Here is a 288358-nt window from a genome sequence, read left to right on the forward strand (position 1 = left end):
AATTTTTGGTAATTTTTTTTTGTCAAAAATAAAAAACCCACCAGTAATTAAATACCACCAAAAGAAAGCTCTATTTGTGTGAAGAAAATTATAAAAAATGTGTTTGGGTACAGTGTAGCATGACCACGCAATTGTCATTCAAAGTGCGACATCGCTGAAAGCTAAAAAATGGCTTTGGTGTAAGTGCCTGGTAGGTAAGTGGTTAAAAAAGTTTCAAAAAACAATATACAAATACTCAAAGGTTTCCCCAAGAGATATCTGTTGATGGAGTTTTTCATAGATTAACATGCAAATATGCAAATAATAATAATAATAATATGCAAATGAAAATATGCAAATATTGCATGTACGGAATGCTCCGCACTAGTGGACATGGGGGTGGGCACTAGACCCGTGAAGAAGCGTATTACCAGCTGTTGGTTTGCAGAACAAGTCTGTGCCTATTGTACGTCCTGTTGTTTGACAAGAGAGAGATCCAAAAAGGGATCTGACTATTGTCAAATCTAAATGTAAATTTGAGGGTAAAACTATTGTTGTTCAAGGTCTGAATAAACTCCAACAGTTTATCTCTTGTACCGGTCCATACTATGAACAGGTCATCTATGTACCTCTACCAAAACAGGGCATATTCAAGGAAATGTGTTTAACGAGCGTCAGAATCTATATGTCTCACCCATCTGCCCAGATACAAATTAGCATATGCCGGGGCACAAAAAGTCCCCATAGGGACTCACTGAATCTGTACATACAGTTGATAATTGAAAGTCAATTTTAGTCAAAATTAAATGTAGTACTCTCAAAATGAATTGGTTCAGGAGCCAAGAGGTCTGTTCTTGTTCTCTGAGGAAGGAGCCAGCCACCTATTGCCCCTGCCCTCATCTCTACCTTTGCCTCAGAACTCTAGGATCTTTGCACTGGGGCCTTCTATCCCTTCCCTCCTATAACATTTAGATACAGTCAATAACTTTTTCCTTCTTGTTTGTTTTAAATTGTTTAAATCATACCGGATCTTGGAAGCAGGCAGGGTCCATTGTGGTTATGGGCATTTCTGGGATTTCGGTGCAGCTGGCTATTCTGCATGCACCTACCGATCTTACGCCAGTGCAGTAATGTCACTGTGAAGAGCTGATTACAGTAATAGGCAACTCCCATTGACATCTGGGATAGATGACACTGATATCCCAGGAGTCCATGTGAATCCCCTTGTGATGAAATTTCCTAGGCGGCCGGACCAGAAGGGCTGCAAGAAGAAAAGGAAAAAGGGTATTTAGAAAAACAAAATAATAATAATTTTGTCCATTTACAATAGCATTGTGCATGGGAATGGGAATGCTTGCAGGTTAAAAAAATGGGTGGAACTCTGCTTTAATGCATACTAGTGAAAATAAAATCCTATGAAAGCTGTGTTGTTGGAGATTTGTGCAGAGTTGTGATCCATTTTCTGGTAAATAATTCACTAAGGATGGTCAATTCAATACAATTAATTTTTAATGTTTTGTTTCCTGAAAGGAAGAAGAAAAAAAAGCATGCAAAGTATACCTTTGTCAAATACCTTACACCTTTCCTTAGACTTGTAAATGCATACTTTGTAATGGGGCATTGCCCATTATCTCAGTGACAGAAGTTCTAACTTGGCTGCAGTTGAGTTTTAAAACATGGAAAATGCTTGTTACAAACTTTTTGTAATGTGGTGGCTGAAACTGTGTCATTATCTAAAGTGGATGTGAACAGTAACCACAGTATAATATAAGAAAATTCAGCCTGTCTATTCCTGAACACAATCGTTGTTTGTTTAAAGCTCACCTTCATGTGACATGTCATGTACCAGACCAACTTTATTCTGATTTCTAGTGTGGGAGGGTCCAGTCTGCAGTGCCCATGTCCTTTCCTAATTTTAATGGCGCTACAAGTTTACATCACTGGGTTCTTACAGTAGTTTTAACAAAGTCCTGAAACAAAGTCCTGAAACATTCTATGAGGTCACAATAAAGTGATGTACAATGTGATGTAATGAATGTACAAGTACAAACCAACGCTTCATGAAGGACCCCAAGCTTCTCTTTCTGTCTGAGTTGCACTTTGTAAACAAAGTATAACTTGGTGTCCACAGGAAGTGAGAGAAAACATCCTCTCCCCAATAAGAATACAGATGGCAACAAAACCTGACAATACAAAGTGTTTATCTTTCCTTGAAGCTGCATTAGTAGATGCAATGCCAGGACCACCTTCGCACTACTAGATGCTGTGTTACCTGGTTGAACCTCTGTAAGTGTCAACACTCCAAATACTTTTCCAGTAGCAAGCTGTTTGCAGGCAGTGAGAATTAGGTGAACAACACCAGAATCCCCCTCCCTAATCCCCATGTGTGATCAGGCAAAGGTCAGTTTTCACTATCTGGCATTCCTGAGGTTGGTGCAGACTTTATTCCCTTGAGTTAACTTTTCGTCTTAAAAGACCTTTTGGAAGATGGTGAAAGACCCCATCCTTACTTCAGTGCATGTGACAGCAATGCTACCATTATTGGCCAATCTCTGCCCTCAGTCTGTCACTTGCACTAGGACTGAGGGCAAAAAAAACATGTGCTGTTATATGATTATCATTGAAAGAATCTGTAGCTGGGCAGAAACAGTTATTATGAGGATGGACAGCTTTTTTTATCAAAAGAATCCAAAAAGATTTGATTTTTTGGGACCCTTTATTTATGGTTGTATTGTTTTACTGAGTAGCAGCAGAGACTGAATTTCAAAAAAGATAGCTGTAACTATAACATCTTCATTATTGCCAGTCTTCTAGAAGCCCATGTGTTCTGCTTTAGTTTTCAGACCAAAAGTAGAAGGTCTGTTTAATTGTGCATTCTTTAGTTATAAAATGAAAGGCCAATAAACATTACTTACAAGCAGGTTTATGTAGGGGGTCATAAACATCAGCATTAAATGTTTTCATTCCCTTTAAACATGATGCACTCATGTGTTTTACAGTCATGTTTTCCAAGCATTTACATGCTTTCATGCAAGTAAAACCTCATAACAGCTTTCAAAGAAAATTGCAGATTATATATTCTAAACAACAAACACCACCACAAAAATGCAGTGTTGTGGTGGAAAATCTGCATTAGTGTTTCCTATTTGTTAAAGAGAAAAAAAAAAGAAAACTGACCAAAGTTTGAGTAATTTAGAAGCAACAAGGGCAAGCTTTGGCAGATGACTTCAAAAGTTTTAAAGAGAGATCGATTTTTCCGGAGTGCAGTAACATCTCTGCAAACTGTAGACTTTTGACCCAAGGACCAAATAGAGCAGCTAAAAATGAAAGAAATACAGGCTGTGTTTCTAAGGAAATTAGATTTTCAAGGTAGTGCAGTAGCTCCACAGCAAAACATCATCATGGACTTTTGAACTGTGGCCCAGACAGGGCAGTAACAATAAATAGAATAGTTTATTATAATTTTTTTCATAAAAGTCGTTTTTCTTCCAGAGTACAGTAGCCCAACATGAGAGCACAGGCCAATCAACAATAAAAGAGTCCATGCATCTATTTTTATTATTTTTATTTATTTCTGGTACTTATATAGCACCATCAATTTATGCAGCACTTTACATATACATTGTACATTCACATCAGTCCCTACCCTCAAGGCGCTTACAATCTAAGGTCCCTAACTCACATTCATACATACTAGGGACAATTTAGACAGGATCCAGTTAACCTACCAGCATGTCTTTGGAGTGTGGAAGGAAACTGGAGTACCCGGAGGAAACCCAAGCATGCACAGGGAGAACATGCAAACTCCAGGCAGGTAGTGTTGTGGTTGGGATTTGAACCAGTGACCCTTCTTACTGCTAGGTGAAAGTGCTACCCACTACACCACTGTGCCGCCCATTATTTAAAAAAAAAATAGATTTTCTGGGATGTGTAGACTGACAGCAAAACATTGTGGGTTCTGGGTAGGGGGACTAATGATTAAAAATAAGATTTATTTTGTATTTTTTTATTTTATTTAGGACAACAGATCCAGGAAGCATTTAAAAACATATGGACCATAAAGTTGTTGGCAAACAATTAAAAGTAGGTTACCTTACAGGCAGGGGCGTAACTAGAAATCACAGGGCCCCATAGCAAAATGTTGTATGGGCCCCCCCCCCCCACAAAAAAATAATTAACTAATGCCATTGAACAACAGACTACCACATCCATGTGGCACACTACCCAGGCAATGGCTTATATTAATTTTTAACAACAAAGTATGCAGTATACTCTATGCAGCCCCTGAAGGGAACACATTGCTGACCTCCATGCCTTCTAACCAATTTCTGTTCTGTTATATAAAACAAAATAGTTCAACTCACCATAATGCAAAATCAGTGGGATCCCTGAGCGTGTCACTTGCCATCATCGCCTGCCACCAGATGCAGATTTTAACTTGTCACACGTTGCAGAATGTCACATGCCACATGTTGCGGATTGTCCTCTTGCCACATCCCAGATTGTCACTTGCCACGTCACTTGCCACGCATTATGGATTGTCACTTGCCACGTCCTGAATTGTCACTTCCCACACATTAAGGATTGTCACTTGTCACATCACCTGCCACACTTTGCGGATTGTCCACTTGCCACGTCGCCTGCCACCAGGTGCAGATTGTCACACGTTGCAAAATGTCACCTGCCACATGTTGCGGATTGTCCTCTTGCCACATCCCAGATTGTCACTTGCCACGCATTATGGATTGTCACTTGTCACATCACCTGCCACATGTTGCGGATTGTCCACTTGCCACGTCCCAGATTGTCACTCGCCACACATAACGGATTGTCCCTTGCCACGTCCTAGATTGCCACTTGCCACACATTACAGATTGTCACTTGCCACGTCCTAGATTGCCACTCGCCACACATTATGGATTGTCACTTGCCATGTCCTAGATTGTCCCTTGCCACACATTATGAATTGTCACTTGCCACATCCCGGGTTGTCACTTGCCACGTCACCTGCCACACATTACGGATTGTCACTTGCCACGTCACAGATTTTCACTTGCCACGTTACCTGCCACACATTACAGATTGTCACTTGCCATGTCCCGGTTGTCACTTGCCACGTCGCCTGCCACACGTTATGGATTGTCACTTGCTCTGTCACTTTCCTGCTGTGTCACAGAGTCAGGCAGCAGATAGTCAGGCAGCAGAGAGATAATGTCATCTCTCTGCTTCCTGGCTGCCTGCACAGTGAGGGGGAAACTGCACTGCAGGGATGCAGGGCGGGTGCCGGGCAGTGAGAGATGATGTCATCTCTATGGTTCCCCCACCCCTCAGCTCCCTGATTGGCCAGCCCGCTCACGCCCACTCTCTCACCCGCGGAGCCGCCCGCTCTCGCCCGCGGAGCCGCCCGCTCTCGCCCGCTGACCACCCGCTCTCACCCGCGGACCACCCGCGGAGCCGCGAACCACCCGCGGAGCCGCGGGCCACCCGCTCTCACCCACGGAGCCACCCGCTCTAGCCCGCGGACCACCCGCGGAGCTGCGAACCACCCGCGGAGCCGCGGGCCGCCCGCTATCACCCACGGAGCCGCGCCACCTGTCCTCACCGGGCCCCACTTGACTGCGGGCCCCATAGCGCCCGCATGTGTTGCTATGGTGGTAGTTCCGCCACTGCTTACAGGACATTTTTGCCCCTTCTGACTGTGAATGCATAAACATTATGGATTTTGACCTATAAACCATGCAGGGTAGCTGTAATGTGTTATATATGATGGTTCGGCAGGGTAACCATTAAACAAATAATAGAAATATCATTTTTCAGGTATGTAGTAGCAAGACATCAGATCCATGTCCTTCCACTGTGGTGCAGTTTTGCGAGCAAACTGAGCTGAGGGCCCAGCTTCAGTTGTTGCTCCAATTGTCAGTAGTGACATGCACCTAACTAAAACAAAATAAGTCCTGATAGCTTATGGCATTATTGATAACATCAATTTATATCACAGGGATAAAATAGCATCTAAAAAAAAAGCTTTTCAAAAGGAGCTTAAATGTTATGGATGTAGTATAAATATTCTTACCACATCAGTGTTTATTGCTGGAACAAGTGGATAACTGAGAACATATTTCTATTTTATGTGCAGATACCCCATGGTAGATGACTAGCATTTTTTAGAGGGAAGGAAGTCAAGAGGGAAAAATTGTGTGTTTTTTGCTGCTGGTAGGTGTATGCAGCCCAAGTATAGTAAATGATCTACTGTGTTTAGCTGGTGTTTCTTACTTCCCATTGTGGTAGGTTCGGGGGGCCAAACAAATGGTCGAACCCGTTTGTTCAGCTGTTCGCCGGACAACCAAACAAAGAAAATTCGGCCCGAACTTATACTCGGACTGAACCGTTGTCTAAATTTTCAATTTGCACTGCAAGTTATACATATGCCTCTGAAGGATGGGACTGAGCTTAGTTTCTAAAAAATGCCTCATTTACATCGTAAATAAATAATACTGTTAATTAATAGCATTAAAAAATAAAGGGTTAATTAATATGCTTTTCTTGATGTCAAGTGGCTGCTGCTGATTGTCTTTTGATCCCCTTATAACTGAAAAGTGTGTGATTATTCAATTATCACCCTTCACTTCTTCTGGAAATCAATATGCTACTCAGATTGGATAACTTCCTTTATTACATATTATTCATTATAGATTATTCTTTTAATACAGTATTTTTTTGGGAATGCCTGCTAATTTGCACAGGCTTATAACACCTCGCGAAACTGGTGTTATAATGAAATTAATTATTTTATCCTTTTTTGTTTTTTCGTTTTTTTTTTTGTTAACACAAAAACATGTCACTTTGTAGCTTCTAATAATAACACATGCGGCTGCACATTCATGCAGCAGTTGTGTGTGAGCTAAGCTCTGGAAAGATAACAAAGTAATCTCTTCTTGACTGAACTTCCTAAACCATTTAACATGTCTAAACTTTGTGGGCAAGTAAAACAGTGAATGGTTTCCGCAGCCCAAATGCTTTGTTTAGCTAATAAAATGGTACTTTAGGATATAATATGACAGTTTTATGCACGAATACAAAAGCAAATGTACGCTTTCTGCATGATGGCATGGAATGAGAGAAACATAATTTTAGGTAAACAGTAGCCTGACATCAAAGAGTCACTCACAAAAAACTATGTTCCCAACAAGTCACAGTAATTGAAGTGCAATTGTTATCCTCACAATTCCTCTCCAAAAGGATGCAAAATATCTCTTCTGTGGTCCAACAAGTTACACAATATCTCTAAAAGTTTGTAGCAAAGTTTGCTTAACGTCTTCAGATGCGACCTCAACAGAGTGATCTCAGTGTCCTACAGCTCTTCCCCAAGACTTGAGGATGTCGGGTACTGACATTTATAGGTAAAGTTGATCCAGGGAAAATCTGATTGCCTCTCGGGAGATCGGGAAGGAATTTTTTCCCCTGCATGCTTTGCTGGGGTTTTTTGCCTTCCTCTGAATCAACTGTGGGTGAAGGATTTTGTATAAGGGATTGTATGATTTTATTTATTTATTTTTTATTTTTATTGTTTGGACTAGATGGACTTGTGTCTTTTTTCAACCTGACTAACTATGTAACTATGAAAAAAGCCTTAGGTTTACCTCTAACCAATGACACTCACAGCCCCTTCATCTCCACAGCCATGTAGCCAAATAGACACTTCTCCTTGTGTGATATTAAAAACGCCTTTATTGTATGAAAAAACAGCCTTTCTACTTACAGGTTACAAGGCACACTAAGCATTGCAACAACAGTCTCCCATTCAGTAGTTATTCGCTCAAGGCCAGCACTGGTCAGCGGTATACAATGCTGCCCGCCCACGTCCTATTAACTGATAACATCATCAGTTGCAAAGGACATATTGCACACCTGAACAGCTTTCTGGGTTGCTGGCAGGAGAAGTGACAACAGCAAAGAAGAGGAGAGAGCTAGGAGAAGGTGCAGGTTGCACTCTCTCCCTCCTGACTGTACACAGGAGTTAACACAAGATTGCGCTCAGATTGGACTATACAGGCTTTCATTACCAACCCCAATCTCCTCCCCACACTGCTCCTATTCTGGCAGTAGAAATTGTGGATAGGGGCAGTAATCAAATACTGCACAGTCCCAATGTGAGAGCATTCTGTGTTATCTCCTGAGCACAGCCCACACCTCCTCCTGGCTCTCTCCTCCTCTCTGCTGCTGTCACTGGTTCTGTAGTGATGAGAAGGATGTGGTGGAATGAGAGGTTTTCTGCTAGAAGAGGGGATTTGGAGGAGGAAGGAGGAACTAAGAGTGGGGATTTGTGGAGGGGAGGTTTTGGAGGGGTGAATTTGTACTAGGAGGGGGGGATTTGTGTTAGAAGGGGGATTTGGGGTAGAGGATTTAGAACCTACAGTCCACTAAGTTCCCCCTCATGAGCAACATTTTAGGGCTTGTTTTCACCAGGTGCAGTGAGGTAATGTGCGCAAAATCATGTTTTTTTTCAACAAAATGTGCTATCTTTTACAAATGCATGTGCTTGCCTTTCATTTTTAATGACAACCCCACACATCTAGCAAATGCACATGCAGTCACACCTGCTAAAATGCATGGTACTACAATACCATGCGTTGTGGTGCATCGGTTTAAAAAACAAGAACACACGGAACATGCAAAAAAGCACACTTGCCCCGACGCAAATTCTGTTGTGGACGACCCCTCAGACTGGTGTGCCCTGAGATTGTGCACAATTTTAAAGGCTACCTTGACGGAACTAAGGTTGATAAACAGTTTATTTACTAAATTTGAAAATTGCAAAATCTCCTTCAACGCTGCAAAAAAAAAAAAGCAATTCGCTTCCAGGTGTTATTGCCAAAGCTTAACTGAACAAGCTTAACCACTTTCAGACCGGACCATTTTGCTGGTAAATGACCAGAGGTCTTTTTACAATTTGGCACTGCGCTGCTTTAACTGGTAATTGCGCGGTCATGCAATGTTGTACCCAAACAAAATTTGCGTCCTTTTCTTCCCACAAATAGAGCTTTCTTTTGATGGTATTTGATTGCCTCTGCAATTTTTATTTTTTGCGATATAAACGTAAAAAGACCGCAAATTTTGAAAAAAAATTATATTTTCTACTTTTTGTTATTAGAAAAATCCAATAAACTCAATTTTAGTCATACATTTAGGCCAAAATGTATTCAGCCACATGTCTTTGGTAAAAAAAAAGTCAATAATTGTATATTTATTGGTTTGCGCAAAAGTTGTCACATCTACAAACTAAGGTACGTTTTCTGGAATTTACGCAGCTTTTAGTTTACGACTGCCTATCTCATTTCTTGAGGTGCTAAAATGGCAGGGCAGTACAAAACCCCCCCAAATGACCCCATTTTGGAAAGTAGACACCCTAAGGAAATTGATAAGTGGCATGTTGAGCCCATTGAATATTTACAAAGTTGTCACTAAATGATATATTGCTCACACATGCTATGGGCATATGTGAAATGACACCCCAAAATAAATTCTGCTGCTTCTCCTGAGTACGGGGATACCACATATGTGGGACTTTTTGGGAGCCTAGCCGCGTACGGGGCCCCGAAAACCAAGCACCGCCTTCAGGCTTTCTAAGGGCGTACATTTTTGATTTCACTTCTCACTACCTATTACAGTTTTGAAGGCCATAAAATGCCAAGATGGCACAAAACCCCCACAAATGACCCCATTTTAGAAAGTAGACACCCCAAGCTATTTGCTGAGAGGCATTTTGAGTCCATGGAATATTTTATATTTTGCCACAAGTTGCGGGAAAATTACAAACTTTAATTTTTTTTTATTTTTTTTTCACAAAGTTGTCACTAAATGATATATTGCTCACACATGCTATGGGCATATGTGAAATGACACCCCAAAATAAATTCTGCTGCTTCTCCTGAGTATGGGGATACCACATATGTGGGACTTTTTGGGAGCCTAGCCGCGTACGGGGCCCCGAAAACCAAGAACCGCCTTCAGGTTTTCTAAGGGCGTAAATATTTGACTTCACTCCTCACTACCTATTACAGTTTTGAAGGCCATAAAATGCCAAGATGGCACAAAACCCCCACAAATGACCCCATTTTAGAAAGTAGACACCCCAAGCTATTTGCTGAGAGGCATTTTGAGTCCATGGAATATTTTATATTTTGCCACAAGTTGCGGGAAAATTACAAACTTTAATTTTTTTTTTTTTTTTTTCACAAAGTTGTCACTAAATGATATATTGCTCACGCATGCCATGGGCATATGTGAAATGACACCCCAAAATAAATTCTGCTGCTTCTCCTGAGTACGGGGATACCACATATGTGGGACTTTTTGGGAGCCTAGCCGCGTACGGGGCCCCGAAAACCAAGAACCGCCTTCAGGTTTTCTAAGGGCGTAAATATTTGACTTCACTCCTCACTACCTATTACAGTTTTGAAGGTCATAAAATGCCAAGATGGCACAAAACCCCCACAAATGACCCCATTTTACAAAGTAGACACCCCAAGCTATTTGCTGAGAGGCATTTTGAGTCCATGGAATATTTTATATTTTGCCACAAGTTGCGGGAAAATTACAAACTTTAATTTTTTTTTTTTTTCACAAAGTTGTCACTAAATGATATATTGCTCACGCATGCCATGGGCATATGTGAAATGACACCCCAAAATAAATTCTGCTGCTTCTCCTGAGTACGGGGATACCACATATGTGGGACTTTTTGGGAGCCTAGCCGCGTACGGGGCCCTGGAAACCAAGCACCGCCTTCAGGCTTTCTAAGGGCGTTACAGTTTTGAAGGCCATAAAATGCCAAGATGGCACAAACCCCCCCCCAAATGACCCCATTTTGGAAAGTAGACACCCCTAAATTTAGGGGTACACTAGTGAGACTAGGTAATAAATGGCGGGTGCCCTGAAACTATAAAAAAATAACTAACCAACCAGCGTCACCTGTAACAGTTATATGGTGATCACTGGTGAAAGGGTTAACTAGGGGGCAATCAGGGGGCTTTATGCGGTAGTATATGGGGGTCCCTGGCGCTATAAAAAGCTGCGGCGAACCTAAATACCTACCTGCCTAACTAGCGTCACCTGTGACACTAATACAGCGATCAGAAAAACGATCGCTTATTAGGCTGGGTTCACACTGGAGCGATGCGGGAACGCCACAAATCCGCGGCGGGTTCCCGCATCACATGCCTCCCGGCGGAAGTTCACACTGCCCTATGCGAACTGCTGGGAGTGTCAGTGAAATGTTAATGACACCCCCAGATCAGTTCGCATATCGCAGTGCGATCTGCAAACTCGGATCGCATGGTGTGAACACCCATGCGATCCGATTCTGCTGCGGACCAAAAAAAGGGTCCCGTGCGAGTTTGCGGCGGGTGCGGCGGGTGCGACACGAATTCAGCCATACTATCTGTATGGCTGAACTCGAATCGCACAGAGATCGGATGTGATTTGCACTGCAGTGCGGTGCGAATCACATCCGTTCTCATAAACCGCTGCAATGTGAACCCAGCCTTAGTGACACTGGCGACGGGGGGTGATCACGGGGTTAAACCTTTATTGGGGGGGTTAGGGGGGTACCTTAGAACTAAAGGGGGCTAACCCGAACTGCCCTAACAGTTATTACAGTCACAAATGACACCCGCCGGGTGATCAGGGGGTTAAACCTTTATTAGGTAATAAATGGCGGGTGCCCTGAAACTATAAAAAAATAACTAACCAACCAGCGTCACCTGTAACAGTTATATGGTGATCACTGGTGAAAGGGTTAACTAGGGGGCAATCAGGGGGCTTTATGCGGTAGTATATGGGGGTCCCTGGCACTATAAAAAGCTGTGGCGAACCTAAATACCTACCTGCCTAACTAGCGTCACCTGTGACACTAATACAGCGATCAGAAAAACGATCGCTTATTAGGCTGGGTTCACACTGGAGCGATGCGGGAACGCCACGAATCCGCGGCGGGTTCCCGCATCGCATGCCTCCCGGCGGCAGTTCACACTGCCCTATGCGAACTGCTGGGAGTGTCAGTGAAATGTTAATGACACCCCCAGATCAGTTCGCATATCGCAGTGCGATCTGCAGACTCGGATCGCATGGTGTGAACACCCATGCGATCCGATTCTGCTGCGGGCCAAAAAAAGGGTCCCGTGCGAATTTGCGGCGGGTGCGATGCGAATTCAGCCATACTATCTGTATGGCTGAACTCGAATCGCACAGAGATCGGATGTGATTTGCACTGCAGTGCGGTGCGAATCACATTCGTTCTCATAAACCGCTGCAATGTGAACCCAGCCTTAGTGACACTGGCGACGGGGGGTGATCACGGGGTTAAACCTTTATTGGGGGGGTTAGGGGGGTACATTAGAACTAAAGGGGGCTAACCCTAACTGCCCTAACAGTTATTACAGTCACAAATGACACCAATGCAAAAAAAAAAAAAAAAATGACATTGGTGTCACTGTGACTGGGGGGCAGGGGTAATTGGGGGGGTGATCGGGGGGGTGTGAGTGTGCCTGGCATGTTCTACTGTGTAGTGTCGTGTTGGTGCAACTCACCGATCCTCTCTTCTCGGTGTCGGAATGAAAAATACCGACACGGAGGAGAGATTACATCACTTCCTCTCCTGTGTTTACATTACAGGAGAGGAAGTGATGTGACGAAGGATTTCTATTCGTCGGGAGCGATCGCGAGGGGGTGGCCATGAATGAATGGCCGCCCCCTCATCCCGGATCGCTCCCGAACGAATACCGACCGCCGCCCGATCGGGCCCCCGACCCGCGGGAAGGCAAGGACGTACATGTAAGCCCTTATGCCTGCCCGTGCCATTCTGTCGACGTACATCGTCGTGCGGCGGTCGGGAAGTGGTTAAGTTAGAAGCTGATTGGCTACCATGCACAGGTGCATCAGATTCTGAGTGCACCCGTTTTAGTAAATCTACCCCTTAGTGTTTCTGGTCTAACCTCAACCTGGTGAGAAGCTGTACATTTCAGCTTACTGGGAACATGATTGTGGCAATGTCTAAAGTGATCCAGAACACTGTGATCTCTCTTTCATTTTTTCATTTCCAATGTATTTCAAATGTCTAACCTAAATGCGTTTAGTGGATTCTACATATTACAATCCACAGCCACATTCTAGGAGGTAAACCACATTTTTTGTATCACATGTTTATATCAAATAAATTCCCAGTGACATTAGATTGGAAGGTATTAATGCTTTTCCTGCACATTTCTGTATGTCTACATATAAAACACTTACAGAATAGTCTAAACTCTTTTTCTCAGAAAGACCCACTCATTACCATTAGTCATCATTTCCTAGTTGTCTGCTGAAGTGTGGGAGATATGAACAATTTTCTTGGGTAGCTTTGTTAGAATATTGATATGACTGTATAAAAGAAAATGAAGTAAGTATAGTTAAAACAACTGTTGTTTAAAAAATAAATCCAGTTAAACTTTCAGCTTAATTCAGGTGTGTCAAAATAAAAGGTGTGCAAAGGCCTTACCGTTGGTTTTCTTTTGAAAACTGCCACAGATTACTAGAAGTCTGTCCCCTGCCAGCATGTTGCAGAGTGGGGCCTTTGCCCTTTGTGTCGAAGCAATAGTTTTGTTGCAGGTCCCAACATGCACCCTACAGAGTTAGACCTATAGCATTGAAATGTACAAAGCCTTTGCTCCTAGTTGATTAGAGAGCTCTAGCCATAACTCAGTGTTGGGCATGAAAAACACCTTCAGAAAGACTACTGCTTCCGCGCAGAAAGCAATGGTCTGTCTGTGCAGTATGCAGGCAGGGAACCGGATTTTTTTACCTTGCCAGCACCTCTGCGACAAAAAAACACTGCTGTGGGCTGTGGGTTCTCCAACCAGCCCCTATGTCACTACAGTGTCCTGTAATGACCTAGGGACTGGCAGATCGAACCACAGCACACAGTGTGGTGCCATGCACCTGGCACAATTGAAAATGTCAGATGTTAAGAATCCTGTGGACTGTAATTTTTGAAAAGAGCAAAGTAAGGACTCACTACCAGTTGTGTACCTAGCACATCTGACACATGGGACTAACCAAGTTTTTGGCACCGCTTTCTCCCAAGTAGAGGCCTCTCTACAGACATAACCCATTCCCCACCCCCCCCCCCCCTGTACAGACCCCATCAGTAGTAGAAACCCGCCTCCCTCCACTCAGTACAGACAACCCCCCTCCCCAATACTGGCATCTAAGTATAGACCTCCCTTACTTCTCAGTATAAGAACTCCCCCAGTAAAGATCTCTCAGTAGTATGACTACCTCCAGTACAGACCCCTTAGTAGTACTAAACTACTACTAGTAGCAGCCCAGACATCAGGCCAATCTATCTGCTCTGAAGAGATTCCAAGGTCTCACTCCCAATGAGCAGTATAAGTGGGCAGATGAGAGCCGGGCTTGTCTAGCAGTTGACGATAAAGCTGAGAGATTAGGCCTAGGGTGTGGGAAGGTTTCATGTGCACCATACTTCTCTATGTGGTCACATTCCTCTAAATTGTCCCTGCACGTCCTCCTGTATCCTGTACCACCCTCAGCAAGTGTGCACCCAGTGGAGACCGCTTTCCCCTTGGTATACCACTGCTCACCATCACCAAGGAGGTATTAAGTGTCTTCATTTGCAGGGTAACCTTTTTGTATTTTTTTTTATGACAGTCACTAACAAAATATATTTTTACTGTAAATTGACAGAGGGCAGGGAATTATTTTCTCGCTATTTTATGAGTAAGATGAAAACGTTCTAATAGGGACACAGACAGCAACAAGCTGTTAACCAAAGTTCTAACCTTTACATACTATATCTAAAAAAAATGCCTGGAGCTGGGCTTTAATTGTATCATAATATCAGTGGTCACAAAGTTAATCTAAGCCCCTGTACACATGGTCGGAGATTTCCACAACCAAATCCGTCGGATTTTGCCCGTCGGATTTCGTCAGTCGGCTCTTGTCCGAAACTGTTGCATACACACGGTCGGACAAAGTTGGTGAAAAATCTGATCTTTCAGAACGTGATGACGTAATTTCGTTACGATGGGACTACATTCCGGCTAGTAGCCAATAGCTTTGATGTAGGAATTTTATCTGAGCATGCGTGGCACTTGGTCCGATCAAAATTCTCTACACATAATCGGAGTACGTCCGATCGGCCCAGTTGGTCTGGAAATATTTCCAACATGTTGGAAAATTGTGTCCGACGGATATTCCGACGGAATCAGTCTGATGCATACCACACACAGTCAGATTATCCGACGACACGGTCCGATAGGACACGTTCCGACAGATTCTCCGACCGTGTGTACAAGGGCTAAAGGAAAAGCTCTACAGAAAATCTAAAAACTTGGGAAAGGGTATTGTAGTCGGTATTATTAAAGTGCATTTACTTCCAATATATAACCGACAGAGCAGTTCTTATCTTTATTTTTTTAATTTCTGCATTGTGATAGATGTGGGGACTATTACTGCTACCGCAAGCTGGATAATGCCTGAACAACATGGTTACATCATTCTGGCGACAAGATCAGACTAGGGAATGGCGACACCTAAAACAAGTTTTTTTTTTTTTTGTGAGTTTCCCTAAAGCTTCCATCATTTCCATCCCTGGTGTGTATGATTGGATAAATTAAGCAACTTGTAATTTGTGATGAGTGGAACAATCTGAAGAGGAATTTTACATGGATTTGACTGATTCATAGGAAATGGTTACTGACCTTAGAGGAGCACTTTGAATCCTTTAGGAGTTTACTGAGTGAGCCCAAAAGCTAACTGAACAAGGCAAATAGCAGTATATTAACAATAGTTAGCCGATAAGCTTCAATATCCACAGTAATAGTTAGCCAATAAGCTTCAATATCCCACAGTAATGGTTCTGCAACCAGGCATGTACTGGCCATTGGGACTACAGGGAGTTTCCCGGTGGGCCGATGGCTCAGTGGGCCGGTTTCAGTGACAAAGTAATGGCTGTGCGGCTTGCCCTCAACTTCACGCAGTGATGTGAGAAAGATGAGAAAAATACAGAGGAGAATACAGAGGAGAATAAGTGAAATAATAAAAGAGGTTAGTGAGGACTCCTTATGTTATGCTACTTATGTTTTTTTGCCCAATTACGTATAGTTTTATATACTGTTTTTGTGCTTGTTTGCAAAATTAAAGTGGACTGGTCTGGATGAAGTCCAGGGCCAATTTTTTGTCCCAGTCCAGCCCTGTCTGCAACCCAATGCCACCGGCCTCTTGAGCGGTCCTGCTCTCTTTCATCCATGAGAGAGCAGGGACCACTTGGCACCTGGCTTATATTAACTGTCACAATATGCAGCAGGTTGTAGGGCATGTGTCCTTACCCCCTTTGATGTCATTGCCTTAATGAAAGGTGCAATACATCTATGTAAGTGTAGTACACCATTAGACCCTGCTCACTGCCTGACTTCCAGTTAAAGTGTGAGCTGTAAAAAGTTTGCACAAACTATTAAGGTTTTCAAAGAACTGGCTTACTATGTGCTGACAAAGCAAGCATGAGTTTTGCTGACATTTTCCTACCACCACAGGTAATCAATTAGCCTTCATTATAAGTAAAGCCAAATTGGTGAATATTGAAGCTTATTGGCGAACTATTGTCAGATACTGCTCTTTGCCTTGTTCAGTTAGCCTAAACAACTTTGTATTTTGGAAAGAAAAAAAAAACTTTGTAAATCCTTTGACATTTGTATTTTACTATTCTTCTGACCTATTACTCTATGACAGGCAGTAGCATTATCATGTATTCAACTAAATGGGAGGCTGAGTCTGACTTCCACTGGATGGCCCAGCCTTTGTTTGTAATAACACAAAGCTGAGTGATTAACTTGAATTGTAGTATGCTGAAAAAATGTTGCAACCTGAGCTAGTGTCGTCATATTCGAACCCCTTTTAGCCATTGTCTAAGAAGTGTGGAATGTGATTTTGTTGCTTATGATGAAGGGTGTGTGAAAAAAAATACTGGAAACAAGCTACTTTCCAACAAAGCTACATTGATGAGTGTTTGTATGACTGCATATTACCTTCATGCTTCATGTGTGACTATTTATATTTTTGCTTTAGGTGTCTCTTAAGGAACAGCTTACAGTAAATGAGTGCCTTAAATCTGAAAATATAATCGAGGGGGGGTGTTTGGGACTTTAAATGAGGCACATTATATGTACCTCCACCCCAGGAGTACGCAAAAAGAAAAGGGAATGTGGGACTTTAAATGAGGCAATTGACTTGTGGAGGTAGAGTGGTTGGTAAACCTTATTTATTTGTAACAATAATATAAAAGAGGTAAAAAAAAAGTATTTTAATGTATCTGCACATACACATGACATAAACGTAATAGATACATATATGTCAACTTGGCAGCACATAGGAGATAGTAAATATTAATAAAGCATAATACAAGGTATATCCTATTAGCAGCCATTGGTAACCCACATGCAAAAGAGCTGCTGTAAGATAGATGCACATACACATGAGTGGTTACATACTACTCAATGAATTTTGAATGCATAAAAGATATATATGGGCCAGTGGATAGGTAGTGAAAATATAGCTTTTTTAACTCTGGGGTAGCTAGTGATAAGACACAGCACTGGCCACTTAAAGTGGTAGTAAACTCAAGATTTCTACTTTCCACCATTGAAATTGTTAATAAATAATATACATGGTGTTGTCTTTAGAACATGTCTATCCCATTCAGTTCTCCAGAAATAAAGCGACCATTAATCCACTGACATCACCAGAGCATGTGCATTATAGCGGGGTGCCATCAGTCCTTTCCGTAGAATGCCATGCCCATGTCATCCAGTCTCAACAACTTTGAAATTCAAATCCCGCAAGAGTACATCCCCACACCCCATGTGACTTGGCTTGACTAATTCTGCGCATGCGTGAGATTACGGCCGTCGTCATAGAGAAGGCGAGAAATCTGGATACGGAATAGGAGACCCAAGATTGTGCAGGCTTTGACTGAGATATGCAGATATGAACGTAAGGCAAAAAATACTTATTTTCCGAGATTTTTAAGCAAAGAATATAGAGATTTACCATGTCATCACTTAACCTACTGCCCTTAAGTTTCTTTCAATTGTTGCCACCTGAGTTTACTACCACTTTAAAAGGATGTTGCTTAAATACCTTTCTGGTCAGGGGAAATGCCCAGTATAATTTTAGAGAATTCTGGAAGTCCTGGAGGTAGTGTAGCTCCTAGGGATCGTGAAAATTCTGGAGGGCCCAACAGGGATCCTGTAAATATTGGTGGTCCTAGACATCCTAGAAATCCTAAAAGACCCAGCAGAATTCCTCTATTATAACAGTTACAAATTAATGCTACTGATGTCCTGACACCTCTTTACAACCTGTTCACATGCAATGTGCAATGATAACATTCTGCATGTGTTTTTGTTGGCTCATTCATTTTTTTCACAGTAGGAAACAGAGGCAGAGCCTTGTCACCCCACAGAAAGTGGCCAAACAAGAACCTATATGAGTGTCACCAGCTGTTATTTTTGTGAAAGATAACCATTAAAATAAAAATATTATTTTGATATTTAAGTGATATTATCATATTAACCACTTGCTGACCGCTGCACACATGTATGCATCGCGGAATGGCACAGGCAGGCAAATGGGCATACCATTACATCCCTATAAATTTGCCGCCTACCGTGAACCCTGGAAGCATGTCTGTGGGTCCCGCAAACTCCATGTTTGCTGGTGGCCCGCGATTGTGGCGAGAAAAGGCAGAATGGGGAGATTCCTATGTAAACAAGGCATTTCCCTGTTCTGCCTAGCAACATGACAGGGATCTACTGCTCCCTGTCATCAGGAGCAGTGATCTCTGTCATGTTGTAGTGAGCCCATCCCCCACACAGTTAGAATCACTCCCCAGGACACACTTAACCCCTTGATCGTCTAGTCCCTTCCCGGCCAGTGTCATTTATACAGTAATCAGTGGCTGATATACTGCAATGCACATCAGTGAAGAATAAAAATTACCTATTTGCAAAACTTTACAACAGAAACTAAGGAGACAATTTTTTTTCAAAAATGTTGGTCTTTTAAAAAAAAATTTATTTAGCAAAAGAAAAAACAGGTGATTAAATACCACAAAAAGAAAACCCTATCTGTGTAAAAAAAAAAAGATAAAAATTACATTTATGTACAGTGTTGCATGACTGTGCAATTGTCATTCAAACTGTAACAGCACTGAAATCTTAAAATTGGCTTGGACAGGAAGAGAGTGAAAGTGTCCGGCATTAAAGTGGTTTGAAAAACATAAGAATAAGAAATGGCAGGAGTCTGCATTCTGCACCAGTTTTTGACTCTCAGCATTATCACAGGTAAGCTTTGTGCCATTTTTATCTTGTTAAAGAAACTGTTAACCTCTCACTCCTTTACTAAGACACGGGGGGGGGTCCACTTTGCACTGGAAGTGCACTTGGAAGTAAAGTCGCTGTGGAAATAAAAAACACCATTTTAGCTTGCAAATGATTGGATGATGAAATCAGCAGAGCTTCCACTTATTTTAGGTCTACCCCTTAGATTTAGAGCGACTGCACTTCCAAGTGCACTTGCAGTGCAAAGTGGATTTGCCTTTCTTAAATAACCCCCAGGGAGCCTTCCATTTAGCTCCCTTGTTCATCATCCCTAATAACTGGTTCTCTCTGCACTTTCTTTTTCTAATTTCACCTACAAGGTATTTTGCTTGCACCCATTACCTCTGCATGGTGTGTGTGCGCTGATGGGCTTAGATTGCAAGGAACCCTTGTTTATTTGTGCATATGTAGCGTTACCCAAGTAGGGGCTGCTGGAAATTGCCCAGGTTCCTTTTCCCAGTAATTGCACAGCAGTCAGGCACACATTCATAGTTACTCTTTGGCTCAGTGACAAGTTCAGGGGTGTTATTTTTAGTATTTTTACTTTTGGATATGGTTGGGGAATTTGAGTAGGATACTCCAAAAAGAACTCTGTACAAGATGAGTACAGTAAACTACCTTCTGTAGACTGATGTAAAAGTTCTTGCAAAAGCAAACTGTGGACTTGGCTTTATATTAGAAGCAGTTAAAAGCACAAAAGCTTCTTCTTGAGAGCATTCAGAGCAGATTCCCTTCACAATGAATTAGATAGACTGAGCTCTTCATGAGACCAGTCAATGTCCCCTTTACACACACAGCTGACTGTCCAGCACAAGAGGAGTAATAGCAGCCCAAAAGTCTCTAAGATCTCTCACAACAGTCTGCACTTACAACATTTCCTTGGAAAATTGGTTGCCTCCTTCCAATATCACCTTTCTGCTGTAATACCAGACTGAATTTTCAGACAACAGCCCCTCAGTCAGCTCTCTGTAACTTCAACATCCAGGCCCCTCAGTTAGTCCAGCTGAGACCTCACGGACAGCAAGCACGTGGCAGGGCTGCCCAGAAGGCAGCAGGCCCTCTAGGCTGGACTTCTCCTCTCCAGGACAAGAACAGGACAAGACTTGGAAGATCTGTGTCTCAGAGTATTTATACAGACTCCCAGCAGCCTTCAGTTACCAGTATAGTCACTAGTCAGTGTTTATCTGGCACTCCAAATGAAGTAATCCTTAGAGGTATATTCTGTGGCTGTAATAGCTGGATGGTGATGTATCCATATGTTGAGTTGCTGGAAAAAAAAGGGGTATTAAGGGTTAAAAAGGAAGACAGCCATCCTTCAGAGTGTGTCCAGAACTCTGCAAGACATGTAAGGAAAAAACAGGGAGGGGGAGGCACCGACCTGAGTATAGTATTAAAATGATGACTTTAATAGGATAAGATTAAAAACACTAATGCTGTGTACACACAATCGGAAAGGCCAATGAGAACTTTTCATTGGAAAATGCGACCATGTGTATGCTCCATCAGAATTTAGCTGTCCAAATTTCCGCCAGGCAAAAATTTATAGCATGTTCTCAATTTTCCTGACGGAAAAACTTTCTATCGGAAATTCCGATCGTGTGTATGCAATTCCGACATTCCAAAAATCACCCATGCTCAGATTCAACTACGAGACGGAAGCTATTGGCTACTGGCTATTGAACTTCCTTTTTCTAGTCCCGTCATACATGTTGTACATCACCGCTTTCTAAACGATCGGAATTTGGTGTGACAATGTGTAGGCAAGACAACTTGAGTGGAATTCCGTTGGAAATCCATCGGGAAAACCATCAGAGCTTTTTCCGATGAGAATTCAGATCGTGTTTACCTGGCATTACAAGATGATAGAAGATGCATGCTTGTCAAAGTAAAGTGCAGTCTGGGCATTCCACATGGCTCTGTGTGTCCCACCGCTGTTCCAAAAAGCTGGAAATGATTGAGCAGCTGGATGGAATGGATCACAGTGTTTCCAGGAGCAAGGGACCTTGGAAGCTCCACACTGACCAGCATGGACCATGGAACAGGAAGTGGTGTCATCGGCGTCTGATTGGACCAAGGCAGGGATGGAATCTTGTCAATCAGGGCTGCAATGGTGAAAGGCTACGCGCTCAGAGCTGGCTGCTCCTTCTATTGGCCTGCTGCCCTCTAGAGGAAGACAGCTATATATACACAACCAGCAGGCCAATCAGTAAACAATTTAGGGATAAATAAATTATAGCAAGGGGCAGGTGAAGTAGGGGTTAACAGTCTCGGATTGGCTAAAAAAATTATTAATTAAACGGATACACATGGAAAAGCATTTGAAGCATAATTCTCTTCTATATGTATAGAAACCTATTGAAGAGGTTAACAATGTTAAACCATTTCTGGTTTATTTCTCCCCCCTTCCTCCCTTCCCCTTCCCCCTGTCCCCCCCCCCCCCCCCCAACCAGGTCTGTCGCTGCTCTACCGGTCGGGATTGGTATAGTAAATACATTATATATATATATATATATATATATATATATATAGATATATATATATATATTAAAACATATTAATATATATATATATATATATATATATATATATATACCGTATTTATCAGCGTATAACACACACTTTTCCCCCCCTTAAAATCAGGGGGTGTGTGTTATATGCCGATCCCCCGCTGATTGTGAGCTTCTCGGCAGATTTCGGCCACTCTCGCCGGCTTTCGGCTGTTCTCGGCAGCTTTCAGAAAGCCGCCAAGAATGGCCAAAAGCCACCGAGAACAGCCAAGAGCTACCAAGCACCGCAGAGAGGCACAGGACTTCCGCTCTGTATCTCAGAGGTGCCATTTTTATATGGTAAGGCTACAATGCAAGCCTGCAACGCCACTGGCAAGGCTGCAATGCAAGGCTGCAAATGACACCGACAAGGCTGCAATGCAACCCTGCAACAACACTGACAAGGCTGCAATGACAAGGCTGCAAATGACACTGACAAGGCTGCAAATGACACTGACAAGGCTGCAATGACAAGGCTGCAAATGACACTGACAAGGCTGCAAATGACACTGACAAGGCTACATGACAAGGCTGCAAATGACACTGACAAGGCTGCAAATGACACTGACAAGGCTGCAGATGGACACTGATGAGGCTGCATTGATGGGCATTTAAATGCAAGTTTTTTCCTTAAAATTCCTAAACTTGGGGTGCGTGTTATACGCCAGCATGTGTTATACACAGATAAATACAGTATATAAATATACCCCACCTTGAAGTAGAACAAACAGAGGTAGCTTCTTGCACAGTCTAAGATGGCTTAAGTGTAGAATTCCAGATTTGAGATCTGCAGAATTTACATCCAGACCCCAGCCACAAACAAACCATACTTGATCCTCATGTGCAACTTTCCTGAGGACCATGGGATCATGATGAATGAACCGTCCTTCATTCCACTTAGTTTTAAGGCTCCTGGGAACCTTTCCCAGAAGGAGGCATACTCAGGGCTATAGCAGGGTTTTGGCACATGTAGGATATCCCATACATATTCACCCCATTACTCTCTTAGTACCCCCACCTCCCACATCACATGATCAGGCACATAAGGGTAATCATACCCATACTCAATTGCTACCTTCGTCTGTAGTATGCATTGAAGTCATGAATTCCAGTCGGTTGCCCCTCCCCTGGAAGACACAAGAATCAGTGGCCTTTCTGATAAGCTCCTTCTAAGCCAGACTGTATGCAAGAACATGAGCCCTAAACATATTCATGCTTCCCTGGATGAGTGAGTCTTTGTTATACATAGAAGCAAGATGGTGTTGAGACCATTACTTCCCTCAAAATAAAAGTTTTGTAAATCTATAAATAGATAAATGTGTAAACAAAAATATTCCCCCTGGCTATAGAATTCCCCTCTCAATTTTCTGTTGCCTGTCCTTCCCCCTGTGTCGTGGAAGGATGAGCAGGCTATGGTTGTAGGTTTCCTTTTAATGCCACATTAAAGTCTGATTGGAGACAGGTGGGGTTTGCCCACATATGAGAAGAGTTTCCAATCAGCTAGAGCTCACTTTGGAGACAGGTTATGGTGAGGCAGTGTGTGTCCAGGCCTGTCTGGCCCTTTATACAGGCATAAAAATCATATCAACCTCTGAAGACACCTAAAGACATTTAGTTCTTGGGTCACATTGTGTTTTTGAGGGTGCCCTGAGGTCATATCTTTAATTGTGTTCTCGATCTAGTCTCTTCTGAGATGATTCTACTTTCTGCAGGTCCACCATGCTTTCCAGGCTCAGTTTCACAATCATGGTATTGTTGTTAAAGAATATGACTTGTGCCCTATACACACGGTCGGGCTTTCCGACGGAAAATGTACGATCGGAATGTGTTGTCAGAAATTCCGATCGTGTGTGGGCTCCATCTGACTTTTTTCATCAGAATTTCCAACACACAAAGTTTGAGATCTGGATCTAAAATTTTCTGACAACAAAATGTGATTGTTTAAATTCCGATTGTGTGTATACAATTCTGACGCACAAAGTGTCACGCATGGTATAATAATAAATAAATTAAGAGACGAAAGCTATTGGCTACTGGCTTCTTTATAGTCCCGTCGTACGTGTTGTATCTCACCTCATTCTGAACGATCGGATTTTCCGACAGCATTGTGCGACCGTGTGTATGCAAGATGAGTTTGGGCCAAAATCCATTGGAAAAAATCAGACGGATTTTGTCGGCGGAATGTGCGACCATGTGTACAGGGCATTAGTATTGACAATACAGGAATAGTATAGGTAATTATAATGTGCAGAAATTTTATGAGACTTGGCTTAGTGACATTTGGGGAAGAGAGTGGATTGGGAGGACTGCCTAGAAGCCCCCACCAAGGTGTCCTTATGTGCAAAGGAACATTATATTCAAGCCTACATTATTCATCAAGTGTCAAGTGTGCCTTACTCCACACAGAAATATTTTCTGACTTGTCCTCCACTACCTGCCCTTAATGCCATCTGCCACAAGCCCACTGTAAATACATTTTGGGTACACATTCTTAAACGTATCCATGATTTTATAAAAATTGACTGCCTGTGACACTTTTAAATTTCACTAACATCCACAGTCAGGACAAGCTTTTGGGGTGTATCCCCTTCTTCAAAGTCCAAATAGTGCTCAGTGAGTTTCATACCCCTTCTTGTCCAGCGATGTACCTGTACATTGCTGGATAGGAAGGGTTATATATTGGTCATCTCTGCATCTGCACCTATTTTGAATAATTTGAGATGACTCCTGTGTTTTTTATGCCTTGGGTTAATGAAAAGGTGGGTATAAAGCACCTAACCTTTTTTTTCTTCAAGTGAACTGGCTCATTAGAAGCTCTCCATTGAACTGGACAGTAGTAATGGCAACTATTAATGTACTGCCTGTGTTCAAGGAAAGTTGTAACAAAAAATAGGTAGGCTGCATTTGCTGACATCTTTGTGAAAAGTCTGGTCCTTTGGGTTTAATACTTTTTGTGTCATTGAACCAAGATGACTATGTAAATCTGTAATTGTGATAATACACTGGCTTTAATTGCCATTGACTTGTTCTGGGTCTATGAAAGTAGTCATAAAAACCCTTCAGTAACTTTACAAGTGTACATGACTAAATTGTTGACTAACCTGCTCTGGCCAAAATAAACCATTTCCTCAGTCTTTCTTTACATGGTGTTCAGTGTAGACAGGTCATAGGATATGAGGCAGTAGGGATGGTGCTGACCTGTATGAGGTTGCAATGTATTTTAACAACAGAAGGTCACAGGGAGAGGGGCAGCGAAGAAACGAAGCTTTGATAGTGTGGAGGATATTAACATTGACAAAGACAGAAAATTGGTACAAATATGGGGGATTGGCAGAATGTCCATGAATAGGAGAAATCCATATGTAGAGAGGCTTGCTGTCATGGAAGCTCAGTCTGGGAGCAAAAACAGCTCAGAAAGGGTACAAGGAGAGAGACACAAGTGCCTGCTAATTGTAGTAATGTAGTAATTTTAATAGAGATAAAAGAATATTACTTACAAAAAGAGCAAAAACTCAAGCATGTAGCACTGTTAAAAGAAGCGTCGGAGGCTCTCAGGGCTTCCTGGATCCAAGGAATGCAGAGCCCGGTGGAATCTATGTCACAACCGGGCATGATGCAAGGGTTTGGCTAAACATTTGCGGAGCATTCGCGCCTTCTTTAGGTCATATGGGGCACCAAGAGTACAACTTTTATGGGCAATCAAGGCAGTGGTGGACTACAAGGCCTAGCAGCAGACGAATGATCATTAATTAAAACAATAATAAATAAATACAGGAGTAATAAAAAAATTAAGCAAATGTAAGAATAATGAAAATAAAAATAAATATGGTTAAAGAATATAAAAAAAAAAGGAAAAAAAAAAGAAAAGAAAATTACAAGTGGCTGATGCATATATACATACTCAAGATATAAGTCAATAATGAATTTGAAAATTATGAAGCAACTACATATATAAAATTAATAATTATGTATACACCCTCATAGGAACAAATTGACATATATATATATATATATATATATATATATATATATATATATATATATATATATATATATATAAATAGAGAGAGAGAGAGAGAGAGAGAGAGAGAGAAACATATATCAAAAGAAATATATATAAAAGAGTTATTTATAATATATGAGTGGAACATGTCTTGTTAAACCGCTGTATCTTCGTGCCCACCGTGCTGCAGCTCAGTTTCAGGGTCTTGGCAATCTTCTTATAGTCTAGGCCAGTGATGGCGAACCTTGGCACCCCAGATGTTTTGGAACTACATTTCCCATGATGCTCTTGCACGCTGAAGTGTAGTGGAGCATCATGGGAAATGTAGTTTCAAAACATCTGGAGTACCAAGGTTCGCCATCACTGGCCTAGGCCATCTTTATGTAGAGCAACAAGTATTTTTTTCAGATCCTCAGAGAGTTCTTTGCGATAACACCAAATGTAAAACACCTGCTGCTCATTCATACCTGAGACCTTGTAACACTAACGAGTCACATGACACTGGGAGGGAAAATGGCGAATTGGGCCCAATATGGACATTTTCACTTAGGGGTGTACTAACTTTTGTTGCCAGTGGTATAGACATTAACCACTTACAGACCGGACCATTTTGCTGGTCAAAGACCAGACCACTTTTTGCGATTCGTCGCTTTAACTGACCATTGCGCGGACGTGCGACATGGCTCCCAAACAAAATTGACATCCTTTTTTCCCCACAAATAGAACTTTCTTTTGGTGGTATTTGATCACCCCTGCGGTTTTTATTTTTTGCGCTATAAACAAAAATAGAGCGACAATTTTGAAAAAAACACATTATTTTTTACTTTTTGTTATAATAAATATCCCCCAAAAATATATAAAGAAAAAATTTTTCCCTCAGTTTAGGCCGATACGTATTCTTCCACATATTTTTGGTAAAAAAAAATCGCAAATACGCGATTATTGATTGGTTTGCGCAAAAGTTATAGCGTTTACAAAATAGGGATAGTTTTATGGCATTTTTAGTAATGATTTTTTATTATTTTATTTTTTTTACTAGTAATGGCGGTGATCAGTGATTTTTATTGTGACTGCGACATTACGGCGGACACATCGGACATTTTTGACACATTTTTGGGTCCATTGTCAGTTATACAGCAATCACTGCTATATAAATGCAGTGATTCCTGTGTAAATGACACTGGCAGTGAAGGGGTTAACCAGTGGGTGGCAGTGTAGAGGTTAAGTGTTCCTAGGGGTGTGTTACTAACTGTGGGGGGTTGGGCTTTCATTTAGTGAACACTGATCTCTGCTCCAATCACATGGAGCAGAGATCAGCGTTGCTAGTTGCTAGGCAGAATGGAGAAATGCTGTTTACAACGGCACTTCTCCAATCAGCTGTCCCGTGAGACGATCGCGGGTATGCCCGAGCTATTTTACAATGTTATACAAGCTGTACACTTACTGCTTTACTTTGTACATTGTTACAGTGTTTTCACTTGAAAAAATATATTAAAATATTTACAAAAAATGTGAGGGGTGTACTCACTTTTGTGAGATACTGTATGCATATATATATATATATATATATATATATATATATATATGAAAAGGGGCAAGCATACATTTAACTCAAAGGCTCATTACACCAAGGGTGACATAAATGTTATATAATACTGCTAAAATGGTACTTACATTGAGAAAATCTGGCTACAGACATTAAGGGCCCCATGCAAAGTAAAATGAAGGCAGTTTGAAAGGCAAATGAAGGATATTCATTGTGGATGATTTACTAAAATACTAAAGCCTGTTCATGTTTCAAAGTGAATTTTCACTTTGTTAGGCAATTATTACTTACTTTAGAGAACATGCTAAAAACGTACTTTGCAAAGACTATGCAATCCTATGTAAGGAATATTAAAAACGGAATTTTTCTTGTACAATGGGCATAGAGAAGAATCACACCCTTTAAAATAATCACATTTTGTTGCTTTGCAGCCTGAAATTAAGACAGACACAGTTTTTGTTTTATTCAGCTGTGTTTACTTATAACATCCAAGTGAAAGATATAACACCCATATCATAAAAAAAATAAAAATAAATAGAATTACTGAGTTGGAAAAGGGATCACCCCCTAAAAATGACTAATAAACTCAACCAGGTGTAGCTTATCACCTTCTCAATGTCACACAAAGTCATTTGACTTAGAACTGTGATCAGTTTTGGTCATTTTGATTAGCTTAGCATGAAAATAGCTATCCTAAAGCATTAGTCCCTGGTAGTGCAACTGAAGCAAATAATCAACTATGGGTGGCAAGGCACTGTCACTGGGATTTCCAGGATAAAGTTATGGACAGGCACAAGTCAGGAGTTGGATACAAAAAAAGGCTTTATCAATGCCTAAAATCACATTGAAGTCTATTATTAAGAAGTGGAAGGTATTTGGTAGAACACAGACCCTCCCTGGATCAGGACATCACTCCAAACTGGATGAAAGAGTCAGGAGGAAACTGGTCAGAGAGGCTACCAAGAGGCCACTGAAGCAGTTGCAGTAATTTATGACAAAGAGTGGTCATTGTGTGCATGTGACAACAATATCACAAATTCTCCAATTCTCCAATTCTCAAATGTGGCTTATATGGGAAGGTTGCAAGAAGAAAGCTACTCCTCAAGAAAGGCCACATGCAGTCACGACTGAGCTTTGTCAAAACACACCTTGAAGATTCTGAGGTCACATGGAAAAAGATGTTATGTTCAGATAATACTGACAATACAGCTCACCATCCATATAACACCCTTCCTACAGTAAAGCATGGAGGTGGTAATATCCTGTCATGGGGGTGTTTGCCTGCAGCAGGGACTGGAGCACTTATCAGGATAGAAGAAAAATGGATGGGGATAAATACCATCAAATTCTTGAGGAAAATCGGCTGCCCTCTGCCAGAAAGTTGTCAATGGGAAGAAGGTTTACCTTCCAACATGACAATGACCCAAAGCACACAACAAAAATGACCACACAGTGGTTGAAAGAAAAAAGGGTGAATGTCCTAGCATGGCCTAGTCAGAGCCCAGACGTAAAGTGTTTGCTACCCCAGCAATTCATATTCCTGATATGTGCCTGTTGTACCCTGTACTTGTATGAAAAAGCATCCAATTCTCTTTGTATTGTTTCCATTATGTGAAATCCCTGGCAGTCCCTCTGCTTTCCTATTAAAATCTGACCACACTAAGCAGGAGAATAAACCGTGGTCAATTCTCCTCCAATTATTAGACTTATCCTGACACATCTTACGTGCACAGCCATTCACTGGGAAGCTCAGTGTACTGTTGCCCCCCCCCCCCACCATTATGCAGCTGAGAACAGAGGGAGCAAAGGAAATGTGATCACTGTACATGTGAGTACCCTAATTCTCTAAGCTAAGAGAAAATCCCCCTGCAAAGTGAAAATTCACATTGTGAATAGGCTGCATGCCTTTAGTAAATCAGTCACATTGCATGTGCAATGAAACAAATTCCATTTGATATATGTATATTTAAAGGATCACAATATTTTGTGCGCAGCAATATCCCACTTATGTACAGCATTACGATATTTTAATTTCACAAGCAGACCTATATCACTGTCTACATTTTTCCATGATTTCATACAACATGTTTAACTCTGACACTAGTAACAAAAGCTTATTGTAAAATCTGCTTTGCCTTTTCACTCTTACTGAAGCGTGAAGGTACAACTTAATGTACATGTCCAAAAATTGGTAAACTTTTTTTTTTTTTATTAAACACCTTTGGTTCTTGCACAAACTTGCACTAAATTTTCAACCAGCACATAGCATTTGAAGTGCTCATAGAAACACATCAACAGATGACCTTCTTTATCATCATTTTTGCCTTGAGGCTCTTTAACAGAGGATAATCCACTAGATTAAATATATGTCATTCCTGTATATTCAGATAATGGTAGGAAAAACAAGGATTTTATTTCTAACCTCAACATTTTACTTAGGCATTAAATTACATTTCTTCTATCTAGTACAGATGGTCTCTAAGTTCAGTTTGTTTAGCTAATTTCAGCGTTAACTGAGTAAGTTTAATGATAATGATGAGTGATATCTGACAATATAGCCTCATTATGTTTATCTAATTGAAAAGCCAGGAAGTACTAAACATTCTATATGGGTGAATATTGCTAAATAGTAGTGTAGGCTGGAACAAAAGAAAATGGAGCTGTTGATAAACAAAAAGAAAAAAATAGAACTGGTCCAAATATGTAACATTTAGAAAATATTATAAACAAAAGAATCTCTACATACTGTAATTACATTGTTAGGGTAACCATTTGACCTCCGGAAGGTTTTGCCCCCTTCCTGAGCGGGGTATGTTTTGCTATTTAGCACTGTGCTACTTTAAAGCGGGATTCCACTCTTTTTTTATTTTTTTCTTACCTGTCTTACTGGTGGGCGAGTGCTACTTTCGATTGGCATCCACGTCCGGCGTTTATTTGACCCCCGGCGCGACAAATCTTTTCCTCAGGATGACTTATAAAAACCTGCTCTGGCGTTTTCCATTTTAACTGTGGGCGTCTGAAGCCCACAGGCATTTACTTCCTGGTATATGATGACGTCTAGCTCCCAACATGCTCCGCTCCATCTTGCACATGCTCAGTGAGAGCAGAGACAAGGAAAGAAAAACTTTCATTGTCCCCCATGGATTCTTGGGAAATTTCCCAGGGACCATTGCGAGGACGATAGCCACGCCTACTCCCACGGGAGGACAACCCGGAAGTCAGCTGAAACATCAGAAATAAAAGGTAAGTAAATAATATATTTTTTTTTTCAGGGTTCGTTTAGGTAAGTATGCTATCTGTTGATTTTAATAACATGAACTTTCATTTTTAGGTACCAAACCACTTTAACTGGCAATTGCACAGTCATACATCACTGTACCCAAATTAAATTTATTTTAAAAAAAATTCACACAAATAGAGCTTTCTTTTGGTGTTATTTGATCACCACTGGGTGTTTTATTTTTTGCTATATAAGCAATGCAGTACAGTATCATCATATGACTGGTGTGACAGTGATCAGGAATACTGTCTGGTAACAGTATTTAAAAAAGAAAAAAACATTTAATTTTTTTTTAAATTATGTTCTTTTTTTTCTCTTTTTTTTCTCTTTTTTTATTTTTATTTTTACATACATTCATCACCATTACAATAGTGACACTATACTACTCGGGGGGGGGGGGGGGGGGGGTGATCAGGGATTTTTTTTTTTTACACTGTGATTGCTTGTTACGGTGGTGATCACTATTAGCCCTTGTACACACGGTCGGACATTCCGACAACAAGATCCATCTGATTTTTTTCTGACGGATTTTGTCCGAAACTGGTGTTGCATACACCAGACAAAGTTGTCGGGAAATCTGATCGTTTACATCTGGTCCGCCGGAAATCTCTATGGTCACCATCCGGGAACGGCAGATCCATTCACCGACTCACCGATGGAAGTGGTGAGTCGGTAGAAGCACTGGAGGGTGGCCGGGGGGGGGGGGGGGGAATCGACTCTCACTGCACGTAAGAATGATCAAGCAGTGGAACAGGCTCTATGATCATTCTTAAGGTGTAGGGAATCACCAGTTGAAAAAGCCGATATCCGAATGATGCCTGTAGCTGCAGGCATCATTCAGATATACCCACTAAAAGTCAAGAACATCCTGGGATGTACCTTGGGTGGGAAGTGGTTAAAAATAGGTATGTCAAATGTATCTATGACTATAAAAAAGGAGGACAGGAATATTATAAAAAAGTGAAAGAAGTGGTGACAATCCACTTTAAATATGTTCACCTTGCATCCTCAGCATCCTAATCTCACAGTTGATCTGTAAGTCAGTGTTATTTATTATAACTATTATTCTGACTTTTTTTTAGTTTTATTGAGTTAACATAAATCAGCTTCTGTGGAAGAAAATTCAAAATTTTCACAGCTATTTTTGTAAGCGAGCAGAGGCCCTAATGTAAGAAGGTAATCTTTATGTAAAAGGAGATTGTGATATAAAAGGGGGCTCTGATGTAAAAGGAGACTCCTGACATAATAGGAGACTCTAACGTGGGGTGGGGGGGCTTTGATATAAGACGAAGCACCTCATGTAAGGCGAGAGTCTGATGTGAGAGGAGACTGTAATGTAAGAGGAGACACCTAATGTAAGAGGAGACACCTGATTTAAGAGGGGACACCTGCTGTACAAAGAGACCCTGAAGTAAGAGTGGACTCCTGATGTAGAGGGGGACTTTGATGTGAGAGGGGACTCTGATGTAAGAGGAGACTCAAATGTAAGGAGGGACTCCTGATGTAAGAAGAGGCTCTGATGTAAGGAGACGCTCTGATGTAAGAGGGGACTCCTGCTCTATGAGGAGACCCTGAAGTAAGAGTAGAATCCTGATGTAAAGGGGGACTTTGATTTAAGAGGGGACTCTAATGTAAGGAGAGACTCTGATATAAGGGGGTGCTCTGATGTAAGAGGAAACTGTGATGTAAGGATGGACTCCTGATGTAAGAAGAGACTCTAATGTAAGGGGAGAATCATGATGTAAGAGGAGACTCTAATGTAAGGGGATAATCATGATGTAAGCAGAAGCTCTGATATAAGGGGATGCATTGATGTAAGAGTAAACTGTGATGTAAGGCTGGACTCGTGATGTAAGAGGAGAGTCCAATGTAAAGGAAAACTCATGATGTAAGGAGAGACTCTGATATAAGGGAATGCTCTGATGTAAGAGGAAACTGTGATGTAAGGAGGGACTCCTGGTGTAAGAGGAGACTCCTGGTGTAAGAGGAGACTCCAATGTAAAGGAAAACTCATGATGTAAGGTGAGACTCTGATATAAGAGAATGCTCTGATGTAAGAGAAAACTGTGATGTAAGGAGGGACTCCTGGTGTAAGAGGAGACTCCCGGTGTAAGAGGAGACTCCAATGTAAAGGAAAATTCATGATGTAAGGTGAGACTCTGATATAAGGGGTTGCTCTGATGCAAGAGGAAACTGTGATGTAAGGAGGGGCTCCTGATGTAAGAGGATACCCCAATGTAAAGGAAAACTCATGATGTAAGGAGAGACTCTGCTATAAGGGGACACTCTGATGTAAGAGGAAACTGTGATGTAAGTGGGGGGCTCCTGATGTAAGGGGACACACAGATGTAAGAGGAGACTCCTGATGTAAGGGGGACTCTGATGTAAGAGTAGATTCTAATGTAACGGGAGACATCTGGTGTAAGGAGGGGGCTCTGATGTAAGTGGGAGCTCCTGTTCATGAGATCTGCTGAAGTAAAGGTTTCAAAGTTGTCCAGATGTAAGAGCATACTCTAATGTAAGGGGAAGGGGGGTCATCATTTAATGTAAGGCGAGGCTCTGATGTAAAAATGGTGTGAATGGGAGGGCTGCTGATCTAAAGGCTGCTAAGTTGTCACTGCCTTGCTGCATGGTTGCTAACTAATCACTGGCAATTTTATGAAGGTCTTCCGTAAATAGTAAAGTTTAATTTTCTTCAATGATTGTGCTGGGGTTTGGACTTCATATAACCTTGGGAACCAACACAGCAATATAATCCTGACAATGATTCCAATCCATCCCCATTGTGTTCCAAGCTAAATAAATAGTTTAGGCTAGAGTTTGGTATTCAGTTTTCAGGTACTCAATGCCAGGAGCCTCACAGGAAAAAAAAAACGACCTACGCCAGTCTTACTTTCCTCAGTCTAAGCATCTAAGCATGATTTCCTTTTTTAAAATACAAATTTGGTATATTTGCATTTGAAACACTCCTTAAGGTGTTTGAATGCATTTCAGTTTTTGAGAGAATAGTTGCTCCTGTCTGCACTTTTTAAAAAGGTTTAAATACCTATTGAGAGTACGATAAATATACAAATAAAATAATATTCATTTTGGGGGTCATTTTGTTGCTAAGCCCCTGTCAGTATTAAAGAATTATGTCAATTGTGCCACTCAGTTTATTATTTTGGTACATTGAAAGTTTACTTTTTTTTTTGCAAAACTCAAATTGTACGGCTATACAAGTTAATCTTATAATGACAGAAAGGCATTCATAAACCCTAAGGTCATATTGTGCAAAATTACTTAGAATAAAAATGAAGATGTAAACGTGGTATCCGGAGGGTGATGATTACCACCAATCCCAAAGCTGTTATCAAAACAAAACAGTCAGTCTAAAATGATTTATAAATGCTGCTGTAAATACTAGACATATTACACCTCAGACTTTTGAGATTCATTACTATATTCTAAAAAAAAAAAAAAAAAAAAACCTGTGCATGCAATCTCTACAGGGATAGCCAACTATAAATTCACTAGTGGTATGAGACTTCATGGACCTATCATTAAAATAGTTACTGTAACCACCTCAATACCATAGGACATATTGTACATGGACATCCTTAGATTGAGGTGATTCGAATTTTCAGCCAATGATTTCCTCTTCAGTAGAAGTGATTAGCCACTTTATCACTTCTGCAGGTGTTGGGTGGGGGTTCCCCCCTCCAGCCTCCGCTAATGCCTTTCTTGGGCTTTGCCATCCAATTGCTGAGCCCGGGAGCTATGCAACTGGCAGCAACAGTAGCGCTACACAGAGAGAAAGGAACTGACATTGTTCCTCCCTCTCTGTGACCCCAGAAGAACTGAGGATTTTGTCACTTCCAGTTTTGACTCTTTGCTTACCTAGTGGTTAGTGACCAGAAAAGGCATCCAATCAGCCTAATCTGTGTCTGATCAGCTGCGTGGGAGGCCAGAGGAGAGATTTGGGGTCTAATAATAGACCCCAGACCTCTTCATAAAGAGGACCTGTTATGGCCCATGCTGCCACAAGGGATGTTGTTCATCCTTTGTGATAGTAATAAAGTTAATGCAAAATCTACACAGGCCTCCTGGGTCTCAAGACATCAACCTCAGCACTCCATCTTCCACCCGACTCCCCTTGATGACCAGGCTCCACGATATTTAAGGGCTGATCCAACCACCCTAACAAGTACAGCCGACAACTTGACAGCTTATCCATAGAAAATGTTATTGTAGCTTTATAGCAGTAACATCATCCAAAATGCTGAGGCGTTTTGGCCTAAGTCTTCATCAAAGGCCACATATTTTGGATGCTATTACTGCTATAGTGTTACAATAAAATTTTCTATGGATAAGCTGTCGAGTTTCCGGCTTGTACTTGTTAAGGATTCACTGTGAACTCAATTAGTCAGAGCAACAACCACTCTCCATATTAACCACATTATACAGCGGTAGAGTTTGGGTGAGTTTTCTTTTGCTACTTTGATCCACCAACACTGCCAGGGCCTTCTGCCTGGAGATTGACCAGATTCCCTCAAGTATGCAGATCAGGGCCTCCTGCCCTCCATCCACTAGCTTCAAGATGTTTCTTCAAGCTTCTAGAACCAGGGGGTGGTACCAAAGATCTGTCATATAGAGTCCTCCAGCCTGACCTAGAGTAAACAACCTAATTACAGACTCACACAACTACCACGAGTTAGCAAAATTATTTACCTACACTAGTTACACACTAGAGAGTGCTACACAAATGTTTAACCTATAAAGAAAAGGTCTGTTGGACTCAACGGATTAGTTACATGAACAAGTCCAGAGAGTATTGATATTGTAAATTACACATTTTCTGAATGGTCTAAATTTGTGAGTGGTGTGCCCAAGGGTTCTGTCTTGGGACCAATGCTGTTCAATTTGTTTAATAAAGGTATAGGGGTTGAAGTCTGGAGCTCATTTTCAACATTTACAGGTGATACCAAATTAAACAGGGAAATAACTATGCCACAGTATCTAGGATTACATGATTAAAGGAAAACTTTGACAAAATAGATGGTTGGCAGCTACATGGCAAACGAGGTGCAATATTGAGAAATGTAAACTTACACACTTGGATGCCAAAAATACACATGCAATTACACATTAGGAAGGGCCCCCCTGGGATAATCAGTGATGGAAAAGGATCTGGGGATGCTTGGAGATCACAGACTTAGCAATAGCATGCAATGCCAATCGGCAGCTAACAAAGTTAGCAAAATAAACTCATGCCTTAAAAAGGACATACATTTGTCTGTCAGGAGGCGTCTAATTTTACTAATTTAAACTGGTTGGCAAACAGGTTAACCTAGCCTCAGCAAATGACCAATTATTTACTAATATTCCTGAATTTCCATATTTTTTGGAAATTCTCATTCACGCGATTTGTGTTGCCATGCAATAGGCTGTTGCATTCAACTGGAAATCCGCAGAGGTCACTTTTCTGCAAGTAATTTCTAGAGTAGATGCTTTAATGTTTTTAAGGGAAAATATTTAATAATACCCATGACTCTATACCACACTTTGATTATAAATGAGACCTCTGGTTCTTATATTGTCTTTCCGCTACAGAGTAACCATTATTGTTTATGATTTGCTCTGTCTCATTTATATCAAGTATTTATTTTTATTATATGCCATCTTGCTTGTGTGCAAATTGGGTAACTATATGACTATTTTCACCGCACTTTATGTTATAGTCTTCTTTGGAATTGTATCACTCTTGTCTTTATCACAGCCATTATATACTGTATGGGACTTTTTGTAGTACTATTTTTGTATACATTCACTGTACTCTATGTCATTTCTTTGTCATGTCTTTATTTAATATAAGTTTGCAAACAAAAAGAGATAAGGTAATAATTCCACCACTTTACATAACACTGGTTCAACCTTATCTTGAATATGCAATTTACTTTTGATTACCAATTCCCAGGAAGAAGTTGTTAAAATAGAAAGAGTTCAGTTAAGGGGACAAAATGAATAAAGGGGATAGAGGAACTCAGCTATGATGATCAGTTGCGTAAATTATAGTTATTTTCTTTGGGGAAGAGGTGCTTAAGAAAGTATATGTTTATAATGTTCAAATACATCAAAGGTGACTTCAGTAACTGTAATAAACTATTTAATCTAATGCCTTGTACACACGGTCGGACATTCCGACAACAAAATCCGTCAGATTTTTTCTGACGGATTTTGTCCTAAACTGGTGTTGCATACACACGGTCGGACAAATTTGTTAGAAAATCCGATCGTTAGGAACGTGATGACGTTTTTTCGTTATGACTGGACTACTTTGAGGCTAGTAGCCAATAGCTTTGGTCTCGTAATTTTATCTGAGCATACGCGGCACTTTGTCCAATCGGAATTCTCTACAAACCATCGGAAAAGGTCAGATTGGATTTTTTTGCCAGAAAATTTGAGATCCTGCTCCCAAATTTTTTCCGTCAGAATTTCCGACGGAAAAAGTCAGATAGAGCCCACACACGATCAGATTTTCTGACAATATAATCCGATCGGACCTTTTCCGTCTGAATTTCCGACCGTGTGTACAAGGCATAAGGTCTACACAGTCATGATTTGAAGTTATATGAAAGGAGGGTTAACCTAGGAAAAGGGTTCTTTACTGTTACAGCAGGTAAACTGTAAAGCTTCCTTCCCCAGGCAGCTGAGAGTGTCTTGGGGGATTTGGGGAACAATGCCACGTTAATGGTTTTAGAATAGGATATCCAGCAAGGTAATTTGGGTGTGATGGTCAGGTGTCCACAAACTTTTGGTCATGTGTGGTTTTTAGACCTTAACAAAAATTGAGGTATATTTTACAAACAAGAATGGGAACCAAAGCATGGTGGTTTGTCTATATTGAGGCTGTTTCTAAAAGCTAAGTCAAGCAAAGTAAAACTTAAAACAAGCTTTAGTTTGGTGACACATTTATGAAAAACACCAGTTTCATAACAATGCAATTCCATGCCAGCGTCTCTAAAGATATCAAGGTCAAGCGAAAAGGAACACTAATCGGAAACAAAATTCACTCTTACTGGAAAAACTAAGAATATTCTTCATGAAGGCAAAATAAGAATATTTAAGATCATAGCAAAAACCACCCTATAATAATTACTTTACAATAATGCAATCATTTGTAAATAATTACATCTAAAATCATTATCTGAATGACTGATTTCTGCTCTTGCTTGACAGCAGCAGGCAAGTGAAGTGAAACCATGATCTGATAAGTCTCACACTTAACGTGATACTGAAGAAAAGCCTTGACCTGTCAGCGTGTCAACACTGGGGCTCCTAATCTGATTTCGTGTTGGGGAAAGCCAACAGCCTAAAAATAATTGCAGGAGTCTCATGCTTGTGTTCTGGCAGAAAGATGCTGCTGATGATCTATGGTGACACTAAGGGAGTCAGGAAAACCCTGCCTTGTCTAACCAGCCACTAAGTAGCTAGTAACTCTTCTACCCAACAAATAGAAAAGTCTCAAAGGGAGGTCAGCAGCTGTGCTGTAACTTATCCCTTTCCTTTATAGATTACAAAAAATTACATTGACATAGGATGCCGTTGAAATTAAATATTATTAAAGTGGATTAGTGGATGTTATTAAAGTGAAGTAAACTCCAAAGGTGCAGATTTGCTGTCTTATAGAGAATAGATAGAAAATGAATTGTGCCTAAGCGATACCCTAAAAAATCTTTCCTCTGCTCACAGCTGTGTATCTGCAGTATGGGATCATCTAAGGCAGTGCTGGTCTCACATAGTTTTGAAGTGAGGTTTGGTGATGTCACTTCAGTGCTAATAACAGTATGTGCCCAAAGACCTGCAGTGCAAGGATGTTATTTGGGGAACTTGAAGAAGCAAAGCCTTGTTCCTCTATCAATGGGCTTCCCCCACACAGAAAGACATCATAGAACAAGGCATGTTAAAGTGGTTCTAAAACCTCAAGATTTTTTTCCTTAATGCATATGCATTAAGGCATTCAGGGAAAAAATCTTCTCTGCTGCAGGACCCCCCCCCCCCCTTTATTCTTGCCTGAGTTGCTTGACAGGAGTGGGGGCCAATGACTCCTGCATGAGACCCTTGTTGCTGTCTCCCTCCTCATCATGCAGATTCATAGCCATTGGCTCCTGCTCTGTCAATCAACTCCAGGTGCTCAAAGGAACCCGCATGAGTACACTCAAAATCGGTTTCCTATTGGTTGCACTAGCAAGAGAAGAAAAGCCAGGAGCGGTGGCAGGGGCCCAGAGAAGAGGATGATCACGGCAGCTCTGTGCAATTCTATTGCACAGAGCAGATAGGTATAGACATGTTTGTTATTTTTGAAAAAAAATATTTTACAACCACTTTAAGTCAGTAATGAGGAAAAGATGAGCTACATCAAGTCTAAAGGTTAGTTTTGGTGACGTTATGAAGTTTGGTGAAGTTATTTGCACACAGCCCAGGTGCTCCTTAAATTACAAGTTGAAACTTTTTTCATTAAAACCATGTTATGAAGAATGATGACATGTAAAGAGTAGGGATGAGCATCGTGTTCGAGTCGAACCATGTTTAACCAAATTTGAACGGCGCATCACGGCCCATAATTCACTGCAGCATTGCAGTGCATTGCTGGCTGATGATTGGCCAAGCATGCACTGTGACCCGAATGCTTGGCCAATCAAAGCCCCATCTGTCTAGCGAGCTGTAATTGGCCAAAGCCAAGGTGGCTTTGGAAATGTGCCAATTGGGCCAATTTGTCATCTGCACAGTGTGCACATAAAGCTATCCCAATTGCTGGTGTTCTGCTGATCCTATACCGCAGGCAGCTGCAGTAATTACAGCTAGTGTATTGTGTCATCTGCACAGTGTGCACCTAAAGCTACCCCAATTGCTGATGTTCTTCGGATCCTATCCGCAGGCAGCTGTAGCAATTACAGCTGGTGTATTGTGCCATCTGCACAATGTGCACCTAAAGCTACCCCAATTGCTGGTGTTCTGCTGATCCTATACCGCAGGCATCTGCAGTAATTACAGTCGGTGTACTGTGTCATCTGCACAGTGTGCACTTAAAGCTACCTCAATTGCTGGTGTTCTTCTCATTCTATACCGCAGGCAGGCAGCTGCAGTAATTACAGTCTGTGTATTGTGTCATCTGCACAGTGTGCACCTAAAGCTACCCCAATTGCTGGTGTTCTTCTCATCCTATACCACAGGCAGGAAGCTGCAGTAATTACAGTCGGTGTATTGTGTAATCTGCACAGTGTGTGCCTAAAGCTACACCAATTGCTGGTGTTCTGCTGATCCTATACTGCAGGCAGCTGCAGTAATTACAGTCGGTGTACTGTGTCCTCTGCACAGTGTGCACATAAAGCTACCCCAATTTCTGGTGTTCTCATACTAATAATACTACAGGCAGGCAGTTGATTCTGCTAGCTGCGGTATATCAGTATATACATGCCATCTTTTTGCAGCTACATCTCCCTGCAGGCCATTAGTATGTCTGGAAGGCCAACAAGGAGAGGCAGACAGTTACGAGCCAATAAAAGAGGGCAAGCAGGCTCTGTGTCTAGAGGCAACAGTGCTGGTAGTGGATGCGGTGCATCCTCATCAGCATGTGGCCATGGGACATGCTTGTCCTTATTTTAGGCAGCTGGACGTGTTGAGCCACAACATGCCGAAGACTTAGTAGAGTGGATGACCAAGCTGTCCTCATCCTCTCTCACCCAGGCTCAGGGTACTGGCAAAGTAGCTGCCAATGCAGCCTCTTCCCTCGGCTGAATGGCATCAGTCACTCCTTCCCTAGCCCCACCATGTACACAGAGTCCCCCGAACTGTTTGAGCACAGTGTTGGGTACATGCTCCATGAGGGTGCGCAGCGTTTTGAAGGCTCTGATGATGGTACCCAGCTAGAGGAAGGCAGTAACGTGAGCCCAGAGAGAGGGGATGCCCAAGAAGCAATCTGGCAGTCATGTTCCCCCAGCTGCCGCATACTGCCAGGTTTGCTCCAGTGATGAGGAGGGAGGGGATGGTGAGGTCACTGACTCCACATGGGTGCCTGATAGGAGAGAGGAGGAAGAGGAGGCACATCTCCAACAAGGCAGGATTCCCTCTAGGGGCCAGCTTAAGGGCAGCACACTGACTGCATCACAACGCAGAGCTCTGCATGTGCCTCTGCGCGTTATTCCAAAAGTTCTTTGGTGTGGGCCTTTTTTGAGATGAGTGCATCAGATCACACCACTGCTATTTGTAACATATGTCTCAAGCGTATCTCACATGGCCAAAACATTAGCCGCTTGGGCACCACATGTCTGACCAGACATATGACAACGTACCATGCAGTTTGTTGGCAAGCGTACCTAAAAGACCCACACCAAAGAACAAAGCGGACCTCTCCTTGCTCCTCATCATCTGGGATCTCCAACCCCACTATACCTTCAGTCCTCTCTAAAACCTGCACTGAGAGAAATGAAGGTGTAGAATTAGGTGTGTCACAGCCAAGTACTTGCGGGCTATCGGTACACCGACGTCTGATTGTACCAGGCAAATTTCCCTGCCCCAGCTGCTGCACCATCGAAAGAAGTTCACTCCCAGCCATCCACATGCCCAGCGGTTGAATGGTAGCTTGGCTAAATTGCTAGCACTTCAACTGCTGCCTTTTAAGTTTGTAGACTCTGCCCCCTTCCATGATTTTGTGCAATTTGTGGTTCTTCAGTGGCAGGTTCCCAAATGCCACTTTTTCTCACAGAAGGCGATCTACTGGCATGAGGAAGGCAATGTCTTGGCCTTGCTCGACAGGGCGGTCAGTGGTAAGGTGCATATTACTGCTGACTCATGGTACAGCAGGCATGGACAGGGATGTTACCTATTTTTCACCGAGCATTGGGTGACTCTTCTGGCAGCTGGGAAGGGTGCAGGACAAGGTGCAGTAGTGTTGGAGGTTGTTCCACCACCACGCCTCCAAAATGCTACTACTGGTGATTCTGACACACCTCTCTCCTCCACCCCCTCCTCTTCTTCTTCCTCCATGTCCTCTTCCTGTGCTTTGTCCTCAGAACCAGCGGTGCTCGGTAGGCATTCAAGGGGCTACCAAGTATGCAGGCAAAAAGATGCCATGCCGTGCTTGCGCTGGTGTGCTTGGGGGACAGGACCCACACTGGGGAAGATATTCTGTTAGCTCTGCAGGGGCAGGCTGAGAGGTGGTTGACACCATGCCAGCTTAAGCCAGGAATGGTGGTTTGTTACAATGGCACCAACCGCCTCTCCGCCCTCCGACAGGGACAACTGACCCAATTGCCCTGTGTGGCTCACATCCTTAACTTGGTGGTGCAGCGGTTCTTGGGCAGGTACTCGGGCTTACAGGATGTCCTGAGGCAGGCCAGGAAAGTCTGTGTGCATTTCCGCCGGTCATATCATGCCAGTGCATGGCTGGATGATCTACAAAAGGAATTTAACCTGCCCAAGAACCGCCTAAAGGGCAATCAATGAGTACCTGTGCAACTACGGCACCAGGACAGGGTCAGAGGAGCTTGTTTTTCTTTCCCCACGTCAATGGGCCATGATAAGGGATGCATGCACTGTCCTGTCACCATTTGAGGAGGCCATGAGGATGGTGAGCAGGGACAGTGCATGCATCAGTGACACTGTCCCTCTTGTCCACCTGTTGGAGCACACGCTGCATGGAATAATAGACAGGGCACTTGAAGCAGAATAGAGGCAGGAAGAGGAGGACTTCCTTACCTCTCAAGGCGCCCTTTATCCAGACAGTGTTCCTGCTGGCCCACCGATCACACAGGAAGAGGACGAGGAGGAGGAGGAGGATTGTGTCAGCATGGAGGTGGAGTCTGGCACTCAGCATCAGCAGCAGTCTTTTAGGGATCATTTACAGTCCTAAGAAACCCGTGGACTTGTACGTGGCTGGGAGCAGGTGGCTGTGGATCATGTCATCCTTAGTGACCCAGAGGACTCCAGACCAAATGCCTCAGCTATCCTACACTGCATGGCCTCCCTGATCCTGCAAAGCCTGCAGAAGGATCCTTGTATTTGTCGGATCAAGGAGAGGGATCATTACTGGCTGGCAACCCTCCTTGATCCACGTTACAAGGGTATGGTTGCGGACCTTATCTTGCCGTCGCAGAAAGAGCAGAGGATGAAACATCTTCGGGAGGCCTTGCAGAAAGGTCTGTGCAATGCGTTCCCAGAGACTGGGAGGTTACCAATTCCTGGTCCTGGACAACGTGTTGCTGAGGCTTCGGTCAGTCACAGAAGGAGCGGTGGAGAAGGTGCGTTCAGATGATTTTTTAGTCTGCAGCCCCAAGGTATGATCGGTTACAGCAACCGTGTTGGATCACCACCAGCTACCAAGAACCTGATGCTGATGTAACCGAATAATTTTTTTTGAAATGTCAGATGCCTTCAAGACTTCCTATGCTGAGTGACTATCCTGTTATGCTGAGTGACTATCCTCTTCCTCCTCAATGATCATGCCGATAGCGTGTAAGAACATTTTTGGTTCTGGGCGCCGCCACCAGTGGCTAAGGCCCAATTTTTCAGCCCCTGTTTAACAAGGGCGTGTATTTACAATTTTTAATGCAATACTTTGCAGCAGGGCTCAATCCTGCGCTCCAACTAGAGTATCTGTGAGGGGTTGAAGTGTTGTGGCACCAGCACCAGTGCCTAAGTCACAATTTTTCAGCCCCTGTTTAACAGGGGTGTGTAATTACAATTTTTGATGCAATATTTTGCAGGAGGGATCGTTGCTGCGCTCAACTACAATATCTGTGAGGGGTTGCAGTGTTGTGGCACCAGCACCAGTGCCTAAGGCCCAATTTTTCATCTCCTGTTTAACAGGGGCATGTAATTAAAATTTTTGATGCAATACTTTGCAGCAGGGCTCATTCATGCACTCCAACTAGAGTATCTGTGAAGGGTTGCAGTGTTGTGGCGCCAGCACCAGTGCCTAAGTCCCAATTTTTCAGCCCCTGTTTAACAGGGGCGTGTAATTACAATTTTTGATCCAATACTTTGCAGCAGGGCTCATTCCTGCTCTCCAATTAGAGTTTCTGTGAGGTGTTTCAGTATGGTGGCACCAGTGCCCAAGGCCCAATTTTTTTGCCCCTGTTCAACAGGTGCATGTAATTACAATTCTTGATATAATATTTCACAGCAGGGCCCGTTCCAGCGCCCACCAAGAGTAACTGTGAGGACTTACAGTGTTATGGCACCAGCACCAGCACCACCAAAGGCCCAATTTTTCTACCACTGTTCAACACTGGCATGTAATTACAATTCTTGATATAATAGTTCACAGCAGGGTTCCTGCGCCCACCAAGAGTCACTTTGAGGGTTTACAGTGTTTGTGGCAACACCTACACCTTGTCCCGCCATTTCTGCAGAGCATATAGGGCAGGCCCCTACTTTCAAACATCCAACTTACAAACATCTCCTACTTGTAAACGGAAGGAGACAACAGGAAGTGAGATGAAATATACCGCTAGGAAGGGAAATTCTCTCCTGTAAGCCCTTGTACACACGGTCGGACATTCCGACAATTCCGACAACAAAATCCGTCGGCTTTTGTCCGAAACTGGTGTTGCATACATACGGTCGGACAAAGTTGCCGGAAAATCTGATCGTTAACAACGTGATGACATTATTTCGTTACGACGGGACTATGTTCAGGCTAGTAGCCAATAGCTTTGGTCTAGGAATTTGATCTGAGCATGCGTGGCACTTTGTCCGATCAGACTTCTCTACAAATGATCGGACAAAGTCCGATCGGATCATGTTGTCGCAAAATTTTATAGCCCAGCTCTAAAACTTTGTCGGTCGGATATTCCGACGGAAACAGTCCGATGGAGCGCAAACATGGTCAGATTATCCAATAACAGGGTCCGATTGGACATTCTCCTTCGGAATGTCCGACCGTGTGTACAAGGGCTAAGAGTTGATATGGGAAAAAATGTGTCCGCTCCACTGATGCTTTATCCCAATCCTTGTTTTACTAAAATCCCCAAATTTTCAAAAAACAGTTGTCATTGGGACAGAAAGTGAGGTGAAATCTTCTGAAGAAGTGCACAGACAGCAAAAAAAAATGTTACAGGGGTGATAACCCTTCCATATGTTTTCCAAAAAGCTTAAAAATAGATTTTTTGACTGGAGCTACACTTTAAAAATGCACCAGTTCAAAATTACAAACAGATTCTACTTAACAACAAACCTACAGAGTCCCTGTCTTGTTTGCACCACCTGTATACTGCTATTCTGAGTATATAGGGCCTGGGGGGCCCATGCCTTTCCTTTTTTTAATTTGGGTAGGGGGTTCCCCTTAATATCCATAGAAGACCCAAAGGGGCTGGTAATGGGCAAGGGGGTACCCATGCCATTTTTCTCAATGATTTTCATCCATATTGCCGGGACCACACATTACATTAAAACCGCAAGCAGTTTTAAATGACTTTTTTTCTGTTAGAAATGACTTTTTGTGCAGGGACTGTTCTAAACACGGAAAACACGTGCAACTTCACGGGCATACTATAGACACCCCCAGGCCAGATATTTAAAGGAATATTTCACTTTTTTTCACTTTAAGCATCATTAAATCCTATAATAAGGCTTACCTGTAGGTAAAATTAATATGAATAAAGGTTATATAATCACACACATAGGTTGGACTTGATGGACTTGTGTCTTTTACCAACCGTACCTACGATGTAATTATCTTATAAACCTGTACGGCTTAGGAGATACTCACCTTTCATGCATCCACTGACGTCAGCGGAGCATGCGCATTGAAGGTCTGGCTGATGTTGCCGGAAAATCAGAGCTACTTGTCAGAAGCCACGAACCCGGAAGAAACGCAGAGGGAACATATCAGCTCCCTCAGCGGTGACCGGGAGGCGATGCCAGCACTTTGTGTTAAGGTAAGTATTTTTATAATGCGCTAGTATGCAGTGCATACTAGCTTATTATGCCTTTGTCTTAAAGGTTTTTTTGTTTGTTTGTTTTTTTAAGGGCATACAACCGCTGTAATCCAACAATGAAAAATTATCATTCTCACTGCCTGGCTGCAGTAAACTAAAATCTTGTTGCTATTGTTATACATCTGTGTTGCCTTATTGAGAAAGACAAATTGTAATATGCAAGCTTAATCTTGTAATAGTCAGACGAATCTCAATGGTCAGTAGTAGATTAGCTAATCCTCAAAACAATCATCAAGCCCTGAGTTCCCAACACTTGCTGGCATTAGGTTTGCAGCATGTAGCGTAAAACAGAATAACTGAGACTTTTCTAAAGGTATTTCCCACTATTGAGAACATTGCCATCTGTTAAACAAACCAGTATGTCAAATATGTTCTCTACATGGCTTTGTTGACCAATTCCAGCTAAAATAGTTTTTCAGAACAGAGTAGGGAAGGATTATAATTTCTTTTGGTGAGAGGTTCAACATAACAGTAGTGATGGTACTGGGAAAGGAAACAGCCACCAAACATTTTTATTTGGTAAATGTATTTCACATCACAACATGCTGTGCTGAAATACATGCATTTTCATTGAGGCATGTTGGTCCTGTATGACTTTTCTAAATGCAGTGGTCCCCAAAACAAAGCACAGAGCATTTGCATTGGTGCTTTGAATTGCCCTATAGCATATGTTTGTTGCAGCTCACTGTAAATGTGTGCTTGAGGGGCAAATGACACTGAATGGAAACACACTGAAACATGTATGCAGTGCATTACTGTGTCAATGTATTATAGCATGCGTTATGGTGTGCCCTTGCAATGTGGAGGAAACCTGACCCTAATTAGTTCCTTAAAAGATTTTTTACAAAATATTAGTTAATACTTTTATGGCATTTCATGGCAAAATGCATTCAAGAATACAGTTTATCATGAAGAAACCAGCTAGTATACATAATTTAGGTCCTATGATAGAACTACTTGTGGAACCTGAACAGCCTGGTCTGACACAGACTTTATATCTTTTAAGTTGAAGTATCCTGTGTACACAGTTCTCAGTTGTATGTTTTATGACTTAACCTCATGTAAAAAAGGAAGAAAAATAAACAGATAAAAGGTAAAAGGTTGCCTATAATCCTGAAAACTTTGTAAAAACCTGCAATAACAAATTACCGCTGTACTGCTGGACTCTGCACAGTTGCTGTGGGCAAAGTGGGCGCCTTTCTTTCGGCTAAGCACATACACATAGGGCTAATGTTTTATACAGTAAATTTTCTATTTCCCCAAATTACAGCAATGATTATGCAATATATTCATTGTAGGCTTTTCCGCTTTTCCAAATGCTTGACAGTATGGTTTAAAAAGCTTTGTAAAAGGGTGGCCTTGCATATATAAAGTTGTTAAATGAGAAATAATGTTTTGTTGGCATGAGTAATGTGAAATATTGAATATTTAATTCATTTAATGTTAAATGCAGCTTAATCATCGTTCTGGGGAAAGTTGAAACTCCCATAGAGTGCATTAGGGAAAAAGAAAATTCTTAAGACAAGACCACCCAGGAAAATGGCAAATAAGGCCCTAACATAAAATGGCTAATTTTACAGAAATGAATGGGCTAGACATAGAATTTTACAGAATAACAAGCTCAATAAGAACTCGCAGACTGCTTTTTTTCCCTAAGAAACTCAATAGATCCAGCTAAAAAAGATCTCCTATAGCCTTTGTCTAATCCAAGTGTTGCATTATACCATCCACCTCAAATGCTCCCACTCCCACTCTAATTATCTTTAATGTTATTTATTGTATGGTTTTGTTTCAGACTTTTATTTAAGCCAAATCCATGTCTGATTATAAAACAGGAAAAACTACTTAGTTACAGTACATTCTGCATAGCAATATTGTATAAAAATTCATAGTAAGAGAAAGAAGCAGAACTCGTGAAGGAAAAAGTTACAGTATTGGTGCTGTGGCTATATGCATATATGCAGACCCATTAGTCTGCAATTTTTTCAAAAAAATAAAAAGCAAAAGTAAATATACTGGTTTGTGTTTTTAAAGTAACCTGCAATCAGAGTATGGGGATTGCAATCTACTTCTGAAAATATACATTGCAGTAGTTCTTTTTTTCTGGCTTCATGTACGTGTCATGTATCTAGTTACTGTCCTGGAACATGAATGCAAAATAGAAAGTTGGGGTGAAGTCTGAACTCTTGATCTGCAAACTTGTTTCAGGACAATGCTTTAGAAAGGGTTGAAGTATCAAAGCCAGTTCATCAGCATAAGTTAGATAGAAGTGGCAGGAGGAGAAGAGAATGGTAATGAAAGCATCCCAAATTCTCTCAGCACAGGTTTATTTTAAAGCTCTATTAAACCTTTACCATTCATTACTGTAATGCACCTTTTTTTCTTTTTTACATACCTTTTGTTGCAATAAGGGTTTAAAAGCTGTAAGCTGCAGCACTCTGGAGAGTTAAGCCTTGTACACACTATTGGATTGTTGGCCAACAAAATCGTGGACTTTTGTCTGAAGGGCATTGGCCCACACTTGTCTTGCATAGAAACAGCACACAATTGTTGACCAACAATCACAAACATACTGATGTACTAGACATACTCCGAGCCGATAAAAAGGAAGTTCAATTGTCATGCACAATCCTTCTGCTAATCTCGTGTTAGTAGAAGTATGGTGAGTGTCGATTTGTACTTTTCAGTTCGTGTTTCTCAGTTCGTTTATGATTTTCAGTGTGTGTTTGTCAGTTAGTTTTTGATTTTCAGAGTGTGCTTGTCAGTTCATTTCTGAACGGCCATTCGTCTACTAGCCATGTGGCGTTCTCTTCGGTGAGATCGTGCTATCATTGGGCTTGGAGTTATTGTTGGACCCAAATCCAGTCCAAGGACCAAGAATTGGTTGCTTAATCGTGACCAATTCTCTCATATGCCTTTGCTGTAGGAGCTCCAGGAGAATAATCCTGATGATTTTAGGTAATTATCGCCGGATGACGGACCCCTGCTTTCACCGTCTCTTGGCATTGCTGACCCCCTATATTGGGAAGCAGGACACATGCATGTGGCTTGCCATTACTCCCGAGCAAAGGCTCATAGCCACCTTGCGGTACTCTGCAACGGGGAGAAGTCTCCAGGACCTGAAGTTTACAACTGGTATGTCCCCCCAGGCTCTGGGACTCATTATTCCAGAGACTTGTTCTGCCATTATCCAAGTCCTGCAGAAGGACTATATTCGGGTAAGTTTTAGCCTTTAACATCATATTCTATGTATTTAATGTTTGCTAATGTATTGTATTAATTTCTTCATTCCGTAATTACCATTTTTGTAATATGCTGTGATTGTCCTCTTTGTCCTCATGCTTGCTGTAAGCTTTTAATGCTCCTTTTTTGTCCTTCATGCATATTTTCCTTCACTAATCTCCCCAGTATGCTATCCTAGGCCCATACACACCTAGCCTAGTAACTTAACAATGTATTTTGTCGGCTACATTTTTGTGCTTACCCTAAACAACCACTTATATGTGTACAAATGTTATTGTTAGGGGGCTTGTCCAGGATGGCGGAGTGAAAGGACGTGCATTTCAGAGCTCTGCTGCTTCCTTTATCCTGAACCCTACTATACCAGCTCAATTGCCACTATATATCAGCACCATCGACGGTGATTGCCTTCTAGACTACCCAGATGAGGCAAAGGGGGTAAGAAACTTAAATTTCCCCCCGATATACCACCGGAGACTAGTCCCGCTCTGCAGAGGCCTAGGGAACTGCTGCCTCGAGTCAACATGACGTCACAAACAGACACACAGGAAGGTTCGGCCGCACCCGCTCCAGGGATACCCAAAGTCATGGCCGCGATAGCCACATGCCAGACGGCCATCACGTCTTGCGAGGCGGCCCTGACTAACAAGATAGAAGAGGTACCGATGGATGTTGGTCTTCTCCGGCAGGAGCTGTATAAGGTTCGCTCATGGATGTCCGCAGCAGAGAACCATGTGGGACTAGTGGAAGATGTGACGGGAGAGAACACAATTGCTATTTGCTCACTACAAGCCAGAGTCAAACTGCTGGAACATAGGGCCGAAGACTCTGAGAATAGATGCCGCCGGAAAAACATCTGCATTGTGGGCCTGGTGCAGGGCATGGAGGGTAAGAACCCCACTGTATTTTCAGAGGAGCTGCTCAGATCTCTGCTCCCCGCAGCCCACTTGTCCCCCTATTTTACGATGGAGAGAGCCCACAGGATACCACCACAGCCTGGCCCACAGGGCTCCCCTCCCCGTACGTTCATTATGCGTCTCCTGAACTTTAGGGACTGGGACAGGGCGGCTAGAGCGGCAGGGGAGCTGACTTATAAAAATAACCGCCTGTTGTTGTTCCCAGATTTCTCCCTTGAGACACAAAAGCTCGGGCGCTACTTTGATGCAGTGAAGGTGGGTCTCCGTGCTAAGGGCATTAAATATAGTGTACTTTTCCCTGCTAAGCTCCGGGTGATCGATGGGGAAACAACCCGCTTTTTCACGTCCCTGAAGTGGGTTGGAAACCACCCCCCCCCCGAGGATGAGGATATGCTGATCATCTACACTGGCATTGTCTCCTTTCCTCGGCTGGCTGTGAGTGAGGAAGTGTACTGAACATGTCCCCTTTTTGTCTGCATAACTGATCAATCATGTTTTCCTGGGTTGGGGTCAGCTGACTCCACCCATGTTCAGCTAAGTGTTAAGAATTGGCCACAAGACAAAGGTGGGAGATGGGGTCTGGGGTCACCACATGCCTCCCGCTGGAACATTTAGCTTCCCTATAATTACTTTATGTCTTTCCAACCTGAACTGTCTGAAGCAACGTGACCCACGGTGCGGGTGACCTATTGCCCCCACCCACCGCATCGGCAGCTGCTTTCTTTGTGCTGGTGCTGGATATGCTTCTATCCTTGAACTATGGCCACTGGACTTCGACAACAGGGTCAGTCCTACCCTTATCACTTCCAAAGACACAGGTACTGTAAGTTTGAGCCCCTGGCATAGTCCAGGTGATTTCCACAAACCGGTTAGGTTGTTATAGCAGCATCTCTTGGTTCTATGTTGCTCCTCTAGCTCAGCAAAGGCATGTGATGAACATAGTTTTATAGTTTATAGGTTGTTGCTGGAGCACAGTCGCTGCACACCACTGACTCTTGGGAATAAGGCACACCTTCCAGAAGTCGGTTGCCTTAGGGCAAGTTCATAGGGCAATATGCAGACTTACATTGGGTGAGATCTGCGGGGTGGGGGGAGGGGAAGGTTGGCCGTTGCTGACCAAGTTCTGCTCACATGGTGGGTCATAGTTTACAGTTTTAAGGTTTATTTTACACTGTTTGGTTTTATGTATGTTCCTTTAAGGCATGATCATACATCTAGCATTTCTGGATACAGGGCTGGGGGAGCGGGGGTGGCTGGATGACCTCCTGGAGTGGGGGGGGGGGGGGCACTGCCACACACAGCTCCCATCAAGTCCCGAAATATTTTTCCCACAACACAATGACTCCGATTTCGGTGATTTATTGGAATGTGCAGGATCTGAATTCTGCGAAGAAGAGGTCATTGGTCTTCAACTATATTAGGAGATATTCTCCCCATATCTGTGTATTGCAAGAGACCCACCTGTTGGGTTCCCGAATACAGAGCTTGAAGAGGGCTTGGGTGGGCTCCCACTATCACACCACATACTCCACCTATTCCAAGGGGGTCAGCGTTCTGATACACAAGCAGCTGCCTTTCCAGCTCTTGGATATCAAAACTGATCCTGGGGGCAGATATGTTGTTCTCCATGCAATGCTTGCTAATAATCCCTGTGTTCTGGTGGAGTTGTACCTCCCTCCCCCAGCTGATACGGCCCTGCTTTATAAGATAATGCAGATGGTGATTGCCTATGGGGTGGACGATGTTCTGGTGATGGGGGATTTCAATATGACCCCTACTCCAGACATGGACAGACTTTGTACCATGGACTAGATGGGTGCCTGGCCTGGCCGAATCGGCTAGTAACTTCGCCCTAACCGACGTCTGGCGTAAATTTAATCCCACTTCCAAACGGTTTACATGTCATTCCAATACGTTTAGAACTTTATCTCACATTGACATGGTATATGCCTCACACTCATTACTTAGGAGGATTTTAGATGTGGATATCCTATCCAGGGGGATCTCGGACCACACCCCACTACTCCTTAAACTATCCTATGGGACCCCTGGGGAGCGGTTATGGAGGTTGTCCCGATATTGGATTGAGGATGAGGAGGTTCAGGAGGCGGTACAGGAGGGGATGTGCCACTACTGGTTGGAGAACGCTGACAGTGCATCCCCTTTGGTCATGTGGGATGCCTTTAAGGCCTGGACCTAGAGGAAAACATTTCTTTATATGCTGACAATACACTACTATATCTGCAGTGTGCGAGTGACTCATTGGCAGCAGCTCTGGAGATATTTAATACATTTGGTAAATTCTCAGGCATACGTATCAACTGGTCCAAGTCCAATATATTTCCTCTTGACCCCCAGGCTCGGGATCTTAGCAAAGACACATCCCTTCTTTGGGTCAACCAATTTAAGTATTTGGGCATCCAGGTCAGGAAGGCATTGGCAAGCTTCGGGGAGCTTAATCTGCAACTGTTTATGACCCAGCTTCGGACCAGGTGTGCCTCATGGGCCTCCATGCCTCTGAACCTTATGGGCGGCATTAATCTACTGAAGATGATATTCCTTCCCAAATTTCTATATGTGTTCCGCAACAGCCCTACCTGGATACCCAATTCCATTTTTGCAAAGGTGGACAGGTGTGTGGGCTCCTTCATTTGGGGGGGAGCAACACCCAGATTGGCCAGATCAACCCTAATGCTTCCTGTCTGCTGCGGGGGTCTAGCACTACCGAACTATCGAGCCTACTTCTGGGCAGCGGTGTTGGTTATGGTTCGGTGGTGGTTTGTCCTCTCCAGGGGTAACGCCGCTGTATGTTTGGAGGCGGCTGTCCTTGGTTTGCTCCGGGATCTGGGTAACCTGGTATATAGGGGACAGCGGGCGTACAACAACCTCCCGACGCCTACTAAGAAGACACTTAGGGTCTGGACGGTGGCCAGGCGGGGGCTTGTGGGCCCCCAAAACTGGTCCCCCTTCTGTCCTCTCTGGGGGAATCCCAGTCTTCCACATATTAAGATGATACCGGACCCGCTGATCTGGGCCAGATATGGGGTTAAGACTCTGGGGGACATAATTGAGGCTGGGGCCATGGTTTCATTCACGACTCTCCAAACTAAACACCATCTGCCAGGTTGGACGTTCTATCGATACCACCAGCTGCACCACTCTACCAGGGCCCAATTCCCAACACCAACTTAGAATGGACCCCATTGAGGAGGTAGTAGCTCAGGAGAAGATAGAAAAAAACCCTATCTGCCCTGTATCTGAACCTCCTGAGGACTGACTCCACTAAAATAGACAAACTTTGGGACCAGTGGAAGGCCGACATACCTGACTTAGATAAAGAGGACTGGGAGGACTGCCTAGCAGATAGCCCTGCCATTTTGATATCCTTCAGAGAAAGGTTGATTCAGGTCAAATTCTTACATAGGGTCTACTACACTCCCCAGAGACTCCACAAAGTTTACCCGAAGTGATCACAGGACTGCCCCGGTGTAAAAATAATATAGGCACGTACTTACACATGTTCTGGAGCTGTCCAGAAATCGCTAAATATTGGGCTGCAATAGTGGATTCTGTTAATGGTTGCCTCCAGCTGGAACTCCCCCTATCCCCAGAGCTGGTTCTATTAGGGATTCAAGACGATGATCAAAGACCCAGACACAGAAAATTACTACTGACTTACCTCCTTTTCTACACAAAAAGAGAGATTGTATTACGGTGGAATGCCTCCTCCTGCCCCACGGTTGGATTGTGGGAAAAGTCAATCAACGCCGTGCTCCCACTATACAAACTAACATATTTAAATAGAAATTGCCCGAAAAAATTCCACAAAGTATGGCAGCCATGGACAGCGTAGAGGGGAGTATTCATGAAGGGGGGGAATAAAATAATATTAAAGGAGGAAAAAGTAGGCACATGGGGGAAGTGTACCTTGGCCACTCTTGACTGTGTGGTATGGATAGAACCCTGCTATATAGATAAGAAATATTGTTAAATGATGTACATTTCCTTGGTCTCTTCAACAAAATTTACCTGTACTGTGTATTTGATTTGGTCCATGTTGGACGCCTGCTGTATTGGGCCTTGATTGTTTTGAAATAAAGAAACATTTAAAAAAAAAAAAAACAAATGTTATTGTTGTCCTCAAATTTAGGCAGAGTGCAAGAAGCCATTTTTTTGGGGCAAAAACTGATTTGTAACCCTCCCCCCCAAATGCTAAGTCAACCGACACCAATACTCTGCCGACTTAGCAAAACCCATACACACCATATCACTTTTGTGGTCACATTTCTGTATGAATTCGCCAAAGCATGTAGTACAAGGGTCTGCCTGAATACCTTCACATTGTACTGTTGAAAGTTTTTATCTCCTATTATCTTGATAGGTAATTTATGAATGTAAAAATGTGTTTCAATTAGGACAGTGTGTATCCATTTTTTTTGGGATTATTACACTTCTTACCAGCCCAGTGGGCTGCCAATAGTGTAAGTAAGGAGGGGCTGGCCAAAGTATCAAACACTATTTATGCATTCAGCTCTCATGGAAGTGGAGAGGGTTACCTGTCCAAAACATCAACACATTGCCCCCCCACCATAACATTTTTAGAATGGGCCACCAGAGGGGATGAGGAATCTGATAAGTTGACCTTATACTTTTGTCTTTTAATACTCATTTAACTGTTATACTTATTTTGGCCAAGAATGTTTGTGTCAAATCTGTTTTCAATGTTATGTGCAAAAGTAGTATTTTTTTTCTTTTTTGACGCCACAGTTTCCTTCCAACCAACAGCAATGGCAGGATTTTGCAGCCCAGTCCCAGCATCAGTGGGATTTTCCCAACTGCAGTGGGGTGACTGATGGCAAGCGTGTCATAATTGTCCCACCACCCAACTCCGGCTCCTATTATTTTAACTATAAGGGCTTTTGCAGCATAGTCATGCTAGCAGTAGTGTCTGCCAACTATGAGTTCCTATACCTGGATGTTGGGAAGAACATCCTCAACTCTGATGGAAGAGTGATTATGCAGACCAAATTCTTTTTTTTTTTTTTTTTCAATATATATTTATTAAGAAATTAGAACATTAACAAGTGTAATATAAAAACAAAAGGAAAAGGACAGGTACAATGTCATGCTCTGTAAAAGATAATGGTCATCCATATCCCCAGAACAAAAAAAAAAAGAAACCTCTATAATCCCCTGGAGGAAAAACAAAAAAAAAGTCAATAAATTGCTCCATATATAGAGGTTATAATTACTTTTTGTAAGATGAATCTGAATATACATTGCACTGAAGGGAGACAGCAAAAGCGTACTTTAAGCGAGCAAGATTATACATGAGCCCAAATCATTGGACCAACAGTAGATCACTACCTTACTGAATAACGTAGGGTATTAGCAACAGTAATCACAGTAAAGTATTTAGTACGACATTGTAGGTTTAAGTCCAACGGGATAAACCCGATTCCTGAGTCCCAGGGCAAGCCCCGGAGCAAAGTACTTAGAAAAAAAAGAGAAGAAGAGAAAGGTAGAAAAAATATAGAGAGGAAAAGAAAGAGAAAGAAAAAAAAAAAAAAAAGGAAGAAGTAGGAAAAGGGGGGAGGGGGTAGAGGGTAGGGGAGGGGGGGACAATTTTGGACCGGGGTCCAAAGCAGGCAACCCAACACAACTCTGTTAAGAATCTGTTGTAGCCAGCTCCTCCAGACACCACAGAGCGAACCTCAACCAGTTGTCAATTCGTCATACGCACCAGAGAATTTAAACTGGATCCAGGGTGCCCAAGTGCTATGAAACCCATCAGCTGACTCCTTAGCTATGGCCAGAGTCTCCTCAATTTTAAAAATTTGGTTCACTGTACATAGCCACTCTCCGATCGAAGGGGGCAAAGTACACTTCCAGTACTTGGGGATTAGCAATTTAGCGGCCAGAAGAAGATGTTTGGTTAGGGATTTCCGGTACTTAGCCAGAGATAGGTCTGAAATTTGCAGGAGACAACACTCAGGCGTTAGCTCTAGATCAGTGTCTGTAATTTGTCGGATAATAAACCTAACCTTGTCCCAGTAATTACCTATTTGGGGGCAACTCCACCAGATATGTAACATATCCTCTACGGCTTCACTACACCTCCAGCAAGTGTCCGACATCTCTGGGAACCACTTTTTCAGCTTAGCTGGGGTAGCATACCAGCTTGTAAGAAGCTTGTATGAGTTCTCCTGAATTCTCGTACTAATGGAGCTTTTATGCGCCAAGATACAGGCATGCTGCCATTGCAAGTCTGTAAATTGGGTCTGCAAGGCCGTTTCCCATAGCTTCCTAAATCTGACCGAGTCCGTCAAGGGCCCATGCTGGAGGTGTGCATACAGGAATGAAGTAGTTTTCCCAAAAGGTTCACCCTTTAGGCAAATGGCCTCAAACACTGTAGGTTTCCTAAGCACCTCTGAGCGTTTATTCGGGGAGGTTAGGAAGTGATGTGCCTGTCTGTAGTTCCAGAATGGGAGCACGTTAGGCGAGAGTTTTTCCAACAACTTGGGGTAGGTAACAAACTGGCCTTTGTCTGTAAAATGAGCCACGAGATACGGGGTACCGTCATTTAATCTGAAAGTCTGGGAGTGCATTCCTGGGGGAAAATCCGGATTGTCCGCTAGTGACGTGAGTGGGCCGGGAATGGAAGCTAATTGGTGTTGGGCGACTACTCTATGGAAGACCCTAATAGAAGCCCCGATGACCGGGTGATGTAAAACCTCTGAAGGGCACTTTGACTGGGTTATCCAGGGAGTATATTGCAGTGGCAGGTCAAAGCATGTTTTCTCTAGTGTCACCCAATCTTTCTGAGAAGCATGGCAATGCCAGTCAACTATTCTAGTCATGTGCGTAGCGTAGTAGTAAAGTTTAAAATCCGGTAACCCAAGACCCCCTCTATCTTTGGGTAATCTCAAGATGCGAAAGTTTATACGTGGTTTCTTACATGCCCACACAAATTTTCCAACCATGGACTGCAGTAGTTTGAAAAAACTTGTCGGTATAAGGACCGGCAATGTGTAAAACAAATAGAGCAGTCTCGGGAGGACCACCATCTTGATCACCGCCGACCTACCAAACCAAGAAAAGGGCCTAAGGGCCCATCTATCGAGGTCAGCTCCTATTTGGCGTAAGATGGGTGTAAAATTCTTGGAGAAAATAGAGTCCAGAGAGGGAGTCAAGTTAACGCCTAAATACTTGAGTGCCTCTGGAACCCACTTAAAGGGGTAATTCTGCTGTGCAAGGGCCATCACAGAGGACGGTAGGGTAAGATTCAGGGCCTCAGATTTATCGTAATTAATCTTCAGTTGGGACACATAGCCATACTCCGTAAATGCCTGAAGCAGATTCGGGATGGATGTGTGGGGTTGGGTAAGAAAAAACAATAAATCGTCCGCATATGCGGCTATTTTGTAAATCTTTTGGCCAACTTTAAACCCTGAGATGGAGGACGCGTTATTAACCGTACGGATGAAAGGTTCCAAGGAAAGGATAAATAGAAGGGGTGATAACGGGCAACCTTGTCTAGTGCCGTTTCTAACTTGGACCTTATCTGACAGAGAACCGTTAATCTTAAGTTTCATCGTTGGGTTTTGGTACATGGAAGAGACCCAGGAAAACATATGCGATTTAAGCCCTATGTGTGAACAGGTGGCCAGAAGGAAATCCCACGAGACTCTGTCGAAGGCCTTCTCCGCATCCGTAGACAGGAGAAGGCCCTCGACACCCGCCCCCCTGCAATGAAATATCAGGTCCAGCGCCTTAGTCACATTATCCCTAGCTTCCCTGCCAGGCACGAACCCCACCTGCTCCAACCCAATCAATTTAGGGAGAAAAACACTCAAACGATTTGCCACCACTTTGGCCAAAATCTTTAAATCGAGGTTCAACAAAGAAATTGGCCTGTAGTTAGCACAGTTAGTGGGGTCCTTTCCCGGCTTGGGAATCACCGTCACGTGGGCTTCAAAGAATGTCTCTGGTAATTTTGACGGTTCTCTGAGGGAATTCAACATGTCTAATAAAGGCTTATTCAAAATGTCTTCAAAGGTCTTGTAATAGATGGCCGAAAAGTCGTCTGGCCCGGGACTCTTACACGGCTTAAGCTGTTTAATAACCGTGGCCAATTCCTCCTGAGAAATAGGTCTCTCCATGGACTCAGCTTCCTCTACAGAAAGAGTGGGCATTCCACTCTGGGATAAATAATTTGCAATTATATGGCACCTATCTCCCTGTAACTCCGGGGATCTATGAGGAAGAGGAATATTATACAATTTAGAGTAAAATTGTTGGAAGTGTGTGGCAATTTCATCCGTACGGTTAGTTAATTTGCCCTGTGCGTTTTTGATCGACAAAATGTTGTTCGTCAGGGAGGCCTCCTTCAGTGCCCTCGCAAGCAGCCTACCCCCCTTGTCTCCACATTCATAATAAACCTTCTTCCTTAAAAAAAGGGCCCTCTTACTCTGTGAATCAAAGATAGTCTGTAGTTCCTGTCTAAGGAGAAGGAGTTTCTCCTCCACCGCTTCACTAGCAGATTGTTTATGTTGACACTCTAGACTGTTGATCCTATTAACCAGGAGCCTGACCTCCTGGTCAGCAGCCCTTTTACGGGATGCCCCCAAGGATATCAATTCCCCCCTGATGACACACTTGTGTGCTTCCCAAAGGGGTGAGGTCATCCGAACTATTTTCCAAAAAATAATTACATATAACTTCCGTCAACTTGGATTTCATACCTATGTCAGTGATAAGGGCCGGGTTCAGTCTCCAAGTACTCGGTCTAGAACAGGGATTCAACTGTTTTATAGTCAGGGCAACTGGAGCGTGATCCGAAAGGGACTTAATGCCAATGTGCGCTTCCATTACATCCGCCAAATCTCTTTGTGACAAGAACACATAATCTATCCGCGAGTGCTTCTTATGGGGTGCTGAGTAAAATGTAAAGTCCTTGTCGCTAGGGTGCGTAGCCCTCCATGTATCAATTAAGGTAAGGGAATGTAAGGAAAGTTTAATTTGTTTAAGGGCACGGTAAGTGATATTGGATTTCCCAGAGGACGTGTCCAGTAGTGGGTGTAAAGGAACGTTAAAGTCCCCCCCCAGTATAACCTTCCCCGTAGCGAACCCCATCAACTCCTCCACAACCTGTCTGCAAAAGGAAACGTGGGCCTTATTGGGGAAATATACGTTGGCCAGTGTCAATGGAGAGGCGCCCCAAGTCCCTTTCAGAAATAAGAATCGTCCCCCCGGGTCGGACAATTGCTGGGACACCTCAAAGCCCGCCAGCTTGTGTACCAAAATAGAGACTCCCTTAGTCTTACCCTCTGAATTAGTAGCATGGTAAATCTTAGGGAAATTTTTGTGTGTTAAATTAGGTATTTTTGATGTCTGAAAGTGTGTCTCCTGCAAAAACACGAAAAAAGGCTTTACCTTATTAAGCTCTCTGAGACGACCTTTTCTCCGGTGAATTTAGGCCTTGGACATTATGGGAGATCAAAGTCGGAGAACGGCCCAAAGATGAGTACGCCATCTTACAGCTTCCCTGGATCCGGACGTGAAGGGTTACCTGCCTTAGTAGGGAGAGGAAAAAAAAAAAAATATAAAAAAAAAAAAAAAAAAAAAAAAAAGGGGGGGGGGGGGGATAGGGAGGGGAAGGAGAAGTAGGAAAAAGAGGATAGAAGAACCAGAATAGTAGAGGAGAAAATCAAAGAAAGCCCTAAATAGCAAAACCAATTATCAAAGAAAAAACAACCGTCTACAGTCAAACAACTGTAAACGCACAATTGCCTCGTAGGAACTGACTGTGCACAAGTCAACAGAACAGTGCCTACTTGTGGGGTGGCGTGGGAGGTGCGACTCCCTGAATTCTCATCAACTTGCAAACTAAGTAAGCAATTAAACAACAACACCTATTAGAAAAAGCAACCCATTAAATGGCTGGGGACCCGCAGCCCTGATTGCAGCAAGATATTAATATGTCGGGGAACATTTCACAGCAAAAAAAAATAAAAAATTGAAGAAAAAAAGGAATCCGTCCCATTATCAATCCACTGTCCAAGAAACCTGAATGCAGTCCACAGATCAGAAACTCGAACTTCAGCAAGGACGCAGCAACTGATATGAAAAAAAAAAAAAAAAAAAGAAAAAGAATTATGATGATTTTGTTTAGTCATCACCGCTGTTATGGATTAATAGCACAACCAAAAGGAGGTGTAGACGGTAGCATCAACTATAACATCAGGTAGGATTCCGTTGTTTGGACTGTCTAGGAGTGAATGGAGTGCGGCCAACGCTGGAAGACCTTTGCTTATTGAACTTGCCCTTCTTGAAAGGTGGTTTAGTAGGAGTAGTAGTAGGCGAGTTGGGTGGGCTGTTCTCCAAGGAGGGATTCCTAAAGTCCGCATACCACTCTGGCAGGTCCACCAATGGGATATTCAAATTGGCGCAAAAGTCAGGGAGATCATTCGGCATCCGCAGAATAAATTGTTTACCGCCAGTTGAAACCTGCAGTGCAAACGGAAAGCGCCATTTATACATGATCCCTCTCTCCCTCATCGCTTCCAGCAGTGGGCGCAGTGCCCTTCTGTTCTGCAACGTGATCGGCGATAAATCCTGAAACAGAGCTAGGGCACAGTCATTGAATAATATCTGGTCATTTTTCCGAGCGTGTGACAGAATATCCTCCTTTAAGGGGAAGCTCTGCAGGCAGCACACCACATCTCTAGGAGGCGCCTCGTCTGGTGGTTTCAGCCGCAATGCCCTGTGCGCCCGTACAAATTCAATATGAGTGTCCAAAGGCCTCTCCAGCAGATTATTAAAGATTGACTGTAGGGCTTGGGTTAATTGGTCTGGGTTAATGCTTTCTGGGATCCCCCGTACCCTGATATTCTGTCGTCTGCCCCTGTTGTCGAGATCTTCGAGGTGGCGATTGATCTCAATTAGGTGTTCAGAATGTGCAACAGTGGTGGCTTCTAGTCTGCGGACGGCCCTGTCCCTCTTGTCCTCAGCCCTTTCCAGCACTGCCATTTTTTCATTTAAGGAGAGGAGGTCAGCTTTCAGGTCCGTGATGGCAGAAAACAAAGTGGTCTTAATGTCATTTGCTATTGCGGTCATGTCTCCCAGCGTAAGTGGGTGAGTCAGCTCAGCTCCGCTTACCATATCCTCGTTGGCGGATTGGGATCCCTCACTAAGATCATCCTCCTCACCACGAGGCAGCGCCATCTTGTGCGGTGTCCCGCGGCTGGAACGGGGTCTATTACGGAAGATTTCCGGGATACTGCGAACTTGGGAAGCCGCCATCGAGCGGCGGGCAGAACTCCCGGTATTGCGCTTGCCGGTTCCGCTCATTGTGGAACGAATTGTCCGCCGACAGAAGGCTCAAAAGCTGCGGGTCTCACAGAGCTCCTTGTTCAGGCGTCCATGCTCTCCGCGTGCCAGGCCACGCCCCTACGCAGACCAAATTCTACCATCAGCTCCATTTGACACCTGCTGAGGACAATATTGAGGGCCTCAATTGTGTGTTTGTGGCAGATGAGGCCTTTGCTCTGAGGGAACACCTTATGAAGCCCTTTCCTATGAGGAACCTCACCCCGGAGCAGAGAATCTACAATTACATGCTCTCTTGTGCCAGAAGGGTTGTGGAAAATGCCTTTGGTATACTCTCCAGTAGGTTCAGGCTGTTTCTAACCTCGATTAACCTGTCCAAATATAGAATCAACCATATTGCATTGTGCTGCTGCATCCTCCACAATTATTTACAGAGGAATGCAAGCAGCTACCTTGCCTCCGTGCAAAGTGAGGTTCACCTTGCAGTGTCAGGCCCAGCTGATCCGTCTGTGGGCATGATGATGGCTCTTGAAACTGGCTGTGCTGGGTTGCCCTCCCAAACTGCCCGAGATGTCTGGCAACAATACATAGACTATTTTGTGGCTAGAGGGGCAGTGGCTTGGCGGCAAACTGTAGCTGATCAATAATAAATGTTTGATTTGATCCTAGACTCCAATTTCATTTGAAATACAGTTTGTGTTTATTATCTGTCTCCTAGTTTCTCAAATAGCCTTAATTTTGGCCATTTCCTACACTAGTGCAAACATACCTTATTTGCTACATGAGGTGACAATCTCTTCTTCAGCTAACTATTATCTTGTGCTGTGGGTCTGCTACACACACACACAATGTTTTTGTTGTTAATGTATCTGATGCATTAATGTTAAAAATAGTAGGTCTTTTTAACTCATTTACAGTTGCAAAAAAAGTATGCAAACCCTTTTGGAATGATATGGATTTCTGCACAAATTGGTCATGAAATGTGATCTGATCTTCATCTAAGTCACAACAATAGACAATCACTGTCTGCTTAAACTAATAATACACAAAGAATTCAATGTTACCATGTTTTTATTGAACACACCATGTAAACATTCACAGTGCAGGTGGAAAAAGTATGTGAACCTCTAGACTAATGAGATCTCCAAGAGCTAATTGGAGTGAGGTGTCAGCCAACTGGAGTCCAATCAATGAGATGAGATTGGAGGTGTTGGTTACAGCTGCCCTGCCCTATAAAAACACACACCAGTTTTGGGTTTGCTTTTCACAAGAAGCATTGCCTGATGTGAATGATACCTCGCACAAAAGAGCTCTCAGAAGACCTACGATTAAGAATTGTTGACTTGCATAAAGCTGGAAAGGGTTATAAAAGTATCTCCAAAAGCCTTGCTGTTCAACAGTCCATGGTAAGACAAATTGTCCATAAATGGAGAAAATTCAGCACTGCTGCTACTCTCCTTAGTTTACAAAATACAATGTCAAATTAATAAAGGACACCAACATAGTTGTATCTTTGAGCTTACAAAATATGAGATGATGGTGTTGTGGTAACTTGACCCAAAATAAAAAAAAAACATTATTATTATGGATATCATAGAAAAAAAAGCCTTTTTAAATACGTTTGGCAGAACTCTGTCAATAGCACCAGCAAAGCAGTTTGATTATTATCCCATTATAAAGAAGAAGAGACTGTACGCTGCATTTTGAGATTTCATAAGTTGATGCGTCACAAATGTAATATCGCCATTACGAACACTAGTTTTACAAGACTGACCGCTTCCTGCTCATCCTTGCTTCCGAGCATGCGTGTTTGTAGTTTGGACTTTTGTCCGATGGACTTGTGTGCCCATGCTCGGAAAATCCGACAACAGACATTTGTCCGTGGAAAATTTTAAAACCTGCTAACCAACATTTGTCCGTGGAAAATCTGACAATTGTCTGATGAAGCATACAAACGGTCGGATTTTCTGCCAACAGCCTGTCATCACACAATTCCCGTTGGAAAATCCGATCGTGATTATGAGGCTTTAGACTGCCGCAGTGACTATGTCTGCAGCAGTTGACTGCTGTAAGCCTGGCCACCGCTTTGTGTGTGAAAGTAATAGTTTGACTCTCCAGAGTGCTGCAGCAAAGAGTATTTTAGTTTATAAAGAAATAAAAGAAGCACAAACATACTGTATTGAGTATTTTATTGCAGACTGACTGCATTACAGTAATAAATGAAGAAAGTTTACCCAGCTTTACTGCCATGATTCTAAATTTTCTCCTACTGTAAACACAGTTAAAAATTCAAAAAAAAAACAATGGCTTGTGTGATCTTGATATCTATCTGTGATCACCAGCTTTAACTGGGAAAAAGTCAATAAATGCAAAATTGGGGCAGAAGTAGCACATGACGAAGATGCCTCACGTGTCGGCTCCCGTGCGCATGCGCGGGAGTGATGTCATCGTGGCTTCGCCGAATGACAGCGGCGGAACTGCAAGACCCCACGAGAAGATGGATGCGCCGGACTACAGGGGACATCGATGACTTCGCTGGCTCCTGTGTCAGGTAAGTGACACATAATGGACTACTATGCGATGCATAATAGTCCATTATGCTTTGCCTTTGCAGGGAATGAAAGAGGAAGTAAACCCATCAGGGTTTGCTTCCTCTTTAATATGGTGCATGTCTTTAATGTTGCTTGCACTTGAGGTTTGCAACCACTTTAACAAGAATTGATGCAGTTAGCCCAAGCACATTGATTTGGGCTACTGACTTCTGATTATTATTAGCCTAAAATTTTGTGTTTATTTTACTAGTTGTCTCAATAGCCAGACACTAGTTCAACACGCATGTCAAACAAACTACTAAGTGCTAGTCCATTTCGATGATGTATACATGCTGTCTGTATCCTATTTTATTCTCAATTGAGCAAAAAGTTCCTGCTTATTGTATACCATCTGATCAAGCAGTGATCACCACTCCCCTCTTAACATATAGCAAAAAATAGGCAGAAAAATAAATAAATAAATAAAAGATACACCAGGTTTAAGCATACTAATGCTTGCAACATATTGTAAAAAAAAGAACATCAGACATATCTAACATGCATGTGAGTTCTAAGACAGTTGTTTAGGTCACATTCGAGTTGCTCTAAATGTAAGGCACGTTGAAATGCAAGAATATTTGCCATGTGTGCTAACGACTTTTAAAATTGGCCCATTAAATCTACACTGAACATGTACCTTATTATTACCCCGTTTATTCCATATATATTACTAGCATCCAAGTAGCTTAACGATTTGGGAAAAAAAGCCCTTTTAATTGTTTCAGACTCCTAAATCACTGGTTCATTCATAGTATTTCATTACAGTTACTTAGTTACATCATTACTTCCGAAGATTTTAATTACACTCATCAGGCTTCTGAGGTCATTATTTACACTGTAACATTTTATTAGAGTAACCAGGTTGATGAGTACTTTATTACTGCACAGCATGCTATTAAAATAGCTTCACTTCCTGTTAATATTCAGCCTGGGATATTTTCTCTTCTTTTATCAAATTCTGGGCTTATTATTGCAAGGTACTTACACATTGATTTTACATAGTAGATAGGAAAATTTAAATACGGTTGGAATATTTAAATGTCCACTGTAAAAAAGGTAAACTGAAAAGAAACATTCTATATTGGTTATGTATTGTTCATATATGCAAACAAAACTATGCTGGAAAAATCTGCTAATGACATTTTTGGATTATTAATTACATATATGAGACTCACAAATACCCCATACAAACCTACAAATGCGTGAGCATGTAAGCTGCTTCATCATTTCCATTCTTTATATGGTGTAATTAGAAGGAAGAGACATGCATTTTTTTAAACCAGAGATGAGCATTCAGGGGTCACGGGTCCAGTATTGATTCTCACCTACTATTTTAGTGGCTGGTTTTAGAGTAAAATGGACTTGCTGTGAATCCACGGGACTTGTGAAGCTTGCAAATTGTACACTTTTGGCTCAAAACTTTGGTCCCAAAATGAAGAAACACCTATAATGCATTCATAGCCTTTCTCTATGGTCAGATAAGACACAAAACCCAATACTTTGTAGCAATGTATAATAAAGCCTCCTTTCTATAAAAGGGTGGGCTTGCTACAGCCATGTTGTCAGTATGTGTTGGAGCTGTTATGAAGCATTGACAGTTCTTTGAAGGCATAGATATTGTTCTTTATTTTTTAATTTGAGCATTGGTGCATATCATCCATAGCAGTGCATGGCTTCTAATGCCCTTTGAAAATAGCTTGTCTTTTTAGTCCTGCAAATGACCAGAAGTAAATAAAAAAGATTCAATTACTATGGACTTCAGTTGGGTTTTTCACAAAGTTTGCAAACTTCAAATTTCAAGCAAGTTTTTAGTTACAGTTCATATACATAACATCGTCAGATTTGCTCATCCCTACCATTATTAAAGATTGAAAACTAAAAAAACTGAAGGGAAAGACTTGAGTTTCTTATTTTAAATTATTGTAAAATTACTAGCTTAGGTAATTGGAAACTAAAGTGTGTTTTCAGCAAGGACCTATTATTGTGAGTAAACAGGTTTGTAGATTGTCCCTCTGTATACAATACAATGCCTTTACTAACCATGTTAATAGATAAATGTTATACATTTTAACAGAATGAAGATGTTATTATATTAGATCTAATGGCAGCAAATAAACCATGTTCTGGCAGCAAAATTACTAGAATATAAGGTATCAATCTCCACAACAGGATCATGGGTATATGTGTCCTTTGTCATGCCCTCACAAAGCCCCACTGAATTAACCTCCCTGGCGGTATGATTATTTCAGATTTTTGATGCTCAAAGTGGTACACTTGTTTTGCATGGAAATTTGGTGTTTTATATTGTAGGCCTGTAATTCCTATGCTGCGTACACACGGTCATAATTTTGGGCAGAAAAAGACTGATGAGAGCTTTTCGTCTGAATTTTGCTGGCCGAATTTCCGCCAGCAAAAGATTGAGAGCATGTTCTCAATTTTTCAGATGGAAATTCCAATCATGTTAAAAAACCACACATGCTCAGAATCAAGTACGAGACAGAACTGTAAAACTAGCGTTCGTAAATGAGATAGCAGATTCTTTGCGCTGCAAATTTTTAAATCTTTAATGCCGCGCATTCTCTTCTTCTTTATAATGCTAGAAGAATGAAGTTGTTTTGCTGCTCATATTCACACAGAGTTCTCACATATTTTTTTTTAAATCAAGATTTCCTGTATTTTTTTTTTATTATTATTTCCTCGTGATCTTATTTTTATTTTTTTATGTCACGTTTCCACAACACCATTATTATCTTGTATTTGTAAACCTCAAGGAGGTTGCTTGGTGTTGGTGTTCCTTCTTAATTTGACATTGTTTTTATGAAATGTACCTGCCTACTCACAAACAAAATTTGCTGTTTGAACAAAAACACATAGGCAAGTATTTTGAGAAACAAAAATCTCAATTTATTTTCCCTCATAATAACAAAAGAAAGATGAAGGCAATGCTGGAGAAACTGCTGGAATTTGCGAAGCCTTTGGCCCCCAAGGTGGACATCAACTTTGTGGCTAAAAAAACTTGGTAGCTTGAGAAGGCCATATAGAAGGGAGGTCAATCTTGTCCAGGAGTCCCAGAGAACAGGAACATCAGCAGATGACATATTTGTCTTCAGGCTGTGGTACTACAACAAGCTACGTGTTCTGTCAGACCAGACTGAAGCCAGGCAATCACTTTTGACTCTTTCGTGCAAACTTCCCTCCATGCTGCCCTGCAGCCTTCCCTGCAGCCTTCTCTGGAGGCTGTGGCTCCTGTGGCTCTGGAGGTGGACTTGTGGCAGGAGGAGCAGGATGGGGGACCGCACACAGGTGGACATCATCTGTCATTTGGCCCCTCAACCCCTTGTGGATGGCCTCAAAAAATATTTTTTCACAGTTGAGACATTGGTCCTCCTCCATTTTCTGTAAATTAGAGGCTTCATAGGCCTCTACAGCATCAAGGGGGGATTTCAGGGCCGCATTAGCCTCCTTAATGAGAGCCAGTGCTGCCTCCTCCCTTTTACTCCCCTTCCTGGGCCTTTTGGTTGGAAGGTGGAGGGGAGGCACCTGGGATTGGGTGTGACTGTGCCCTGCCACCTCCTGGCTGACACTTACCCCTGCCTCCACCTGTGTGCCACATTCCAGAGGCTCATCTTGGCTGAGGTCTTCCTGTGTATGAAAAAGGGATATAGGGGGTTATTTACGAAAGGCAAATCCACTTTGCACTGCAAGTGCACTTGGAAGTGCAATCGCTCTAAATATGAGGGGTAGAAATGAAATGAGGGGAAGCTCTGCTGATTTTATTATCCAATCATGTGCAAGCTAAAATGCTGTTTTTTATTTTCCTTGAATGTCCCCCTCGGATCTACAGCAACTTTACTTCCAAATGCACATTCAGTGCAAAGTGGATTTTCCTAGTAAATAACCCCCAGAGTTTTCGTTTTTGGTTCATTAATCACACACAATTTTCAGCTCATGACTGTTGCAAATTGAATGTTAATACATAGATTAATAAATAGAAAAAGACTATCATTCTGAGCCCAGAATTTTTCATTCTTGTCACAATCTTTTTTGGCCCCTACTGTCTATTGACAGTATGTCAAACACTTTTTGATAAATCATTCATTTATTATCAATAATAACATCTAGTTACCAACAATCATTTTCCCACAAAAAATATGTTTCAAAATACTATACCTGGCTCCATCTGGGCTCCTCAATTTCTTCCTGGATGGAAGGCCCAGGTTGGTCCACGGAAGCCTCATCTGGGGTTGAGGGAAGGGTGGCAGAAGGGTAGATGGAAGGCTGGATGGAAGAGGGGCCGGAAGAGTCGAAAGTGATTCCCTAGCTTCAATCTGGTCATCCAGAAAATGAATCCTGTTGTAGTACCCCAGACTGGGTACATAGACATCATCTGCTGCTGCTCCTGATCTCAGGGACTTCTGGACCTTCAGATACTCCTTCCTATATGTGCTTCTCAAGCTACCAAGTTTCCACAAACCTGATGTCTGCATTGGGGGCCTGAGTCTTTACAAATTCAAGCAGTGCCCCCATGCCTTCCTACATGCTTTATTGTGATATAAGGAGTTTTTCACCTCCCATAAATTTCTCATATCTCGGTATTTATCCAGGAATTCGCTCAGGGATTCTCGATCTTTAAATGGATACATTATTTCTGCAAGACCAAACAAAAGACAAAAACACTCATCTCAGGCTAATCTTATCCAAATACAGGCCTCAATCTAGATTCAGTATAGACCACTCATGTCCCAAATTAAAATCTTACCTTCGTTATAACGTTTGTCGCTTCCATTCCTCCTTCCTCCGCACACAGAACATAGTTACAACACACGTGTATTAGCTTTATATACACTGCACATGTGTGAAACTCCACCTGCGTCGCCCGCCCCCGACGTTCTTTCTAGAATATTCCCTGTCCCGTCTCTTTCATTGCAGTGGAAGAGGAACATGGCCGAGACACAGCAGGTGCATAATAGCAGTAACGAGAAGGAGCAAAGCCCGGAGCCAGAAATGTCATGATCCAGGAGGAGATTTAAGGCCTCCAATATGTCCTTTGGTGAAATGTTGGAGAAAGTCGACATCTTGAGGAGGAACGACTATGATGGTGGTGATTATGGACCGTACCCAAACCCAAATATGAGAAAGTCCAAGATCATGACTAAAGTTGTGAAGAGTCTGCATCGGAATTTTGGGGTATGACGATCCAAGGATCAATTGAGGAAACGCTGGTCAGACCTCAAATTGAGGGAGCAGGATCAATACAGAAGGGTCAAGAATGTTCTTCAAAAAAGTAAGTAGTTGTTATGTGTCCCTATTATTAATATTACTTGCATGCTGCGCCATGTGCTTTTCTTTACTGTTGGACATTTTAAAATAGCTACTTTCATGTTCGTGGGCACAGTATTAAGTCGTAAGTAAACATAGTTTGTTTGCCAACTAAATACATTATTTTTCCCAGATACAGGGTTAAATACATTTTACATGATAATTTGTATTTAAAAAAAGTTTAGGACATTGTTGTTTAGATGTGTTTGAAACTAGAAGGAATTTCAAACTAGATTCAGTGGACTGTAAGGAGAGGACACTCAGCAGCTGTTTACACATCTGTACTCAGGAGCACTAGTGTGGGACACCAGAGCACATTTTTTATGGTGTTCCACACAGGTGTGTACATGTGTGAAACTTGTCCAAAAAAGGTAAGTATTCCAGCTTGGTTAAGGGAATTAATCATGTCTTCAACTTGGAACTCTGCCCAAACAGACAACTGTACCCCACTTCCCAGCAATGTTTCATATTTCTATTTCAAATATTTGTGTGCTAAGTATACCTTTTGTTTAATTCTCATAGGGGAGTAAAGACTTGGGACGTCTGAGCACACCAGGGACCCCCCCCCCACCTCCTAAAGAGGGGGAACAGAGGTCACAACCAGAGGATGTGTAGGAAGGAGGGGTGGCGGAGATTGTCACCACAACAGGTGAGTGTCTGTCACCCCAGATTCAGGTAATAGAGTTTATGCATACATATTTATAATACATGGTGTGTATTTAATTTTTTAGGTGATGTACAGGTTGTAGAAGAACAATCTCATCTTATTTCACTAGTGACAGTGCCCAAAGGCTAATCCAAGAGATAATGTCTTGTAGTCTGGATTTAGACTGTATACAGTAAAAAACAATTGAGATTGAACAAAAACTGAAGAACATGATTGATGTCCTAGGAAGAATCTAAATACACAAAAAATGTCACCATTTTTCTATACCACAAATTTTTTGGACATTGTAAAAGCCACATTTTGACGATGCACACAGTGTATCAACATGTGCTATCTGCCATCAGTATATATATCAGTCAATATACGGGTTTTGTGGCTGCAACCCCTTCCTTCCAAACTCAAGTGGGAGAGAGGAAGTGGTTGCATCCCCAAAACCTGTCCATTGATCCCCCATGATGGGAGATAGCACATGTTGACATTAGGCATGAGATCAGGAGGGAAATCCCCAGTTTGGCTCCCAAATTGTGTGCATCTTCAAAATTTGGCTTTTAGAGGGGTCACTTCACCCCATCTGACGAAGGTAATATCAAGACATTTTGAACACTATAATGTCTGGTATTGCCTTAAGTGTTTAAACTTTGAACTTTGTAAGTTCCAGAGTTGTGTATGTTATGTTTTGAAACATGCCTGTCTATGTAGCCTAAATTTTTTTTAAAAAAAGAAACCAAAAATGTGTGTTTTTACCAAAAATATGTTTTACAACGCACATGTACATGTGCACAAAATAAAAGATTTTATACACAAAAATGTGTGGCTTCTTCTTTCAATGATCAATACCAGTTTTTGTATTTGTATTAAGTTTGTGTTTACATTGACAATGGGTGTTATTTAATAATGGAAAAACCACTTGGCACTACAAGTGCAATAGGAGAACCTAGGAGGCAGCAAAAATAAACCCAAGCAGTAAATGAAAACCCAGATTTTATCTGATAAAAAATAAAATGTATTCTAAATTGGGTGGCAAAGCAATGGCCCCCCTACCCGTAAAATATTCTAAATATTTTTGCCGCACTTCAAGGGTGCTTTGGGGGGCAATCCAGGTTGGCCTGCTTCCAGGGCCGTCAGTGTATCATTACTATGTCTGGCCCCAGGCACAACTGTTGCAACATAATTAGCATGGTTTCAAAAAAGTTGTGCAGGATGCAGAAGCTCAAAATTATATAGGTTAGTTTGTATTCCACCATATTGATGGCCGCTTGAAACAGGTGAAAATGGCTGGCCAGGATCCCAAATGCTTTCTCCACAACTCTTCTGGCTCTGGCCAGCCGGTAATTAAAAACCCTCTTCTCCGGGGTGTGGGTCCTCTGGGGGAATGGCCTCATCGTGTGGTCACCCAGACTGAATGCCTCATCTGCAACGAACACAAATGGCAGTCCTTCCACGTTCTCTTCAAGAGGTGGCAATCCCAAGCCACCACTCTCGAGATGTCAGTAGAACCCGGTCCGGGCAAATACTTCTCCATCAGACATCCAGCCATTCCTCCCCACGTCCACACACAGAAACTCGTATGTTGCCGACACCACTGCCATCAACACAATACTATGAAACCCCTTATGATTAAAATAGTATGACCCCGAATGGGGTGGTGGGACAATGTGTACCTGTTTGCCATTGATTGCCCCTCTGCAGTTAGGAAAATCCCACCGCTGGGCAAATTGGGAAGCCACAGTCTGCCATTCCTATGACGTTGAAGGAAACTGTGGAGTCAGACAAGAAATATTAGTAATTTTGCACATAAACATTGCAAGCAGATTAGACACAAACATTCTTGGCCAACATCAATAAAACATTTTTTGTAAGGAGTATTTAAAGGCAAAAATATAAGGCCCACTTATCAGATTTCTCACCCCCTCTGATGGCCCCTTGGAAATATTTTAGGGGGGGGGGGATGTTTTGGACAGGTAACCCTCTCCACTAAGTAATGGAGTAACAACCTAATGTGTGTTACTTTGGCCAGTCCCTCCTTAATTACACTATTGACAGCCCACTGGACAGGTAAGAAGTGGCGTAATGCAAAAAAAAATGTAAACACATTTTTAGATTCTGCAATTACCTATCAAGATAAAAAGAGAACAAAACTTTAAACAGTACCATTTGAAGTATTCAGGCAGGCCCTTGCACTAAATGCTTTGGTGAATTAATCCATAAATACGAACACAAGAGGTCGGTATAGTGTGTATGGGTATGGCAAAGTCAGCACATAGAGGATTGGTATCCATTGACTTAGCGGTTGGGGGGGGGGGGGTCCAAATGATTTTGGGTCCCCAAAAAAAAAACCTTGGGCACTCTGCCTGAATTTAAGGACACAAATAACATTTGTACACATTTTAGGGGGTGTTTAGGGTAAATTACTACAATTAAGCTGACTAAATAAATTGTTAAGTGACCAGACTAGGTGTGTATGGGCCTAGGATAGCATGCTGGGGAGGTTAGTGAAGGCAAATATGCATGAAGGACAAAAAAGGAACTTTAAAAGCTTCCAGCATGCATGAGGACAAAGGGGGCATTCACAGCATATTCCAATCATAGTAATTAGGGAAGGATGAAAGAAATACAATACATTGTCAAACATTAAATACATAGAATGTGATGTTAAAGGATAAAACTTACCCTAATATAGTCCTTATGCAGGACCTGAATGATGGCAGAACAGGTCTCTGGAATAATGGTCCCCAGAGCCTGGGGGGAGATGCCTGTCAAGACCTTGAGGTCCTGCAGGCTTCTCCCAGTCCCCAAGTACCGCAACGTGGCGACTAGCCTCTGCTCTGGAGTGATGGCTTGCTGCATGCAGGTATCCTGCTTGCTGATATAAGGGGTGAGCAAAGCCAACAGACAGTGAAAAATGGGATCTGTCATCCTGAGATAATTCCTGAAATCATCAGGGTTATTCTCACGGATCTCATGAAACCAGCGTAACCAATTCTTCATCCATGAACTCTTCTCCACCCTGTTCATTGACTGGGCTTGTGTCAAAGTAAAAACCCCAACACCAAGCCCCTGCACAGCACGAACTCTACGACGAGCACGTACCCGCAACATGGCTTCCACCCGGTTGGCTAGTTAGATCGAACTAAACAGAAAGCACTGAAAAACAGCAAGGCCTGAAAGAATGAGCTGAAAATCAGAAATGAGCAGACCAGAGCACAATGAAAATCAAATACGGTACTACTATAAATAGCACGACTAACAAACAAATGAGAACTGACTACACGCACTGAAGAACAAATCAGCAACGATCTGAAAAGCACGAGGCTAAAAAGCACGAATCATCTCACACCAAACTTCTACCGACACGAGATAAATGCAAGATTAGCAGAAGGAGCCCAAAGGGTGGTGCACTGGCTATTGAACTTACCTTTTCTAGTCCCATCGTATGTGGTGTACGTAACCATGTTCTTGGTGGTCGGAATTTGGTGTGATCGTGTGTAGGCAAGACACACAAGCGGAAAAATCGGTTGTGTGTACGCGGCATCAGGAATTACACACTTAAATCTGTTTGATAAAGTTTGAAACACAAAATCATAAATTATAATATAATAAATAACTATAAATAATTATAACAAATAATAATATAATAATAATACAAATTATTCAATAATGTAATCAAATCAAAAACACTGAAATTTGCTCAGTTGCAGAATTGTCGCTGTCATTACTTCGTCAGTGTTTGATGACGAATTTCCCCAGGAATCACTATCGCTCAATTCTGCAAGTGATTCTAATTTATTATCGCTGTTTTCTAGCTGGTCTAAAGCCCCTTTCGATGTAAAGGAATGGGTTTTGGTTGCTATGGATAATCTCCAGTTTCCAGGCAGAAAGAACAGTATTTATAATATAAAACTACATGCAGGGCACTGGACAAACCACTAGGGACAAAAGGGATGTGAAATATTTTGATACCGTAATGTAATCTGTAAGATTACAGTGTATTATATGTATTGTGTGTTTTTAACTTTTTGGATTTGGCACCATGCTCCATCCCCATGCATCGCCGCGCTCACAGGGAATGGAGCTCGGCACTGTGATAGATCCAGCAGAGTACACGGCTCGCACACACAGTGGGGAGAGATTGCAAGATCCTGGTAAATTACTTTGCCTGGATCCTGGATTACAGCTTTTGGTACTGAAAATTCACCCAGAGCCACACTCGGAAATACCACTAAGTAGGTTAAGATCTTCTGCTCCCCCAAAATTCGATTGGGTGGGGAGGGTCTGAATCCAACATTCCAGTGCTTCATATTCCATAGATGACATTCCAGTGCTATGATGAATCACTGACTAGACTGAACTGAACATTTTCTCCTGGGCTCCTAGCACCACGATGTATGTGCAGGAGAAAATAAATAGCATAACTCTAATCCCACACAGGCTTTTATGATATTTTTAAACCTAGTGTATTTTAGTAGATAAAGTGGAGATGATGAAGAAATAAAGTGGAGAGCTACAATGGTATCCTTTTCCCTTCTAATAAACTTTAAGAGATGTCACTGTTTCCCAGTGGGGTTTGCTATGGAGTTCAGTTTAGTCAGTGATCTATAGTGCCTTGAAAAAGTATTCACACCCCTTGAAATTTTCCAAATTTTGCCATATTAGAACCAAAAATTTATTTTAATGGGATTTTATGTGATAGACCAACACAAAGTGGCACATAATTGAGAAGTGGAATGAAAATGATAAAGGGTTTTCAACATTTCTTACAAATAAATATACGAAAACGGTGGCATACATTTGTATTCAGACCCCTTTACTCTGATACCCCTAACTAAAATCTAGTGGAACCAATTGCCTTCAGAAGTCACCTACAGTGCCTTGCAAAAGTATTCACCCCCCCCCCCCCCCCCTTGGCCTTTTACCTATATTGTTACATTACAGCCCAAAACAAAAATGTTTTTTTTTTTAAATCTGAATTATATGTGATGGATCAGAACACAATAGTCTAAGTTGGTGAAGTAAAATGAGAAAAGTATATACATAAAACTATTTTTCAGAAATAAAAAACTGATAATTGGCATGTGCATATGTATTCACCCCCTTTGTTATGAAGCCCATAAAAAGCTCTAGTGCAACCAATTACCTTCAGAAGTCACAAAATTAGTGAAATGATGTCCACCTGTGTGCAATCTAAGTGTCGCATGATCTGTCATTACATATGAACACCTTTTTGAAAGGCCCCAGAGGCTGCAACACCTAAGCAAGAGGCACCACTAACCAAACACTGCCACGAAGACCAAGGAAATCTCCAAACAAGTAAGGGACAATGTTGTTGAGAAGTACAAGTCAGGGTTAGATTATAAAAAAAATCCAAATCTTTGATGATCCCTAGGAGCACCATGAAATATATCATAACCAAATGGAAAGAACATGGCACAACAGTAAACCTGCCAAGAGGCGGCCACACACTAAAACTCATGGACCGGGCAATGAGGGCATTAATCAGAGAGGCAGTACAGAGACTTAAGGTAACCCTGGAGTAGCTGCAGAGTTCCACAGCAGAGACTGGAGTATCTGTATATAGGGAAACAATAAGCCGTATGCTCCATAGAGTTCGGCTTTATGGCAGAGTGGCCAGAAGAAAGCAATTACTTTCAGCAAAAAACAAAATGGCACATTTTGAGTTTGCAAAAAGGCATGTGGTAGACTCCCAAAATGTATGGAGGAAGGTGCTCTGGTCTGATGAGACTTAAATTAAACTTTTTGGCCATCAAAGAAAACGCTATGTCTGGCGCAAATCCAGCACATCACATCGCCCAAAGAACACCATCCCCACAGTGAAACATGGCGTTGATAGCATCCCGCTGTGGGGATGTTTTTCAGCAGTCAGGACTGGCAAACTGGTCAGTTTGAGGGAAAGATGGATGGTACTATATACAGGAATATTCTTTAGCAAAACCTGTACCACTCTGTGTGTGATTTGAGGCTAGGATGGAGGTTCCCCTTCCAGCAGGACAATGACCCCAAACACACTGCTAAAGCAACACTTAAGTGGTTCAAGGGGAAACATGTAAATGTGTTGGAATAGCCTAGTCAAAGCCCAGACCTCAATCCAATAGAAAATTTGAGGTCAGACTTAAAGATTGCTGTTCACAATCGCAAAACAGCTAACTTGAAGGAGCTGGAGAAGTTTTGCAAGGAGGAATGGCCAAAAAACCCAGTGGTAAGATGTGGCAAGCTCATAAAGATGTATCCAAAGCGACTTGGAGCTGTGATAGTGGCAAAAGGTGGCTCTACAAAGTATTGACTTTAGGGGGGTGAATAGTTATGCACATTGACTTTTTCTGTTATTTTGTCCTATTTGTTGTTTGCTTTACAATAATAAAAAAAAAAACATCTTCAAAGTTGTGGGCATGTTCTGTAAATTAAATGATGCAAATCCTCAAACAATCCATGTTAATTCCAGGTTGTGAGGCAACAAAACACGAAAAATGCCAAGTGGGGTAAATACTTTTGCAAGACACTGTAATTAGTAAATAAAGTCCACCTGTGTGTAATCTCAGTATAAATACAGCTGTTCTGTGAAGCCCTCAAATGTTTGTTATAGAATCTTAGTGAACAATTAGCCTTATGAAGGCCAAGGAACACACCAGACAGGTCAGGGATAAAGTTGTGAAGTTTAACCACTTCCATAGTGGTTACTCCTCTTCTACACGTAAAAATATTTTTTTTTTGCTAGAAAATTACTCAGAGCCCCAAAACCTTATATATGTTTGTTTAGCAGAGACCCTAGGGAATAAAATGGCGGTTGTTGCAACTTTTTATGTGTATTTGTGCACCAATTTTTCAATTGTTTTATGTTGAACTGTAAGCATGAGGTGTTTGATTTTATTTATGTCTTCTACCCTGTTAAGCCAAAGGCCAATCGTTGGTGGCTGCAGGCTCTTCCATAGAGGGATACAGGTAGAGATGAGCTGAACACCACCCAGTTCGGTTCACACCAAAACGTGAACAGGCAAAAAATTGAACACGTGAACACCGTGGCATCACTCAAGTCTATGGGACGCGAACATGCATGTTATTGCCATAAAAAAGTGTTTGGGGACCCGGGTCCTGCCCTAGGGGACATGTATCAATGCAAAAAATATTTTTAAAAATTACCGTGTTTTTGGAAGCAGTGATTTTAATAATGCTTAAAGTGAAACAATAGAAATGAAATATTCCTTTAATAATCTTGCCTGGGGGGGGGGGTCTAATAGTCTGCCTGTAAAGTAGCGAATCTTTTCCATGTTTACAACAGTACCACGGTAAAATCACATTTTTAAAAGAAAAAATGTAATTTAAAACTGCTTGCGGCTGTAATATATTGTCGGCTCCCGGCAATATATAAAAAAATCATTGAAAAAAACAGTGTGGATTCCCCCCAGTCCATTACCAGGCCCTTTAGGTCTGATATGAATATTAAGGGGAACCCCGTGCCAAAAATAAATAAAAAAATGATGTGGTTGCCCCCCCCCCCCCCCTCAAATTCATACCAGGCCCTTCAGGTCTGGTATGGATATTAAGTGGAACTCTGCGCTGAAATTTTAAAAAAAATGGCTTCGGGGTCTCCCAGGCACTATATACTCTGAACAGCATTGTATATACTATACGGCCTGCCCTATATACTCTGCAGAAAAATTGGGCCTTAGGTGTTGGTGGTGGTGCCCTGCTGTAAAATATTAGATCAAAAATTTTAATTACATGCCACTGTTAAACAGGGGCAGAACCAGAACACTGTAAACCGTCACAGTTACTCTTGTTGGGTGCAGTATTGGACCCTGCTGAGAAATACTATATCAAAAATTTTAATTACAAGCCTCTGTTAAACAGGGGCAGAAAAATTAGGCCTTGGATGATGATGGTGGTGCCACAACACTGTAAGCCCTCACAGTTACTCTTGTTGGGTGCAGAAATGGGCCCTGCTGTGAAATGTTATATAAAAATGTGTAATTACATCCCCCAGTTAAACAGGGGGAGAAAAACTGAGCCTTTGGTTTTGGTGGTGCCAGAACACTGTAAGCCCTTACAGTTACTCTTGTTGGGCGCAGGAACAGACACTACTGTGAAATATTATATCAAAAATTGTAATTACATACCCCTGTTGAACAGGGGAAGAAAAAATTGGCCTTGGGTGATGGTGGTGGTGCCACAATACTGTAACCCCTCACAGTTACTCTTGTTGGGCACAGGAATGGGCCCCGCTTAACTATTATTTAAAAAATTGTAATTACATGCCCGTGTTAAACAGGTGCAGAAAAATTGAGCCTTTGGTTTTGGTGGTGCCAGAATACTGTAAGCCCTCACAGTTACTCCTGTTGGGCGCAGGAATGGGCCCTGCTAAGAAATATTATATCAAAAATTGTAATTAAATGCCCCTGTAAAACAGGGGCAAAACAATTGGGCCTTGGGAGGTGGTGGTGGTGCCACAACACTGTAACCCCTCACAGATACTCAAGGAATGCGTCCCACTTAACTATTATTTCAAAAACTGGAATTACATGCCCCTGTTAAACAGTGGCAGAAAAATTGGGCCTTAGGTTTTGATGGTGCCAGAACACTGTAAGCCCTTACAGTTGCTCTTGTTGGGCGCAGGAATGGGCTGTGCTGTGAAATATTATATCACAAATGTTAATTACATGTCCCTGTTAAAAAGGGGGCAGAAAAATTGAGCCTTGGTTGGTGATGGTGGTGACACAACACTGTAACCCCTCACAGACACTCTTGTTGGGTGCAGGAACGGGCCCTGCTTAACTATTATTTAAAAAATTGTGATTACATGACCTCATTAAACAGGGGCAGAAAAACTGGGCCTTTGGTTTTGGTGGTGCCAAAAGCCTGTAAGCCCTCACAGTTACTCTTGTTGGCCGCAGGAACAGGCCCTGCTGTGAAATCATATATCAAAAATTGAAATTACATGCCCCTGTTAAACAGGGGCAGAAAAATTGGGCCTTGGGTGGTGGTGGTGCCACAACACTATAACCCCACACAGTTACTCTTGTTGGGTGTGGAAACAGACCCTGCTGTGAAATATTATATCAAAAATTGTAATTACATACCCCTCTGCCCCTTGGGTGGTGGTGGTGCCCTATACCAAAATTAATGTTGCAAGATAGCATCATCAAGATTGAGGAGTAATAGGATAATCAGCATAGCCAGTCTTCAAGGGATTCAAGGTTCATAGCAAATTCAATCAGTTACATCAACATCAGGTGCTTGATAACTGCTGATCCAAGACTGATTCATTTTTCTGAATGTGAGCCTATCAACAGAGTCTGTGGATAGGCACACTCTTTGATCCATTACACACCCTCCAGCAGCACAGAATGTGCATTAAGAAAGCACACTGGATGCAGACCAGGCCAGTAGCTCAATTGCAAATTCAGCAAGTTCTGGTCAGTGGTCCATCCTCAGAACCCAGTAACCCAGTGGATGCTCTGTTGGAATGATCTCCAAGTCTGCTCTTGCCCCTAGATATTCCTGCACCAGATTATGCAGACGCTGGCGATGGTTGCTTGAACCGATCAGACATTGGTGCTGAGGACTGAAAAATTGCTTAAAGGCATCGGTCAGCCGGCCACCTTCTCCACTGCTCTTCCTCTGACTAAAGGAAGCCTCAGCAACACGTTGTCCAGCACCAGGAAATGGTAACCTCCCAGAATCTGTAAACGTGTTACACAAAAGTTTCTTCAAGGCCTCCTGAAGATGTTTCATCCTCTCCTCCCTCTGCGAAGGCAGGATGAGTTCTGCAACTTTACCCTTGTAAAGTGGATCATTAAGGGTTGCCATCCAGTAATGATCCCTCTCCTTGATACCACGAATCCTAGGGTCCTTTTGCATGCTTTTCAGAATCAAGGAGGCCATGCAGAATAATATTTCAAAGGCATTTGATTCTGAGTCCTCTGGGTCACTAAGAATTACATTATCTGTAACTACCTCCTCCCAGCCACATACAACTCCTTGGGTTTCTGGGAACTCAAAAAAACATCCCTTGAAAACTGCTGCTGAGTGTTATCCTCTACATCCGTGCTAACACAATCCTCCTCCTCTTCCTCCTGTGTGTTTGTCCAGCATGCAGGAATGGTATCTGGATGTAAAGGGGGCCTTGAGAGTAAAGGAAGTCCTCCTCTTCCTCCCACTGTTCTGCCTCAAGTGCCCTGTTCATGATTCCAGGAAGGAAGGGTAGAGGCACAGTGTCACTGATGCATACATTGTTTCTGCTTACCATCTTTGTGGCCTCCTCAAATGGTGACAGGACAGTACATGAATCCTTGATCAGTAGCCACTGGCGTGGTGAAAAGAATCTAAGCTCCCCTGACCCTGTCCTGGTGCCATACTTGGTGCCATACTCGCATAGGTACTCATTGATGGCCCTCTGCTGTGTGTGCAGCCACTGCAGCATTGCCCACATTTAGTTCCACCTGGTGGGCACAAATGTGGCGGTTGGTGGGCAGGTGGCATTCCCTTTGAATGTCAGCCAGCCGAGCACTGGTATTGTATGACCGGCAAAAATGAACACAGACCTTTGTGGCCTGCCTCAGGAGATCTTGTAAGCCTAGGTACCTGGTCAAGAACCACTGCACTGCCAAATTCAGGATGTGTGCCAAACATGGAACATGGGTCAAGTGTCCCTGTCAAAGGGCGGAGAGAAGGTTGGTGCCATTGTCGCATACAACCATTCCTGGCTGAAGCTGGCATGGTGTCAACCACCACTGAGCCTGTCCCTGCACAGCTGACAGAATCCCTGTCGCAGTGTGGCTCCTGTCTCCTAGGCAGACCAAATTAAATATTCAAAAGACTCCTTCCTTATAGCTCTTAAAAAATACTTTGGGGTGTTTTTCTTTTCAAAATGTAATCAGTGTGTGGGTGTTTCTACTGTCCTAGTGCTCTAGAACCTCCAAAATATTTGAGATGTGTAGAAAATAGATGTGTAATTGATGCCCCTTTCAAGCCTGAAGGTGTTCCTTGGATTTTGGGCTCCTCTATCCAGCTAAGCTCTGAAAAAGTCTCACATACGTATTATCCCCGTACTCAGGAGGAATAGCAGAATGTATTTTGGAATTTAATTTGTCCATGCTGTTTGTTAGAAATATTCTATTAATTTACAACTTTGTTTTAAAAAAAAAATGATAATTTTGTTTCTGCATTTTCCAAAAACTTGTGGCAAACATAAGGAAACCTTTAAAAGGCTTACCATGCCTGCTTTCAAAAATGCGGTCAGCAAGATCCAACAGATTTTGATTAGCTGCTTCCCCAGCTTCGCTTGCCAGGGCATAACAGCTCTAAACTTAAAAGGGATGAAATCCTCATTGCCAGGGTGAGGATGCTAAACTCCGCCCACTCCCCTTCAGCAAGATGTATAAGTGTTATGTGTTAGCAAAAATCCACTCCCCCCCCCCAGAATTTGAGCACTATCCTGATGCTTACCCCCTAAGTGTAAATTCCCTTTAGGCCAAAATTCTCCCCAAAAAAAAATTACAACTTCCAACACAAATCACCCCACTGATTAAATCCCACACCCCCCCCCCTCCCATATTTCACCTCCTAGCATAAAATTCCCCCTCCTAGCACAAATCCTCCCCTGTATCAAAACACCCATTTTTGCACAAGCCCGTCTAATTCTCCCTCCTAGCACAAATCCTTTTCCCCATCCCCTCTCCCATCACAAATCACCCCACAATACACCACTCCTAGAACATCTGCTCCCCCAAAATTCCCCTTCTAAAACAAACCCCCCTTCCTGCATAAATCCCCCCAATCCCTCCGAGTACAAAATCCTCTTTCCCCATTCCTTGTCCCAGCTCCCCCAAATTTTCTCTCCTAGAACAATTCCTGCCCCCTGCCGGCCACCCAAATTCTCCCTTCCAATGCAAATTCCCACTTCTCCATCTTCCAGCACAACACCCCCCTTACTCTCTTCCAGTATGAATTGCCCCTTCTAGCACATCCCCCTCAAATTTTCCACTCCTAAAACATTTCTTACCCCCTTCTGTCCCCCAAATTTCACCTCCAAGGACAAATCCCCTTCATCCCTTTTCCAGCAACTCCCCTCGCCCCAACTTACCCAGCACACATCATCCCCCAAATCACCCTCTCCTAACGCCAATCCTCTTCTCCCTTCTCCTCCTAGCACAAATATGCTAACCCCCAGCACTTATGTTTGTTACTCTGAGCCCCCCCATATCCCCAGTGCAATTTCCCCCACCTTCTAACACAAAGACCTTAGATGCAGTGCAGCAGATGGCTGTGGGATGTCCTTCCTCCCAGGCTCCTCCACATCTTGACACTCCAGAGTCTAGCAGAAGCTGACATTGTCACAACTCCTGTCAGCTTGTAGCAGCAGGAGCTCTCCTAGTTGTACCCCCACACCTCACAGTATACCACCACACCCGGGGCAGACGCCCCTCCACTCTTCCCCTCCCCCTTGTCCCACCATTGCTCATCACTTCTGGGATGATTAGTTACAGAGAAGATTAGGCCACTATTGCATTTGTCTTCAGACAGAAACACATTAACATTAATAAAACCACAGTGAAAATTCTTACTGTTGCACATCCCACTGAGTACACCTGCAACCTGCTTTATATTCTACATACTTTTTTCAAGGACTTAACCAGACCAATATCTCTACAAATGTGTGCAGTGCCTCACTTCTACACAACCTATTACTGTATTTACTGTATTAATATATTTGGATTGCAGTTTATATTGTTTTTTGTCTTTATCTATAGAGCAGTAGCATACATACTTTTCTATATTAGTATGCAACAACATAAAACAATAACAGGTAAGTAACTGTAGTAAATTGAATTCATTTTCAACTGAAGGTATGTGTCATTCCATTTGTTTCTAAGACCTGTCATCACTGGTGTTTCCCCTTAATGCTAATTATTTATTCTCTGTCTGGAAATCACAAGGATCAATATTCCAATATTTTTTGATCAATTGACTGTCTTTTCTGGAGCAGCCTATGTCAGCTTATTATTGATTTTTTTTTAAAGCACAAAGATATAAAAGGCAAAAAATCTGAGTTCAAGACACATTTAAACAAAATAACCACTGCTGCTAGTTTACCTGTTTTCCATCCAACTGGTAACCAAGATTAACAATTCCAAAGCACATGACATTTCACAAATACTTTTTACTATTTATTTTCTGTATGAGGTGTTGAAATCCCTTCTGGCACAGAAACTGCATGAGAAAGCAAAACAAACTGTAAACAATGAAAGTAAGCCTTTACGAAAAGATCTCCGTATTACAGTGGCAACTGAAGATGTCACACAAATGTCAGTTTAATGAAGAAAAACATATTTTGAACATTTTGTAAAATGTTTCCTATGATGAGTAAAAAGATAAAAAAAAATCAAATTTTTTTGTAATATATATAGTTTCTCCTCGAATTGATGCTATACTCTGATTAAAAATTGTAAATAATTTTTCTGAGCAGTATGTGTAAATATATATATATATTTTTTTTGAGCAGTGTGCATATCTCTCTCTCTCTCTCTCTCTCTCTCTCTCTCTCTCTCTCTCTCTCTCTCTATATATATATATATATATATATATATATATATATATATATATATATATATATATATATATATATATATATATATACTGCTCAAAAAAATGAAAGGAACACCTTTTAATCAGAGTACAGCATCAAGTCACTTAAACTCCTGAGATATTGATCTGGTCAGTTAAGTAGAAGAGGGGGTTGTTAATCAGTTTCTGATGCTTTGATGTTAATGAAATTGACAATAAGTGCACTAGATGGGCAACAATGAGACAACCTCCAAAACAGGAATAGTTTTACAAGTGGAGGCCACTGAAATTTTATTTTTTTCCCCTGCTCATCTTTTCTGACTGTTTTTTACTAGTTTTGCATTTGGCTAGGGTCAGTGTCACTACTGGTAGCATGAGGCTATACCCTATAGAGGTTGCACAGGCAGTCCAACTCCTCCAGGATGGCACATCAATGCATGCCATTGCCAGAAAGTTTGTGTCTCCCAGCACAGTTTCAAGAGCATGGAGGGGATTCCAGGAGATAGGCAGTTACTCTAGGAGAGTTGGACAGGACCAGAGAGGGCCCTTAACCCATCAGCAGGACCGGCATCTGCTCCTTTATGCAAGGAGGAACAGGAGCCCTACAAAATGACCTCCAACAGGCCACTGTTGTGAATGTCTCTGACCAAACGAACAGAACAGACTTCATGAGGGTGGCCTGAGGGCAAAACGTCCTCTAGTGGGCCCTATGCTCACTACTCAGGACCAGGGAGCTTGATTGGCATTTGCCATTGAACACCAGAATTGGCAGGTCTGCCACTGGTGCCCTGTGCTTTTCACAGATAAGAGCAGGTTCACCCTGAGCACATGTGAGAGACGTAATGGATTTGAAGAAGTCATGGAGAACGTTATGCTGCCTGTAAATTTTTCAGCATGACTGAATGTTTTGTAACTGTACTGTCCACCTTAATTTGTAAAGAGCTGTGCACGTTTTTGGTGCTATACTAGGCCTATATACTACTAATAATAACATATATATATATATATATATATATATATTACTATTTCGTCAAGCTAATGAATAGGTAAAGACATATAGTAGAGTACCACTATAACATAATATACCATAACAGAAATTAAGGATTCCAAACTAGTAACAGATGCTACTTGAAGTTTATTGAAGTTTAAGTAAGCTTTAACAGCTCTAGTTTACCTTTTCTGCCTGTTCCCAAATTGCTATGCAATCTATAGTTTATCTGTTATAGTTAAAGTATATATAAACCCAATTTCTAAAATTGTTCTATAAGTTTTAACTATTCCCTCTGGATAAATATTGTATGTTTTAATTTAACAAACATTGTTGCAGAATCCTACCTGGTTCTGCTCTGAAGAAATAGCTGTTTGCTTCACTTTTCTCTTTGGAGATTAAGTCTGAAGGGAAGTGCTCATTATAACCATCTTGTGAAATCTCTGTATTCTGATGAGAAAAGTTGCAGTGTTGGCATCTCTTTAGAAATATTTAACCTTTAGAGAGTATCTTAACAAATTTGAAATCTCTGTTGCAGGGAATGTCTAACATTTAATTAGTTTCTTAGTGCAGACTGAGACTACTAGGAAAATCAGTGGCCAATCACACAAGCAGGAAAGTACATTTATGGGGGCCTTCTGTAAACCAACGGTGTACAAAACACCTCCAAGTTACCATATTGCATTGAATGTTACAGAACATTACTGTGGCTACAGATTGAAATAGGAAGATAATTTGTGTAGCAATTGATATATTTTTTTATTTGAAATATTTTTTCCACAAAGGTGGAGTCATTCTTTCAAACCGTTTTAACATATATTGTGAATATTTTTACATCTGCAGATTTTAATTAAAATAATTCCTGGTGATCCTGCCATGAGCATTCTTGTTCAGGCACTTTCAAGTGACAACGCATTGTCCATGTCACCCAGTTGTGCGCCCGCATTGTCATTTTGTAAGGGCTTCCAGTTAAGACTACAAGTGGCATTTTAAACACATATTAACTCCCTCCCGTCTATTGTAATATGATGGATGAGCAAGAGCCCTATTATCCTTTGAGGATGCCATATGACGTCCTTCCAGGATCAAGCCTCCAACATGATCTGTCACCCACCACTAGACACAGCCGAAGACAGATTACTGTACTGCCCACTGCCATGTGATTGCTGTGGCCAATCACAGCAGATCACATGACAATTGTACACAATAAAAGGTTTTGATTCATGCCTTTCATTGTGTTTTATTATGATGAGCTCTGTGATTGGTCACAGTGATCACATGGTACAGACAGGGCCAATCACAGCCCATCTATACCATGTACATAGCTGTGGCTAGTCACAGCTAATCACATTAGTAAACACTGAATTAATAGTTTTCATTCAGAAAAAAATGGATGCTTATAACTTTAAAATTCACAGTTCTAAGCAATCATCGTGTGTGGAAAAAAAAATCCTGCTCACCTCCCCAGTGTAGTACAGTATGAAAAAATTGTAAAAAAAAAAAAAGAAATACTGTAACCAGTCAGTGTCCCTAATCACTGCCACACCAGTTATATGATGATGCTGTACTGCACTGTTGACTGTAGATAACAAATTGTGGGAAAAAAAATGTTTCCATTTTCCAAAAAATGTGACAAAAAAATATACAACTTCAAAAAATGATCAATGCCTCTTACTAAATACCTTGGCCTGTCTATTTTCCAAAAAGGGGTCATTTGGGAGTATTTGTACTGTCCTGCCATTTTCGGGCCTCAAGCAATGAGATGGGCCATTAGTACATCAGGACTGATCGATTTTCAGATATATATATACCATAGTTTGTAGACTCTATACCTTTCCTATAGACTAAATAATATACACTGATTAGGGTTATTTTCACCAAAGGAATGCAAAAAATAGAAAAACCCAGCAAAAGAAAGCTCGTGTTGCATGACTGCGCAGTTGTAATTCAGATTGCAACAGTGCTGAAAGCAAAAAATTGGCCTGGACAGGAAGGGTACTGAAGTGGTTAAGCAGATATGGTCCACTTTTTTCACCCTCAAGGAACCTGGCATGCAGATAGCAGGCCACAATTAAAACTTGACAGAGTGTCTAACACCTCCCTGCTCTATCAAAAGCTAAAAAGAACAGTTTGTCTACTGGTACACTTTAATAATCAATCTAACATGGTAACTTCCAGACATGATCAGTGAAGTTGTAACTGAACAGAAGTCTCTAATGTGTAGTCTCACAACTATATTAGAAATTAATCATATTTCCTAATTAAATATATCAGCGCATGTATATATAATTTAGTTTTTTGATTGCAAATGTAAACTTACACTGCAATAACTAAGAGAATAACAATAAGAACAATAACCCTATTATATTCCAGGAGGTCCATTTTAAAACCACTGTTCCTGAAGCTCCACTCATTACCCAGATACATTTCCATTTTGGACCAATTACGATCTCTGAATTTTTACACCTGTACTTGTGATTTACTGCTAATGATACTGTAGAATCCCCCCTGGAAATAGTGTAACCACATGTCTAACATGCCTAAATTAGCTAATGCTCAGTAAAGTTATTAAGCAGCAGAAGTTGGTAATTTCCTTAAGTACACTTTGAATAATATGTTTACCTGTCAATATTGTCAGAGGGATAGCTCTGTCAAACCATGCACTAAAAGCAGTGCCGTCTTAGTGGTTAATATGCAGACGGAGATTATGTTGGCAAAGCACTAGTGGGAGATGTGTGGGCTTCTCCTGGCAAACCTCCAGTGATTGCATATAAATATGACAAGCCAGTGCATCAATGGGGAATTTTTTAATATCTCCCAGTCCTTAAATAATTAATTATAATATTCTTAGACACATTTATATGCATATCCTATTTGTGGGATATGCAGATTCGAATAGATTTTTTTTTAAGTATAAATAGGGAATTCTCAAAGGTTTCATCCATAGATGTATACATGTTCTACACATTTTCAAAACAATAATTACCCATGCAAGGTACTGTAACTAGTAGTTTATTTTGAAATTCCTAATAATAAGCTAAAATATGACATGCAGGTTAAAGTATGCCTAAAACTCACACATAAATGAGTTGGAAGGAATCTAATAAATAAAACGTATTCACTTACTGCTAAACCATCATTTCAGTCATATGGACGTATTGAACATATGAAAGAGCAATGTGTGATGTTCAGTAATCTACAACAATGAACTGAAAGTCACCTTTCACTTATCTTCCTGTGAGGAAGTGCAGGTCATGATTGGTTGTTCTCGGTATAAAAGAAAGAAGAAAGATTTAGCAGCACACCACGGGCACAGTAGTGCATTACCGAGCATTATGGTGCACTGGAAGTCAGGAGCTTTCAAGATGTGTTGGTTAAGTGTGTTGGGGCGCCATTTGCAATAAATGGCACCCAGCTATGTGCATTGCCATGCATTGTAGTAACTTGTGTAAATGTTATGTCAAACTAGCGATCCTCTGATTGGTGGCTACTGGACAGCAATGTGATTTCAAGGAGGGCAGTGAGAGATTATTTACGTGTTAAACAACAATCATTTCTATCTGGCTGAGACAGGAAGGTAAGAGATACAAAAGTAAACATATCCGCAAGGGTAAAGCTGTGTATACACAATAGAAAACAGAAAGAAAGAGTTGAATGGACTTTATAGGTTGCCACCTGGTAACCCCAAATATAGGAAATGAGTACTCAGAAATTATATAAAAATACAAGTTTATTAAAAATGTGAATCAGTTAAAAAAAATTCATGACATAAAAACACCTAAATCTCAAATCCATCAGACATTGCGCTTCCCAAAAGGCATGGGGACAATGGTCTAAATGTGCTAAAACCCATATTATATGACCCAGTGAATTTAAGTGTATAAGGTTGATATAAACTCTTCCATGTATGGGGCCAAAATACAAGGTTCACCGATGTGGATCTCTATGCGTTTTGCCAAAAGGCTTCCTCAGGATATCCTATGAATACTGAGAAGTATATCACAATTAATAACATAATTTATGCAAAAGTCATAAAGAAACAAGGGTATACATCAAAGCACTGAGTACTCACATGAAAAGAGTTAGAGCCAGAGCCTATAAAGTGTCCAGTCCCCTAAGGTATGAGGGGAAGGGGACCCCCAGAGCAACCCACAGACATGGAGGCGACACAATAGGGTCAAGTGTTAAATGAATTGGGTCATTGTCAGAGAAAAGCCTGCAGAAGAACTGGCACATCTGCTAATTCCCAGCAGAATCAAAGATTGGCACATAAAAATTCACCATTGGCACATAGAAATTTGCCAATGCTAATACGCATGCACAATCGAGCACGAATGGCCACGAAGATTAATGTGCCAGTGCACTCCAAAAGTTTTAGTCCCATTTTAGCCTTTTGCAAGTGTTTTAGTTTTAGGTATAGTCTTTGACTAAAATGCCATTTTAGTTTTAGTCCGATTTTAGTCAATGTATTTTAGTTGAATAAAATAATTTTAGTCAACTAAAATTGAATGTGCACAGTACCCAGCCCCCTACCCTTTGCACAATACACTGCCCCCCACCCTCTGCACAATACACAGCCCCCCACAGTACACAGCACACCCCTCCCCCCACAGTACACAGCACAGAGCCCTTCACCCTCTGCACAATACACAGACCTCCACAGTACACAGTATACAGCACACAGCCCCCCACCCTCTGCACAATACACAGCCCCCATCCTCTGCACAATACACAGCCCCCCTGCATTCCCAGGAGACCTCCAGTCTCCTGGCACAGAACTGCCAGTGTACTCTACAGTTAAGAATAAATCACTGCCAGCCCTTTCTCATACACAGCTCCTCCTGTGTCACTCTCATTGTGTCAGGAACGGTGTCATTACTGGTTTCACCTGCTGGTGGCACTGTTACGCTCAACACCAAAGGGTGTATTTCTGGTGGCCACCAGCTGGTGTCTCCCTTCCAGGACTACCAACCAGCTATCAAGCATGCATATAGTCCAGCAAACCCCAACAGGTGTGCTTGATAGCTAGTTGGTAGTCCTGGCAGGGAGACCCACTGGTGGCCACCAAAATTACACCCTGGTGCTGAGCTTAACAGTGCCGTCATCAGGTAAAACCAGTAATGACACCATTCCTGACAAATCAAAGTCTCTAAATATACCTCAATAGTTTCGTTCTTGCATGGACCCAGTCACATGACTGCTCTCCTCTGACGTTTCATGTATGGTCATGTGACTGCTCTCCTCTTCCAATCTAAAGCAACACTTGAAAGGAGAGGAGGAGTGGGAGGAGGAGAGCGGCCACTGCAAACAAAGGTATTTAGGTATTTAGAAGCTTCAGAGAGTAACACAGGAGGAGGAGCGGTGTAGGAGAAGGGGCTGGTAGTGATTTTTATCTAACTTTAGACTGCTGGCAGTGCTGTCTAAGGGCCAGGAGAGGCAGGGAAGCCAGCTTGACCACCCCCCCAATGTATGGCACCCGGGGCGGACCACCCGATCCCTGCCCCCTGTTGGTAAAAAACAGATATTGCCGTATAACACGCATGCACTGTGTTATACGCCAATAAATACAGTAGTTCATGAGGATAAATAGCTTGCTCTTCTGGACTCCTTTGCTGCCTGATTATCAGTGTATGACCCTGGCTTACTGCTGACTAGGGATGAGCTTCGTGTTCGAGTCGAACGTACGTTCGACTCGAACATTGGCTGTTCGTGCGTTCGGCGAATTCCGAACGTTTTGGCCGTTCGCGTCAAAATTCGAGTGACGCGCGCGCGGACCACAATGCACTGCGTTGGCGCAGTGCATTGCTGCCCGATGATTGGCCAAGCATGCACTGTGACCCCGCATGCTTGGCCAATCGCAGCGCCGGCAGCGAGGAGAGCCATGATTGGCCACAGGCATCCTGCCTGTGGCCAATCATAGCTCAGGCTGTGTAGTGCACGCCCCACACTATATAAGGCCGCCTTTAAGGCGGCCTCCTGTAGTGTGTTACTTTGCATCTGAAGCAGTGGGTGTTCTGTGTACCTTCAACACAGTACACACCAATCGTTTTTGGCTGATTTCCTATCTTGCTGCTGTGTAGTGGTTGTTGTCTGAGCCCTGACTGCAGTATACACCACTATATTCACCTCACCTATATAGCTAGTGATCTAGCTTTCACCACGTAACAACTGTCCATTGCCGATTAACGGCTTCAGGGCGGTTGTTTAACTCAGAGAGGCCGTTAATTAACGGCCTCCCAGAATTCTGCTCTCGCGTGCCCCGAGGTGTGCGCACTCGAGGGCATCCGTGACCGCCGGGTCCATAGGACCCGGCGCATCACGGTAAACGGCCGCTCATAGCGGCCGTTTACCACGTGATTGCTCCGTCAAATGACGGAGTGATCACTTGGAAACAAACCGGCGTCATGTTATGACGCCTGTTCCTCCCTCCCCTTTCTGTACCGATCGGTACAGCGGAGGGGAAAGAGATCGGTGTCAGCAGCGATGTGGGCTGCATCTGCAGTGCCCACATCGCTGCTCACCGAATTTAACCCCTCAATTCCCTGCCAATACTCTGCAATACCAGTGCATACTCTGCAGTACCCTGCCATTACTCTGCAGTACCCCGCCATTACTCTGCAGTACCCCGCCATTACTCTGCAGTGCAGTACCCCGCCATTACTCTGCAGTGCAGTACCCTGCCATTACTCTGCAGTGCAGTACCCTGCCATTACTCTGCAGTACCCCGCCATTACTCTGCAGTACCCCGCCATTACTCTGCAGTGCAGTACCCCGCCATTACTCTGCAGTGCAGTACCCTGCCATTACTCTGCAGTGCAGTACCCTGCCATTACTCTGCAGTACCCCGCCATTACTCTGCAGTACCCCGCCATTACTCTGCAGTGCAGTACCCCGCCATTACTCTGCAGTGCAGTACCCTGCCATTACTCTGCAGTACCCTGCCATTACTCTGCAGTACCCCGCCATTACTCTGCAGTGCAGTACCCCGCCATTACTCTGCAGTGCAGTACCCTGCCATTACTCTGCAGTACCCCCCATTACTCTGCAGTAACCCCCATTACTCTGCAGTACCCCCCAATACTCTGCAGTACCCGCCATTACTCTGCAGTACCCCCAATACTCTGCAGTACCCTGCTATTACTCTGTAGTACCCCGCCAATACCCCGCCAATACTCTGTAATACCCTGCCATAAATTGCCATACCCAGCCATACTCAGAGATACCCAGCCATACTCGGTGATACCCTGAAATACCCAGCCATAGACGCCCCCCACCCCTCACCGCCCTCCGGTGCTTCTACCAACTCGCCAGTACGATCAAAGCCAGAATCTTTTTTTTATTTTTTATTTCAGGCTTCCCAGCCTAGAGGTGAGATGTGGGGTCATATTGACCCCCCAGATTTCACTGTAAAGAGGACCTGTCACCCCATATTCCTATTACAAGGGATGTTTACATTTCTTGTAATAGGAATAAAAGTGATCAAAAATATATTTTTGGGAAAAAAAATTTCAAACTAAAATAAATAAAGTAAAATGAACAATAAAAAAATAAAATAAAAATTAAAGCGCCCATGTCCCCATGTGCTCGCATGTGCCACACATGTGAGGTATCGCCGAGAATGTTAGAGCGAGAGCAATAATTCTAGTCCTAGACCTCCTCTGCAACTCAAAACATATAACCAGTAAAAAAATATTTAAAGCGTCGCCTATGGGGATTTTTTAAGTAGCAACGTTTGGCGCCATTCCACGGGCATGTGCAATTTTGAAGAGTGACATGTTTGATATCTATTTACTCAGCATAACTTCATCTTTCACTTTATGCAAACATTGGGCTAACAAGTGGTTAATAATAGAGCTTGCAGTCAGTAGTGTTAGGAGATAGTGCGTGCTGTCTGCGTGCTCTGTACCCAGTACATACCGCTATAATATAGGGCACGCCCCTACTTTCAAACATCCAACTTACAAACATCTCCTACTTGCAAAAGCAAGGAGACAGCAGCAAGTGAGATGAAAAAAGATGGACGACAAAACAAATTATACAGGGGTGATAACCCTTCCCTATGTTTTCCAAAAAGCTTAAAGATAGTTTTTTTGACTGGAGCTACACTTTAAAAATGTACCGGTTGAAAATGACAAACAGATTCAACTTAACACAACAAACCTACACAGTCCCTGTCTTGTTTGCACCGCCTGTATACTGCTGTTCTGAGTATATAGGGCCTGGGTGCCACACGCATTTCCTTTTTTTAATATGGGTACGGGGTTCCCCTTAATATGCGTACAAGACCCAAATAGGCTGGTAATGGGCAGGGAGGGCTACCCATGCCATGTTTCTCAATGATTTTCAACCATATTGCAGGAACCAGATATAACATTAAAACCGCAAGCAGTTTTAAATGGTGTTATTTCCGTTTAATGTCATTTTGTGCAGGGACTGTTCTAAACACGGGAAACACGTGGCACTTCACAGGCATACTACAGACACCCCGCAGGCACCATATTTAAAGGAATATTTCACTTTTTTTTTTCACTTTAATCGTCATTAAAATCAGTGCTCCCGCCAAAACGGTAGTTTTTAAAACTTTTTTTTGCAGTGACCCATGTCCCCTGAGGCAGGAGGCAGGTCGCCAAACCCTTTTTAGGACACTATCTTGCATATTAGCCGTTAAAATTAGCACTTTCCAATTCGAACGTTCGAGTCCCATAGACTTCAATGGGGTTCTAACGTTCGTACCGAACGCGGGGGTCGTTCGCAAGTTCTGGTGCGAACCGAACCGGGGGGTGTTCGGCTCATCCCTACTGCTGACCTTGTTTGCTGCCTTACCCCTGGCTGATACTCTGTGTATGACTACTGGCCTGGCTCCTGACCCTGCTCCTGGCTCTCCCTTCGGCCAAGTCTCATCTGGTACATCTGAGGGACCCCTGCCCAGCCGTGCATCCTGCTCATCCAGCCACCATCCAGCAGACATCTCATCATCATTCTTTTGCAGCTGGCAAACCCTGCTTCTTTGGACATAGCACTCCCTGTCACCACCTTCAGGGTTGCCCTGCAATCAGCTACAAGTGAAGCCCTCTCAGCATCTAGGCCTCCAACCAGGTACTTGACAGTCATATAATATGAGTTTCAGCACATTTAGGCCTTTTCGGGATTGAAATGTCTGATGGATTTGAGATTTAGGTGTTTTTATGTCATACATATTTTTAACTGATTCATATTGTTAATTAACTGTATTTTTATACAATTTATGAGTACTTATTTCCTATATTTGGTGTTAAAGGTGGCAACCTATACAGTCCATTCAACTATTTCTATCTGTTTTCTATATGTATTTTTGGATGTGGTGCCACATTGAACAAAGAGTGTCTCGCTTGTTACTGGATATACACAATAGTAAATTTTGTTTGTGTCTGTCTTCATTTCAGGCTGAAAAGCAATAAAATGTGATTATTTTGTGTTTCAATAGTTTATTGAAAGGTTTGTAATACAACACATAAAATGTATAAACAGTAGAATACAGCATTAAACAATCTCAGAAACATAAAATTGCTATTGCAGTTCTGAGGTGAAACAGACTTGTACAAAATAGACCTGTGTTGAGCATTGGATTGGTTGCAATTGCAGAATAGAACATCATTTTAAACGTTAATAATGATAGGAAAAGTACCCTAGGGTACTGCACTAGAAAGAAAAGAAAACATTGTTAACAGTGTTGCATCAAGTCTCTTTCATAGCCATCCACCCCTGATGGGAGTTAGCTGTGGACGGAGGAGAACAGCCGGTTAAAGAACCGAGGGGCTCATGAGGAGACTTGATGCGGTCTAACATAACCAAATCGAGTAATTATTGTTAATGAACAATGATCTGTGTATCGATGTGGACATTGAATCGTTACATTGTGAAACATAGAAATGAGGAAAGGAGGAGGGTGATTGCCAACAAAAATGTAGGTGCATAAATGGTATAAGAGGGCATAGAGAGGGGGTAAAAAGGAGAGCTACCTGTAAGCTTCCCGTAAGGTAAAAAGAGCGAGGATGGTGGTGGGGAAAGGAGGAATAGGGGTGACGGTCCCTAGACTAGGCATTATAATTAAAATCTCCTTGTCAGCTCAGGTTAAGGATGAGGGTAACAAAGGATTAGAGGAATGGGTATTGGAGGATCTAAATTGTATCCAGCATGCCCAGGTGTGAGTGAATTTGGAGTGTTGATCGTGAGCTTGATGGATAAGTCTTTCCATTTCTTCAAATTTATCAATCTGTCTGAACCATTCACCCACAGTAGGGGGTCTATTGGTTTTCCAATGTCTGAGGATGCATTGTGTAGCGGCATTAATCATATGTAAGGTAAGTGATTTTTTGTAGAGGCGGTGAGGAATCGGAGTATGGTGTAGCAAATATTGGGCTGGAGAGTATTCCGGAGTGTAAGTTGTGATCTGTACAATATGGTCATGGACTTCTTTTTAAAAGGACTGGATTAGTGGGCAGTCCCACCAAACATGCAAGAATGAACCCACTTCTGCGTTGCATCTCCAGCAAGTTGGGGGAACATCAGGAAATAATCTGTGTACAAAATGTGATTATTTAAAAGGGAAGTGTTTCTTTACAAAACCTTTACAGAACATTACGAAAAAAATGTTCTTCTAACAGTATGTGTGGTTTTTGTTCAGGAAATTATAATCATTCCAAAATGGAATTTTAAAAGCATGTATGTACTGATAATTTTCTTATGAAAATTAAAAAAAAAAAAATTTCATTTGAAAATCTACTAGTGTAGCCCCAGCTTAATTCAGAAGCAAAAATAAATCAGGGAAAAGAAATTCCTTAATTTAGGTGTCGGTGATGGGACCCAGTTTCTGTATCTTGATATATGATTGTGCACTAAAGATTTTTCTTATTTTTCTTATTTAAGCTGCTTGGTCTGCCTGTGACTTCCTTTTTTCAGGGATTTCTTGTCTCTGATTTCTTTTTTTTTTCTTTTTTTGCATTTACATTTTCAGTCACAGAGACCGCACCTAATTGGTGAGTCAGCAATATTAGAGATACTGCATCCACATATGCACTATTAATCCGTGGTACAGTGTTTACACTCTAGTGAGCATATGGTATTTCCTCCCTTTATTTCTATATTAATTCAAAAGGAAACTATTACGTATCTTCAGTGAGTACACATTTTTATTTTTATTTAAATGTTTGACTACAAATCATTTGGAAGGGTACATTTTGCTTGCCTGCTATTCGATATTTTAATGAGGTTTGTTTCCGATACACATTTTTGATTTTCCTTCTAGCAGCTGTTTGTATGTCAGTCAATACTTTTAGCTCCCTGAATTGCCAAGTAGATTACACAATTGCAGGACAAATCACTAGACTTCAGTGTTTTTATGCTTTCTAAGTAAACTTGCATGTCAGCTAAAGAAGCCCTGAACTTGAGAAGCTGCAGCCAAAAAAGCAAGCGGAATGTCTAGTCAAAAGTATTGCACCAGTAGGCTCCTTAGAACTGATCTTTATTGTCTTCTTCTGCACTGTATCTCTGTATGGAGCTGGTCATCTTGGTAGAGGATCAGAGTTTTGCCTCCTTATGTCAGAATCTGCAGGAAGGAGAACATTGAATAGCACGGCAGTAATATCAGTAAATCTCACTTCATATCTTAGCAGTCAGAGGCATTAAGGTCTTAGATCTTACACTGCAGATATACAGTCATGAGACTGTATGTAGCAAACCTCTGGAACCGCACTTTCAGAAAATGTTCTTAGCCTACAAAAAAGAAAATGAATGCAGCCACCATATATAAGGAATGATAAGCTGCAATACATAACATTTTTGTTCTTGGGTTCAGATATACTTTAACTGCTTGCTGCCCGCTCACCGTCAAATGACAGCGGAGCGGTGCAACTCCCGTTCTGGGATACCATCATATGACGGCGTCCCAGAATGGGTGTGCCAGCGCGCCCCTGGGGGTGCGCAGCGCAGCAATCGTGGGAACGCAGTGTGGTGATCGTGGCCGCCCCGTGTTGCTGGGACACACCACTACCCCGATCTCTGTAAGGGGCCGCATCCGTGACTCTTTAACCATGTGATGGGCTGTATCTAATCACAGCCAGTCACATGTAAACAAGGAAGTGTTGGTAATCGGCTCTCCTCGCCTCACACTGATAGAGTATGAGGAGTGGAGAGCCAATTGGTGGCATCTCCTCACAGAGGGATATGTAGAAATGTAATCAGGACAATCACAGACAGTCACAAATGTAAACACTGAGGACCAGTTTCTATCTGATCTCTGCTCTCTCCTCACACACCGACTGTGTGAGGAAGTGTGCAGGGATCATTAAGTGAGCTATCAGTGTAGTGTAGTGTCTATATATACTGTATACTGTACACAACACAGCACCCCCCCCAATAAAGAGGACCTGTCAATCAGTCCAGCCAATCAATCAGCCCATATGTCAATCAGCCCATCAGCCAATCAATCAGCCCATTTTTCAATCAATCAATCAGCCCATCTGTCAATCAATCAATCAGCCCATCTGTCAATCATCTGTCACAGGCCCACCACCATTGGTACCACCACACAGGCTACCAGTACCACCATCAGTACCACCACCAGTTCCACCATCGGGCACGCCACTAGTACCGCCAGCGGTACCACCATCAGGCCCACCATCTATACCGCCCCACAGGCCTGCTACCAGTATCACCACTGGTACCGTCACCAGTACCGCCATCAGGCCCGCCATCGGTATTGTCACCCATACCGCCACCACCACTACCCGTACCCCCATCGGTACCACCACACTTACGGCCACCTGTACCACCATCGGTACCACCACACAGGCCCGCCACTAATACCACATCAGTACCACCACTACCACCAGCAGTGCCATTACATAGGCCTGCCAATAAGCACTACCATAATGTCACAAAGGGTTTACACACCTGAGGAGGCATATGCCATTCTTACCATGTCAGGGAGCAATGGGGAGCTCCCATCATCCTATTCTGGTTCGGAATACGAGCCAGTGGGGGATAGTGGATCAGAGTCCGAGTCCGACTACTTTTGGGGAGGAAACCATCCCTCCCAAAAGAATGAGATTAGGACCAAGATCAGGACCAAGATCAGGAGATCTGCCCACCACCAGCAGCGCCAGACCCCAGGAAGAGGAGCCCAATGCAAGTACTGCAATCACATGCCCAACCTGAAGAACCCAGCCCCAGTCCTACCTTCCCGATGCCCTGGCAAACCCCTTATGGTTGCCTGCCAACTCAGGATCCGCTATCATACCCCTTTCACTGCACAGCCAGGTGTGAAGCACGACACTATGAATTTTTCTCAATTAAATTTTTTGTTTATTTTTCCCACAAGATTTGCTGCAGAATATGGTGGATCAAACTAATCTGTATTGCATCCCAATTTATCACTGCCAACCCCAATTCTTCCTACGCCCGCATGTGTTAATTTTTTTTCCACATTTTCCAAAACCCTCTGGAAAAAAATTAACCATTCAAAATATTTATTATGCCTCATAGATTATATGTTTGAGTGTGTGCTTTGCAAAATGGGATTATTTTGTGGACAATTCCATTGTCCTAGTGCTCCAGTGCTGTCAAAAGTGTAATAGGTGGTTAAGAAAGGATATGTGCAATTTATGCTTGTAGAACGCCTGAAAGTGCTACTTGAATGTTGGGCCTCACACATGTGGTATTGTCATACTCAGGAGGAGTAGCAGAATGTATTTTGGGGTGTAGTTGCAATTATGCATATGCTGTGTGAGAGAAATAACCTGTTAATATGACCAGTTTGTGTAAAAAAAAAATCTTAATTTCCCCAAGAATTGTGGGAAAAAATTACAACTTCAAAAACACACCATGCCTCTTAGTAAATACCTTGGACTGTCTACTTTCCACAAAGGGCTCATTTGGGGTGTATTTGTACTTTCCTGGCTTGTTAGTGTCTCAAAAAATTAGATAGGCTTTCAGTACCTCAGGTGTAATCAGATATGATCAATTTTCAGTGATTGGCACCATAGTTTGTAGACTCTATAACCTTCACAAAGACCAAATAATATACACTAATTTGGGTTATTTTTACCAAAGATGTATAGCAGTATAAAATTTGGCACAAATGTATGAAGAAAATTGACTTATTTGCAAAATTGTACAATAGAAACTAAAAAGAAGTGTGTTTTTTATTCAAAATATTTGCTGTTTTTTCACTTATATCTCAAAAAATAAAAAAAACAGTGGTGATTAAATACCATCAAAAGAAAGCTCTATTTGTGAGAAGAAAATTATAAAAATTTTGTTTGGCTACAGTATAGCATGACTGAGTAATTGTCATTCAAAGTGTGATAGTGCTGAGAGCTGAAAATTGGTCTGGACGGGAAGGTACATAAGTGCCTGGTATTTAAGTGGTTAAAGTACAAATAGTTGATAAAATGAAACATATATTTATAAGTACTTTCAATAAAATCTATTTTGAACAATAAGAAAACATGTCATAAATCAAAGACTAATCAACCCAAAGGACCTACTGTAGTACAGGGGCAAAAAAGAAAGGCACAGTACTGGGATCAGGAGGGCACAGTACAGGTTCTGGGACCCTGCCCAGGACACAGCCATCCCGGGACAGCTTAGTAAAAAGTGTGACTGCCCCAGCAAATCTGGGACAGTTGGCAAGTATATTGTAATGCAAGATTATAATGGGGCCCCCATGCACTTGGGGCCCCTTTGCAGTGCCCTGACAGTCTTCTGCTTCCACTTCCAGCTAGCTGCATCACAGTACTGTAAAATGAAGATAGACAAATAGACACAATTAATTTTTATGGCAAATAAAATATACAACATTTTTAAAAGACAGCTCCTCAAACATAAACAATATGTCATACACATATCCATAAAAAAGTATATGTATAACAGTGTAAATTTGCTGCCCCCCTTAAAATAACTCAACACCAGCCATTAATCTATAAACGCTGGCAACAAAAGTGAGTACACCCCAAGTGAAAATTTTCGAATTGGGCCCAAAGTGTCAATATTTTGTGCTGCCACCGTTATTTTCCATCATTGTTTTAACCCTTTTGGGCATGGAGATCACCAGAGCTTCACAGGTTGTCACCGGAGCCCTCTTCCACTCCTCCATGATGACATCTGGTGGATGTTAGAGATCTTGCGCTCCTCTACCTTCTTTTTGAGGATGTCCCACAGATTCTCAAAAGTGTTTAGGTCTGGATACATGCTTGGCCAGTCCATCACCTTTACCCTCAGCTTCTTTAACAAGGCTGTGGTTGCCTTGGAGGTGTATTTGGGGTCGTTATTATGTTGGAATACTACCCTGCGGCCCAGTCTCCTGGGGATCATGCTCTGCTTCAGTAGGGCACAGTACATGTTGGCATTCATGTTTCCTTCAATACCGGTAGCACACATGCAGCCCCAGACTATGACACTCCCACCACCATGCTTGACTGTAGGCAAGACACACTTATCTTTGTACTCCTCACCTGGTTGCTGTCACACAAGCTTGACACCATCTGAACCAAATAAGTTTATCTTGGTCTCATCAGACCACAGAACATTTTCCAGGAATCTATGGCCTTAGTCTGCTTGTCGTCAGTATACTGTTTGTGGGCTTTCTTGGGCATCATCTTTAGAAGAGGCTTCCTTCTGGGATAACAGCCATGTAGACCAATTTGATGCAGTATGTGGCATATGGTCTGAGCACTGACAGGCTGACCCCCTCACCCCTTCAACCTCTGTAGCACTGATATGTCTATTTCTGAAAGACAACCTCTGTATATGATGCTGAACATGTACACTCAACTTCTTTGATCAACCATGATGAGGCCTGTTCCAAGTGGAACCTGTCCTGTTAAACCGCTGTATGGTCTTGGCCACTGTGCTGCAGCTCAGTTTCAGGGTCTTGGCAATCTTCTTATAGCCTAGGACTTTATGTAGAGCAACAATTCTTTGTTTTCAGATCCTCAGAGATTTCTTTGCCATGGGGTGCCATGTTGAAGTGACCGATATGAGAGAGTGAGAGCGTTAACACCAAATTTAACACACCTGCTCCCCATTTACACCTGAAAACTTGTAGCACTAACGAGTCACATGACATTGGGGAGGGAAAATGGCTAATTGGGCCCAATTTGGGCATGTTGCAGAAGTTTATACATTAATGGCTGTGTGTTGAGTTATTTTGAGGGAACAGCAAATTTACACTGTTATACAAGCTGTACACTCACTACTTTACATTGTAGCAAAGTGTCATTTCTTCAGTGTTGTCACATGAAAAGATATAATGAAATATTTACAAAAATTTGAGGGATGTACTAACTAATGAAATATTTACAAAAAATCGATGGATGTACTAACTTTTGTGAGATACTGTAAATATATATATGTCTGTCCGATGGTAAAAATCTGATAAATGATGTCCTCGATGGGACAAATCACTTACTATTTTCATTCTACAGAGACAGTAAGACCAATACATTTTCACTAGGGAGGGGCATTTCTGACTCGCTATTTTCTGCACAATATGGATTATTTTCTGAAGAGCATTCCTGTCAGCCAGAGTACAATTTGGGTACCATGCTAAAATATAGTTCACCAATACACTCTCAACCAGTGAACCACAGAAGTTTGCTAAAGTTTTTTCCCATACACCACAATTCCTAGGTAATCTCAGAAAGTATAATCATTGCAGAGATTTTTTTTTAACAACAGCGTGTACATTTACTGACCATGAAAGATCCTCAGAGATATATACACCAAGAAACATGAAAACAGAGACCCTCCCTACACGGTTCCCCTTCATGAAAAGTGGCACTATTGCAGTCCTGTTTTTCCTAACATCTACAAATAGCACTTGAGTTTTCCCCATATTCAAGAGAAAATTATTTGCTGTGTACCACTCTATTGTCTTGCTAAACTCTTCTCTGTAAAACTCCCCATCAGCCAACTACCGTAGTATCGTAAGCAAAATAAATAGTGCTGCTTGTACATTAATACGGAGTACAATCATAGGCATTAAGAACATAAAGAAGGAAACTCAACACACAACCCCGGCAGAGATCCAGTGTTTAAATGTGATTCAGAAGAGGGATGTTGGTCCATTTTAACCACCTGAGATCTATTTACCAAAAAAATCCCTAATCCAAAGGCTGATCACAACCAATAAGTCTGAAATAATAATGTTAAAGAGTGAACTGTAATGGTGCATGCTTCATTTATAGCAGTATGTTGCACTGAACTGTAAAGCACATTTATCTGTTTCTTTATATCTGCAGTCTTTCTGTAATTAAAAATTCTATTGTGTATCAGTTGCACATTTTGGGGACAGTACTTAAGGCCCTTTGTATTTACCATGTTGATCACCACTGATTTAAATAGATTGATAAGGCTTTAATTACTAAAGAATATATGCATATTCTATCTCATGGATGCACCCAAAAAACAGACTTGAAAAACCTAGTCGCAGTGTCAGAGCATTGACTATGCAATGCACACAGAAACGCATAGTTACAGTGTACATGTAGCTAATTCACGAATACATGTAGTTTTGTAAGCAGCACATACTCCAACACTTAAGCATAAGGCAGGGGGCAGATGTATGTAAAAAGCAACATATCTGGATGTATGTGTCACAAAACAGCCTTTTTTGCATGTTCAATACACACTGCATACAGGGGACTACAATGTGTAAATTACTGGGTCAGCTTGCTCCTGCGACACTGCAGCACAAGCATCTCTATAATCTTACTAGCAATGTTCAATGCTCTTTTGCAATTCCTTTTAGAAAATCAGACCTAAAGAATGAGAAAAAAAGATCAGTAAGGCATAATCACCATTTATGTAAAATTCAACTTAAACATTTTTTTTTATGAACACAATCATTTTTTTTACAAAAATAAATAAATAAAAAATGCCACATTCACACAGATTCTCTTTAAAGTAAAGAAATAAATATGGTCCTTTGCCCCAAATATATACTAGGCTGCTAAAGACTTATCAGCCCTTAAGGCTATACATCAAATATAATCAGAAACCTTTGATCCTCGCTTGATCAGATGCACTCCAGGAAACCATTAAAATCGCAATAAAATCTGGAGTACTGGAAAATGCATAGAATATTTCAGAGGGTATCTCTTTAACAGAAAACACTACTTTGAAAAAAATAAAAACGTATATATATATATATAAAATTGGTACACACTTGGCCACTTTGTAACTTAATATTTATTTTTTAATTACATTTAATTACATTTTATCTGTTTGCCGACCAGCCGCCGCAGTTGGCAAGCTGGCTCAGCTGCGTGAATAGCCCTAGCTGTACGCCGGGCTCGTTCACTGCCCTGTGAGGACGTGCACGCCAATTAGCCAGCGGAGGAGTCAATCAGCGGGTCTGGCAGACTTGCAATCGTTCACCACAGAGACAGAGGGGGGATTTACCAAAGTAAACAAGGCAGATCTCCATTCTGACAGGGGATCGCACAGAGATCTTGTCTTTCTGCAATGCAGGAAGACAAATCTTTGTGTTATCCCAGGCAGCCCACCCCCCTTACAGTTAGTAAACACACCCAGGGAACACAGTTATCCCCTTGATTGCCCCTGTTGTTAACCCCTTCCCTGCCAGTGTCATTAGTGCAATGTCAGTGTATATTTTTTGCATTCATCACTGTAATAATGTCAAAAATGTCAGTTAGATGTCTGATCTGTCTGTCGCAATGTCGCATTACCGCTAAATTACTAGTAAAAAAATAAAAAATAAAAAGTGCCATAACTCTATCCCTATTTTGCAGAAGTTATAACTTTTGCGCAAACCAATCAATATACGCTGATTGTTTTTTGTTTGTTTTTTACCAAAAATATGTAGCAGAATACATATTGGTCTAAATTGATGAAGAAATTCGATTTTTTTTAAAATGTATTGGATATGTTTTATAGCAAAGATTTTATTTATTTTTTTCAAAACTGTCAGTCTTTTTTTGTTTATAGCACAAAAAATAAAACCTGCAGAGGTGATCAAATACCACCAAAAGAAAGTTCTAATTGTGGGTAAAAAAAGGACATCAATTTTATTTGGGTACAGCCTAAGGCCACTTTCACACTGAGGGGTTTTACAGGAGTTTTTACACTAAAAATAGCGCCTGAAAAGCACCTGCAAACTGCCTCTTTTGTAGTCCCAGTGTGAAAGCCTGTCACACTGGGGCAGAGCGCTTACAGGACAGGAAAAAAAGTCCCGCAAGCAGCATCTTTAATATAGCGCTCTCCAAAATTGCCCCTGCCATTAAAATCAATGACCACACTACCAAAGCTCCCCGCTAGCGACCGAAAAGCGATGCTAAAATGGCAGTAAAGCACCACTAGAACTAGATGAGCTTTACTGTCAACGCGGCCAGCGCCTGATTGGAATTCCAGGGCAGTTAAGCTTAAAAGACAAATGTGCTTTTAAACTAAATTCCTCTAACCCACAATTTCACCTCACCTGAACTAAGCCACACTAACACCCCACCCCAGCTTCTTACTTACCTCTGTACAGAGCCAAGTCCTCCACACTATTTACTGTAACCTAATTGACCACAAGGTTTAGCTTAAAAGCACAGTTGTTCTTTAAAGTACTGCATATATAAAGCTCAATATTTTTCTCAGTTATGAATAGGGTAGGGAATTGTTTAAATGCCCATCGGGATTTTTTTACAGCATGTATCCCATTGGGCAGATCTGCCTTCACTTTATTTTCCATAGGCAGAAGAGGACATATAATCCTTCTAAATTAATCTCAGTTAAGACAATTCTCAACTGAACAAGTGTACCTATTGAAAGATTTCCCCCTATATTCCTGTTCGAGAGCAGCTCAAAGGGATTGGTTTACTAAAGTCAAATAGACTGTTCACTTTGCAAGTGTACCCAGAGAGGACATGGCCAACAGTAAAACCTTGAAAGAGGTTCTAATGCTTCGACACTCTATCCAAACAAAAAAGGTTTGGCTACACTTTAAATTATTAAGCTTGACTAAATCACCCCCCACCCAGTACTACTATGCTGCCCAGAAGTCAAAGGGTAGCTGCTACCATAAGAGAATGGGACTTGACATCATAAGATGCTCCAACATTAAGGCAGAGCCCTCAGAGGACATACTATTTGGTTTACTAAGCATGGATAATTATGCTGAGAAGCAAGTGGGATGGAACATAAGCATCTGCCCAGTTACCTTTGAGAAAACAATAGTAATTGGGCAAGACTTTCAGACCTGGATAATTAAACTGTCTCCCTGAAATCATTAGGACAGGAGCTTCTGCTTCTTCCCTTAGACATGAGGTGTCCCCTGATCCGCCCAAGTCAGTCTCATCAGACGTCAATCATGTCTTGCCCATGGCCTGCCTTAGTCTGTGATCTATGACTGTATACAGAAATGGAATAATGTCTAAGAATCTCCAGCAGAAATCACTCTCTGATGCTAGATATGTCAGGAAACCTTGTCTAAACCCTATTGTTTTACCTCTAATAAATTGGTAGATGTTTGTGAAGAATACTTTAAGACAAACATTCATGTGTATGAATATCTAAATGCAGACAGTTTGTTCCATATGAACCAAGAACATTTTTTTTATATACAGCATCATTTCAGCATAATTTCAAACTAAGATATGTATTCAATCTACTGGCACGAATACCTTAATAGAGAATATTTTTAAGCCAAGGCAATATGCCCTGTGTTTGTGAGTAGCCAACCAGACCTTTGCTTTCTTTGGTCTCATTTGCTTGATACATTAATGGAAGCTAATAGTTAATTTACTGCTATGGGTTCCAGAACATTTGTAATTTTTGTAGTACGTTATTAAACAAGCCAAAGTATCCACATACTTTATTCACATTTTATTATGTATCCAAATTGAATTTGCGGCCAGCCTGGTTTCAAATTAACATCAACGCATTTTGGAATGCTGCAATTTTTTAAACCTGAGCAGACATTTAGGACTGCTTAGTGCTGCTTTACCCTGCCCAAGATGAATTTTAATTTAGAACAGCTTACAATGGTTACGTTTTATTTGGCCGATAGTATGCTTTTCAGTGCCTATTTTATGTAAGAGCATACTATTCTCATTATCCAATTACATTTTTTTGTTAAAAAATCAATGTTAAGTTTAACAGATCTATTCCGATCTTGAATGTTATAGATAGAGCTATATAAAGTTGTGAATTTATCATGACTATAATATATTAAGACAAAATCTTAGTAGTATAAAAGAAATATTCATTTGCCGATTTCAACATTTCTTACATATGCTGCTTTTTAGTACTGCGATAAGAAAATTCAGTGTTATATCAATCGCTATTAAATTCTAATTTAGGGCAAAAAAATCAAACACTACTAACACAGTTAATAGTTGCATATTGTCTAGACTAGCTTTTATTTTTAATGTCATACTGTCATGGAGTTTATAGCTGTATTGAAACAAAACTGTAAAGAAAAAATAACACAAATTAAATGTTGTTGATTCCATTCTTTTATGACATAGGTAAGTGAATTACAAAGTATATGTAAGCAAAGGAAAGAGAAACAATTATTTCCCATTTAGAGATGTTATCTCAGCATGGATGTACTTGCCTGGTAGGAAAAGCATTACAGCCCAATCAAACCCTGTATATTTTTTACTTTAATGCGGTCAGGCTGCATATACAGTAATAAATATGCTGCTGCTTTAATTGTTTTATGTTGTTTAGCTACAAATGTGGCAGCAAGGGTTAAAATACCTTGTGATTGCACCAAGTTGGAGACATGCCCCCCTGCACACTGAGTTCAGAGTTCTCCCTCTCTAATCATCTTTCCAATGTGCTACCAGCAAGGGGCATTTTAACCCTTGCCACAGAACTTAGCAACTGAAAAAAATGCAAAAACTAAAACAGCAGCATTTTTAAATCTATATCACAACCTCAATGCATTATAGTAATTACAATTCAATTGCGTTTGAGGCTGTGTTCACACTGGTGTGAACACGGATATCACATGTGATTCACACCGCATTCCTCTGTGCAGATCACATGTAATGTCTGTGCGATGCAAATTCAGCCATACAAACTGTATGGCTGAAATTGCGTTCACACCAAAGTGGTGGAGAACCCTTTTTTTCACCAATGCCATCCGATTCCTGTACCATTTTACAGTTCGCACTGTGATCTGTGAACCAATATGGGGGTATCATTTACTTTCTAATGACACTTGCAGTGGATCGCAGAGGGCAGTGTGAACTGCCTGTGAGTGACATGCGATGCAGGAACCCGCACAGGAATCACGCTGGTTCCCGCATCGCATATGTGTGAACCGGGACTGAAGCATCAATGCAGCTGAATATACATTTGAAATACATACATATTTACTGTTTTATCTGCTGAAGGATTTGACATTTTTCAATTCAGTTTAGCACGTTTTGAGTTGTATACCTCTGCCACACTAAGACAAGTGACAGTCATGTATTTTTTTTTTTATTATTACAGTTATTTATTTACAGCCGACAATTTATATTTAACTCTGTAGCTTCCTTTGTCATCTGTCCCCCTCATACTTGCACACAGGACATAGAATCAACAGCATTCCATCTGTCAATAATGAAGGAAGTGACCCAGGAAACAGTGCAGCGATTACAGATAATAGTAGGGTAATCTTTCTTGATGTGCACTGTGCAGTGTTTATTTTAAATTCAAAAGACTGGTTGAACAGAACTGCCCTTTGGCAGTCAAACTATATCTGTTCACTCTCTATCTTGTTTACAGAGGTCAATAGCCCAAGCTAAAATGTACACACACAACTGTGTCAGTGAAGACTTATTCCCTCTCCCCTATTCCACTATTGTCTTCATCAGGAAACCAGCCCTGAGAAATCTCATGCAGGTCCAAACTCATTATAGTTTCCCTTTCATATAACTAATCCATCTTAGTAAATTGGGTCTATTGGGAAAAAACCTCCGGTAGGTGAATGGCCAGCAGGTAAGGTGTGAATCTCTTTTCATTCCTCAACTATAGGGCGTATCTTGGAACAAAACTGTCCCTTGTCTATTGGTAGAAAGAGTCTTTGGCAGTGATAGATGTCACATTGTTTTTTTGTCATTAGGATGGACAATAAAGTATTCTAAAATAGTCACATGCATCGTTTTTAATTCCCCATTGCTGTGAAACCTGAATGGATTTCTTTCTTGCTGTCCCTTCTGGCTAAAGTAATGGATCTGCCTCGATTTTCTGGTACTCTGCTCTTCTCATTAAGTTTGGAGATTTCATCCATGGTTGCCTGGAAAAATGCTATCTCTAGCACTTTCTGTATTAAACTATGGGCAGAGCAGTAATATAGATTCCCAAATATATGTCGGCAGCATCTACAGGAGGCAGCTAATGGAGAAGAGTACCACCTGACATAACCCTGATCTTTCATGCATAGTGTAAACTGTTATGCCTCCCCATAGACCGTAACACAGGCTTATCTAAGTAACAGCTGATCTTCCAGAGATCCTGATGGTGGAGATGGGTTTCCCTTGCTACAAACTTTCACTAGGTCGTGGTCCTTACGACTGAACCACCACAGGGGTAGCTGAAACAGAATGGCAGAAACACTAGAAACACTAGGCAGAGGTAGTGAGCAGGTGAAAGACAAGAGTGTAGTCAGGTCCAGGCAGAGTTCAAGGGCAGACAGCAGGCACAAGATTAGTTAGGAAAATCCCTGTCAGTAATGAGCAAGGCAGTCAGGAATTATAATAGCTCTTTAAGCAATGGATAGATGGCAATAAGACACAGCTTCAGTCACTTAAAAGACTGGTGCTTAAATAACTTTTGGTCAATGGACACATCTAGTCTTGTTTCAGGGAATTCTGGAAGACCCTGGCTGTAATTTTGCATGTATCACTGGAAGTCCTGCCAGGAATTGTGAGAGTACTATTGGAAGTCCTGTCAGGAGTTCTGCAATCTGCTTGCATGGACATTGTTTGCAGGCTCCCAAAAATGTTTAAGGGGATGAGAGACACTGCACACCACTAGCTTAACAGGTGGGGAGGAATGTGAATGGCCTCTGCCTTGAACTCTACCTAAGCCATGCCCCTTTGATGCATTTCACCCCACTCACTGGGGCTTAGTTATAGAGGTGAGCTTTATGACTAAGCCCTAGTGGGCAAGGCAAAATGCATCAGAGGTGCATGGCTTAAGAGGAGCTCAGGGCTGAGCCCATTCATATCCATTTCCACCTGTTGAGCTAGTGGTGTTTGGTCTGATTTGACCAAAAAGGGATCTTGAGCTACGGGCTTTGAACAAAAGATATGAAGCATCATATGGACCTTCCCTAGAAATGATAGCTTAACCACAATTGGATCAAAAATTTACAGAATGGGAAATGGACCAATGAATCAAGGACCAAGCTTCGTAGAAGGACAACACAGCTTCAGGTTGAAAGTGAAAATCCCCACCAGATCTCTAGGCTTAAAGGTGCTGTATGCAAATTGGGCAATCAGGAGTAAAGAGGCCTAACTGTCCTGTGCTGCAGAGGAGAAACATCTGAAGTTTTGTTCCCAAGTTTTAATTTGTTCTCTTATTTTTTTTCCATTCATCTGTGGGTGGTACCCAGAAAATGACATGTGTTTAGAATTTTTGCAAAACTCTCACCATATTCCTGAGATTACTTGGAATCATCTGCCCGACACAGAGATATCAGATAAAGATGGAGCCAGGGGAGCATCCTTTATGTAAGTATGAAATACACAATGCAGGTGAGCCTGTCCACCACCACAAAAATGTAACTTTAAACTTCCTATGGCAAGAATTCCACAATGAAGTCCATTATAAGTATGCTAGACAGATGGGCTGGGATTAACAATGGTCTTAGGTCTTACTGCTCCAGGCACCAGCAAAATTAGCACAGGAAGAAACAAAAGCTGTCCTTGAAAAGGTCAGACCACCAGAATGTTGGTACAAATGGAGGTCTGGATGACAGTTAAGTGGAAGGAGGAGGTAGGCAGAGATCTCTGTGAGTTGTAGCTGATGTAAGCCCAGGGTATAATCCATCCCTCTTGCAGATCCTGCTCAGTGATGTCAGTGAAGGGTGGTGGGGATTAGTTGCTCCTCCCAGTACAGCAGAATGAGCACACATCACTACAGGAAGACTACAGAGCTGGAGGTGAAACCAAGGAGTGGCGGAAAAACCCAGCGGTGTCCATAGTATTGGAACATTACTAAAGATCCCCTATGGTGGGAAAAAGGCACATAAAGACCATCCATCAGTCATATCCCCCAGTTGAGCGCACATCTAGTGAAGAGACAATAACTATTGCATGAAGATATTTGCAGCACAGAGTGGTAGACACTTTTGAAAAAAAATTTCCTTTAAAAACAGAAAGAACTTTACAGCAGATTCACGCTTTGTTTGCGTTCGTGTTGCTGAACTGTTTTATTTGCTTTTATTTTTATTTTGTCACAATCTTTTGTTTTTGATATGGACTTTTTCTTTGGATGATATCACTGATTTAAAGAGACAGTAACACTATTGAACAGTATTAAACTTTGGTTATATAGGAGCGTGGCACCATTTGGTTTATAGATATCAGTGGGGGTGGGGGGGGGGCGGGTAGTGTACAGTAGAAGGTGGGGAATAAATATAGGGCTTAATGAGGGGAATAATAGCAGGCAGTGGAAGAGATATTAGTGCCCACTGGGGGTGGTGGAGGAAAAAGAGTGCCCAATAAGGCATTGGGGGAAACAATGATGCCCCGCAGAATTGGAGGAGAACAAAGGTGCTTTGAGGGGGGACAATAGTGCTCAGTGGGTGATGTGGGAAAACAATAATGCCCAGCACAGTGGGAAAAAGAATAGTGCCCACTGGGAGTGTGGGGTAAACATTGGTGTCAGTGGAAAACACTTACTTTGCACTGAAGTCTGTGTCTTATGGTGCTGTTTTCTCCTTCCTTCTCCTGTAAAAGGAAATACAGAAAGTTCTAAGCTAGGGTGTAATACACATCTCTGTCCAGTGCAGTGCTCTGAGCTTTGGCAGTAGGGACCTGCTGTTGTGATTAAACATCAAAGCACAAAAGACCATGGACTGAAAATGTGGGACAGTCCTGCACAATCTGGGAGGTATGCCTATGTGGCAGCTATGAACCAGTCAGCAAATAATCATGTTGTAACATGAAAAGAATGGCATTGAGTAATATGTTCACTCATTTTATGTGCTCTTGATGGCTGAATGGAGTGGTGAGGAAAGGGAAAGGTGAGCATGCGTTACTGGGGTGGAGGAACATCAAAGCAAACCTAAAGCTTTCCCCTGCATGGAAAAATCACAGGTTTGCTCTATAATGACTATACAACATCAATTATCAAACAAGGAAGGCCCTTTGGATTGAACATTTTTTTGAGGAGAATTGTGATAGGAAGCACACTACTTATCAACAATTATACCATTTGGACAGGCCCCCATGTATATGGTGAAAATATAACCAGACGAGTTATGTATGTGGAGGTCCTAGTCTTTGTCCCTTACACAAATACACAAATTCAGCATGGGTGTCTGAGTCGAACTGGGCAGCCTAATATTTACACATATGTTTTTAGTTAAATATCTTTTAGCACATTAATGTCACACAAATTTAACCTAGCAACAGACCTTTCTTCAGACACTGGTGTTCTGAAGTCTTCTGTACCCCACAGACTGGTCATTAATCGACTATGTACGGTATACGTTGTATAATGGGTAGCAGATTGCTTTCTTAATAATTGCCTGTTATGTTTTTATAGATTTTTGGAAGTAAGCATTTACAACACTGTGATCAGTGCACAGACATTGTTACATTCCTACTGTGTCTCCTGTTTAAACAATGTATTCCTTAAACTCAGTTCATTCAAAATGTTTTCTCAATTCATGACCAAATTTATATTTATCTATAAACACTAAAACGTAATTTTATTTAATTTGTGGAATTTGGTATCCCAGGCGTAGCATATGTGAGTATCTGGAATCTGCAATATTGCTATTTTGAAATCCTTTGTGATTTATGAGAATACGAGAACCCATTCCTTTGTAAGGATGTGTAGCTTTACAGTACATCTGGAATGTATTTCTCATTTAGGTACTATGAAAACATAAATGTATGAAAACAACCATAATTTAATAAAAAAATAAAACTAAAAAAATGTATAAAACTTTAAGTCAGCAAGTTCTTGGGAGCATATTCAACTCAAATAGTATTATTGTTAGACTATATTATTTAGCTGATGAGATCTCTATGATTTAAATTTTAGTCTAGACTAGCTGAGCAGAGTTTAAATCTTGATTGGATGGTTGAAGTTAAAGCGGGGTTCCACCCTAAAGTGGAACTTCTGCTGATCGGAACCCTCTCCCCCTCCAGTGTCACAATTGGCACCTTTCAGGGGGGAGGGGGGTGCAGATACCTGTCAAAGACAGGTATTTAAACCCACTTCCGGGCATAGATTCCCATGGGAGTCTATGCCATTTCCTGTCCTGCCGCGCTGTCTGCTGGGACACACACGGGTCCCAGAGACAGCGCGGACAATTCCTATTGCGCTGCGCGACTCGCGCATGCGCAGTAGGGAACCGGGAAGTGAAGCCGTTTCGCTTCACTTCCTGATTCCCTCACCTAGAATGGTGGCGGCAGCAGCCGAGAGCTGAGCGATCGATCGGCCTCGGCTGCCGGCATCGCTGGGCCCGGGACAGGTGAGTGTCCATTTATTAAAAGTCAGCAGCTGTAGTATTTGTAGCTGCTGGCTTTTAATATTTTTTTCCGCAGTACAGTCCCGCTTTAAGTGTGTATGTCTCCAGTTTTGTCCTTGTTTAAAGGAAATCTGTAATGAAAAAAAAAGACATAGGCCACCATTGCTGACTTCTCCTTCTGAAATTACTATTATCATTGCAATCCAACAGCTTCAGTACTCCCAGAGTTACTGACCTTGCAAAAGTAGATCAGATGTTTTGCCTTTAAGCCTAGTACACATGGTCTGAATGTCGGTTGGTATTGGCTGGTTTCTATTGAACCAGCCGACGCTGGTCAGCATTTGGCCCATGTGTACAGCAGCTGGTCCGACAGAAGCCAGCCAAAGGCTCATGACTGAAATAGGTCTTCCGACCGGCTCCCGGTCAGCCCTCTCAGCCAATGACTGAGAGGGCTGACTGGAGTGTTCTGGCGGGGGCATCCCTCTGTCAGAACACAATAGCTCAGCAGAGGAGATCGCTGTAACATCGCATAGTTAGTACAGCGGCTCTGATATAAGTTGTCAGGTTTTTTTTTTCATTCAACCCGCTGGGTTGAACAAAATAAAACTAGTAGTGTTTACAAGGCATAAAGAGGTGGTTTAAAACTACTGGAATTTTTTTTTTTACTGTATAAAGGAAAAAAGATGAAATGTTTGGGTTTGCATACATTTACCTTTCATTTCTTTACCTAAAAAAACCCTCCAAATCCTACCATTGATGGTTAGTGGCCCCTAACCCCACATCTATACATTGTGACTGTGATCTAAGCTTTCTAATGAAAGGCACTCCAGAAATACATGTCTACTTCTCCGCTGCTGTATTTTTACAATACAGTGTTTTGGAAGTGGTTAAAGGTACCGTATATACTCGAGTATAAGCCGAGATTTTCAGCCTCTTTTTTGAGGCTGAAAGTGCCCCCCTCGGCTTATACTCGAGTCATCGCTGTCTGCCTGCTCGATCAGCGTGTCGAGCAGACAGACAGCGGACATTCTACCATTCAAACGCAGCGCCTCCGCCTCCGCCTTCGCCTGTGATAGGCGGAACACTGAATTTCCCAGCAGCCTGTGTTCCGCCTATCACGGACATCGTCTCATCCTCGTACTACGGACGAGGATGAGACGATGTCCGTGATAGGCGGAACACAGGCTGCTGGGAAATTCAGTGTTCCGCCTATCACAGGCGAAGGCGGAGGCGAAGGCGGAGGCGGAGGCGCGGCGTTTGAATGGTAGAATGTCCGCCGAGGCGCCGACGAAGAGCGGCGATCCTGGCAAGGCACGGGACGGAGGCAAGGCAAGGCAAGGCACGGCACGGGACGGGACGGAGGCAAGGCACGACACGGGACGGAGGCAAGGAGGCAAGGCACGGGACGGAGGCAAGGAGGCAAGGCACGGGACACAGGCTCGGGACACAGGTAGGCTGGACACACACACACACACACACACACACACACACACGGACACACACACACAGGGATGGATGGATACACACACACACAGGGATGGATGGATGGATGGAGACACACACACACAGGGATGGATGGATGGAGACACACACACACAGGGATGGATGGATGGATGGAGACACACACACACAGGGATGGATGGATGGATGGACACACACACACACAGGGATGGATGGATGGATGGACACACACACACACACAGGGATGGATGGACGGACACACAGGGATGGACGGACACACACACAGGGATGGACGGACACACACACAGGGATGGACGGACACACAGGGATGGACGGACACACAGGGATGGACGGACACACAGGGATGGACGGACACACACACAGGGATGGACGGACACACAGGGATGGACGGACACACAGGGATGGACGGACACACACACAGGGATGGACAGGCATGTCTCACCCTCGGCTTATACACGAGTCAATAAGTTTGCCAGTTTTTTTGGGGGTAAATTGGGGGCCTCGGCTTATATTCGGGTCGGCCTATACTCGAGTATATACGGTATGCTACAGTAGTAATTGAAAAGGAAAGCTATATTCTGATCAGCCATAAAATGTTGGTGTTTGGTGGGGTGGCATATACGACAAATTTATATGGCTGCCTGGAGTTCAGCTTTAAGTGTTGAAATGCATACAAGACATGCAGAAATGCTTTTCCAGGTATAGTAAATAAACTTTTCCATGTGTAGTAAATAGCCTTCTCAAGCCACTGTATATTAACTTTTAAGCTACCATATAAAACTCCTTGCAAATCATGCAAGATACTCCAGTCTTAATATTGTAGGCTTTTTTCTTCTGAAAAAGGACAATTAGAAAACATAACAAAAAAAAACAGAAATGCGGGGTTCTGACCCTGTCCACAACTTGATATCAAATTACTTTATTTTACTAACCCCAGTTCCTTCACTTCTCCTTTTATGCATTGATAGTTTCGGCACTGTGTAGTTAATATGCTCTCAGAGTGCTCTCCACACTAATAAATGAAAAAAGGAGTAGCAATAAATTTATGAACTGTAGATTTGAACAAGACTAGCTCCTTTACTGGTTATGCACTAGCAGGCTTTACAGCTCATTAATTACCATCTCTAATAAAGTTTGACAAAATTATAACCTTACAGTGCAAAACACTGTAATATATGAATTTCTCTAACTTTGGAGCCTTTCTGCATGTCTGGTCTATAAACCTATAGAATGCCTCGGTAACTTGTTGTCAACTTTCTTAGTCAACTAAGGAGAACTTGGATTTATTTAATAATTCAATGAAAAAGAAAATTGATCACTTAACAGCCTGTGTAGGCTGTGTGTATATTTAATTATGAAATATCCGAATGTGATGTAATTGCTTATGTTAGCCAATAATTCTCGCTGATATTTTTATTTTCAGCTACATGTTGAGTAGAAAAAAAAATCACTGACTTTAGGAACTACTGTATTTTATTATTTCCTTTTATGTAATTTGGAAGAAGGCCATGGGATTGCAGTTGAAATGTTACTGAAAATCTATATTACCACTTAAAAGAATCAACATGGAAAATTTACTGTTGTGCAGCTGTTATCTAACCTCCTGACAAATACTGAACAAAATATACAGGATACAATAACCTTTTTTGACAACATGCTTAGTAGCACTTTTACGGCTTTTATTACTTGCAGGAAGTTTGCATCTAGGTGCATAGGGTTCCTCCCAAAATGGAAAAAAAAATAAGGTAGGCAGAGCTGAATTAGGATCAAATAGGATCCCACAAAACAAATTAGGATCCTTGATTCCATAACCAACTCATTTATTCTTATATTGCCATGTGAATACTATACTTGGATGACAGTCATGTATATCTATGTTTTTTTGCATATATCCGCAAAATTCTTCATATTAAATAGGTAATAGTTAAGATGTTTGTAAAAACATTTAATAACACAAAACAAAATTCCTAAGGTCTGGTATATGTTTTACAGTCACAATGTTGCGTATGAGAGTAAGTTAGGTTCATGGTCTTAAACTTTGGATGTATGTGCCTGTGAAGGTTTTCATTTATCTAGGTCATGATATATTTAGCAGTAGTTAGTCACATTCAGCTGGACTTGTTCTGTAATGCTGAAGATGTTTCATAGCTTGTCCAAGTTTTTTAGTTCTAATGAGTGTCAGAAAAATACCCCAGAATTTACTGTATATACAAACAGGTAGCACCAACACCTTAATCCAATTACCATAAAATAGCAGTTGCTATTGTCTAAAGACAGGATGGTATGTTTAAAAATTACTAGAATCACCCTGTACTAGTTACATAATTCTATCCTTGGTATCAAGAAGGTTTCATAAAGGGTAATCCTTTCACCTATCTTGCTGAAAGAGTGAATTGCTGTCAAAACCCCTATTTGGTTGTACCAGTTTGATGTAGATGGCCTCACTCACACCTCTTGCAAACCAGTTGCCCTTTCTGTTCAAAATCTGCACCTTAAGAAACACCTTTTCCTGAAAGTGGTTGTAAACCCTGTACAACCAGTTTTAGCTACAGGTAAACCTAGATTAAAGCTTACCTGTAGGTACGGAAATATCTCCTAAACCTGTACGGTTTAGGGGATATTTACCATATACGGTTGCACCGTCATCGGCACATGCACACTGAACAAAGGGCACAATCTAAAGGGTTTGTGCCGTGGCTGGTGGTTCCTGCTTGAATGGTTGGGAGTGACGTTACACAACTCTGGCCAGTCAGAGAGCCATAGTCCTGATGCATATTAGCCCATTATGCTTTTACTTTGCAGAGGAATAAATAGGGCTTACTTCCTCTTTAAGGCATAGGAAATTGACCTGTAGAATTTGCCGCCTTATGTCAGGGCATTCATTTGTTGAGAGGTTGCCCAATGTACAGGTCTTTGCATTCTTCACTACAGTGTACAACATATGTCAAGTTGTTTCCCTTGGTTGTTAGGCCTTTTTGATGTACAAGCTTATGTATCAGTGCATTCCTGGGCTTAAAAGACACAGAGATGCAATATTTGTTAAATATCCTTTTGGGTTTTTCACACTCTCCAACTAGATATTCAGTGACTATATTACGTTGTGTGTTCTGCTTCTTCCCTCTGTTTGATGGTCTTCGGTTTTTGCTTGACTTAGTTAATGTTTTAATGGAAGAAAAAGCCAGGGTAGCCACAAACTTTTGAAGAACTCCTGAGAAGTTTGTGTTTTTTGTCTTTAGACTCTGTGGGGATGATTTGTTAAAACCGGACAGTGCAAAATCTGGTGCAGTTGTGTATGGCAGCCAATCAGTTTCTAACTTCAGCTTGTTCAATTAAGCTTTGATAAAAAACCTGGAAGCCAATTGGTTTCTTTGCAGAGCTGCACCAGATTTTGCACTCTCCAGTTTTAGTAAACTCAGCCCAATGTTGCAAAGTTCTAATAACCCCCAGTTTTTTGTGTTTCAGTGGAATCTTCTGTCTATATTTAGTCAATTACATCACTGGGTATACACCCCCTCCCCCTTTTTTTACATTTAGTTGAGGTGACCAGAGCTTTCATTTGTGGCATTGGAAGTGTCAGGATTATATGTGTCTGTTAGTCAGTGTTTTTTTTTCTTTTGGCGAGTTGGCAGACGTTGTTCATCATGATTGAAGAGGATCTGCAACTGACGATTGATTTTTTTTTCTTTTAATAAAGGACTTGTCAAAAATGTGGTGTGATTTATTTATTATTTATATTTTGATAAATTTTTGAGAGTGCAGGAGAGAAAATATGGGTAATGTACAGTTAATAGATTGTGAGGGGGTTTAAAGCTGAAGTATAAGGTTTAGTATGAGGTTTAAAAATATTCCCTTATTCCCTCCTATCTGCTGATGTACATTAATTTTACATTTCCTCATCTCTGTTCAATTTGCTGGTATTTGCTGGTATTTGCCATGCTTTCAGTTTCTGTCCTGTAGGAGGAGCCAGAACGACATCATCTGCCTTTGCCCTGCTCTACCCCTCCCGAACAGTAGGCAGGATTTTTCTAAGTTTGTACACAGTTATGGGAGGGGTTTTGTTCGCATTTCCTGTACAGACAGTATGAAAAACAACCAGCAATCGTCCTAGCTCCCTATTATACATAAATATATAAAAAGTGCAGCATTAGGTCGTGAGATAACAGAGTGCATCTGACAAAAACAATCAATCAAAAAGCCATTAACACATAAAAAGTGCATATTGAACAAAAAAATCTATAGCAAAACAAAAACAAAAAATAGTCCCTCAAGTGAGTATCTGATGAACAAATTGATCTTAATTGTGAAAAATAAATCTATATCGTCCAAGCTACCAGCAGATCACCTCACTCGTGCTCCACCCATATTTTTATAGGCTCACCTCTAGGAGTGTGACCCCCTAACTAAGCAGGGTTAAACAGCGCCTATAAGCCACCCCAGGACTCAATAGGATATCCAAGGCAGCTGGCTCCTCAACTTCTCCTGTAGCCTCCTCCTCAGTGTAACAGCAACAGAGTATATGCAGAGAGAAAGACTCCGATAGTGCTGGAATTGTTTATAAAACTTGTAAATTTGTATTCAACAATATAAAGGGTGCTCACATGGTGTAGGTGCTTCCAGCGTACCACACTATAAAACACTTTAGGCTTAACTGTGTAACACAGAGCCTCACATCCAAATATCCTGATCAGCTCCTAAATCTATGTAGATCCCGAGTGCATTCACCGTCCTGGCCCCTCCCCTATGCATGTCGACAATGGGTCACGTGTCTTCCTCAGGGTGATCTCTTCCTAAATTTATCACATATATATATATATATTTTTTCACAGCATGTACACAAAATGTTTTGTTGTATTGGGTAGCTTGCAAAATTATTACATTCATTTTCCCTATTATGTACATGATCGAGGCAGAGTTGGTGAAAGGGCTTCTCGTACACCTACTGTCTCCTATTCCCTAGAGTTGATAATGGGGCATAACAGGGCACAGAGTGACATGGGTGCCTGTAGGTGATCCTGGCTGGGAGAACTTCAGTCTTTGCAGCAGGCAAACTGGTAGCTGGCAGATGCAAGAGCTCTGGTGCCTGGTTAGGCAGTAGAATTACAGATTTAAGAAACAGAGGTAGAGTCCAGACCAGGCCAAGGTCAATGTTAGGCAAGCAGAGAAGGTATCAGAAAAAGGTTGGGTCACAAGCTGGAACCAGCAACAGGGTATCAGGAGTAAGCAGAGGCAAAGTCTACCAGTGCTGAATTATCCATAGCAATGGCTCACTTGTATACCAGAATTTGTTTCTTAGATCAGGACAGCCTAAGCCAGTTATGCCCCTCAAAAATTCTCTCCCACAAACATGATCGACAGCAGCAGACAATCTATTTGCCAGGGTGCCCTGAAAAAAAATGCTATAAAACGTTGAAAAGTATTCGAACATAAGTATTAGAATAAAGAAATAGGAAGGCTCCATAAAAAATGTTCCCAGGTAGAAATAAAGCATCACCTCTCCAGTCAGTGTTGGTATTGTGAGGTAGTTGTGTGTGCATGCTGCTAGGAGAGGGAGCTAGGTGAGGGGAATTCCACAGCTGATTGTTTTTCAGTACAATCAATGCAGGTAACAACCATCAAGTAGGAGGAAAAATGAAATTCCCACAAATGATGCAGACAGAATGAGCACATCCACCAAGCTCATCCTGCAAGAAATTATTTAAACCAGGGAAACCCAATAGATATACAGGGCAGGCCAAGGGCAAAACTTCTAAAGAGGAGTACAGTTTAACTCACAGTGAGTCCCTGAAGTAAGTGGAGGGGGTGCCAGAAAAAAAAAGTTTGTATTACTTAGGCTATTCTTTGTTCAAGTCAGAGGTAGTGCTAGAGCTTGCAAAAAAAGGTAAGGATGAAGTTCAGGTTTAAATGGGTAATCAGCAGGATGATCAGAGAGCAACCATTATTTGTAGTTTACTAAACAGGTGCAAAAGTAGAAGAACCAATGCAAAACAGATTCAAAGTAGTAAAAAACATACACTGCAGAATAACAATGGACTCTTCACAGTAATGTCTCTATGACTCAATCAGGGCAACGTGTGGCTGCAAACAAACAAAAAAGAAGAGCGCACACTAAGTACAGTAAGTTAAAGACTTTAGTGTTAAAATCAAATGCAAATTGGCCACTCACAAAATAAAAAAATAAAAAGAAAAAGCTTGTACTGAATACTCAGTATGGATGTCTCTCTGTGTTCACATTAGTAGTCCTGGATACCAGTGCTCTTAGATGGAGGAATAGCTGCATCAGGAGGACAGACCAGAGCTCTGTAGACAGGCAAAGTGTGTTGCAGGGGATCTCCTGGATGATGTCACATTAGGGCAGATCAGTGGGCATGGCTATGTGTTTCGAAGGTCCTCCTTCTTTGTCAAGCATGGGGCTACATAGCATAGTCTATAAGATTCTATAACAACAGAGAGTCAAGCTAAGAATCACTACATCAGTAAAACAGTACAGAACACAGCTACTTGCACTTATACTCGAGGACAGTGACCTTTACAGTAAAGTCCAGAGTAGCTCTGGTAACACAGGTGAACAGCTGGAGGAATCCAAGGCCTAAGGTCAAAGCACCAACCCACTGGAACTGGTGAACTATGGTAGCAATTGGGTAGGTGCCCCCACATTGGCTGGGTCTTCTGGAGAAGCTGCATGCTATTAGACTCAAGCCTGGCTGCCTGCACACTGGTTCATAATCGCTTAAGCTCTGGACCATTTGGCTGCCTAAAGACCAGAGGACTTTTTACAATTTGGCACTGCACTTCTTTAACTGGTAATTGCGTGGTCATGCAATGCTGTACCCTAATGAAATTTGTGTCCTTTTTTCCCCAAAAATAGAGCTTTTTTTGATGGTATTTTATTGCCTCTGCTATTTTCATTTTTTTGCGATATAAATGGAAAATTTTGAAAAAAAAAGATCTTTTCTAATTTTGTTATAAGAAAAATCGAATAAACTCAATTTTAGTCATACATTTAGGCCAAAATGTATTCAGCCACATGTCTTTGGTAAAGAAAATGTCAATAAGCGTATATTTATTGGTTTGTGCAAAAGTTATAGCGTCTACAAACTAGAGTACATTTTCTGGAATTTACACAGCTTTTAGTTTATGACTGCCTAACTCATTTGTTGAGGTGGTAAAATGTCAGGGCAGTACAAGCCCCCCCCCCCCCCAAATTACCCCATTTTGGAAAGTAGACACTCCAAGAAAAGTGCTGAGAGGCATGTTGAGCCCATTGAATATTACATTTTTTTGTCCCAAGTGATTGAATAATGACAAAAAAATGTTTTTTTACAAAAATGTTGTCACTAAATTATATATTGCTCACACATGCCATGGTTATATGTGTAATTGCACCCCAAAATAAATTTTGCTGCTTCTCCTGAGTATGAGGATACCACAATGTGTGGGACTTTTTGGGAGCCTAGCCACGTGCGGGCCCCCAAAAACCAAGCAACACCTTCAGGATTTCTAAGGGAGTAAATTTTTGATTTCCTTCCTCACTACCTATCACAGTTTTGAAGGCCATAAAATGCCAAGATGGTGCAACCCCCCCCCCCCCCCCAAATTACCCCATTTTGGAAAGTAGACACCCAAAGATATTTGCATGATAGGCATGTTGAGTCCATGGAATATGTTATATTTTTCCACAAGTTGTGGGAAAATTACGAACTTTTTATTTTTTTGCACAAAGTTGTCACTAAATGATATATTGCTCAAACATGCCATGGGTATATGTGGAATTACACCCCAAAATACATTTTGTTGCTTCTCCTGAGTATGGAGATACCACATGTGTGGGACTTTTTGAGAGCCTAGCCGCGTACGGGGCCCTGAAAACCAAGTACCGCCTTCAGGATTTCTAAGGATGTAAATTTTTGATTTCACTCCTCACTACCTATCACAGTTTCGAAGGTCATAAAATGCCAAGATAGCACAAATCCCCCCCCCCCAAATTATCCCATTTTTGAACATAGACACCCCAAGCTATTTTGTTTGAGGCATGTGGAATCCATGGAATATTTTATATTTTGCCACAAGTTGCGGGAAAATTACAAACTTTTTTTTTTGGCACAAAGTTGCCACTAAATGATATATTGCTCACACATGCCATGGGCATATGTGGAATTACACCCCAAAATTCTGCTGCTTCTCCTGAGTACGAGGATACCACATGTGTGGGACTTTTTAGGGAGCCTAGCCGCGCACAGGGCCCCGAAATCTAAGCACCGCCTTCAGGATTTTTAAGGACGTACATTTTTGATTTCACTCCTCACTACCTATCACAGTTTTGAAGGCTATAAAATGCCAAGATGGCACAAACTCCCCTCCCCCCCCCAAATGACCCCATTTTGGAAAGTAGAAACCCCAAGCTATTTGCTGAGAGGCATGTTGAGTCCATGGAATATTTTATATTTTGCCACAAGTAAAATTACAAACTTTTTTTTTTGCACAAAGTTGTCACTAAATGATATATTGCTCACACATGCAATGGGCATATGTGGAATTACACCCCAAAATACATTCTACTGCTTCTCCTAAGTACAGGGATACCACGTGTGTGACTTTTTGGGAGCCTAGCCGCGTACGGGGCCCAATTTTTTTTTCAATTTCCGGCAACTTCTGTCAAAATATTCCATGGACTTGACACGCCTCTCAGCAAATAGCAATGTCACACATCACCCACTTTTCTAACCACTTGAAGACAAAGCCTTTTCTGACACTTTTATATATGCTCTAGATCCCCTGCTGATCTAAATGGAGCCCACCCAGTGTGAAAGGAACCATATTCATTCTGTGGACCTCCGCCTCCCTTCCTGCTTCTTGATTATTGTTATTATAGACAGTCATTGGAGGGAGATTTGACATTAGTAAACAAAGCTCTGCTACCCTACCAAGATGGCCACCTCCACACAGAGTCAGAGTGTTGAACAAGGCATGGTTATTCAGTAATGGGGAAATGATCTGCTACAGGAAGACTAAAACTGGTGACTAGTCCTTTTGAGCTCGTTCACACTGGTGGGAATGCATTTTACCTTATGGAAAGTGATCCACAGTGGATAGCTTTTCAAAAGGCGATATAGCAGAAAATGTCAGTCATTTAGGAAGCACTACTGCCACCTCCTTATTCCTGTATTTTTATTTTTTTTTCTTCACTTTTTTAACATTGCAGGGTCATGACACAACTGTGAATCAAATGTTTGGCTCACAGTTGTGGTGTGGCCCCATTGATCTCAAGTGGCGTGTTTGACAGTCAGTGCCACCTGTCAAACTTTGCAGTCTGAGTTAAAAATGCCTTGGCATCTACATGTGTATGTGCCTTTTAAGGGCCGTAGTGTCAGAATTGCCTTTTCTTGCTCACGGACATTGCAGTTTATGTAATCCTTAACCCCACTACAAGTCTACTCAGAAACAGTTGGGGGGGATTTACTAAAACTGGACAGAATCAGGTGCAGCTATGCATAATAACCAAACGACTTCTAACTTCAGCTTCTACAAATAAGCTCTTAAGATCTGACAATAAGGCTCTGTTCCCATATAAGCGTTTTGAATCGCGATTTCAATACCCAGTGTTGACATTTTAACAGCATGTTTTTTAACTCATGGGCCGACTCATGGCAATTCGGCCCTACTATTCAAAATCTAGTCTAAGACCTAGAAGCTAATGGTTACTATGCACAGCTGCACCAGATTTGGTGTGCACTAGTTTTCATCGATTTTACCTACTGTAAACAAAAAATAACTAGGTCATCGTTCCAATGATCAATCTTTCCAATGATTAATTTTTATCTCAGCAGCTATTGAGTAGAGGTGCTGCTTGTGCTGCCTGATATATTGCTTGCATTAATTGGCAACATGTATAAATCTGTATATCAAACAGTCTCATGAAAATATTAACTACTTGCTGACCAGCCGCCATCATTATACGGCGGAAGACTGGCTCCCCTGTGCGAATCGCTGTAGCTGTACAGCGGCCTCTTTAAAGGGTATAGGGGGTGCGCGCCCGCCGCCGTGGGACATTTGAGCCAATGCGCGTGGCCGGCGATCGCTCCTGAGAGAGACAGAACGGGGATCTGTCAATGTAAACAGACAGATCCCTGTTCTGTCAGGGAAGTAGAGAGAGATCTACTGTTGCTAGTGATCAGAAACAGCAATCTCTCTCTATTTCATGTCAGTACACTCCCCCACAGTTAGAAATACCTCCCTAGAGAACACTTAACCCCTTGATCGCCACCTAGTTTTAACCCCTTCCCTGCCAGTGACATTTATACAATTATCTGTGGCTATTTTTAGCTCTGATCACTGTATAAAAATCAATGGTCCCAAAAAAGTGTCAAAAGTGTCCGATATGTCCGCCGCAATCCGGCAGATCCCCGCCATTACTAGAAAAAAAAGATGCCATAAATCTATTTTCTATTTTGTAGATGCTATACCGTTTGCACAAACCAATCAATATACCCTTTTTGCTATTTTTTTTTGCCAAAAATATGTAGAAAAATACATATTGGCCTCAACTGATGAAGAACTCATTTGTGTTACAATTTTTTTTCAATATTTATTGTAGCAAAAAAGTAAACAATATTGTTTTTTTTTTCAAAATTGTCGGTCGCTTTTTTTGTTTATATCACAAAAAATAAAAACTGCAGAGGTGATCAAATACCACCAAAAGAAAGCTCTATTTGTGGGGAAAAAAGTATGACAATTTTGTCAGGTAAAGTGACACAGTGACTTATAGGAAAAAATGGCCTTAAGTGGTTAAACAGCAATCATGTAAAAAAATATAAATGTCAACATTTTCTGTCAGGTAACTTTTAGAATAGTAAGTTAAAACACTGAAAATACAGTGCTGTTTCACTTTAAACATTCTTACATACAATGACCAACAAAGAGAAGCCATTCGACTAAGTACACACACAAATTCCTGCATGTAAGCCAATTAAGGATCCCAGCTGGGAGTCTTTCACTCACTAATAACAGAGAAAAGCCTCCATGTTGCATAAAACTTTACCACGAGGGCTGATTTCAGTGTGGGAACTTTTACATATGTACTTTACTTTTTTTCTTTACTTTTTGTATCTGCTCATTTATGTTTTGAATTCACTTTAAATATTCAGATAAGACGTACGTGTGTACCTCATTAATACATTTACTTTTGTTTAAAAAGACAGTGATACTGAAAACTCTGGTGCTTGAGTCATAAAAAGCTTGGTAGATTTTTGGGTAAATTAAATGGAGCAAGGTGTCCTTCCTGGCCTACTTCGTGATGTTTTTGTCAGGGCTTTCTTCTTGAAGCTGATGGTAAAAAATTCAGATCTTTCATTTGAGAATGTTCAAGATCTGGATTTGTAATTTTTAATATTTTTATTTTTTTGCCCAATGCACACATCCACATCTGTGCATGCTGGATGCACTTCCTGTTGACAATTAACCATTGATTAATAAGGTGGTAGCTTGGTTGTTGTAATAAAATGTTTCATGGTGCTCACTTACCTGCAGCAGAAATCTGTGTAAAATGCACTGGGCCAGTGTCATTCGTTCTGTTGGGGTGTCATTCATTCTGAATGACACCCCAATGTTTCTTTTGACAGATGTGTGAAGCAGCGCAGCACAATACATGGCAACTCAATAACGTGCATTCTGGTGCAATGCTAAAAAATAGGGCATGTACAATTGTTTGACAACACACATTAGTCTGTTGGCACATGGCAAACTACAATGTGCATGTATCGGAAGCACTCCGCTGCAAATTGATGATGTGAACAGGCTGTAACAATCACATTTTCTTATTTGATTTTGCTCTTTTAAAAATACAGTTGAAACTTGAAAGCATTGTTATGCTTTTTTGATAAGTACAAAACAATACCTGTTGGTCTGCCAGAATAGTATAATGATAGCTTCCTACACTTTCTGCTGTCTTTAGCAATCACTGAAGTCTGCAAACCCATGCCCCTCTACACTATGGAGAAAAGGAGAGGGGTGGATCCCTGTGCTTTGTAGTCCTATCCTGTTGCCCTGATGCAGTAGGGAGAATGGTATCAACCTGGGACAGGAATAGAGTTACTGTCAGAATCATCAGCTAAAATTAAAGCAAAATAAAGCTTAAGAAAAAGGAAAACGATTGCAGACAGTACATTTAAAGTTGAAGAAAAACCTAAGTCTAACTATTCTAAAAAAAAGTTTCCCTCCTACCTCCTCCTACCTATCTTGCCTAATCTGTACAAAAAAGATCTGTATCCAAACCTATTTTTTAATCCACGCCGGTCCAGTCACGTGATCATGCAGCTCTGACTAAGGCCCCTTTCACATGGGGTGAATCCATTTTGACAGACTCTGATTGCTCAGCAGGGGTTGCTCCGTTGATCCCTGCTGAGCAGGGACTGGAGCAAATTGAAAATAGGTAAGTATACACATCTTTCCAATGCAAGTTAAAGTACAAAGCTGGTAGTAATAGACTTAGTAACTATAAAATGGTTGCAGTTTTCAAGAGATATTAAAAGTAAGCAGATAACTCAGTCCAACAAGTTCCACTTATAAATAAAATACCAGTTTTCAGTAGACTGGATCAAAAATATGTCTATAACACTGTTCCATTGACTGTCACTGTTGCCCAATAATGTTTTAAATATGCCCATTTTCAATCACCACAATGACAATAAGCCTTTTCTCCCTTCTAGATTGGAAGCTCTAACAAGCAGGGTCCTTTGATTCCTCCTGTATTAAATTGTATTGTAACTGTACTGTCTGCCCTCATGTTGTAAAGCACTGCACAAACTGTTGGCGCTATATAAATCCGGTATAATAATAATAATAATATCACAAGCTTTGGTTACACACTGGGGATAGTCATTGGGAAAACAGTATAATAATACAGAAGTGAAAAAAATGTGTAGCCTCACTTTACTAATCCAAATTGGCTTGAATACCTTAATTAACCCAGCAGCGCCAAGATTTAAATGACCAAACGCCAGTAGGGTTCGAAATGTATTAGCCAAAGTTGCTGAATTACTGAAGTTGTTCAAACTCTTTTGGACCTGTAGAGTGAAGACCGGGCCTGAAAGTGTTGAGGATTAATGATTAATAATGCAAAAGATGGATTCCTACACATATTACAGCAAGGGGACTTAAGGCACAGTAAGAATCTGAGCTCATGCCACCCCTGGGGGAGCATATTACCTTAAAATGACTATAATACTAAAATACTTTCAAATTACATAAATGATTACAATGGATCTATGTTTGGGTTTGTCAGCATCCCTTTTCTTAGCCTTCTTATACAGAAGAATAGCACTTAGTAGGTATTTTATTCTATGTCGCTTAGTCTTAGCTTGTAAATTATCAGCAATATTCAGAATGCATGGCAATGCGGATCATTGATCACTTAGTTTTGGCAAATGATTCCAGCACAAGTGTGATTCAAGTTTAAATAATATCACTCCAGAGTGTGATATATTTCCCACATGAGCAACACATTCTCTACAAGCTACACAAGCACATTGCTCACTGTCACACACATTAATGATTTTCTTTTGTACACGCACTGGGTCTCCAATTAGATAACGCTGAACAAATGTAGAAACATTCTCAAAGACTCACACTCACTTTCTATTATGAAGGATTAAATACATTGTTTCACCTAGCCCTTTTAAATGCCTTTTGATACCCAGTGTCTGCAAAATCAGTAATTAACAAATGCTGCCCTAATTAAACCAACTAACTTGACTATTGTTTGTTAAGGTCCTATGATGGCTTTGAGCAACAGAATATAGGAAACTGAAATAGAATAATAAATTTGCTGGAGAGCGACAAAATCTTCAAAAGGCTAATATCAGATATCACACAACCGCATGCTTACACTTAGGCTGGGTTCACACCGCTGCGGGGGGAGAACCGGATGTGATTCGCACAGCAAATCACATCCGATCTCCGTAGCACTGCGAGTTCAGCCATACAGATAGTATGGCTGAACTCGCAGCTGTCCCGCAGCAAACTCGCACAGGACCCTTTTTTGGGTCCGCAACGGAATCGGATCGCATGGGGGTTCACACCATGCGATCCGATTCCTGTGCGAGTCGGCAGATCGCACTGCGATATGCCGACGGATCTGGGGGTGTCATTAACATAACATTGACACTCCCAGCCGTCCGCATAGGGCAGTGTGAACTGCCGGCGGGAGGTGAGCGATGCGGGAAAACGCCGCGGATTCGCGGCGTTCCCGCATCGCAATAGTGTGAACCTAGCCTTAAAGTGAATGTTAAAAACCTGTTTGTACCTTTAAAAACTCTGCATGAAAAATCAGAAAGGCTAGTTGTACCCAACTTAGGTACAAATAGCCTGCCCATACATGATTCGAATCTCAGCCGGTCCTTGCTAAACCAGCCAAGATTCAAACTGTCTATGGCCAGCTTAAGTGGTGTCAGCTCAGTCCATTGTCTTTTGTGAAACTACTCAGTCACACCCACTGTTTTCATCTCCAAAGCACAGGTGCTAATTGACTTATAGTCTAAGAATAAGAACCAGGAGCGCAAAATAGACTCTTTTGCTCTGTACACACGATTGGACATTCCGACGACAAAATCGGATTTTTTTTCAGATGGATTTTGGCCCAAACTTGTCTTGCATACACACGGTCACACAAAGTTGTCGGAAAATCAGATCGTTCAGAACGAGGTGGCATAAACCACGTACGACGGGACTATAATGAGGGCAGTAGCCAATAGCTTTTGTCTCGTAATTTATTCTGAGCGTGCGTGGCACTTTGTCCGTCGGAATTGTCTACACACGATCGGAATTAAAATGATCGGATTTTGTTGTCAGAAAATTTTAGATCCTGCTCTCAAACTTTGTGTGTCAGAAATTCCAATGGAAAAAGTCAGATGGAGCCCACACACAATCGGATTTTCCGACAACACGATCCTATCGCAAATTTTCCGTTGGAAAGTCCGACTGTGTGTACAGGGCATAAAACATGACACAGACACAGAGCAAATGAAACAGGGCAGCTCTACATTTCTAACGAAAAATATAAAACATTTCTTACACTTACAAACAGATATAATAAAATGCTTTTAAGTGGTTGTATGTTTAACAGACCAAATAAGATACAATTTAATGGTTTAATTCAGAAAATAAGACCTTCCCCTGAGCATCTCAAAGTGTGCACAGATTGTAATTTTGGGACAAAACCACAGTCATGCTTCTATTTTTGTGCATAGTAAAATAGGGACCGGCCTTTCTGAATAGGAAAAGTTTATTGATGTGATACTGACCAATTTTCTAGTATAATGAAATAGGCCCATGCCAAGTGCTTCCCAGACTGGTTCCCTTTTAGTTTTTCTGCCTGTAGAGAATGTTAAATCCAAGAAGGTTATTGGTAAATGTCTACACCTAAACTGAGTGCTATGCATTTCTAGGATTAAAAAACACTCAATGCAAGTCTTTTTTTATCTAGTATAGGTGCTATTTGAGATGTTGAGCACCGTAAAGTTCAATTGTTATTTCTAGAAATGTATTTCAACTGTCTTTTAGGGATGTGTTTCCTTATATAACCTTTTTTTTTCTTGACATATACATACAATCAATTATAGGATAAAAAACACCCAATGCAAGTCTTCTTATATTCAGTACAGGTGATGCTATTCTAAATATAAAATTATAGCAAATCGGAGAATTGTTTTTTGCAGGGTTTGAAAATGTATATGCAATAAAATATATAAAAATTCTTAAATGTCAACAAAGCTCAAAAAAACAGAATATTACTATCCTACCACAACATATTAAAAAGGTCCGAGCAATGTTTCCCCACATGCATTTCTCAAGCATTCACCGCGGTCTAATCAGTATGATGTTAGTATCTTTGATGCCGTATCTGCTTCTGATATTGCACTTTGGCTCTGTACATACTGTTTTTTTTTTTTCTTCAATTCAATGTAATGTAGAAAAGTGTTGGTAGATGGATGCTACATCTGGTCATAACATGTTTGGATATTATCACAGGTCATACAGGTGAAAATACAATTTTATCCAGTAATTGTATCCAGTATGTAGAGAGGAAAAGATAAGCTTAATACTGTATATTACATAGTATAGATCCTGCACTTATCTTTCTTTTGCTGGTCATCCAGACTCTGGATTTCTTCTGGCCAGTAGTTTGATAGTGAAGTGCTACAATTCTGTGATAGTTTATTTTATAATTTACCCCACAACTAAATGGAGACTGTGTAAATAAATTCTAAAAACTCTTGGATTCAATTCTCAATGAACACAATGTACAGGGATATTGAAAAGGGTAGTGATATAAACACACACACACACACACACACACACACACACACACACACACACACACACACACACACTCAGGTTGAACTGGATGGACTAGAGTCTTTATTCAACCTACCAACTAGTATCACAGTAAAATTATCCCAAATTTGGATTTCCAGACAATCATTTATTAGCCACTGTGTCGGTTGATTTTTCACACCCAATGTACCATGTGATGTTCTGGTATTTAGCGGATCATCTCATTGCTGTTTGTAGATGCAGATGACGTTGGTTTCCATATACATAGGTAGAGCCTGGTACCGATGTTAGTACATCTCCCCCACTGAACTATTGCGTTCTGACAGCAGGACACCCCTCCCTACCAGAACACACTATTGGCTGAGAGTTCTGATCGGGTGCTGATTGGCAGACATTTTTTTAAGTTATGTCCCTTCGATAAAAGCTTGCTAAATGCCGGCTTCTGTCAGGCTGGCTATTGTACACACGGGCTGAACGTTGGCTGGTTTCTATTGAACCGGCCAATACTTCTCGGTGATCGGCATGCGTGTACTTAGTGCTAATTCCTCAGCATTAAGCCAGTATATTCCTTGAAAATTTGTACATTAATTCAGAAGGACGTATGGGTACAAATATATTTGTAGTATTTCAAAACACCACAATTTTGACACCATCCAGGATGTGGCAGTCATGTGATCCAACCACTGAGGCGTTTTGTCAAAAATCCAATGACTTCATTATGAAGTCACGCTTATAATACATATTTATGTGCATGTCTGCCTTATTAGATATAGCTTATATACAAAGGTTAGTATCATTTAAAAAGATTGAAACCGAGCAACCGACTAACTTATGTCATTAATGTTAAAAGTACTCAGGAAAATTAAAGATTATTTCTGATTGGCTGGAATGAGCTTCTGCACACAGGACCATCTTTACATTAATCTTATTATTGAAGTCCACATCTATAAAATAAAACTACACAGTGCAACATTTTGATCATATAACCCTGCAACATAGGCTTCATTCTGTTGGGGGAATTATTAGCTAGAGAATAGAGATGGCTGTTACTGTGGGAAATTAAAATAGATTAAACAACCTAATCTTATCAAGGGAGACACTAGCATCTTAGGTACCTGGCGAAATTATCCTGTCCTAAGAAGTGTTGTGTATGGGCTAACCTGAACTATTTACACACAGCCTGGCACACCCATAGTGTTTGTATTTTTCAATTACATGTCCTCAAGCTCTCTAATGATGTCTTCAGTCAACAGATCCATCATTTTTTCAATTTTGCACACCCTGATTGATAGAGGCCTTGTAATTTACTGATGTATTAAAGTTTTTCAAGCCCCAAGCTCTGGTCTGTGGAACGAAGTCATATGCACTGAAACATAAATGAATGTCAGACATTTGCGAAATAATTAAATGTCACATACAAAATGAATGTCAGACACTTCTGTGGAGTTTCTGTGTACCGGTTAACATAAAGTGCTGTTTAGATTTCACGTTAAACCCAGGTTATTTTTGACTTAAATGGTTGTATGATTATATTAACAATTAAAAATGATGTTCCATTTTTAATAAAATAGTATAGCAACCCTTTTTTTTTCCAATTATTTATATGGACCTTCACCTGTCTTCCATATAACCTTTAACGTGATAAAGGTTAAGTTCACCTTTTTTTTTTCTAAGATCTAGCTTCCCTATTTATCAATATACCATTAATGCACTTTGACTGCAAAAAAATAAAAGTTTTCTTTGATTTTAGGAACAAGGCCTAAGGCTGGCCATACATTATACAAATCCCTTGTACAATTTTCCTTTAGATTTGCCAAAACCATATAATATGAGATCAGACCTAAACACTTTTAATGTGTATGCAATCAGACAGGCCCTTGCACTACATAGTTGAATAGTAAATCTAAAGAAAATTGAATAATGTGTGGCCAGCCTTAGTCCTTGCTGTGTTCCATAGAAAGCTTCAGAAACTTCCTTTATTTAGATTTGGGACATGAATGCCAGTAAGACACAGGAAGCAGTTTACTAGCTGTCCTCATTAGAACATACCCTGTGCCCATCAACTAGGTTTACACAGCATCTCGGCATCCTTCCAAGCGTGCATTTGCCTGGCTCATAAATGTGGGCTGCCACAGCTGCTATGTTTTAACAGCATCCCTAGCATCCCTCCAGATGGGTCCGGGCCACTTGAATCCAGTGGGCCATGGGTTGGACACCCCTGATATAGGGCAAGGGCTTGCCTGATTGGATACAGAGTGAATGGATAGATAGGTGGGTCATCATATTCCATAATTTTTTTAAATCTAAAGGAAATTATACAGAGATTGTACAACCAGATTGTATAGTTTATAAACCTTTGTATAGCTGAAATTAACTAGTCATGATTTCAGTGCCATTAACCATTTGAGCTCCGTAAGGTTTTACCCCCTTCCTGACCAGGCCATTTTTTGCGATATGGCACTACTTTATTTTAACTGACAATCGACCGGTCGTCGTACCCAAAAAACATTTTTGCCTTTTCCCCCCCACAAATAGAGCTTTCTTTTTGTGGTATTTGATTACCTCTGTGGTTCTTATTTTTTGCACTATAAACAAAAAAAGAATGTAATTTTTGATTAAAAAAAATTATATTTTTTCATTTCTGCTATAAAAACACATCCAATAAAAAATGTTTAGAAATCAAATTTCTTCGTAATTTAGGCTGATATGTATTCTGCTACATATTTTTGGTAAGAAAAATCCCAATAAGCGTGTATTAATTGGTTTGCGCAAAAGTTATAGCGTCTACAAATTATGAGATATTTTTATAAATTTTTTTTTTACTAGTAATGACGGCAATCAGTGATGTATAGCGGGTCTGAGATATTGCGGGGGACAAACTAGCCAACTAATTGACACTTTTGACACTTTTTGGAAATGAGTGACACTAATAGAGTGATCAGTGCTAAAAATTTACACTGTCACTAATAACACTGGCTGGGAAGGGGTTAACATCAGGGGCGATCAAAGGGTTAAATAGGGAAAGGCAAAGATCCATGTTCCAGCTTAGCAGAAACAAAGTTTAAATGACTTTTCTTCTGACAGAACAACAATCTGCCTTGTTTACACAGGCACATTGTAATCGTCGGGTGCCAGTGGACATCACATGTATGTAATCACAGCAGGAGGGGGTCGCTGAGTTTGCAGAAGCAAACACACATTTTGCTAACTAAAAATTAGTGAAAAATGCAGAAAAACATGCAGTAAAAAACCTGCAACCTGCCAAATTGTCCCATGAGCTACTTTGACACATGTAGCACAGCCCATGAAAATCAATGGGCTGCCCTATGTGTGTCATAGAAAAACGTGACAAAAAACTTGCATTCCCACTACACTAAATGTGAATGGAGCCTGAAAGTGAATTTGGTTTACCTACACAAGAACAATGAGGCTCCATTCATACTCATGGGACATTTTTGCATGCTATGGGTTGTACTTTTGTTACTGTGCCTTTTTCTGCACATTTTTTCATGTAACAAAGTGTGTGTTTGCTTCTGTGTTTGGTCTATCGTTAGTACTTAAGTTCAAAAAGTTAAATTTAGGTGTATAAAGATGACAATGCACTATACAGCCTGATTGTATAAGTTCTGTATAATCTCCTTTAGATTTACCAAATCAGTCTAATAGGACACATCATCTATCCAATAGCTCTGTATCCAATCAGGCAGGCCCCTGTACTACATAGTTTATGGTAGATCTAAAGGGGATTGTACAATCATATTGTAATGTATAGCATATGGTAAGCAATTAGGAACCAAAGACACACTTGCCCTGTTTTCAATATTCACACAAGCTGTTATATGATCGCTCAGCTCCTGCACACTCTCCCAAATGAATGATTACTGCCTGTGTATTTAGTGAGAACAGTATTCATTGATTGCATAGAAAAAATGTGCACCTGATGAGGGGTGTAAGGGGAGAGCAAATGCAGGGTGTATACTAATGAGGTCAGCTGGTAAACTCTTTACTGTGTCACATCACAAGGGCTGTCCAGGAAGTAAAAGATACTTTTTTATACAGTCAGACACAGAGGTGAGAGGTGTGTAAGATAAATAGAAAGCTTTTTATTTCTGAAAAAGAAGTACATCAATGGTATATTGGTACATAGGAGAGATGGAATTTAGAAAAAAAAAAAGTGAACTAGGAGAGATGGAATTTAGAAAAAAAAAAAGTGAACTAGGAGAGATGGAATTTAGAAAAAAAAAGTGAACGTATCCTTTATTGTCATTTTAAAATATTTAATAAAAAGAAAACCTGGTGATCCTGCTATGAAGGTCCATTTTGAGGAGATTCTGGTTATAGGGTGACTGTTCTCAGTGTCTGTGTCTCCAAACTGGGTTCTCTGCATATTTACCCAGTCACATATGCCCCTGGTGTAGGGTTGCCACCTTTTCTTCGAGCCAAACCCGAACACTTCAGTGGGGCTTGTCATTTATTTGTAGCATACACTATGAGTTTGTAACATACCTGGAACACCTCTGTGTGTCCTAGGAGAGTAGTAATGTGGCACGCGAAGCGGTGAACAGTGGGTGTAGCCAATTGCATATAGTGCAGGTGCGTGTAATGTGCAATATATATTGTATATAGTGCAGACGTGTGTAATGTACACTATAGTGTATATAGTGTATAGTGAAGGTGTGTGTAATGTACAATATAGTGTATCTAGTGCAGGTGTGTGTAATGTACAATATAGTGTAGAGTACACAGTTGCAATAAAAAGTATGTGAACTTTTTTGGAATGATATAGACTTCTGCACAAATTGGTCATAAAATGCAATCTGATCTTCATCTAAGTCATAACAATAGACAATCACAGTCTGCTTAAACGAATAACACACAAAGAATTAAATGTTACCGTGTTTTTATTGAACACACCATGTAAACATTCACAGTGCCGGTGGAAAAAGTATATGAACCCCTAGACTAATGAGATTTCCAAGCGCTAATTGGAGTGAGGTGTCAGCCAACTGGAGTCTAGAGATGGCCTTGCAGTTCGCCCGGCGGTCAGTTCGCGGCAAACTTTGCTCGTTCGCGATTCGCCAAACCGGAGGACTTCTGGCGATGTTCGCGGTGGACATATTAGTTTACATTGTGAATAACTTTGACCCAAGACACATCCATCATGGAGTACAGGACAGCCAGTTGAGACATTTCAGCACATGGGCATACCCCCTACCTTTTAAATAGACCTTATCTGGCAGCCATTTTACATTCTGTATTTTGTCAGTGTAGGGAAAGGACGCTGTGTGGAGCAGGGACAGTCAGTCTGTTACTATTAGGTCCACAAAAGTCCTTTTAAGGACTGGTATAGGTGTACAGTATATAGGGTTGTAATACACTTATAATATACTTTCTTTCAAATATAGAAAGCATATTATAGTGCACTGCAGTGCTGACCAATTCTGCAGCTGTCTTTTCTCAGTGTAGGGATAGAGTTTGCTGTTTGGAGCAAGGACAGTCTGTAATTCACTAGCAACTAGCTTGCTACTATTAGGTCCACAAACGTCCTTTTAAGGACTGGTATAGGTGTACAGTTAATAGGGTTGTAATACACTTATAATATACTTTCTTTCAAATATAGAAAGCATATTATAGTGCACTGCAGTGCTGACCTATTCTACAGCTGTCTTTTCTCAGTGTAAGGATATAGTTATCTGTTTGGAGCAGGGACAGTCTGTAATTCACTAGCTACTAGATAGCTACTATTAGGTCCTCAAACGTCCTTTTAAGGACTGGTATAGGTGTACAGTATATAGGGTTGTAATACAATTATAATATACTTTCTTTCAAATATAGAAAGCATAATATAGTGCACTGCAGTGCTGACCGATTCTGCAGCTGTCTTTTGTCAGTGTAGGGATAGAGATTGCTGTTTGGAGCAGGGACAGTCTGTAATTCACTAGCTAGCTAATATTAGGTCCACAAACATCCTTTTAAGGTTGTAATACACGTATAAAATACTTTCAAATATAGAAAGAATAGTATAGTGCATTTCCACTGTGCAGCATTGTGACTGCTGAGCGGTTCTGCAGCGATACTACAAAGAGGGACAAACGAAATTAGAAAAAAGTATTATAACTGGTGTGATAGACCAGTGGCCACCCAAAATGACAGATTAAAGCGGGGTCTTTTGTCACAGGGTCATTTAAAAAATGACAGGCAGAGGAAGAAGCAGGCCCTTCCGCAGGGGTGGTAGGGGTAGGGCAGGAACAACAGGCTTGAGCCAAAGTGGGAAATTGCACAAGTGCTCTCTATATCGGTGCTGGGGTCAGTGCTCTCTATCACGGTGCTGGTGTCAGTGCTCTCTATCTCAGTGCTGGTGTCAGTGCTCTCTATCACGGTGCTGGTATCAGTGCTCTCTATCTCGGTGCTGGTGTCAGTGCTCTCTATCTCGGTGCTGGTGTCATTGCTCTCTATCACGGTGCTGGTGTCAGTGCTCTCTATTTCAGTGCTGGTGTCAGTGCTCAGTCTCTATCACGGTGCTGGTGTCAGTGTTCTATTTCAGTGCTGGTGTCAGTGAGGGAGATAGCAGCGGAGAAGCCAATCAGCAGGCAGTGCCAGCACCATGGCTGAGGATCAGCACTGGACTGGCACCTCCAGACCACCGCAGTGGAGCCCTGCATAGGTGGGGGTAAGGGCCAGCCAGAGGGAGGTGTCATTGGCTCAAACACAGGTTGGCACACTGGGACACTGGCACAGGACTGCGCTGCCCTGACTGTGGCACTGATCATCTCCTGCACCCCCTTCATAGCCTGGCCTGACCTTGCCTCTCCTCCATGGCCTTCATGCGCTCCTGAATTGACAAAATTTCACAGATAAAAAAAGAATGCTTGTCGTTGTCGATCCCAGATTCACTTAATACTTCTGGTATGTCAGTGTCCATGTTGTGGGACTATGTGTGCACAGCTAGTAAGTATTTTGTTGGTGAAAATATGACCTGGAGGTTTTTAAGGTTTGCCTGCTATAAAAGTGAATGGGGTCCGCCGCGAACCTTGTGGTTTGCGAACATTTGGGCACGTTTGCGGATCTCGTTCGCAAAACGTCCCGTCGGAAGTTCGTCCATCACTACTGGAGTCCAATCAATGAGATGAGATTGGAGGTGTTGGTTACAACTGCCCTTTCAGGTCAGAGTACATTTCACCACAGGATGGGGTAGGAAAAATACACATATAGTCCCAGTGCCACTGGCTTTGTCCAAGGGATTCTACTTAATTAATCTTGGGGTTTCTCCCTCATACAAGATTATCATTCACAGAGGATATAATACACTATCACCAGCCATAAGGAGCAGCACCAAGACCTACCACATTACCCCTTTTTTCTAATTTTGGCTCCACCTTCTGGTGGTAGTAAGTAGAGGCAGCGGTTCTGGCTGAATTTCTATCATTAATATAAGATCTTCACTGTCCCTGTACTGTATTAGTTCCACTGCGCGGATCAAACTACAGTTTTTATATACAGCTGCCCTGCCCTATAAAAAACACACACCAGTTCTGGGTTTTTCTTTTCACTTTTGCCTGATGTGAATGATGCCTTGCACAAAAGAGCTCTCAGAAGACCTACGATTAAGAATGGCTGACTTACATAAAGCTGGAAAGGGTTATAAAAGTATCTTTAAAAGCCTTGCTGTTCATCAGTCCATGATAAGACAAATTGTCTATGAATGGAGAAAGTTCAGCACTGCTACTACTCTCCCTAGGAGTGGGTGTCCATTAAAGATGACTGCAAGAGCACAGTGCAGACTGCTCAATGAGGTGAAAAAGAATCCTAGAGTGTCATCTAAAGACTTACAAAAGTCTCTGGCATATGCTAACATCCCTGTTATCGAATCTATGATACGTAAAAAACACTAAACAAGAATGGATTTCATGGGAGGATACCACAGAGGCAGCCACCGCTGTCCAAAAAAAACATTGCTGCCCGTTTAAAGTTTGCACAAGAGGACCTGGATGTTCTACAGCAGTACTGGCAAAATATTCTGTGGACAGATAAAACCAAAGTTGAGTTGTTTGGAAGAAACACACAACACTATGTGTGGAAAAAAGAGACACAGCACACCAACATCAAAACATCATCCTAACTGTGAAGTATGGTGGTTGGGGCATCATGGTTTGGGGCTGCTTTTCTGCATCAGGGCCTGGACGGATTGCCATCATCGAAGGAAAAACGAATTCCCAAGTTTATCAAGACATTTTGCAGGAGAACTTAAGGCCATCTGTCCACCAGCTGAAGCTCAACAGAAGATGGGTGTTGCAACAGGACAACGACCCAAAGCATAGAAGTAAATCAACAACAGAATAGCTTAAACAGAAGAAAATACACCTTCTGGAGTGGCCCAGTCTGAGTCCTGACCTCAACCCGATTGAGATGCTGTGGCATGACCTCAAGAAAGTGATTCACACAAGACATCCCAAGAATATTGCTGAACTGAAAGGCCGCGTACACACGCGGGGACTGTTCGCTCCACTTTGTCCGTCAAACAGTTTCAGCAAACAGTCCGCTCAAAATTAGCATGGACGGACTTGCCCACACATGACGAACGAACAGTTTGCTGAAACCGTGCGCGATGACGTGAACGGCACGTACGACGGGACGGAAAATACAACGTCCTATACACTGCATTATAACTTTCGGCGTGTAAATCCTTTCTGAGCATGCGCGGAACTTAGTTTGACGAACAAGCCTACACACGAGGGGACTGTTCGCTGAAACAAAGTTTCAGCGGACAGTTTTTCGGAATTTCCGAAAAACCTTGTTCAGCGGACTGTTCGCTGAAACTGTCCGCTGAAAGCCCACACACGAGCGGACTGTCCGCCGAAACACTGTTCAGCGGACAAAGTTGGGCGAACAGTCCCCGCGTGTGTACGCGGCCAAACAGTTCTGTAAAGAGGAATGGCCAAGAATTACTCCTGACCGTTGTGCACGTTTGATCTGCAACTACAGGAAACGTTTAGTTGAAGTTATTGCTGCCAAAGGAGGTTCAACCAGTTATTAAATCAAAGGGTTCACATACTTTTTCCACCCGCACTGTGAATGTTTACATTGTGTGTTCAATAAAAACATGGTGACATTTAATTCTTTGTGTGTTATTAGTTTAAGCAGACTATGATTGTCTATTGTTGTGACTTAGATGAAGATCAAATCACATTTTATGACCAATTTGTGCAGAAATCCATATCATTCCAAAAGGGTTCACATACTTTTTATTTAAACTGTATAGTGTATAGTGCAGGTGTGTGTAATGTACAATATAGTGTATATAGTGCAGGCGTGTGTAATGTACAATATAGTGTATATAGTGCAGGAGTGTTTAATGTACAATATAGTGTCTATAGTGCAGGAATGTGTAATGTACAATATATTGTATATAGTGCAGGAATGTGTAATGTACAATATAGTGTATATAGTGCAGGGATGTGCAATGGAGGATAATAAATGACATACTCAGATATATAAATGTTGAGTTAATCACATGCATACACACATACTTAAATGCATACAGATACTGAGATAAATACATGCTCAATTACATACAGTACATGCACACACACATATACACAAACACTCAGATACATGCATACACACTCGGATATATACAGGCACATGCATACACACTCAGATATATACAATCAGATACATACATACACACTCAGATATATACACAATCAGATACATGCATAAACACCTAGATATATACAGATACATGCATACACACACTCAGATATATACACAATCAGATACATGCATACACACTCAGATATATACCATCAGATAATCAGATACATGCATACATGCTCAGATATTATGGAAAATTTTATCAAATACTTACCATAATTTTCCTTTCCTGGCCTATCCTCACGTCAGCACACAATGGGTTAACGCCTCATCTGGTGCCCACAGGACCACCTTTTCCTAGCTGAATAAAAGACAGCCCCCCCCCCACTGACATGTTTGATAATCTAGCCTGCAATAGGCCACTTGGGAGGGAGTCCTGTGCTGACGTGAGGATAGGCCAGGAAAGGAAAATTACTGTAAGTATTTGATAACAATTTTCCGTATTCCTGGCCATACCTCACTTCAGCACACAATGGGATTTAACTAGCTGAATAAATGGGTGGGAGAGAATACATGAAAAGAAACATAGAGAGAATCGCAGAAAAGCTGCCAAAGACAAAAATGCATATGTCTCATCCCAAACTTTGCAGAACTTGCCAACTGCACACTTAGCTTGTAAAGTTGAATGAAGGGCTAGCCATCTCTCATATACTCTTCGCTGACCTCCTGGCATAACTGCCCCAAAAGGCTGCCACCCCTCAGTTCGAAGGAGCTTGCCCCTGTTCCTGAGCAGAAAGCCCCACATCCTGCATGCCAATCTAATCACCTTGGTGAACCAATAGAAGATTATCCAAGAACCTTAAGACAAAATGAAAAGGATTGTCTTTGATCTTTGCATGTACACTGTTAGCAACTTGTGTAAGGGCCTAAAGTCTTCCTGCTGTATACTTAGTAACTCCATGTGAATGCTTGGAGGGACTGCCCCCAGGTTTTCCTGGAAACTGGATACCACTTGGAGATGCACGTAGTATCACTAAAAAAGACACAAAAGGGATCTTTGCAGGAAAGTGCTGCAACCTCCAACAACCTTCTTTCCTGACGCAACTGCTCTCAGATTAATTACTTTTACAATTAGGGGCTGCAATGGAAATGAAACTATTGGAGCAAAGGATGTCTGTATGAGCTCTTTCAGAACCAAGCCTAGGACCCATGAAGGGAACAAGAATTTCCTTGGTGGTCATATATGGATTACGGCCTGCATAAAGCATTTATTCAATGGAGTTGTATGCCAGACCAACCTCAAGTGGCGATTGTAAAAATGTTTAGAGCTGGGGACACAGGAGAGAAAACCTTGCTGAGTAAACAGAACAAATTTCCATCATATCCTCATATGTAGCGTTCATGGTCTTGTAGTCTTTGCCGAGGTCTGAACCACCTTGGATGAGCCTCCCTGCACCTCTAGTCCAGTTGATTCAATAGCCAGGCTATTAGGAGTCTCACTGTATTGGGGTGTTGCCATTAAAGTTAGCATAAAAGATCTTGTTTGACCGGAAACAGGATTGGTGGTGCTGAATGACAACTAGGAATGAGCCCGATGTTCGAGTCGAACGTTTACGTACCCGGGTTACTTCACCCCCTCTGACGCCATGGGGAAGCCATTGAAAAGTCCCTGTGCATCAGAGGGGGGTGGGGTCACAGGAGTACACCACCCTCAGTTATAAAAGAACTGTCATCGGCGCTGTAGCATTATACATCGAGTACCTCCCATGGAGGCGGATCTGATTTATTTTATTTTTCGGTCCATTGGCGGAGCCATAGAAGAAGATGAATGGACTTTGTGGGACATTTTTATTTTTTTGATTTTTTAATAAAGGACTTGATAAAAATGTGTCTTGTTTTTTAACACTTTTTTTGTGAAATGGTACGGGTACAATGTACCCGTTGCCATTTCAAACAGGTAAGGGGCCAGGATCTAGAGGTCCCCTTGTTAAAGGGGCTTCCAGATTCTGAAAAGCCCCTCGCCTGCAGACCCCCACAATCACCGGGCAAGGGTTGCGGGGATGAGGCCCTTGTCCCCATCAACATAGGGACAAGGTGCTTTAGGGGGCTACCCCAAAGCACCCTCCCCATGTTGAGGGCATGTGGCCTGGTACGGTTGGGGGGGCACTCTCTTGCCCCCCTCTTTTCCTGCAGCCTGCTAGGTTGCGTGCTCGGATAAGGGTCTGATATGGATTTTTGGGGGGACCCCCACACTATTTTTTTTAAATTTTGTCAGGGGGTTCCCCTTAAAATCCTTACCAGACCTGAAGGGTCTGGTATGTATTTTGAGGGGGATCCCGATGCCATTTAAAAAAAAAATTGGTGCAGGGTTCCCCTTAATGTCCATACCAGACCTAAAGGGCCTACTATGGAACTTGGGGGGACCCCCACGCAGTTAAAAAAAAAATTGGTTCAGGGTTCCCCTTAATATTCATACCAGACCCAAAGGGCCTAGTAATGGACTGGGGGGATCCCATGCCATTTTTTTCAATGACTTTTATCTGTATTGCCGGGACCCGACAATTCATTATAGCCACGAGTAGTTTTAAAAAAAAAATTTTTCTTTAGAAATATAATTTTGTGCAGAGATTCTTATAACCACTGCTCCAGAAAAAACTGACATTTTTAAAACTTTTTTTTGCATTGATACATGTCCCCTGGGGCAGGACCCAGGTCCCCAAACTTTTTATGACAATACCATGCATATAAGTCTTTAAAATTAGCACTTTTGATTTCTCCCATAGACAATTCACTTTACAGGCATACTATAAACATCCCCCAGGTACGAAATTTAACTTTTTTTTGCATTGATACATGTCCCCTGGGCCAGGACTCAGGTCCCCAAACACTTTTTATGACAATAACTTGCATATTAACCCTTAAAATTAGCACTTTTGATTTTTCACATTCATGTCCCATAGACTTTAACGGAGTTTGCGTGGTCGTTCAAAAATGTTTTTTGCCTGTTCGCATGTTCTGCTGTGAACCGAACCGGGGCATGTTCAGCTCATAATCAAGGACACTGGAGGCAAATAAACGCCAATGGAAAAAACCTATGGCTCTGTGAATCCATCTTCTATCACATCATCTTTGTACATTGTTACAAATACCGGAAGCTGTGTGTTCAGAGGGCTCTCTATGAGAACTACCGCTGGAATGTACCCAGAGAGCCAATACTAGTTGAGGTACTTATTTTTGGAAAATAATTTGCCTAACTGATCCTGATTTCCTGGTAAGTAGATTGCCATTAACTGCCTTATAGCGGCTCTCCATCCAGTGAAAAGTTTGTTACGAAAAGTAACAGGAAAAGACAGACACTTGGTGCCCCCTGGGTGGGCAATGTAAACTACTGCTGTCTTGTTGTCAATCAACTTTATTCTGGCCCCTTGGAGAAAGATCCTGAAAGGCTTGCAATGCTTGAAAAAAAAAAACGGACTTACATTTAAGTCAGTCAGAGCATCTGCATCCCACTAGGCTGCAATGGCCTTGCACTTGTCTCTTCAGAGTGGAGGCAGACTGGTATCCGACATCAGAATTATGCAATCTCCTGGGCTGAGAGGCACTCCACAAAAGAGGCACACTGGTATCCAAAACTCCAGTTCTTGCTAATTTGTGCAGACACAAAGACTTTCTGATCCATAGGCAGCCCATTCTATTGATAGAGGAAGGCAAATTGAAAATCACCCCCATGTGCCATCTGGCCCAAGGCAGCACTGGAATAGCTGCTGTAAAATATCTCAATGGGGAAAATGCAATCCCTCGCTGACATAAATGCTGTCTCCAGGACTCTTCATAGGCAGATTTTCATTTGCCGTTTTGGAAAACCTCTTGACATATTTGGGTATGAAAAACTACTCCAAGATCCTTCATAGCTTAAGAAGTGATTAACTGCTTTTCCTGTTTGTTCACTAGTCGACTGAACTTGGAAAAGGATTTCTAGGACAAGGTTGCGATGCTTTGCCAGCTCCTGGCTTACACCTGTGACAATCAAAACATTGTCCAAGTAATGGCAGGGCCTTACCATCAAAGATGAATTACTGCCACTACTACCTTCAAAATGTTCAAAAAGTTTCTTGGTGCCGTGCCAAATTTTAAAAATGGCAAACACCTAAACTGGAAGTGACAGCCAATCAATTCAAATCTCAGATGTCTCTGATGTTACACACTGATTGGTATATGGAAGTATACGCCCGGCAGGTTGATTAACTCTAACTGGTCCTCATTAGTGATGGCCGAACGGTTCGCCCGGCGGTCGTTTCGCGGCGAATTTCCGACTTTCGCCGTCCGCGGGTTCGAACGCCTTTTTCCGTCGTTCGCCCCGGCGGACTTACGTGTTTAATGTATACAAGAACTTTAACCTTTCGTGACACGTTTATCATGTGTTACAGGACAACCAATTGAGACATGACAGCTCATGGACACTTGGACATTCCCCCTAACCTATAAATACACCCGATCCGGTGGCCATTTTACATTCTTTCTTCTGTCACTGTAGGGAAAGGATCCTGTGTGGAGTAGGGACAGAGAAAACGCTAGCTATTTGGTACACAAAAGTTCTTTTCAGGACTGGTATAGGTGTTAGGTCAGCAGCCTGAGTTTCTTTTGTCAGTTTAGATAAAGGGACAGAGCGCTGTATGCTGCTATTTTAGGGACAGCTCAGCCAGATTAGTCTTTCTTCATCATCATCATCATCATCATCATTAGCTGTTACTATCAGGTCCACAAAAGAGCTGTTCCAGCTAATCGTTCCAGCCTACTCTTTTTTGCCAATTTGTATAGGGACAGGCAGGAAGCAGTGTGTCAGGCAGTGAGGATAATTTTAAAGACTTGCTGTTACTATTAGTTCCACAAAGGTTCTTTTCAGGACTGGTATCAGTGGTACGGTAATAGGCTTGTACACGTATAATATTCTTTCTTCCAAATATAGAAAGAATATTATACTTGACTGCTGCCCTTCTGCTGCAGTCTGCTAATCATTCACAACTCACTTGTTCCACAAAGCTCTTTATCAGGACTGGTAACTTGGTCTGTCTAGGGTGCTACGGTACATAGGCTTGGGTGCGGTACAGTCTGCTGTTCTGTAAGGACCGCTATCGGTCCACAATACATAGGGTTGCCGTGCACTACTGCTGACCGCTGCCCTATACTGCAGCAGTCCTTCATTGGTATAGGGACTGACGTACAGTCTGCTAATCACTAACACACAACCTGCTTGGTCCACAAAAGTTCTTATAAGGACTGGTAACTTGGTATAGGGTGCTACGGTACATAGGCCTGAGTGCGTTACAGTCTGCTGTTCTGTAAGGACCGCTATCGGTCCACAATACATAGGGTTGCCGTGCACTACTGCTGACCGCTGCCCTATACTGCAGCAGTCCTTCAGCGGTATAGGGACTGACGCACAGTCTGCTAAACACTAACACACAACCTGCTTGGTCCACAAAAGTTTTTATAAGGACTGGTAACTTGGTATAGGGTGCTACGGTACATAGGCCTGAGTGCAGTACAGTCTGCTGTTCTGTAAGGACCGCTATCGGTCCACAATACATAGGGTTGCCGTGCACTACTGCTGACCGCTGCCCTATACTGCAGCAGTCCTTCATTGGTATAGGGACTGACGTACAGTCTGCTAATCACTAACACACAACCTGCTTGGTCCACAAAAGTTCTTATAAGGACTGGTAACTTGGTATAGGGTGCTACGGTACATAGGCCTGAGTGCGTTACAGTCTGCTGTTCTGTAAGGACCGCTATCGGTCCACAATACATAGGGTTGCCGTGCACTACTGCTGACCGCTGCCCTATACTGCAGCAGTCCTTCATTGGTATAGGGACTGACGTACAGTCTGCTAATCACTAACACACAACCTGCTTGTTCCACAAAAGTTCTTATAAGGACTGGTAACTTGGTATAGGGTGCTACGGTACATAGGCCTGAGTGCGTTACAGTCTGCTGTTCTGTAAGGACCGCTATCGGTCCACAATACATAGGGTTGCCGTGCACTACTGCTGACCGCTGCCCTATACTGCAGCAGTCCTTCATTGGTATAGGGACTGACGTACAGTCTGCTAATCACTAACACACAACCTGCTTGGTCCACAAAAGTTCTTATAAGGACTGGTAACTTGGTATAGGGTGCTACGGTACATAGGCCTGAGTGCGTTACAGTCTGCTGTTCTGTAAGGACCGCTATCGGTCCACAATACATAGGGTTGCCGTGCACTACTGCTGACCGCTGCCCTATACTGCAGCAGTCCTTCAGCGGTATAGGGACTGACGCACAGTCTGCTAAACACTAACACACAACCTGCTTGGTCCACAAAAGTTTTTATAAGGACTGGTAACTTGGTATAGGGTGCTACGGTACATAGGCCTGAGTGCGTTACAGTCTGCTGTTCTGTAAGGACCGCTATCGGTCCACAATACATAGGGTTGCCGTGCACTACTGCTGACCGCTGCCCTATACTGCAGCAGTCCTTCATTGGTATAGGGACTGACGTACAGTCTGCTAATCACTAACACACAACCTGCTTGTTCCACAAAAGTTCTTATAAGGACTGGTAACTTGGTATAGGGTGCTACGGTACATAGGCCTGAGTGCGTTACAGTCTGCTGTTCTGTAAGGACCGCTATCGGTCCACAATACATAGGGTTGCCGTGCACTACTGCTGACCGCTGCCCTATACTGCAGCAGTCCTTCATTGGTATAGGGACTGACGTACAGTCTGCTAATCACTAACACACAACCTGCTTGTTCCACAAAAGTTCTTATAAGGACTGGTAACTTGGTATAGGGTGCTACGGTACATAGGCTTGAGTGCGGTACAGTCTGCTGTTCTGTAAGGACCGCTATCGGTCCACAATAGATAGGGTTGACGTGCACCACTGCTGACCGCTGCCCTATACTGCAGCAGTCCTTCAGCGGTATAGGGACTGACGTACAGTCTGCTAAACACTAATACACAACCTGCTTGGTCCACAAAAGTTCTTATAAGGACTGGTAACTTGGTATAGGGTGCTACGGTACATAGGCTTGAGTGCGGTACAGTCTGCTGTTCTGTAAGGACCGCTATCGGTCCACAATAGATAGGGTTGACGTGCACCACTGCTGACCGCTGCCCTATACTGCAGCAGTCCTTCAGCGGTATAGGGACTGACGCACAGTCTGCTAAACACTAACACACAACCTGCTTGGTCCACAAAAGTTTTTATAAGGACTGGTAACTTGGTATAGGGTGCTACGGTACATAGGCCTGAGTGCGTTACAGTCTGCTGTTCTGTAAGGACCGCTATCGGTCCACAATACATAGGGTTGCCGTGCACTACTGCTGACCGCTGCCCTATACTGCAGCAGTCCTTCATTGGTATAGGGACTGACGTACAGTCTGCTAATCACTAACACACAACCTGCTTGGTCCACAAAAGTTCTTATAAGGACTGGTAACTTGGTATAGGGTGCTACGGTACATAGGCCTGAGTGCGTTACAGTCTGCTGTTCTGTAAGGACCGCTATCGGTCCACAATACATAGGGTTGCCGTGCACTACTGCTGACCGCTGCCCTATACTGCAGCAGTCCTTCAGCGGTATAGGGACTGACGCACAGTCTGCTAAACACTAACACACAACCTGCTTGGTCCACAAAAGTTTTTATAAGGACTGGTAACTTGGTATAGGGTGCTACGGTACATAGGCCTGAGTGCAGTACAGTCTGCTGTTCTGTAAGGACCGCTATCGGTCCACAATACATAGGGTTGCCGTGCACTACTGCTGACCGCTGCCCTATACTGCAGCAGTCCTTCATTGGTATAGGGACTGACGTACAGTCTGCTAATCACTAACACACAACCTGCTTGTTCCACAAAAGTTCTTATAAGGACTGGTAACTTGGTATAGGGTGCTACGGTACATAGGCTTGAGTGCGGTACAGTCTGCTGTTCTGTAAGGACCGCTATCGGTCCACAATAGATAGGGTTGACGTGCACCACTGCTGACCGCTGCCCTATACTGCAGCAGTCCTTCAGCGGTATAGGGACTGACGTACAGTCTGCTAAACACTAATACACAACCTGCTTGGTCCACAAAAGTTCTTATAAGGACTGGTAACTTGGTATAGGGTGCTACGGTACATAGGCTTGAGTGCGGTACAGTCTGCTGTTCTGTAAGGACCGCTATCGGTCCACAATAGATAGGGTTGACGTGCACCACTGCTGACCGCTGCCCTATACTGCAGCAGTCCTTCAGCGGTATAGGGACTGACGCACAGTCTGCTAAACACTAACACACAACCTGCTTGGTCCACAAAAGTTTTTATAAGGACTGGTAACTTGGTATAGGGTGCTACGGTACATAGGCCTGAGTGCGTTACAGTCTGCTGTTCTGTAAGGACCGCTATCGGTCCACAATACATAGGGTTGCCGTGCACTACTGCTGACCGCTGCCCTATACTGCAGCAGTCCTTCATTGGTATAGGGACTGACGTACAGTCTGCTAATCACTAACACACAACCTGCTTGGTCCACAAAAGTTCTTATAAGGACTGGTAACTTGGTATAGGGTGCTACGGTACATAGGCCTGAGTGCGTTACAGTCTGCTGTTCTGTAAGGACCGCTATCGGTCCACAATACATAGGGTTGCCGTGCACTACTGCTGACCGCTGCCCTATACTGCAGCAGTCCTTCAGCGGTATAGGGACTGACGCACAGTCTGCTAAACACTAACACACAACCTGCTTGGTCCACAAAAGTTCTTATAAGGACTGGTAACTTGGTATAGGGTGCTACGGTACATAGGCTTGAGTGCGGTACAGTCTGCTGTTCTGTAAGGACCGCTATCGGTCCACAATAGATAGGGTTGACGTGCACCACTGCTGACCGCTGCCCTATACTGCAGCAGTCCTTCAGCGGTATAGGGACTGACGTACAGTCTGCTAAACACTAATACACAACCTGCTTGGTCCACAAAAGTTCTTATAAGGACTGGTAACTTGGTATAGGGTGCTACGGTACATAGGCTTGAGTGCGGTACAGTCTGCTGTTCTGTAAGGACCGCTATAGGTCCACAATAGATAGGGTTGACGTGCACCACTGCTGACCGCTCACCTATACTGCAGCAGTCCTTCAGCGGTATAGGGACTAAGAGTTTTGTCACAGGGTCATTTAAAAAATGACATGCAGAGGAAGAGGCAGGCCCTTCCGCAGGGGTGGTAGGGGTAGGGCAGGAGCAACAGGCTTGAGCCAAAGTGGGAAGTTGCAGAAGGTGCGTTCAATTACTTTAAAGGATGCACCAGACTAGGTTGAGTGGCTCGCTCAGCCTTACTCTTCTGCACCCTCCTCATCCTCTCGATCTGCACCCTCTTCTTCACTCTCTGCTATGTGCACCCCCAAAGACACTACCACCAACAACACGACCACCACCACCACCACCACATACCTTCCGCTTGAGTCACTGGAATTATTTTCCGATCCATATCAAGAGGACATTTCTGATGCGCAGCCACTCTTGGTATTGGATCAGGAAGAGGAGGTAGCAACAAGCGCTACTCAGCAGTCTGACGCCAGTACCCAGATCAGCCCAAGGAGGAGGTTGGTCCCCGGTGTTGCTGCCTACTCTACTTATAGCGGTGGGGAAGGTGACGTTGATGATGACGTGTCTAGTGATGTCACGTGGGTGCCCACAAGAGAGGAAGAGGAGGGGAGTTCAGAGGGAGATATGGACCAGCAGATAGGGAGGAGAAGCAGCAATGACTTACATTGCACAGCAGGGACAAAGCAGACTGCAAATGTATCAGGAGCGAGTCATCGACCATGTACGGTCACATCTGGCGCTCCCAGGACACCGGCACATGGCTCCGCAGTGTGGGCTTTTTTTAACGTGTCCGCTGCTGACAATAGCGTTGCCATCTGCAATCTTTGCAGTCAACGCGTTAGTCGCGGTAAGCCCAATACTCACCTAGGGACGACCGCCTTAAGAAGGCACATGAGCAGCCATCACCGAGCCCAGTGGGAGCAACGGAACACACAAAGCCACACTGCAGGCTCTCACCGTCCAGCCTCGTCTTCTACTTCTCCTTCTCCTCTCTCCTCACAATTGTCCTCCACTCCACCTTCCATCACGCCAAGCTCACATTTTTCTGCAAAAAGGCAGGCTTCCGTGGGCCTAATGTTTGAGCGTAAAAAAATGATGACGCCGGATAACCCTCTTGCCCAACGGTTGGCGGCTGGCTTGTCAGAACTCATAGCCCGCCAACTACTGCCATATAAACTGGTGGACTCGGAGGCCTTTCGCAAATTTGTGGCCATTGGAACACCACAATGGAAGGTCCCAGGAAGGAAGTATTTCTCAGAGAAGGGCATCCCAGAGCTATATGGCCATGTTCAGCGGCAAGTGAATGTATCTCTGGCACACAGTGTCGGTGCCAAGATACATCTGACCACAGACACGTGGTCTAGCAAACACGGGCAGGGAAGGTATATCAGTTTTACTGCCCACTGGGTGAACCTTCTGACGGCCGTCAAGCATGTAACCCGTGGCACCCGTGTAGATTTGGTTTTACCGCCACGGATTGCATGCAGGCCTGACTCTTCTTCTCCTCCTCCTACTCCATCCTCCTCCCTCTCCTCCTCAGCTGCCTCCTCCTTTTCCGCTGCTAGCGTCTCTTCCACTGCACCGCCCAAGCTCCCCAGAACCTATTCCACATGCCAGGTGAGACGTTGCCATGCCGTGCTGCGTCTGTTGTGCCTGGAAGCAAAGAGCCACACTGGCCCGGCACTCCTTTCAGCTTTGCGTTCACAGGCAGATGAGTGGCTAACACCGCTCAATTTGACAGTTGGTAAAGTGGTGTGTGACAACGGTGCCAATCTGCTTAGCGCATTGAAACAGGGCAAAATCACGCACGTGCCGTGCATGGCACACGTCTTAAACTTGGTCGTGCAGCGATTCCTTGTCAAATACCCTGGGGTCCAGGACATCTTGCGGCAGGCAAGGAAAATCTCGGCCCATTTCAGAAGATCTTACACGGCCATGGCTCGCCTTGCTGACATTCAGCGGCGACACCATCTGCCGGTCAGACGTCTTATTTGCGATTGCCCGACGCGATGGAACTCAACCTTCTATATGCTTGATAGGCTGCTCCAGCAGAAACGTGCAGTTAACGTCTACCTGTATGAACTCTGCGAAAGAAACGGTTCTGGGGAGCTGGGTTTTTTTTCACCGCGCCAGTGGCTGCTCATGCGCGACACATGCAGACTTCTGCGGCCATTTGAGGAGATCACCAAACTGGTCAGTCGCAGCCATGGCGCCATCAGTGACATGGTACCTTATGCCTTCTTTCTGGAGCGTGCATTGCGTCGTGTCATTGATCAGGCTGTGGAGGAGCAGGAGCGGGAAGATGAGGAAGTCGCAATGCTGGATGAATTCCCAGGGGGGGCTACTCTATCTGAGACAAGTCAACAACAGGAGTCTGATGAGGAGTCAGAGGAGGATGGTGCCGGGGCGGATGAGCAGGAGCAAGAAGAGCATGCTTTAAACCTTTCTGGGATCCCTGTTGTGCGAGGATGGGGAGAGGAGAATGAAGAGGACGACATTATCCTGGATGATGAGCAGGAGCCAGGCCACCACACCGCTTCCACTTTAGTGCAAATGGGGGCCTTCATGCTCCAGTGTTTTAATAGGGACCCCCGTATAAAAAGCATGAGGGTCAAGGACCAGTACTGGGTGGCAACGTACTTAGACCCCCGGTACAAACACAAAATGGCGGAAATGTTACCGCCGTCGCAGAGGGCTGTCAGAATGCAGCACTTCCAGGCCTTGCTTCGAGAAATGCTGCATTCTGCTTTTGCGTGCGCTGGCAGAGGAGCAATTCCCACTCCCAGAGAAGGATTTGCGGGTACCAATCCAACAGCGCCTGCAAGAAGAGGCCGGTTTGAAGATGTGTTGGTGACTTCGGATATGAGGTCATTCTTTCAGCCGACCCATCGACAGGTGTCATCCGGATCCAGCATCAGGGAACGCCTAGACCGTCAGGTGTCCGACTACATTGGGTTAACGGCCGATGTGGACGCTCTGAGGAGTGATGAACCCCTAGACTACTGGGTGGGCAGGCTTGACCTCTGGCCAGAGCTTGCCCAATTTGCAATCGAACTGTTGGCTTGCCCCTCATCCAGTGTCCTGTCCGAAAGGACGTTCAGCGCAGCAGGGGGGATTGTGACCGATAAGCGTACTCGCCTAGCTCACCACAGTGTTAACTACCTCACATTTCTAAAAATGAATGAGGCATGGATCTCGGAGGAATTCAACACATGTGATCAGTAGACCATGTATATGTCTATAAACAATTTTTGGAATCAAGCACACAGACCTTCTTAATTCATTTGGCTCACTTCCCTGACCCAAAAAAGCACACCGTACTATATGCCCCTACCCTCCTCTTTGAAGAGGTTGAGCGGTGTCATATTTCTACTGGGGCTGCTTATTATGAGGGGTTCCCACCATCCCTGTGCTGTGCTGACTTCCTCCTGGGTGTTCTTATTATGAGGGGCTCCCACCATCCCTGTGCTGTGCTGACTTCCTCCTGGGGGTTCTTATTATGAGGGGATCACACCATCCCTGTGCTGTGCTGACTTCCTCCTGGGGCTGCTTACGGTGCTGCTGTCAGCGCTGTATGTCACGGAGCTGCTGTCAGCGCTGTATGTCACGGAGCTGCTGTCAGTGCTGTATGTCACGGAGCTGCTGTCAGCGCTGTATGTCACGGAGCTGCTGTCAGCGCTGTATGTCACGGAGCTGCTGTCAGCGCTGTATGTCACGGAGCTGCTGTCAGCGCTGTATGTCACGGAGCTGCTGTCAGCGCTGTATGTCACGGAGCTGCTGTCAGCGCTGTATGTCACGGAGCTGCTGTCAGCGCTGTATGTCACGGAGCTGCTGTCAGCGCTGTATGTCACGGTGCTGCTGTCAGCGCTGTATGTCACGGAGCTGCTGTCAGCGCTGTATGTCACGGAGCTGCTGTCAGTGCTGTATGTCACGGAGCTGCTGTCAGCGCTGTATGTCACGGAGCTGCTGTCAGCGCTGTATGTCACGGAGCTGCTGTCAGCGCTGTATGTCACGGTGCTGCTGTCAGCGCTGTATGTCACGGAGCTGCTGTCAGCGCTGTATGTCACGGAGCTGCTGTCAGCGCTGTATGTCACGGAGCTGCTGTCAGCGCTGTATGTCACGGAGCTGCTGTCAGCGCTGTATGTCACGGAGCTGCTGTCAGCGCTGTATGTCACGGTGCTGATGTCAGTGCTCTGTATTACGGTGCTGCTGTCAGTGCTCTGTATCTCCTGCACCCTCTTGTTTGCCTACCCTGGTCCCTGACCTTCCCTCTCCTCCATTGCCTTCATTAGCTCCATAGTCCTGAATTGTCAGAACAATTTCCCAAATAAAAAAAAAATGCTTGTAGTTATCGATCCCAAATTCACCTCATACATGTATTATGCTATTGTCCAGGTGGTGGGACTACGTGCTACCCCCTAATAATTACCCCGTGGCCGCAAATTCGACCTAAAGGTTTGCGAAATTCGCCTCCCATTGAAGTCAATGGAGCCCGCGGCGAACGGTCGTTTTCGCGAACGTTTGTGTCCGTTCGCGTTTCGCGTTCGCGAAACGTCCCGTCGGAAGTTCGTCCATCACTAGTCCTCATGCTGAACTATTACCATGACTATTTGCATGGACTCGATCTTGAACCTTTTGTTGTGTATGTACCCATTCTATTTCTTCAAACCCAGACAGTAGGGAAAGCTCCTAAAGCCTTGGGTACTAGAAAGAATGGAGAGATTTGTTATTTTTGTGTCACCAGCACTTTGGATTTGTTGCAGTATAATTCTTATATGTAATCTTGCAGTAATTCTTTCTTCTTGAGATCTGTTGGTCATGAATGAAATGATTTGGTGATTGTACTCCCAGCCTTTGATGTTTATCATCCAAACCCTCCAAAAACGAGGCTATCCTAGCTCCCACTGGAATAAACTAGATGGGACCACCTTCAAAAGACTTTCCAAATGTCTAGCAGCCTGCTCTGGATTGGATTCCATGTACACAGGAAGTTTGACCCCTCTTCTTTGTGATCTGGTAAATTTCAGCCTGGCCTATTAGATTTGGCCTCCTGAACTGTTCTAAAGATCGACTGATTTGAGCAAAAAGATGGCTGCTTCTTCTTGTTAGTCTGTTACCACATTCTGGAAATTTCTTCTCTCTGCAAGTCTGCAGGCCAGTTCACCACAATTTGAGTTGAAGAGGTTTTTCTGCATGCACACTTTTGAGGTGTTCAGGTACTTTTTCAATGTGTTTGCCAGGTTATAGATACGTTCCATACAGAAAAAATGCAACCTACTTTAGTTGACTGTACTGGAACACACAGCACTTGTGTGATGTAGGCCATTGGGATCTATGGTGTTGGAAGGCAACATGGTTTAATGTCATATTTCTGGTGTTTTGGTATTATCCAGAGTTTGAATTGGATCGGTCATAGATCTGTTACATATCTGTTTCCTATTCCCAAAGATCAGCCATGCTGATACTTGCAGTTCCATGGATTTAAAGGGTAGAGGTCTGATGTTCTTTCTGGTTGATACCAGGTCTGGAATGTAACAAGATGCACATCAAAGCTTTGTAGAATATCTGAAAGAAGAGATAAAGCCTTTATCAAGGCTGAACAAGCTTGGTTCCGGACCGTCTGGTGTTATAACGCTATGCAAGCAAGCTTGAAAGGGACCATAGCAGATGAGATGATTGATGAATGTCCTGCTACAGAAGATCAAAGGACTAAAAGACATTGAAGATATATAGACATGATACACGGACAATGCTGCCCCTAGAGGCCAATACAGCAGGACAGACAGTAATATATTTTGTTGAGGACTGCCCCATGAACACTTTGATTAATTCAAAAACCGAGATGGGCTGGCAATGGGGTGGGTCTGGACGGTGTATGATTGAAAAGGGCTGACTGAGGTACAGAGCCCTCTTTTGCCATCCTAAGCCCAGCTGATAAAACAATATCTTGAGGAAAGCATTGTGATAAGTATCTTTGATGTTGTTTTGTCATATACTCTGTATAATTCTTATAGTATCTCCATGCTAGCATATTCCTATTTTCTTGGGAAATAAATAAGAATTTTTTTTTACTATGAAGTGTGTTTGTTTTCATAGCCAACCTTATATCATTGTGCTTATCAGAGTTTTAATAGACTAGCTAACTATGGGACTGGACAAGTTAATACATATAGGAAATAAATAGAGGGAATCTAACCACCCTTGAATAATACTTATTGTACCAATTATTTCACATTGTAAACACTGTTCATGCATTTTTGACTCTAATAAAAATGCATTGGACTGCATCCAGTGTGAAGCAGCCTAAAGTAATTTTTTTCAACCCGTGGGATTCCGGAAAAGGTATTAAAAGGCAAAGACACTTACGTACCTGATGCTGGCAAGCCCCATCCGCTCCTGGAAGTGCATTGCTTAAACATGCATCAGCCAGCTTCATTGAATAAAGCTTGGAGACCTTTACTGTAAATTGGTCTTCTTATTACATCTCTCCCCTTCTCCATCAATGAGCTTTTAACTCCATCATTATGGGAAAAGAAGTTCTTCCTTTTTCATATTTGGAAGTATCTCCGTGCGTTTGCAATGGTTGAACCTGCATCTTCCTGTTCCTTATCCATTGGCATTTGAGGCAATCCATGCCGATTAATGGCCAATGTTTGCTACAGGGCTGGGCAAGGAGTTTTCTATTGTGCTGATGTAGACGCATGTGAGCCATTGCAACGTGAGCTGCTTGAGGAGCATGAAAGCCACCCTGTGCGGGAATGTGAGGAATGCATACTGTACTTAGGGTTGCCACCTCAACAAGACATGGCTTGGGACAAGTCCTTTATTAAAAAAAATAAAAAAATGAAACAGAGTCTTCTTCTTCTCTCACTCCGATGGACCGAAAAAGAAAAAAAAAGCCGCAGGCCGCCTACGATCTGCCAGCATGAGAGGCACCCGCCGTAATGACCGGCCTCTCAGGTGACAGCTCTTTTATAACTGAGGGCAGAGCCACACGATGATGTCGCCAGGGGGACCCCACCCCCTCTGATGTACAGGGACATCCATATGGCTTCACCGTAGCATAACCGAGTGACCCGCCCCCTCTGACACTACGGGAAAGCCATAAGGATTTCCCCGTGCGTCAGAGGGGGCAGGGTCACCCAACGACACATTATCGTGTGGCCCCGCCCTCAGTTGTAAAAGAGCTGTCAGAAGACTTTGTGGCACAGTTTTATTTATTTATTTTGTGTCTTGTGTTTTTTACCATTTTCACAATTTTTTTGTGAAATGGTAGGGGTACATTTGTACCCCGTTACCATTTTATACAATGGGGTTTGGGATCTGGGGGACCCCTTGTTAAAGATTCCAGCTTTCAGATTCCGATAAGCCCCCCACCCGCAGACCCCCACAACCACCGGGCAAGGGTTGTGGGGATGAGGCCCTTCTCCCCATCAACATGGGATCAAGGTGCTTTGGGGGCTACTCAAAGGCTCCCTCCCCAAGTTGAGGGCATGTGGCCTGGTACAATTCAGGGGGGGAGCTCTCTCATCCCCCCTCTTTTCCTGTGGCTTGCCAGGTTGCGCGCTTGGATAAGGGTCTGGTATGGATGTTTGGGGGGAAACCAACACCATTTTTTTGTAAATTTTGTTGCAGAGTTCCCCTTAGAAATCAATACCAGACCTGAATGGCCTGGTATGAATTTTGAGGGGGACCCCCACGCCATTTAAAAAAAAAATTGGCACGGGGTTCCCCTTAATATCCATACCAGACCTGAAGGGCTGGTATGGAATTTGGGGGGACCCCCACGTATTTATTTTTTTAAATTTTGGTTTGAGGTTCCCCTGTGGGGGAATCCCATGCCGTTTTTATCAATGAACTTTTATGTGTAAAAGACAGAACTTTAAGACAACCCGTTGCATATAAGCCTTTAAAATTAGCACTTTTGATTTTTCATTTTCGGCTCCCATAGACTTTAACGGTGTTCGCGTGTTCGAACAAATTATTTGCCTGCTCTGCTGCGAACCGAACTGGGGGGTGTTCAGTTTATCCCTACAAACAAGTATTACACCTCTGCTGTCGAGAGGTTCTAAGACTGTTTAAGCTGCGGCTTGGTGACTGGCGGTCGCTACCCCCTGTCGTCTGTCTCCCTGCCCTCTGTGACATCATCCACCACCACTCTCAGACTGAATACAAAGCCAGGAGAGCAGCACGCTGCCTATACAAGAAAGGAAAACCCCAATGGTGACATTGAAGAGCTTACCAATACCACACCTGTAAAATAGTTGTGCTATCTTTGCCCGCGTCCTGACACAAGGGATACCCAGTTTCAGGAGGCTTTACCGTCCAATATTCTGGGTCTTCCAACTCCATGAGATGCTGAAAATGGATGGGCGGTCCACTGCAATCCACAGGTGGCCTGGAGCAGACCAAAAAAAAGAACACGTCAGTGGGGGAGGGGCTGTCTTTTATTCAGCTAGGAAAAGGTAGTAATGTGTGCACCAGATGAGGAGTTAACCCATTGCATGCTGATGTGAGGTATGGCCAGGAAATACAGATACATGTATATACACACCCAGATATATACACAATCAGATACATGCATACACACACTCAGATATATACAATCAGATACACGAATACACACTCAGGTATATACAATCAGATACATGCATACACACTCAGATATATACAATCAGATACATGCATACACACTCAGGTATATACAATCAAATACATGCATACACACTCAGATATATACAATCAGATACATGCATACACACTCCGATATATATACACAATCAGAAACATGCATATACACTCAGATATATACACAATCAGATACATGGTAGTGAATAATGTTGCACTAACCAGTAAGCATAAATATAGTAATATAAGTGAAATGATGAAAAATAATAATAATTAATCATAGAAGAAAACAAATAAATTAAGTGACATGTGAAGTATAAAAAGTCCAATCTGTGGAAAAATATTTTCTGAAAAAATATTTGGCTGGAACAGACCAAAAACACAAAACACTGAAAGATGATAAATCAAAAAGTGAAAAGAGTATGGTACTGTCCAACAGAAACAATAATATAGGAAGGAGCCTGAACGTCCGACACCAAATGATGGAAGATCAAAGGAGAAAAAAACTGAACACTGTCCAGTGTAGAAAACATCAAAAATGGTGCATCATTGACAAAGGAGAGAGATGTATATGCTCTTACGAAAACGGGTGGACTCTAATGTCAGTGACAAAGAGTCATACAGGAAGGATGCCACAAACGGCAAATGTATGGAACTCCAAAGGGTCCAGGACCTGTGGATTGGAATCCAGGGAAGTTGTAGGTAACCTCCAAATGGAGCTCAAATCAGAAAAGCATTGAGGCTGTATCTTTTTTTTTTTTTTTTAATTCTTTATTTTCATAATATAGTGATACAGTCTTTCAAATCTAAACACGTACACACCTACATCTTATGTTTAACACAGTGCCATTCATCATTTAGTTGTGCTTAATTTCTTCTATTACATTACCATATTTCCTTATATTCACTATTATTTATTTTTTTTCCTTAACCTGGGATAGCCCTGGTTATTTATCTTTAAAGAAAGAAGTACAAACGGCAAAACACAAAAAAAAAAAAAAGAGAGAGAGAAAAAAAGGGACAAAGAAAAAGAGAGAGAAAAAAAAATATTTCTCCCTTTCCCTCCTCCTCCTCCTCTGTCTCCCCCCTCCCCTACCCCTCCCATGAATTGCAGACCCTCTCACAGATATTTTAAATAGTGATGGACGAACTTCCGACGGGACGTTTCGCGAACGCGAAACGCGAACGGACACAAACGTTCGCGAAAACGACCGTTCGCCGCGGGCTCCATTGACTTCAATGGGAGGCGAATTTCGCAAACCTTTAGGTCGAATTTGCGGCCACGGGGTAATTATTAGGGGGTAGCACGTAGTCCCACCACCTGGACAATAGCATAATACATGTATGAGGTGAATTTGGGATCGATAACTACAAGCATTTTTTTTTTATTTGGGAAATTGTTCTGACAATTCAGGACTATGGAGCTAATGAAGGCAATGGAGGAGAGGGAAGGTCAGGGACCAGGGTAGGCAAACAAGAGGGTGCAGGAGATACAGAGCACTGACAGCAGCACCGTAATACAGAGCACTGACATCAGCACCGTGACATACAGCGCTGACAGCAGCTCCGTGACATACAGCGCTGACAGCAGCTCCGTGACATACAGCGCTGACAGCAGCTCCGTGACATACAGCGCTGACAGCAGCTCCGTGACATACAGCGCTGACAGCAGCTCCGTGACATACAGCGCTGACAGCAGCACCGTGACATACAGCGCTGACAGCAGCTCCGTGACATACAGCGCTGACAGCAGCTCCGTGACATACAGCGCTGACAGCAGCTCCGTGACATACAGCACTGACAGCAGCTCCGTGACATACAGCGCTGACAGCAGCTCCGTGACATACAGCGCTGACAGCAGCACCGTGACATACAGCGCTGACAGCAGCTCCGTGACATACAGCGCTGACAGCAGCTCCGTGACATACAGCGCTGACAGCAGCTCCGTGACATACAGCGCTGACAGCAGCTCCGTGACATACAGCGCTGACAGCAGCTCCGTGACATACAGCGCTGACAGCAGCACCGTGACATACAGCGCTGACAGCAGCTCCGTGACATACAGCGCTGACAGCAGCTCCGTGACATACAGCGCTGACAGCAGCTCCGTGACATACAGCACTGACAGCAGCTCCGTGACATACAGCGCTGACAGCAGCTCCGTGACATACAGCGCTGACAGCAGCACCGTGACATACAGCGCTGACAGCAGCTCCGTGACATACAGCGCTGACAGCAGCTCCGTGACATACAGCGCTGACAGCAGCTCCGTGACATACAGCGCTGACAGCAGCTCCGTGACATACAGCGCTGACAGCAGCTCCGTGACATACAGCGCTGACAGCAGCTCCGTGACATACAGCGCTGACAGCAGCTCCGTGACATACAGCGCTGACAGCAGCTCCGTGACATACAGCGCTGACAGCAGCTCCGTGACATACAGCGCTGACAGCAGCTCCGTGACATACAGCGCTGACAGCAGCTCCGTGACATACAGCGCTGACAGCAGCTCCGTGACATACAGCGCTGACAGCAGCACCGTAAGCAGCCCCAGGAGGAAGTCAGCACAGCACAGGGATGGTGTGATCCCCTCATAATAAGAACCCCCAGGAGGAAGTCAGCACAGCACAGGGATGGTGGGAGCCCCTCATAATAAGAACACCCAGGAGGAAGTCAGCACAGCACAGGGATGGTGGGAACCCCTCATAATAAGCAGCCCCAGTAGAAATATGACACCGCTCAACCTCTTCAAAGAGGAGGGTAGGGGCATATAGTACGGTGTGCTTTTTTGGGTCAGGGAAGTGAGCCAAATGAATTAAGAAGGTCTGTGTGCTTGATTCCAAAAATTGTTTATAGACATATACATGGTCTACTGATCACATGTGTTGAATTCCTCCGAGATCCATGCCTCATTCATTTTTAGAAATGTGAGGTAGTTAACACTGTGGTGAGCTAGGCGAGTACGCTTATCGGTCACAATCCCCCCTGCTGCGCTGAACGTCCTTTCGGACAGGACACTGGATGAGGGGCAAGCCAACAGTTCGATTGCAAATTGGGCAAGCTCTGGCCAGAGGTCAAGCCTGCCCACCCAGTAGTCTAGGGGTTCATCACTCCTCAGAGCGTCCACATCGGCCGTTAACCCAATGTAGTCGGACACCTGACGGTCTAGGCGTTCCCTGATGCTGGATCCGGATGACACCTGTCGATGGGTCGGCTGAAAGAATGACCTCATATCCGAAGTCACCAACACATCTTCAAACCGGCCTCTTCTTGCAGGCGCTGTTGGATTGGTACCCGCAAATCCTTCTCTGGGAGTGGGAATTGCTCCTCTGCCAGCGCACGCAAAAGCAGAATGCAGCATTTCTCGAAGCAAGGCCTGGAAGTGCTGCATTCTGACAGCCCTCTGCGACGGCGGTAACATTTCCGCCATTTTGTGTTTGTACCGGGGGTCTAAGTACGTTGCCACCCAGTACTGGTCCTTGACCCTCATGCTTTTTATACGGGGGTCCCTATTAAAACACTGGAGCATGAAGGCCCCCATTTGCACTAAAGTGGAAGCGGTGTGGTGGCCTGGCTCCTGCTCATCATCCAGGATAATGTCGTCCTCTTCATTCTCCTCTCCCCATCCTCGCACAACAGGGATCCCAGAAAGGTTTAAAGCATGCTCTTCTTGCTCCTGCTCATCCGCCCCGGCACCATCCTCCTCTGACTCCTCATCAGACTCCTGTTGTTGACTTGTCTCAGATAGAGTAGCCCCCCCTGGGAATTCATCCAGCATTGCGACTTCCTCATCTTCCCGCTCCTGCTCCTCCACAGCCTGATCAATGACACGACGCAATGCACGCTCCAGAAAGAAGGCATAAGGTACCATGTCACTGATGGCGCCATGGCTGCGACTGACCAGTTTGGTGATCTCCTCAAATGGCCGCAGAAGTCTGCATGTGTCGCGCATGAGCAGCCACTGGCGCGGTGAAAAAAAACCCAGCTCCCCAGAACCGTTTCTTTCGCAGAGTTCATACAGGTAGACGTTAACTGCACGTTTCTGCTGGAGCAGCCTATCAAGCATATAGAAGGTTGAGTTCCATCGCGTCGGGCAATCGCAAATAAGACGTCTGACCGGCAGATGGTGTCGCCGCTGAATGTCAGCAAGGCGAGCCATGGCCGTGTAAGATCTTCTGAAATGGGCCGAGATTTTCCTTGCCTGCCGCAAGATGTCCTGGACCCCAGGGTATTTGACAAGGAATCGCTGCACGACCAAGTTTAAGACGTGTGCCATGCACGGCACGTGCGTGATTTTGCCCTGTTTCAATGCGCTAAGCAGATTGGCACCGTTGTCACACACCACTTTACCAACTGTCAAATTGAGCGGTGTTAGCCACTCATCTGCCTGTGAACGCAAAGCTGAAAGGAGTGCCGGGCCAGTGTGGCTCTTTGCTTCCAGGCACAACAGACGCAGCACGGCATGGCAACGTCTCACCTGGCATGTGGAATAGGTTCTGGGGAGCTTGGGCGGTGCAGTGGAAGAGACGAGCTTGGGCGGTGCAGTGGAAGAGACGCTAGCAGCGGAAAAGGAGGAGGCAGCTGAGGAGGAGAGGGAGGAGGATGGAGTAGGAGGAGGAGAAGAAGAGTCAGGCCTGCATGCAATCCGTGGCGGTAAAACCAAATCTACACGGGTGCCACGGGTTACATGCTTGACGGCCGTCAGAAGGTTCACCCAGTGGGCAGTAAAACTGATATACCTTCCCTGCCCGTGTTTGCTAGACCACGTGTCTGTGGTCAGATGTATCTTGGCACCGACACTGTGTGCCAGAGATACATTCACTTGCCGCTGAACATGGCCATATAGCTCTGGGATGCCCTTCTCTGAGAAATACTTCCTTCCTGGGACCTTCCATTGTGGTGTTCCAATGGCCACAAATTTGCGAAAGGCCTCCGAGTCCACCAGTTTATATGGCAGTAGTTGGCGGGCTATGAGTTCTGACAAGCCAGCCGCCAACCGTTGGGCAAGAGGGTTATCCGGCGTCATCATTTTTTTACGCTCAAACATTAGGCCCACGGAAGCCTGCCTTTTTGCAGAAAAATGTGAGCTTGGCGTGATGGAAGGTGGAGTGGAGGACAATTGTGAGGAGAGAGGAGAAGGAGAAGTAGAAGACGAGGCTGGACGGTGAGAGCCTGCAGTGTGGCTTTGTGTGTTCCGTTGCTCCCACTGGGCTCGGTGATGGCTGCTCATGTGCCTTCTTAAGGCGGTCGTCCCTAGGTGAGTATTGGGCTTACCGCGACTAACGCGTTGACTGCAAAGATTGCAGATGGCAACGCTATTGTCAGCAGCGGACACGTTAAAAAAAGCCCACACTGCGGAGCCATGTGCCGGTGTCCTGGGAGCGCCAGATGTGACCGTACATGGTCGATGACTCGCTCCTGATACATTTGCAGTCTGCTTTGTCCCTGCTGTGCAATGTAAGTCATTGCTGCTTCTCCTCCCTATCTGCTGGTCCATATCTCCCTCTGAACTCCCCTCCTCTTCCTCTCTTGTGGGCACCCACGTGACATCACTAGACACGTCATCATCAACGTCACCTTCCCCACCGCTATAAGTAGAGTAGGCAGCAACACCGGGGACCAACCTCCTCCTTGGGCTGATCTGGGTACTGGCGTCAGACTGCTGAGTAGCGCTTGTTGCTACCTCCTCTTCCTGATCCAATACCAAGAGTGGCTGCGCATCAGAAATGTCCTCTTGATATGGATCGGAAAATAATTCCAGTGACTCAAGCGGAAGGTATGTGGTGGTGGTGGTGGTGGTCGTGTTGTTGGTGGTAGTGTCTTTGGGGGTGCACATAGCAGAGAGTGAAGAAGAGGGTGCAGATCGAGAGGATGAGGAGGGTGCAGAAGAGTAAGGCTGAGCGAGCCACTCAACCAAGTCTGGTGCATCCTTTAAAGTAATTGAACGCACCTTCTGCAACTTCCCACTTTGGCTCAAGCCTGTTGCTCCTGCCCTACCCCTACCACCCCTGCGGAAGGGCCTGCCTCTTCCTCTGCATGTCATTTTTTAAATGACCCTGTGACAAAACTCTTAGTCCCTATACCGCTGAAGGACTGCTGCAGTATAGGTGAGCGGTCAGCAGTGGTGCACGTCAACCCTATCTATTGTGGACCGATAGCGGTCCTTACAGAACAGCAGACTGTACCGCACTCAAGCCTATGTACCGTAGCACCCTATACCAAGTTACCAGTCCTTATAAGAACTTTTGTGGACCAAGCAGGTTGTGTATTAGTGTTTAGCAGACTGTACGTCAGTCCCTATACCGCTGAAGGACTGCTGCAGTATAGGGCAGCGGTCAGCAGTGGTGCACGTCAACCCTATCTATTGTGGACCGATAGCGGTCCTTACAGAACAGCAGACTGTACCGCACTCAAGCCTATGTACCGTAGCACCCTATACCAAGTTACCAGTCCTTATAAGAACTTTTGTGGACCAAGCAGGTTGTGTATTAGTGTTTAGCAGACTGTACGTCAGTCCCTATACCGCTGAAGGACTGCTGCAGTATAGGGCAGCGGTCAGCAGTGGTGCACGTCAACCCTATCTATTGTGGACCGATAGCGGTCCTTACAGAACAGCAGACTGTACCGCACTCAAGCCTATGTACCGTAGCACCCTATACCAAGTTACCAGTCCTTATAAGAACTTTTGTGGAACAAGCAGGTTGTGTGTTAGTGATTAGCAGACTGTACGTCAGTCCCTATACCAATGAAGGACTGCTGCAGTATAGGGCAGCGGTCAGCAGTAGTGCACGGCAACCCTATGTATTGTGGACCGATAGCGGTCCTTACAGAACAGCAGACTGTACCGCACTCAAGCCTATGTACCGTAGCACCCTATACCAAGTTACCAGTCCTTATAAGAACTTTTGTGGACCAAGCAGGTTGTGTATTAGTGTTTAGCAGACTGTACGTCAGTCCCTATACCGCTGAAGGACTGCTGCAGTATAGGGCAGCGGTCAGCAGTGGTGCACGTCAACCCTATCTATTGTGGACCGATAGCGGTCCTTACAGAACAGCAGACTGTACCGCACTCAAGCCTATGTACCGTAGCACCCTATACCAAGTTACCAGTCCTTATAAGAACTTTTGTGGACCAAGCAGGTTGTGTATTAGTGTTTAGCAGACTGTACGTCAGTCCCTATACCGCTGAAGGACTGCTGCAGTATAGGGCAGCGGTCAGCAGTGGTGCACGTCAACCCTATCTATTGTGGACCGATAGCGGTCCTTACAGAACAGCAGACTGTACCGCACTCAAGCCTATGTACCGTAGCACCCTATACCAAGTTACCAGTCCTTATAAGAACTTTTGTGGAACAAGCAGGTTGTGTGTTAGTGATTAGCAGACTGTACGTCAGTCCCTATACCAATGAAGGACTGCTGCAGTATAGGGCAGCGGTCAGCAGTAGTGCACGGCAACCCTATGTATTGTGGACCGATAGCGGTCCTTACAGAACAGCAGACTGTACCGCACTCAAGCCTATGTACCGTAGCACCCTATACCAAGTTACCAGTCCTTATAAGAACTTTTGTGGACCAAGCAGGTTGTGTATTAGTGTTTAGCAGACTGTACGTCAGTCCCTATACCGCTGAAGGACTGCTGCAGTATAGGGCAGCGGTCAGCAGTGGTGCACGTCAACCCTATGTATTGTGGACCGATAGCGGTCCTTACAGAACAGCAGACTGTAACGCACTCAGGCCTATGTACCGTAGCACCCTATACCAAGTTACCAGTCCTTATAAGAACTTTTGTGGACCAAGCAGGTTGTGTGTTAGTGATTAGCAGACTGTACGTCAGTCCCTATACCAATGAAGGACTGCTGCAGTATAGGGCAGCGGTCAGCAGTAGTGCACGGCAACCCTATGTATTGTGGACCGATAGCGGTCCTTACAGAACAGCAGACTGTAACGCACTCAGGCCTATGTACCGTAGCACCCTATACCAAGTTACCAGTCCTTATAAAAACTTTTGTGGACCAAGCAGGTTGTGTGTTAGTGTTTAGCAGACTGTGCGTCAGTCCCTATACCGCTGAAGGACTGCTGCAGTATAGGGCAGCGGTCAGCAGTGGTGCACGTCAACCCTATCTATTGTGGACCGATAGCGGTCCTTACAGAACAGCAGACTGTACCGCACTCAAGCCTATGTACCGTAGCACCCTATACCAAGTTACCAGTCCTTATAAGAACTTTTGTGGACCAAGCAGGTTGTGTATTAGTGTTTAGCAGACTGTACGTCAGTCCCTATACCGCTGAAGGACTGCTGCAGTATAGGGCAGCGGTCAGCAGTGGTGCACGTCAACCCTATGTATTGTGGACCGATAGCGGTCCTTACAGAACAGCAGACTGTAACGCACTCAGGCCTATGTACCGTAGCACCCTATACCAAGTTACCAGTCCTTATAAGAACTTTTGTGGACCAAGCAGGTTGTGTGTTAGTGATTAGCAGACTGTACGTCAGTCCCTATACCAATGAAGGACTGCTGCAGTATAGGGCAGCGGTCAGCAGTAGTGCACGGCAACCCTATGTATTGTGGACCGATAGCGGTCCTTACAGAACAGCAGACTGTACTGCACTCAGGCCTATGTACCGTAGCACCCTATACCAAGTTACCAGTCCTTATAAAAACTTTTGTGGACCAAGCAGGTTGTGTGTTAGTGTTTAGCAGACTGTGCGTCAGTCCCTATACCGCTGAAGGACTGCTGCAGTATAGGGCAGCGGTCAGCAGTAGTGCACGGCAACCCTATGTATTGTGGACCGATAGCGGTCCTTACAGAACAGCAGACTGTAACGCACTCAGGCCTATGTACCGTAGCACCCTATACCAAGTTACCAGTCCTTATAAGAACTTTTGTGGACCAAGCAGGTTGTGTGTTAGTGATTAGCAGACTGTACGTCAGTCCCTATACCAATGAAGGACTGCTGCAGTATAGGGCAGCGGTCAGCAGTAGTGCACGGCAACCCTATGTATTGTGGACCGATAGCGGTCCTTACAGAACAGCAGACTGTACCGCACCCAAGCCTATGTACCGTAGCACCCTAGACAGACCAAGTTACCAGTCCTGATAAAGAGCTTTGTGGAACAAGTGAGTTGTGAATGATTAGCAGACTGCAGCAGAAGGGCAGCAGTCAAGTATAATATTCTTTCTATATTTGGAAGAAAGAATATTATACGTGTACAAGCCTATTACCGTACCACTGATACCAGTCCTGAAAAGAACCTTTGTGGAACTAATAGTAACAGCAAGTCTTTAAAATTATCCTCACTGCCTGACACACTGCTTCCTGCCTGTCCCTATACAAATTGGCAAAAAAGAGTAGGCTGGAACGATTAGCTGGAACAGCTCTTTTGTGGACCTGATAGTAACAGCTAATGATGATGATGATGATGATGATGAAGAAAGACTAATCTGGCTGAGCTGTCCCTAAAATAGCAGCATACAGCGCTCTGTCCCTTTATCTAAACTGACAAAAGAAACTCAGGCTGCTGACCTAACACCTATACCAGTCCTGAAAAGAACTTTTGTGTACCAAATAGCTAGCGTTTTCTCTGTCCCTACTCCACACAGGATCCTTTCCCTACAGTGACAGAAGAAAGAATGTAAAATGGCCACCGGATCGGGTGTATTTATAGGTTAGGGGGAATGTCCAAGTGTCCATGAGCTGTCATGTCTCAATTGGTTGTCCTGTAACACATGATAAACGTGTCACGAAAGGTTAAAGTTCTTGTATACATTAAACACGTAAGTCCGCCGGGGCGAACGACGGAAAAAGGCGTTCGAACCCGCGGACGGCGAAAGTCGGAAATTCGCCGCGAAACGACCGCCGGGCGAACCGTTCGGCCATCACTAATTTTAAATACAAAAAACATTGAGATTGAGCTTTGTTTTAACCCTGTGTTATGACCCAACTAGTGTATCTCTCCCCTCAACCCTGCACAAAAAAAGCATGGAAGGATTTTCATGTCCACATTCCAGACCAGGAACAAAATGGTGAGACAGGGATATTATAGAGACAAGATGACCCCTGACAGAAAAAAAAAAACACTCCTATCTAATGATTTTGTTCCCTATATATAATATAGGGTTTCCACACTCCATGATACCTATCCTCTTGCTCTCTTAATATCATAGTCAAATTTTCCATTTGTTGGATCTCCGATACCCTGCTCATCCATTGTGATTTGGTTGGAGCCACCGTTGGTTTCCATAAAACTGGAATGCATGCTTTTGCTGCTGTAAGCAAATGCCTTAACAGAGACTTTTTATATTTCTCTATAGATAACGGAACATCATGCAGTAAAAAAGCTGCCGGATTTTCCTCTAGAGACACATCTGTTATTTCCTTCACTACTTCCGATACCATCTTCCAAAAATCTTTTACTCTGGGACAATCCCAAAATATATGTAACAGAGTACCCTCGGCTCTCTGGCAGCGCCAACACAAATTTGATACTTGTGGGTATATCCGGTGCAATACTTCTGGGGTCCTATACCATCTAGACAGAATTTTATAGCCCCCTTCTTGGTATCTAGTTGCTATTGATGCCTTATGCGTGAACATGAAGATCTTATTTTTCTGTGATTCTGAGAAAGTGACTCCTAGGTCACTCTCCCATACTCGTAAGAAAGCCAGATCTTGTGAGGCTTCTTGTTCCATCCGCAATGCATACATCGATGAAAGGGAGTGTTTCAATGGTTCACCTTTTAAGCATATCTGTTCAAACCCAGATAGTGTCCTACTCATCGGTATTCGCTGCCTGATTGATCGAAGAAAAGCATTTAGCTATACTTGCCTGAATGGGTCCAAGTCCCTAAATTCTTGTTCGATCTCTTCCTTATACATTACATGATTATCAATTGAGAAATGTCTTAGATCCCTAAAACCCTGATCTGTCAAACCTGGCTGAAAACTCGGAGTGCCCAAGATTGGTATCATAGGGCTTGGGTGTTCTGATATCCTGGTCTTCTTGAATAAGTTTTGGACTGTCTGTAGTGTGGCACCCACTGTCGGATGTCTACGTACCTCTTGTGGAATTTCTACCTCTGAGAGCCACACTATTCCTTCCAGTGGTATCGGGATTATTGCTTGTTCCATATCTATCCAAGGTTTTTCTTTTTGAAGTCTACACCAATCTACTACCTGTGCTAAATGTGATGCCTCATAATAGCCTGCTGGATCTGGGAATCCTACCCCTCCTCTCTCTTTTGGTAATATTAAAATATCCCTGCGTATTCTCGCTTTTTTACCTGCCCATATAAATTTCGTAAATCTTGATCTCATATCTCTCAAAAATCTTACAGGAACCTTTATAGGTAGAGTCTGGAACAAATATAGCAGCTTTGGCATTACGTTCATTTTGATAATATTAATTCTCCCAAACCATGTAAAAAACGTTTTATCCCAACGTTCAAAATCTAACTTGATCTGTCGTATTAATGGGATAAAATTTAGTTCAAACAATCTGTTCAACTTATTTGATATTTTAGTCCCTAAATAGCATATGTGGGAATCCGTCCATCTGAACGCAAAATGCACCGCTAGCTGGGATTTCATTACATTATTCATTTCTACCCCCATCGCTTCCAATTTACTGTAATTTACTTTAAAGTTAGATATCTCTCCATATATGCGCAGTTCCAGTAACAAAGAAGGTAAGGAAATCCCTGGGGAGGTTATGAAAAACAGCAGATCGTCCGCATATGCGGCCAATTTATGTTCATTTTTTTTTTACTGAAATACCCTGAATATCAGGATTAGCCCGAATTGTTCTCAAAAAAGGTTCTAATGTGAGAATGAATATGATAGGGGAGAGTGGACATCCCTGACGCGTTCCATTCCTTATACAGAATGGTTCAGACATTATCTCATTTATCTTTACCCTAACTTTTGGGCAAGAATATAAACTATCAATCCAATTCTGCATCCCATTTTTTAGTCTATATGCTGTAACGTTGCTCTCAGGAATGTCCAGTCGACCCTATCAAATGCCTTCTCTGCATCCGCCGATATAAGTACTAGCGGTTTTTGATAGTATTGTGCTATATATAGAACATCAATAACTCTCTGCGTATTTTCTCTTCCCTCCCTACCAGGGGTAAATCCCACTTGATCTGGATGTATTAAAGCTGGAATAAATGGCAAGAGTATATTCGCAAGTATCTTTGTTAAAATCTTGAGGTCTACATTTAGTAAAGAAATTGGGCGGTAGCTGGCACATTGAGTTGGGTCTTTCCCTTCTTTCGGGATCACCGTTATATGAGCCATTAGCGTTTCTGATCGCATCCTTTGCCCATCCCGTATAGAGTTAAATGCCTCTATAAATTTTGGTGCCAATTTTTCAAAAAAGGTCTTATAATAAAGTAATGTATACCCATCCGGGCCTGGGGCCTTTCCAGGTTTCATTTCTTTAAGGGTTTCTGACAATTCCTCTATTGTAATTGGTCCATCTATATTTTCTGCTTCTTCTTCAAGAAGCATAGGCATTCCCAATGCCGTTATGTATTCTTTTACCCTTTCCCCTCTAGAAGACATCCCCGACGTGGGCCGTCGATCTTCAATTTGATAAAGAGTAGTATAATAATCCCTAAATGCTTTCGCAATAGCCTGTGGTGAATTAACTAACACATCTCCTTGGGTTTTAATTCTCTCAATATAATTTCGTGCTCTCGTTTCTCTGAGTGCATTTGCCAACACTCTGCTGGGTTTATTTCCGTATTCATAGTATACTTGTCTACACCGAGTTAATTTTGCTTTCGCTTTATCCGTCAATAACAAATTCAATTCCTCCCATAACCGCATTAATTTTTCTTCAGTCTGTTGCACCTGCGATTTCTTATGTACTGATTCAAGTGTCCGGATCTCTTCCAGCAGAGTGTCTAGTTTAGCGCCCAGGGCCCGTTTCCTTTGCGCTCCTAAAGAAATAAGAATTCCCCTAATATAACATTTATGTGCTTCCCATCTACATAGTGGGGTTACCTCCTCTGATTCATTTGCTATAAAGAAGAGTTCTAATTCCTGGGCTATCTGATTCTCGTACTCTGGTTCTCTCAGGAGTGTCTCATTCATCTTCCAGTTCCATTCTCGCGGGGTCTTCTCTCCCCATTCCATAACGCTATTAGTTGGCGCATGGTCTGACAGCGTAAAAGATCCTATGGATGCCTCTTTCACGCAGGACAATACACTTTGGGATATGAAAATATAGTCTATTCTAGTATATGTCTTATGTTTAGCTGAGAAAAAAGTATAGTCTCTTTCCTGTGCATGGAGAATTCTCCATGTATCTATTAACTGCAGATCCTGTAGCATTTTCTTCGCTCTGCGCAATTTTACTGCAGATAGATGAGAGACTCCCTTTGAGACATCCAGGGCAGGGTCTAATGCTATATTCAGATCCCCTCCCATCAACAGAATCCCCTATTTATTTTGGTATATCAGATTCAAATATGTCTCAAGCGCCGCGACCTGGCCCTCATTCGGTAAATACAACTTAACTAATGTTACTTTTTGTTCTTGTAAAATGCCTTTTACAATAAGAAGTCGTCCTGCCTCATCAGTAATTGTCTTACATTCTTTCCATGGTATTTGATTTGAAATCATAATTGATACTTTGTTTACCTTTGTAGTCTGAACAGCACTGTGATATACTGTAGTAAATCTCCTATTTCCTAATTTTGTGATTTTGTCCTTTCTAAAATGTGTCTCTTGTAGGAAAATAATTTGGGTCTTCAATCTCCCTAGTTCCGTTAACAATCTAGTCCGTTTCTCTGGGCTGTTTAACCCCTTTACGTTATAGGAAGTCAATTTTATCCTAGTCATCTTTTGTCGCTTGGCTACAACCAAATCCCAACGCCGAAAATCCAGATAGCAGGGAGGAGAGGAACAGGAGAGGAACAGGAGAAATGAGAGAAAGAAAAAAAAAAAAAAAACAACAACAATAACTGTATCCCAGGACCAGACAGACTAAAGGCCCTAGGTAATGTAGAATCTAGGCGTTAGCAGGCTCTATACAGCTAAGAGTCTGCCTGCCAATCGCCTAGTAAAAATAATTAGAAATTTAAGACACCTCTAGCTTTCCTCCCCTAGAAGGAGAGGCGTCTAACTTATGGAAAGTGAATAAACAAGACAGCGATCTGAGCTCTGTTAGCAATCCATATACACCCTTTATCCTGAATTTCCCCCTCTTTAACCTATCGCACCATCAACCTTTTTCTAATGTATCAGATTTCTTATCTATCATATCTTTTCATTTTCATTTTCATAACCTCTTTACTTCCCTATCTATCCCAAACCTATCCCCTCTTTTCTCTTTTTCTTCTTTCCTCTCCTCCTTCTACACCCATTGCTTTACATTTATGAAATTCCCAAAAAAAAAAAAACATAAAAAATAAAATAAATAAATAAATAAAAAGAAACACCTCCAGGCGGGTCCCTTTATTATTATATTGTTCAAATATTAATATTCTCTCTTCTTCTCTATATTTTTTTTTCTATATATCTCTATATCACCCGAGTCCAACTACTCAGACAGATAGGGCGATGAATCCCGCCATAAGGGCGCCGGAGGAGATCCCTATTTCCCCTAATCCCTACATTCCCCCACCCCCTCGATCCGTACCAATTAGTGATTCCCTCATCTCTGTGTTATTCTCTTATCCTAGTGATAACATATCATATTTATTAACCTTTTATTCCCCCTAAGTAACCTTCTGATTGAGAGGGATTAACTCAACCATGAGAAGAAAAAAAAAGATAAAAAATAAAATAAAAAATAAAATAAAAAAATAAAAAATACATAAAATAAAATTTCCCCCTAAGCACCCAATCGTGTACTCTTCTCGTGTCCAATCTTTCAACGTCAAAAACAAACCTCCAAAAAACATAAAAAAGAAAAAAAAAGAAAAATAATTAAATAAAAAATTAAATAAACAGAATTATATATATATATACCCATAATATATTATTGTTATCAATCTATCCACAGTGCAATATATTATTTATTCTTAATCCTTTAATATCTCCCCCACCCCTTAATCTTTATTATACTATGTTTAATTATATCACCTCTTAGTGTCTTCCTCCATTTTACCCCTCCTTCCCTCCCCCCTCCCTCATACCGGGATCCCTCCCCTCTGTATTCGAGCTGCTATTCCAATTCATGGGATATATTCCATTTTCTTCTCCCTCCTAAGAGGTCCTCCCTCAAAAAAAAAAAAAAGAAAAAAATGCATAATCCAATACCCAGACTTAATAAAAGTTCATTCATAGTAAGGTCAGCAGTAAGTCCTCATTAAACCTCCCTGATACTTGTACATATAATTTATAACCATACATATAATTTTTAAGCTTTGACAGATCATCGTATTTTAGATCTATTAATTCATTCTAAAAAAGAAACAAAAAAAAAAAAAAAGTATCTTTATAAATTCATTTTAAATCATCTCATTCAGTCTGTACTAATTTCTTATTCCTATAATGGGCTTGGTCTAGATCTCTCCCGCTGCCATAGACTTTGTTGAGAGGGTCGTTCCAACAATTCTGTCCAATTTGGGACTTCAATAGCCTCTGAGCCCAGAAAAAAGAAGAGGTCTGGGAGTTGGGCCTGTTCCCTTAGATTGAAACTTTGCCCCCCCCCCTTTTTCACTACCACTGCCAATGGGTGACCCCATTTATATGTAGCTCCTTTGCTTATCAGATAGTCCAGTAGGGGCTTTAACATCCTTCTCCTCATTTTGGTTTGTCCACATATATCCGGATATATTTGTATTTCACTTCCTTCAAACTTTACTGTTCCCTCTTGCCATGCCGCTCTTAAAATGTCCTCTTTTACCCTGTAAAAGTGTACACGACACAGAACATGTCGTGACTTAAACCGTGCAGGAACATGAGTCCTGGGAATCCTGTGCACCCGATCAAGCTCAATCTGAGTACTCGGGGGATTTTGCAACACTTGGTTTAAGATACTCATCACTATATCTCTTAGGGTGTCCCCCTCGCTCCCTTCCGGGACCCCCCTAATCCGGATATTGTTCCTTCTACTACTATTTTCTGTTTCCTCAGATTGCAATTGTAACATAGCCATTTGTTGATGTTGCTTACATAATTTCTCCTCCATTGCCACCAGTCGTGTATCAGTCAAATTGTTTATCTTTTCTAGGCTGCACACTCTGCTATCCACCGCTGTAATATTATCCCGTACCTCCTCAATTTCTTCTCTCAGTGAACCCACTATACCGGCCTGGATCTTGATGGTAGGATCAACTAGACAACAATGCCACTTTCATCTGGATGGTATGTGAAGAAAGAAATTGCTTCCACATAGTGTAGGTCAAAAATGGTAATTTATTTCTAAAAACCAGCATACAGCGATAAAATGTGATCACAGGTAAAAGTACAGGGCAACGTGGAAAGCGATAAGCCTATCCCTATGCGTTTCAACCAATGGGTCTTCAACAGGGGCCCCCATCTCTCTCCTTTGTTGATGATGCGGCATCTTTGATGTTTTTTTCACCAGACAGTGTTCAGTTTTTTTCTCCTTTGATCTTCCATTATTCGGTGTCGGACGTTCAGGCTCCTTCCTATATTATTGTTTATGTTGGACAGTACCATACTCTTTTCACTTTTTGATTTATAATTTTTCAGTGTTTTGTGTTTTTGGTCTGTTCCAGCCAAATATTTTTTTAGAAAATATTTTTCCACAGATTGGACTTTTTATACTTCACATGTCACTTAATATATTTGTTTTCCTCTATAATTAATTATTATTATTTTTCATCATTTCACTTATATTGCTATATTTGTGCTTACTGGTTAGCGCTACATTATTCACTACTTTTATCTTTTTATGTTTGTCACATTTTGTATGTAGCTGCTTGTTTTAGGGTATCTGCAGTTAGAGCAGTAATACTCACACTTCTACAATCTACAATCAGATATATACAATCAGATATATGCATACACACTCAGATATATACACAATCAGATACATGCACTTGCTATCAACTCAACACTGTGGACTTCTTGACAGAGAGAGCAGAGCAAATGGGATGATGAATGTATCAGTGTGGGGATGCCCCTTCATTGTCCATTTAGCAAGCTGGAAGTAGAGGTGTGGTGTATTGATTAACCACAGAAGAAAAAAAATTAAGATCACCACCTTGGCTGTGCTGTCTTGCAGGTTTGTGTAAATCACAGGACTAGCTTGATAGAATTATATATCTTTTGGCAGGCAAGTCAGTAACCATATTTGTATTTCATCTGTCTAATTAACCAAACATTCAAAGTCATAGCATAAAAAAGCAACTGTAAAGTAGTGATAATAAAACATACTTAGTTTGATTGCTGCAGTGTAATAAATAATTCATTGCTGGATAAGGGTTTGCTGTGTCCATTAGGAAGAAAAAGACAGCTGAACACTGCTTTAGCACAAAGAACATAATATGGCTGCCATCTCACCTGGGTCTGCAACCTTTCACTGTTTTTCCAAGCGTTTTCTGCTTCCTGCTTTCTTCCTTTTAAGACCCAATTTGCAATCTATGTGATGAGGTTTGGTGCATTTGCTGCCTTCTTATTCCCCACTTTTTCCTTTCTTCTGCTTTGCTCCACTGCCTATCTTCCCCCAACATCCACTCCTTTTTTTCACTACTCCTTTACAACAGATTTTATTGTTGGGGCATGCACAGTTTACATGTCTTTCTTGAGTTACCTGCCCACTGTGGCTAGCCAGGGAGCTGTTTAGCTTGCTGGCCAGGTAACATTACTTGAGGCCCTGGCAAAGTTAATGCCTCAATGGAAATGCATGCAGGTACTCATTTAAAGCAGTATTTAACTAGTAGGCCAAAAAAGTACAGAGCACAGCACTAGAATGCACATGCATTCCAACACTGGAATATGGAGGCAGCATAGGTAGGGAGCCTCTGTACACCAGGAAGCCTAGGTATACATAGCTGTCCATTGAGCAGCCAGCCTGCCTGATAAGCACAAACAGGATAACATTTCCCAACAGGAGACAAGAATACATTTATACAAAATTGTAATAAATTAAAAAATAGCCAGAACTATCCAATGTATAGATTTATATTTATAGTATATTACATGAATATATTTTACCCACTTAGACCTTCTTTCCCGACATGTTGGCCTAAAAGTATTTTCTTTCTTAATGGAAAACCTACAAAAGAAAAATAGCTGAAAGGATCACTTGTTATGCCCCGTACACACGAGAGGAATTAAGTCTGACAGACCTCCAAAGGAGTTCCGCCGGAGTTCCGCTGGAGTTCCGACGGAGTTCTGGCGGACTTTTCGACCGAACGGACTTGACCATACACCATCTCACCAAACTCCGACGGAGTCGAACGTGATGACGTACGACTGGATTCGACGTAGGAAGTTCATAGACAGTAGCCAATAGCTGCCCTAGCGTCGGTTTTAGTCCGTCGGAGTAGCACACACACGAGAGGATTTTTCAAAGGGGACCGGGTCCGGCGGAGTTCCGTCGGGAAAATTTAAAGCATGCTTCATTTCTAAAGTCCGTCAGACTTTAGCTTCGCTAAAGTCCGTTGCAGCCCACACACGATCGGATAGTCCGCCGGACTCAGTCCGTCGGAGTTTGGATGTCGAAAAGTCCGCTCGTGTGTACGGGGCATAAGAGTTATTTTATTTGTAAATTGATGATGCATAAATTGTCCCCACTTACCAAACCTTTTCTTCCATAAATTGTGGATAGATTCTCAAAACCTTCTTCCATCTTCAATGATATAAGGATTTGATTCTGGCAATGACTGATGGAAGTAGACCAACGATACAAGAATATTCACACATTTTGCAAATAGTATCTTGATTGTGAACACCAGCTAGAAGAGTGGAAACTACAGTAGAAAGCTTCATACTATAATCATTTGTTCACCACGTATCCTTATATATATAGATATTAGTGTAGAATGCTACCTATAACTATGGCCTCCTTCCTGTCCTTAATAGAAGCAGCAGCATCCTATTAGGAGAACTGGAAGCAACATAATGTAACATGCACAAACATGAAAATGTGCACACACATATTTACTTGCTTAAATTTATATTAACATTGTGAGGGTCTGAGTACATCCCAAATGAAATTAGGTCATTCCATCAAATTTTTAGGTGTCACTTTTGCCTTTTGCCATTTTGAATGATTCTTTCGACCTTGAATGTCTCAAGACAAATACTATTTAACACATTCCCTGTGGCAGTGGAAAAGGTCATATCCTGAACTAAGCCTGCTCTAATTTGTTGGTAAACCATACATACATTTTTTTTCAACCAAGCCAATCTACTACAAACATGAGACCAGTTATTAAAACAAGCAAATATTGCAAATACCAAAACTTCAAAATATGAAACAACCGCTCTTAAATTAAATCAAGTGCCTAGACAGTTATGTGGTTTGTGGCATGATGAAAAATAATTTACATAAGAAGATATTACATTCATTCGAAACTGCATGACAAAACAATCAGCGATACAGTACATACACCTCAAATTATTTTTACATCTTGACTTTTCCTCTAAAAGTTTTGATTGCCCCTCCTTAAGCTGGTCATACATGGATAGAAAAATTAACAAAAATGTTTCAAAAATTAAAGTTTTTAAAAAATTGTTAAAAAGATTTAACATTTGATGGCCTAATCATTGTATCAGAAATTTTCCTGTTAATTTCAAATTTTTTCCGATTGTTTTTAACATTAACCACTTTCAGACCAGACCATTTTTTGCTGGCTTAAGACCAGACCACTTTTTGCTATTCGGCACAGCGTCACTTTAACCGGCTCCCGACCGGCGCACGCCGATGTACGTCGGCAGAATGGCACGGGCAGGCATATTGGCATACAGGTACGTCCAATCTTTAATGCCGGCCTGCCATCACGAGCACTCCGCGGGCATACCCGCGATCGTCTCACGGGGCGGCTGAATGGAGAAATGCCATTGCAAACAGCATTTCTCCATTCTGCCTAGCAACTAGTGACGCTGATCTCTGCTCCATGTGATTGGAGCAGAGATCAGTGTTCACTAAATGAAAGCCCAGCCCCCCACAGTTAGTAACACATCCCTAGGAACACTTAACCCCTACACTGCCACCCACTGGTTAACCCCTTCACTGCCAGTGTCATTTACACAGGAATCACTGCATTTATATAGCAGTGATTGCTGTATAAATGACAATGGTCCCAAAAATGTATAAAAAATGTCCGATGTGTCCGCCATAATGTCACAGTCACAATAAAAATCGCTGATTGCCGCCATTACTAGTAAAAAAAAAAATTATTAATAAAAATGCCATAAAACTATCCCCTATTTTGTAAACGCTATAACTTTTGCGCAAACCAATCAATAATCGCTTTTTGTGATTTTTTTTACCAAAAATATGTAGAAGAATACGTATCAGCCTAAACTGAGGGAAGAAAATGTTTTTTTATATATTTTTGGGGGATATTTATTATAACAAAAAGTAAAAAATAATGTGTTTTTTTTCAAAATTGTTGCTCTATTTTTGTTTATAACGCAAAAAATAAAAACCACAGATCCAATACCACCAAAAGAAATCTCTATTTGTGGGAAAAAAAGGACGCCAACTTTGTTTTGGAGCCACGTCGCATGACCGCGCAATTGTCAGTTAAAGCGACACAGTGCTGAATCGCAAAAAGTGGTCTGGTCTTTGACTAGCAAAATGGTCCGCGGTTGAAGTGGTTAATATTTGCATACAGCTTCAGTTGCCTATATGTCTGCATTTACTGATAACTTTAACAGGTAGTTCAAATCTGGGCATGCAATCAGTTTGCTAAGATTATACCAATTCACATGCCTTTCAGGTGAGTTTTTTAGGTTGGCACTACCTATACTGTACACCAGAATTAAAGTTTTAATAATTGAAATTGACCGTGCCCTCTATTTTTCCTGTCCTGAGCTTTTTTCATTTAAAAAATTGTGGAACCAAAGAAAACTTTGCATTCAGCTTCTACTTAAAAAATTTATTAATTGGTTAAGAAGGATTTATTTCATTGGAATGTTTGTTTTAGAGCCTGAAATACAAGTCTTTTGGTAGTGATTTAACTGTACCATAGTGAATATGTAAGTGGACATCTTTGCCAGCTGGCAAACCTGGTCATTTAATTTGTTTATAGGCAATTTAATATTCTTTATATGCATTAAAAGAACATTATGTAGCAAAAAAAAAAAAGAAGAATTATATCAAGATCTAACATTTTGCATAGATATAGGGACAGTTTGGTTCTAAGATTGTAGCAGCAGAAGTCACCTCTAACTTTAGTCTTGTGACCTCGCTAATATAACTGAATCTGATTCTAAAGTGCTCATTTGCATGAATATAGGTTATATTAGCAAGGCTTTAGTTTAACAGTGGTAATTTGTGATTTAGGAGAGAATCCCCTTAGGACACTGACCTCACCACTCTAAAGTAGAAGACTTCAATTTAGAAAAAAATCAAATTAGACTTCTGTTTCAAAGAAAAGTAATGCTTTTGTAATGCAAGCTTTCGTGAGTGTGTCATAATTTACATATTTAGCTGGTCCTGAAATATACTGAGCAGCTAAAACAATAGCTTTTGATGTTAGCCAGATAAGGCATAAAGAAGTAACAGTCCAATCAGGTACCCAACACGATTTGTTTTGTTAGCGGTGCTATATAAAGACGCCCAATAGTAGAATGTACATTGCAGCCTCACAAGCCTCAGGCATATCATGTGCTTTGGCATCACATGAAATGAGAAATTAGACCATATTATTAGCAGAAATAAATAGCACTCTTGATTTATTTATTATTTTATTTCAGGTACATATATATATAGTGCTGTCAATTTACGCAGCACTTTTACATATATATTGTACATTCACATCAGTCCCTTCCCTCAAGGAGCTTGCAATCTAAGGTCCGTAACACACATTCATACACACTAAGGCACACTAAGGCCAAATTTAGACAGGGTCCTATTAACTGCTTGCCAACCAGTGCACAACGATGTACGTTGACACAACCCCCTTTAAGACGCGGCATTGTGGGTGTGCGTGCCTGCCGCGTACTTGGTGAACATGCCTGTGAGTCCTGCAGACTCGATGTCCACCAGGGGCCTGCTATCGTGACATGGAGCAGCAGAACGGTGAGATGCCTATGTAAACAAGGCATTTCCCTGTTCTGCCTAGCAACATGACAGGGATCTACTGCTCCCTGTCATCGTGAGCAGTGATCTCTGTCATGTTGTAGTGAGCCCATCCCCCCTACAGTTAGAATCACTCCCTAGGACACACTTAACCCTTTGATCGCCCCCTAGTGTTTAACCCTTTCCCTGACAGTGTCATTTACAAAGTAATCAGTGCATTTTTATAGCACTGATCGCTGTATAAATGTCACTGGTCCCAAAATAGTGTCAAAAGTGTTCGATGTGTCCACTGCAATGTCGCGGTCACGATAAAAATTGTAGATCTCCGCCATTACTAATTAAAAAAAATGAATAATAAAAATGGCATAAACCTATCCCCTATTTTGTAGACGCTATAACTTTTGCACAAACCAATCAATATACGCTTATTGCAATGTTTTTTTACCAAAAATATGTAGAAGAATACATATTGGCCTAAACTTAGAAAGATATTAGTTTTTTTCTATATTTTGTGGGGATATTTATGATGGCAAAAAGTAAAAAAAGTTTTTTTTTCAAAATTGTCATTCTTTTTTGTTTATAGTACAAAAAATAACAACCGAAGAGGTGACCAAATACCACCAAAGGAAAGCTCTATTTGTGGGAAAAAGGAAGTCAATTGTGTTTGGGTGTAACATTGCACGGCCACGCAATTGTCAGTTAAAGCGACGCAGTGCTAAATAGAAAAAGGTACTCTGGAAGGAAGGGGTAAATTCTTCCGGGGCTGAAGTGGTTAACCTATCAGCATGTCTTTAGAGTGTGGGAGGAAACTGGAGTACCCAGAGGAAACCCACGCAGGCATAGGGAGAACATGCAAACTCCAGGCAGATGATGACGTGGTTGGGATGAATGTCAGGCCGCGTACACACGGGCGGACTGTTCGCCCAACTTTGTCCGCTGAACAGTGTTTGGGCGGACAGTCCGCTCGTGTGTGGGCTTTCAGCGGACAGTTTCAGCGGACAGTTTGACGAACAAGGTTTTTCGGAAATTCCGTAAAACTGTCCGCTGAAACCTTGTTTGAGCGAAGAGTCCGCCCGTGTGTAGGCTTGTTCGTCAAACTAAGTTCCGCGCATTCTCAGAAAGGATTTACACGCCGAAAGTTATAATGCAGTGTATAGGACGTCGTATTTTTCGTCCCGTCGTACGTGCCGTTCACGTCATCGCGCACGGTTTCAGCAAACTGTTCGTTCGTCGTGTGTGGGCATGTCCGTCCATGCTAATTTTGAGCGGACTGTTTGCCGAAACTGTTTGACGGACAAAGTTGGGCGAACAGTCCCCGCGTGTGTACGCGGCCTTAGAGCATGTAATGTCTTTCAGATTGACCTCTTGCTTAAAACCACATCATAGGAACAAATTGTATTTTTTCAGGGGAAAATATTATAAGAACATTACATTTTATATATATATATATATATATATATATATATATATATATATATATATATATATATATATATATATAATGTACATTACATTTTAGTATGTGTGTGTCATCATCAGTGGTGTACACTAGAATGATTGAGCAGTAGAAAGTGAAGATTAATTTAGCCGACAAAATCTGTAATAAGTATCCACTGCAGCTGATTAGACAGTGGTGCAATATATAAACCTCTGTAATGGAAAATTGTAAGTTCTGTATATAATTGTATTCTATTTTATATATATTGCACAATGCCCTCACTGTGCACACGGCACTAATAATGTTTTCAGTACATGTTTTGCACTCTTTCGAGTTCTGATTAGAATTAGCCTGCCTATGTAACGCCCCTTGTTACCATAAACGTACAATTGTAATATTAACCACCTCCCGCCCGCCCTATAGCCGAATGACGGCCGTAGAGCAGGCGGGTTCCTTCGAGCGGTCGTCCCTGGACGTCCTTGTGTTTACTTCCGCAATGCGCCCCGCCGGGGGGCGCGCATCGCGGAAGTTTTGTATTCGCCGTGTCTCCCGGAGACAGGCAAACATAGATCGCCGTGAACGGCCAATCAAAGCGGCCATTCACAGCGCGATCGCAGCTGCCAATGGGAGATGATCTCAAATGTAAACATATGAGATCATCTCCCATTACCGTGTCTCTCCCTCCTCACACAGAGACAGCGTGTGAGGAGAGAGAGGATCTGTGAGTGATATATTGTATACTGTGACTAACACTGTCAGCCCCAGTGCCAACTGTCAGCCCCAGTGCCATCTGTCATCCCCAGTGCCATCTGTCAGCCCCAGTGCCAGTGCCATCTGTCAGCCAAGTGCCATCTGCCAGTAGTGCCAGTGCCACCAGTGCCACCTGCCAACGCCAGTGCCACCTGCCAGCGCCAGTGCCACCTGCCAGCGCCAGTGCCATCCGTCAGCCCCAGTGCTGTCAGCCTCAGTGCCACCAGTGCCGCCAGTGCCAGTGCCACCAGTGCCAGTGCCACCTGCCAGCGCCAGTGCCACCTGCCAGCGCCAGTGCCATCCGTCAGCCCCAGTGCCGTCAGCCCCCGTGCCGTCAGCCTCAGTGCCACCAGTGCCGCCAGTGCCACCAGTGCCAGTGCCACCTGCCAGTGCCAGTGCCACCTGCCAGCGCCAGTGCCATCCGTCAGCCCCAGTGCCGTCAGCCCCAGTGCCGTCAGCCCCAGTGCCGTCAGCCCCAGTGCCGCCAGTGCCAGTGCCGTCAGTGCCACATCCCAGTGCCACCTGCCAGTGCCAGTGCCACCTGCCAGCGCCAGTGCCATCCGTCAGCCCCAGTGCCGTCAGTGCCAGTGCCGCCAGTGCCAGTGCCACCTGCCAGTGCCACCTGCCAGTGCCACCTGCCAGTGCCACCTGCCAGCGCCAGTGCCATCTGCCAGCCGCAGTGCCATCTGCCAGCCCCATTCGCCAGAGCAATTAGCCAGAGCAAATAGCCAGCACCATCTGCCAGTGCCAGTGCCATCTGCCAGTGCCAGCCCCAGTGCCATCTGTCAGTGACATCTGCCAGCGACATCTGTCAGCGACATCTGCCAGCGACATCTGTCAGCGACATCTGTCAGCCCCATCTGTCAGCCCCATCTGTCAGCCCCATCTGTCAGCCCCATCTGCCTCCAGTGCCATCTGCCTCAGTGCCATCTGCCTCCAGTGCCATTTGTCAGTGCCACGTGTCATCAGTGCCACGTGTTGTCAGTGCCACGTGTCGTCATTGCCACCTGCCACGTCAGTGTCACCTGTGATCAGTGCTGTCAGTGTCACCTGCCACATCAGCGTCACCTGTCAGTGTCATCTGCCAGATCAGCGTCACCTGTCAGTGCCATTTGTGAAAGTCTCACACATTTGGTATCGTTATACTCAGGAGGAGTAGTAGAACGTATTTTGGGGTGTCATTTTTGCTATGTACATGCTATGTGTTGGAAATATCTTATAAATGGACAACTTTGCGTAAAAAAAATGCGCTTTCATTTTTTTCCACATTTTCCCAAAACTTCTGGAAAAAAATGAACCATTCAAACGACTCAATATGCCTCATAGATTATACGTTGGGGTGTTAGCTTTCCAAAATGGGGTCACTTTGTGGGCATTTACATTGTCCTGGTGCTCCAGGGCCTTCAAAAATGTAATAGGTGGTTGAGAAATGAAATGTGTAATTTATGCTCCTAGAACGCCTGATGGTGCTATTTCAATATTGGGCCTCTGTATGTGGCCAGGCTGTGTAAAAGTCTCACACATTTGGTATTGTAATACTGAGAAGGAGTAGCAGAACGTATTTTGGGGTGTCATTTGTGGTATACACATGCCATGTGAGAGAAATAACCTATTACATTGAAAATTTTGTGAGAAAAAAAAAATCTTAATTTTGCAAAGAATTGTGGGAAAAAGATGACAACATCAAAAACCTCACCATGCATCTTAGTAAATACCTTGGAATGTCTACTTTCAAAAAAGGGGTCATTCGGGGGGTATTTGTACTTTCCTGACTTGTTCGGGTCGCAAGAAATGAGATAGGCCACCAGTACATCAGGTGTGATCAATTTTTTATGATTCGCACCACAGCTTGTAGACTCTCTAACTTTCACAAAGACCAAATAATATCCACTAATTTGGGTTATTTTTACCAAAGATATGTAGCAGTATAAATTGTGGCCAAAATTTATGAAAAAAAAATTATAATTTGCAAAATTTTATCACAGAAACAAAGAAATATGCGTTTTTTTTTCAAAATTTTCGGTCTTTTTTCATTTATAGCGCAAAAAATAAAAACCCCAGAGGTGATCAAATACGACCAAACGAAAGCTCTATTTGTGGGAAAAAAAGGACACAAAATTCATTTGAGTACAGTGTTGCATGACTGAGTAATTGTCATTGAAAGTGTGAAAGCACCAAAAGCTGAAAATTGGTCTGGTCAGGAAGGGTGTTTAAGTGCCCAGTAAGCAAGTGGTTAATGTGATACCTACGTAATCATGTATATAAAAACCTTCAAATGTGTCATAATAAAGGAGAACAGTTATTTGGAAAGATGCGGGGTGTATCTTTTGTGTCTGTTCTCTACTGCAGTAGTTATTATTAATTTGGAACCACTAATCAATATGAGGACAGCAGTTGCCTATCTACAAAATATCCATTTCAGCCTCACTTGTATAGTCTGTAATCGAAACTTGTATTCTACAATATTTTCCAAAAAATTATATTCTATATTTTATTTTCCAAAAAAAGCACACTTTTGATGTAAATAAAGTGGGTTTTTTCAGTTGTCGATGGAGGAAGCTGCTAGAACATCACACAACATTTGATACATGCTTTTTTAAGAAACAGAAGATCGTTTTAACCATATGCATACATAAAGGGTAATTTTGTTAAAGAATCTGGGCTCTTGTGCTGTGCATTTTTCTGCATGTGTGTGCCTGCTGTTGCACATTCCATCTCGACTTTACACATTAAAATGGTTGTGCTTTTGGAACAAATTAATTTCTATGTTCAATGCAAAAGAAATAAGCAAAAGCCATGATATTGTATATCAGAATTTATTCAGATTGGGAGAGGCCCTGATGGTGGAATAATGATATATTCTGTAAATAAATGCTGAAGTATTTTACATATTTATATTACTTATAATACTTATATTATTATACAACACCACATTTAGAATAACTAGTCACATCTGTCCCTTTTCAAGGGAGTCAAATTCTCAACCACACACACACTGGGGCCATATTGATCAGAATGGAAGTTATAAAAAAAGCTTATTTTGGACTGTGGAAAGAAACAAATCATAGACAGTAATTAGAACATGGTGTTTTCACAAACTTTCACACCTCTCACTGTGTTCTTGGAAAATCAACAACTACGTTAACATCAAGGTGACCATGTGGATATTAATGTAGGGGTATGATCTTGACACTCAGTAGAACTGAGGAAGTTGTATGAATAAGTCATGAAAGTCTTCAACAACATATTATTTCAGTCTATGCCGCTGTTGGCAAAAGTTCCTTATTTTCTCTTGAACTACTAGGACAGAACAAGCAACAGGACAGCAAAAGAAATATAACAAAGTTTCTAGCCCTTACTTATACTATCCAAAACTACATAAAACTTTTGCCCAGAATTTTACGTCATGGTCTCATGAAATGAATACCCCTGCAGTACCTATATGTTGTGAACCCTAAATAAACGACAGTTAGTTTGCCCAAGCATTGTGTATCATATTTTCTAAAATAGTTCTCAACTTTTTTTTCATCCGTCCTTGGATCTAAGTTGTTTTGTAGCCACTCCCTGTCTACACATATGCAATCCCGTGATGGATGCATGTCATTTCTCAGGACAGGTTTTCTGAGGTGACAGCGGACTATGCATGCTTTTTTTTGTAAAAATGCTTTTTTTTATTACATTTTAATATTTTCAAGTCTTAAAACATAATACCATTGAATATAGTTAAAGAACTCTCTGATATACAGACCCTATCAGTCTGACAGACTGGAAAATATTGATAAATAGTGTGATACTATTATAAATGAACATATACAGTATAACTAGAGAATACATGCAAAAGTTTGAAAAAATAGGTCCAGATAGAGTCAGAAGATACAATGGATACTTTGGGTGCAGTAGGAGACAGTAATAACTGACAATGACAAAGTTGTGTGACCCTTTATACAACATTTATCTATGAAGCAAAATAACAATATAGGCAACAATAACAGAGGAAACAAAAACAGAAAATAGAGCATGCATGTGTGAACCTAAAGCTCGGTATACACAAGAATACAAGTGATGTAGATGTAGGGATCTCCCCCTGCCGCACTATTGTATCCTAACAGTGGGATCCCCCCATCAGAATACACTGATCAGCACTGCAGACATTGGCTGCAAGCAATGATCAAATGCTGGCTTTCCAGTAGGACCATTCAACAGAAATCAGTTGTTATACATCTTCAGTCATGAGAATTGCTAATGCACTTGCACCCGCAGCTTTAACTTTAATGTTGCCTTTTTGGTTGCTTCCTTTTTTAGGCTGGATTCACACCTGTGCATTTTTAGTGCTTTTTGCATTTTGCAGATTTGCAATAAAGAATGTGTTCCATAGGAAACCATAATAAATGGACTGTAGTGCAAATCTGCAAAATGCAAAAAGCACAAAAAATGCATAGGTGTGAATCCAGCCTAAATTCATGTGTACTGCCTTTTCTCATTGTCTATCAGAAGTACTGTGAATATAAAAGCTTGGGATAAACATACATACAATTTACATACAAAATAAAGTGATGGCAGAAAAAGACTTGTACACACGGTCGGAGATTCCGACGGAATGTTTCCTATCGGACCGTTTTGTCGGATAACCGTGTGTGGTCTCTGACGGACCAAGTTTTTCAGACAAAATGCTTCGATTGGACATACTCCGATCATGTGTAGCCTACTCCAATGGATAAAGTGCCACGCATGCTCAGATCAAATTCCTAGACATAAACTATTGGCTACTAGCCTGAACGTAGTCCTGTCATAATGAAATAACGTCATCACGTTATGTACAATCGGATTTTACAACAACTTTGTCCGACCGTGTGTATGCAACAATTTCGGACAAAATCCGTCGGACAAAACCCGTCGGACAAAATCCAACGGATTTGGTTGTCAGAATGTCCGACCGTGTGTACAAGGGCTAAGGCCTGGTTCACACCTATGCAGGTTGCAGTTTGCATATTCCAGGTGCATTTTGCATTTTTCAATACATGTTTTGATCCATTGATGTCTATGGAACTAAAAACCTGAAAACAGTTCCTGACACTTTCCATGAAATAAACAGGTGTGAATGTGACCCATAGGAAACCATGTTAAATGGACTGTAGTGTGTTTCTGCAAAACTGAAAATGCACTAAAAAATGCATAGGTAAGAACCAGGCTTAAGAGGTCAATTGAGCTTTTTTTTATTTTTCTTAGTTTCTATTTGAAGAGGTTAAAATTACATTAACATGATAAAGCAATGCCATTTTAGTGAATTGGCGTATACTTTATGTGGAACGTTGTAGATATACACTTACTGGCCACCTTATTAGGTACACCTTGCTACTACCAGGTTGGACTCCCTTTTGCATTCAGAACTGCCTTAATTCTTCATGGCATAGATTAAACAAGGTGTTGGAAACATTTCTTAGAGATTTTGGTCCATATTGACATGATATCATCACGTAGTTGCTGCTGATTTGTCGCCAGCGCATCAATGATGTGAATCTCCTGTTCCGTCACATCCCAAATATGCTCTATTGGATTGAGCTCTGGAGACTGTGGAGGCCATTGGAGTACAGTGAACTCATTGTCATGTTCAAAAAAACAGCTTGAGATCATTTGAGCTTTGTGACATGGTGCATTATCCTGCTGGAAGGAGCCATCAGAAGATGGGTACACTGTAGTCATAAAGGGATGGACATGATCAGCAACAATACTCAGGTAGGCTGTGGTGTTTAAATGATGCTCAATTGGTACTAAGGGGTCCAAAGTGTGCCAAGAAAATATCCCCTACACCATTACACCACCAGCCTGAACCGTTGATACAAGGAAGGATAGATTCATGCTTTCATGTTGTTTACACCAAATTCTGACCCTACCATCTGAATATCGCAGCTGAAATCAAGACTCATCAGACCAGGCAACATTTTTCCAATTTTCTATTGTCCAATTTTGATAAGCCTCTGCGAATTGTAGCCTCCGTTTCTTGTTCTTAGCTGACAGGAGCGGCACCCGGCGTGGTTTTCTACTTCTGTAGTCCATCTGCTTCAAGGTTCGATGTGTTGTGCATTCAGAGAAGGCAATCTGCGTACCTTGGTTGTAATGAGTGGTCATTTGAGTTGAGTTTCTATTATCTTGAACCAGTCTGCCTATTCTCCTCTGACATCAACAAGACATTTCCGTCCACACAACTGCCGCTCACATGATATTTTCTCTTTTTTTTGGACCATTATCTGTAAACCTTAGAGAAGATTGTGCAAAAAAATCCCAGTAGATCAGCAGTTTTTGAAATACTCAGAGCAGCCCATCTGGCACCAACATCCATGCCACGTTCAAAGTCACTTAAATCCCCTTTCTTCCCCAATGTGATGCTCTTTTTGAACTTCAGCAAGTCATCTTCATCACGTCCAGATGCCTAAATACATTAAGTTCTTGCCATGTAATTGGCTGATTAGCAATTTGTGTTATGAAGCAATTGAACAATAAAGTGGCCTGTGAGTGTCTATAAAAAAGCTAGATAAAGATAACTGATAAATGGTCGTTATTTAACTTGAGCAAAAGCATGACCATAACCACATTTCAGCTTGTTGAGTTTAGTGTAGCCAGAGCAATCTATATTGGTTGCATGGTGCTAGATTTGAACAATTCAATCTTCGGGATGAGCTTACTTATCTAATGTGCACTTATGCTGTTCAGTATATGTTATTGGGAGTACCAGGTTATCTCTGTTCATTCTATCTTACCAGGAAATATAAAATGGTTGCACAGTTGCACAGTAGCATCAAAAACCGCAGTATTGTGTGGAAACCTCTATGTTCACGAGACATATCCACGCTGTCTTTCAATGCAGACAGAACCCAGATTTGCTTAGTGGAAGATCACATAATTCTGTGTTCTTCAGAATCATCACTCACTAGAGATCCTTATTTACTAAAGTATGCAGTGAAGTTAACCTGTATTCACTTCAAATATCTAGTCATGTGCAGGGGAACTCGATGCGTCTCTACATTTGGCTTCACATGAATGCATTTTAAAGTGAGCACAGATTATCATAACTACATTTTACACTTTAATGAATCAGGCCCATGGAGTTTACAGACTACAAACAACAAGGTGGCTTTAGGCAGTGAGGTGGCATGCTACGCTCCAGTTATGCCTGAGAGAAACAAAAAGCCCTAGCATATGAGCTACATCTCATGTATGTGACTATAAATAAATAAATAAAGTCATTACAACTGCATGAAAAACCAAACATATCCTTCTATTAATAATAGGTATGATGCAACCTTCAGAAAATAGGTGAAAAGTAAAAAAATGTTGTGCAGCGCTCCAAAAAAAAAAATGTATATATATATATATATATATATATATATATATATATATATATATATATATATATATATATATATATATATATATATACATACATATATATATATATATATATATATATATACAAACTAATGTACACTGTGCAATGACCTCAAAGACTAATGATAATGAAAAAGAGATGTGAAATTCACACCCAAACTAAAGTCCATGTGCTATCATATAAAGATTGTTTTGAACAAAATACAACAGTCTTAGCCCGCATACACACGGTCGGAGATTTTGCCAACCAAATCCGTCGGATTTTGCCCGTCGGATTTAGTCCGACGGATTGTGTCCGAAACTGTTGCATACACACGGTCGGGCCAAGTTGGCGAAAAATCCGATCTTTCAGAACGTGATGACGTAATTTCGTTACGATGGGACTACATTCAGGCTAGTAGCCAATAGCTTTGATGTAGGAATTTGATCTGAGCATGCGTGGCACTTGGTCCGATGAAAATGCTCTACACATGATCGGATTAGGTCCGTCCCGCCCAGTTGGTCGGGAAATATTTCCAACATGTTGGAAAATTGGGTCGGACGGAGATTCGGACGGAATCAGTCTGATGCATACCACACACACGGATTATCTGACGACACGGTCCGATAAGACTCATTCTGACAGATTCTCCGACCGTGTGTACAAGGGCTTAGATGGTGAAAACAAATTGTGTGACTAGAAGTGGGATTCCATGTGGCATCAATGTTGAGGTGAAGAGACTGACAATAGAACCACCACCAGTTAGTGAGGAGGCTTACCGAATGGGCATATGCTCAGTGAGTCAACAAGGCTTATGGTGCAACCACTAAAGTATGGGACCTCCACATCTGGGCTGCAGATCAAGTTGTAAGACAATCCAATTGGTCAAGAGTTGTCACCGAGAAGCAGTCTTCAGAAGCAACCAACTTGTCAGACCAAATCCTCTCAAGTGTTCAAAATAGCATGACTTTTATGTATATTTTGCGCCACCACCTGCAAGTTCCTTCCCACTGCTTTTCTGATCCATAGTCCATCAAGGTGACCCACATTCATATGGATTATATATAGAAGTCCAAAATATTATAACCACTGGGTCCAACCTCATGCCACTTATCTGTGCTTCAGCTTTCTTGTAATAAAAAAATCCTCGACCTGTGAATAAAGTCATTACAGCTTCATGAAAAACCAAACAAATTCTTCTATTAAAAATAGGTATGATGTAACCTTCAGTTATCCTTTCAGCTGTAGTATATTTAGATCCTGGAACACTTGCCTGATTCACTAGCAACATAAACTTGTGTGTTCACATCAGCTTCGCGAAAATGTCAGTGGATCAAACACGTACCAAAGAAATTCCCAAGAAACACAAGTTAATTCTCAGTATGATATCCAGTATCAAGCATAGAATCAGCCATAAATAACAGTTTTATGCTCCAACCAGTCTTTGGTCACATGTGTATTTTAAGTGAAACTATATGTGTGCATATTGTGTCAGTGAAGACCTGTAAATCTCAGGTTCTCCTCGACTTTGTGTCATGCCCTCTCCTCAGCATTCAGAGGTCATTGGTTTCATATTGGATAATTATATCCATGTGGGTTGTCATAGTACAACTAACATAAAACAGGAGCCAAGTACCATATTATGCAGTCATAGATTACAAAATAGATTTATTTTTACAACAAAAAAAGAATTTTTGCAAAGTGTGTTTCATTAGTGTTGGTTAAAACCATAACTCCTCAGTGAATCTGATATGCAGGACTGTGACATACAAATTTTAAATGTTTATTTCTTATCTAATAACTCCAATAACGTCTTATCTATCTTTTGAAGTATCTATTATTTTTCATGTAAAATATTTGAAGTGAAACAGGCAGGCTTTTTAATACAGAAGAAACATACAGCCATGGTCTAAAGTTTTGAGAATGACACAAATATTAATTTTCACAAAGTCTGCTGCTTGCAGTGTTTTTAGATCTTTTTGTCAGATGTTACTATGGTACACTGAAGTATAATTGCAAGCATTTCATAACTGTCAAAGGCTTTTATTAACAATTACATTAAGTATAAAGAGTCAATATTTGTTTTGTTGACCCTTTTTTTTCAAGATCTATACAATTCGCCCTGCCATGCAGTCAATCAACTTCTGGGCCACATCCTGACTGATGGCAGCCCAGTTTTGCATAATCAATGCTTGGAGTTTTTCATAATTGGTGGGGTTTTTTTTTGTTTACCCACCTCGTGAGGATTGATAACAAGTTCTCAATGGGATTAAGGTCTGGGGATTTTCCTGTCCATGGACCCAAAATTGCGATGTTTTGTTCCCCAAGCCATGTTGTTATAATTTTTGACTTATGGTAAGGAGCTCCATCATGCTGAAAATGGCATTGTTCCTCACCAAACTGTTTTTGGATGGTTGCTCTCTGAGGATTTTTTGTACCATTCTTTTTTCGTGGTTGTGTTCTTAGGCAACATTGTGAGCGAGCCCACTCCCTTGGCTGAGAAGCAACCCTACACATGAATAGGCTCAGGATGCTTTACTGTTGGCATGACATAGGACTGATGGTAGCGCTCACCTTTTCTACTCCAGACAAGGTTTTTTTTTCCAGATGACCCAAATAGGGATTCATCAGAGAAAATTACTTTACCCCAGTCCTCAGCAGTCCAATCCCTGTACCTTTTGCAGAATATCAGTCTGTCACAGATGTTTTTCCTAAAGAAAAGTGGCTTCTTTGCTGCCCTTCTTGACACCAGGCCATCCTCCAGAAGTCTTTGCCTCACTATGCATGCAGATGCACTCACATCTGTCTGCTGCCATTCCTAAGCAAGCTCTGCACTGGTGGTACCCCGATCCTGCAGCTGAATCAAATGTAGGAGATGTTCCTGGAGCTTGCTTGACATTCTTGGACACCCTGAAGCCTTCTCCACAAATTCAGTGGAAATGTTTTTCATGGGATTAACCTCCTTAGCAGTATTCCCAAGTGTGGCTCGGGGTGAATTTTCAGTACCAAAAGTGGTAACCCTGAGCCACACTCGGAATCGCATTGCAAGATCCTGGTAAAGTTACTTACCTTGTCCCCAGGATCCTGCGATGTCTCCCCGCTGTGTGTGCAAGCTGTATGTGTGAGCCGTGTCTGCGCTTTATTCATCACAGTGCCAAGCTCCATTCCCTGCAAGCTTTGCAAAGCATACCACCAAATTCAAAAAGTTAAAAACACACAATATATACAGTGCAATTATCTTACAGATTACATAACTGTATCAAATAATTTCACATCCCTTTTGTCCCTAGTGGTTTGTCCAGTGCCCTGCATGTAGTTTTATATTATAAATACTGTTCTTTCTGCCTGGAAACTGAAGATTGGCCATAGCAACCAAAACCGTCCCTTTACATCAAAAGCAGTTTTAGACCAGCCAGAAAACAGCGATAATAAATTAGAATCACTTGCAGAATTGAGTGATAGTGATTTGTGGGGAAATCCATCATAAAACACTGAAAGTAATGACAGCGACAATTTTGATTTGACTACATTATTGAATAATTTTTATTATTATTATATTATTATTTGTTATAATTATTTATATTTTTTTATTATATTATAATTTATGATTTCATGTTTTAAACTTTATCATACCCGGGATATCTATTAGACCCTTGTTTGGACAGATTTAAGTGTGTTATTCCTAAGAATTACAGGCCAACAATATAAAATGCCAAATTCCCATGCAAAACAATTGTACCGCTTTGAGCATCACAAATCTGACATAATAATAATCCCGCCAGGGAGGTTAAGTTCTATTTCATGGCAATGAGGGACTTTACAATTAATTGCAATTCATCTGATCCCTCTTCATAATATTCTGGAGTATATGCAAATTGCCATAAAAAAACGAAGGTAGCAGACTTTGTGAAAATTTGTATTTGTGTTATAAAAACTTTTGGCTACGGCTGTACTATGCCCAAATTAAAGTACTGTTACCTACCTGTTCTCCCACACAGCTTAATGTAAAATTCAGTATCTGCCAAAATGGATGGACTCCTGTGCATGGGCAAATGTAACGTCATCTCAACCCAGCCAATGAAAATGGCCAAAGAACAAAACCTGGAAGGAGAATGCCCGACAATGTCAGCAGCTGGCGAGAGAGCTCTAGGAAACCACATCACTGAAGTGGAGGTGGGTATTGGTCCACTGTGGGAAAAGTAGACATGGATTGCATAGTCAGACACTCTGGGGTTATTTTATAAAAGGCAAATAGGTTGATAGGTTGTTCACTTTGCAAGAGTATTGTTTGATTTGGTAGAGTTTGCTTTTTGTTTCTTTTTAAATCATACTTACCTAGGTGGATGCAGCATTGGTCCGATGCTGCATGTGTCCACTCCGGCTCTAAGACTGAGAACTGAGCAATCAAAGACCACTGATCGCTCAGTTCTCAGTGCTCCATGAGCAGAGAGCTGGTGACTCTCTGCAACGCACACCCGCTCACCCCCCCCCTGCGATCACTGGAGCACTGGGCTGTACAGGGGTTGGGAGTGGCTGGCTCAGTCTCTCAGCAGCTTGTTGAGAGGCTGAGCCGGGTCCCAGTCCAGGCACCTGGGTGAATCTTGTCATGATCTTTCCCTTGCCTGTACCGGCTCTGTGATGTAAGCTCGCTGTCTGCTGAGAACGAGTCACAGGAGTGCAGAACTGACTGCACTCCTGTGATCCAAAGGAGAAGTACAACCAAACTCGCTTTGGCTGTACTTCTCCTTTAAGTAAATAAACTTCTTTTCTTTTTTCTGTATAAAACTGTTGCTTGAAGAAAATGTCTTGCTATAACCAACCAATCAGGTCTTTCCTCTCCCTTTTCAAGTGCAGTATAGTAACATAATATCAAATTCAATCTAAACTCACAAGCAGAAAATGTAGTATACTGCAGTTTATCAGTCCTTAGATGGGGTGTCTGTATTATTCTTCTATTTCTCAAACTTTTTTTCCTTTTTTTTATTGCATCCTTTGATCCTACAAATAACACATGTTCCTTGGGAACACTGACTCCTATACTGTATCCATGGTTTGAGTCATGGTTGTCACCCAGGCAGAATTTTGATTATGTCTTCCTTTCTTCATCTCTATTACATGGAGGGGCAGGGGGTGGGAGGATTATTAGTTTTAGGAATGAAGATCTCATTGTTTGTGCTTTCAATTCAAAGTAATTGACAAGGACAATTCACAGTAGGTGACAAGGACACTGCATGGATCTAGAAAGATCAACAGGTATGTTCTGTACCTGCTGAAAATGTTATTAGCCTGGGAAAAAGAAAACAAATGCAGCCTCCACATTTAAGGACTGATAAGCTGAAGTATATTACATTTTTGTACTTAGGTTTAGATATATTTTAAGAATCTTACTGGATTTTTTTCCTCATACAGTTTTCCACAAGAATCTCAGTTTTCAGGGAACTGGCAGCACCTCCGTGGAAACAACCAAAATTCAAATATTTCCCAGGTAACACAACTGATCTTTTAACAGCCTGTGCCAGTAAGAAGGAACAAGATAGATAAATACAATTTACTGCCAGGAATATGGATTTTAACCGTATATTAGGAGGACCAGATGTCTCTCATTCTCAGGGATATTCACCAATCTAGAAGGGCTGTCACCAGAGAAAAATGATTCTGATGTGTCTCTGGACATGAAATCCTTTTCCTGTGTTTGTCTAGGACCACAGCTGGTTTACTGCTGGCAAATAGGCTACATACCTGTTCTAAATATTAATAGATAGAATTATATGGTCCTGTTTCATTAAGCTGTAATGGCACTTAAGGCATGCTGAAATGGCATGAACAAATTACTGATATGTCACTTTAGCTTGCTTAATGCACGTTTTAAGGTGCCTAAAGTGCTATTACAGCTTTATAAATCATCATCTGTGTCTGTTACATTTAATGTTCCTAAAACTGACCACAGTTGTCTCTACTGATCTATTCAGAGTGTGAAAAACTCCCAGCATCCAATGTTATGGATATCATTTTTGTAACTAGGAAAGCCTACTGTTACCAGACCAGGGGTTGTGCTACTAATGTATTCCCCACTTTCCAGTCCAAAAAAGGCAGATTTGTTGCAGAAGAACCCCCTATCACTGAGATTTCAATATCACCAACTATCCCAGATACTTAGCAGTACAAGCTGTTATAGCTTCTGTCTTTTATATACCGTACCCTTGTCTCTTGGAGCACCAATCTCTTGCTTATATGCATAAAAGGCATCAGGTATTTAGGGGTAATTGCACATGCATGGAGACACCAGACAGTATTCCAAAAACACTAGATTGTTTAGGAGAAAGAAAAAAGGACAACAACACAATCATTGGATTGTGGAAGCAGGTTAGGTGAATAGCTGGCATGCATTTTTTAAGTTCATTCATCTCTAGTACCTAATACATCAATGAAGGTAGAGCGTACAAAAAACCCGAAAGGCAGATCAGTGCACCAGACAATAGCAGGCAGATAAAGAGGGCTAACTGCGCACAATACGCATTAAAATCATTTGAAATATTGGTCCTGGTATGTAGGGCTAGTAGTCATATGTCATAGTACCTGCATTGTGCTCCTGCTCTGTATTCTAGGTGCAGTGTAGTGACAGTAATTTTGAAATAATACGATAGTATAGGATAAAGATTTATAAAAACTATGGTGAACTGAACGAAATATACAGAAATGAGAAAAGATGATGTGCCAAAAAAGCAAATAACTGGTAAGAAAGCTGCAGCAGGGGAATGCCAGAGTACTATTCTGCTGCAGAATCAGATAAAGAACAGGAGAATCATTGTGAAACTGATGAAGAGTACCAGAGCAGTGAGGCCTTTGAGATGTAATCCAGTGACAACCTGGTAATGTGCATCAAGAATAGCAATGCGGAGAAAAAAGCAATAGATTATCAACTAAAAGCACAAAACACGGAGTAGCGATACACATGACTTCCATTAGAAATCATTGGGCCTCATACAGCCTATCTGACAGGCCCCAACCTCCTCCCCCCCTCCCTTTTTTTCATTGGGTATGCAAAAAAGAAGATTGTTGGGAGTGGTAAAATGTTGCTTAAGCTTCATACACACGATCGGATTGTTGGCCAACAAAACCGTGGAATTTTGTCCAAAGGGCGTTGGCGCAAACTTGTCTTGCATACACATGGCACACAATTGTTGACCAACAATCACGAACGTAGTGATGAACTACTTTGTTTTTCAGTTCTTTAGAGCCACCCTTTGGGCTCCTTCTGCTAATTTTGTATCAGTAGAAGTTTGGTGAGTGTTGATTTGCACTTTTCATTTCGCACTTTTCTGAATGGCCATTCATCAACCAGCCATGTTGCGGAATTGGAGGAGATAACATGTTATTTACTATTGGCCTTGGAGTTATTGCTTTGAAATGATTTTTGTTGGTTGAATAATGATTTGATTTTGTGTATTTTCTATTTTTTTGGATGCATAGAACGCACTTTTTGGTTAAGTTCTATTGGCAGATAGTATGTCTAATTTTATTTGCTTTATTTTTTTAATGCACAATAAAAAAAAATGTGGAGAATAATACTTGGCTGGATGTCTTTTACTTAAAATGACAGTTTGGGAGTAGGCAGTTACATTTTAAAAAATACATTATAAAATTGACAAGGGACACCAACATAGTTGTATCTTTGATTTTAAAAACAATATACACTTTTTGGGACATTTTTTACTAAAAATATATAGCAGAATACATATCGGTCCAAATTGATGAAGAAATTCGATTTTTTCTTTCTTTTTTTTATTATTGGATATGTGTCATAGCAGAAAGTAAAGAATATTGTTTTGTTTTAAAAAAATTGTGTGTCTTTTTTTGTTTATAGCGCAAAATAATAAAAACACACTGATAAAATGCCCCCAAAAGAAAGCTCTATTTATGGGGAAAAAAAGGGACAAGTTGATCTGAGCTGGTTTAGACAGTTATTTCAGAGTTTGTGCTTATTTTAATGCTCATCTACTGACTTTTAAAAAGCATGCATGTCAATTTTTTTATTTTTTTTTTATCTAGCCTTAGACGGCTAGATTCCTCTCGTTCAACCTGCAGGCTAAACAAGACAAAATGAATAGTTTCCGCTATGCATGGCAAGTAGCATGGATGAAGGAAACTGCACTTCTGCCAACAGTTTTCATCCTAGTTCCTTAAATTTTTCGCTCTTTGTCAAGCAGGTCATAATTGATAGGACCACCCTCCACTCTAGTTTTGGCTGATTCAGCAGGAATTGACTGGAATTTTAGCTTTATATGGGCAGCTTTAGTTTTGGATAGAGTGGAAGAGGTTAGACCCTCAGTCATGTTTTTATTGCTGATTAGCCTCTTCCTTCAAGTGACTTTTATCACCAAGACAGAACGCGAGGGGATTTACACAATTTTGTAACTACAGGAAGGTGTCAGGGTAAATAATCCGGTAGATGCTCCCATGTCAAATGTTCCCTCTCTCTCCCTTCCTGTTGCATTTCCAGGGCAGAAAGTAAAGTGAAATCTCCTCAAATGAACACAAACAGCAAAGGATAATTTGATAGAATTCTGAACCTTTCCTTACTCTATGCAAAGCTCAAAAAAAAAAAAATGCTAAGGCTATACATGCACTTTATTATTATGTAAACACTTTAATGTCCATAGCCTGGCCACATATTGATAAGATTAAAAATATCACACATTTTAATTCAAATTGAAAGAAGAATCTAAAGAACAATCTCTTGGAATGTCTAGCGCATGGACAAAAAAATTGGAATTTTTTTTAACAGGAGCTTTTCCGAAATCCAAAGTATATAAATACAAATGTAAATAATTCTTTTGAAACATATTTTATAAAAAATATTAAACCGTGCCTGCCTTTTAAATGTCATAGTTGCTAACTATCCGCGATATCCAAGGAATGTCTCTGACTGATATTTCTTTAGCAGTGCAATGTTCCTGCTTTTCATTACTGGTTTACTACACCGTGAAACACCTCATTTACTGTACATTCACTGTTTGTCATCTGTTTATGTGTTCAGGACTTAAGCATTTATAATGCAAGAAAAGAATTATGTTTCAATGCAACCAATCTATCATTATGAGGTATGTGCTGTCCCTTGGTCCTCGTTACATTATTAAGCACAATAAGTTTAAAGTGTATCTACAGTCAAAACATGGGTGAGAGGTTGGTTCCTCTGCCAGGTTTTTAAAAGCCCATGCCATACATTTTACCCCACATAAAGGATGCTTGACTAATGGTGACACTGTAAAATGTCAATTCAAGAAGTAAACCCATCACACCACAGTTTATTGAAGTTCCATGTAGAATCAATGCTTTGGGGAAACAGAGGTCTCTATTATCAGTAACAGATTTTGGTGTGCTTGCCTTACTTTTTTTTTATTAGGTTCATATTGCTGTTTGTGTCTCTGTTAGGGTGATTAAAATGGATGTAAACCCAATCCATGAAGTCTGGGAACATATATCTACAGTGTTTTCTTATCTCTCTTTAAAGCACTAAGTCCCGTGGCTTTCTTCTGCTCCATTCTTCTTTTATCAGCCTAATAACTTCTGATAAGTTCTCTGTCAACTGTGGTAAAACCAGCCTGAAATTTGTGTCAGGGCGGGTGCTGTAAATAGATTAGCAAAGAACTGGTCCATTCACAGTCCTCTACCTATGAGGAGAGGGAGTGTGTGCCTTTCCTCCAATCAGCTGTCTAACAGTGTATGGCAAGACTCCCCTCTCCCTGCTGGAACAGGAAGAGAAAATTCGAACTGGACGTGCACTTTCTAAACAGCATACAAAGCATAGATATACATGTAAAACTTATGTAGGGAGATGTGTTTTATCCCTGTGTATCATCTGAGGCTGTTCACTTCACTGGATATAGGATATATTGCCACGGGGGGTAAGTGAAACCCCTGAATTTTGAGTATTTATCAGTACAGGAATCAGTTTTCATTCAGTGAATCAAATGATTGAATGGAACTTTAATACATTTAATACTATAATGTAAGATCCATGGAACATCATCATTGTAATGATGTGGTTCATGTTGGGAGTAACAGTAGTCTTTGCAATAAACTGTTAAATGGCATTAATAATGTTCAAAATCAAGTATCCTCCTCCACATATAGATATGATCTCTTAAATTATTTTATACATCATATTATAATTCTTCAATAAGGAAAGCTGAATTGTGACATCCAACTGGGAATTGTACCAGTCATCTTTGAAGCTTCCATATTTGCCATTACCTGTCTTCATCCTTCCTACTCTGTGATTGACACACATATACATCTTTCTTCAAGCTCCCAGTTTTGACTGCTGCTAGAGGATTCAGGACGGCAGATAATATAAGCTGCAAGGGTACTGAGTGCCCTTTAGTGTTTTATTTTATACTGACTTATAACTGAAAATGATAGTGTTTACAAGAACTTTCTACCTAGTATAGCCAGGTGCTGCCCACCCACTGTGTGTTCCAGTGCCTCCCTTTCTTTCTTTATAGCCCCCTCCCCCACTGGGTGTGCTCCTGGAGAAACTGTGTTGCGATTGGACAGAAGCACAGCCACTTGCTGTAGGCTGTCTCCCCTGACTGTCTTGATTTGCATTTTAATAAGTGAAATAAGTATTTGATTCCCTATCAATCAGCAAGATTTCTGGCCCCACCTGTCCACAGAAGCAATCAATCAATCGGAATCCAATCTCTCCACCATGGCCAAGACCAAATAACTGTCCAAGGATGTCAGGGACAAAATTGTAGACCTACACAAGGCTGGAATGGGCTACAAGACCATCGCCAAACAGCTTGGTGAGAGAGTGATAACAGTTGGTGCGATTATTCACAAATGGAAGAAACACAAAGTAACTGTGAATCCTCCTCAGTCTGGGGCTCGACGCAAGATCTCACCTTGTGGAGTTTCAATGATAACGAGAAGGTTGAGGAATCAGCGCAGAACTACATGGGAGAATCTTGTCAATGATCGCAAGGCAGCTGGGACCATAGTCACCAAGAAAACAATTGGTAATACACTATGCCGTGAAGGACTGCAATCCTGCAGCCCCCCCCCCCAAGGCCTCCCTGCTCAAGAAAGCATATGTACAGGCCCGTGTGAAGATTGCTAATGATCATCTGAATGATTCAGAGGAGAACTGGGTGAAAGTGTTGTGGTCTGATGAGACCAAATTTGAACTCTTTGGTATTGACTCAACTCGCTGTCTTTGAAGGAGGAATGCTGCCTATTACCCCAAGAACACCATCCCCACCGTCAAGCATGGAGGTGGAAACATTATGCTATGGGGGTGTTTTTCTGCTAAGGGGACTGGACAACTTCACCGCCTGCACAGGCCTAGTCAGTATCCAGACTTTAATCCCATAGAAAATAAGAAAATATGTGATGGGAGCTGCAGGTTTGAGTTACCAAACATCAGCCCTAAAAACCTTAATGAGGAGAGAATCTGCAAAGAGTTGGACAAAATCCCTGTAAACTTCCCATGTAAACATTTATATGTTATTATATACATGGGATACAATATACATATTATATTGTATCCCATGTAAACTTTTGATCAGGGTCATTTGGGCAGTTTCTGTTGTCATTATGATTAAAAAAGAGTAAACACGATTGATAATAAATTGCTTTAGCCAAACACTAACCATGAGTGAAAGAAAATTTGTGTTATCATTCATATTCTCTGAAAAATGGCCAATAAATCATAAATTCTGCCAGGGTGTGTAAACTTATGAGCACAGCTGGATCTCTCTCGCTCTCTCTCTCTCTCTCTCTCTCTCTCTCTCTCTCTCTCTCTCTTTATATATATATATATATATATATATATAGAGAGAGAGAGAGAGAGAGAGAGAGAGAGAGAGAGAGAGAGAGAGAGAGAGAGAGAGAGAGAGATCCAGCTGTGCTCATAAGTTTACATACCCTGGCAGAATTTATGAGCACAGCTGGATCTCTCTCTCTCTCTCTCTCTCTCTCTCTCTCTCTCTCTCTCTATATATATATATATATATATATATAAAAGTATAGATCCAGCTGTGCTCATAAGTTTACATACCCTGGCAGAATTTATGAGCACAGCTGGGTCTCTCTCTCTCTCTCTCTCTCTCTCTCTATATATATATATATATATATATATATATATATATATATAAAAGTATTTGACCCTTTCGCAAAACACAACTTAGTAGTTGGCAGAACTCTTATTGGCAATCACTGAAGTCACAGAAGAATATATATATATATATATATATATATATATATATATATATATATATATATATATATATATATAGACAGATAGATATACATATATATATAGACAGATAGATAGATAGACAGACAGATAGATAGATAGATAGATAGATAGATAGATAGATAGATAGATAGATAGATAGATAGATAGATAGAGATATAAATATATTTATAGAGATACGATTCTGTAAAGTTTTTGTAATATAATTCTGAAAGGTGTTCCGCCAAAAGAAGTGTTATTTTTTGCATAGGTGTTAATTGTATAATTTTCCTAATGTTGAAAGTAATAAATAATGTAAAAAAAGAAAATCAGATAGGCAAGATATTTATAGTTTATATACAAATCTGAAGAAAAATATACCCTGAATTGAGCCTATTGCTTTTCATAAGCTATCTGTCTTCATGCAAAGCTCTATTGTCGCCTCATGATTACACATTTCTGGGTATTTACTCTGCTAAATACATTTTAATAGCCTGAGATTGTTAAATGTTTCTTTGTTTTCATTAATATAATAAAATGGTTATTACTAATAAAAACGAATAGCAAATATTCATTAGTGCACAATATGCAATTTCACATAAGGTATGTTAGTGCCTGTGGGTAATTTAACAATGACACATAATTAAAAGACATTATGAAAAGATGGCACCTCTGTATCGATAGGAGGATTTTCTATATGCCACATTTTCTGTTTTAAGTTTTCTATATGACAATGCCTTTATTATCTTACAGCAAATGATGAACAGTGATAATTGTAAATCATAAATTTGAAGGTATTGTACACAATCAATTTACTTTAATTGTGTTGTGTAGATACCTGTTATGAGACTGCATATGCATTTAGGCTTTGCTTTAGATACAGTTGGTCCTATTGAGGTCTGTTTCTGTGGCATCGAAAATTCTTCCATCAAATCACAAAGGCAGATCAAACACAACCTTGACAATGCAAATGTTAAGTGAAATGCTAATCAAATGTTTCCAATGCATTTTTTAACTAATGCTTCCTTGTGCCTGAATGCAAGTGTTTAGGTAGAACTGGGTCTTAATACTAAACACAGCATTAAAAAACAAGGCCCATCTACCCATGTGTAGTTTCAGTAAATCCACATTTGAAGTGTAACTGCACTTTTTTTAAATCTTTTTTTAAATCTACATTTTACTTTGGCCTGGCAAAGTCTTATACTCACCTGTGTCCGAACCTGGACATATCCGCTTGTCAAAATCTCTGAGCTGAGCACTCAAATACACTGTCCTCTTTAATCAGTCCTATGGAGAGTTCAAATGTTATGCTCCATCAAAGTGCAAACTATTCATGCTTGATAGCTTAGATTTAAGACAGGTGAGTAAAAGACTTGGGGTGGGGGGCAGACCAAAGTACGAGGTAACCAAAGGTTCAGTTATACTTCATAGCTACTGTAAAGTTTGAAGAAAACTTACTGGTAGACATGTGCGGTTCGTTTCGTATGAAACTAAAATTTGTACGAATTTCCAAAATTTCATACATTCAGAAGCATTCAAAATACGAATCGCTATGTTTCCGAATTGTATACAAGATACGAAAGTTCGTTGACAGATTTCGGATCCAAATTCCATTACAACGGAAATGTGACTGGTATTTTGTTGACCAATCAGAGGTTTTCTTCTGCTGCTGAGTGAGGGTTCAGAAAATTACCTGTTTTAATATGGGAATGGGAGACTGGTACTGGTAGTCGATGGGAGATTCAGAATTTGACAAAATAAGAATGTTCGTTAATATTGTTTTATTATTGTCATAATAGTTACGATTATTCGTTCTGATGAAGTTAAAAACCCAGGAAGTCAGCACAGCACATGGATGGTGGGAGCCCCTCATAATGAGCACAGCAGTGGTGCAGCCCCAGGGGGAAGTCAGTACAGCACAGGGATGGTGGGAGCCCCTCATAATGAGCACATCACGGCGATGGTGGGAGCCCCTCATAATGAGCACAGCAGGGGTACAGCCCCAGGAGGAAGTCAGTACAGCACAGGGATGGTGGGAGCCCCTTATAATGAGCACAGCAGGGGTACAGCCCCAGGAGGAAGTCAGTACAGCACAGGGATGGTGGGAGCTCCTCATAATGAGCACAGCACAGGGATGGCGGCAGCCCCTCATAATGAGCACAGAAGGGGTACAGCCCCAGGAGGAAGTCAGCACAGGGATGGTGGGAGCCCCTCATAATGAGCACAGCAGGGGTACAAACCCAGGAAGTCAGCACAGCACAAGGATGGTGGGAGCCCCTCAAAATGAGCACAGCAGGGGTACAAACCCAGGAAGTCAGCACAGCACAGGGATGATGGGAGCCCCTCATAATGAGCACAGCAGGGGTACAGCCCCAGGAGGAAGTCAGCACAGCACATGGATGGTGGGAGCCCCTCATAATGAGCATAATGAGTGGATGACTGCCATATTGAAAAAGGTATTTTTAGCTTTTTAAATTCATCATAACGAACGTACGTAATTGTTACGAAAAGTTAACGAACCAAACGAAAATTCGTATTTCGTACAAGTCCAAATTGAATTTCAGACATGAATTATAAAATACGAATTAACGGCTAATACGAAACGGAACAAAACCAATCTATTAACGGCGCACATGTCTACTTACTGGGTTCTCTCATTTATTTCCTTCTTTCAAATACAGGTTATATACATTTCTTCCAGTTTGATAATCCACAGGTTGGACCAATACAGCAAGCAGGATTGCTAACACAATAACCTATTGCAAGATAAGTCCCATATCTAAGCTCTGGGGCGGGGTGTAGTGAAGCGCGTTGGGGGGCGTGGCCTGGTGGGACTCCAGGCTGAGATTGTCTCTTTCCCCATCACACAACCCCATAGGTGTGTGGCACCAGGGATTCCCTCCTTCCTTTCTCTATTGCACGATAAGTCACCCAAATATTTTATTTTACTCAAGCAATCTGAGAAATCTAAAAAGTTAATTGAAGCTTGTAGCTCAGGAAAAAGCCTGGGTAAATAAAAGCATAGTGTTTACAAAAATATTAAATTCTTGAACAGTTGCAAATGAACAATAAAGATTTTCCAACCTGAAGGATAAATAAAAGAAAGTCACAGAACAATGACAGACCAGCATGCTGCACCTGCTGCCCTTCTTAACTTGACTGCTAGTGCAGGGAAATCACACCACTTAAAATTATTTTAAACCTTCCTACCTGCAACTTGTGTTTTTCACCTTCATAAGCTGTGTGTTGATCATATAGTTTCATGGTGTCATCTGTTGCTCTATGTAGAGTAAATCTTCACATTCCTGTGTCAGAAGTTTTTGTTTGTGTTCAAACATGAGGTATTTTGTATTGCACTGCACAGGATAATGCATGACCTCTGTCTGTAGCGTGGAAACTGACATTTCCTGTGAAGAAACTACATATTCCACAATCTCTAGGTCTTTCAGTCAAGTGCTGGTGCAAGTGAGAGCTAAATAGTAATTAGATCTGACACATACATAAGCAGGTAGATCAATTAACAGAGAGATTACCATGCTGGGAGAGTTGTGTTTTAATCACATTAGCACGCCCACATTTATGATGCAACACAGTTACTTGTCCCTTTAGTGAATAGGGACAAGCTAGATAGATTAATACATGGGTATAGGGGAATTGATCAGCCATGATCAGCCAAGCTAAGGCAAACAAATGACACAGGGAATATACAGTATTTCACGAAAGTGAGTACACCCCTCACATTTTTGTAAATATTTTAATATATATTTTCATGTGACAACACTGAAGAAATGACACTTTGCTACAATGTAATGTAGTGAGTGAACAGCTTGTATAACAGTGTAAATTTGCTGTCCACTCAAAATAACATTCAGTCATTAATGTCTAAACTGGACCCCAGAACGTTTTTCTTGGTTCGGTAGAATCGCAATCATTAAGATGAATATTCTACCTCGCATATTATACGTTATGCAAACCATTCCGATAAAACTTCCTCCCTCCTTCTACACAATGTATCGTAAAATATGCACAGCTTTTATATGGAATAAAGGCCGCCCGTGCTTAAGCTTCCTTCGACTGACCACCCCAAAACTCAAGGGAGGAAGCGGCCTCCCTGACATTCGCAAATACCATGTTGCCTGCCACTTGACCAGAATAATCGACTGGCACACTCATGGTACATCTAAAGACTGGGTTTGTTTTGAACAAATGTTCTCCCCTATACCACTGACATCCCTTCCGTGGCTCCATCACCAATCCCAGACCAGATTATACAAAACCCACCCATTGATTGACCCGACCTTACACTCGTTCCGATGGGCCTGCAATAATCACAGAATCTCCTCCATAAAGGGACCCATGACCCCACTTAGAGGAAACCCTGAATACCCACCAGGTATGCACCCCTTCTTCCCGATAGTAGATTGGCCCTACACCACAGCGAGAGCGTTCCATTTTTTCCAAAATGATACGGATTTAGCAACACTCACGTCCACTGCTTCCTTTCCCTTCTGGACATATCTACAGCTCCGCCACTTCTTTCACAACCAAAGCCCCCGGCCGCATTGGTCTAGAGCTTTAAATGCCTTTGAAACTTTATGCTCCAACGAGGAACCGCAGCGCCATATGATTTCTTTTACTTATTCACTTTTATTCTCTGATTGTGCTCGGACGGACCTTCAAATAAGACAAAAATGGGCTGCAGAACTTCAATTGGACTGTTCAGATGATGATTTGGGAAACATTTACAGATATGTCCATAAGGGAATGGTCAATGTGCAAGTCCAGGAAAATGCTTTCAAGATAGCCTCAAGATGGTATAATACACCCCATAAACTTCACCTAATTCACCCTTCCAACCCCCAGATGTGCTGGAGATGCAACAATGAAGTGGGAACGTTCATCCACATATGGTGGTCTTGCCCAATCCTTCAGCCTTTTTGGTTGGAAGTTCACAACCAAATTACGACCGTTACAACTTGCCAATTAGATTTCTCCCCAGCCCAATTTTTATTGCATCATGCGGGTACGGCCACTCGCTTTTATTACAAGTCCCTGGCCATGCACATGGTTAATGCCGCTAGATTGTGTATTCCACTTAAACGTCGCTCCCCAAATCCACCACTTATTACAGATTGGTTTAGCCGCATAAATGCAACGATGCGGATGGAAGACCTTATACACCAAGCGAAGGACACCCCCACGAAATTTACAGCCACTTGGTCTTGCTGGATTCATTTCACATCTACAGATACCTTCAAGCGCCTCATACAGCCCTGAATCAATTGAAAGAGATAAACGATAATGCTCTGATTTCACGCATCTGATCCCTGCCAGACCCCCCCCCCCCCCACACAAGCCCTACTCTAATTTGACACTCTCCCCGATTTATTTTCAGGATACAAGCTCGCTCCCCCCACTGAAGCAGAGCATGATCCCCTCCCTTCGGAGACTGGGCCACAGGGCAGTATTCCAACATGATAATGACCCCAAACACACCTCCAAGATGACCACTGTCTTGCTAAATAAGCTGAGGGTAAAGGTGATGGGCTGGCCAAGCATGTCTCCAGACTTAAATACTATTGAACATCTGTTGGGCATCCTCGAATGGAAGGTGGAGGAGCACAAGGTCTATAACATCTACCAGCTCCATGATGTCATCATGGAGGAGTGGAAGAGGACCCCAGTGGCAACCTGTGAAGCTCTGGTGAACTCCATGCCCAAGAGGGTTAAGGCAGTACTGGAAACTAATGGTGGACACACAAAATATTGACACTTTGTGCCAAATTTGGACATTTTCACTTAGGGGTGGTACTCACTTCTGTTTCCAATGGTTTAGATATAAATGGCTGTTGCTGAGTTAATTTGAGGGGGCAGTAAATTTACATTGTAGTACACTCACTGCATTGTAGCAAAGTGTAATTTCGTCAGTGTTGTGACATGAAAAGATATAACAAAATATTTACAAAAATGTGACTTACTTTTGTGAGATACTGTAAATACACTAATACCTAGTTAAAGCAACTTAAATATTTGAAAGTGTACAATGCTTTTAATGTGAGCACATTCCTAAGTCAACGGCAAGGCTAGCATTAGCATTTGATGGTGTTCTCAGGATGACACTTGTTAATGATCTCTCTTTCAGAATTAGGTTTATGTTATAATGTACTTAGCAGCACTTCTCACTACATCATACACTAAAAATGAACATACACCTTACTATCTGATTGTACAATCCCTGTACAATCGCTTTCAGATTTACTAAATCTGTGTAATATAAGGGCCTACCTAAACAATCCGTTCAATATCTACACTATACTGTCAAAATGGCCCTTGTACTTCACATTTGTTGACAAATCTAAAGAAGACTATGAGGTAGATGTACTAATGCTGGAGCAACCAGAATCTGGTGCAGCTGTGCATGGTAGCCAATCAGCTTCTAACCTCAGCTGGTTCAGTTAGGGTTTGGCGATACAACCTGGAAGCTGATTGGTTAATATACAGAAGTGAACATGATTTTGCACTCTCCAGCTTTAGTAAATAAACCCCCGTACAATTTGATGGAAACATGTGAAGTCAGCTTTAGAATGAGAGTTGGAACAGGGAGCAGGAGAGTTCAACTTAGTGCAGGATTGATACATGCTGGATATTACCACCCACAAGTAGCAATGACCCTGCATGTAATTGCACCTAAGAGTAATAATTAAGAAGCATAATCTAGACAGTAAAACTTTATTTTGTTTGAATATTAAGAAAACACTGCCTAAATCATTTATTTTACGGCCATCATATTCCCATAAATGTCTAAAATTTAAAAAAGCCTATTGCTTCCCTTTGGAAAGCAATCTACACCCAAGGCTTAAAGAGTATAAATTATATAAGAATAAGAATATATAAGAATAACAATTTCTATGATATGAAACAATTCAGTGATTGGTACTCCCAAATTATATCCACTTTTATGTGACTATACCAGTTGTTATGTTAAACAGAACAACACATGCAGAATTTTTCAGAGGTACGATAAGAACATTTTCAGCTTGTATAATTATCCATATGTTTTTTTGGGTTATAGGCCGCGTACACACGCGCGGACTGTTCGCCCAACCTTGTCCGCTGAACAGTGTTTGGGCGGACAGTCCGCTCGTGTGTGGGGCTTCAGCGGACAGTTTCAGCGGACAGTTGGCCGAACAAGGTCTTACGGAAATTCCGAAAAACTGTCCGCTGAAACAAGGTTTCAGCGGACTGTTCGCTCGTGTGTAGGCTTGTTCGGCCAACTAAGTCTCGCGCATGCTCAGAAAGGATTTCCACGTCGGAAGGTTGCATTGCAGTGTATAGGACGTCGTATTTTTCGTCCCGTCGTACGTGCCGTTCACGTCATCGCGCACGGTTTCAGCAAACTGTTCGTCCGTCGTGTGTGGCCATGTCCGTCCATGCTAAGTTTGAGCGGACTGTTCGCTCAAACTGTTGGACGGACAAAGTTGGGCCAACAGTCCGCGCGTGTGTACGCGGCCATAGTGTTCCTAACTGTTTAGTATAAAACATGCTGTATTTATTTATTTGCATTATCATTTCTTTTATTCTTTTTCTTTTTAATTTATTTAGAGCAAAGTTCTATAGAATTGTGTTACGGAATCATATATACAATTGTGAAATAAATGTACTTTTCTAAATTAAACATTCATTCCCACATTGTAATTCAAATATTTTTAACCTTATCCTATTAATCTGAACAATCTTGAAGTTTTTAATCCTACTTTGTGAAATTTCCACGCATTTACTTACTTTGAATTCTGTGTTTTTACTATGTATACCAGGGCTCGAGTCCCGCGGGAACGCTTGGGAACGGGGTCCCTGCACTATTTTCACAGCAGGAACGCCGTTCCCTTTGCAGGACTAGAGCTGCCCGAATGAGATGTATGCAGAGTAGCACAGGAAGCGTTTGGCTGTAGTAAGTTCTCCCTCTATTCACGCAGTGTTGTTCGCTCCCCGGCAGCCCCTCCTCTCTTCTCGTCTATCCCAGATGATGTCACAAGCCAATGAGGATAGACGAGAAGAGAGGAGGGGCCACCGGGGAGCAAACAGCACTGCGTGAAGTGAGGGAGAACTTACTACAGCCAAACGCTTCCTGTGCTACTCTGCATACTGGCTAGTAAGATGTGCCCTATAATGTGCCCCTGATGTGCTTTTTGCCCCATGCTCTGATGTCCTATGTGCCCCACTGTGCCCCATAATGTGCCCTGATGTGCCCCATGCCCTGATGTGCCATGTGACCTGATGTGCTATGTGCCCTGTGCCCTGATGTGCCATGTGCCCTGATGTGCTATGTGCCCTGATGTGCTATGTGGCCTGATGTGGCATGTGACCTGATGTGCCCCGTGCCCTTATGTGCTATGTGCCTTGATGTGCTATGTGCCCCATAATGTGCCCTGATGTGCTATGTGCCTCATAATGTGCCATAATGTGCCCCGATGTGCCCCGAGCCCTGATGTACCCCATGCCCTGATGTGCCATAATGTGCCCTGATGTGCTATGTGACCCATAATGTGCCCTGATGTGCCATAATGTGCCCCGAGCCCTGATTTGCCCAATTGCCTGATGTGCCATGTGCCCTGATGTGCTATGTGCCCTGTGCTCTGTTGTGCCCCACACCCTTATGTGCTATGTGCCCTGATGTGCTATGTGCCCCTATAATGTGCCCTGATGTGCCACAATGTGCTCTGATGTGCCATAATGTGGCAACGTTTCCCCATGCCCTGATGTGCCATGTGGCCTGATGTGTCCCATGCCCTGATGTGCCCGTGCCATTATGTGCTATGTGCCCTGATGTTCTATGTACCCCATAATGTTCCCTGATGTGCTATGTGCCCCAATGTGCCACATAATGTGCCCTGATGTGTCCCATAATGTGCCATAATGTCCACCGATGTGCCCCATGCCCTGATGTGCTATGTGCCCCATTCCCTGTTGTGCCCCATGCCCTGATGTGCCCTGTGCCCTGATGTGCTATGTACCCTGTGGCCTGATGAGCCCCATGCCCTGATGTGCCCCATCCCCTGATGTGCCCCGTGCCCTGATGTGCTATGTGCCCCATAATGTGCCCTGATGTGCCCCATAATGTGCCCTGATGTGCCATAATGTGCCCTGATGTGCCCCGATGTGCCCTGTGCCCTGATGTGCCATGTGGCCTGATGTGCCCCATGCCCTGATATGCCCCATGCCTTGATGTGCCCTGATGTCCTATTTTTAAAATTTTTATGGTGGGGGAGGGGATCTTGAGTAGGAGTTCCCACACTTTTTCCCCAGGACTTGACCCCTGATGTATACTATGTACTTACTATGCCCTGTGAGTAGGCACTGATGTGTCACAGAATTCACAGAGCCCGTCTTATGATCTGCAGAGGTGCCGAAAGGAGGAGTTACAGCACAGGTATCACTGCTTGCAGGCAGCAAAGTACTATGAAGTCCTGAGAAACTGAATTTAAACAGCAATGAAAAAGCTACAAAGCATGTAGGGAATGCAGGACATTGAATGAAAAGAGATTTTTCAAGTAAGCTTATATTAGTCAAAAATAACTATTGTTTGTATTACTATTACAATGCTAATGTTAAAGAACTGAAGTGTATGCTGTTACCATAAATTCCCTTTCAAGTCTAGTACACACGGGAAGAGTGTCGGGTGGCATCTAGAGTCAAACAGGCCTGAAAATAAACATTTGAGAAACAAGATGAGGAGCTCTGGCATCTCCTGCCCGAACAACACTTAAATCAGCACCTTGACCGCAGATCGATGCTGCACGCACAGCCCTAATCCTTAGTCTTACCACAAAAGCTGAAAAATATATTAGATGGTCTAGACACTGGTATTATACCATGGGGGATAAACCTAACACATTATTGGCAAGAAAACTGACCCCTCGACAATTTACTCCGGCCATGCCAAAATTATGCCTGCGAAATGGCCAACTATCCCTTGAAGTGGCAACCTGAAGCCCTCCCGTATTTAGGCATCTTTTTTTAAACCCCCTACATTCACACATACAGAATTACCCTCCCGTATTCAAAATTTTAAGGAAAGACCTTAATCGATGATCCAACAACCCCCATCCTGGTTTGGTCGATTGTAGTAGGTTAAACTGAATAATTTAGTGTAATTGTTTCCTTTTTATATATTATTCCACACCTAAGGATTTCTGTGCAAGGAGCGAGTTCCGCAGCTCTAAAATTGCTTTGATAGAATGTCTACTCCCAAGTCCTGATTTTTCTCAGAGGGGTGGGAGGCAACAAGAAGAAACATTATGCGTATTCATTGTTTATTGCCAATTTCCTCCTTTATATTGTTTTTTCTTTATCATGTTTTATATGTTCATAATGTGGATGGAGATATAGTATGTTCAGTGACAGTGTGTACTCTTAACCGGTTCCCGACCGGCGCACGCCGATGTCCATCAGCAGAATGGCATGGACAGGCAAATGGGCGTACAGGTATGTCCTTTTAAATTTGCCGCTGTACCATTGCGTGCACGCCACCGGGACCTCCATGAGTCGGGTTGTGGGTCCCGCAGACTCGATCGCTGCGGGGATACCTGCGATCATCTCACGGGGAGGAAAAACGGGGAGATGCTAATGTAAACAAGCATCTCCCCGTTCTGCCTAGTGACAGTGTCACTGATTTATGCTCCCTGTGATCAGGAGCAGAGATCAGTGTAGTGTCATGTGTAGCCATGCCCCCCCCACAGTTAGAAACACGCCCCAGGACACACTTAACCCTTACCCTGCCCCCTAGTGGTTAACCCCTTCACTGCCAGTGTCAATTACACAGGAATCAGTGCATTTGTATAGCACTGATTACTGTATAAATGACAATGGTCCCAAAAATGTGTCAAAAATGTCCCACGTGTCCGCCATAATGTTGCAGTCATGATAAAAATCACAGATTGCCGCCATTACTAGTAAAAAAATAAATATTAATAAAAATGCCATAAAACTATCCCCTATTTTGTAAACACTATAACTTTTGCTCAAACTAACCAATAAATGCTTAATATGTAGAAGAATACATATCAGCCTAAACTGAGGGAAAAAAAAATATATATATATTTTTTGGGATATTTATTATAGCAAAATGTAAAAAATAACATGTTTTTTTCAAAATTGTCGCTCTTTTTTTGTTTATAGCGCAACAAATAAAAATTGCAGTGGTGATCAAATACCATCAAAAGAAAGCTCTATTTGTGGGAAAAAAAGGACGTCAATTTTGTTTGGGAGCCACATCGCATGATCGTGCAATTGTCAGATAAAACGACGCAGTGCCGAATCGCAAAAATGCTCTGGTCACAAAGGGGGTAAAACCTTCCGGGGTTGAATCTGTTAAAGGTGGCAAAGATTTATAACCTGGTTTACAGCCAAAGACTCTTTATTGTCATAACAGCAAATGCTGGCTTTGTATACTTTTAAAATTCCAAATAAAAACCATTGAAAACAAAAAACTTTGCAATATACAGCCCATTTTGACATGCCATAAAGCCCAGCGCCAAGAAACATAAAAAGTTAAAAAGTGTTTTCTCCCCTATGCTCCAGTGGTCTAATGTCCTGAAATCATTAAGACCAATGCATGTCCATTGCCCTGCACTGGACATGATGACGCCAGGGACAATCTACCGCCAGAGCATGGGAGAGCCCATTCTGCCAGGGAATCAAAGGGTCTGGTAAGTAAAAGGTGCTTCGTCTTTTCTCTAGATTAAACAAACAGTTAGCCCTTGCAGTGTGGGTGCACCTTAAATTTATGATTTATGAATTCTGCATACTTGTCAGTGACTGTTTTGAGCCAAAGGACCAACGAAGATTCACTTGCAGTTAGTTTTTGTTGATGAATGTCAGATTCACTCATTTAAAACTATGGCCAAAAGTTTAAAACAGCATGCAATGTCACAATTGTCAACAGGCTATATCATTTGATTTATATAAAAGTCAAACTAGCCACATTCTAATTACACATCCTTTACTTTACAGAATAAGTAGTATATGAGTAAAGGTATTTCAATCATATGAATATTCCACAGTATATATTGCTAAAAGAGACTGAGACAGCTGGAATAGTTTCATTATTCAGGCAAGATCAATGGAAGCTATGGACAGTTTCATTCAAATAAAGTCGCTGTGCTTCTCTCATATAAGGAGGGGATTGACCAGTAAAAACCTCAGGATTAGTAGTATAAAATAGGGTTGTGCCATTACATCATGTTTTTTCAGCTGTCTAGCACAGAGTAGGTTTTTCAGTGGGGCGACAGTTCTAAAAGAATGACAAGTCTATAATTGTGATATAATTATAAACAACAAAAAACACTAATAACTGTTTTTAAATTAATATATATATATATATATATATATATATATATATATATATATATATATATATATATATATACATATATATATATATTAATTTAAAAACAGTTATTAGTGTATTATATATATATATAATTAATCAGATATTTATTTCATTTATTTAATAAAGAAACTCTAATTACTGACTTAAAAAAAATGTTTTTATGTAATGTTAATTATAGCTTCCATGAAATGTGCATACGTCTAAAAAATATCTAGGGCATTAAGATATTATCACATTAGTATCCTATCTGGGGGGGATAAGGATACCAGCCATGTAGAATTTTTTCAATGTCCATGATAATTATTGTTTCTAAGAGAGTCCAGGGCAATTGATGTCTTATTTCTCACTCCTGCTTCCTTCATGATTGCCATAAACATGGATGCTCAGATGACCTGAGTATGCTTATTTATGGAAACATCTTTCAGACGGAAGCAACTAGAGTAGCTTGAGCCCACACGTTTGACCAGCTCCTTATGTCTATGTTGAATATCTTCACATTTTGTCTGCTTACAATAAAGGAGTTTTATTTTCTTACTATCCATACACTGGTAGAATAATGCATAAAGTTGTGCTTCCTTGAAACTAGATTTTAATTTAAGGCTGCAGTTCCCATTCATCATCTAGGACAAAGTGTTGACACCCAAAACAAACTCCTAAATCTTTTCCAAAGGCCAGCCTGCTGTTTTCTGCAACAAAAGGCACAATTTCCCACTGAGCTGTGGAATAGAGAACAAAAAACAGTAAATTCAGTGAAAATCGTTTAACTTTTTCCGTATCCACAGGCATCACAAGACATCTTTACAATTTAAATGCAGTAGTTTGAATTTTTCTGAGCTAGACTTACCAAGATGTTGACTGTTGGAGATCTTTTTTTCCTTCTTAAATGTAGTTCCACAAGCAGACTAATTACAAATTATTCACATGTGCTAGGATACATACATACATGCATACATACATACATACATACTGTACATACAATGATTACCATAAGTTTTTGCCAAACACTTCAGGCTAGTGATGAGCAGATCCATTGCCCCTAAACTTTACATTTTGTGGAATAATTTGTGGCAAGTAAAAAGTGTGGCTAAATTTTACAGGACAAATAATGGCCTCAATTATTTATAAAAAACGTGTGAGCTGCTATACGTTAGTGAAGAGTACAGAATTTTAATCCCATATATAATTAGTGGAGGAAAGAATGTGATTGGAAAAAGCATTCTTAATGGAAAAGTGACCCAATATTTGAAATAACACTTTTGGATGATATCCTGGACACTAATACAAACCTGAAGGTGGAGGAATACTGGAGAGCAGATCCTCAAGGTTGTACATTTAGAGGGGACATAGGCTCATATTGACCATGCAGTAAATAGCTTGGTTCTTGGTTTCAAGTGAGAGTGCATCCAAAGAGAGTGCCTCATAACAAATGTTGGTAGATTTCACTATGTGAACGGCTTGTTTACATTGTAAAAAATGTTAGTAATTTTCTTTAGGATGCACATGAAGGAATTTAAGTTTTAAAACGATAAAACACTATCTTCAGTTTTATGTGACCGAGTAGAGGAAAGGAGAAGGTTGCCAGTAAATAAAGTCTGATCTTGTAAAGCTGATCATTTGAAGGATTTGGAAGTCCATGTGGAGCACAGTGGATATTATCTTAAAGGGATAGTACCATAACAAGTTAAACCATCTGGAGACTTGAGAGGTCCACCAATCATCAGCAAAAGGATAGAGGTGTTTTTGACCATATATAACATATAAGGCCCTACCAGTAAGGTGAGGACACACTTCATGGTGGAGCCAGCACATATATGTTGGATGGTGGTGGATTATTTTCACACAAGAAGGGCACTGAATGGTTGGAGTTAATATAGGGACACTAGGATCCAGAAACAATACAAAGTCAAGGTTTAAGAGACTTTATTATTTATACATTTTCACATGGGTTTATAGTATATCATTTGTATAATTTTAATATATATATTACTACATTTGGTCAAGGAAATTACGCAGAGTCTAGGTCCAATAGGCTTTATCATATTTTATTTTATTCACATGCAATTTAGTTGTTTGTGGATGCATGTATGTGTTCTGAGTAAGTATTATTGCAATAAGCGATACACCGTGGATACTTAGTTGTTTAACTACTGAGGTTGTGCTGTTGTAAGCAAGTGAGTGAGATCTAAAGTGAATCCATTTTTTGAATTAATAATGGAATATGCAGGCGATTGTGATGTAAAATTATACTCAACCTGTGATAAAATCCTCCTTTCAATATTAGCGTGGAACCTAATAGAGAAATACAGTATTTTCTTATTATTTCATTTTGTGCCAGGGGTGGAGAATCTTAAACCAATATCCTTTGTGCTCTCCTCATTCAGATGCTGTCCGCTGGGAGGGAATCTGTACAGTTGAACTGGTGAGGGTTCCAAAGTACCCTCCAACTAGTTGAGAACACATGCTAGGTGGATTCCAAAAGCTCATCTAGAAGAGCAGATCTCTTAGCTTTGTGGAGACTGTTATCCCACAGCTATTCACATTTATTTGATTGGTTAAGTTCAATACTTGCAGTGCTATGGCTTTCACTAGAATCTTCAGCATCTGACACACCTGGGTATGTCAGATGCCTATGCCCCCCAGCAAGTGCTGTAGTTCCAACTATTGACCACTAAGAACACAACAGTGACATAGTGGTCGGCTGGTGGAACTACAATGCACAATAGGAGATGCAGATAGTTGCAGCACTGTAAGGGGGCAATAATTTAAGGCAGTGGTCTCCTAACTGGGGCCTGGGGGCCAGATGTGGCCCTTTGATTACCTTTATCTGGTGCTTGGGGCACTATTCCACCAACTGACACTAATAATGGAGCACCATTCCCCCTACTTACATCATCAATAAGACACTATTTTTCTCACTGATATCAACAATGGTGTCCTATTCTTCCTATTAGAACCAATGGTGGGGCACTGATGCTAGAACATCTTCAAGTATTATCTAAGTAGATTAGTATAATTTGTTTTTGTTTTTTGCAGGGTCCTTTTTTCGTTGTTGTTTTGGAAAAAATTTGAGTCTCTTTGAATGCAGGTAAAAACTACTTTTTATACTAATGTTTTCACTGATTTTACAGACACCCTAATAATTCTACATTTTTTACAAGGCATTTGTACATTTCAGAATCTCACATGTCTGATCTCAGATGGAATCTGATCAGAACATCATTCAGTTAAGGAGGCAAGGTTTCCAAGTACAGAGCATGGCTCTAACACCAGCATTCACCTGCATGGCCATTGCAAACCCATGTGAAGCTATACTGTACAGACTATTTCAGTCCGTACAGTATGGTCTATACAAAAAGGTCTCTATTTTTTCTGTTACCTACCTTTAACTAATACAGTGCACTGTGTACTTATTTCCATTAATATTACGCAGACATTTTTGGAATTTAATTTTAGCATCACATCAATAGTTTATTCTGAAATGGCACTCAACCAGGATCACCTTTCTTGGAAAATAATTCAGGTTTTCTGGACCAATAAAGGACTGGGGGGACTACTGTAAATCGGAACTTAGGTTTAGGAGGTAACCTGACACGCCTTCTACTCGACATAAGAGTAATGGGCTTTTCTACTGGCAGAAGGCCTATGCAAACTCTGTCATGACAAATTAAGCCATCCAATCACTCCTACAGATTTCCACTGTGTACCTTTGGAACATATGGCTAAAAATACTTCAGGATACCTTTTTATAGACAGTAACTTATCAATAGATTTAATTTATTTAACCAGCTTTGCAGCAATTTTTTTTAAGCAACATGGTTCATTTTGGCCACACCTTGAAGATATGGTAATTGTGCTAAGCTTCTGAAGATCGTCATGGCACAGGTTTAACCAAGAAAAGATTGAATGCACTTCAGTAGTTGAAGATTATATTTTCATAGACCTATTCATGCTTTACTAGTAAGAAATGTGCAGAGATAAAGGGAATATAAAGAACATTTGCCACCTAAAATTATATCAGATTCTGTAGAATACTTTTGTGCTGAATTACCCATCATTTTCTTTTGATGTATTTTCCCAGCATTCATCCAAAATGAAAGTATCAGTCAGGTTTAGCCAGCCCTTAGTAGACAGCTGGGTCAGTTGATGACCTACTGAAACAGAAATACATATATTATGTACATGTATTATGATCAATACTATTGCACCTTTCCCTTTGGGCCAGAAGATAGACCTTTAGTTTCCTTGTCACATTTTCCAGGGTTTGGTGCTTTGGTGTAAAGCTTGCTGTTTTAAGACCAAAATGTCAAGCTGAAATTTAAACACAGAAGAGATTGACTCGTTGTAGTAACTTACCACTTCTTGTATGGCCCACTTTGAAGTTTCACAAACTGAGCTTTAAAACTTGCAGAATCTGCTTTCATTTAAGATACTGTGAAAATACATTATCATCCATTAAATGCATATTTGTTAGATAGATAGATAGATAGATAGATAGATAGATAGATAGATAGATAGATAGATAGATAGAGTACCTTGAAATAGTATTCATACCCCTTGAAATTTTCCACATTTTGTCATGTTACAACCAAGAACGTAAATGTAGTTTATTGGGATTTTATTTGATAGACCAACACAAAATGGCACATTATTGGGAAGTGGAAGGAAAATGATAAATAGTTTTCAACATTTTTTTACAAATAAATATCTGAAAATGTGGCGTGCGTTTGAATTCAGCCCCCTTTACCCTGATAATTAAATCTAGTGGAACCAATTGCCTTCAATTAGTAAATAGAGTCCACTTGTGTGTAATTTATTCTCAGTATAAATGCAGCTGTTCTGTGAAGCCCTCAGGGGTGTGTTAGATAACCTTAGTGAACAAACAGCTTTATGAAGGCCAAGGAACACACCAGCCAGGTCAGAGATATAGTTGTGGAGAAGTTTAAAGTAGGGTTAGGTTTTGAAAAAATATCCCAAGCTTTGAACATCTTATGGAGCACTGTTCAATCCATCATCCAAAAATGCAAAGAGTATGGCACAATTGCAAACCTACCAAGATACGGCCGTCCACCTAAACTGACAGGTAGAGCAAGGAGAACATTAATTAGGGGAGGAGCAAACAAGAGGCCCATGGTAACTCTGGAGGAGCTGCAGAGATCCACAGCTCAGGTGGGAGAATCTATGCATAGGACAACTATTAGTTGTGCACTCCACATATCTGGCCTTTATGGAAAAGTGGCAAGAAGAAAGCCATTGTTGAAAGTAAGCCATAAGAAGTCCCGTTTGCAGTTTGCGAGAAGCCATGTGGGGAACACAGCAAACATGTGGAAGAAGGTGCTCTGGTCAGATGAGACCATCATTTTACTTTTTGGCCTAAAAGCAAAATGCTATGTATGGCAGAAAAGTAACACTGCACATCCCCCTGAACACACCATCTCCACTGTGAAACATGATGGTGGCAGCATCATGTTGTGAGGATGCTTTTCTTCAGCAGGGACAGGGAAAGCTAGTCAGAGTTGATGGGAAGATGGATGGAATCAAATACAGGGCAATCTTAGAAGAAATCCTGTTAGAGCCTGCAAAATACTTGAGATTGGGGTGGAGGTTCACCTTCTAGCAGGACAACAACCTTAAACATACAGCCAGAGCTGCAATGGAATGGCTTAGAACAAAGTGTATTCATGTGTTAGAATGGCCCAGTCAAAGTCCAGACCTAAATCCAATTGAGAATCTGTGGCAAGACTTGAAAATTTCCGTTCTACAAAGTATTGACTCAGGGGGGCTAGATACAAATGCACACAACACTTTTCAGATATTTATTTGTGAAAAATTTGGAAAACCATTTATAATTTTCCTTCCACTTCACAATTGTGTGCCACAATTGTGGTGATCAATCTCATAAAATCCCAATAAAATACATTTACTCTTTTTGGTTTTAACATGACAAAATTTGGAAAATGTCAAGGGGTATGAATACTTTTTCAAGGCAATGTAGGTATGGGTTAAAGCACAGTAAGCCATCCCTGCCAATTTTAATTACTGACCTTACATATGAGTATTCAGATCCTAAATAGCTTTCATATATAAACACATGAGATATTAAAGAGGTGTAACCACTACATGTTCATGGCTAATTTTTGCTCATAAGTTATGATGCTATCCACCCTATATATATACACACACACACATACACACAGTATCTCACAAAAGTGACTACACCCCTCCTATTTTTGTAAATATTTTATCATGCCTTTTCATGTGACAACACTGAGGAAATTACACTTTACCACAATGTAAAGTAGTGAGTGTACAGCTTGTATAACAGTGTAAATTTGCTGTCACCTCAAAATAACTCAACACACAGTCATTAATGTCTAAACCGCTGGCAACAAAAGTGAGTACACCCCTAAGTTAAAAAGCGTCCAAATTGGGCTCAATTAGCCCTTTTCCCTCCCCGATGACATATGACTTGTAATGCCGCGTACACACGAGCGGATTGTATGGCGTACTTAGTCCGTCATACAATCCGACGGACAATCCGTCGTAGTTTCCACTGAACGGACTTGACCACACACGGATACACAAACAGTCCGTCGAAAGCTTGCGCGATGACGTGTACAGCACGTACGACGGGACTAGAAATAGGAAGTCCAAGACACAGCAAAGCACCCTTCCGCCGTGTAAATCCTTTCTGGGCATGCGCCATTCTTAGTCTGTCGAACTAGCATACTGACGACCGTATTGTCCGCTGAAACCAAAGTACGACGGACAGATTTTTGGAAAATCCGAAATTCTTAGCACTCCGGACTGCACGCTGAAAAAGTCCGCTGAAGCCCACACACGAGCGGATTGTCCGCTGAAATGTGTTTCAACGGACTAAGTACGTCAAACAGTTCGACCGTGTGTACGCGGCATTAGTGTTACAAGGTCTCCGGTGTGAATGGGGAGCAGAAATGCTAAATTTGATGTTATTGCTCTCACTCTCTCATATTGGTCACTAGAAGTTCAACATGGCACCTCATGACAAAGAACTCTCTGAGAATCTGAAAAAAATGAATTTTTCTCTATATAAAACTGGTGGTTTAACAGGACAGGTTCCACTCAGAACAAGCCTCGCCATGGTCGACGAAAGAAGTTGAGTGCATGTGCTCAGCATCATATACAGAGGTTGTATTTAGTAAATAGATATATGAGTGCTGCCAGCGTTGCTGCAGAGGTTGAAGGGGTGGGAGGACAGCCTGTCAGTGCTCAAACCATACGCCACACACTGTATCAATTTGGTCTGCTTGGCTGTAATCCCAGAAGGAAGATGATGCACAAGAAAGCCCGCAAACAGTTTGAGGAAAACAAGCAGACTAAAGACATGGATTACTGGAATCATGTCCTGTGGTCTGATGAGACCAAGATAAACTTATTTGGTTCAGATGGTGTCAAGCGTGTGTGGTGGCAACCAGGTGTGGAGTACAAAGACAAGTGTGTCTTGCCTACAGTCAAGCATGGTGGTGGGAGTGTCATGGTCTGGGGCTGCATGAGTGCTGCCAACACTAGGGAGCCAAAGTTCATTGAGGGAACCATGATGAAGCAGAGCATGATCCCCTCCCTTCAGAGACTGGGCCGCAGGGCAGTATTCCAACATGATAACAACCCCAAACACACCTCTAAGACGACCACTGCCTTGCTAAAGAAGCTGAGGGTAAAGGTGATGAACTGGCCAATGTTTACAAAAATGTCAGGGGTGTAATCACTGCTGTGAGATACTGTATATAGTATTGGGGTTATGATCAACTGTCGGTGGCAGCGGTAAATCATGCACAAGACTGGGACTCCCAGGAACTGTCAAACAGGTTTCTCTTGAACTTTTACATAGCAAGAACAAACACTGTTCAATGCAGGCTTTGTACAGCAGGTTCATAGCATAAAACTAACAAAAAAAGACACTAACTAGACTTATGCCAGTTGCTTATTAGCAGGGCCCCCCTCATGGGTTCCCCAAACTAAACAGGCAGCACATGTACCTTTTTGTACCTTTTTATTGTTCAATCAGCAGTCAGCCTTTTTATCCAATAGCATGCATCTTCTGTGGGTGAGAGAACATGAGAGAGAAAAAGCCTTGAACCTCAGCAGCTCACATATAAAAAAAGGCCTTTGCGCAATAAAGAATAATTAATGAAACCTGGCTAACAGGAATGATGTGGACCTATCGATGGAGGATTTATCCTACCCAAAGCTTTACAAAACCACTGGGCTCCAAGATCTTATAAAGATCTGAGAAAAAAGAAAAGGATTGTTTGTTTGTTTGTAAGCCTCTTACTTTATTCACCATCACAGCCCTATATACATTTTATTCTTACCCGCCTCTCTTCCTCCCACTGTAGAGAGGGTTGGGAGGCAATATTCCTAATGATATCACACTAGGCAACATCAAAATATTGGCCAGTGTCAGCAGAGGATTACAATTTGGAAAAAAATGCTGGGGTTTGGAAAGGTTTTAAAGAAAAGCATTTGCGCATTGGTGAAAGTGGAGTGGGTGGAAGGGATAAGAGGTTTTAGAATTTGAATTTAAACTTAAACAAATACAGTGAATAAAAGTAAAGGGCAATGTAATTATTTGCACAATACAAAACTTTCTCAGCACACTTACTAGCTAGCCAGGAAAAAAAGCTAATAATGTGTTTCTTCTGCAACATACTCTTTTATATACTTTAGGTAATCCATCTCTGCCTTGGAACCCTCTGCATAAAAGATTTATGCCGAACTCTAGAGACTCTGAAACCAGGAGTTTTTATATATTATCCTATGTTGATACTTTTAGCACAAATGGGCAGGGAAAACAACACAATGCAAATTTGTAAAATAAAAAATAATAATATTATTAAATTAATTAAAAAATTTCAAGCTGAGAATGCGGGCATCCAAAAATAAGAAGGTTTTCAGAATGTGTAGACACATTATCTTTTTTTATCAAATCAGCTATTGATAATGATACATTGCAACCAACTGAAGTCTTCATTTAGTTCTCTTGTACTATGCTAAGAACATGAAAATATGAATCTGATTATTTTTTACACTATAGAAAGCAAAAACTGTCCTTCCTTCAAGTTTGGGAATGATGGCCAATGTGCACACTGGCGGAATAACAAAAATTTCCGAAACAATAGTAAAAAAAACTAAGTCCTGTAGCCCTCAAGTCAAATTCAAAACAGAATCTACTGCAGCCCACCTGAAGGCAAGTTCTAAAAAAGAAACAGTTTAAATAATACTGATTTCACATGAGACGCAGATGAAGCCAAAGGTTGGTTAAGTGTCACCACCAGCACAGAATCCAAGCCAAGCCAACAAATGTTTGTGACTATAAAGATGGCCATAAGGTAAATGTCAACTAACATTATAATAAACCATACTGAAGTTTTTGTACCAACACTAAATGTAGTACAAACTTGAAATTAGATTTAATAAGATTATATAAATCTTATTCAGTACTGACAAGCAACAGTATTACTTCTTTTTTTTCTTCAAATTTTGTTAAATTTATTACACTTCATACAGATTTATTTTTTGTTCATTTAGAGCAAAATGTGTACATACTATATTGCTCTGCAAGACAACCTTTTTCATTTGAAGATTTCAAGTTTTTTTTTCCCTTAAACATAAACTTTAGCAAAAAAAAATCTGCCATTTAGAGCTTGGCAGATTTATACAGGTGATGATCAATTCTTTGTCATTCAGAATGAGTTAGTGTATTTAGCCCCACATGGTACCAGTGTTATATGTGCTATCAGCATTGTTTTCTGTCTTCACATTTTGTTCAGTACGATGATTGATAGTGACGTTAGCCGTTGACACTAATCTACTTTGGTAATAAAGTTTCAGTCCTTCCACATATTTTTTGATGGTACATGAAAAATCAAAGTGCTTTTGATAAATTGTTGAATGAAAACTGTTTTCTTTTTTTAGACCTTTTTTTAGCCACTCTGAAGATATCAAAACACCTCCAATCCACACCACTCATGGGACGTTTTAGGCTACACGCAAGACTTATGTAGCTAGTTGATTCAAGATGAAAGGATCCCCCAATTTCCTAACTTTTCCACTAATTTCTTAAAGTAGATGTACACCCCCTTAATAAATTTTCATATGTAGTAGCATGTTACCTTGAATAGTATATTTTACTATGATGCAAGGTCTGACAAACAAATATTAGGGAACAATGTGCATGCATGAACATGCTTTGATTGAGATATATATATATATATATATATATATATATATATATATATATATATATATATATATATATATATATATATATATATATATATACCTTAACAAATCTCTTTATCTCTTTGTGTCTTATTTAAAAAAAGAAGAAAAAAACATGTGTAGTGCGTAAAGAAAGAAAACTAAAAGAATATATGTTGATTTTTTGATTGTAATAAGGGTGCAATAGGCTTTAAAAGGCTTCTAAAATTTAAGGTGTATGCTTTCAACTTTCCTGTTCTGGAGCCAAAAAATGGATCCCCATTAGCCTTAATATTTCATTTTTTTTTACAGAAAGATGACACAGAAAGTGGAAAAAAAAGTGACAGTACACAAATAAATACACAAAAAGAGATTACGTTAAAGTGGGTCTAAAGTAAAGACATGTTTTCCTCCAATGCATTCCATGCATTAAGGTAAAAAAAATGTCCTACTACTTGTTTCCTCCTAACAAATATCTGAGCTCGATCTCGATCCAGTACTGTGCCAGTCTGCAGTAGCACTGCTTTCTCTTCCTCTCCTCACAGGACTCAATGAGAGAAGTGGAAACCATTGGCTCCTGCTGCTGTCAGTCACATCCAGCGAGGAGGGAGCAGTGGCAGGAGCGTGCACTGTGTGTGTGTCTATGGACACAGTTTGCTGAGGGGGCACTGGTAGAAGAGCGGAGGGAGCCAGTGGGGGACCACAGAAAAGGAGGCAAACAGCTGCTCTGTGCAATACCTTTGCACAGAGCAGATAAGTATAATAGTGCTTGTTAATTATTATTTTATTTAAAGCAAATTTTCACAACCTCTTTAACCACTTTCCTACTTGCCCATTGCCATATGAGATCTCCCATCCTGGGCGGGTGTCATATGATGTCCTTGGCTTCCTGCCGGTATAGGGAGCGAGAAATTTGGGTACAGTGTTGCATGGCCGCGCAATTGTCATTCAAAATGTTACATCACTGAAAACGGAAAATTGGCCTGGGCAGGAAGGGGGTGAAAATGCCCTGTATTGAAGTGGTTAAATATACTTACCCTTCCCAAATGTCTCCCCTCTAAGATAAAAAAGGCTTTTTTTGACCAAATTTTTCCTAAGCAGATCTATGAGTAAAATTGTCAGTTTCCGCCTTGGTGAAGATTTACCAGCAGAAAAGTTAGTCACATTGGAAGATTTTTACTTAGCAAATGCAGAGGTTTTATGCATAAACACCTTACAAAGATTGATATGTTTATAGCATGACTTATTTTACATGTAAGAACTGTGCACCCTTAAATCTTGTAATTTAGGATATTTTTTTATTTGTGATAGTTTTGCAAGCTAAACTCAACCCTTTGTGTGTGCTTACTTCTGGAACAATAAAGATGGAGACAATTGTAGCAAAGACCCCTGAAGGAGCTGCTGGATTTTTATTGGCTCTCCTTGCCAAAAAACGGCAGTAACAATTCCCTCCACAGATTCAGTGGACAGCAACCTTTATGTGTCTTTGGCTCCTCTTAAAGGTCAGTTGTGGATCTTTAAGTCCAGATAAGCATTTGACTAAGCAGGATTCTTCTTCAGTTTCAGCTTCCTCCACCAGACAAGGGGCCCGGGAAGCATGAACTGCACCTCCCAGCAGCTATACCCTCTCCGGGCAGCAGGCCTAGAATATTGGGACCTCTGGACTCACATCCTTCCAATGGAGCAGGCATGCAAGGTAGGAGACCTTCCACCACTACAATCTATCTATTGAAATCTGAAAACAAGAATAAAAATGGATGACTCCATCCCCCTTTGATGGCGCATGATGTCAGAAGGGTCATTCGGTTACATAACTGGGTGGCCCCACCCTTGCCTATATAACAGCTGTCGCAGCCAAGAGACAGCAGTTGTCGGGACGCCTCCCATTGAGGTGGTGCTTTTTTTGCCTCTATTTTTTTGGGTCTGTCGGGTGGCATGATTGAAGATGGATAGACACCGCGGGACACTTTTTTTTTCTTTTTTAATAAAGGAATTGTCAAAAACTGTCTTTTGTGGTTTTTACTTTTTTACACTTTTTTGGTGAATGGGTAGGGGTACAATGTGCCACATACAAGGGACGTGCAGTCAGGGGAGCCATGAGCATAAAGAAAAAAAAGATCGACTTTGAGGGTCATACCTGAAGTCCTACCCAACCACTGGTCAACATTTGGGACTCTTATCAACTATGGTTTGGGAGATACGGGGCTCATTGTGCAGCCTGTCAGAAGCTAAATACAGAACAGCCAGTTTAAATACAAGCTGACACACTCTGTTAGCTCACAGTGCTTCTCCTCACCTCTTGTCACTGAGCTCAATGGACAGCTTGGAGTCTTCAACCAATGGTAAAGTACCATTGGCCCAAGCTGTCCAATAAAAATGCTGCAGTGGAGACCTATTGCAGTGTCATAGAAGGGGGCATGTGTCTAAAATACAAATACTCCCTTTCAGCCCGCCCTCTTAACTAGAAGGAAAAAAATGTGTGTATGTGTATAAGATTTACTCACAATCCCATGTTTTTCTCACACAGTTAAGAGGGAGAATGAGACTCTGCTGCTGAAAAGGTACAAGCTAAATCATATATTATTATGCTATATGTTATAAGATAGTAATGTATTATTTATCTATTTACTGTGAAATTGCCGGTTTGAAGTTATAACTTCAAACTTCAGTCATTTCTCGGTTAACCCACCTGCTTTAGTACAGATTTTGAAAATATAGTAAATTACCTTAAAAATAATATATATTAATTATTTGTATATTACTTACTTATGGTAATTAAGCCCTTGCCACCCAGGACAATTCTGACACAATTGCTCAGAACCCCCAAACAACAATTGCTCAGCAAATTTTTCAAATGCATTTTTTTTGGAAATAATAAAAAAAATATAAAAATGTATAAAAAATAAAAAAAAACACTAAAGTTAGCCCTATTTTTTTCTATACTATGAAAAATGATGTTACACAAAGTAAATAGATACCTAACATGTCACACTTTAAAATTGCACACACTTGTGGAATGGTAGCAAACTTCAGTATTTAAAAATCTCCATAGGCGACTCTTTAAATTTTTTTACAGGTTACATGTTTAGAGTTACGGAGGGGTTCTAGTGCTAGAATTATTGTTCTCGCTCTAACATTCATGGTGTATGTAACCTGTGTGTATCTGGCTCTGATACTAGCCAGTGCCTCACCAACCACTGACCTCACTGCACATCTCTGCCCCATGCCCATTCACATAGGGGGGCGGGGTCTGGAGACCTCCTTGTAAAAGGGGGCTTCCAGTTTCCGATAAGCCCCCCCCACCCACAGACCCCCCACAATCCCTGGGCCAGGGTTGTGGAGACGAGGCCCTTGTCCTCATCAACATGGACAAAGTGCTTTGGGGGGACCCCATGTTCAGGGTAAGCTGTCTGGTATGGTTCAGGAGGGGGGGGATCGCTTGTGTCCCCCCTATCCTGGCCCACCAGGCTGCTTGCTCAGATAAGGGTCTGGTATAGATTTTGGGGGGACCCCACGGTATTTTTTTTTATTTTGTCATGGAGTTCCCCTTAAAATCTATGCCATATCTAAAGGGCCTGGTATGGATTTTGGGGGGGACCCCACACTGTTTTTCTTTTTAAATTTTGGTGTGGAGTTGCCCTTTGGGTCTGGTATGGACTGGGGGGGGGTGCCCATGATGGTTTTTTTTTTAATTCTGTCATAGGGTTTCCCTTAACCACTGTACACTGTATTATATACTGTACACAGACTGCATTGTATATATATATATATATATATATATATATATATATATATATATATATATATACATACTAGACTGCCTGCACTGTATATATAGTTTACATTGAATGCAGAGTATATGTGGAGTCTTGCTTTTCACAGTTATTTTTAAAAGTAAACTCTGCTTATATAGTGAAATACTGTAGAAGTACGTCTGACTGCTTTGATGTTTAATTTTAAAAGCAAGACTCCAGTGGATGTATAAAGATGTCTGCTTGCCGACATCTAACTCTAGGCTTACTGTGAATGAGTGTTGGTGTACCAAGATGGCCGCAAAACAACATCACTTCGGCTGCATAATCTGATGGGCAAAGGCTTTCTTAGCATCACCATGACAACCAGGGACACTCCCTTGGCTGCGCCAATGCACCTTATCCCGGAAAAAAAAAAACCTAGTGGGCTTTATATGCCCAGAAGCAAGATGGAAACACTCAGCAAAGGAAAGACAAAGGTTCGTTTTATAAAAACAAAAAGGGGAATATAGCGTCGGTTTTACTGACATCATTTATAAAATGAGATTTATAACAGCCGACTGGGTGCCTTTTTGGATGAGTGTGGGTGGATCTCCGCTTTAAGTGGTTGCAAGAACAATTTTTTTTTTTTTTTTTTTTTAGATTTAAACAATGTGAATAAAAAGTAAAATACAGTAAGCACCCCAGGCAGTTTTATAGTCTGCGGAAACTCTCGTCTCTATCACTTTTGCTTGACAGCTTGGCTTGCATGCAAATGTAATGGAAAATGTTAATAAAGGCAAATCACATAAAATAATTATTGTACTGAATACTAACAATACAAATTAGTTGCACTCCATTATCAGAATACAATATTTTTTATTTTTTTGCCTTAGTGGTCTTTTATTATACACTCAAAGCTGTTGTGAATATTACCAAGCATCATGGATGCTACACTTTGTACCTTGGCAGTATTATAGTCCTCCGTCACTTTTGCTGGAGAGCTTGGCCTGCATAGAAATACGATGAAAAATATTAACCACTTGCCGACCGCAATACATATATAAACATTGCAGTTTGCAAGTGGTTTACCGGGATTATGGCTGCCATAACCCCAGTACCATTTTTTTCAGCCAGTGGCCTGCTTTCTCATGAGCTGCCGGGACACTTTCCAAAGCTGTCCCCCCCCCCCCCCCCCGCAGGCTTCCTGTATCTGCCGGTTCTCCCGAGAAACAATCTGACGGTGTGGCCGCCTGCTTCCATAGGCGATCAAAAGAGTAGATACTCTTGATTGCCTCTATGGCCTTGGAAGACCGGAGCAACATCATGACGTCACATCCAACCCAGGCGAGAAGTAATTTTTTTGTTTAAAGCAAAAGATTAAAAAAACATTTTTTTTGTTGATCTTTTGCTTTGAAAGGTAAAGAATAGATTTGGGGTCTTTTTGACCCCAGATCTCTCTATAAAGGGGACCTGCTTCCTTATTTATATTACAAGGGAAGTTTACATTCCTTGTAATAGGAATAAAAGTGATAAAAAATAAATAAAGGGACAGTGTAAAAAAAAAAAATAAGATTTTTTTTTTTAAAGCGCCTCCATCCCTCCATGCTCTCGCTCAGAAGTGAACGCACACATAGGTCGCAAACACATATGTAAACGGTATTCAAACCACACATGTGAGGTATCGCTGCAAACGTTAGAGCAAGAGCAATAATGCTAGTGTTAGACTTCCTCTGATAACTTGTAAAGGCGTTTAAAGCATTGCCTATTGAGATTTTTAAGCACTGTTGTTTGTAGCACGAACCGTTCGCAATTTTAAAGCGTGATATGTTAGATATCTATTTACTCAGCGTAACATCATCTTTCACATTAAACAAAAAAATTGGGGTAAATATTGTGTTTTGTTTTAATTCATGAACCCCGACATTCCACCCGCCCACCATCAAATGGCGGCAGAGCGCTGCAGCTCTTGTTTTGGGACAACCTCATATGACAGTGCCCCAGAACTGCCGTACTCGCATGCCCGCGTGGCCTCGCTGCGTTCCTAGGACATGGTACAACACCAATCTCGGTAAAGAGCAGATGAAATGGCTCTTTACCCATGTTATTAACTGTGTCTAATGTAAATGCGGAAGTGCCGTTTATCGGCTCTCCTTGCCTCACACTGACAGTGTGTGTGGCAAGGAGGGCCGATCAGCGGCATCTCCTCACATGGGAGACCAGCAAAGGTAATCAGGGCACTGATCATCAGTGCCCTGATTACAGTAAAGCCCCAGCAGTGCCCATCAGTACAACCAATCAGTACCCATCAGTGACACAAATCAGTGCCCATCAATGACAGCAATCAGTGCCCATCAGTGACCCCAATCAGTGCCCATTAGTGATGCCATTTTCAGTGTTGCCTTTCAGTGCCCATCAGCACCTGCTCATCAGTGCTGCCCATCAGTGTCGTCCATGAGTGACACCCATCTGTCCCCATCAGTGCCACCTATCCGTGATGCCTATCAGTGCCCACATATCAGTGCCCATCAGTGCCCACCAGTGCAACCTATCAGTGCACATCAGTTCTGCCTATTAGTGCTCATCAGTGCCACATATCAGTGCCCATCAGTGCTGCATTTTAGTGCCTCCTCATCAGTGCCACCTCATCAGTACCCATCAGTGCAGTCTCATTAGCGCACATCAGTAAAGGAGAAAAATTACTTATTTTCAAAATTTACTGACAGAAACTAAGAAAAACTTATTTTTCTATTTTTCTTTTTTTTTTGTAAAAAATAAAAAAAAACAGCAGTGATTAAATACCACCAAAAGAAAGCTCTATTTGTGTGAAAAAAAATGATAACATTTTCATTTGGGTACAGTGTTGCATGACCGCAAAGTTTTCATTCAATGTGAGAGAGCGATGAAAGCTGAAAACTGGCCTGGGCAGGAAGGGGATGCAAGTGCTCAGTAGGCAAGTGGTTAAATTGTATTTTTTCCCCCAAAAAATTGTTTGCAAAACTGCTGCGCATCGTGTGATATAAAAAATTGCAACAATCACCATTTTATTCCCTATGGTCTCTGCTAATAAAAAATAAAAGAATAATGTGTGGGGGTTATACAGGCATACCCCACTTTTAAGTACACAATGGGGTTTATTTACTAAAGCTGGGAAGTGCAAAATCAGGCTCACTTCTGCATAGAAACCAATGAGCTTCTAACCTCAGCTTGTTCAATTAAGCTTTGGTAATAAAACCTGGAAGCTCATTGGTTTCTATGAAGAAGTGATCCTGATTTTGTACTTTCTAGCTTTAGTAAATAAACCCCATTGTGCACTTAAAAGTGGGGTATGCCTGTAAATAATTTTCTAGCAAAAACGATGAAATTAAACTTGTAAACAAAAAGTGCCAGAAAAAGCCTTGTCGGCAAGTGGTTAATAAATGCATGTAGCAGAAAATAGGTATTGTACTGAATACTATTATTATTATTTACGATTATAAACAGTTACAAATTAACTGCATACCATTATCAAGATACAGGATATTTTTTGCGTCCTTTATCAAAACAGTTGTTGCGAGTGTTACTGAGTGTTATGGATGCTATACTTTGTATTTCTGTTCATGTTAATAACCAATTTAGGAAAAATGTAAATAGCATCTGTAGCCATTCAGGGCAGAGCATAAATATAATAAAATGCATTGTTTCATGTCACTGTATTCAGAATACAATGAATGCTTACAATATGTTACAATTCTTCACATAATACATGTGTATACTACTGGAACATCTTCAGTCTGGCATCGTGGCACACTAGTTAAATCTAATGCTCTAGTCAGGAATGACTGCTTCTAAGCTTCAGTGGATACTGTTACAAGACCAGCCATGAACTGTAAATCAGGACACCAGTGAAATGCATATGCTACAGGCTGAGCTTGTAATGCAACCAGCTAAGCACTGACTCAATGATCTTTAATGACGAGAAATTATCTCACAAAATGTATGGTTATTAATTTTGCTTGCTTGAGCACAATAATGAAGTTGACAGGAGGACACGTGCACAGAGCAAAGTAACTTAATATTGTGCAATTGGGGATACTGCCATACTCTTTCCATTCTGTCCCAAGAGACAAGCATTTACATTCTCATTTATTGTATTCCGCTACTCTCAGCAGGAATGACATTAAACCCTCGGTTGCCTTAAAGTGCAGCTGTCCTCATTTGCAGGGAGAGGTGCATTTGAAAAATAGAGAGTGAATTTTGCAAGTGTACCTTTGCATATTGTTCTCAAAACACATTCTTCATTTAGAGCTTGATTGTAATGCAGTTTAGGGTTGCACAAGAAAGACTTTTTAAGCATCTCATTTCTTATATGAAAAAGGTGATTTTATTTTAAACAAAAAAAGTATTAGGCCCAATCATAAAATGCGTTGCAGTACAGTGCATGTCAAGGCAAAATAAAAAACGCATTTATTTAACAGACTAAAAGAAGCAAATACGTGAAGTTCATTCTTATGCCCTGTACACATGACCGGACTTCCTGGCAGAAAAGGTCAGACGGAATAATTCTGTCGGACATTCCGATCGCGTGTGGGCTTCATCTGACTTTTTCTTTCTAAAATTCTGACGGACCTAGAAATAGAACATGTTTCAAATCTTTCCGCCGGAACCAGTTCCTATTGAGAAAACCGCTCGTCTGTATACTGTTCCGACGGACGAAAAATGAAGCAAGGGAAGCTATTGGCTACTGGCTATTGAACTTCCTTTTTTAGTCCTGTTTACATCATCACGTTCAAAATAAACAGACTTTCGAATGGACTTAGTCCGTTCATGTGTGGCCAAGTCCGTTCATTCAGAAAGTCTGTCGGAACTCTGCAGAAAGTCCCTTGGGAAGAACGCCGGACCAAGTCTGCTGGAAAGTCCAGTCGTGTGTATGCTGGCTTTAATCAAGCTTTTTGCTTCTCTAATATGCAACCTGTTCCATCAGGTTCACAGAGGAACTAATGCATTTCACTCCTTCCAGAACTTAAAGTACTTTCACACTGAAAGTGCCGAGGCGTCGGTGGTAAATTTTAGCAGCGCTATTCGACGATAGCAAGGCAGTTTTAACCCCTGTAAGCGGGCGAAAAAGGGTTAAATCTGCCCGCAAAACGCTGCTGCAGCAGCGATTTGCTGGCGGTATAGCAGCGATGCCCCCTTGTTATCAATGGGCAGTAGCGGTGGCGAAGCAGTGTATCCACCACTCCTCTACCGCTGCAGAGAAGCTGCTTGCAGGACTTTTTGTGACGTCCTGCCAGCGCAGCTCCCCATTGTGAAAGCACTCAGGCTTTCACACTGGGTTTGCAGCTGAGCCTTTTTTCAGGCGCTATGCAGGTGCTATTATTAGTGTTGCAGCACCTGAAAAACACCACCAGTGTGAAAGGGGTCTTACAAATTCTGTGGTTTCCCCTCTTTTTTGAATCTGTGAGTCTGTGGGTGGAATGTGTTTTCTTTTTTTTTTTTGTGCTGCATCGGCATGAACTAAAGCAATAGGTGTTTTGCCCTGTCTTTAGATTGGGAGTTGGGACCTACGGTAATTGGGCAGCCTATGTAGGTGCTGTAAATGAGCCATTACTGAAAAGGAAAAAAAATGAATCGGCTGAAATGTGGGCATCAGTGAATCTGTTTGCAAATAAGATGAATCAACAAATTGTGACTATTCTGATTTGCCTGAATATATAAGTAATTGTTTAGTCTCCAGAGAACAATACAATCGTCATGCTTACCCCTAACGCAGGTGGTCAGACACTATAGCTGTCTTCTGTTTCCTTCTCATATAGCAGCCCCTTTTGCCATAAGGTAAGCAAGCCTACCGGTACTTGGTTGCCCCCAGGACTTACAGGTATATACAAAGCTTTAGTGTCTGGCTACAATGCCTAGGCAGGTGTGAACTGAGCAGTGAACAGGTACTTGCAGTTGGCAGAAAGGCAAGGTTCAGAATAGTCAGGGTCAAAATAAAAAGTCAAAGTCAGGCAGAGTTCAGAGAATAGTCTATATCCAATCCGAGGTCGTCAATGAGGTAGTCCAATCTAGCAGAGTAGGGTAGACAAACAGGCAGCTTGATCAGGTATTACACAAAAGCATGAGACTGCAGGCTTGGCTAGCTTAAATCAGGGTTGGTCTCCACCCAGAGTCTGGACATAGATTACCTTGCAGGTGAACAGACAAGGAGAATACCACATTTTAAACCAGGATGCTGGAAACAGCAGCTATGATGGAGAAGGAGCACACATGCTCCTGACAACTCACTCAATTCATGAATCAAGAAAGCCTATGATTCTTTGCTTGCAACTATTCAGGAGGCCAAAAATCTGTTATCTCTTCATCTACATTTTACATATACAGTATATATATATGCATATGTATGTATGTATGTATGTGTATATATATATATATATATATATGTATATATATATATATATATATATATATATATATATATATATATATATATATATATAAATTTAACATTCTATATATGAATATATTATATTTTCATTTTTTTTTCATTGGGCTGGACATAATATAATGTTGGTCTCTAAAAAAGTCCAGGTTTAGACTGCATCCAAGCAGACATACCTTTACAAATTATATACATATGTCTGCGTCTAAAAGCCAAAAAGAACACATTTGTCTGATACTCACTTCTTTTGACTTTTATTATGGTCTGCAGTATTTGCTTTGACCTCATAAAGCTGATTCTGCAGCATTTATTTTGTTAAAGATCCAAGTTTTTATCTGGATCCGTACCCTGATTGGGTAACGATAGTTTCAGTACAAACAGCTTATGGCTCCGTTATTTACTTTCATCTAAATTGCTCTAATCAGAGTAAAACCTGATGATTTTCAAAGATGTTGAAGTAACAGAACATAGACGTACATCTAAAGCTAAATGGGTTTGTAACAATCTGGCCTAAACACAAGTTATTTTTGGTTTAACAAGCAACAATTGCTTCCTATACCTGAGTGCTGAACAGGAAACCAAGGTCACACTGCTTTTCCATTCAAAACAATCTGGATTCCATCTCCATAAAACCATTGCCACAGTCTGACAGCTGTTGGGAAAGCAGCACTTCATTATGGAGTTATGCAATCATCAGCCATGTGATGCGAGTCTGTAAGAAAGTTTGTATATAGTACGTAGCACATTGTACAATAATTAGCGACATGGCTGGTCCCATGCCACAGTGCATTGCTATGAACGCTTGCACACATCTATATTTTAGCTGCCAGTTTGTTTGTCTAAATATCAAATGACGAAGGGATTTGTGTGTTCTTCAATTGTTAGTGTTCCAGTAAATAAAGCATGAGAAACACTGCTGTCTGGGGGATTCGGGGTAGCGTAGGTGAAATTCCATGTTATTGCTGCTTGGCTGAAAACAAATAATCATTTTTATATAAACACTAAAACAACCAGGCATATAAATATTCGGATACAATCAGCCCCACAATGAACACCCTCAAGATATGATCTGATTCCAGATGATCAGTCAACCACCATTCTACGCAATCTCTTTATTAGACGACAAGTCATTGAAGGCTTGTCTGAATGTTAGGTCTGTCAAGAATTGATAGTGGCACCCATAGTAACCAAAGCAATGGTTGTTATAGGCACTAATCACCAATTATTTTTTTTCTTAATCATTTAAAGGTCAATTTTGTAGTTTCTAATTGCTGTTGCTAGTAGTTGCAACTCTGAATATTACTACATGTATTAAAATAATATCTACTAGTACTAGCACTTAAAACAGGCCCACCAGTGCATTATAGGAAGCTCTTTATTGCAATCTCTGTTAATTTAGGAGGCTTTCCAATGCAGTTTCAGTCGTTATGGGAGGCTCTCCGGTGCAGTATCTGATCTGGCCTTATAGGAGGCTCTCCAGTGCAGTCTCCGTTTATTTGGGAGGCTCCTCAGGACCATTGCTGTCCATATAGGAGACTCTCCAGTGCAATCACTGGTCTTATATAAAGATCCCCAGTGCAGTCTCTGGACTTAAATGGGCTCTCCATTGCAGTTTCTGTCTATATATGGGAGTAGGGTTGCCACCTCATCCCTTTAAAACAGAACACATTAATAACACAGTTTCTGAGGCTAATTTAATGCACACAATGCACTAAGTGAGTTTAATTAGCACCTTAATCAGCCAAAGAACCTGTGTAATTAATATCTGTTTGGTTTTAAAGGGATGAAGCAACCCTATATAGGAGGCTCTTCAGGACCATTCCTGTACATAAAGGAGGCTCTCCAGTACAGTCTCTGTCTATATGGAAGTTCTTTAGGGCCAGCTTCATCCATTTAGGACACTCTGTAGTGCAGTCTATGTCACTTTGGGAGTCTTTCCAATGCACTCTCTGCCAATATGGGGGCGATCCAGGGCACTCTGTGTCCATATAGGAGGCTCTCCAGGGCAATCCATGTCCATATAGGATGCATATAGGATGCTCTCGAATTATATGGGAGGCTCTCCAGTACAGCCTTTGTCCATAAGGGAAAAGCAGGTTATCCAGGACATTCACTATCTGTACAGGAGGCTCTCTTTAGAAGTCCCTATCCTTATGGGTGCCTCTTTGTCTATAATGGAGGTTCTCCAGTGGGATCTCTGTCCATACGCTAGGCTATCCTAGGCAGCCATTGTCTATATAAAAGGCTCTCCAAAGCAGTCTATAGTTATATATTGAGGTTTTAAAGAGCAGTATTTATCTATACTGGATGCTCTCCAGTGTGATCTCTGTACCTATAGGAGGCTATCTTGAACAGAATTTTTCTATATAGGAGACTCTCTAGGGTGATTTCTGTCCACAAAGGAAGCTCTTCAGGATGGCATTTTTCCATATGGGAAACTCTGCCGGGCAGTCTCTGTCCATATTGATGGCTCTCAAGGGCTATATTTGTCAAAACTTGAGGGTCCCCAATGTGGTCTCTGTCCACATAGGAGGCTATCTTGGACAACCTTTGTCTATATGAGAGACTCTCTACTGTGATTTCTGTCCACAAAGAAGGCTCTTTAGGGTGGGATTTTTCTAAATAGGATACTCTTCAGGGCAGTATCTGTCCAATTGCAAGCCTCATTAGTGCAATCTTTGTCTATAGTAGAGGCTCTCTAATGTGGTCTATGTCCAAATAGGAGCTGATCTTAGAAAGCCTTGAGGGTCTCAAGGGCAGCCTACCTGGAGAAGAGGAAGAGTGTAGCCAAAAATGTTCTCAAAGTATTATGGCCAAGGATTTAACATGAAAATATAAGAGAAAAGAGATAAAGCTTAGCAAGGTTTTTACAGTTGATATATAAAAAGTATATTAGATGGATAAAATGAAAATAATCTAAGGCTACTACATCTACATTCGAAGTTATGTCTTTATATTTTCCAATTTCAATCACCTTATACAATTTTTTATTTAATTGCTTATCTCCAGCCAAATTTTGCAGCAGCCACTGGAGAAGTCTGGTTGGCCTCTACCTCCTCCATACATGTATATTGCTATCTCCATTCCTTCTTATGGAGAGCTTAAGGAGAGCCATCTAATATGTGTCCCGGGATTGGAAAAATACAATAGGAAAGAACTTGGAGGAATTGGAACAGACAAGTAAAGGATTTGGGGGATAGCTGGAATGGGGAGGAAGAGCATTTAAAGGATAGTCGTAATATAAATACAGTTATCCTTTAAATTCTTTCAATGTTCCCAAAGTAGAGACTAATCTTCTCTTCCTCTCTGACACCTGTGGTCTGACCAAGTAAAAAAAAATCTTCTTTGTGAGAACACAGGCAGCAATAAAATCCTACATAGCAGAACTGGGTAGCATACTAGTGGTTACAGATCTCAAATCTATATAGAGATCTTAGTTATAAGATCTATAATAACAACATAGCTTGTGTCACAAAGAATTTAAAACCACAGATGTGGTCCCTGTGACACTATAGTCCCCTTTCTCAAGATAACATACCAAATGGGTTTTATATCTTTTGCTGCACACGTTATGCTGTTAGTATAGCTAAGATCTCAGTGAGGATTTAAAACCTCCGGTGTGCTGACCATTCTGCTACACTGGATTTTTACAGTATTTTTTATACACAGCCTTGTACCCTGCTCAAGCTATGAAAAGTGAAGGTGTGGGATGCATTTCTGTTTAGCAATAAAATCCCGACAGAGGTTCTAAACAAGAGGTTGGCAACCCACGGCCCGTGGACAAGTGGTTGTATGTTTAAAAATGTCATCTGCAAAAGTGTCTGTGTTATGCAATAAAAATGCAGATATATACCTCATTAGGAGCGCTGCTCGGGGCTCAGATGACTCACTGCTTCCCTTCCTCCTCTCCTCTCTTCCAGACTGACATCATTCTTGGCCCCACCTGCTGCAATTGTCAGATGAGGAAAAGAGAGAGGTGGCGGGTCATGTGAGCGCCGAGTGGCGCTCTTAATGAGGAATATATAGCTGCATTTTTATTATATAACACAGACACTTTTGCAGATTACATTTTTAAACAGAGTGAATAATAAGAATACAGTCCACAGACACCTCTGTATCCCCCCCGTCCACTACCAACTCTGTAACCCCCCGTACACAGCCACCTCTGTACCTCCCCTACCCACAGCCACCTCTGTAACCCCCATCCACAGTCACCTCTGTGTCCCCCCCTGTCCACAGCCACCTCTGTACCCCCCGAACACAACCACCTCTGTACTCCCCATCCACAGCCACCTCTGTACCCCCCTGTACACAGTCACCTCTGTACCCCCCATCCACAGCCACTCCTGTATCCCCCCTGTCCACAGCCACCACTGTACCCCCCTGTCCACAGCCACCACTGTACCCCCCTGTCCACAGCCACCTCTGTACCCCCTATACACAGCCACCTCTGTACCCCCCATCCACAGCCACCTATGTACCCCCCTGTCCACAGCCACCTCTGTACCCCTGTATACAGACACCTTTGTATGCCCCCCTATCTACAGCCACCTCTGTACCCCCTCATCCACAGCTACCTCTGCACCCTCAACCTTACACAGCCACCTCTGTATTCCCTTCTGTCCACAGCCACCTCTGTATCCCCCCTGTCCATAGCTACCACTGTACCCCCCCTGTCCACAGCCACCACTGTACCCCCCATCCACGGCCACCTCTGTACCCCTCATCTTCATTATTTAGCAGGTGAATCCGGCCCTCCATGCATTCACTTATATTGAATCTGACCCTTAAGTGGAAAAAGGTTGCTGACCGGCAATACATAATGCCATGTTCTTTTCTGCAATCATTGGTTGCAGGAAAGAAAACCACTTAACTCCCCCAACTACAGTGTCATGTTCATGGGGGAATCCCTCTTGCAGAGATATTATGTTCTCCTGGGGGGGGGCGCGATGAGAACTCAGTGATTATTGGTAGCGGTTATAGCTGCTGGCAATAATCACATGTAAAAATCAGACAGGCTGGTTGTACCCCCAAGTCAATCTATCACTTGGGTACAATCAGCCTGCCCAGATGGCTTGAATCTCAGCCAGTCCTTGCTAAATCGGGCAAAATTCAAGCCATCTATGGCGGGCTTAACTGACTCACTGACTTTGCTTTCAATAGTGACACTAATACAGTGATCAGATAAAATTTTGTACAGAGTACACTATATTAATGACACTGGCTAGGAAGGGGTTAACAGCAAGGGGCAATGAAGGGATTAACTGTTTGCCTAACAAGTGTAATGTGTGTAATATTTGCTGCTTTTACTAACAAATCTGATTGTTTTTTTCTCCCTGCTTTGCAGGGAGAAGAAATAGCCAGGTCACTGACATGTGTACAGAGCCTTGTGTTTGTAAACACAGGACTTTGTCCTGTGATTGGCTACAGCTGATCAACACGCCTTGACCATAAATCATTTGCCAGGACCCGCTGACAAAATCCCACTGTAGCCAGTGATAGAGTGGGTTAGCAGCAGGTGCTCTGCCCTTCCATTTTTCAGGCAGACCTGATCTGACCCTCCATTTATTTCTGTAGAGTGATGGATACAAACAGACTTATGTCCATTTACACCTGCCTACCTCCAATCCGATCCACCTAGCAGATTGGAGGGAAGTTGTGTGTAAATGGAAAGCTGGTTTGTTTACACCAGCCACCCTTAGATTACAGCCGACTGTGTGGATGTGGACCTATCATCAAACTGCTCTGCTCAGAGGGGAATCAGCAGACTGATCCCCCACTGAACAAGCTGATTTTACCCCACGTGAAAGAAGCCTTGATAACAAACAGCACAGGTTAAAGAGGAACTGTGGCCCACATCCTCATTTTGTTTTTCCCCTACTTACCTGATGGTGGTATCTGCACATTTCAGATATTCACTCATCCAGTGGATCCAGCGTTAACAAGCTAAGATCATTGAATGTCCAGCCATAGCTGCGTCCTGCTCTGCCATGTTCTATCTGATGTCAAGGGGGTTTCCCAGTTCAGCGGGCAGACTTCTCGATGATGTGTTTCAGTAAAAGCCTATGCTTCACATATTCACCGCGAACAGTGTGTGCGTCATTCGCTTAAGGTGAGTGATGTGCATGGGGAAGCAGAGTGGACTTTCAATTGGAAAAAAAATGGGTAAACAAAAGAAATAAATAAATGCATTTTAAAAAATGCCCTATTCCACCAGAGGAAGGGAGGAGGGGTACAGAGGCGGGATCTATCTCAGGAGGGTGAGGGCCCACTTTAAGATCTTCAGCATTATGATATAAGACACAGGCAGCAGTCAGTAGGTTCTCTGTAATAGCTCGGTCAGTGTGTCACGTAACATGGCTGTTGTGTGCTGAGATTGTTAACTTCTGACCGCTCACACACTGTGACAGAGCTATTACAAAGAACCTACTGACTGCTGCCTGTGGCTTATGCCATCATAGTAATACAGCTAAGCTAGGTATATCATTAATATTATAAAAGCACTGACACCCCTGTGCTGCAGCCACAATAAACTCCTGCTCCTTGTCCCTGTCAGTTGCCTGCCACCACTGCCGCTTGTCCACCCCGGCCACCTCACATAAGCCTCTGCACATGCACCCGAATTTGAAGAAAAAGTCCTTCCACTGCTCTTTCACATCACATCATCAGATGGGCCCAGGAAATACATCCCTAAAGCTACTAGGAGCATACGAGAGGGGGTGTAATTGAAAAAGACCTTTTTAATTTAATTTTTAATTCTGCACACAACTGTCAATGAAGGTGCCTGGGCGCCCTTGCTGAGCTGTTGAGGCCAAGCCCGGTAAAACAGAGCCGTTTGTACTGGCCAATCTGCGGCCATGCCCCTGACCCTCTGTCTGGACAATGCTGATTGGCCCTGTGCTGATCACATGCATCTCAAGAAAAAAAAACTCTCTAGTAATTCACACCAAACTGAGCATGTGCAGAGTGCCCCCAAGGCTCTGTTCTATCAGCAGATAGATTGGGGACTGTGGAAGAAGGGAGAGATCAAACAGCATTTTTATACAATGCAGAGGATTAAACCTGTAGGTTCCACCTTGAGTATAACAAGCATGCTTTACTGCATATACACACTGATTTTACTCTTGTGGGTTTAATAACACCTTGAAACCTAATACTAACTTTTTTTTTTTAAATGCCCCCTCCCCCACCTATCCCACATACCCTTTTTAATCTGCTCCCATTTTGACCCCCTCATTGACTAAAGCCTTCAATTCTCTGTTGGCCAGACACTCATTTAGAACTGAAACAGTGACCTCTATAATCTTTATGTTACCCAAACCTAAATCAGATCTCTCTTCATGGACCAACTACCGGAACATCTCTCTCCTCAACTTGTAACATCAAGTTGATAGCCAAAAATATTGCGACCCGACTAAACCCCGTTATAAGCCCCTTTATACATTGAGAACAAACAGGCTTTATGCCAACCCGCCAAGATAGTGACAATGTCAGAATAGCCATCCTGCTCCCCCACCACTTCCTGACCTGGGTCTCCTCCCTATACAACAGCCCACAGGCCTACATTAAATATGCAGGCTATAAATCAGAAAAGGGACTAGGCAAGGGTGCCCCCTTTCCCCACTGATATTTGCCTTACTCATAGAGCTCTTGGCACAACTGATCCGATCAGACCCTGATGTCAAGGGTATAGAACTGGGTGGTCATCACAATAAGATATGTCTTTTTGTGGATGATATCCTCGTCTTCCTGGCACATCCTCACACCTCCGCCCCAAATTTGTTATCTATATTAGATAATTTTGCCCAGATCTCTGGGCTGCATGTCAACCCCAAGAAATCTAAGGCACTTAACATTTCCCTATTACAATCAGAGCTCCAACAAGCCAAGTCCTCCCTGCCATTCACTTGGGTGACTCATCAAATCCCTTATTTGGGGGTACAACTCACAACCTCATTATCCAACCTCTTTATAGCAAACTACTTGCCTCTACTGTGACAGGTGACCAATCTCATGGCACAATGGTCCTCCCTTTCATTATCCTGGCTAGGTAGGGTCAATGCCATGAAAGTGATAATTCTGACTAAATTTTTATATCCATTCAGAGTTCTCCCCATCCCAGTACCATCCTACTTCTTAAGCCTAATGCAACGAAGAGTGATGGCCTGCATATGGGGGGCCACCAAGCCTTGTATACCAAAATCTACCCTATTTCTCCACAAACTGAGTGGGGGTTTAGGCATTCCCAATTTCTCATCTTACTACTATGCTGCACAGCTTGCACAACTTCCCAAGTATCACACGACAGTTGAAACGCCACTGTGGGTTGCTATTGAATCAGCAGACTGTGACCCAATTTCGGGAGCGAACATGCTGTAGCTACAACCAAAAGACAGAGCTTGAATCTCCAACCCTGTTACTAAACATTCCCTGACCATCTGGGACAAAATCAGGGATGCTTTCAATCTCCATTCCCCTCATAATCCTCTCCTATCCCTTCTCAGAAACCCAGCATTTTATCCAGCTTGGGAATCTCCTACAGCATTCGCAGCATAGTCTACAGCGAATCTATTTAGACTCCACCAACTGACATCTCATAACACAATTCTAATTCTGACTTTTCCTACCCTGTGTGAGACCTTTGGACTACTCAGATCGGAACTCTTCCACTATCTGCAAATTAAAAAAATGTATACTCCATTCCTCAGAGTTGGCTCTCCACTGAATCAGCTGATTCAATTCGAACACATCTACAAAAGTGACCCACACACCAGAGGACTAATATCGACCCTGTATCAGCACTTGACTAATAACCCAAAAATGCACCACCTTCCTACACCGCTAAATGGGCACAAGACATGGAGAACATATTTGAGATTTCACACTGGTCTGCTATATGACTAGCTACCAAATCCTTTTCCTCGAATTGCTCGGAAATTGAAACTAACTTCAAAGTCCTAGCACGATGGTATCTTGTACCAGCGAGAATCGCAAAATTTGTCCCATTGTATCCATTTGTTTTTGAGGCTGCTCGGCCCCAGGCACCCACATACACATATGGTGGCAATGCCTGGTAGCCCAAGACTTCTGGAAAAAGATCTTCTCTATGGAATCCAAATCCTTAGAGACTAATATTTCTCCCAACCTGGCTACTGCCCTTTTAAACCTGAAACCAGCAGCGCTCACGCATACTCAATTCCGATTACTTATCCAACTTACCACTGTGGCTAAACAAACCATAGCCAAAGCATGGAAATCGCAGACCTTGGTTGTGGCTGAAGCCAAACACAGGATGAATAGGGCCCTTATCTTTGCCAAAATGACTGTCATTGAATCTGATAAAGTGAAGAAATATGAACAAAAATATGGCAACCCTGGGTTAAACATTGCCTTCCCCTGACTTTGGTGAGTCATTACTAATGCCTTGGTAAATCTTTCTACTCTTTACCTACATCTACTCTTTACCAGGCACACACCCGCTCCTCCCTCTCTCACCTCCCCCGCTTTCCTACCCTATCCCCAATCCTGCAGTTCATTTCAATGGGATATCCCCTTCCTTTCAAAGCTATTACCCGCTGTTGAGGTTGGAAACAAAGCAATTAACCCTACGTTTTTGATTATTACTTCTACACCTGTAGCCGATGTGTAATGATTGACTGTAGTACTTGTGGCACGATTCCCTACTAACCCAGTGCATCCATGCCCCAAGTGCCACACTTTTATCCTAGGACTAGTTCTCCATTACGACTTGTCGGATGTGCCCCCATCTGTCCACAGATTGTTCCCATTAGGGGTGGGCAGGCGGAATGAAGGTACATTCGACATTCCTTAGGGACCACCATGTGTCTCTTTCTCTCTTATATCCCCTTTAAGAGCCAAATACATTCATACCATGTTGATGGCTTTACTCAAATCTAACCAAATGTACATGATCCTCATACCATTACAGTTCATGTTGTACTTATCCCATTGAAAGTTTGTAAACTTACTGTCATGTTCATGAAAACTTTAATAAGAATCTTTAACAAGAAAATAGGTAAGTACACCGATCTTTTAGGTAGGAACATTTTTAATAATAGTTAGTACTAGCCTTATCTTTCACTTTAAGCTTTACAGCTTTGGTAAACTACGGTACTTTATTTTAAAACATTAATCAAAATAAGTTTATGGTTTTTGATCTGCCATTCCTAGATAAAGAGGATGGTGTTCTATGAGCCTACTGTGGTTTTCCAGCCACAGCTATAACCCATTTTCTTGAACACATTTCTTGCATAAACTGTTTTAGAAATAATGTAATCAACCTCATCTGATGAAGCCTGTCACTCAATTAATTTATTGTGGGGTCCATCTTTACACTAGATTGCACTTTCTATCATTCTACTTAGACTACAGTTTTCCATTATTTAATCTTGATGATCGGATTAACAACAGCTCCATGTCTTGCCAGATCGACTTTAGGGCAAAGGGAATAACTGAACTGTAGCCATCTCGCTGAGTAGTTGGTTATGAGTGTACTGACATGTAAAATGTTAATCACTCCCTTGAGTGTGGTGAAAGAAAGATTTACTGTGCTAGGCTGGACCACTTGCTAAGAGCTGCTGTATTTAAGACTGTGCTGTTGCTAGGGGATGAAAAACATAGTGACACTAAGAAATTTCTGTTAATTGCCACACCCCCTTAAACATATTTAACACAATGATTTTAAAGTATGTAATGTGAGTTTCATGTGAGTTTCTAAGCTGCGTCCAACACTTAGGAGTAGGAAAGTTAAATCTAAACTCTTGCAAAGCCAACATGAACAAAGTGCTAAATAGTGAAAAGCTATAATGTTCTTATAGTACATTAAAATTATTTTTTTTTGCTTAAAAAATATATGTTATATAAATAATACAATTTTCAGGCAGGCTTGTGGAATAAAGAAAAGGATCTATTACAACATCTGCAAAAAAAAAAATGCTTAGTGAAAGAATTAACTATATGGTTGCGGAACGAGTTATGGAAATGTGTGATATCAATCCAAGTAAACTTCCAATGTCCTGAAGATGTAGTTCACCTTTCTGAAATCTAAAGAAATTTATACAAGCCACGCCGTGTCCATAGTTCCCAACATTTCTCAAATTTTTTTAGGGAGGGTCAGGAGGATACAGTACAGACAGTACAGGGGGTCAGGAAGACACAGTACAGGGGGTTAGGAGGACAAAGTACAGGGGGGTTAGGAAGGCACAGTACAGGGAAGTCAGGAGGACACAGTACATGGGGGTCAGGGGGACATATTACAGGGGTTCAGGAAGGCACAGTACAGGGGGGTCAGGGGGACATATTACAGGGGTTCAGGAAGGCACAGTACAGGGGGGTCATAAAGGCAAAGTACAGGGGGTCAGGAGGGCACAGAAGTCAATTTCTGATGCTGGCTCTCTTCTCTTGTCCATCACACATGATGTCTCACACAAATCTCTTGGGTGTATGGGAGTGAAGGGCCTTTGGGAATTAATGCAGTATACTCAGGCATATTGCATTCTTGTGCCATTCAACACTTTAAGTTAAGGCAAGACATGTATTAAGCAAGAAAATTGCTTGATACACCCATCAACACAGTCAGAATCCTTTCTGTGGAGCTATTGTGTTCTGACAGTGGGAAATTCCCCTGCTGTCAGAATTCAATGATTACTGCTTGTGGCTATAGTTGCTGGCAGTAATCGAATGGAAAAAAAAGGACAGGCTGGTTGTACGGAATTGTATCGATGGATTGCAGAACTGGCCGAATTTCAATCCATCTATGGCTGGCTTAGGGGTCAACAATGCAGGGAAGTGAAAGCGATCTACCCATAACCTGCCTGAGATTGATGGGCTGATAAGGATCAGTGGCTTACAGACTGCTAACAACAAAGTCTTGGTACCGAGGCCATATTCGATGAGCCCAATGTCTTAGGTGTTCAGTACTACATCAAAAAAGGAGAACTTCTTCTAATTTGTCAGTGGTTAACAGCACTTCTCTGCTAGGCTAAAGTAACTCAGCAGACCTAGCATAGCATAGAGGTACCTGCAATCACATCACTGATGAAATCCTCCCAGCTTACCTCTCTCTGCACACACTCCACAGTATCGCTCACACCAGGTGCCCTTTCAGGTGGGTGTGGTGGATCTCCGAAGCTGGAGGCCTTTCAAAATTGATTGTTGACTATTACATATTTCCTGTTAAAACCCTGATGAAGGAGACTACATTTATCTCCGAAACATGATGGGTATAGGATCTCTGTGTCATCAATTTTCACAATTTTGATGTCTCCATGTCCATAAGTCTGTTAATTATATGAATTTTTCTAGCTAGTTATTTAATAAAATAATTTTTATTTTTTTCTATATTGTGTGTTGGTAGTGCCTTAAAAATCCCACCCCTAGGGGTTCCTCTATATTCCATTTTTCTTGGGATGTGACACACTTTGTAAATCTTTTATATCAGATAACCAATTCTCCTTTATTAGAGTCTGTACGCCTAGGAGACGGGCAGAACAAGCCAATCACATGACCACTGTGGCAGTCACAGTGGTCACATGATCAGGGGCCAGTTCCATTGACTCCCAGTCATTAGAAAAGACTAAAAGCTGCTTTTGACAGCTCAGTCACTGGGTTTGAAGCATGAGTGAGCGTGCTTTCCGCACAGAAAGCTCTGCCGCCCATGTCTACCCTCTTTGCCGTCTTTACTTTTTTTTCTCACATCCATTTTCTGCATACTTGTTCTGGTTCTGCAAACAATGGAAGTAGCAGGCAGCCAGATAATTAGCATTTGCAGAAAGAAGCCAACAATGGCAGCTACTATATTTCATTCATGACAAGTGTACTTTAAAAGCTGGAATGGAGATTCGCTTATATCTTTATCTGCTTATACCTCTGGCTCTTCTCACCAGTGTGACATGCAATTTTCACTGAAGACTGTCTCTTCAGTGTATATATTTTTCATCTTAGGATCAGTTTGAACTGCCCAGGTTTGTGACAGGTTTATGTTGAAATTCCCACAATGTAAAATGTCAATAATACAGGTAACAAGACAAGAAAATTCTACAAAGTCAATTCCTCCGTCATACAGGTTCTCCCCAAGCGGTATGTGTACCCCAGGGGGGATTTCTGACAGGTTCAGGGGGTACTCCTGGCTGTTTAAATAAATTCATAATAACATGTTAGAGGAAGAGATTTATACAGGAATCACAAAATACCTCAAATAGGGCTAAACACACCAGGGAATGCTTGGCAAATACTGGAGTATGTAGCAAAGAGAAGAACCCCTGCTCTCTCCTATATAACAATATCAAAATCAGCATTACATTTGTCAGAAAGGTATTTTACTATGTGCTACACTCTGCCACAGTTATTGTTAATGTTGTTCCTCTACCTATATCTAAAGAAAAAACAAAAAAACACTTGCAATCTTTAAAGTAATATTAAGCCCTCTTTTTTATAACCATAGCAGGGAAGATCCAGACTTACCTATTTTGGATATTAATTTTCTCTAAAAATGGACTTACCCCCTCCTTCCTGCTTCCAGGTGTCACCTTTAGCTGGTTGATGCCAAGAAGACACCTGTGCATGCATGCTCCCATCAGGTTTCTGAGCCAAGCTGTGTGCATTCATAGACACCCACAGCACCTAACAAGCTACATCCCTGCTCCCTCTTTATCCCTGAAGTTTAACTTATGGCAGCAGGAAACTAATGCTCCCCTGACCTCAGTGTCTACACAAGAAATAAGAAGTTCAGAGAACAAAGCGGATTGATCCCTGAGGTGGCAGCAGCGACAAGGACAGTAGGTATGTGTTAGGGAATGTGGGGGGGGGGGGGGGGGGCGTGTCACACATGTACTGAGGTGTTTTCTACCTTAATGCTGTGAATGCATTAAGGCAAAAAACAGTAATCCTTAGCTACAATAATGCAGATCTTAAAGTTGACCTAGGCTGCATGAATGAATTCTCAGCATGTCTCAATAAACAGTGACAATATAATAAAAAAAAACTCTACATTTTAATATTAGAGCGGGGTAAGTAATTTTTTAATTCAAGTTATCTAGGAACAAAGAACTCGTGCAATGTTTTGGGGACTAGACCATTTTAACCATGGCTGCCATATTTTATGAGTATGTTCTTTTTTGTGAGGCCGAAGAGCTAGAATTTATTCATAAATGTAATGAGTTTGAGTCGATTCTATCACTTCTTTTATGGAAGGAGGATCAGGATTTTTCCAGTTCCTCATTATACTGATCCTGGCTGACAGCAAAATATGTGTAAACACATTTCTAAACTGGATAGGATATCGATCAAGATCAATGGATAATAGAGCCAGTGAGGGATTTGGAGGAATGACTGTTTTGGTAATTTCAGACATAACTTGAAAGATTTGTTCCCAATACTTCCCAAGTTTAGGGCATGTCCAAAATGTATGCAACATATCACCTTTTTTGCCGCACAATCTCCAACATTTGTCGTCAAATGTGCCATTGAATTTTGATATTTTCTCAGGAGTAAGATACCAGCGTTGAGTCAATTTAATGGATACTTCCCATAATGTAGAGCAGCATGTGGCTTTATATGTGGTGTTACAAGCTTTTTCCCATTGGTCAACTGTATAGGTGTATCCTAAGTCTTCTTCCCATCTAATTAAAGGGATAGTCTTTGTAAACACACTTTTTTGTTGAAGAAGATTATAGAAAAGAGAGATCCCCTTTTGTTGATGTATGGGGATCTTAAGGAAGGACCAAGCCGATTGGGGAACATTATAGGTCCATGATGGGAGGTTGGAAATGCAATTCTTAGTTCAGATGTAGCGGAATAAATCTGAATTTGGCAATTGAAATTTCTTTTGAAGTGTAGAAAATGGTTTGATTACCCCATTATCAAGTAGATCAGATAGATATTTAATTCCCTTCTCTATCCATGGTGTAAATTAGGTTGTCTTCATGAAATTATGTAAAGTATTTAGTGGAATTTGGACTTTGGTAGGAAGAGGGTGTGAGGAAGTTAGATGCAGAAATCGAACCCAGGATTTAAGTGTCGCTAATATTGTTGGGGAGATGCGAGAAGGTATCTTGGCTCCAAGTGCCATGGAAGGAATCCATATTGATAGATTATTTCCTGGGATCTGAGCAGTTTCCATCTTCCCCCAAATTGTTGATGGAGGAGATAGAAACCATTCCTTAGACTGTGTAAGAACCGAGGCTAAATAATAATCTTGGAAATCCACATACCCTGTTCCCCCAGCTTGACGTTTTTTCACTAAGTTTGAATGAGCACATCTAGATTTTTTACCCTGCCAGATGAATCTAGAAAACAGAGTCTGAAGGGATTGGAAATATTTTAACGGAATTGGAATCGGGAGAGTTCTAAAAAAGTATAAAATTTGTGGAAGGTGAAGCATTTTAAATGCTGCCAAACGTCCCAACCATGAAAATTCATGGGATGCTAGTTTAGTGAGATTTTCTTGTAATGCATTACGAAGTGGAATATAATTATATTGGAACAGTGTTTTACATGAATTTGATAATTGAATACCCAAATATTTAATTGTACTTTCAGTCCATGTATAAGGAAATTTTAATTTAAGATGTTTAGTAGTATTTTCATCTATCCCCAAGTTCAATATACAAGATTTATTCGCGTTAAGCCTGTAATAAAAAACTTTGCTGAACATATTTAGTGTTTCCTGAATTTCCGGTAAGGATTTCACAGGATCAGTAATCATAAGAACAACATCATCTGCAAAAAGGTTGATTTTATGTTCTTGTTCAGCAATGGTAACTCCTAGAATTTTTTTGTTGGACCTAATACTCTCAGCTAGGGGTTCAATAACAAGGTTAAAAATTAGGGGGGATAAGGGGCATCCTTGTCGTGTACCATTTGTTATTGGGAATGGAGGTGATAAAGAATCCGTAGTATACACTCGAGCCGAGGGGACAGAGTACAGGGCTAATATTGCTTTGTTGATTTGACCTGTTAAGCCAAATTTAGTCAGAACAGATGACAGGTATCCCCAATGAACTCTATCAAACGCTTTTTCAGCGTCAAGCGACAGAAACAGGGATGGCGATTTGGTGAGTTCTACATGGTGTATTATATTTATCATTCTTCTAGTAGCATCCAATGCTTGTCTTCCTTTGGTGAAACCCGATTGATCTCTATGGATAAGAGAGGGTAACAAACTATCTAATCTTTTGGCTATAAGTTTCGCATAAATTTTAACATCTAAATTGAGTAAGGAAATTGGTCTAAAATTTTTAGATGAAGATGGTTCCTTATTTGGTTTTGGAAGAGTTACAACAAGAGCATTCACCATTTCATTGGGAAATGATGAAGAATTGTCTGCTAAATTATACAGTAAATGTCACATAGTATAGGTGCTAGAGTACTTTGAATTTTTTTTAAATATTCCCCTGTAAAGCCATCTGGACCAGGTGATTTCAAGTTAGGAAGAATACAGATAGTTTGTAGAATTTCAGGGATAGTAAAGGGAGAATTGAGAAATTCTAATTGTTGTGGGGAAATAGATGGAAGTTTGACACTCTCCAAAAAGGTGTCAATCTCCTCCTGAGAAGGTTGTTGGGTATCGCCATCGTTCTTAATGTTATATAAATCATTATAATATGAGCTAAATGCTTCAGCTATTGAAGAAGGTTTTAGCAATTTTTCATTAGTGTGAGGATGGGAATTTTAGTCTTAGATCGATAACCTTTAATGCGTAATGCCATTGTTTTCCCTGCTTTGTTCCCTGTTGCATTAGTGGTAGCTCTGAATTTTTTATAGGATTTCTCATGTGTCTCTAGAAGTAGGGTTCTTCATTCATTACGTAACTGGAAAATTTGTGTTTTAATGAAAGGAGAAGGATCATTTTTATTGTGTTCCTCAGCTTTGGCTATCTCCTTAGTAAGTTCATCCATTCTCTGAGTTCTCTTTCTTTTAGCTTTAGAACCTAATTGCATAAACACCCCTCTCATAACAGCTTTATGAGCATTCCATAATCTCATTGGGTCAGATATAGACGTCAAATTAATTGAAAATAATTCAGTAAGGTGTTGTTGGAGTGTTGTGGAGTAATTTTCATTTTGGAGAATATAGTTATTAGCTCTCCATATATATGAATTTGGTTGGGATGATGTGGTTGTTATAGACATGCTAATGGAAGCGTGATCTGACCACGTGGCCGTATGTATATGGGAGGATGAAATCTTGTCAAGCAGCCATTTATCTGTCAAAAATAAGTCAATTCTGTAGTAGGCATTGTGCCGTGGTGACAAATATGTGTAATCCCTTTCATTAGCATGTCCACATCTCCACACATCAAATAAGTCGTTTGAAGTTATGAACCTATCAAGGGGAGAAGCATAGCGTTTGGACTTAGCAGAAGAATCCATATCATTGGAATCAAATTGAAATCTCCACATATCAGGAGGTGTCCTTTTTGAACTTTCTTCGCCTCTTCTATAGTTTTTTTTATGAAATGCATTTTCCTCATATTCAGAGCATAAATAGATACAAGGGTATATTGAATATTGTTAATGGTACAAATCAAAAAAATATAGCGACCTTCAGGGTCAGTGATACAATTATCTAATTGAAATGTAATAGTATCTCTAATAGCTATTAACACACCTCTTTGTTTTTTGGAGATTTTTGTTTGAAAAATATGAGGAAAATGTTTATGTTGACATTTGGGAGATGCATCTTTAGCAAAATGTGTCTCCTGAACACATAATATGTCACAATTAAAGGATAAGGCAGACCTCCACATAGAGGTTTGTTTCGCTGGGTGATTCAGTCCCCTTGCATTTAGGGAAAATATTTTGAAAGACATATTAATATATATATATCAAAATTAGATGTTACTATAATTCTATATATTTCTAAAAGAATATTCTGTAGTTTCTATAACGCTTAAACTAAAAATCTAAGTATTTGTTATATGATCAGTTCTTTATATGATCAGTTCATTGTGATTTATTTGAATGCCAAACATTACTCTTATATATGACTTAGCCAGCAAGCATGCTATATGAAAAGTATATCAAACACATTAAAACACATATGTGCTGTCATCAAGTTGAATCAGTTAAAGAACTCTAATTAAAAAGTGTCTGCCTGTGTGCTTCTGTGCACTTTCTAGTGGGGGGGCTTGATTAAATGAAATGGAAGTAACAGAAATAATTTTACTTGATCAACAATGAAAAAACTTATTAGATCACCAGTTTTTAATGTGTAAGCTGAGCAACCTCAACTAGGATGAAATGTGAAAGCAGTGCCAGCACACAATGCTGGCCAAGCACTCTAGTGACAAGACTCAAAGAATATTTTGATACTTTTCCAGTAAAAATTAATTTTCCCTTTTCTACTGAACAAGAAATATTCAAACTTTTTCTAACAAAATTGTTCCACTTGTAACCATTTATGTCCCTATATGCAGTTTGATTAATGCAAGCAACCCTTAATTCTGTCATACTGTTATAAAAAAAAAAAAAAACTAGCATGTGTTTAAAGTGAACCTGAACTGGCTTAACAGGGATTAATATTAAGTTGGATTGGTTTTTAAGGCTAATATAATAATTCTTCAGCTGTTATTGTCATTATAGGCCATGCCAGATACACTATGTGACCAAAAGTTTGAGGACACCTGACCATCATGCCTACACTATTTGGGCAAAAGTATTTCGGCAACCCTCCAAATGATTGGGTTTAGGAGTTTCTAGTAAAACACACATTTTACAGAATTGTCCATGTCCAACGTTGTGGAAACAGTTTGGGGAAGGCTCTTTTCTGTTCCAACATAACTGTGCCCCTGTCTACAAAGTCAGGTCCATAAGGACATGGTTTCATGAGTTTGTTGTAGAGCAAATTAAGTTCCTTGCACAGAGCCTTGACCTCAATCCTAAACACTTTTGGGATGAATTGGAATGCTAATTATAAACAACATCTACTCATCCAACACCAGGACCTCACAAATGCTCTTTGGGCTGAATGGGAAAAAGAAACCTCGAGACTCATTCTAAAGTTTTGTGGAAATTCTCCCCAGAAAACCAAAAAAGTGGAGGCTATTATGGACACAAATGGGGGCTTGGGTATTGCCTCTATATTGATGCCTATGGTTTTGAAATGGAATGACTAAGATGCTCAAATAGATGTAAAGATTATCTGCGCATTAACATTTGCCCATAAAGTATATTTTGTTTTGTGTAGTTGTCTAGCTAAGTCATATTGTCTCTTCCTATACCTTGTATGCTGTGGTGAGATTTCTGCTTTGGACGCTACAAACAAAATATTATATATATATATATATATATATATATATATATATATATATATATATATATATATATATATATATATATATAGTCATATTACCAGAACACATTTTGGACAATGGCATTACACTAAATGTGCAATGGGACTGAGAAATGTGCTACTCCTGGGAAATCTCACAAACATTCATTTTGGGATGGATTTGATTTTTACTTAATCTACCTTATCTATGTATTAAAAGCTGCATCTTAAATGGTTAGTACAGTGTGTGTGTGTGTGTGTGTGTGTGTGTGTGTGTTTAGACTAATCCAGTTTATTTAAAATGAAACCTGAACAGAGAAATATATGGGGGTGTAATTGCTGACCTATTTCTGAAAGTGTTATTTTCTTGGCTAATATGATAATCCAATGGCTTTAAGACCTCATGCACATTGGGTGTCAAAAAAGCCCCTTTTAATTTCTGCCTCTAAATGCCCCTCCATGTTGTCTCCTGCACACATGGGTATTTACAGGCAGAAAAAAAAACAAAGTCAGGGGAGGAGTGTTTTGCTTAAAAAAAAAATGCCCAGTGCGTATAAATATTAATGCTACTCTCATCAGTGCTTGAGCGTTCATTAATGTCAATGGCCAGAATATATTAATATTCTGGCCAATTTAATAAACGAATGCCCAAGTGCTTGAAGCACCTAAATGTACCTAAATGTGTCTAAATGTGTTTGCAAAATTGCAACTTTAGGCCTGTTTTTGATGCTGCTTTTCTTCTGCCAAGAGAAAGGCATTTAGAAGAGCTAGGCAAATGCCAAGTGTGAATGGGGCCTAATATTTTCTGAATCACTGACCTATAAGGATTATTCCACAAATAAAGTCAGAACTCCTGACCTGTCTATATATTTTGAGTCTGCAGCTCTTGCAAAGGGATACAACATGGAAAAATGGGGGGCATGTATTGTGGAAATGTACAGAATTTGTTCCCCCCCCCCCCCAAACATACACTTTAATTCAGTGGTGGTGTCACAAAATATTTTCAGATTTTTTTTCACTATATAAAAATCTAGCATTCAATAAGCACAAATATATAAATGATCTCTAGATAAAATGCATCAAAAAGCAATATAAAATCCCCTTATATATTTTGTAGTACTGTAGTTAAAATAATTGATAATGCCTTTTAATGTGTGCTATTTAAAAAAAGGATACATTTTGGTGTCATGCTATGAACAATACTAAACTATTATTTCAAGTAAGAGTAATTTACTATTTGATGTTGTTGTACATGAAAGGTTTGCCCGTAGCCTTTGTTTAACTTGAGTCTAACACATTCTTGGCCATGTATTGTAAACCTCACGAGAAAAGAATGTAATAGCAATTACGGAGGTTCACTGATCACTGATGAATTGGACCAGAAGTTGTATATTTTTAGAAGGGCCATCAACAAAATGTTTCACATCAATATTTCTTCAAAATTGAAAGCTGGTGGAGGATTGTAGGCTGAAACATGAGATCAGGATGAAAACGGGGAAATGAAAGACAATTTCTATTTATTTGAGTAGCTAAGTGAGTCTGCGTAGAGCACAGCTTTTAGGCACATGATTGTTTAATTAGTAAACAAGTGTTACTTAAGACCTCACAAGTTTTTCTGTTATGCAGACAATTATCCGGATCTACTTCCCATTCCCATATAGGAAGGACTGGAGCGGGCTCGCAGGTGGAACACTTGTGCAATTCATTAGTGCTCTATGGGTACTTCCAACGGTATGCATTACATTTTTGTCGTGTGCCAATAAAAGAAGACTACATGGAAAAATAAACAAATCTTACAAATATTGCAGAATTACCCACAGGACCTGCTGTATTTGATGTAGTTCAGTGTTGCCTAACATCTTTGGTGGGCCTGATGATGTAAACACCAAGACTCATGCTTCCCATGTGTGTTTGAATGGATTATACTTCTAGCTAGGCTGGTGCCTCAGGCAATTTTTCAACACTAATCAACTTTTTTTTCCAAAGGGACATGGCAGTATACCATCTCTGCGCAATCAGTAAATTTATCAGCTTTGAGTGGAGATCAAGCTTTCAGGGCAGAAACCTGGGTTATCCAGGGGACATAACATTTACTCAGATGTGATTAGCATTTCTGTAATTCTGGAGAAATGAATTCTACTACCAAAGCCACCTGGAGTGCAAACAAAGTACACATTATGAGCAGTTCTATATTGCCTTACAGCTGTCAATGAGGTTCAAATTTCTTTTTATTGGCTGTTATCTGTTGACTCACAGTTACCAATCAGATTTTAACTTTTGTCTCCAGTGGAGACATATATCACAAAAAAAATGGTATAGGTTATATCTCGTTAAAAATATTATGTGGCGCTACCTAACTACAAAGTGAATAATTAATAAATAAAAAAATATATACAAAATGCGTCAATATCAAATAAGTATAAATATGTGCAAAATAAGCAAATACGGATGTGCAATATACAAACTTTACGGTAAAAGTGCAACAATTATTAAAGTGCAAGAAAATCTCATAAAGTGCAATAAACAACTTATTTAAAAGTAAGCTGTGCAATAATCATAACTGTGAAATCCTAATTTATTTGATATTGACGCATTTTGTATATTTTTTTTATTTATTAATTATTCACTTTGTAGTTAGGTAGCGCCACATAATATTTTTATGTTTTCTGATAGTGTAGAGATCACTTTATATGTTGGCAGCTTCCTTTATTCATATATTTCTTTCTGAGCGTTAGGATATATCAGGGATATTAGTAAGGGTTGTGCGCATTAGTATTTCTGTTTACATATAGGTTATATCTGTTGTTCACTTTATCCAATGGTAAAAAAAAAAGTTTTAGTTGAAATTGGGCTTTAACCACTTGCCAACCAGCCGCTGCAGTTGTACTGAATCAGAATGGCACGGCTGGGCGAAACGACGTTATATAATGTTGCGTCGCCCTGTAGCCACTAAGGGCGCGCCTCCTGCTAGCTCCCCGAGCCGTTGCAAGTGCCCAACTGTCAGGATCACCGCCGGGCTCCCGCGATCGCTTGGGACACATGGAGAACTGGTATCTATGTGTGTAAACACACAGTTTCCAGTTCTCTGAGGGGAGAAGTGACAGATCGTCTGTTCATACAAAGTATGAACAGAGATCTATCTCCTCCCCTACACAGTCCAGTCCCCTCTTCAGTTAGAACACGCACTAGGGAACACAATTAACCCCTTGATTGCCCCTAGTGTTAACCCCTTCCGTGCCAGTGACATTTTTACAGTAATCAATGCATGTTTATAGCACTGATCGCTGTAAAAATGCCAATGGTCCCAAAAATGTGTCAAAATTGTCTGACGTGTCCGCCATAATGTCACAGTCATGATAACAATCGTAGATCACCGCTATTACTAGTAAAAAGATAATAATAATAAAAATGCCGTAAAACTATCCCCTATTTTGTAGACACTATAACTTTTGTGCAAACCAATCAATATACTCTTATTGCAAATTTTGTTTGGGGGCAACGTAGCACGACCACGTAATTATCAGTTAATGCAACGCAGTGCTGAATCGCAAAAAGTGCTCTGGTCAGGAAGGGGGTAAAATCATTTTTAAGGGCTGAAGCGGTTAAAGTGGAACAGAATTCAAAAAGTGGAGATTTTCTATGTTATAGGGAAAATCTAGAAGTGTTAATTGTGTAATTTTGTTTTAAATTGCTCTTGCAAAATAGCCGGGCTCTTTCTGGTATGTGAGGGTGCCTAGGCACTCCTGTGCCCACAGCCTTATAGCTGTGTATCTGCAGTATGTTATCTTAAACACACTTGCCTCGGACTGTTAGTTTCAAGAGATTTAGATTGAGATTTGGTGATCTAACTACTGTGCTCTACTTGCCGGAACCTCTGATATGAGGAAGCAAAGCCCTGCCTCTACCAAGACAGCCACCTCCACTCAGAGACACACACAGTGCATACACAAGATATTTGAGGGAGATTTACTAAAACTGGAGCACTCAGAATCTGGTGCAGCTGTGCATGGTAGTCAATCAGCTTTGAACTTCAGTTTGTTAGCTTTGACAATAAACCCTGGAAGCTGTTTCTATGTAATAATGCACCAGATTTTGCACACTCCAGTTTTAGTAAATCTCCACCATAAGTCAGTAATAGGAAAAAGATCAGCGGCAAACAAGACTACTAGCAAATAGTTATTTTCTCTCTGTCTGCCTTTTCTTGGGTACAAATTTCAGAGTTCACATAAAAAAATATGGACCCTGTCATTGTTTAACTCTCTTTATATATAAGTCGCTGGTGCTCATTCTAATAAAAGACTACATATACCGATTAGTTGTTTGGACTCCACTCTGACATTCTACCATGCCCCCTTGTTTCAGGTCAGCGACTCAAAGAGTACCGAAGTCAGAAATAATAAGTCAGGATATTAGGCAAAAATCCCTATGATTTTTCACCAAAATATGAGAAAAACGTCAGAAAACATACACCATGTTAACTTAAAAAAAAAAGACAAAAGACAATGAAAGAAAAGGAATTTATCATTCCAACATGTATTCAGAAGTAGTATAGCAGTTGCCACATGCCGTGTTTATTGCTGCACATTGTCAGATTACTTAATTATGGGAATTTTCATATACTATTGCAAATTTTGATAAAGTGGAAGTTCAAGCAAAACCTAATTAATGCTAAAACCTGCTCTCTGCCACATTCTAAACCTAATCTATCTAACCCTGTTAAGCAAAAATCACTATACTTACCTATTCTGCAGGCGACCTGGTCCCAGCATCAGCTGGGACCGGGTCGGCTTCAGTGTGGAGGCGGGTGCAGGTGAGGCAGCTGACAATGGAAGCCCCATAGTAAGTGTATAGGTGTATGGGTGACGTCACTTCCCAGCTATTTCACAGCTGTTGTGGGTCCTCTCCTGCACACAGCATCCGCCGCTGGAGACCACACCGGGGTGGCTGCAGAATAGGTAAGTATAGCGATGTTTGCTTTACAGGGTTAGATAGATTAGGTTTAGAAGGTATCAGAGAACAGGTTTAGAGTTCGTTTTTGCCTGGAATTACACTTTAAAATACATGTGTAGTCTGTGGTGTACTCTCTTTATTACTATCTAGTGTGAAAATTATGTTTTTGTATAGCATAGCACCTGTATATTTCTAAGCATTGCTTCTATGTTACATACTGAATCTGGTGAACAAGTCCAGAGGATTTTACTGAAGAATATTTTTTAAAGAAGCCTTACAAGGGCTTCTAGCCAATTTTCTTGAACGTCTGCTATTGTTTTAGACCCAGAAGTAGACTCATACTAATGTATGTGGTGAGTAGGGATGAGCCGAACACCCCCCGGTTCGGTTCGCACCAGAACTTGCGAACGACCCCCGCGTTCGTTACGAACGTTAGAACCCCATTGAAGTCTATGGGACTCGAACGTTCGAAATGGAAAGTGCTAATTTTAACGGCTAATATGCAAGATAGTGTCCTAAAAAGGGTTTGGGGGCCTGCCTCCTGCCTCAGGGGACATGGGTCACTGCAAAAAAAAGTTTTAAAAACGGCCGTTTTGGCGGGAGCACTGATTTTAATGACGATTAAAGTGAAAAAAAAAAGGTGAAATATTCCTTTAAATATGGTGCCTGGGGGGTGTCTGTAGTATGCCTGTGAAGTGCCACGTGTTTCCCGTGTTTAGAACAGTCCCTGCACAAAATGACATTAAACGGAAATAACACCATTTAAAACTGCTTGCGGTTTTAATGTTATATCTGGTTCCTGCAATATGGTTGAAAATCATTGAGAAAAATGGCATGGGTAGCCCTCCCTGCCCATTACCAGTCTATTTGGGTCTTGTACACATATTAAGGGGAACCCCGTACCCATATTAAAAAAAGGAAATGCGTGTGGCCCCCAGGCCCTATATACTCAGAACAGCAGTATACAGGCGGTGCAAACAAGACAGGGACTGTGTAGGTTTGTTGTGTTAAGTTGAATCTGTTTGTAATTTTCAACCGGTACATTTTTAAAGTGTAGCTCCAGTCAAAAAAACTATTTTTAAGCTTTTTGGAAAACATAGGGAAGGGTTATCACCCCTGTATAATTTGTTTTGTCGTCCATCTTTTTTCATCTCACTTGCTGCTGTCTCCTTGCGTTTGCAAGTAGGAGATGTTTGTAAGTTGGATGTTTGAAAGTAGGGGCCTGCCCTATATTATAGCGGTATGTACTGGGTACAGAGCACGCAGACAGCACGCACTATCTCCTAACACTACTGACTGCAAGCTCTATTATTAACCACTTGACCACTGGGCACTTAAACACCCTTAATAACCAGACCAATTTTCAGCTTTCGGTGCCCTCACATTTTGAATGACAATTACTCAGTCATGCAACACTGGACCTATAGGAAATGTTTGTCCTTTTTTCACACAAATAGAGCTTTCTTTTGGTGGTATTTAATCACCTCTCAGTTTTTTATTTTTTGTGCTATAAAAGAAAAAAGACCGAAAATTCTGCGAAAAAATGAATTTTTCTTCGTTTCTGTTATAAAATTTAGCAGATTAGTAATTTTTTCTTCATAAATTTTGGCCAAAATTCATACTACTACATATCTTTGGTAAAAATAAGTACAAATTGGTGGATATTATTTGGTCTTTGTGAAAGTTATAGAGTCCACAAGCTATGGTGCCAATATCTGAAAATTGATCACAACTGAAGTACTGACGGCCTATTTCCTTTTTTTTTTTTCCACAAAATTGTCATATTATCAGGTTATTTCACACACACAGCATATGCATACCACAAATTACACCCCAAAACACATTCTGCTATTACTCCCGAGTACGGCGATACCACATGTGTGAGACTTTTACACAGCGTGGCCACATACAGAGGCCCAACATGCAGGGAGCGCCATCAGGCGTTCTGGAGCACCCAGGCCAATTCTGACATTTCTCTCCTACATGTAAAAATCATCATTTATTTGCTAGAAAATTACAGAGAACCCCAAAACATTATATATATTTTTTTTTTTAGCAAAGACCCTGGAGAATACAATGGTGGTCGTTGCAAATTTTTATCTCACACGGTATTTGCGCAGCAATTTTTCAAACGCGTTTTTTGGGGGGAAAAAACAGTTTTGTGCTTAAAAAAACAAACAAAAAAAACAGTACAGTTAGCCCAATGTTTGCATAAAGTGAAAGATGAAGTTATGCTGAGTAAATAGATATCAAACATGTCACTCTTCAAAATTGCACATGCCCGTGGAATGGCGCCAAACGTCGCTACTTAAAAAATCCCCATAGGCGACGCTTTAATTTTTTTTTTACTGGTTACATGTTTTGAGTTGCAGAGGAGGTTTAGGACTAGAATTATTGCTCTCGCTCTAACGTTCTCGGCGATACCTCACATGTGTGGTTTGAACACCGTTTTCATATGTGGGCGGGGCTTGCGCATGCGTTTGCTTCTGCATGCGAGCACATGGGGACATGGGCGCTTTAATTTTTATTTTATTTTTTTATTGTTCATTTTACTTTATTTATTTTAGTTTGACATTTTTTTCCCCAAAAATATATTTTTGATCACTTTTATTCCTATTACAAGGAATGTAAACATCCCTTGTAATAGGAATATGGGGTGACAGGTCCTCTTTACAGTGAAATCTGGGGGTCAATATGACCCCACATCTCACCTCTAGGCTGGGAAGCCTGAAATAAAAAATAAAAAAAAGATTCTGGCTTTGATCGTACTGGCGAGTTGGTAGAAGCACCGGAGGGCGGTGAGGGGTGGGGGGCATCTATGGCTGGGTATTTCAGGGTATCACCGAGTATGGCTGGGTATCTCCGAGTATGGCTGGGTATGGCAATTTATGGCAGGGTATTGCAGAGTATTGGGGGGTACTCCAGAGTAATGGTAGGGTACTGCAGAGTAATGGGGTTACTGCAGAGTAATGGGGGGTACTGCAGAGTAATGGCAGGGTACTGCAGAGTAATGGCAGGGTACTGCACTGCAGAGTAATGGCGGGGTACTGCAGAGTAATGGCGGGTACTGCAGAGTATTGGGGGGTACTGCAGAGTATTGGGGGGTACTGCAGAGTAATGGGGGGTACTGCAGAGTAATGGCAGGGTACTGCAGAGTAATGGGGGGTACTGCAGAGTAATGGCAGGGTACTGCAGAGTAATGGCAGGGTACTGCACTGCAGAGTAATGGCGGGGTACTGCAGAGTAATGGAGGGGTACTGCAGAGTAATGGCAGGGTACTGCAGAGTATGCACTGGTATTGCAGAGTATTGGCAGGGAATTGAGGGGTTAAATTCGGTGAGCAGCGATGTGGGCACTGCAGATGCAGCCCACATCGCTGCTGACACCGATCTCTTTCCCCTCCGCTGTACCGATCGGTACAGAGAGGGGAGGGAGGAACCGGCGTCATAACATGACGCCGGTTTGTTTACAAGTGATCACTCCGTCATTTGACGGAGCGATCACGTGGTAAACAGCCGCGACGAGCGGCCGTTTACCGTGATCCGTGATGCGCCGGGTCCTGTGGACCCGGCGGTCACGGATGCTCTCGAGTGCGCGCCCCAGGGGGCGCGCGAGAGCAGAATTCTGGGAGGCCGTTAATTAACGGCCTCTCAGAGTTAAACAACCGCCCTGAAGCCGTTAATCGGCAATGGGCAGTTGTTAAGTGGTTAAAGCTAGATCACTAGCTATATAGGTGAGGTGAATATAGTGGTGTATACTGCGGTCAGGGCACAGACAACAACCACTACACAGCAGCAAGATAGGAAATCAGCCAAAAACGATCGGTGTGTACTGTGTTGAAGGTACACAGTACACCCACTGCTTCAGATGCCAACACACTACACGAGGCCGCCTCAAAGGCGGCCTTATATAGTGTGGGGCGTGCACTACACAGCCTGAGCTATGATTGGCCACAGGCAGGATGCCTGTGGCCAATCATGGCTCTCCTCGCTGCTGGCGCTGCGATTGGCCAAGCATGCGGAGTCACAGTGCATGCTTGGCCAATCATGGGGCAGCAATGCACTGCGCCACCACAGTGCATTGTGGTCCGCACGCGTGCCACTCGAATTTTGACGCGAACGGCCCAAACGTTCCGAATTCGCCGAACGGCCGAACAGCCAATGTTCGAGTCGAACGTACGTTCGACTCGAACACGAAGCTCATCCCTAGTGGTGAGTGCAGTCCCCCTTGTGTGTTACCATCAAACTAATATGTAGGCTCTGTTGGTATCTTAAACGGTCAGTGACATCACCAGTGATCCCCGCTGGTTTGTTTATAAACAGCAGATGGCTAAGGATCTGTCATTTTTGCAGTGGTAGTACAGGGGGGGCAACATTGTCAATTGGCAGTTTGTGGTGGTGGTGATGGGTCATTGTGATTGACAAAGGATCTGCATCACTAAATGGCATGAATGACAATAAATTTGCATTGTGGGGCATTGTTAACATTTCTTTCAAAAAACGTCTTTGTCACTAGTGATGGACGAACTTCCGACGGGACGTTTCGCGAAAGCGAAATGCGAACGGACCCAAACGTTCGCGAAACCGAACGTTCGCCGCGGGCCCCATTGACTTCAATGGGAGGCGAACTTTGCAAACCTTCATGTCGAATTTGCGGCCACGTGGTAATTATTAGGGGGTAAAACGTAGTCCCACCATCTGGACAATGACATAATACATGTATGAGGTGAATTTGGGATCGATAACTACAAGCATTTTTATTTTATTTGGGAAATTGTTCTAACAATTCAGGACTATGGAGCTAATGAAGGCAATGGAGGAGAGGGAAGGTCAGGGACCAGGGTAGGCAAAGAAGAGGGTGCAGGAGATGATCACCAGCAGCGTGACATACCGGAATGACACATGCACCGTGATAGAGGCATCTGACAGCAGCACCGTAATACAGAGCACTGACAGCAGCACCGTGACATACAGCGCTGACAGCAGCACCGTGACATACAGCGCTGACAGCAGCACCGTGACATACAGCGCTGACAGCAGCACCGTGACATACAGCGCTGACAGCAGCACCGTGACATACAGCACTGACAGCAGCACCGTAAGCAGCCCCAGGAGGAAGTCAGCACAGCACAGGGATGGTGTGATCCCCTCATAATAAGAACCCCCAGGAGGAAGTCAGCACAGCACAGGGATAGTGTGATCCCTTCATAATAAGAACCCCCAGGAGGAAGTCAGCACAGCACAGGGATATCATAAGCAGCCCCAGTAGAAATATGACACCGCTCAACCTCTTCAAAGAGGAGGGTAGGGGCATATAGTACGGTGTGCTTTTTTGGGTCAAGGAAGTGAGCAGACTGTACGTCAGTCCCTATACCGCTGAAGGACTGCTGCAGTATAGGGCAGCGGTCAGCAGTGGTGCACGTCAACCCTATCTATTGTGGACCGATAGCGGTCCTTACAGAACAGCAGACTGTACCGCACTCAAGCCTATGTACCGTAGCACCCTATACCAAGTTACCAGTCCTTATAAGAACTTTTGTGGACCAAGCAGGTTGTGTATTAGTGTTTAGCAGACTGTACGTCAGTCCCTATACCGCTGAAGGACTGCTGCAGTATAGGGCAGCGGTCAGCAGTGGTGCACGTCAACCCTATCTATTGTGGACCGATAGCGGTCCTTACAGAACAGCAGACTGTACCGCACTCAAGCCTATGTACCGTAGCACCCTATACCAAGTTACCAGTCCTTATAAGAACTTTTGTGGACCAAGCAGGTTGTGTGTTAGTGTTTAGCAGACTGTACGTCAGTCCCTATACCGCTGAAGGACTGCTGCAGTATAGGGCAGCGGTCAGCAGTGGTGCACGTCAACCCTATCTATTGTGGACCGATAGCGGTCCTTACAGAACAGCAGACTGTACCGCACTCAAGCCTATGTACCGTAGCACCCTATACCAAGTTACCAGTCCTTATAAGAACTTTTGTGGAACAAGCAGGTTGTGTGTTAGTGATTAGCAGACTGTACGTCAGTCCCTATACCGCTGAAGGACTGCTGCAGTATAGGGCAGCGGTCAGCAGTGGTGCACGTCAACCCTATCTATTGTGGACCGATAGCGGTCCTTACAGAACAGCAGACTGTACCGCACTCAAGCCTATGTACCGTAGCACCCTATACCAAGTTACCAGTCCTTATAAGAACTTTTGTGGAACAAGTGAGTTGTGAATGTTTAGCAGACTGCAGCAGAAGGGCAGCAGTCAAGTATAATATCCTTTCTATATTTGGAAGAAAGAATATTATACATGTACAAGCCTATTACTGTACCACTGATACCAGTCCTGAAAAGAACCTTTGTGGAACTAATAATAACAGCAAGTCTTTAAAATTACCCTCACTGCCTGACAACACTGCTTCCTTCCTGTCCCTATACAAATTGGCAAAAAAAGAGAACGATTAGTGGTTACTGGAACAGCTCTTTTGTGGACCTTGATAGTAACAGCTAATGATGATGATGATGATGATGATGATGAAAGACTAATCTGGCTGTCCCTGTAGCATACACCGTCCTTTCCCTTTCTCTAAACTAACAAAAGACACTCAGGCTGCTGCAAGAATCAGCAGCACAGCAAACCTATCAACACCTAACACCTATACCAGTCCTGAAAAGAACTTTTGTGTACCAAATAGCTAGTGGTTTATCTCTCCCTACTCCACACAGGAACCTGTCCCTATCGTAACAGAAGAAAGAATGTAAAATGGCCACCGGATCGGGTGTATTTATAGGTTAGGGGGAATGTCCAAGTGTCCATGTGCTGTCATGTCTCAATTGGCTGTCCTGTATCACATGATAAACGTGTCACCAAAGGTTAAAGTTCTTGTATACATTAAACACGTAAGTCCGCCGCGGCGAACGACGGAAAAAGGCGTTCGAACGTGCGGACCGCGAATGTCGGAAATTCGCCGCGAAACGACCGCCGGGCGAAACGTTCGTCCATCACTATTTGTCACAGTATGTGTGTTAATTTTCACTTCTAGGGGTAATAAGAGGTACTCAGTGGCGGCCCGTCCATAACGGGTGCACAGGTGCCACCCACTCATCCATGCGTCTGGCCACCTATTCTATATGCAGGGCACTGGTTGCATGGATTCTAATGGGGGGGGGGGTGTTTTTTAAGCATGTGAATAGAGCCAGCGGCTCTAATAGGCTACAAAAAAGGGTGGGTTTGGGGCACAGAGCACTGCGCTCCAAGCCCACCCAGTTGTGTGAATGAATATTCTAAATTGTAACAATGATTCTGCCTCCCGGCCAATCGGGAAACGGGTCCTGAGACCCCTTTTCCTGATTGCCCAAGAGGAGAAGCTACCCAATTGGCCGGGGAGGAGGAGACAGGAGACACACAGTGAGGACACCCCATGATTCTGAGGAGGAGACACACGGCCAGGACACCTCCGTGATGTCGAGAAGGAAACACAGGGAAAGCCGAAGGAAAGTGCTGCCCGGGGGAAGTGTTGCGGGTGACTGACCAACCAAGCAAGGGGGTGGGGGTGGTGAGCGGGTGATACGATGGGGGGGGGGGCTGGCTGTGCACTGTTTGCCGTCCCCCAAGCAAATAGAAAATATACCACCGACTGCCACTGGGGGTACTAATGTGCCCTGTACTCATTCTCAAGAGCTGGCAGGGTGGATGTAGTGATAAGGCCTTTGTTCCCTCAACATAAGGACAAGATGCCTGTCAAGGGTGAGACTTCACTATGTCCCCCATTCCCCCTTGCAAGGTATGCCCCTAATGTTAAAAGGCATGTGGCCTGATATAGTTAAAGAAGGGAGGGGACATGCCCTCACTGCCCTCCCTTTCCTGCCCACCCAGGCTGCATGTCTGGATCAAGATCTGGTATTAAATTGAAGGCGATTCACATGCTATTTTTCCATTTTTTTTATGTCACAGTTAAGGAGTTAAATCTGTTCCATAATTTCACCAGGAGTTTTGCAGCATTCCCCAAACTAAAGATGTTTATATTCTCAATGCTGCCCTTTATACTGCAAAAAAAGACCCTCCCCCACTTTTTTTTTCCTGTCCCACACGCCAGTGCCCAGATACCCATCCTATTGTCAGAAAAGCTTAGCAAATTTGAAAAATTTGGGAACATAATTACATGATTCACCTTTCATAGACTTTGGTTGGGTTCATTTCTATGTTTGGGGTTCACACGCTTCTAACCAGGTTCATCAAACAACCAGCGTACTGAATTTTGCACAGTTTGCTTATCCCTAAAAAAGCACAAATGAGTGCAGTTAAAAAAATGCTGAATTCAGGTAAATTTGCCTTGGAATCGGTCTCCTTCAATTCCCTGTGCTGTGTGCGGCACTGAGACTGGGAGAGAGCAGAGAAAAGTCAAGTCCCCAGCTATTTCTGTGCAGTCTGGCAAAGTTGTGTAAATCTCAGGAATGAATGTACAGAAATACAAACCCTTTGGCAGGTAAGACAGCTCCCAAATATGTATTTCAACAGTGTATTTCACCACTTGCATGAAGTTAAGATTTAAGTAAAATTCTATACTAAATGCTGGTAAAATATGTTATTCTTTGTGAAAGTGTTAAGAAGAAATGTGGCAAACAATGTCCTTATGGTTGTAAAAGACTTTTTTTTACAATGCTTCACAGGAGGTCGAATCATAAAAAGAAGGATTTGGGTGGCAGCATAAGCACCTGAATAGAAGACACTCTAAAAGAAGTGCAGCTGCCAAGGAAAAGCGATTTTCTTGTAAGTGGAATATTTCAAGTTTACTTGCTGAGATCACTGCTATTTAAAGCCTTTTCTTATTTACTGGGACTATAATCCTATTTGCTGAACATATCAGGGGGTAATTTGCTTAAGGTGAAACTGAGGGCATCTGTGCATGCTCAATTATTTACAAGGGATACCACTGAGTTAAAGTAGATTTCTAGGTTTACTATGACTTTAAATAGTTTTTTCTTTTGGGCCAAGCTGGCCCAAATGAACTATTTTTACATTATTATTATGATGTGGTCGCTGTTTGCACTGTACTATACTGTAGTAGCATTAACTACAAACAGTAAGTGGTGCTTTGTTCCACAAATGTACAGACAACTTCTCGTCTGCTGCCGGAACAAAATTGAGTTGGCTTGAATGTTTCTCAGACATTCAAGAGAAGCCTTGTACTTTTATCAAAGAATAAAAGAGGCAGGCAGATGATGTCATGATTTGTGCGCTAAAACGAATTTGAGTATTTTTCATTGAAAACATAACGTTGGCAAGCAGTAGCGCAATTTTTATGTTGCATAAAAAGTTGCAGCTACCTCCAGGTCTCTGCTTTCAGAAAATATATAAAGTTTGGTAGTTTAGGTAATCTTCAGACCTAAAATGTGCATTTTAACATCTGACTGGGTGACACCAACATTACCAGTGGCAAACATATTAGCTGTTCCCCATCCTATCCCTCGAGGCGATATAGTTTGCATATGTCGCGCTATACAAGTTATTCATTCATTCATTCTATAAGATGTTTAGACTAAATTAGCTCGAAAAAAATAAAAGTCTAAATCAAACCAATATTTGGTGTGACCACCCATTGGCTTCAAACCAGCAAAAGTTCTTCTGGGTACACTCAGTTTTTGAAGGAACTCGGCAGGTAGGTTGTTTCACACACCTTGGAGATTCGCAATCCAAGGACCACGGCTATGGAACGCTCTACCCACGAACATCCTCTTGGAAGGAAACCACTGGGCCTTCAGGAAAAAACTCAAGACCGACCTCTTTTAAGAAGTATCAATGCAGGTCAGATCAAGCGCCTTGAGGCGATTCAGTTTGCATTTGCAGTGCTATACAAGTCATTCATTCATTCAGAGCTAACCAAAGATCTTCTGTGGATGTAGGCTACCTCAAATCCTTCTGTCTCTTCATGTAATCCCAGACAGACTTGATATTGAGATCAGGGCTCTGTGGGGGCCAAATCATCACTTCCAGAACTCCTTGTTCTTCTTTTTTATGTTGAAGACAGTTCTTAATGACATTGGCTGTATGTTTGGGTTGTTGTCTTGCTGTGGAATAAATTTGGAGCACACCTCTCTGATGGTATGGCATGATGGATGAGTATCTGCCTGTATTTTTCAGCTTTGAGGACACCACTGATCCTGACCAAATCTCCAACTCCATTTGCAGAAATGCAGATCCAAACTGGCAGGGAACCCCCAACATGCTTCACAGTTGTCAATGTTTCTATTTCTGTTGATACAATCCGTGATGAAATCTCCACTCTACAGGTATCTCCCCCAGTTAAGACCCCACTACAACAGGTACTCTCAACACTCCCCTTATTCAAAACTGCTACTACAGATGACGTTGCTAAACTCCTTTCTAACGCCCACCTAACCACCTACCCCCTGGATCCTATTCCCTCTCAAACACTATGGTCGCCATCTGACTCTATACTACACTCTCTAAGCCACATCTTCAATCTCTCCCTCACCTCTGGCATTTTCCCCTATGCTCTAAAACATGCACTGGTCACCCCCATACTTAAAAAGCCATCCTTGGACCCTACCAATCCTAACAACCTATGCCCTATCTCCTTGCTCCCTTTTTCCTCTAAACTCCTCGAGCGCCTGGTTTACAACCAACTGAGTGACTACCTCATCAAAAACAACCTTCTTGATCCCCTTCAATCTGGATTTCACCCTCAACACTCAACAGAAACTGCTCTTTTAAAACTCACAAATGACCTACTAACTGCAAAAACCAACGGACACTATTCTGTACTCCTACTTCTGGACCTTTCAGCTGCCTTTGACACGGTTGACCACCCTCTCCTCCTCAAAAAACCTTACTCCCTTGGTCTCCGTGACTGTGCTCTTCAGTGGCTCTCATCCTATCTATCCCAACGCACCTTCAGTGTCACTTACAATTCTACTTCCTCCACTCCTCTTCCCTTCTCTGTCGGAGTCCCCCAAGGTTCTGTTCTTGGACCTCTTTTATTTTCAATCTACACCTCTGCCCTGGGTCAGTTGATAGCCTCTCATGGCTTTCAATATAATTTCTATGCTGACGACACTCAAATCTATCTCTCCACCCCTCAACTCACTCAATCAGTCTCCACATGCATCACCAACTTACTAACAGACATATCTATATGGATGTCACAACACTTCCTTAAACTCAACTTGTCCAAAACCGAACTTATAATATTTCCTCCCCAACGCGCCTCTTCCCCTGACTTCTCTGTCAAGAGTAATGGCACAACCATCCACCCATCCGCCTCAACCTCCGAAACATCTCTAAACTACGTCCCTTTCTAACCAATGAAACCACAAAGCTCCTGATTCACTCCCTGGTTATCTCTCGCCTTGACTACTGCAACTCCCTCCTCATTGGCTCACTTTTAAATAGACTATCCCCCCTTCAGTCCATCATGAATGCTGCTGCCAGACTCATCCACCTTATAAACCGCACAGTGTCTGCTACCCCTCACTGCCAATCCCTCCATTGGCTGCCACTTGCCCAACGAATTAAATTCAAAATACTAACACTTACTTACAAAGCCATCCACAACTCTGCCCCCAGCTACATCTCTAGCCTAGTCTCAAAATACCAACCTAATCGCCCACTTCGTTCCTCCCAGGACCTCCTGCTCTCTAGCTCCCTCATCACCTCCTCCCATATCCGCCTACAGGACTTCTCCTGAGCCTCGCCCATCCTCTGGAACTCACTACCCCAATCTGTCAGAATGTCTCCAAATTTATCCACTTTTAGGCGATCCCTGAAAACTTTCCTCTTCAGAGAAGCCTATCCTGCCTCCATCTAACAACTTCACTATTCTCTCCATTAGCTCATCCCCCCACAGCTATTACCCTTTTGTATAACTTGACCCTCCCTCCTAGATTGTAAGCTCTAACGAGCAGGGCCCTCTGATTCCCCTTGTCTTGAATTGTATTGCATTGTACTGTCTACCCCAATGTTGTAAAGCGCTGCGTAAACTGTCGGCGCTATATAAATCCTGTATAATAATAATAATAATATTTCTGAAAGCATTATTTCAGATTTCTTTCACACCCGCCTAAAACTTTAGAACAGTACTGTATGTATGTATGTATGTATATATATATATATATATATATATATATATATATATAGATATATACACACACACTATATTACCTAAAGCAAGGGTCTCAAACTGGTGGCCCTCCAAGTGTTGCAAAATTCCAAGTCCCATCCTGCCCCTGCCCGTGGGAGTCATGCTTATAAATCTCAGCCTTGCAATGCCTCATGGGACTTGTAGTTTCACAACAGCTGGAGGGTTGTCAGTTTGACGCCCCTGACCTAAAGTATTGGGACACCTGCCTTTACTGGCACATGAACTTTAATGGCATCCCAGTCTTAGTCTGTAGGGTTCAATATTGAGTTGGCGCACCCTTTTCAGCTATAACAGCTGCAACTCTTCTGGTAAGGCTGTCCACAAGGTATAGGAGTGTGTCTGTGGGAATGTTTGACCATTCTTCCATAAGCACATTTGTGAGGTCAGGCACTGATCTTGCACGAGAAGGCCTGGCTCACAGTCTTCAATCTAATTTATCCCAAAGGTGTTCTATCAGTTTGAGGTCAGGCAGGCCAGTCAAGTTCCTCCACCCCAAACTCGCTCATCCATGTCTTTATGGACCTTGTTTGTGCACTGGTGCGCAGTCATGTTGGAACAGGAAGGGGCCATCCTCAAACTGTTCCCACAAAGTTGGGAGCATGAAATTGTCCAACATGTCTTGGTATGATGATGCCTTAAGGGTTCCTTTCACTGGAACTAAGGGGCCCAACCCCTGAAAAACAACCGCACACCATATTCCCCCCTCCACCAAATTATTTAGACCAGTGCACAAAGCAAAGTCCATAAACTCAAGTATGAGTGAGTTTGGGGTGGAGGAACTTGACTGGCCTGTACAGAGTACTGACCTCAACCCGATAGAATGCCTTTGGGATGAACTAGAGCAGAGACTGTGAGTCAGGCCTTTTCTCCAAAATCCGTGCCTGTCCTCACATATGAGCTTCTGGAAGAATGGTCAACCATTCTCATAGACACACTCCTAAACCTTGTGGACAGCCTTCCCAACAGAGTTTAAGCTGTTACAGCTGCAAAGGGTGGGCCAACTCAATACTGACCCCCTATGGACTAGAACTGGGGTGCCATTAAGGTTCATGTGCATGTAAAGGCAGGTGTCTTACTTTTGGTAATATAGTGTTTTTCATTATAGTCCATTGAATGAAAGCCCTGCATTCTGACATTGTGTGTTTTTGTGTATTTATGAATCTATGTATGTATAAATATCTACACACATATGCAAACATGTTTTTTATCATATGCAAACACGCAGATATTTCTTTTCTTTGTCATTGCACTCAAGTGACTGTCAGATAATAGCATTTACCACTAAACATCAGAGTGAAATACTGCTATTATTTTTATAAATACTAATGAATTTTACAAACAAACAGAATTTCTTGTGTCAATTGATGTCATTTTCCAACTGCTTTATAAAATGTAATAATAAAGCATTTTCTTTTGAGTTTGTTTTGTATTTATTTTAAACACATAGAATAGCCTTATGTTTATACCATCCCACGCATTTTTATTTATTTATTGTAGATGAGCTTATAACATCTGTTGCACATTCTTGTTGGCATTTCTTTCTTTCAAAATAGCATATGTGACAAAGTGACTTCTTTGACTAGATGAAGTTGTGCTAATGGGAATTAAGAGAAAACCAACATGCATTATTTGGAGTGAGCATTTCCTTTATCTGAAAGTATATTTTGGATTGACTTTCACTTTATGACATCCTTGCTACTTTATCATTTCATTTCTACCTATGGAGAGATTTATAGATTCACCCTCCAGGGGCTAGCTGTGTGTCAGACAGTTTAGTCAACATCCTTACTAACTGACTGATCACTGCAAGGTAGTAAATTACAATATAAGGAGTCAGTTCCCCAATGTACAATGTACAGCCTCTTTTTTTTACTTACTGCAACGCTTGGCAATATGTGAACTTGGCATGTCCATACCCAACACACCAATGCACATTTCCAACAGACCTACATTAGTGCACCACAATGCACATAAGTGAACAACAGAAAAAAGATGCAGGTCCTTTGTGGTAATTGAAATGATTAGGCTGCCTTACTGCAACGCAATGCGCATGCACTATATTGTCAAAAGTATTCGGACGCCTGCCTTTACATGCACATGAATTTTAATGGCATCTCAGTCTTAGTCCATAGGGTTCAATATTGAGTTGGCCCACTCTTTGCAGCTATAACAGCTTCAACTTTTCTGGGGAGGCCATCTACAAGGTTTAGGAGTGTGTCTATAGGAATGTTTGACCATTCTTCCAGAAGCACATTTGTGAGGTCAGGCACTAATGTTGAATGAGAAGGCCTGGCTCACAGTCTCCACTCTAATTGAACTCAAAGGTGTTCTATCGAGTTGAGGTCAAGAATCTGTGCAGACCAGTCAAGTTCCTCCACCCCAAACTCGTTCATCCACGTCTTTATGGACCTTGCTTTGTGCACTGGCCTAAATCACTTGGTTGAGGGGGGATTATGGTATGGGGTTGTTTTTCAGAGGTTGGGCTTGGCCCCTAAATTCCAGTGAAGGGAACTCTTAAAGCAGCAGCATACCAAGACATTTTGGACAATTTCAAGCTCCCAACTTTGCGGGAACACCAGCGCACACACAAGGTCCATCAAGACATGGATGAGTGCGTTTGGGGCGGAGGAACTTGACTGGCCTGCACAGGGTGGGTCAACTCAATATTGAACCGTACAGACGAACACTGGGATGCCAGTAAAGATCATGTGTGTGTGTAAAGGCAGATGTCGCACAACTTTTGACAATATAGTGTATGTGAATCCAATTTGAATTGATCTGGTTATACTGTATATCAACTCTGTTTGAATGTGCAACACAATCATTTGTTGTTAATATATTTTTTTAGTTTAAGGATCAAACTTTTTTACACTATTTTACAGCTTGGCAAGAAAATACTTACCGTTATTTATGTCATTCCTGTAATTATTATTTTTATACAGGATTAATATAATGCCAACAGTTTGCACAGTAGGGTGACAGTGCAGTTACAAGACAATTCAATACAAGAGGATTAGGTGGGCCCTATGGGGTATAACTATTCCCCTATTATTTATTTCTGTTACTGCCTTGCCTTTAGCATTTGAATATTTATTGGAAAAATTTAGATGTGATGGTTGTGTGTCATTTCTCAGGGCAATTGTCCTGATCATGACAACAGTGGATTATGTGTGTGTAATGTGTGTTGAACCAGCCACATGCCAAGATAACAAGGCAGAAGCACAGCTGCGAGACATGGACAGTGTTGTCACCCAACAGAAAGTGCCTAAACAAGGACCCTCATGGTGGGATCATCAGGTATTATTTTAATGAAACCTGCAGAAGAAAATGAACATTACTTTTGAAATGACATTAACGTGTGTGACAGTACAATGCCTTGTCACTGTATGAGAAGGGTTAAGTGGAACTCAGGGTTCTCCTCCTGGATGTGTGTTTGGATGTACAGTGTGCTTGGGGGGGATTAGTAAATCCTGGGTTGGGTCCAGGAGCCCAGAGACTTTGTAGAGACATAAGAGGGATGGAGCCTCCAATCCTGGCATCCTGAATGTGCAGGTGTGCCCAGCCTTTATGAGTTGGGTACTTGCAATAGTTGGGAGCTCCTCCCTCTCCAATGAGTCTGTTTGGCTGTAAGGGAGCAGCGAGAATATGATAATGTGTGGAAGCAAGATGAAAGGTCCAAGCAGACTGAGATAACCTACGTTAAGTATTTGTGTTCCTATAGAAGAGAGATACTGAAAAGCTCTATGAGGGTAACCCTCTTTGGTGTTCTGTGCCACTTTACATAGTTAGTAAGGTTGATTAAAGACACCAGTCCATCCTGAGTGAGTGTCTACAATTGTCCCTATCCCTGTACATTGCACACCCATATTGGTCCCTACCATCAAGGAGCCCACAATCCAAGGTTCCCATTCATATACTAGGGCCAATTATGGACAGAAGCCAATTAATCTACCAGCGTGTCTTTGGAGTGTGGGAGGAAACTGGAGTACCTGGAGGAAGCCCATGCAGGCACAGGGAGAACATGCAAACTCCAGGCAGGTGGTGTTGTGGTTGGGATTTGAACCAGCGACCCATTTTACTGCTAGGTGAGAGTGATAACTACTACACCACTGTGCCGCCCCACGGTATAAAAAAGGGCAAGAAAAAAGAAAAAGTCATTGGAGGCGCTACCTTGACCTATCTTCCCATACTTGTTAAAGCTTATATAAGATTTTAATGATTGGGTTTACATATACTTTAAATAGCTGAAAAATATTTTTATAGCAAGTGATCACATTGTCATATATATCTAAAAAAGCTGTATAATTATTACTTGAAACAACCACTTTAGTCAGTGTCATTGGTCTATTTTGAAATCATTGAAGAAAAGTAATTTGCTTTGCATTAGAACAGATGTGTTGTAATGAAGGCTGGTGCATACTTCAGCTGAGGTCTACCAGTGGAGCATGAAGGGAGAAATACAGATCTGAAATAAAGACTGCTTCTGTGATGGATAAAAGAACAACTATCAAAGGAGGAACTCTGAGGTGAAGGTGCTAGGTTCACATTTGTGTGGTGCAGTAACACACACACAATAATGCTTATTATATTAAGGCAGTCTATTCATTTTCAATAGATTACCAACTAACCTACTCACCTATGTCACTGAGAACAACCATCACTGAAATCCTAAAGCGGAACTAAACTCATCGATTTCACATTTTTTTAAAAACAATTACATTCTTGGCACGTGCCAGGAATGGAACTGTCACAATTGTTGTGCTCTCAACCACACTGTCAAACCATCCAATGGCTGGTGTCATAACTGATCACATGTGCAGCATCATGGTAGTTGAATATCAAACAGAGGTTAAGATGGCAGCTTCCTTGGCTGAAAAGGATAGGTGGGTTTAGTTCCGCTTTAAGCTGGCCATAGTAGTATGTAGTATATTTGATAACTTGATAAATTTTGTTTGAAAGCATCTCAACATTTTATGCTTTTAAAAAACAGCATAGAGAATATCAGACCTCTATCAAGAAACTACTGCATCCACACAGAGAACAAGGGCCCTTCTCCCCAGAATGCTGCTTGAGGAAAAGCTTTTTTACTTAAGCGTAGTACACACCACTAGTTTGTTTTTCGTTCAACCCGGCGAGTTGAACAAAAAAAAGCTTACAGCTCAGGTCGGAGCCTCATTACTAACAATCCAATGTTAGTACCACGATCTCCTCTGCTGTGCTATTGTGTTCTGATAGGGGGGTGCCCCCCACCCCAATAGAAGACTGGTCAGCGCTCTCAGCCATTGGTTGAGAATGGTGATCGGGAACAGGTCGGCAGACAGTTTTCAGTCATGACCTTTCGACAGAAGCCAGCCAAACTTCTGTCTTATCGACTGCCATACACATGGGCCAAATTTCGGCCACTTTCTTTTGAACCGGCCGATATCGCCCAACATTCGGCCCATGTGTACTAGGCTTTAGATTGGAGCTTCTCTCTAAGGAAAACAGACTGTAATGCCACGTACACACACAATCAGAAATTCGGCCAGCAAAAGACCAATGAGAGCTTTTGGCCGGAAAATGCAATCATATGTATGCTCCATTGGACCCTTGCTGGCCGAATTTCGAGTATGTTCTCAATTTTTCGGTCGGAAAAAGTTCCTATCCTAAAATGCGTTTGTGTGTATGCAATTCCGACACGCAAAAACTCACGCATGCTCAGATTCAACTACGAGACGGAAGCTATTGGCTATTGAACTTTCTTTTTCTTTTTATAGTCAAATCTTACGTGTTGTACGTCACCGCGTTCTTGATGGTCGGAATTTGGTGTGACCGTGTGTATGCAAGACAGCTTGAACGAAATCCCATCAGAATTCCATCAGGAAAAACTATCAGAGCTTTTTCCGAACAAAATTCCGATCGTGTGTACCCGGCATAATGCCCTGTACACACGGTCGGACTTTCCAACGGAAAATGTGCGATCGGATCGTGTTGTCGGAAAATCCAATCGTGTGTGGGCTCCATCTAACTTTTTCCGGCGGAATTTCCGACACACAAAGTTTGAGAGCTGCATATAAAATTTTCCGACAACAAAATCCAAACATTTAAATTCCAATCGTGTGTAGACAAAATGCCACGCATGCTGAGAATAAATTACGAGACGAAAGCTATTGGCTACTGCCCTCTTTATAACCCCATCGTACATGATATACGTCACCTCGTTCTGAACGATCAGATTTTCTGACAACTTTGTGCAACCGTGTGTATGCAAGACAAGTTTGGGCCAAAATCCGTTGGAAATAATCCGACGGATTTTGACGTTGGAATGTCCGACCGTGTGTACGGGGCATTAGGCTTTGTAGCCCTTTTGTTTTGATGCGCCTGGAATGTATTTAGCTGATTTAATCTGAAAGTTCAATTGGGTTTTATAGTAATGAGTGAATGCAGGCTTCATTATACAAAGTGACTGATAAAAACTGTACAGGTCCTAATGGCAATCACTGCTCTTCTTTTTTGCTAGCCTTTATTAAGCCTCATTCACACTGGCATTGGCAAACATGCATATAATGATTTTTTTATTTTTTTATTGATATAGTTTACTTTGCATTTAAATGCATTCAGGTGCATTCAGCTTAGTTGCATTTAGAGAAAATAGAATTCTGTACATTCAATCATGTGAATCCATGTAAACACATGTACATTTAAAGTGGGAAATAAACTCTGCAATACTAACCTTTGCGTTAGCAGTCTTACACTAGCAAGCTCCCTCATTGGCACCAGCTTCTTTCCCTCGTCTTCTTCTGGGTGATAATCTTTGCCATCTTGATGGGCATGCATGGGATGCTATGGGCAGCACAGTGGTGTAGTAGGTAGCACTTTCACCTAGCAGTAAAAGGGTCACTGGTTTGAAACCCAAACACAACATTACCTGCCTGGAGTTTGCATGTTCTCCCTGTGCCTGCGTGGGTTTCCTCTGGGTACTTCGGTTTCCTCCCACACTCACAAGACATGCTGGTAGTTTAATTGTATCCTGTCTAAATTGGCCCTAGTATGTATGAATGTCAGTTAGGAACCTTAGATTGTAAGCTCCTTGAAGGTAGGGACTAATGTGAATGTATAATATATATTTGTAATCGGAGTCTTCAAGTGGGAAATGCGATATTACTTAGAAACAAGGCCTGAGGTGTGCCATGGCCTGGCTGGTCAGTATGCCTGAAAAGAGGGCATACCCTGAATGTAAGAATAAGAAAAAGTACCATGAGTATGAGTGACAAAGCTGGGGGAAACAGGTGGGTGGGCACCTAGAAACACCAACCCTGGCCCTGATAGAGGAGGAGGGTTAAATAGTCCCTCAGACTCCTCCCACAAATACAGGCTGGCCTGCAGCCAGCCTTCCCACTTGTAATCTGAGTCTTCAAGTGGGAAATGTGATATTACTTAGAAACAAGGCCTGAGGTGTGCCATGGCCGGGCTGGTCAGTATGCCTGAAAAGAGGGCAAAAAGACACAAGTTTAGGTGGAAAAGGGAAGGTAAAGATCCCATCCATAAAATGACGTATGCCCAAACGCCAACTGTAAGTAACCGGTAAGTATCCGCTGTGAGAGTAGAACCCACCGACTCCTGACCTGGAAATGAGAAGGAACCCCCTTAGAGCCTGCAAGCTACGCAAACCCAAATTAATGTCCTGTGAAGGATAGGATGAGCCTGATGCCCAAGGTAACCCAGACATGAGAATGAACTGCTTGTGAATGAGAGGATACGAGGGGAAAAGGGAACACGGGCTGACCCGAGGATCCCCTGCAAGAAGATGGCAGAGCAGACTGAAAAACCCACAACGGACACCAGAAGAAGCACCGTGGAACACCCCCCCCCCCTGGCCTACCCATACCTGGCAAGCGGAGTGAGAGGGTAAGTGCCAAAAATACAAGTGATAGGAGAGGAAAAGCTGGCTGCCCGATTGATGTGATGGAGTAGGTGCCATGGCAATGAGCATCATCAACATGGAGACACCAAGACAGATTGGTCCCACCGGATCCGAACAGGTCATGCTACTGCCTGAGACCTACCAACCGAGACCGAGTCCTGCACCGAAGAAGGAGAAACAGACTCCTACCCAGGGAAATAAGTCCCATGGCATGATCCAGCCATGCCCAAAGTGACTAAAGCCCCCCCTCCCCACCTGGACCAGACCGGGGATCAGCGAACATGACTGGACTGATGTCCCTGAGCAGTACTCCAAGAAACCTCCTAGACAAGAGATCGGAGCTGAGAGTGGAATCCAGAATCATGACGATGTCCCCCAACCTACCACCTAAGGACCGTGGCTTAGGACACACCCTGAGAGAGTATAAATCCCAGGGCAGTAACCAGGGCCTCAATGCAACAGGATGTCAACTGAAGAAAATTGACGTCTGCTTCCAACACGAGGGTGAGCCCAGTGGCGAAACGACATCTGTAAGTGAGTGCAGGCATGGTTGATATCGGTATGGATGCCAAGACGGCCCCACCTGAGAACGCAACTAGAAGGAAAGACAGACAACCAGACATGAGAACAACAACGCCCCTCTGCCTACCTAAGAATGAGAACATTATCAGAAAATCAAGACCACAGCGCATAAATGAACCTGATGACTAAACCCCCCTCCCCCCCCTGTGTGAGTAGTGAGTTAGCCCGAGTAACCTGCAGCGCAGAGACAGGTAATTAACAGAAACTCAGGCCTAGAGTACCCACGGACCGTGGTGGGTAGACGTACAGGTGTGGTGAATGAAACATGCATCGTATGACGTATGGTATACGGGCGAGAAGATTGTGGTCAACAATCATTAATAACGAAACCTCAGCCCGTATGGATCTGTAGACGTGACAGATCCTGACGTGTGAGCCCTAGCTAACTGCCCTAGGTACAAACATGAACACAGGCACAATGAGACATGACAACCAACAAATATGAAAACAGGTACCGTAGTATGCCATGAGTGACAGAAACGCTGAGCCAGAAATGCAAAGACAGCAACCCTATGACAGAATGTTACGACAGAAATGCTGAACTGAATGCTGAGGCAGAAACGAACAGAAACCCAGGAGCAGAATGCAATGACAGAACGCTGAGGCAGCAATGACATGACAGAAAATCCTGGGGCAGAAAAATGCTGAGGCAGCAATGACATGACAGAAAATCCTGGGGCAGAAACGCTGAGGCAGCAATGTCATGACAGAAAATCCTGGGGAAGAAACGCTGAGCCAGAAATGCTAGACAGAACACTGACAGAAATACTGGGGCAGGAAATGCTAAGACAGAAATGCAGAAAACTGTACGCCGAGACGAAATCCAGAGGCAGAAACACTATGACAGAAATCCAGGGGCAGAACACTGACATAAATCCAGGGGCAGAACACCACGACTAAAATCCAGGGGCAGAACACCATGACCAAAATGCAGGGGCAGAATATGACCAAAATCCAGGGGCAGAACACCACGACCGAAATCCAGGGGGAGAACACCACGACCGAAATCAAGGGGCAGAACACCACGACCGTAATCCAGGGGCAAAACACCACGACCGAAATCCAGGGGTAGAACACCACGACAGAAATCCAGGGACAGAAACGCTACGACAGAAATCCAGGGGAAAAACGCCAAGACAGAAAACCGGGGAGGAAACGCCAAGACAGAAATCCAGGGGCGGAAACGCCAAGACAGAAATCCAGGGGCGGAAACGCCAAGACAGACATCCAGGGGCGGAAACGCCAAGACAGACATCCAGGGGCGGAAACGCTAAGGCAGACACCCAGGGGCGGAAGCGCTAAGGCAGACATCCAGGGGCAGAGATGCTAAGACAGAAATCCAAGGGCAGAAATACTATGACAGACATGCCGGGCAGAAACGTTATGACAGACATGTCAGGGCAGAAACGCTAAGAAAGAACTGCTGGACAGAACGCTGTGACTGAAATGCTGGACCGAACGCTATGACTGAAAAAATGCTGGACCGAACACTATGACAGAAAAATGCTGGCCGAACGCTGTGCCAGAAATGCTGGACTGAACGCTGTGACAGCAAAGCTGGACTGAACGATGTGGCAGAAATGCTGGACTGAACGATGTGCCAGAAATGCTGGGCAGAACGCTGTGACAGAAATGCTGGGCAGAACACTGTGACAGAAATGCTGGGCAGAACGCTGTGACAGAAATGCTGGGCAGAACGCTGTGACAGAAATGCTGACCAGAACGCTGTGACAGACATGCTGGGCAGAATGGTGTGACAGAAATGCTGGACTGAACGGTGCGACAGAAATGCTGGACTGAACGCTGTGACAGAAATGCTGGACTGAACGCTGTGACAGAAATGCTGGGCAGAACGCTGTGACAGAAATGCTGGGCAGAACGCTGTGACAGAAATGCTGGGCAGAACGCTGTGACAGACATGCTGGGCAGAACGCTGTGACAGACATGCTGGGCAGAACGGTGCGACAGAAATGCTGGACTGAACGCTGCGACAGAAATGCCGGACTGAAAGCTGTGACAGAAATGCCGGGCAGAATGCTGTGACAGAAATGCTGGGGCAGAAACGCTGTGACAGACATGCTGGGCAGAAACGCTGTGACAGACATGCTGGGCAGAAACGCTGTGACAGACATGCTGGACTGAATGGTGCGACAGAAATGCTGGACTGAACGGTGCGACAGAATGGTGCGACAGAAATGCTGGACTGAACGGTGCGACAGAATGGTGCGACAGAAATGCCGAGCAGAACGGTGCGACAGAAATGCCGAGCAGAACGATGCGACAGAAATGCCGAGCAGAACGATACGACAGAAATGGCGAGCAGAACGGTGCGACAGAAATGCCGAGCAGAACGCTATGACGGAAATGCTGGACTGAACGCTGAGACAGAAATGCTGGGCAGAACGCTATGACGGAAATGCTGGACAGAACGCTATGACGGAAATGCTGGACCGAACGACAGAACGCCATAACAGAAATGCTGGACAAACGCTGCAACAGAAAATGCTGCTATGACAGAAAAAACGCTGGACAGACCGATAGCTGCGATAAAAAACACTGATCAAAGGCAGTGAACAAGTGAAAGCAGCAAACCTGGCCTCAGGTCTGGCCGTTGCCATGGCTGCAGTGGGTGGACTGATCCCCACTGACACTGCAGCAAAGACGCCAGTTGAGGGGAAGAAAGGAGTGACTGGCGGGAGACTGCCCATCCCCCGGGAGCACCAGGAGTAAACCGACAGCCTGCCCCCCTCGTAACCAAACATACATGAGGAGAGGAGCAGGCGGCCGATCACAAAACACCCGCCCCCCCCCCCCTTCGCTTGCACGGCGTGCACGCTGGCCAGGTGGAGCTGGGAACTGACTGGGGAGATATCGAGGTGGATGGATGGCCGAACGTCCCCCTCCCCCGGCATGAGCGCTGGGAAGAGCGGGCGGGCCGCACGCCAGCCCCACGGAGCTATTGGATATCATAGAAGGCGGATGGATGGCCGGATGAAACCCCCCCTGCTCCCCCGGCATGAGCGCCGGGAACAAAGGGCGGGCTACGCGCCAGCCCCACGGAGCTGTGGGGAGATTTGGAAAGGTGGATGGATGGCCAGATGAACGCGGGGCGGGGAGCGCGCTGGCCACACGCCGCTGAGGGGGGACTGAGAAAAGCAAGCGGGTGGACGCCCCCCCCTCCCTAGCATGAGTGCCACGGGAACCGGGTGGCCTGCACACTGGCCTGATGTAGCAGAGGGGAGAAAGGGAGGAGGACTAAGCAGGTCCTGACGCACCCCCCACCACCCAGAAATGGCAACCTAGAAACACCAACCCTGGCCTTGATAGAGGAGGAGGGTTAAATAGTCCCTCAGACTCCTCCCACAAATACAGGCTGGCCTGCGGCCAGCCTTCCTACATATAAGTGTGTGTGTGTGTGTGTGTGTGTAAAGTGCTGTGTAAATTGATGGCGCTATACAAGTACCTGAAATAATAATAATATCACACCTGTACAGGAGTGCAGTCATCCCAGTACACAGGCGCTGTGTTGGAATTTAAACTGAGCTGCGCATGTTCAGCCCAGTGTGCATTCTACAGATGACTGTAAGTAGGCAGGTAGGTTTATCTTATTGCAAAAGAGACATTGCATGTTTCCTCTGCTGCGCCTGGCTGATCACACCTTTGTTAATATTATACTTTAGTTCCGCTTTAAACATAGAAGAACTTGACCTGGGAAACATAAAGACTGTTTATACTATACAAATAATTTCTCCCGCATATAAATAGACCAAATGCAGGAGGCTAGTGTGAATGTAGCCTAAGGGAGGTTTTCTTGAGAAAATATTTTCTGCCTATTGGCAGTGGGGAGGATGAGAGATTTGTGCAAGGTAACATGGGAAATACTAACAAAGGTCACCATGAACTAGAAAAAGCACAAACCCTTTGTACCATACCGACAAAAGTTTTTGAATATTGACATCAAGCAAATCAGCATACATTGTGGTAAATGGCAGTTCCAAGGAATCAGTTTACTCATCTATGTTCACCATCACCAGAGATGTAGAGATAGAGCTACACACCAGGCTGGAAAATGTCAATATATATTTCGGATTCTAAGCCTTTCTATATCCTTGCACAGGTAATCTCAAAACAGTAAATGTGTTCATTCATAATATCCCCTAATGAGCACAAGTGCAAAGATTTATACTTTTGCATTGTAAAAGTCATATTTCAGATGAGTTGCATCAACTAATTTATCGATAATCTGATAAATTAAATGTTACCCTTGAGAATGTCCATGATAACCATACCACTAATTGAAAACCCTTTGCACAAGCAGGCCTTACACAAGCTAATCTGTCATTGTTAACAGGGAGAATTTTGTTTCCAATTAAAATTACATTTTACTGCAGCACAGAAGTGGTGAAATAACTTTCCCTTTTCTGCAGAAAAAAAAAAGAATGTGGACTTGGTGGATTTAGAGCTTTCCCAGTATGTTGGAAATTATTATTAGACTGCATTTAAAAAATATATATACTGTGTTTACTGTACATATATATTTATATAGATATATATCTAGATCTAGGTATAGATATATATCTATATCTATATATATATATATATATATATATATATATATATATATATATATATATATATATATATATATATAGATATATATATATAGATAGATAGATAGAGATATACAGTATATATATATCTATAGCTAAATATATATATATATATATATATATATATATATATATATATATATATATATATATATATATATTATTATTATTATTATTATTATTATTTTTAAGATGCATACAAATATTTAATTTCTATGTTTCTATAATGCAAAATAACCACTCATTTTCTCTATGTCCTTTGATACCAAATAAGACCACAGCATGTTTTCATAATGTTGATGGTTTACCATCATCACAAAAAAATGATGCAATGTTATTTCTATGCTAGAGCCATTACACTTTTCCTCAACTAAAATCATATTCAGAAAAAAAGCATTCCACTATGTTCAATAATTGTTTAAGACATTACACATAAAGTCATGCCGGCCAAAAACATTTGACTCACAAAAACAAAAGTACATTGTGTTTGTTGGCTATTCCTTAATCAATCATTATTTAAGCACCATTCTGTCAAATGCAAATATACACAAGGGAATGAATAAGTGAATGAAACTGGAAAATTCTTCATCCAAGAAAATTTTATGGCCAAATCAGATTTTGGAAAGATAATAATGCTCTTTTTCCCAGGATGAGGTCCTAATTCCATAAACCCTTATTAAGTTACATTGCTTCACATGAAGGTATACTCTGTAATGTAGGTCAGATGTTGACAGGAGGAAAGCATCGACTGAGCTCATATGTGGCTTGGAATAAGTTACTACTATTATTTTTATCATCATTGTTATTATTGTTGATGTTTTTGTGATTTTGGTTCCAACCAAAACGTATTTTTTTGGCTTTGGTTAGAATCATGAAGAACCTGTCAGGTTTTATTGCTGTCTTTCTGTCCTTGGGAAGATTTCACCATGCTTCCTGTCTTGATGACCAAACTTATGAGATCTCCTTTGCCGGGACACATACTGTGGAAACTTGGGATGATGGCCTATCTATAACAGTGCAAGGTGGGAGATATGCCTGTCGTTACCAAAATGGTGGAGATATATTCCTGACTGGTCAATACCTGTTTGTTTCCAAGACAAAATGCTTGTGGTTTACAAAATATCATATTTGGTACACAAAATACTAATTAGTGCAGTTCACTGGTTTGAGTAAGGCCCATGTCAAACTTGCAATCCTTTAGAAGGTAGTAAGTCACAAGTCCCTTTACCAGTGACATCCCTATGTTGCCCTGATAAAGGAACCTTGTAAAGTCCAAAAACATTGTCCACTGTGACATTCACAACAAGGCAGTGACAAGAGTGTTTTGGAGTGCTGGTGACTCAATACATTCCACTTGGCTTTTCCACGGTGCTATAAATTGTGTAATTTCAAATTCCAGTTATCTTGATTGGTTGCATTCTGAATGAAGAGCAGTTCATGCAAGGAAGCTCACGATCCTGCCAACAACTCATCAGTGACAGAATCACTATAGAATGCAGATAGAAATAATCTTCATTTTGGCCAGATCTGAAGTGTGACATGGTCCCAAAACTGGGTACACATTTGTTTTATTTCATTCAACCACGCAGGTGGCTGGTCTGAGCCACTGTACTAGCCACGCAAGGTTAGTTTAGCAATCTCCCCCGCTGAGCTGTTGTGTTCTGACAGGCGAACACCCCCCCACGCCAGAACCCTCTGGAGTCGGTCTGACGCTGGTTCTCCAGCATGCATGTCAGACAGAAGCCGGCAGAACGGCTGGCTTCTGTCGGACAAACATACACACAGGCCAAATGTCGGCCATTTTTTTTGTTTTAAACAACAGTTGTCACCCAACATTTGGCCTGTGTGTACCTGGCTTTAATGATCTGCACTACAAAGCTCTGAAAAAAAGTGATAATTAAAAGCAGGAAATATAAATTCCTTCTTATTTACAAGGTACTGTATAATAATATATTGGATGCAGGGAAAATTATTACATTCAGCAATGTTTTCCAATTCCAGTGTTATCAAATACATAGCTGCTGACTAATGATCTCACCCTCTACCTCTAGGATTGGCATTCAAACTATAAACCCATAGTAAAAGTCTGTTCATAAAATACTTGATATATATATATATATATATATATATATATATATATATATATATATATATATATATATATATATATATATATATATATTTATTTATTTATTTTTCCCTCAAAGTTTCAATGTAGGTCACAACGAAATACATACAATCAGGCATTGCTGGTGCTAATTTAGATCGTGCAAATGAAGTGGAAAACAGCTTATTAATGTTGGATTTTTCTCTTCAATTCCATGTTATTTTGCCTCCTGGCTGAGAGGTCTAGGCTTCTGAAAGTGGCTAATGAGGGTGAGAAAAAAAAAAGATGAATATAGTGAAAAAAAAGCATGCAAAAGGTCAAAGCAGATTTGTGAATGGGAGCCCTAGTGGTTAAGCCTGTTCATGCTGAGCCTTCTTTGCCCACCCAGCTTCTCCCATCTGAAAAGATGCTATCACTTAAACATATGCATTATGCGAGCAAAGCCTGTGAAACTGTTGCAAACAGACGCCTGGCATTTTTATCTCTACAGAAAAAAAGAACATCTTACAACTGTGATGAAATAAAGTCTTACGTTTCACTTCTGGAAAATCGTTTACAAGCGCTGTTACTTTTTTCCATTGTTGTTAAATTACATTTTATATCTGGATGTTGCTAAGCTTCAGCCATCATTTAAAATAACTATTTAAGGAAAAAAAGCAACATGCTGTTATTTTTGTTTAATAATGCATTGTGTGTAAATTCCATGTTTTTTTACTGAATTATGGGGTGTATTTTCCTTATTTTTCTTAAAGCCCTAGATTTTTTTTTTTTTTAACATAAGCTTGAAATCAGAAATTTCATTGAAGCAGGGTATTATCAGTCAAAGAGGAGCTTTAGGAGGCCAACAGGGAAGCCAGTGGGAAACTGTATTGCATTTGATACGCATTAGCCAATCAAAGACAAACAGCCTTTAAGTGCTGAAAGACTGAGGCAGCCAGTATTATGTTCTCTGTAATAGGCCTACTGTGGTCTCACTGGGAACATTCCATGCCTGCTATACTAGACCCTGGTTAAGTCTTCTGGCCAGGTCCTAATTCCATAAATCACAAAAAAAGGATACTTCTTAACACCTCAAATTGAGATAAAATACCTTAATTATCAGGCCTATCGCTACTTGTCCTGTCCTCAGGCCATATATTATTTGTAAAGGGACTAGACCTAAGTATAGGCATGCTTTATTGCTCAATGACAGTGAACCACATGAGAGAAACGGTCTTTTTTTTTTTTTTTTCCACACTCTTCATAAGAAAGGTGACTTTCACTAAGCTGTCAGTCAGATTGTTTGTATAAAGAAAATGTTAACTGCAGGCCTGCTAAGGTCACAAATCAAGAATGAGGGGTTCCCCTCCCCGCCTGCCCTGGCCCAGTGCTTAAGACATACTGATTAGGCCAATTATCATTACTTAATGACTTTTCAAATACCCACCCTTTCAAGCTGAGAACAAAAAGCCTGTGATTTACCACAATGACACCAGCAGCAACTGGTATTCACTCGGCTTTCCATGAAACCATGGGGAAACTAATGCTTAGAACTTGATTGAACTTTTGGAAAACACTGGACCAGGAGAAGACACTTGGCTGTTTGATAGTTCATATATGACTATGTGCATATTGACCTAATATTTCTGAAATATTTGTTTAGGTTAACATTTTAGCTATCGGTTATGTCACTGATTGGGTGTCTTATTTAGCTTTTTGGGGCTCTGTTAAACATAGGGAAAAAAGGCAGAAGGTGGGAGGGAGTCCTCTCACACTAATCCACAAATTTAATCCTATTGATAATCCTTTTGGCAGCACCCCTGCTGTCTATGCTAAACCACAACACCTGAGCCCTGCTCATCCGACAAGATTCATGACCTTTGGCTCTCCAAATTAGAGGTATTCTAACCACTGTGACAAAGAGCCAGGACAAAGTGACAGTCTTCTTGGACGATAAACTTGTAACCAGCATTTGACAACTGAAGTCATATGTTAATGTTTGGTAAGAAAAAAAAACCTCTTTTATATGCCCATATTAAAATTAAAATAAGTATGATTTAAATTGCATTGCAAATAGTTCATGTTGGTTTATTATAATGCTAGTTTCTCTTATTGCAGTATCAGAATATTTACTGTTCAGTATTAGTTTGCAGATTGAGTATACTGTATATTTAAATCTGAACTCCAGGCAGGTACAAAAGTTACAAAAGAATGCACCTTAAGACGCTGTTAAATCATTTTTTTTAAATGCAAAACGTGTAAGTACTGCTTACATTTCCTGTATAAAACAGCTTAGACTAGAAAAGAGAAGCAGCACATGGAGCCAATAAGTTTTGCTGTAAGAGCAAGATAAGCAACGAGAGAGGGGGGAGGACTTGAGCTCATCAGTCGGCTGCTTCTCCCACTGTCCAATCCAATGTAAGTGTTACTTAACAACAGCAGATAAAAATCAAATCTCCTGCCCTGCCAGACGGGATGACCTTAGTGTCAGAGCAGTGTACAACTCAAAACAAGATGGATAGACAAATCATTGAACAGTTAAGACAGCTCCCTTATGTGCACCTCATCTGTGTATTTAGTTTGCCTAAAGTTCCACTTTAGGCCCCTTTCACATGGGTGCCTTCTGTTTTGATCAGCAGGGGATTTGTCCACTGATCCCCTGCCAGTGTTGCCAACCATCAGTATTTTTATTGGCAGCCAGCAAAAAATGGGCACTTTTCTCCTGCCAGTAAATGCCATTAAGAGGAAAAGGTTGCCAGTAAAAAATATGGCTGTGACACTTGGCTCGGAAATGGGAATGCAAAGCTCGGGT

Source organism: Lithobates pipiens, unplaced genomic scaffold (assembly GCF_037356315.1).
Source record: "Lithobates pipiens isolate NorthernLeopardFrog02 unplaced genomic scaffold, aLitPip1_a1.2 Scaffold_3, whole genome shotgun sequence".
NCBI classification, from domain to species: domain Eukaryota; kingdom Metazoa; phylum Chordata; class Amphibia; order Anura; family Ranidae; genus Lithobates; species Lithobates pipiens.